The sequence below is a fragment of the Rhinolophus sinicus genome, linkage group LG02 (genome assembly GCF_036562045.2).
Source record: "Rhinolophus sinicus isolate RSC01 linkage group LG02, ASM3656204v1, whole genome shotgun sequence".
Classification (NCBI taxonomy): Eukaryota; Metazoa; Chordata; class Mammalia; order Chiroptera; family Rhinolophidae; genus Rhinolophus; species Rhinolophus sinicus.
The window spans coordinates 53,766,910-54,055,267 of NC_133752.1; the positions used below are offsets into that span (position 1 = coordinate 53,766,910).

Below are 288,358 nucleotides of genomic sequence, written 5' to 3' on the forward strand. Positions count from 1 at the left end.
AAGCACTTTTTTTTTACTGAGAAGGAACGAACCACTTCTATAATAATACAAATAAACATAAGTGTTTCAGAACAAATTGTACCTTCACAGTGCTGCTATTAAACCAATTTAGTCAAAAAGGCCTTACTTAAGCAAGAAGTGTTAGATACATCACTTCTTTAAAGAAATATTAGGTTGGTGCAAAAGTAATTGCGGTTTAAAAGGTTAAAAATAATTGCAAAGACCGCAATTACTTTTGCACCAACCTAATATTTTATTATGTTCTTTTTTTTTTTTTCCCCCCATTAGTTTCAGGTATACAAAGCAACATAATAACATTCAGGTGTTCTTAGTTTTTATGTTAATTCAAAATTGTAATTTCTAACAAACATGAAAAATTCCTATGACATATGAAAAGCAGGTTATTCTTCCGTTGCAAACATTATCTACTATAATACTGCTTTTAAAAAATTGCTTAAGTGCTACTCTTTTTTGTTGGAATAGCTTTTCAGTTGGGGTCTTTGGAGAAGGGGTTTGTTTTTATATCAGTGAAGATTTAATTTCTCAGCATTTGTATTGTGCCAACTACTTAAAAAGTATTATTTCTTTAATCTCAATCTCATTGCAAATGAGTAAAACAACAATCTATTTTTGGATGATATGATACGTAAAAGTATTGCTTTTGTTTTGCTTTCAGTGAGTCAATCCATTTGCTATATATGGCATAGAGAGCAACCCAGAGAGGAGAGATTATTTAAATTTAACCCGCATTCGACTGACCTTTTTATAATAAAATCCAGTATTCTTAACTCTGAATGTCACAATTATAATTCTTCAATGGATTGTGACGCATTTATTATTTAAAATTTAAAGGCCAACAGTGAACATCCCGTATATAAACCTGAGCTTCAGGACCAGCAAACCCCACTATTTGTCAGTGCTTAACATCCACAAAGGCTCTCCTTTCCACACCTCACTCTCTACTGCTAGTCAGCCTGTGAAAGTGGCAGGGATCACATGGCTCAAGTGAAAACGCCAGTGTCATCAGCCTTATCCTCCTGGGCATTGTTGTGATTCTTAATTTTGTGTCCCCTTTTATACTTTCATTTCTGGTTTGTCCTGTGAGAATTTCCTGTTTATGTGCCTGCTTCCCCTACACTGACTGTGAGCTACTTAAGAATACTACATATTCTTATCTTTATCTCTGATGCTAAATGCAATGTCTGGAATATAATTCACCCTCCACAGATGTTTATTATATATGAATGAATAGCTAGGACTCTATATAGCTATAGGTATTTGAAGAAGCTTAAATCTGTGAGAATATCTCATCATCTGATTTATATATTTAGGTGTTTATGTCCCTCTTTAACATTTCCTAGTATATCTCCTCGGGGAAGAGTGTTTGTGTACCAAGGAGAAATGCTGTGGCAAGATGCCATTGAGGCAGGTTTACTATTCTGGGCTCCTGAAGTGACTTGTTTGGCTTTGTTGCTTACAAAGCCAAAGATAATTATTCATTATATGTCAGCTTAAACTCAAGATAGTTGGGAATGAGTGGCACTTCTTCAATGATGGAGGCCATTTTGACTCCCATTACAGAAGCTGGTATGGGGGTCGTGTTGCTAGGGAGAGAAATGGAAACAACACAGGTAGAAAACAAAGTAGCCTGAAGTCTTCTAAGTCCTGAGGGGCTTCACTCACTCACTCACTCACTCACTCACTCACTCACTCTTCCAGGTAACAAAGATGAAAGTCGTGCAATTGTTCTTCTGCAGTGGTAGACTCCTCTAATAGTTGAACGGTTCTGCCTAAATGGTTTGCATTTTTACCGCATCTTTTCCCCTAGGAAAGGAAGGTATTTTGCATTCAATAATAGGGCCTAAGATTAATTGCAATCAACACAACGTGCTTAGTGTGCTAAACAACACCCCTGTGGGGGGTGGGGGGAGGAAATACTGAACACTGTTAATATACTCATGAACAACACTAGTAAGTACACAAGCTCGGAGCACGCATGCATTAAGGGGTTGTGCAAAACTGCAACAGCAGTATTCTTCTGTCTCCAGAGCTGGTATAATTTGTTTTTGGACTGCTGGTGGTAAAAGCTAAAGCTGACCCACAAAAAGAAAATTAAACCCCAGAAACTTAAAATGTCAAATGTTCACCCAGTAAACATTAATACTTCTAGTTTACATTTTGATGTCTTCATTCTGTAGCCAAACGTAATGCTATCGCGAGAAGGGAGAATTAGAAAATAAATAAGACGGGATAATCGCAGAGCATCAGTTTCTTTTATTTACCTTTCGCGATACAACCTATAGATGTTACATGTTATTTAAAAAAAGAAAAAAAAACCACCGAAGATGTCAGAAAACATTCCTTCGGTCACTTAACCTCACCTGGCGTCTCATTAGCCACCCAGACCAGTGCTCGGCTTCGCGATCAGGCGGCCTCTGGCAAAGGTGTGGTAAACAGCGCCGAGTCCACGCACGAACACGGGATGAGGTGGGTTCGCCAATCTCTTTCCCGCCATGGATGTGTGGATGTGATTTTTTAATACTCCACTAGTTTTCCCAGCGCTGCTCCACATTCAAGCCGTGAAAAGAGAGTAGGAGGACAGCAACAGTAGAGGAGAAAACAGGAACGATCACTGGCCGCCGCGCGCGCACGCGCACCACTACCAAACACGGCGCCCAGGGGGAGGGGCCAAGGCGCGGCGCTGAAGCTCCGCCTTCTTCCCCTCACCCCACCCCTCGGCGCTGGGGAGTGACTGACTCCCGCCAGCCCCTCAACGTCAATCAACCCTTCTTCTCGCACTCTCTGCACCTTGTTATTAATCTCAATACCGATATCGCCCGGAGGCCTCTCCCCCGGCCTTCGGGGGTGTGAACGTGTGTGAGCCAGAGCGAAGACACCGAAAGCTGGCGTTTCTGTGTACCAGTCTCGGCCCCAGCAGCAGCAGGCGCAGCAGCAACCCCCGCAGCGGCGGCAGCCCCAGCGCCAGGAGGCCAAGGCCAAGGCCAGGCTCTGCGCGGCTCTCGGAAAGGTAGCCGCAGCTTCGGCGGCTGCGGGGGCGCAGCTTCCTCCGGCGGGGGCCTTCGCGTCGGCGACTGCGGCCCCGGGGCCTCTCCTGCGCTCCCAGGGTCACCGTCCCCGAAGCCCGGCAGCGCGGCCCTCGTCCCCCTCCCTGCCCCCGGTCGGTCTCCTATCTGCCTTCAGCCGCCCTCCTCACCGCCGCCTCTGCGGTTCCTCAGGCGGCCCGGCCCGGCCCGCCCGCCCCGCGTCCCCTCCGGCCGGTGCCTCTCCCCCCGGCGGGCTGCCTGCATGTCTTTGCTGCCCTCAGCCCCGCCGCCACCGCCGCCACCGCCTCCCCCGCCGCCGCAGCTCCAGCACCAGCCGCCCCGCCGCCGCCGCCGCCGTCGCCGCCCGGACCCCGGTGCGCTGAATGCAGGTGAGGAGGGGGCGCAGGCCCTTCGCGACCCCGGGCCCTGGTGCCCCGCGCGCGCTCCGCCCGCGAGTCGGCTTCCTTTCGGGGCGGGCGGGAGCGAGGCCAGCCCGTGGGTGTTTGTGTTTGTGTCTGCGGCCGCGGCTCCGGAGGGGAAGCATCTGTGGGGGCCTGGTGCGCGCGGGCGCGCGTGTTTGTGTGTTTCCCCTGCCGCGGGGAAATGGCTGCTGTTGCTCCTCCTGAGCCAGAGGAAGAGAATGAGGTAGAGTGTTTTTGTGCCTCTGAGTAGGATCAAGAGTGTGGGGGAAAGGAGCGCGTCCCCGGGGAAATGAGATTGGAAAAAGACGAATGTGCGTGTGGGTTGCGAGTTGGGAGTTTGGCGGGCGGGGAGGCGGCCCTGAGGACCCACAGCGAGTGGGTGTGTGTCGGGTGAGGGACTGACCCGAGTCTGTCAGAGGTGCCGAAGGTTCCGGGAGTGTGTGTTTGTGTGCGCGCGGCCGGGGGGGGGGGGTCTGCGCCCAGGGCCCGGGACTTTGGGGGCGGGATCCGTGTGTCCGGGACCCCCAAGTGGCGTGTTCCTCCCCCTTTGTGGTTGAGGCTCCGAAGCCTCGCAGGTGAGAGCTACTCCGCGGGGGTCGGGCCGGGAAGGGTGAGTGTGTGCGCGGTACCCGTACAGCAGCCAGGCCCGGAGGAGAGCTGCGGGTCCGGGCTGCGCCGCCGTTCTCCCGGCCGCGGCAGGAAGCGCGCCGGCCTGCAGCGAGGCCTAACCGCCTCCGCGCCAGCCCGTCCGCCTGCCTCGCACCGGCCTCCCGGGACGCCGCTTGAGACTCGCGGGCCCTGGGTACTGTCTTGGGCCTAGGCAGGTGAGGGTCGGAGGCGGGACGTGCCAATTGCAGCCGCCTCCGCGTCTCCTGAGAGGTGAAGGCATATTTTGGCGTTGTAACTGCAAGCCCTCCCCCTGGCAGGCTGTGGGACCCGAGGGAAAGTGAATCAAAGCAGTGAATCTAGGGAATACGCGGTGTCGAGATCCCTTCTTTTCATGTGTTTCTTAAGGCTCTGTGGAAGGACTAAATATTTTCATTTTTCATTGCAGATACTTTATGGGTGGTAAGATGTATGCTTTTTTTATTTTTAAGATAAAAATTTCCTTTGAGGAGCAGGGGAGGAAATGGAAGCTGGCTTCCCTGTCTTGTGGTGTTGGTGGGATTGGATCGATTTTGTGCATTTGAAATTGTTTTATCCTGCCTCCTAGGGGGAAAGGCGTGTACTCGCGGAGCTGAGGAGGTCAGTGAGGAAGAGGAAGTTACTGGAGCTGTCATCCTCCTTAACTCTGCCGAGTGTTTAGGCTGTTTAGATGGATTGGTGTTCAGGCAGTTTAGCTGAGCTTTTCACACATTGGAGGCACAGTACTACATTTTAGGAAATGCTACCTTATTGCCTTCAGTTATCTTAATCGTCACTCAAGATTGTTGTGCACAAACACCTTTTCTCTCACAGTCTGCAAAACTTAGATCAAGCAACATCTATTGTCTACTCAGCGTGTGCTCCTGGAAAGCTATTTTGAGAGTAGTCTAAGTAAATGCAACCATAAAGAGAAATCTGCAAATAGGTGTACAGTGCATTCCAGCGTTAAGTATAAATGTCATTTGGATAATTATTTGTTAATTTACTTTATCTACTCCACCCTCTTCCATTTGCATACTTAGCTCATGTAGCTAAAACCCTATGGGTAAAGTCATATAGATTCCTTCCTTGAAGGCCATGCTCTGTATAATGGCCCGAGATTGGTCCTTTCTGAACCTGGTCTCACAAAGAAATGTTCCATGCTGTTCACTGAGAAGTGGGGGTAAGAACAGGAGAGATGGAGACCTGTTTTCTGTGACCACTGCTGGAAAAACAACACATAGTTCAGTGGAACAAGGACTTGTTTCACAGACCTCAGAACTCAGGCTGTGCCATTTTTATTAGCTGTTTGACCTTAGGCAAGGCACCTAATATCTATATCTCTGTTTTCTCATCTGCAACAAGGAGATAATACATTTATAGTATGGCTGTCAGGATAGAATGAGAAAACATGTTTGGCACATAGTAGATGCTTAGTTAAGTAGTTCCTCCTCCTGCATTCCTGGACATTGAAAACATTTATAAGTACAAATAATCATTTAATTACTGAGCAATGTTATGTAACTAAGTTAAAAATCAAGACAACAGAACATTTGAGAGTCCTTTGATATACCTAAGGTATAAATAAACAACTTTCAATGTTGTATTTTAGAATTTTTTTTCTAGAAATGAGACTCATTGAAATACCTAGTGTAGTTTATAGGTAGAGACTACACAGCCATGCTTAATATTTTTTCATAGTTTTGAGTGGACCATATTTCAGTTTCATTACACTTTTTATGAGTTCTTGCTGTGTAACTCTGGAAAAAAATTATTAAGCTATGTGCACATATATATGTTCCAATACAATCAAGCATTAAAAAGGTTCAAAAAACTAGTTTACTTTATATAGGTCCACAAAGTATAAGTGATACAAAAATTGCTATGTAATTCTTTTAGCTTATGTTGACTGATTCTGGTAAACAAAATCTCTTGGAATATTTTCCTGAATGGAAGCAAAAATTGTCTGTCGACTTTCAATAATTTTACATTTTTATTATTCTGCGTGGAGTAGTAAATGTTCTGTTCATTTAATTTTAACTGTGATGGAAAAAATAATGGTGTGGAGTTTAAGGCAACAGAAGTTAAATGATTTCTTTTTCTTTCTCTCTCTCTCTAATTTTTTTATTTTTATTGGTGAAGGCAGAGTGAAGAGAAGATAGGAGAAGTTTCATTGGCTTAAGTTTGTATGACAGTTTGTTTACTAATGCCAAGTTTCCCAGTTAGACCTTACTATCATTATTTATATCAGCAGTGTTAAGCTTTAAAAAAATAAACAAATAAATAAAACCTAGTAAAGCAATAAAATTTCAACAAATTTGTGAAGGATTTTTGTGAAGGATAGTAGGGACAACTTTATTAGAATGCAAAATATCACTGTTTTGTTACAGTGTGTTATAGGTAATGCGTCATTTACAACAAACAGAATTATCTGTCATATAGTTATATTTAAAGAAAGAATTATTACCTTAAAAATTATAAATGATAATTTTTGATTCTTTAGAACCAATTGAATAGAATTTTGTCCTTAACTAGGTATTTGGCAATTTTCACTAGACATTATAAATTATAGTATTTAAAACACTTCATACCGTTTGTTTTTTAATTTGGGAGAATTGAGGAAAACATTTCTGTAATATGAAAATAGATGATTCTGAACTAATATATTAAGATATGTAGACAGTGAAATTTACTGTTAACAGTGGAACTGCTTATGCTATCATTGTGTAAATTAAAGGAGTTACAACAAAATCAAGGTGGCAATTTAGATTTTAAAATGTAATGTTACTTAAATGGGCTTTTAAACAATCTTTCCAAAATATCCCCGTTAATGTCTTTAATTAGGAGGAATTGAAACACTTAAGACTTTGTGCATGTAATACTTTGGGTAATACCAATTAGGGTAATAAATACACTCCAAAATTTCAGTGGCTTAACACGTGCAAGTTTGTATTTTGCTCACATAAGAGTGCAGTGCAGGTGCTCCTGGGTAGGAGGCTTGCGACTTTCCTCCATGTGGTAAGTGAGGGGGCCCAGACTTCTTATATCTTATAGCTCCACATAAGGCCTCGGAGCCCTGCTTGCTTCTCACAGACCATTTCTTAAGAATCCACAGCCTTAAAATGACAAACATTTGCCCACATTTCATTGGTGAGAATTTGTCACAGTTCTATTTTAATGCAAGGGGGATGGGAATGTAGCCTTGGAGAGCGGACAGCTTGGGGCATTTCATGATGTTATTTTAGATGATAGCATATATTTATGAAATTATGTCTAAAAATGAATTATAATACTTAAAAATTGCTTTCCATTTTCAAAGAATAAAATTGGGGCGAGGGGAAAAGGAAAGAGAAAGGAAAGAGGAAGAACCTCAGGAGGAGGAGGAGAGAAGAAGGTTTCTTCTATGATGGGTTTGAATAACACCTGAACTTCAGCTATTTAAAGATACAAATTTTACAGAGAACATTACAAATGTACTTTATAACCATTAGTGGGTCTCTCCTTTACTATCCAGTTATTGATTGTCATTGTGGCCTACTAGATTCTTGCTGTTTGAGTTGTTTCTTTTTGTACTTTGAAATCAGTCGACTTTTGTTTTTTTATCATTGGGGTAACAATGATTAGTAAAGTTACATAGGTTTCAAGTGTACAATTCTGTAATACATCAGCTAAGTTTGAATTTCAGTTTCTGGGGTATAGTTTCATGGGAAACACATTTTTGAATTTTCTTTTTCTGTTGTTGAGATAAGCATTATTATTATTATTACCTTATGCTCTAAAGAAATATCATTTACATGAACCTTACTGTGTTTTATTGTTTGCTGTTGCCGTTTTTTATAATTCTGAAGTCATTGTAATTAATATATGTGAGCCTTAACCCAGAAAGAACAATAAAATTATCAAGTAAACATCAAGTAAAGGCTTAATTATTAACTTGAGCTCATGTTTCATGATGAAACTACTACAACTTTCTTTGACTAACTGTACTAACACTGAACCTCTAATACATTAAATGCATTTTATCTCTGGACAACTTTAATTTTAATTGAATCACACCTTATCTTTCATTGCCTAGGATTCTTGTAATGTGAAACCTCAGCTCTGGTCCACCTATGCTTATTTTTATTCTGAAGAGTTTGGTTAGGGATCTCGGAAGTTTTATATATATATCTGTATTCCCCGAGAAGAAGATTTTTTAGTAGTCTAGTTAACTTCTCCATGGCAAATATTTTTAATATTTTACATTTAAAAATTAAACACGTTATTCAAGGGACTATTCTGTACACAGTATTATACTCAGTTCTAAAGAGAAGTATGAAAGAAGTAGAAGAAACTCTTGTGAAACTTATAGCTTATGAGTAAGGGAGATAAAAAAAAAAAAGTTATTTCAAACCAGTGAACAAACAAGTGCAGGTCACTCTACAGTGTTTCACACACCCTGAGAGGGAGTAACAAAATGGAATGGTGGTAGATCAGGGATTACTTAGAGTTTAGAGGTTTCTTTTTTGATAACAGCTTTTTTTGAGATATAATTCACTTACCATAGAACTAGTCCATTTAAAATACATAGCTCAGTAGTGTTTATTCACATTTGTGCCACCATCACTACAATTTTAGAACATTTTAATCACCTGAAATATAAATCCTGTATTCTTTGTTACCCATCATTCTCCCATCCCCTTAGTTCTAGGCAATCACTGATCTACTTTCTGACTATATTTTTGCCTCTTCTGGGTATTTCATACAAATGGAATCTTAATATGATAAGTGATCTTTTATCACAGGCTTCTTTCACTTACCCTGTTTTCCAGGTTCATCCATGTTATGTGCTTCATTCTTACAGCTGCATAATATGTGATTGTATGGATAGGCCACATTTTGTTTATCTGTCCGCTGATGGACATTTGGGTTGTTTCTACTTTTTGGCTATTGTAAATAATTCTGCTCTGAACAATTGTGTAGTTTTTGAATGTATAGTTTTTATTTCTCTTGGGTCTATGCATAGGAGTATAATTGCTGGATCATATGGTGTTTCTATGTTTAAACTCTTGACAAACTTCCAGACTGTTTTTCAAAGCCGCCTCACCATTTCACATCTTCACCAACAGTGTGTGTGAGGGTGCTCCAGTTTCCCTACATCCTCGCCAACATTTGTTATCTGTCTTTCTGATCATACTTCCCCTAGTGGATGTTAAGTAGTATCTTATCTCATTGTGATTTTGATTTGCATTTCCCTAATGATGCTGAGTGTCTTTTCATTTCCTTATTGGCCATTTGTGTGTCTTTTTTTGAGATATATATTCATATTTTTTGCCCATTTTTAAATTGCTGTTTATCTTTTTGTTATTGAGTTGTAAGAGTCCTTTGTATATTATAGATACAAGTGCCTTATCACATATATGATTTGCACATATTTTCCCCCATTCAGTTAGCTGTCTTTTCACTTGGCTGATGGTGTCCTTTGAAGAATGAAAGTTTTTAATTTTGATGAAGTCTAATTTATTTTTTCTTCTGTTGCTTGTGCTTTTGGTGTCATATCTAAGAAACCATTTACTAATCTAAGGTCATAAAGATTTACCCTTCTGTTTTGTCCTAAGTGTTTTTATAGTTTTAGCTCTTACATTTAGATCTTTGATCTATTTTGAGTTAATTTCTGTTATGACCTGATGTAGGGAGTCGTAACATTATTCCTTTGCATGTGGATACCCAGTTGTCCCGGTACCATTTGTTGAAAAGACTATTCTTTCTCTATAGCATCGTCTTGTCACTCTTGTCGAAAATCAGTTAACCTTAAATGTGAGGGTTTATTTCTGGACTTTCAGTTTTATTCCGTTTATCTATATGATTTTCCCTATGCCAGTATTGTCTTGACTATTGTAGCTTTCTAATTGAGAAGTGTAAGTCCTCCCAACTTTGTTCTTCTTTTTCAAGATTCTTTTATTTGGGGTCTGTTGTATTTCCATATGAATTTTAGGATTAGCTTGTCAATTTTTGCAAAGAAGCCAGCAAAATTGGGGTTTTGATAGGAATTGTGTTAAATCTGTAGACCAATTTGGGGAGCGTTGCCATCTTAACAACATTAAGTCTTCCTATTCATGAACATGGGATCTTTCCATTTATTTAGATCTTCTTTGATTTATTTCAACAATGTTTTGTAGTTTTCAGAGTATAAGCTTTACAATTCTTTTGTTGCATTTATTCCAAAATATTTTAGTCTTTTATTCTTGTAAATATTTCCCCCCATTTAGTGAGCTGTCTTTTCACTTTGCTGATGGTGTCCTTTGATGCTATGGTAAATGGTATTTCCTTAATTTCATTTTTGGGGTGTTCATTGCAAGTGTATAAAAACAATTTATTTTTGTGTATTGATTTTATATTTTGCAGCCTTGATGAACTTGTTTATTAGTTCGAATGGATTTTTAGTGGATTCTGTAGGATTTTCTGTATAACAAGAATCACGTTACCTGTAAATAAATGTAGTTTTACTTTTCTAATCTGGATACATTTTATTTCATTTTCTTGCCTAATTGCCCGTTAAAACCTCTAGTGCATTGTTGAAAAGAAGTGTCTAGAGCAGTATCCTTGTCTTGTTCCTGATCTTGGGAAAGCCTTCAGTCTTCACTGTTAAGTATGATGATAGTGGTGGGGTTTTCACAGAAGCGGTTTATCATGTTGAGGAAGTTCTCTTCTATTCTTAGCTTGAGTCTTATCATGAAGGGGTGTTAGGGTTGAGTTTTTATGGAAGTATGAAATATGGATTAGAAAATTGAAGATGCTGTGTGCAGTAAGGAGTGGCAATAGTAATGTTTAACTTGTTTGGAAAAGAGGGGCTAGCTTTTCCCCCTCCTTTTGTCTCTTACATCCCTACTCCTTTAATGCTCTCTTTAATCCATATGCACATATGGCAGGCACTTAATCCTTTACTGAATATTTTCTGAATAATTCAGATTTCTTGAGGAATGGAAAATATTGTTTCTTTTCAAAAAACATTTTTAAAACCAGTGGAGAATTTTTTGATCAGTTTGGTAATTAGGTTGGAGGGGGAAACACAGGAAGCAGAAACCATAAAGAAGTGCTAATCATAGAAATAAAAAGAAGGGAGCAAATCTTTGTGACATTGAGGGTATGGTTAATGAAGAATTCCATGTTTACTTTGAACCTGGCTGTCGCCTTACTTTTTTTCCCCAAAATAATTCAACATCATTGGTTTTAGCTTTTTTAAGGTTTTTAAAAAATTTTGATAGCTTTCTTAGGAAATTTTGCTTTGCAAAGTAAGGTTATGTTTCACCACTTGATGTAGTGGTTACCCTTTGTTTAATTTTTGAAACATTAATTGTATTTTCATGCAGCCACATTCTGATTAGACAAATATTTTTATTTTTATTTTTATTTTATTTCTGTCCTTCATGTTATAAGTCTCAGAAGTTAAATAACTTTGAGTTTAGCTAAGAATCTTCCTCTTAAGGCAGAATTGGAAAGTGGTAATAGAATTTTGGTTTTCTATTCTCTTTTGTGGAAGGACTGTTAGTTTTCATTAATTTTTCTCAGTCCACTTTAAAATCTCATTACAGAAAATAATTTATTTGTGATTTTTTTCCAAAGGAACAAGTAGTGCAGTTTATTGCGCGAGAGACTGGTCATTCATACCGAATAGACACCGAGTAATTTGGGGCTTTCATATTGTTTTCATTTATTAACAACAGAAATTGGTGACACAAAATAGAATTTATAACACTTTATCTTCCTTACATTTGTCTTTTGCACAGAGAACCTCTCTGTAATCTTACAGTTTAGAATCTTATTTTTCTCTTCCCAAATTACTTAGATTCCTTAAATGAGTAACATAGATCAGAGTACATAATACCAGTTACAAATACTACCAAGAGAATAGACCTAAATGTAGTACATACCAATTTTAATGTCTCTGTACAAAGACTGTTGGGGCCTTTGCATTTTTGTTCATTACTGTCTGATCTTAATGTTTATATTTAAGCAAAACAAAACCAAAAACCTGACAGGGTACGTTCTGCTATGGGTTCATATTTAGTGTAGTCTTCTGCAGCATCTACATATAAATTTATGAAATAATATGTTCTGAATTACACACAATGATAGCCTTGATATAGTACAATAATTTTAATCACCAAAAGTATATCTATCACATTAGTATTAAGCATCTACTAGCTGTAAGCTGCTATTTCAGGGTTCTGGGGACTAAAAAAAAAATTTAGAATATATAGTCTTTTCTACCAGGAAATGGAACTAATATTTATTGGACTACTGCGTACTAAGGACTGTGAAAAACCCTCCCCTACCCTTTAAATGTGTAATCTAAATTAGTCTTCTCAAAAATCCGTTGATTTAGACAGCATGACTCTCATTCTATATGTAGTTAAGAATGTGAACTTTGGATCCTTCACTTTCCAGCTCTTGGGAAACACATTTAACTTCTCCATGCTTCAGTTTCCTCATCTGTAATAGGAAGATAATAGTCCTTACAGGGTTATTGAGAGGATTAAATGAAATAATACCCATAAAGTGCTTAGAATAGTACATGGCACATCCATAGTAAAAAACAAAACTGAACTAAGAAATTCCATATGTGTTGTCTATTATTGTTTCTTATTATTAGGAGACATACAAGTTAAATAATATCTTAAATATTGATAAAGCCAGTGCTGGTTTTACCAATATTTAAAACAGGATGTTTGACTGCAAAATACTTACTTGTTACACTACTTACTTATAGGGGATGTAACCCCAGACAAATAGCTAACAAGTACAGAGTAATATGGGTTTGTAACCTGCAGGGATAAAGAAAGTTGTAGAAGTGGATCTCACCTTTATGGGGAGGAGAAGGAAGGAAAGGAAGGGTTAGTGGATTATTGCAACATCCTGCCAGCTTATCTCCCAACATGCATTGCTGCGCCTTTAACTTCTTTTCCTTTGTGTGACTTGTCACCAGAGAAATCCTTGTAAAATTCATTGGACATTGCTTAAATTCCCTACATAAAATCCTTCAATGAAATAGTTACTATTTTTTTGGTTGCCTATTATGTGTAAGACCAGAACTGGCAAGTTTTTAATGTAAAGGACCAGATGTAGTATTTTGGCTTTTTGGGTCACATAAGATCTCTGTCCTATATTCTTTATGTTTGTGTTGTAGTTTTTTTCTTTTAACAATCCTATAAAGATGTAAAACCATTCATCACTGGCCAACCAAGCTATAGTTTGCTGAGCCCTGTGCTAGGAGATTTACACAAATTAACCTCCTGTTAGAATTCTGGCAAAATTGATATTATTCCCTATTTTATAGTTGAGGAAACTGAAGCTAAGAGAGGCAAATTTGATAAAGCCGTGTAACAAGTAAATGTCAGAGCTCGTATTCAGATTTAGGTCATTAGAATCCCTGAACCTGTGTACTTTGCAGGATATCCCACTGCCGCTTCCTGCTTTTAGAATAAAATGGAGATTTCATAGCATTGTATGTAAGGCCTCCTGATCTTGTCCTTGCGTACCTCTCCGGTTTTAGCATTTATTACTACTCCTTTCTCTTGAACAGATTCCCTAGCCTGGCTATACTGAGTGACTTATAGCCTGGTTTGTGCTTTGTATGTGCCTACAATACCTTATCTTTTAGGACCTCACTGACTTCTTTAATACTCATAATTCACCTCAGGGGCTCCCTACTCTGGGAAACCTTTCCTGACACTTCCAGTCTTTGCTTGACGCTCTATGTGCTCTTCTAGCATCCTGTGCATTCCCCTTTCATAACATTTACCACATTGTCTTGTGTTTACCTAATTTATTTATGTCTCTGCTTTTCCGTTAGACTGAGTTTTTAAGGGCAGAGATACCTCACCTTTAAAGACCTAGTGTTTGATACATAGTAGGGGTTTAACACCTACTACATACCAAGTGTTTGGTATATATTACAGCCTTAGTAACTGTTTATTACATGAATGAATAATCAAATGGCGTGACAAGTGGTAGAAATTACATAAACAGGTATGTACCAGAAGAAAGACATGAGTCTAGATTCAAGGGTGAGAGGAAAATTGATGTAATTTCTGGTTAACTTCCAGAGTTTCAGTGGGAACAAGGCTGGCAAGGTAAATGGAGTGTGATGGTTATGGAGGGGTTCAGATGCCTGTGTAAGCGATTAAATTTTATCCTAGGTTCAATTCTAGAGCAGCAAGCGTTTGTTTGTTTTTTTTTCACCTCCGTAAATTGAGTTTTTCTTATTACTAATTACCTGAGTTTTATGTTATAACGTTTTAGATGACATTTTGTAGGGCATACCTATATAATAGTTTTGATTAATAGTTACTGCAAATGTATCTCTAGGATCTTATAATTATCAATACTATTTTTAAAGACATCGGAAACATTGAGTGGTTTTGAGCAGGTTGGTAGCAGTTTGAAAACAATTGTTTAAGAAGATTAATCTGGTTGAAGTATGCAGAATCTGTTGAGATCAGAATGAGAGGAGGGAGGCTCTTAGAGTTAAAATCTGAAATATAAGTCAAGAAATAGATCTGTGTCAATGGATAGAAAAGAAAGCTTTTAAGTGACATTGGTGATTGAGTATGAAGACATCAGAGATGACTGAGAAATCAGGAAACAATTTAGGGAAGAAAATTATGAATTTTGTATTAGGCAACTTGATTAAAATTGGAATAATTTCCATTTTTGCCTGAATTCAGGGCCTAATTACTTTATGTCTGAATGATGAGAATACTATCCTCATGATTGGTTTCCTTTCCCGACTCTAATGCCTGGGTGCTGGGTTTGGTTGTGGCTGGACGTTGATGCTGGGGACCTTTGTGCAGTCTGGAGAAGGCTATAGAGCCTTTTTTAGAATAATGATTTTAGTCCATGAAAGAAAATAAGATATATTGAAAACTAGAATATATAAAAACAAATTTTTGATATACTACTATATATGTGCCCCTTTATCAATGCATTCAAATAACAAGATCTAGCAGTGAGTCTAATAACTACCATAATTTTGAAGTGGTGAGATACCGGGGGTGCCAAAAAAATGGATACACATGACTTGCTTGCATCTTTTGTTATTGGTATATATTGAGTATTACAATTTTAATACGGTTTTTTCCTTTCTTAAAATGTGTAAACATTCTTTTGGCACCCTCTGTATATAGATGATATGTATATAGTGACATGTATATTTGAAGCAGTGATATTTGTAAATGGTATTTTGAGATATCTGTAACAATTATAATGTGATATAAAAATATAATTTGTGTTAGTGACAAATCAGTTACTGTTAATATTATGGTAGGTTGTCTAATATTATGGTAAGTAGGTCTAATTGAAAGCAGTACTACATTTTAATTGGAGATAAGTGAAAATACTGATATAATTCTTTTTCCTATACAAATTCATAGATTTTCTGATGTTTATGGACCCCAACTTAATAATCTTTGCTTGTATTGTCTCCTGGTTTAAATCTATTCTGTGTATTTTTGTTATAGTACTGTACTTTTATTGCAGATAGTAATTTTTTTCATATTTGCTTTTGGCAGTAATATGTGTTCTTTGTAAGAAAAATAAAATGATATTGAAGAGCATAATTTTCTGGTTATCCTATCTCATGGTGATCAAGACTGTTAGTATAATATATATAGTACCATTTTCTGTTGCTGGGCAATACATACTTACATAATTATATAAACACACATAAATAGAATCATACTGTTACACTGTTTTTTAAACTTACTTTTTCACTTAACATCATATTATGGCCATTTTTTCCCCATCAGCATGCTTTAAAAAATTTATAGCATTGAAAAATTGAGATGTATATCACATAACACAAAATTCACCATTTCGAAGTAATTTCACTGTTGTGAACACCACTACTATCTAATTCCAGAATATTTCCATCACCTTAAAAGAAAGCTCATAGCTATTAGCAGTTCCAATTTGCCCATTCCGCTGGCAACCACCAATCTACTTTCTGTCTCTGTGGATTTGCCTATTCTAGGCATTTCATATGAACAGAATTATACAATATGTGACCTTCTGTGTATGGCTTCTTTCACCTTACGTAATGTTTTCAAGATTATTCCATGTTGTAACATGTAATACTATTTCATTCCTTGTTGTGGCTGAATAATACGCCATTGCGTGGATAGACCACATTTTGTTCATCTGTTCATCAGCTGATGGACATTTGGGTTGTTTTCACTTTTTGGCTATTATAAAGCTGCTGTGAACATCCATGTACAAATTTTTCTGTGGACATATATTTTTACTTCTCGGGTATATAACTAGGAGTAGAATTACTGGTTCATATGGTAATTCTGTGTTTAACTTTTTGAGAAATTGACAGACTTTTCCATAACTGCATCATTTTAGATTTCCACACAATATGCTTTTTAATGGCTGAATTGTAATCCATTTTATTGATGTGCTGTAATTCAGTCCCCTTTTTATTGGCAATTGGTTTCCTTAGTTTTGGTGATTATCAACACTAATGCAGCAAAAAGTCTTGTATATACACCCTTGCACATTTTTTTAAAGGATAAGTTTCTAGAAGTAGACTTGCTGGATTAAAATGATTGCACATTTAAAATGTTGGTTTGTCTTTTCAGATTGCCCTTTAGAAATGTTGTGTAAAATTATATTACCACCAGTTGTGTAATGAATGCCTATTTCCCCAAATTCTTATTTACATTATTAATCTTTGCCATTCTGATACATAATAATATATATAGCATATCATATTTTTTAAATTTGCATTTATTTTATTAATAGAGGAGTTATATTTTTTATTATTTATTTATTTTTGGCCACTGTTTTTATTTTTTTGTCATTTGCCTCATTATGACCTTTACCCCCAATTTTTCTACTGGGGTGTTTACGTTTTTTTTTATTGATTTGTAAAAGATGTTTATATTTTAGACACATTACCTTATTTTCTATTATAAATACTACAGAGACTTTTTGCTCCAATTTCCTGTTTATTCTTTTGGTTTTATGACTACTCTTATGGACTTAAAAATTTTCTGTATTGTTTAATTTGTCATTCTTTTTCTTTAGGTCTTTATCTAGCTTAGAAAAATTTTCTGTACTCCATTATGAGATGATTATTCTGCATTTTCTTCTAAAAATGTCTAAAATTAAACTTTTCATAGTTTATTAGAAGAAGCTTCGATTTTGTAGTTGAACTGACCCATGTTCAAATTCCATTCCAGTCACTTATTAGCTATGATAGTGTTGAATGTTTCACAACTTCTCTGCATTTCAACGTCCTCTCAGTAAAATGGCAATTAATAATATATAATTTATAATTTTAGTGAAATTAAATGTGATAATGCATGCAAATCGTCTAGCACAGTATCTGGACACAGACTGTGCATACAGCGCATGGTTTCGTCTCTCTCCCACTCATAAACTCTGTCTTCTGTCAGCCAACTTAAAAACATGATTCAAAAGATGAGGGCGGGAAAGTTTCAGGAAATAGAGGGTGGTCCTTGGTTTTCAATACCAGACACGCCATACAGGATGAGTACTGACTGAAAGGGGGATTGAAAATTGCTTTAGTAATTCAAAGTTATTTATGTTTAATGAGAACAGTTTTCATTGGAGTGATAAGAGAGACAGCCAGATTTCAATAGGATGAGGACTAATAAAGCCATATAACATACAGGAAGGGTGATATGTGCATAGGCAACATGTAGCCATCATTGCTTATAGTGTCTTTGAGATAATTGTAACTCTTCCTTTTTCTCATTGTTAGAATGCTAGTCACAGGCTAGGGGTAGTAATAGTAACATATATAGTGTGTTTGTATTGTGTGTATAACTTGTATACAAATTTAGTTCATTGTTCCTATTATTAGTTACGAATTACAGCACCTGTAGCACGTTTCACACTTAATTGTCAACCTGGTCAAGAACCGCTCCAGTTGCGTTTTCTTCTTCTTAGTAGCTCTTCTATGGAATTGATACACATTTCTTTATTAAATTACAATAGTTTGTAAGCAGTTATATATCCTTTGTGGAAAGCAACTTTAAATACATTTTAGAAAGAGGTGGGAAATAAATGTTTATAATATAGCAGTAGTCATTGTTTACATTTTTTTCATCTTTCATAGACTGTAAGGTTTCTAGTGCAGGTTTCACAGTTCTAATTAAAAGTAATAGATTTTTGATAAATGTTTGTAAAGCATTACATTTTCTTTTTCTCTTTTTGTAAAACCTCAAAATAAAGTTTTAAAAAATTGCTAATGAAAATATTTATTTAGTTCTTACTCAAATGGAGAAATAATAGACATGGATTATTTGCATCTGGGTTTTAGAAAATCATACCAAATTCTGTTCCTTGAATGGGTAACTGCCTGTTGTTCCTAATATGTTGTAAGTATACTGTCCTCATTTTGTCAGCCTCAAAACCAGAAGAAGGAAATTCTGTATTGGTTAGCTAAGGAGGAAGGTAATAAGTTTAAGTAACAAAACAGGAAATTTGTTCCTCTGTGACCTTTGATGAGTTTGTGAAGTTGGCATTTTGACCACAGGATTGAAATTCAGAAGAGTTTTATATTTAGTTTGCTTTGTTGCTTTTGCAGTGTATCTACCTGCCAGGAAAAACTAGGAATCCAAGTTAAAGGCTCTGCTACCTTTGTGGGAAATGAACAATACTCTTCCTTCTGCTGACAAAATCTGGGTATCTGTATTTTACAATGGCTGGTTTTTTCTTTCACGTAGGGCCAAAGTATCCTTTTCCTGGAACCAAGCTTGATTCAAAGCCTTTGTAAGCTCTCTTTATCCTTGTAAGCAACTATTTTAGGAACTATTTTAAAGCTGACACCCCTTCCCTTCAAACCTTTTCCGCTCAGTACAAAGCACCACCTTCTTGGCAGTCATCTGTGAGGAGAGTGGGTGCTCTCATTAGGCATTTAGTCAGGCCAGAAAGTTAAGGATTAGCTCTATTGTTTAATGCTATCTGTTTTAGATCAATGTGAGTCAGAATTGACCCTGCCTTTTAAATTCCTTCATAATTAAGTTGCTGGCACCTTAGAACCCTTTCCTGGATGGAGCTTTTCTCTGTGCCTTATCAAGTTTTATCCCAGACAGAGTTTTGTTACTAAGATTTTTCTGTTTTACGCCACTGTTTTTAATGGAGTCTTGTAGATTTAGGTATGGTTTTTACAAATTCTAAACCCTAGTTCTCAGGTAAAATAAAACTAGTTTTAACACCTTTTTTGTATGTATTTCTGTGTACATCTAACACCGAAGCATTGTATTATTTGGTTCAAGTCTAACGTATGGGACAGCTGTTATAGTTAGTCTTAGACTTTCATTATCAGTCAACTTTGGATTCAAGACATAATTAAATTATTCTCCAAAGAAATAGAAAAGCTAAAATAATTAGAAAAGCTATTCATTATTCAAATGATTTATTAATTAAATCCTTAGTTTTTAAATACTTACCCAATTCACTTTCCTAGTAATAGAAACAGAAAAATTTCTTGAATTAATGTTTGTATTTTCTTGACACAATACAGCATTCTTAGTTAATACACAATATTTTGCTTACATAAACAAACTTAACACATTATATTTGTGAAATATTACTGCTTTGATTTTATAAATCACTAGAGAGGCAGGGCCTGAAATTGGAAGGTGGAAGAAAGAAACAGATACTTCTGTTTTGTATGAAGTGTTAGAATATAACTTCAGTTTTCTTTTTTCACATTTAAATAATTGGACTGAATCTAGTTTTTCTAGTGGATTTGTTACTTTTGAGTGATAGGAACGCTCATACTCTTGATAGGCTTATTTTTTAAACAATGTGGTATATCTAGATAATCTGTGACTTTTGAAACTTGTCTCATTTTGGGTCTGAACATATTCACGCTTGAATTTATAGCAGCCGAGATGTTTTCATTTCTGGTGATTCCGAAGAAACAGACTGTGCTGTGTATTCTTGTGTACTCATCTTTCACATTGCACAGACAATTGATTTAGGAGAATACTTTTCTTTGGGCAATACTTGTTATTGAGTTCCAATTTTAGGAGTATACTTGGCTGTGAACTTTCTGGTCTTAAGCTGTAGACATCTTTGTGAATATAATACTCCTGCTTTTGTCTTTTCCCCTCCCACTTAACTTTAGTGTGTTAACTATAGTGGAAAGGAGGGGAATTCAAAGGAGAATTTGAAGTATTCAGATACAGCGAGCGACCTTTGATGATCGTGTTAAGGAGAATGCAGACAATAGACAGATGATTGCACATTTATCCATGAACACATGCCAGATGTATTGGCTAGATCCTTCTTAACTACATAACAGCATCCTGAGTGCGTAAGAAGGTAGAAGCTTTGTTCTTCTGTGGCTTTATTCTTGCTTATCTTATAAGCAAGTATCTTATAGCTGCCCTCAGAGGGATGTGAGTGCTATTGGAGTTAGGTTGACAGAATTTGGAGGAGAAGAATACAAATAAAAAAATCCCAAACCATTGTTCTCGTTTATTTTGTTAGTGTCTGTGTTAGTAGCTGAAGTAGGAAACGAAAGAGAGGAACTGCTAGTGGGAGAATTCATTAGAGAAATGGGAACAGTTTCCCTCGTGTTGTCTCTAAGTTTGTTGAATAGTAAGCTGCATTGTAATGGGGGTTACATTTGTTGTTCCTGTGTCAGAAAAATGAACTGTTTTCTGAATGACTATGTACTCCATTCAGGTTACTTGGATTCAGGGTTTAGGGGGATGATAGTATGAGAGTTTGGGTGTTCTTGGGTCTGTAGCCAAACTGTCATCTATCCATGTGAGTACATCCTGCTAGAGTTATACTTGTCTCCTTGGGGTTTCTGAGGGGGCTACACATACGAAGATAAGTGAGAATGTATTACCAACTTATTAATATATTGGATTATGCTGTATAATATATGGGTTGTTTTAAAATCAAGACCTGTATGGACCTTCTCCACAAATACCTTGCTTCTAGGTCAGTTTTTTAAAAATATCAATTAGCATATGATACAGTTTGCTGAAACTATCAAAATTGTTTTCTTTCACTCAGCAAAATTATTTTGACGTTTATCCATGTCATGCGTATCAATAGGTCATTCCTTTTTGTTGCTGAGTAATATTTCATTGTTTGTGTTTACCACATTTTATTTATCTTTTAGCCTGTTGATAGACATTTGGGTTGTTTCCATTTTTTGGCTATTACACATAAAACTAAGAACATTTGGGGTCAATTGAGTCTTTGAGTGGACATATGGTTTCATTTTTCTTGGGTAAATGTCTAGGAGTAGAATGTCAGGGTCATATGATAGGTATATATTTAACTTTTTAAGAAACTGTGAAACTGTTTTTCAAAGCTTGCTGTTTTTCATTCTTATCTGCAGTATATGAGCGTTCCAGTTATTCCACATTATTGCCTGGTCAATCTGTTTTAATTGTAGTCATTCTCATAAGTGTGTAGTGGTATCTCATTGTGGTTTAATTTTCATTTCCCTCATGACTTTGAACATCTTATGTGCTTATTTGCATTTATCATTTTTGGTGAAGTATAAAAATGTTTTGTCCATTAAAATGTTTTTTTAATGAGTTTTGAGAGTTCTTTGTTTATGCTGGATATACATTCTGTATCACACATGTCATTTGCAAATGTTCTTTTCCAGTCTGTGGATTGTTTGTTTCATTTTCTTAATGTATTTCAAAGAACAAAAGTTCTTGATTTTGATGAAGTTCATCCTATCAAGTTTTTGTTTTATGGATCATGCTTTTGTTCTGTTATTTTCGATCTTTGCCAAACTCATGATCACTAAGATTTTCTACCATGTTTTCTTCTAGAAGTTTTATAATTTTACCTTTTACATTTGCAGTTACCTGTGCCTTTCTAAAATAGAGATAATGAAAACACCTATAACTTGGAGTAGTTGTGATTACTAAGTGAATTCATAATACATGTCAAGGCATGTTACTGATTTTCAGTTAATTTTTTATATGGTGAACGTTTTTTAAACGTTGAAGTTCATTTGTTTGAATATGGCCATCTAATTGTTCCAGCACTACTTGTTAAAGATTTTCCTTTCCCTACTGAATTGCCTGGGCACCTCTGTTGAAAATATACACATGTGAATTTACTTCCAGACTCTCTGTTCTGTCCTCTTGAGCTATTTATCTTTAGGCTGATATCTCATTGCCATGATTACTGTAGCTTAATAGTAACTCTTGAAATCAGACAGTATACATACTTGTCTAATTTTATTTTTTGTTTTCAAAGCTGTTCTAAATCCTTGGTATGCCCACGTACATTTTAGAATAAGCTTGTCAATTTCTATAGAAACTACTGCTGGGATTTGATTGGGATTGCGTTGAATCTATAAGTCAATTTGGGGAAAATTAACATCTTAACAATGTTGAGTCTTCTATATGAATACGATGTATGTCTCCATTTATTTAACTCTTTTTTTTATAAGCAGTGTATACTAGTTTTCAGTATACAAGTCTTGCATATCCTTTTTCATATTAATCCCTACGTATTATAATTTTTGATGCTATTACAAATGATATTTTTAAAATTTCAGTTTCTGATTGCTTGTTATTTGTATATAGAAATACAACAGATTTGGGGGATATATTTATCTTGTATCCTGCAATCTTGCTAAATTTACTCATTAGTTCTAGTAGCTTTTTTGTAGATTCTGTAGGATTTTCCACATGTACACAATCTTGTCTGAGAGTAAAGATGGATTTAATTTCTCCTTCCAATCTTAATGCTTTTTATATCTTTTTCTTGTCAGATTGCATGGACTAGAAACTTCAGTACAAAGTTGAATAAAAGTGAGAGCAGACATCTTTGCCTTGTTCCTGATCTTAACAGGAAAGCATTCATAATTTCATTGTTAAGTGTCATTATGTTAGCTATAGGTTTTTCAGAGATACCATTTATCAGGCTGAGTACATTCCCTTTTATTTTTTAAATGAGAGTGTTTTCTTTTTAAATAGGAATGGCTGTTGGATTTTTTCAGATGCTTTTTATGCATCTAATGAAATGATCATGCATATAATTTTAGTTTGGATATAGGTGGATTATATCAATTTTTAAAAAATTTTAAACAACTTTACATTCCTGGGATAATCATCACTTGATTTGACGTAGCATCCTTTTTACATATTACTAGATTTCGATTTGCTAAAATTTAAAAAAAAACATTTCATGTGTCGTCTTTGGTTTTGGTATTAGGATCAAGTTCGCGTCAACTTTATGGAAGTGTCTGTGTAGAATCTGTATTGTTTCTTCCTTAAGGGCTAACGAAGGTTGAGAACTACTGGACTTTATATGATCTTTGTTTCCTTCTGTTTCTAAAATTTTAATTCTGTTCTCATATAATAGGAGGTGTACGTTCTTATAAATGAAGAACAACTCATTAGTCTTGCTACTTAATGAATGAACGGCGGTGGTGTGGGAAAAGTAAATAAGTTTTGCCGGGTACAGCACAGAGCAAGTTGATTTGAATTTTTCAGTGAAGCAGAATTGACTCCAAGGAATCGAGAATCTGTAGCAGAGGGGGAGGCAAGATTTCATATACTTACAGCGGTGTGCTAGAGGTGGCTTGTGCTGACTGGAGCCAGTTGTTGGTTTGTCAAGAATTTTGAAAGCTATTCAATACAACCTATTAAAGATTAAATTGTATAGCATAAAATTAAGTCATATTAGAAACAAAGATAAATACTCAAAACTCATCACTTGATAATTATTTTACTATATTTTACTATTATCTGTGCTTGAGGTTTTTTCTGTCTGAAATTCAATACGATGCTATGTTACTGGGCATCCTGTTGATAGCTTGAAACCTGCCATTCATGTGGAAGATTTTGTACCACAAATGCAGGGGGGTGTATTCCTATCACAGGAATAGGCAAATGCTATAAATAGAGCTCAATTTGTTTACTGTCTAGTCTTAAGAAAGTGATGGAGGAAATATTAATAATCCAGATTAAACTTTAATTAATGTTCTAAGTCTGTTGTGATAGCACAAAATATTGAGACAACCATTATCAATTATCAGCAAAGAAATTGCTCGTGTCATTAGACAAGTGAAATTCTGACATAAGTCTTTGCTGTTTTCACTTTTATCTTTTTAATGTAAATGAAACATTATTAACCATCATTCATGTACTGATTTGATGTACTCATTTGTAAGTTGGCTACAGAGACAAAAGTATAGCAACAAATTAACTAAAATATTCTGTGAGAGTCAACTGGCTGTATGGGATTTATAATAATCGGTAAAGTATATTTTATTATTATTTGTCAATTTTGTGGTATACACTATTTTAGTGAAATTCATAACAAATTCATACACACATTCCCACACACTCTTCCCCACCGAGAGCTCATCTGTCTTGTGATTCTGAGCAGTTCCTCTAGTTAGTTCTATGTGCTGGGTCTTAGCTCCTTTGCTCAACACCCACCCGCTATAGACGGCTGCTGGTTCGTACTCAGGAAAACGCTGAGTTTCTGTGAAGTTTCTCTCTGTTCTCCTGCTGTCCTCAGACTTTCCCAGGTCCAGCATATGAGGCAGTGCCGTGTATTCAATAAGACGGGGACTGTAAAACCAGACTGCCTGGGTTAAATTCCAGCTCTGCCACCCACTAGGCATGTAACCAGGGACAAGTTCCCTGGACCTCTCTAAAATAGAGATAACTACAACTTAGAGTAGCTGTGATTGCCAAATGAATTGATACATGTAAAACACTATGGATAATGTTTTCACCTTTCACCGGTCAGGTGCTCCTGGATGGTAGTTACAACTTGTTATTTGTCTCCACTTGGAAATTGCTGAGATGCTCACCCCTTGATGGAATAGCTATCAGCTTCTCTGAGCACCTAGAGAATTTTAATTGGCCAGGATATCTTTGGTCAAGAACATATGGATATATGGAACCTCATACCTTTGACTTTCCCCTTTCTCTCTCTCATAAGATTTTTTTCCCCCCAGTAGTACTTACTTTTCTAAACACTTGTTTAGCATACGCTATACTCTAGACTCATGTTTAGGTAATTTTTTTTGCAAGATTCTCAACCTTGGTGCTATGGACATTCTGAGCAAGATATTTCTTGTTGTGAAGGCCTGTCAGGTGCGTTGTGGGACGTTTAGCAGCATCCATGACCTCTCATTACTTACTAGGTGTAGTTAGCACCATTCCCTCAAGTTGTGACAACCAAAAATGTCTCTAGACAGTGCCAAGTGTTCCCTGAGGCACAAAAATCACACCTGGTTGAGGACCAGTTTTTTAGAGAGGACTTCAGTGTGTGCTGTGGTAAGAAATTGTGATTTGTTACTTTAGTATTTCTTGGAGAGAGCCATGGCAGTTTTATTAGTATTTATATTTTAGACTGCCATTAGGTTTGTTCAATAGATGTTTCTCATATTTTCACTTTAGTATAGCTACTTGATTTAGTTACTGCTACTGGGATTGATCAATAAAGCGTCTTTTATTGGTGACAGTTCAAACTGATGGCTTAAAATAAAATCCTTTCTTGCTCCTATAGATGCCTTGGATTTAGGCATTTAGGGAAGTTTTCCAGTGGATAACACCCAGGCCTAAACTTTTTGTATGTGTGATTGCACTTTGGTTTCAAAAAGAAGAGACAGGAAATCACATATCTTACTGATGATTTTACTTACTATGTTATTCTCTGAGGTAGTTGGGAAAACAAATATTTCCTGCTCCAAGAAAGGAAATGACTGCTTGGAGGTGTAGGGGTTGTTTTTAGGCCGTCATGGGTGACCTGGAGGCTCTTCGAAAAAAAGAAATAGTAACCCAGGGTATTTTATTTGAATTAAAGTTATTGAACAACTAAAGAATAAATACAGTGTAAAAGTATTACTGGTAGTACGTTCTTAAAGCATGCTTTTAAAGATAATCTTTATGCTTCAGATGTATATGTGTATATGTATATTTTCTGGGAAGAAAATGGTTTTGAATCCATAAATTAAAAACATCCAGTGTTTCCTTTACATGGTTTGCCTTATTAGAATATTTTTCATAATATTAAATGTTTTTTTTAAAATATTGTTTTATGTGTATAGGAGTGATTTATAGAAGAAAATATCCTGCATTCATAGGTTAAACTAATACCCAAGCAAAGTCAGGTTAATTTCCTCAATCAGAATATGGAAAAACTTCAGAAAAAAATTATGGTGTAACAGGTGAATAAACTTCAGATAAATTTAATGCCATAGTATACTTTTATGGCTTTAGGCTTATAATAAATAAACATTTCACAAAAATACTTAAATACTGCCTTTGATCAAAGAAAATATGGGCATTTGAAAGGACAGTGATCTCTTTATATAACTTACTCATTTTTGTGAATCTAAGAATTCTTAAATTACCTTTCTTTTTGGCAGAATTTTATTTCTTATTTTATTCATCTTTTTATTTTTTATAGTACAATATTATTTATCTTGATATTTTGCAGATGTCTGTAGGTAATACATAGCTTTCTCAGTATTGATAGCATGCTAGGTTATCAGAATAATGACAAGGATTATTTCTTAAAATATAAAAGTTTTACATGTATCTTCAAATATGTCAAATGCCTTTAAGATTTTTAATTTAAAAAGCCCTTTGTAAAATAACAACAAAATACTACACATCCATTAGAATGACCAAAAATCCAAAACATCGATAATACCAAATGCTGGTGAGCATGTGGAGCAGCAGGAACGCTGTTTTGCTGGTGGGATGCCCAGCGGTACAGTCACTTCGGAAGACTCTTTGGCAATTTCTTATAAAACTAAACATACTCTTACCCTATGATCCCTCCAGCAGTCATGCTCCTTGGTATTCACTCAAATGAATTGAAAACTTAACATCCACACAAAACCTTGCACAGGGATGATTTCATAGCAGCTTTGTTCATAATTGCCAAAACTTGGAAGCAACCAGTATGTCCTTTAATTTAGCTTAATGCAGTTGACATTCGTCCATGTGTGTATCCGTAGTCAGTCCTTTTCATTGCTGAGTAGCATTTGATTGTATGGCTGTACCACCGTTTATCTAGTCATCAGTCGAAGGACGTTTGGATTGCTTCCAGTTTGGGGTGATTGTGAATAAAGTTGCTGCAAACATTTATGTACAGGTTCCTGTGTGAACGTAAGTTATTTTGCTGTGGGTCAATACCTAGGAATGGGATTGCTAGCTTGTATAAGTGTTTGTTTAACATCATGAGAAAATACCAAATTGTTTTCCAAAGTGGTGGTAGCATTTGGCTTTACCACCAGCAAAATATGAGGGTGTGTGTGTGTATGTATATATGAGTGTCTGTGTGTGGGGGGTGTAAACACACAAGATGTTGGGGAGGTGTCTGCGCATCCTAGTCGGGCCTGTGTGTTGTACGATCAGGGGGTGTGAGCTACACGAGGGCAAAGATGTCATTCATTTTGTTCGTTGTTGAAGTCCTGGTGGTTGGTATAATACCGTGTTTCCCTGAAAACAAGACCGGGTCTTATACTGTGTTTCCCCGAAAATAAGACCAGGTCTTATATTAATTTTTGCTCCAAAAGACGCATGGGGGTGTATTTTCAGGGGCTGTCTTATTTTTTTCATGTGCAACAGTCTGCATTTATTCAAATACAGTCATGTCATCTTTTCTTCTGGAACATCGTCATAACGTACTAAATGCGTCCGTCTGGCTCACAACAGGAGCTTATTTTCCCAGTAGATCTTATTTTCGGGGAAACATGGTACATGGCAGTAGTAGGTCTGCAATAAACATTTGTTGAATAGATGTTAAACAAACATGAAATTCCAAAAAGTCTGAATGTTATTTGTTAATTAATGTGACTCTACCATCATAAAACATGGTGTTTTGCTTTGTTTTGTTTTGTTCTTAGAGTGGTGACCAGGCAGGAGATGTCATGACAACTTTGGGGTTCTTTTTGAATGTTTACATTATTTTCATTTATGGACTTTAGTTGAATATGTCTTTGAAGACATAGGCCTTCCAGAGGCCCTTGGTATAGAAGTGGAGCGGGAATGCTAATGAAACCATTATATATCTCAATGTGTCTTCTAAGCTTTTGTGATTGCCATCAGTCCTTATTTTTGTCAATATGACCATACTCAATGCAGTGTGATTTGCTGTGTGCTGTTTTTTAGCTATCAGCTGGTGAGCCCTTTCAGGGAAGGTATAATTTTTATGACATTTGTAATGATTAATAGTTGTGTATAGTTAAAAATAGATATTGATGAGGAAATAGAAACTTCAGAAACGGTACAGTGCAAGGGTTATTTTGCTTTATTAAAGAAGGTAAACTTAAATATATTTTCTCAGAAAGGAAAATGACCTTAGTGGTTGAGACCAGATGGAAAGGATGGATGTTACTCAAGGAGGGTATATAAGAAATAACAAATAATGGGTTCCATAAACTTTGGAAATAAATAAATGTCAAAATAAAACATATTTATATGAGAATGTAAAATATAATAAGTCATTGACCTCTTGCTCTAAAATGTAAACAGAAATAATCTAATGTAGGCTTAATTTTGTCTTTTTCCAATTTTAGGAACTCTGGTAGCATCTGCATCTCTGCCTAAGATTGCTTTGCAAACTAATGTTGAGGTGATCACTTACTATTTCTGTGGAAATAAGTATATGTCTAATGATTTGTATTTTGAGGTTGGATTCATTGAGTTAGAAATCTCTGCTTCATTATGAAGCACTCTTTGGTTGTAACGTTTTCTTTTTCTTAGTCTGAATTCTAAATGAAATAATATTAATTGTGCTGAACTATAGACTGAGATAAAATGACCTTAAAAATAGGGTGCTGAGAGGGAAACTGTAGTTTCACACCGTAAGGGCTTATATCTTTATGCACTATAGAGCCTCCTGTTTTTTCAGTAAGCTGCTTCAGATGACCAATATTAAAAGTTTAGTTCTAGCCTCTTACAGTCTGCTCTGATTTGGCTCAGTTTTTTAATTTTTTTTGGCGGGGGAGGGAGGGCAGTTATGCTGCATTATTTTTCTAGCCGCAGGTATAAAACCTGAGATTTGGGATTCCTTAGCAGTTGTATATTTGGGTGTATTTCATATATACATCTTGTAATATGCTGTTATTGAAACAGCGTGTTATTTAGTTATCTTGTATTTTATTTCAGGTTTGAAAACTCCCAACTTCAATTTTTCTAGGGCAAAGTAGCCCTAGTATTACATGAAATTATTGTAATTTTTTAAATTCTAAGTTATTTTTTCAATACAAGCAAAATACATAATATTGCTTGTAATAAATTATTAAATAATTTATTGCTTATAATTCCAAATAAAAAAATTTGGAATACATTTTCCATGAGGTCAGTATTTTATAAGTTTACTGGAAGTTTTTGGTGAAACAGAAGACTGAGGAGTAAACTTCACTATGTGGTAGTGATTAATCAGCCTTCAGTAGCAGAGATTAAAACTTGTTTACTTTCAGGATAGTTTGTGTTGGAACTAAGAAATAGGAGATAATCAGGTTCTTTGTCCAGGACTGAAGGTTACGCTCAGAAATGTGGCGCTAGAATCCAGGAGGGCTGCGTGGGTGACAGGCTGAGGTCCAAGGAGTGAGGGAGAGTAGATGGCAGGTTCAGAGACGTCCGTGTGGTTAGTGTTTGGGGAGCGAGGTGGAGTAGTTTTCATAGTGTTGAAATTGGGTCAAAGACTGGGAAATTTAACAGGTTGTGTTGTGAAGGGGCTTGTGATTTACTTTGTGACATGGTTAGGATCTGTAGGATAAACTAGGCTGATGTAACGGGAGGATCCTTTGGGAACTGATGGAAGACATTGTAGAAATTAAAACTCTCGGAAAAACTCATTCAAGAAACCATCTCTTTCATCAGTTTAAAAAAGAATATAGGGAGAAGAATTAGCTGTTAGGCTTTCCAAAGTAAAACATTCCTTTTTCTTAGATAAAAAGTGTCTGTCACTCAGTATTTCAACCTTGGAATGACCTATATATGAGAAACCACATTATCAGTGTCACTTTTAGCGATTTAAATTACATTTGAATTATTATAGTTTAAGTTATTTTGAAGTAGGTTTTTGTGGTATGTCTTCAAGGCAGGAAGTTGATGCTGAGGAACTTAGAGGGAAAATAAGGCTGAAGATTAAGTAACACCGATTATCTGAACTTGAGTTTTCTAAGTTTTTAGTAGCGCATTTGAAATCTCATGTTTGGGACAATAGTGATGGCCAGAACCATAGACTCTACTAAATTACTTAGTTAACCCAAATGACAAATGTTGTAGCTTCAGTCAGATTATCCAAATCTAGATTCATTAAATGACTTGTATTTTTACTGGCTTCCTAATCAAATCCAAAAGATATTTTGACCTCTGGTATAACAGTATTAATATTACATTGGTTTTTACATATTATAGACATTGGTAAACATTTTATGGATCCGTTTTGCTGGTACAGATTTTGTAAATTTTAGTGGACTTACAAAATTGGAAACTTATGAAAATTTAAAAAATGTATAGTTTTATTTAGCTGTTTCAAGATTAGAATTAGAGGGCGAGAAGTGATGGCAATTAATAATCTACCTAGATTTTTAAAATATTTAGGGAAATTGAACATGTGGATTTATTACTGTCTTTTTGAGATTAATTTTTAGAAAAGTATTGACTGTTAATTGGTTGTGAGGTGGGTAAGCTGGAAGGAGGTTGTAGATTTTAGGATTATAAAGCATATTATCATTCTATAAATACACATTAAATGCCTACTATGTGATAGGAACTGCGTAGAGCTATAAAAAGGATATGCCTCCATACAAAAATAACTCACAGTCCCTCCCCTTAAGGAACATATCACCTAGTGGGAGCCATGACTGAAACAGCCAAATTAAGTTTACCTCTCATCCTGTGCTTTATGCTTTATAAAAAGGATCTAAAATTAACGAAATATGTTTTTGCAGATTTTCTAGTGTTTGTTTCTTACCCATTCTCATTGTAGGTCATAGATTTGTAGCATGTATTTGGATCTGGATCTGTTTGATTTGGCTTTGTAGAATCTTATGGTAATAGCAGAAGTACCACAGAAAGACTCATGCTTTATGGCGCACAGTAGAAATTCTGAAAACCTTGTTATCTAAAAATTTTATTTTCAGAAGTATTTTGCATAGGCTGACTGTGGTAAAAATCAGGTTTCTCTTGTGTGGAAAATGATCTTATTCTTTGTGCTGTTTGAAGATCTGGGACATTTATGGGAAATAAAATATGGTTTAGTATCACCCAGGTTGTATGATAATATTAAAACAGAAGGGTTTAACCTGGAAACTTGGAAGCTAATTACTGTTAACAGATGATCAAATCTGGAAAAGATTTTCTGCCCCTTTTAGTTAGTGGGAAGGGTGACTGTTTTACCTTTAGAAATAAGAGAGCAAAATCATGGGAAGCTTTGATTGTACTCTTATAAAACTTTGCTCTGATTTCTTAATACATAATACAATACGTGTCAGTTTTCTTTATTCTCTATATGTAACAAATTTTAGACCACCTGAAGGTAACTCTTACTGAGATACAGATTCCAAACTCTATTTAGTAACACTCCCAAATTTAGATACTTGGTTTTGGGGGTGGGGGTGTGTGTGTTAAAATTCTGAGCAAAGAATCAAACAAATACTGCGAGGCAATTTACTGATGCAGGAGTTTAGTTGGGTTTGGGACTTTATTTGCTATTCTTATTAGATCTGAACTGGATTTTATTTTCTGTCAACTACCAAGCAGTAATTCTTGTATTGGACCCCTTGAATGGTTACTTTTAGCACCATTTGTCATCTGCTTCCTACCTGCCCACTTGAGTTTTATGTCTAGTTGGCCATCGATGATGTTTCAGTGGTTATTTTGGCAGTTACATGAAGAAGACTGTATAATATTAGTTTTAATTAGGGTAGCCATGTAACTTATCATCCAAATTAGACACTTTTGAGAGTGAAAAGGACTGATGTTAATAATTACCTAACAACAACAGATGTATACTAAGACTGGCCGATACAAACACAAGCTATATGATTGCCTAGTCTGTATGCTTTTGATTGCAAGTAACAGAAAACACCACTCAAACTAGTTTAAACAACAAGCGAAATATATTCGCTTGTGTATCCGAAAAGCCCAGTGTTTGGGAGTGCTGCAGCTATGGGTTGGTGAGGAATCTGGCTTGCTGTCTCTATTTTCTAGGCTCTGACTTCTATGGCTGGGTTCCCTCATAGTTGGATGGCTGCCAACAACAATCTGGGCTGTATTCTCCTTCATTTATGACCAGCAGGAGAGAAACTTCTCTCATAAACATAGAAGAGTCGTGAGCCTTGTGCTTGTTAGATAACTCGGAGCTCATCTGTGTGACTGGGGAAACATCATGTGCTGATTGTCTTAGGCTTGAGGTGTCTGAGTATCACTGAGACCAGGAGGCTACTGGGATTACCCTGATTTTCTTAGATTAGTCAGAGTCCATGCATAAAACGGGTGTAGGTCATTTGTCTTAGAAAGCAACGCAGCGGAATGGAGGGGAATGGGTGGGACGGTGGTTTGGGAAGCAGCCACCGTGTCTACTGTGAAGTCCAGTGTCACTGCATGTCTTGCGGTTTCTCTTACGCATGTGTTCCTGAGTTCCTGTGAGTGCCTCGCATGCTGCAGATAGGTTTCTCTTCTAGTAAGAATTCGTAGTATAAAATGAGTAGCTTGGCAAGGGAAGACAAAAATAAAACTTACACACCATTTTCCCTTTTTTTTGTTGTTATTTTTTACAGACTAATAGGGATGCCAAAGGAAAAATATGACCCTCCAGATCCTCGCAGAATTTACACCATCATGTCAGCAGAGGAGGTAGCCAATGGGAAAAAATCTCACTGGGCAGAATTAGAAATCTCGGGTGAGTGGATTCTGCAACATTTAATTCGGGATATAATAGCAATGATGAACAAGAGTTGAGTATTGTTATGTTTATTTCTTTGTTGTATACTTTTAATTAGATGAACAAATCAAGAAAATATGAAACACTGAGGTACTAGTGTTTATCTGTTTTATCTGTGACTGTCTTTGTTCCCATCTTTCTTTTGGAACTGATGCCTTGAGCCAGAGTTGGCATCTAGAATTGAAGACATTTACTTTCTAAGTAAAGCCAGGTTCTTTGATATAATAGATTTTTGTTTTGGCTATTGCAGAGTAATTATTTTTGCAAATTGAAATCTTTGCCGTCCTCCTATCATCCCAGTGTTGGCAGAATAGGAAACTTAGAAGCTTCTGTTTATTCTAACAAATAAGTGATAACTGTGTTACATGATCTCACAGATTTAGGATTTGGTAAAATAGAATATGATTTCTAAAAACTCAAAATCCCAGCCTAATAGTCAGAAAAACATCAGACTCAACTGAAAGACGTTATACAAAATACTTAACTATCAGTCCTTGAAATTGTCAAGGTCAGAGAAACAAGACTGAGAGACTGTCACATACCAGAGGAGACTCAGGAGACAGGATGACTAGATGCAAAATGGTATCTTCAATTGAATCTTGGAACAAAAAGGTGTAAAAATGGGTGAAATCCAAGTAAAGTCTGTAGATGAGTTAATAGTAATATACCGATGTTTCTATTTTTGACAAATGTACCATGGTAATGTAAGATGCTAATATCAGAGGAAACTGGAAAAGGCGGGTATACAGGAACTGTGTATATTATCTTGGTAACTTTTCTGTAAATCAAAAATTATCACAAAGTTAAAAATTCTATTAAAAATAAAATGAGCACTATTTTTCTTTTATGAATTGATGCAGTACAGATTATATATGTAGAATGTAGGCCCCTCCCCAGTAGGCTTTCATTTGGAAGAGTTAAATCCATATTATAGTGTCAGTAGCAAGAATTTACCTGTACATTTAACTAAAAAGGTAACTGGGTAGATAGGTGATTGGTAATCAAAAGAATGAATATGAGCAAATCCTATTAGGTTAACTTAGGGTTTTTCAAGTTGGCATGGCTGACACTTAGGACTAGATGATTCTCTGTGGTGGGGGCTGATGTGTGCACTGTAGAATGTTTAGCAGCATTCCTGGCGCCTACCCACCAGAGCCAGGAGCACTTCTCTAGTTTTGACAACCAAAAATATCTCCAGATTGCAGAAGTCCCTTGGGGAGCAAAATTGCCCGGATTGAGAACAACTTGGTTAAACCCTGGATAAAACTGAAATAAGTTTCATCTTGAAAACTTTGTTTCTTGTTAAAATGCAAAATCCTAGTCAGCATTTTAAGCATAATTATAGACAGCACGGAGGAACCTGTAGTGGTTAAGAACCCTGGACAGAAGATCTAAGTTTGAGTTTACTGCTCCATAGCTACATGAAAAGTAACATTTCCCTTTTGAGATTTTCTGCTGTCTCTACCTTCTACTACTTTTTAAATCAAAATCAATTGTTTGGAAAGTGACATATAATTAAAATACCATTTTACTTTTGTAAAGTTTATAAAATAATCTTTATATACATTATTAAGGTAGTATTAAATTTTATAGAACCTGAGGCTAGGTGATTTGCACAGGCGTATATAGCTAACAAATGGTAAAAATCAGGACTCTGAACCAGGTCTTCTGACTTTTTCTAGTACATACTCCACCAAGCTATCAGATGCTGACTGATTGATAAAACTTAATGTATGACTATTTCCTTGAGTATGTTGCAGTTAATGGAAAATATTCAACCAGGGTTAACCTATAATTTTAACATCAGAAAGCAGGGGAGATGTCTTCTTTGAGGGTAAATGGTTTTCCTGGTAGCTAATCTACAGTTGGTTTTATGTCATAGTAATTATTCTTATCTATTTAAAGTTTGTAGACTAATCTAGGCCCTAGATTTGGATACACCTTGCACTATTGTATTTTCATGGAATGTATGAGAAATTTTGTTAGGACTGTGACTTTAAAAAAAAAAATATTCAAGACTGTTGTGCCATAAAAGGTCAATTTAGCACCATGTTTTCTCCTTGAGACCATATGATCACCCTGATTCCATAGTTCCCCTTGTTACACCATATCTTACTTAATACACGGAAGGTTTGTAATTTCAGGCAAAAGTGGCCTGAAATTCAAGAACGGCCAGGTGTGTTTGGAAGCTGTCAAATGACATTAAACACAAAATTAAAATGTCAAAGATACTGTATCTATATATACTTGCAGACTTTTTCACTGCTTTTTAGTTCTTGTAGTTCAGTCTTTGTCTTGGGCCTAAAGTTTAATGCTTCAATATTTTTCCTTTTAGGTAGAGTGCGGAGCTTAAGTACATCACTTTGGTCATTGACACACTTGACAGCGCTGCACCTAAATGACAATTACCTTAGTCGCATTCCACCTGATATTGCCAAGCTTCATAATCTGGTTTACTTGGATCTGTCATCCAATAAACTCAGAAGTTTACCAGCAGAACTAGGAAACATGGTGTCTCTCAGGTGAGGAAATGTTACAGATGTGACTCACTATATAAAATTCTCAATTTACCAAATAAGAAAATTACGGGATGTTACTCATCTTACAGTAGGATTTCCATATGTGTTTGAAGATCAAATCATATCAATTGTCTAAGCACAGTGCTTGAGTTGGCCTCAGTTGAACATTTCTTTTACTTCCTTTTGGAGGGTTTTTCCTAAAAGTGTGCTTGTGTTACCAAGTTCCTTTGACAGACTTGAGGTGGGTGGAACTAAAATACTAAGTTTGACTTTAGGCTCAAGTGTAGCAGAAGACTAATTAGAAATAATTGGGAAAATATGATTTGCTTGTAAGTAAAACTTATAGGAACATACCTCTGTTTTATAAGGCAAGGTATACTTACATATTACAACTCCTTAAGGAACTCTTAAGACCTGATAATAAATGGATTTAGTTCTAGTCCTGCAGGGTTTCTCAAGAATTCCTTCATGGGAGAAAATTTTGTAGGACTCTTAAGACCTTGTATAAATATTCCCAGGACAAACAAGGATTGCTTTTCTATATTGTTATTCTGCTGAATAGTAATTTTAAAAATTGCTGTCATACGTTTAAAATTAAAGATTTATATTGTTTTAGAATCTTGTTCTTCCCCTTACTGTATGTTTCTGATAGTTTTCTGGGGTTTTTTAAAATACTTTTTAGTCATCTAATAAGAGGGCTGTTTATTTTTTCTATAGTCTACCCAAAATTCCAGTCATAAACTCAGACGTTATCGCTGCTTCCCTATTATTTATATTATCCTATGCTTTATTTTTCATGTTTATGTCCTATGTCAGTGATTGTTCATCACGATATCTTGCTGTGATTATAGTTGTAGACAGTTACAAAACTTGATGCAGGTGATCGTCTATTGTTATAGTTAAATCCTGACGTTTATACAAAACTTAGTTTTTATGAATTAGACTAGGTTCACAGATCTGTTATCTTTGGATATTAAGAATATCTGTCACCCTGATCTGCACCTGATAGACATTTAGATGAGAGACAGTTAAGGGTGGGTTTAGCCGAGGAATGATACGCAGTTCCTTCACCTCTAATCCTCTGGGCTAGAGGATGAGAACATTATAGAAAGACTGTCAACAGTTGTGGCAGTCACACATTTTAACATTTTATACTACTTTAATATTATACAACAGTTTTAGATAAGCATATGGAAATGCACCTTGAATGTAAACATTAATCATGGTATGTTGGAGAGAAGATTAAGAAAATGATTGTAGATATTAATAAGGCTTGATAAATTGAACTAAAACAATTTTTTTTTTTTTAAACAGGGAATTGCTTTTAAATGACAATATGTTACGGGTTTTGCCTTATGAACTTGGTCGGCTCTTCCAGCTACAAACTCTAGGTTTGAAAGGTGAGTGATTTCTTTAAAACATGTAGCATTAACACTCAGTATTGACATGTTCTGGCCTTTTAAAGACCATTTTGGTTACTGTAGAAGTCAGGTTTTAGTATAACTTTGAGAGGGTGACTATACTTTATCTTTAAAGAAAAGTGGTTCTTCGGGATTGAATTAAGCTTCAGGATTTCAGCTTGCTGCCATCATTTTAACAAACTTTGGTGGAGAAAATCTTTTGTTTTTGTGTTTTGTCTTTAATTTTATATGAAACTCTGAAATTTCTTAGAGGACGCATTTCAACATTAACACTGTAGTTTTTCCTATTTTCTCCCCCCCCCCCTTTTTTTTAAAGAATGACTTAATAGAGTAAACTTTAACCTTAGCTGGAATGTCCCATATCAGGTTTTGATAGAAGAGATAAAATAGCATTGACATATTATATGATTGTAAGAGGGAAAACATTATAACAATAAAAATGAGCTATACTTAATTATAATTATTCTAAATGCAATGTATCAATCCAAAATGTATGTTTCTGTGACAGTCTCATCTCAGTCAGTTTGGGATGAATGTCATACTCAATTTATATAAATAACTGAAATTTTTATAATTTTCTTTTCTGGCATAGCATAGGAAGAGGGGTTTATTTTGAACTCAGAGGACTAAAAACACATGTACTGTACTGGTTAAAAATTTTATTCTATGCGATGCTTGTGAGGAATGAACATTAAAGCCTTATAAAATGCATACTTTCATGTATTTTGTTTTTCTTCAAAGATTATTTGAGTCTCTGAATGTGTTCTGTTAGTATTTGCTTATGTCATACAATGGGGCATTAAGAATGAAGCTTGAATAAGAGTGTAAAGAATGATGACATTATTGGTTGAAATGAAAGAAATGGTATTACGCTTCCTTATACAGTTAACCCTTGGTAAATTGGGTAATTATATAATTGGCAAAAGTCTTGTGTTTTTAGTTTCTCTGTAGGATTTTTTGGATTTTTAAATCGTGTATGAAGAGGATACAGGATACTTATATCTAAAAATACTTTCTTGATGATTAGCCCAAGGCATTTGAAATTTAACTGTTGGGATATTTCACCTGACTCTGTGTATGCTATATATCTTATTGTTATAAATATAGTTAAAACAGCCATCTAACAAGAGTTGGAGTGGGGCAGGTCTGTTCCTTTATTAAAAAATTGTACAATGATTGTCATGTTTTAATAATTTGACATTCATGAAGTATGAAAGTCACACTTTTTTATTGATTATAATAAATTATTTTTTATCTCTAAGAATAGCCATTGTTTTTTACTTTTAACATCAATCCAAATAGTTGTTTTCCTCCTTTTAATATTGATGGAGAACACATCAATGATAAATTAATAATTTCTGATTGACTCCAGTGGATTTACCCTTTGTATCACCGTAACATTCCTGAAAACACACATAACAGTAAAATAACTGTTTCATAACTCTGTTTCATGTTATCTCATTCAGACACATTCCCAGAAAATTTGTACTAAGTATCAACTAAATAAATCAGTCTGAATATCTGTTATCTTCTTAGTCTTTCATTCTATTTTATGGATTATAATGTTAGTCTTCTAAAGTACAGTAGCCCTTATTTGGGGGGGGGGGAGAGATACATTCCAGGACCCCCAGTGGATGCCTGAAATGTTGGATGGTACTGAACTGTGTGTGTGTGTGTGTGTGTGTGTGTGTGTGTGTGTGTGTGTGTCTGTGTGTTTTCCTATACATACATACATACCTATGATAAAATTTAATTTATACATTAGGCATAGTAAGAGATTAACAACTAATAAAAAATAGAACAACTATAAAAATACTGTAATAGAAGTTATGTGAATGTAGTCTCTTTCTCTCTCTCAAAATATCTTACTATACTGTACTCACCTTTTCACTTAAAGGAAGCACTCACAGCTTCTCTTTAGCATGTCCAAATTGCCAGCATCACTGCTCATGTGCCATTGTTAAGTAAAATAAGGGTTCCCTGAACACAAGCACTGTGATACCTTAACAGTTGATCAGATGACTGAGATGGCTATTAACAGACAGGTAGAGTAGGCACCAAAGATACACTGAAGCGGCTGTTCATGATTCGGGCGGGATGGCACGAGATTTCATTACACTACTCAGGATAGCACATGATTTAAAACTTAGGAATTGTTTATTTCTAGAATTTTCCATTTAATTTTTTTGGACCACCGTTGACCATGTCACTAAGACTGTGGAAAGTGAAACCATGGATAAGGGGGGACTACTGTACTGTCTTTGTCTGGTCTTTGTTTCTAGTGTTCTTTTATCTAACTGATTTGCATTTGTTAAAATCTCTTCTTGGACCACTAGTCTTTTAGATCAGGCACCAGCTCTTCCTTGTGAATTGTAACTCAGCTTTGTTCATGCCAGTGGATAAATTCCTTTTCATAAGACTTCAGTTTGTTCTATGGTAGATAACTATATGGTAAAAACCCTTTTCTATAAGAGTCTGTATTCCTGGAGTGCTACTTTCTATTCAGGTGATCCAATAGAGGAGAACAAGGACGTTTCAGAAATGAAAGAAAACCAGAGCCCTTTTGGCCTTCTTGCAAAAGTTAAAGATGGTAAAAACAGGATTGGTTTTATGAAGCAATTGAAGGAATAAAATGTCCCTAATGAATGGTAAATTTATAGTCTTAAGAAGGTAAAACTTGAAATAATTTCTTAATCAGTTTTAATAGCTGCATAGTGGTATTTTGTATCCAAAAAGGGGCAGGAGCGGAATGGAGCATTTAGAATAGCACTGTGATATATGTGAAAGCAACTGTGAAGGAACTGCCTCTGAGTTTCCATTTTGTCTTGAAAGTGAACAAAGGAGTACCTTTCTTCTATTTCCCTGTCTTGCTCTGAAACAGTACTATTGACATTTTGATGATGATTTTGATTCTTCTGTCCCAACAAGCTAAGTTTTAGAAATTTTATGTTGAAATTTGAGGAGTGTATGAAGGATAAGATATTTGAGGAATTAGGATAGGCCAATTTAAAAACTACAGACATGACTGGTCCAGTAAGTTGGAAATGTTCTCTTAAGCCACTTAAAAAAAAAATCCAAAGTGTATTTTATAGAAGAAATGGTGTAAGAGCAATTCTCACAGTTGTTTTAAATAATTTAGAATTCATGTCCTAAGGAATAAGGCAATACTTTCTCTGACATATGGGCCAAAGAGTTGTCCTCAGGCGTTAAACATTGATGTCTTAAGTCATAAAAAATTTAGAACTTCAATAATTGTGAAAATTCCTAGCTTTATTCCAATAATTACTTATCTCCCTTAAAATACATGGGCTATGGCAGTAGAAGATTCTTTAACTTGTAAATTTCTTTATTTGTGAAATATAAAAGAATAACAACATACATTTTTAAAGACAATAATAAAATGAATAATTGTACCCAACATTCTCAGCACCTTTAATGCACTTTGAAAAATCTATCATTCATATAGGAGGCAGAGTACTTATTTCTGTGTTATATGAGCTGCTGGGAATCAATAACTAAGGGAACAGGATTATTGATATAAGAGGGTATACAAATAGCTGAAACATAGAACGTTGATGACCTTTTGCATAATAATAACAATGCAAATTGCAATTATACTCAATTTTGCCATATCAGATTGGAAGAATTTCCAAAATTTTATGAAATAACTGTCAGTAAGATTGTTGGGAAATAGGCACAGTCACATCTTATTGGTGTAGTTCTTCTGTATATTTAAATTTTCCTGTGTACCATTTCATGATTACGTTTCCATCCCTTCTCCCAGAAGTTATTACTGTCCAGGATTTCGTATTAGCTATTCCTTTACTTAAGTTCATTCGACAGATACTGAAGAGTACCTACGTGTGCCAGATACTGAGGTTATATATGTTTCTGTTGTGGGTGCTTTAACCTTTATGTAAATGAAACACTACCGAATGTAATTTTCTGTGACATGCATTTTTTTCAACTTTGTTTTTATGATTCAGCCATGTTCATGCATGCAGGTAATTGCAGTTTTTTTTCATTGCTGTGTTGTATTCTGATATACAGATGTGTTGTAATTTATTCATTCTACTGTAACACTTAGTCCCACCACACTTTTTTTGTAGATATTTAGTCCCACCCCTTTTTTTGGCTACTATAAGCAATGCAATCATTAACATTCCTGTACATGTTTCCAATAGAGTTCTTAAGAGTATAACTGTTGGCTACAGAGGCCTATATATCCTTAGCTTTATTAGAATACCATAGTGTTCTACAAAATAGTTGTAGTAAACTATAGTCCCAAAAGTAATATAGTTTCCATTTTTCTGTCTTCTTCCCAACACTAAATGTTGTCAAGTTTATAAAATTTTGCCCATTATTGAGTATGAAATAGTTTCTGTGGTACCCTTAATTTGCATTTTCCTAATTGCTAATAAGATTGGACATCTTTTATATATTTATTAGCCATGTTTCTTTTGTGAAATTGCTATTGATGTCTTTTGCTCATTTCTGCTTGGAATATTTGTTTCTTATTGATTTATAGGATTTCTTAAGCTGTGTCTATTTTGTATTGTAAATGTCTCCTCCCATTTTGTGTCTGTTCTTTATTGGTATCTTTTAATGAATAGATTTGATATTTTTATTGTAGTTTAATTTAAAAATCTTTCATGATTAACTGCATATTATGTCTTTTTAAAGAAATCCTACACAACTGCCACACAAAATATGGCACTATACACTTATACATAACATTAAAGGGTAAAGAGGATAACATAAAAACATTTTAAAAATGGGAAATGCAAATAAAAACCACAATGAACTATCCCAGTTAGAATGGCTATCATCAACAAGACAAATAATAACAAGTGTTGGAGAGGCTGTGGAGAAAAAGGAACCCTCATGCACTGTTGGTGGGAATGCAGATTGGTGCACCTGCTATGGAAGGCAGTGTGGAGGTTTCTCAAAAAATTAAGAATAGAAAATAGAATTACCATAATTTTACTAACAATTTTCACCCCAATAAATTAAAAAAAAAAAAAAAAAAAAAAAAGAATTGCCATATGACCCAGCAATCCCTTTCCTGGGTATCTACCCAGAAAATCTGAAAACATTTATCTGTAAAACTGTATGTACTCCAATGTTCATTGCAGTTTTATGGTGGCCAAGACATGGAAACAACCAAAGTGTCCTTCGATAGATGATTGGATGAAGATGTGGTATATATACACAATGTAATATTACTTGACCATAAGAAAAGATGAAATAGTGCCATTTGTGACAACATGGATGGATATTTAGATTATTATGCTAAGTGAAATAAGTCAGAAAAAGTTGAGAACCAGATGACTTCATTCGTATGTGGGATATAAAACTGAAAAAGGAACAAGACAAAGAAACAAAAACTCAGACACAGACAACAGTTCAGTGGTTACCAGAGGATAAGGGGGAGGGGGATGGTAGACGAGGGTAAAAGGGGTCAAATATAAGGAGAACTGACTCTGGGTGGTGAGTACACTGTGTGATATATAGATAATGTATTACAGAATTGTACGCTTGAAACCTATGTAATTTTAACCATTGTCACCCCAATAAATTAAAAAAAAAACAAAAAATATCTTGCTTATCCCAGGTCAGAAATACATTTTCCTATATTACCTCCTAACAGTTTTGTAAAGTTTTGCTTTTCATAGTTAATTTTTTCATTCATTTGAAATTGATTTTTTAATATACTATGAGGGGTCTAATTTTGAGAACAATCTAATCTTGTTTTTTTCCTATGAATAACCAGCTGTCTCAATACCATTTAGTGAAGAGTTTTCCCCTTTTCCACTAATCAGCAAAGTCATTTCTCTCATTTATCAGCTGTGTCTAGGTATGTTTCTAGGATCTCCATTCCGTATATCTGGTAGTCAATTTGTGTAACCTTGCATGAATTACTGCATTATCATGATTATTATTATGGCCTTACATTAAGACTGGATATCTGGTTTAGAAATTACCCTAACATTTTTCTTTTGTAGTGTCTTGGCAGTTTGGGTGTCTTGGATCTTCTTATACAAAAGAAACAGCTTGCTATATTTCACAAAAGCTGTTGGTACTTTGGAATTGCATTGAATGTCTGGATCAAGTTAGGAAAAATTGACATCTTAACTATATTGAGTCTTCTTGTCCATGAATTTAAGCACTCTCTCCATTTATTTAGATCATATTTAATGTCTTTGTATAAAATTTTTAACTATCTACACACTGATGAGGCACATCTTTTGTTGGATTTGTTTCTAGGCAGCTTATAAATTTTCTTGTTCCTATTATAAACCAGGACTTTTTTATTTTAAAAGTTGCCTTTTCTGCTTATTTGCTGTTGGGGTATATAGAAATGCAATTTAAAAAATTGATCTGACAAGCTTTGGCTAAATTCTCCTTCTTTCTAAAAATTTGTAAATTATTTTGGGTTTTATATGCAGGTAATAATTTCATTTGCTAATAGTGACAGTTTTGTGTTTTCCTTTCTAATTCTTCTATATTTAATTTCTTATTTTAATGTATTGACTGGGATGTTTAGCACAGTGCTGAATAGAAGCATTAATACTGGGCATGCTTCTCTTCCCAATTTTAAAGGAAGTGCTTCTAATATTTCTCCATTAACAATGATATTTGCTATACCTTTTTGGTAAAAAATTTTTTTTAGTTTCTAGAAGTTTCCTTCTGTTCCTGTTTTGGTAATCCTTATTCAAGTGCTGAGTTTATTGATGTTTTTCTTTGTCTATTGAAATGATTATATTATTCTCATTTCACAGGCTGAGGTAGTAAATTATACGTATACATTTTTTCCAATTTAAAGTACATTTGCCTTCCTGAGGTAAACCCAATTTGGTGCTTTTATACACTGCTGGATTTATTTTGATAATATTTATCAAGAACTGTGAAGGCTCTGAGATTTTATCCTACTTTCAGGCTAATAAGTTAAGCCAATTATTGTTTCATGGATAGTGGCAGAAGACATGAGACTCCTGGGTCAGAGACAAAAAACATTGTCACTCAAGCATAGTCCCAGACACATGCTTTGTACACAGTGTGTTTGCACTGTAACTGAGTAATCCAGGTCCAAGGTTCCGGCACTTTTCAAGCAACCAGCAAATATTCTAGCAAACAGCAAAAGTCTTGCTTCCCCACGGGGACAGAGTTATATGGAAATATTTGTATGGTTGTCTTGACCTATTTGGTTGCCTATATAACTAGCTACAGATACTGTTTAGTGTCAGGAGACAGATAACCCTGTGAATCTGTCAGTCACAAAGTATAAGGAGGTAAGCACAGGGTTCCTGGTGGACAGCTTTCAAACAGAACTTTTTTAAAGGAATTTTTCACGTGTTCATCAATAAGATAGTCCTGTGTTTTTATTATTCTTACAAAGTTCTCTCAAAGAGTTTGTGTAAGATTGAACTAATCTGTTTCTTGAAATTTTGGTAGGATAATTCTATAAAACTATCATTGCCTAGTGTTTTCTTTGTGGAAGATAATTAACTATCACCTCAGTATATTTGTAGTTATGAGAACTGTTGAGACTTTCTAATTGTTAATGAGTCAGTTTTGGTGGCCCATATCTCTGCTGTTGGAATTTGTCAAATTCATTTGCATAAAAATGTTCATAATCTCTTGATAAAGTTTTAGACTCTTCTATTTGTAGCTATATCACTCCCTGTATTAAGATTTATTTGTGCCTTCTACTTTTTTGGGGTCTGATGTAGTCTCCCCAGGGATTTGTCAGTTACATTCTTTTCAGTAAATCAATGTTGACTTATTTTTTAAAACTGGTTTCTGTTTTTTCTTTATTTGTATTATCTAGATTTATAATTTTTCATTTTCTTTCTTTTAAAGTTATATATATTTTCATATTTAGATGTCCTTATTTTCAAATATAAGCATTTAAGTTTATAAATTTGCCTATTTTGCTTTCTTGTTGTTGCATCCTACAGTTTTGATATGAAGTATTTACTGTTTTGGCCTAAGTATTTTTAATATAGGTTATCATATGTGCTTTGACCCATCAGTTATTTAAGATTTCCATTGCATGTGTGATTTTAAATTTAGCTTTTTTATTGTTAGCTTTAAACTTAATTGCATCACAAGCAATTAAGGTAGCCTGTATGAATCAGTTCTTTGACACTGTTGATTGTTGCTTTATGGCCTAGTGTATGATCAATTTTTATAAATGTTTTACTGAATGTGAAAAAAATACTGTTTCTCTCATTGTTGGATACAGGTCTATATATATTTGTCCAGTAGATCAACTCTGTTGTTTATATTGCTGAAATTTTCTATATCTTTAGAAATTTTTGACTGTTTCTCTTTATAATCATTAAGATATTTATGCTAAAATTTCCATTAAAATGGTGGATTTGTTCATTTCCCCATGTAATACATTCAGTTTTTGCTTTATATCCTTTGGTATTTTATTAAGTATATCAACTATACCTATATATTGCTGTATAACATACAGCAATATATAGGTATAGTTGCTATACCTGTATACCTGTATACCTATATACAGCTATACCTGTACCTGTATTTTGCTATACCTTCTGGTGGTATTAGGTAGTGAGCCTCTTTTTCCCTTGTTAGGGTTGTTGTCTTATAGTCTGTGTTGTTTAATATTATAGCTGTGGAAATTTGCTTTTGGTTAATGTTTGTGTAATACATCTTTTCTCATCCATTTACTTTCATCAGTTCTTTGTACTCATGCTTAGGTGTATCCCTTACAAATAGAACATAGCTGGACTTCGTTTTTAGTCCAGTCTGACTTTATTTTGGTTTAGTGTGTCGGTTTAAACCAGTTGCCTTATCTATATTGTAATTATTGATATTTTTGTGTTATTGCTATCCTACCTTTTGATTACACTGTGTGATTTTTCTCTCCTTTTTTGCTTTTCTAAAAATAGTTCCCCCCCTTTTATTTGTTTCTCAATCTACATACCTTTCTATTGATTTTGGTATTTGTACATTGTATTTCTAAACTCTAAGTAATGACTCTTGAAATTGTACCTTGAATACATTTTTGAAAACATTAAAATTTTAGCAACCGGTTTTACTGAGCTATAACTTATGTAGAGTGGTGAAATCCACCTCTTCCGTGAATGTTGGCAGACTGTGCATAGCAGTTGCATAACCTCCACCACAATTGTGCTGTCACCCCTTAAAATTAATTTGTGTCCGTTGAAGTCAAGTCTTTCCCCTACTCTCAGCCCGTGGCAACCACTTTTCCAGAATGTCATATATGGAAATATATAGTATGTAGTCTTTTGATTCTGGATTCTTTCATTTAGTATAATGCGTTTGAGGTTCATCCATGTTGTCGCGTATATCGGTAATTTCTATTGCTGAGTAGTGTTCCATTGTGTGGATATTCACACGTTGAAGGACATTTGGGTTGTTTCCACTTATGGGTGATTAGATATAGAGGCACTATTGATACAGGACTTTGAGGTTATCCCTTTCTTCTTAGTACAGCCACTCCAGCTTGCTTTTGGTTACTGTTTGCATGGCATACCTTTTTCTGTTCTTTTACTTTTAACCTGTTTGTGTCTTTGAATCTATAGTGTGTCTCTTGTGGACAGCATATAATGAATCATGTTTTATTGTTCATTCTGCTAATTCTGCTTTTTAATTAGAGTTTAATCCACTTTAATTTATTTGCTGATAAGGTAAGATTTATGTCTGCCATTTTGCTATTTGCTTTCTATGTCTTACATCCTTTTTATTCCTTTGTTCCTCAATTAATGCCTTTTTTGTTAGAAGGATATTTTCCAAAGTACCAATTTCATTCCCTTAATCTTTTTGCTATATTATTTTGAGTTACTTTCTTAGTGGTCACCCCAGGGATTACAATTTGCATGTTAGTTTATAGCATTCTAATTGGACTAATAGGAATTTAATGTCAATAATCCAAAAAAACAAAAAACAAACTTTGTAATTGTAGCTCCATTCACTTCTCATTTATGCTGTTATTGTCACAAATATCATTTACACATTGTGTGCTCATCAACATAGATTTATAATTATTGCTCTATGCAATTGTCTCTTAGAAAAAAGAAGAAAATAGTTAAAAACAAAAATTACATTTATATTGTCTTTTATATGTATCTATGTAGTTATCTTTTCTGGTACTCATTTTCGTACGGATTCAAGTTACTGTCCAGTGTCCTGTTATTTCATCCTGGAGGGAATCCCTTTAGAATTTGTTATAGAGCTGGTCCACTAGTGACAAATTCAATTTGTGTTTATCAGGGAATGTCTTAATTTCTCCTTTATTTTTTTGAAGGATATTTTTGCTAGATATAGAATTCTTACTTGACAGATTTTTTTCCAGCACCTTGAATATCATTCTGATGCCTTTTGTCCTCCAGGGTTTCTGATGAGAAATCAGCTGTTAATTTTATTGAGTATCTGTACGTGATGAGTCACTACTTTCCCATTGCTTTTAAGTTTCTCATTATGTCTTTACCTTTCCACAGTTTTATTAAAATTTGTCTGGGTGTGGATCTCTTTCATTTTATCTTACTTGGAGTTTGTTCAGCTTCTTGGATATGTATATTGTTTTCATCAAATTTGGGATGCTTTTGGCCACTATTTCTTCAAAAACATTTTTTTCTGTTCTTTTCTGTCTTCTGGTACTCCCATTATGTGTATGTTGGTACATTTGATGTTGTCTGACAGATCTCTGAGCTCTGCTCATTTTTTTCATTATTTTTTTCTTTCTGTGCCTCAGACTGTATCACCTCAATCAACCCATCTTGAAGTTCACAGATAATTCTACCTGTCTGATATTGCTCTTGAGCCCTTCTAAGTGACTTTTTTTACTGTACTTTTCAACTTCATAATTTCTATTTGGTTCCTTTTTTATAATTTTCTATTTAATTTTGATATTACCTATTTGGTGAGACATTATTTTTATACTTTCCTTTAATTCTTTAGATGTGATTTTTCTCTAGCTCTTTGAACATATTAAAATAGTGGAGTTTTAAAGCCTTTTCTAGTAAGTCCTCAGGTAGTTTTTCTTGTCCTTGGAGACATTTTTATTGATTGCTTCCCCCCCCCCCCCCAATGTATGGGGGCATACTCTCCTGTTTCTTTGCATGCTTCTTAATGTCTTTGTTAAGAACGGGACATTTTAAATAATGTGGCAACTCTGAAATCAGAATCTCTCCCTTTCCCAGGGTTGTTTATTACTGCTATTTTGTTATTTGTTGCTATAGTGACCTTACAACTAATTCTGTGAAGTTTGTATTCTTTATCATGTTTGGCTGTAAAGCCTTTATTCAGTTGGTCAGTTAATACTTGGACAGATACTCCCTTAAATGCCTGGAACCAGTAAATCTCCCACTCTTAGTCAAGTGGCTCTGTATGTACTTTGGAGCACACCTTCAGTATTCAGCCAGGAAGTTTATAACTCTGCCTTAGCCTTTATTTTATACGTGTGCATAGCCTCAAGGTCAGGCAGAGGTGAGAGCTTAGACTGTTTTTAGGTTTTTTCCTAAGCATGTGCATAGTCCTCCATATATGTATGTCTTTCTAGGTTCCCCAGAATATGTCAGACCTTTTCAAAGCCCGTATTGATATTCTTATTCCCAAGCTTTTCCGTACGTTTTTTGGTTAGTCTATTGTTGCTTCAATTGTTTCCGTGACCTCAGGCAGCTATAAAGTTAGAACATGTTCCAGTGATGATTTTCTCAAACATGCTTCCAAACCCCTTCCCTCCCCTCCAGGTGGGTGTCTTTTAGCGCCAGGCAGGAGTCAAGGAACCACCACCCAGGTCAGATAATGGCCAGTCTTTGGGAATGAGTCTTTGAAAGAGCACCAGCTTAGTTTTGGTTGCTCCAATTGTTGCCGAGCTGCCCTGGCAACGAGAGGACCAGAAGTTATAACTCCTTAAGTTGTTGTTCTTACCCTTATTGTGCCTTTTTTTCTGGAATAAGTACTCCCTGGGTTGCTGCAGTCGTTTGGTTAATTTCCAGAGTTCTGAAATAGTTGATCCTGACAATTTTTACTAGTGTTTTGTTGTTGTTATTGCTTTCATGGAGGGACAAATTTTTGGAGGTTCTTATTCTGCCATTTTTGCTGTTTTCTTTCTGTTTCTTCTTGAGCGAGCTGTTGTAGTTTCTGTCAAGAAATGTGTTCGTTTCTCCTAAATTGCTTAATTTATGGACATAAAATTTTCTTAGTAATACTCCCTATCCTTTTAATGTCTCAGGGGCTGTTCTGTCTTTCATATTTATAAGTTGTTTCTTTTTGTTGTCCTGGTCAAGATAGGTTTATCAGTTATATTGCCTCTTTTTCAGAGAACCATGTTTTGGGGTCAGTAGTAATCTCTTGTTTTTCTGTTTTAAGTTTTGTTGACTTATGCTCTTTATTAGTGTCTTCTGGTTTCTTTGGGGTTTATTTGCTCTTATTTTTTTAGATTCTTAATATGGAAGTTACATCATTGATTTTAGATATTTTCTCATATAAACATTTAATGCTATAAATTTCCCGTCAGACACTGATTTAGCCACATGCTACGAATTTTGATAATGTTTTTATTTTAATTCAATTAAAAAATTTTTTAATTCCCTTGTGACTTCTTTGACCCATGGATTATTTAGAAGTGTGATGTTTAATTTCAAAGTACTTAGGGATTTTCCAAATGATCTGTTGATTTCTAGTTTTATTTTGTTATTGTCAGATAGTATGCTTTGTATTATTTCATTTCTTTTAAATATGTTACAGTTTGCTTTCTGGCCCAAAATGTGTTCTCTCTGGGTAAATGTTCATGTGGACTTGAATGTATATTTTTCTGTTTTTGAGTAAAGTATTATGTAAATATCAGGTCAAGTTTATTGACAGTGTTGTTCTGGTCTTCTCTATCTTCACTGATTTTCTGTTTAATTTTCCTGTTGATAACTGGTAGAGGAATGTTGAAGTCTCAAATATCGTCTTGCAATCTTTGGAGATATTCACTATATTCTAGCTTCTGTGTTGCTAATAAATTGTATTGCCATTCTCTTGGTTTAAGTAATTGGTCCTTATCTGGTTTCAAAGTCTTTTACTTGCTATTGTCATTCTCTAGTTTGCAGTACAATGAAAAATGAAATCCTTTCATAAATTTCTTTGTGTGCATTGTGCATCCTTGTATCAGTTTATTCATTTTTTTAAATTAGCTTTTGAAAGTTTTTGCCTCTTCTCACTCTCCTCTCTCTTACTGCTCTTTCTGGCTAGGGGTTAGGTTGTGTTTACTATTTACTGTAGCTGTATGTTGGAATTCAAAATTTCCTCTAGTGTGCTTGTTTTTAGCTCCTCTGTTGTCTTTGGGTTTTCCCAGAGGCTCTTTAAATAGAGGCTTGCAATTCTTTTAGCCGTAATACTGTATTATTACACAGGAGCCCTATTGATGTGGTGGAAAAGTATGGAAGGAGAAAAGTCCTGTAGTCCTGTGATTAGGTCTCAGTCTTTTAATGAGCCTGAGTTGGTTTCGCCCCCTACCCCCATCCACTTCAGCTAGAGGGGGCTGGAGTGTGGAGTATTTCTCTTACCCCTGGTTGATTAGGCTTTGGTAAAACCCCAACTGGTTATATTCCCATGTGGGTAGGACTTGTTAAGGAGAACATTTACATTCCCTCTACCCTCTGCCAGAAGCTCAGGGCAACTTTTCTCCAATGTTTATAGTGAGAACCTGGTGAGGCTTCAGGAGGTAAGACTCAGGAAAGTGTGGGGTCCCCTAAGACTAAGTCTCCTGGAGTTTTCAACTGTCAAGCTAATCTTCTCTGAATCCCCAGCTATTTGTCAATGACTGTTTAAAATGTTCAAACTAATACTAATTCCTGTTCTGCTCTGTGCTTCAGCATTTGGACTTCTGCTCCCATAGGCTGTGATCTCAGTCTGCCTGTTTGTGTTCAGGATAGCAGTTTGCCCTGTGACCTCAATCTTTAGGATGGGAGCGACAACTTCCAAGCTCTTTAGATGTTGGACTAGAAACTGATGTCCTGTTCTTTATTTCTAGAGCTCCAGTTAATGTATATCAAGATTTCTTATTCTAACTCTTGTATCTTTTACTGTTTCATGTTTTATGTCTTTTGACTCTCAGTAATATCTTTTGGGTAGTTTCTTTGATATCTTTCTGTTCACTAATTTTATTTTTAGCTGTGTCTAATCTACTGCCTAACTCATTCATCATGGCTTTTTCTTAGTACTTTATTTATGATTGCATATAGTAAAATACCCAAATACTTAAGTATGCAGCTTGAGTAATTTTGACAAAAGTATCCACATGTGTGACCACTGCCTAGCTCAAAATGTGGAGTATTTCTGTCACCCCAGACCATTTCATGGTTTTACTTTCAACTCAGTTGGAACTGCCAACCAGATTTACACCATAGTTGTACTATTTTATACTTCCATCAGCAATTTATGAGAGTTCCAAGTACTCCATATTCTTTCTAACACTTTGTTGTTTAATAATGTTTTAATTTTAGCCCCTCTGGTTGGGTGGCTGTTGCATTGAGGATTCTGTTTGTTTTAATAGCTAGAATTTTCATTTCTGGAAGTCCCATAGTTTTTGTTTTCTCAAATCTGTTTACCAGACTGTTGTGTGCTTGTCTTAACAAATACCTCCTTTATTTCTTAAGGGAATATATAGACTGTTAACAATAGCTCGTTTTTTTTGATATTTGATAAATCTATACTCTTAGTACTCAAATCTCCCTCATCACTATCATTAAAAAATTCTTACTTTCCTTTCACGTTTCATTAACTTGGTAACAAGTTTTCTTTTTCACATGAAATATCTTCCTTTTCTTATATGTAATATAAATATTCCAACTAAAATGACCCTCTCTCTTTTTTATATCTTGCATTCTTTGTAATACAGGGCTGTTTGTCTTTCAGTACGAATATTGTCTTTGGAGATAAATATAGAACCTGTAAGGATTACTTCAAATGCCAAGTTGTGATATCATTTCAGAATTGACCAAGATCAATATGTAGACAGCGATACACGTATATATTGGTGTGTGTGTGTGTGTGTGTGTGTGTGTATGTTTAGGTATGTATGTATACATATGATTTTGAGAAACAAATTACAGGTTTACAGTAAAACACTGAAATCAGGAAAGAAATACCTTTTGAAGTTTTTCTTTGTGAATATCTTAAAGAGTATTTCTTTAAATTCATACAATTTCTTTAAATTTATGTTCAGATTAAATATAGTAATATTCACTATAGAAAATTATTTTTTATTTGTGTACATTTGTCTGGTCTTGCTATTGTAAGTCTTACAGATTTTATTTTTGTCTTCTGCTTTAGGCAATCCTTTATCACAGGATATTCTCAATTTATACCAGAACCCAGATGGAACCCGAAAGCTACTGAACTTCATGCTTGACAATCTTGCAGGTAACTATTAATGCCAAAGCAGTAAACTTACAAATATTACTGTTAGCAAATATGTCACATGTTGCTCAAGAGCATCTGATCATTTTTTAACACTGCTTGTAGGCTTGGAGTTCCTTGCATTAATTAATGTATTCCATGCTAGTGGGACACTTTTCATGTACTGAGTGCTGTCTATTTGCCAACCAATATATAAGAAGCTTTAGTTACATGATCTCATTTAATCTTTCTAAGAACCTAGGAGGTAGGAATTTTTACTGGTATTGTACAGGCAAATTCTGAGATTCAGACAGTACAGCAATTTACCCAAGTTACACAGCTGATTAATAACTGAGCGGAGAACCCAGGATTGTCTTGCTCTTAATTACAAAGATACATAGTTATCAGTTGTTGGAATTTGATTATGTAGAACCTACATATTGCACATATTTTTCGTGAATGACTAGTTTGATTCACTACACATTTGTGGAAATTTTGTAACCAGGATTTTAATTAAGAACACCAGATTTATCTGACTAAAATAGCTGTATTCCAAATAGACTTTTTTTTTAATATAAGAAGGCTATTAAGTACTTGACTTAAAACATTTTTTTGTTTACGCACTCAATATAGGGATAAAAGTGTAGAAATGCTACTAAATTCATTTTTTTAAATACTATCTTTCTAAAATACAGAATCCTGAAATAGAGCCTGAGAGATCTAGATTCCAACATAGAGGCCATCATCATGGCCTGTAGATATTTTGGCTGTCCTTTTAAAACTTCTCTCCATGATAGAAGACACCTACATACTAAATTTTAAGAAATAGTAAGATTACAATAAGGTAAAACCAAATTAATATTATCTAAACAACTTTTGGGTAAAAAGACTAAAAGTTGATTTATGAGAGAGAGACAGATTTATTAGAGAGTTCCTTTTTGTAAGAAATTAAGACTATGTGGCAGTTTAATTAAGCTGTATACATAATATGTGTATGCTGTTTTCTTCATGCTTTAAAATTAAATGTCTCTCATCTGTATAAAAGTAGCCAGTTGCCCAGCTATCTGGCATGTGTGTGATGTATCTGTGTGTAATTTTAAAGGAGTTTTTAATGTGTTTTAGATAAAAGTCATTTGTTGACATATTCGTTGCAAATACCTTCTCTCATGAAGTTCTCTGCTTTTTCACTATCTTAATTTGTCTTTTGATGAACAAGAAAAAAATAAAATATGCTTGAATTTGTTGATCTTTTCTATTATGGTACTGCTTTTGTGTCTTCTAACAGTTTTTCCCTACCTCGAGCTCATGAATGTATTGTTCTATATTATCTAACAATTCCTTTTTTTGTAACATTTAAAGGTATAAACTTCTTGGCATTGAAGTTTGTGTAATACAAGAGTAAATATAACTTTTCCGTATTTGTATTAAATTGAACCTGAGCTATTTATTGAAAAGACAGTTCTCTCATTACTGGTTTTTAGTGCCATCTTTGTCATTTATCATCAATGTATAATATATATGGGTTTATTTCTGAATTCTGTATTCTCTTCCACTAGTCTTTGTGACAGTATAACAGTGTCTTTAGTATGGTAGGTATATACAACTTTAATATAGTAGCTATATAAAAAGTGTCTGTGTATACAAGATGTGATAAAAAAATATGGTGAATGTTTAATAACAACAACGAAAATGTTACATTAAAAGATACATTGCCATTAATCCCTCTGAAAATGTTCCCCCCCTGGCTTCAAACACACTTATCCCATCGTTCTTGCCCCTTTCTGAAGCAGTTCTGGAAGTCCTCTTTAGTAAGTGTCTTTAGTCGCGCTGTCGTGCTGCCTCGATGTCCTGAATTGATTCAAAACATTTTCCTTCCATGGTCATTTTGATTTTGAGTAAGAGCCAAAAGTCGCACAGTGCCAGATCTGGTGAATAAGGTGGATGAGGACACACTGTAATGTTTTTATTTGACAGAAGCTGCCGTATACCAGAAGTAATATGTGACACAGAGCATTGTCATGATAGAGCATGATTTATGGCTCACTTTAAAACACACCTTCTCTCAACTGTAGCTCACACCCGTCTGCACCAAACAAGTTGAAACTTGTCACACACTGTTACTAAGGTTCAATGTGCAGCTTTCCATATTGAAGATCCTGCCTTTCCATTGGATGACACTAGGCAGCAGCATTCACCGTATTTGTTGATCACAACAGAAAAACTACGTGTCACACATCGCTTCTGGTAAGGCAACTTCTGTCAAATAAAAACATTATGGTGTGTCCTCATCCACCTTATTCACCGGATCTGGCACCGGTGAATCTGACTTCTGGCTCTTCTCCAAAGTCAAAATCACCATGGAAGGAAAATGTTTTGAATCAATTCAGGACATTGAGGCAGCCACAATAGTACAACTAAGGACACTCACGGAAAAGGACTCCCAGAACTGCTTCAGAAAGTGGCAAGAACGATGGGATAAGTGTGTTTGAAGCAAGGGGAAGTATTTTCAGGGGAATTGATGGCGATGTGTCTTTTACTGTAATAAATTTTTAAAAATTTAAACATTCACTGTATTTTTTGATCACGCCTCGTATATTTATATACACTCAGTCTTAAAATCCAGTAGAGTAATTAAGTCTTCCCCCTTGATTTGATTGTAGTCATGGCTAGTTTTGGCTCATGCTTGTTTTACTTTGTATTTTCATTAAAATATTTAGAATCAGCTTTTCAAATGTCTCTTCTCTCCCAATATAGGGATTTTGATTAGGACTATATTGAATGTGTAGATTGGTTTGGAAACAATTGGCATGTTTACCACACTTGATCTTCTAACAATGCAGAAGATTGTTTTATGTATTGTGTCTTCTGTAGTTTCTCTCAATATTGAGTTTCGGGTTTCTTGTCGTTTTTCAAATTTTGTGCAATTTTTTTGACATTTATTCTCCATATTGACTTTTTTGATACTTTTATAGTGTTTTTGAAAATAAATCTCATCTTGTTATTGCTGATTTATGGAATACTGTTGAGTTTCGTAATATTTCTTTTGCATTCCAGGTATTAGTTATTTGTGTTGCCTCCATTTATTCCATGCATAGTCTTGCCCAGTGATTTATCAATACTTTATTTGAAAAGAAAGAACCAGTTTTTAGCTTTGTTGGTCCTGTTACATGTTCTTTTCAGTATCAGTAATTTCTTTATTTCTTCCTTTTATGTTCAATGGGTGTCATTTTCTGCTCTTTTTCTAACTTCTTAATACCAAAATCATTAACTTTATTTTAGACTTTTTTCCCCTTCAGAGTATTTATTTGGAAATCTCCCTCTAAACATGACCTTTAGCTGTATCCCACAGGTTTTAATTTGTATTATTTTCATTATCATTCAGTTTAGCATGTTTTCTAATAGGTCTCATCATTTTTTCTTTGAAGTTTCTTTCTCCATTTCCAGGGGAGTCCTAGTTTTCTGTTATTGATACCAAGCTTAATTCTGTTGTGGTCAGAGAACATACTATGATTGGTTTTGATTTAAAATTTTAAAATGTGTTATTACCCAGCACATGTTTAATTTTATAAATGTTAAGTGTGCATTTAAAAAGAATGTACACTATATAGTTGTTTGGTGCTGCATTCTTTATGTATTAGTTTTAAGTTTGTTAATTGTTTGAATTGGTTATGTATACTTAATGATTGCTTTGTTTTTAATTCATTACTGATAGAGTTGTAAAATCGCCCACTTTGATTGTGGATTTGTTTATTCTTGTAGCTCTTACAACCTTTTAATTACATATATTAAGGGTATATTTTTAGGTTTCATCTTTCTGGATATTTGAAACTTTTATCATGCTGTTGTTCTTATTACGCTGATATTAATATAGCTACATGAAAAAATATAGCTACACAAGTTATCTTGGTTAGAATCTGCACTAGTATATATTTTTTCTGTTCTTTTATGCTTAACCTTTCTGTTTTCCTGTTTTTTAGTATTTTTTCTTGTCTGCTTGCTTTGGATTTATTCTATTCTTTTTCTTGTGTGAAGTAAAAACAGATTGTTGATTTGAGATCTGTTTAATGTAAGCGTGAAGCATTATAAATTTCCCTTGCAGATCTCTTAGTTGCATTCCGTAAATTTTGATATATTGTATTTTCATTTTTATTTTGTTTTAATGTATGTTTTAAAATTTTCTTAGAAACTTCCTCTTTGACTCATGGCTTATTTAGAAATGTGTTTAATTTCCCATTGTCTCTCTTTTATGCTAGTTTGATTCTAGTTTGGGCCCAGTTGGAAAACATGTTCAATATTATTTCAGTTCTTTTACGTTTGCTGAGGTTTATATTTTGAAGCTATGTTTAGGATTGCTACATCTTCTTGGTGGAGTGATTTTTCTGCCATGCAGTGAACTTTGTTCCTACTATTTTCTTTGTTTTTAAGTACACTTTATTGATATTATTATAATCGCTTTCATTTTTTTGTTTAATGTTAGTATGGTATATCTTTTTCCATCCTCTTACTTTCAGCTTTACTATGTTGTTGAATTTGAACTGAATTTCTTATAGACAGAATAAAGTTGAGTCATGTTTCTTTATCTACTCCACCAAAATTTCACTCTTACAATTTGTGTATTTAAATCATTTAAAGTAGTTACAAATATGTAGAACTTAAGTCTACTATTTTATTACTTGTTTTCTGTTTATTTCCTCTGCTTCTCCTTCCTTTGTTTATGTTTTCTTGGCTGCCTGTGGGTTACTTAAACATATTTTAGGATTCCATCTTTTATTTTTTTAGTGCTGTTTTTGAGTATATTGTGTTTTATAATTTTCTTAGTGATTGCTCTACATATTACAGTAGACATACTTAGCACAGTCAACTGATAATGATATTTTACCACTTTAAGTGAATTATTGATGCCTTACTTCCATTTATGTTCCTTTACCTTCCCCACTTTTAAATATAATTGTCTCTAGGGTTTCCTCTACCTACACTGAGTACCGCCCAGACGTTTGTTATAATTTTTGCTTCAACCGTCAGATATGATTTAAGCTCATGTAGAGAAGGATAATCTATTATATTTACCCCTAGTTTTTTTCATTCCTTGTTTTTTCCTTTTGATGTTTCAGTTCTTCTGTTATTATTTTGTTTCTGTTTAGAGAGCTTCCTTTAGCCAGTCTTTAAGACAGGTCTGCTAGCAACAAAATCTCTTAGTTTTCCTTTGATGACATCTTTATTTCCCCTTAATTTCTGAAGAATGGTTTGTTGGATATAGAATTTGTTGTTGATACTTCTTTTCTTTCAGCACTTGAAAAATGTGTCAATTCCTCTGGCCGCCATGGTTTTAGGGAGAAAAAAAAAACCCAACGTTCCCTCATAAGTAATGTGTCATTTCTGTCTGATATTTTTGAGATTCTTTGTCTTTAGTTTTCTGCAGTTTAATTATAACATGTCTTGGTGTGGATTTGTTTGATTTTATTCTACTTGTAGTTTGCTCACCTTCTTGAATGTGTAGGTATAGGTATGTCTTTTACTAAATTTGGGTATTTTTAGTCATTAACTTTTAAGAATGCTTTTTAAGTCCCCGTCCTTTCTCCTCTCCTTCTGGACTCTGATGATATAGATCTTAGAGCTTTTGTTACAGTCCCACAATTTCCTCAAGCTCTGTTCACATTTTTTGGGGGGTTTATTTTCTTTTTATTGTTCATAATTAATAATTCTATTGGTTCTGAAATTCAATCATTTTATCTTTTGTTACCTTTATTATTGTGCCCTTCCAGTGAGTTTTGTTATTTTGGTTATTGTACTTTTCAGTTCAATATTTTCTGTTTGGTCTTTTAAAAAAAAATGTACCTTAGCCTTCTTTGCTGGAGTTTTCTATTTTTTTCATTTGTTTTAAGAGAATTTGGCATTGCTTCTTAAAGCAGCTTTATGATGTCTGCTCTAAAATCTCTGTCAGATAATTTCACTATCTGAATTATCGCTGTGTTAATGTCTGTTGATAGTCTTTTCTCATGTAAGTTTTGATTTTCCTGGTCTTTAGTACGACCAGTGATTTTCAGTTGTACCCTGGATATTTTGAATATTATCTTAGATGAGTCTTGATCCTTTTTAAATGTCAATTTTAGCAGGCAGTTGCCCCGTTTAGGTTTAGCATATGGTTTCTGTCAGCCCTGCCAGGCTCATGTGACACCCCTACTGTGGGCAAACCAGGCCCAGTGCTGCTGACCACTGTGAGGTGTGGGGTGGGCTGGCTCTTTTGGGCGCCGCTAAAGAGGTTGCCACCATCAACACTGGATCACCACTGCCACTGAGTGTGGGTGCCCCACCTAGTCCCTGTTGGGATTCTCCGTTTCTGCTCCATTGTCCACAGAAGTGAGGCTTTTCTTAGTTCCTTTTTAATTTATTCCCCCTATCCCTGGTTGCTCCAGAAATGGTTTCAGGGTCGGTTAGCACCTACTACATACCAAGCACCTTGTGTGGCACATATGGGAGATAAAAATGGGAGAACTATTTTTATCAAATTTCAGGTATGATGCTGAGAGATGTATTAAGATGTTGATTGCTGTCTCTTCTTTCTTATTCATAATAAGAACAGACTTATCTTCAGTTTTTATCCAAATTCTACCGTGTTTCCCTGAAAATAAGACCTAGCCAGGCAATCAGCTGTAATGCATCTTTTGGAGCAAAAATTAATGTAAGACCCGGTCTTATTTTACTATAATATGATATAATACCGGTTCTTATATTAAATTTTGCTCCAAAAGATGCATTAGAGCTGATTGTCCGGCTGGGTCTTACTTTCGGGAAGATGGGATAGTACTGTTTATAGGACTATATGTATTTATCAGTTAAACAGTAGTTATTTTATTTCATGGTAGCCCATATAACTCTGTATTCCTGTCCTTTGTCATATCATTGACATTGCAGTTTCATCTTGACAAAAAATATTTTTTTTTTTTTTAGAATGGGATTAAATTTAAGTTGTTATCAACTTAAAATATACTTTTATAGATATAAGATGTTATGTGTAAGCCTCATGGTAACCACAAAGCAAAAACCTGTAGTAAAACACAAAGGATAAAAAGAAAGCAATATAAGGGTAATATTAAAGAAAATCATTAAACTACAAAGGAAGAGAGCAAAAGAAGAAAGGAACAGAGAGTAACTACAAAAACAGCCAGTAAACAATTAACAAAACGGCAATACATAGATACCTATTAATAATTACATTTAAGGGATCATAAGAGACTACTATGAACAATTCTGTGCCAAAATATTGAACAACCTAGAAGAAACAGATAAATTCTCCAAAACATACAACCTATCAATACTGAATTATATGAAATAGAAAATCTGAACAGACTGATTACTAGTAAAAAGATTAAATCAGTAATCAGAAACCTCCTGACAAAGAAAAGTCCCAGACCAGATGACTTCACTGTGGAATGCTGTCAAACATTCAAACAAGATTTTTAATACCCATCCTTCTCAAACTCGTCCAAAAAAATAGAAAGGGAGAGATCTCTTCCAAACTTATTTTATGAAGTCAGCATTATCCTAATACCAAAACCAGACAAAGATACCACAAGAAGAGAATTACATGCCAATATCCTTGAACAGAGATGCAAAAATCTTCAACAAAACATTAGCAAACTGAATACAACAGTACATTCAAAGGATCATACATCATAATCAAGTGTCATTTACCCCAGGGATACAGGGATGGTTCACCATCTGCAAGTCAGTTAGTGTGAAGATATACTACATTACCAAAATGAAGGAAAAAAATCAAATGATCATCTCAGTAGATGCAGAAATAGCATTAGATGAAATTCAACATCCATATATCATTAAAAAAATTTCAACAAAGTGGGTATAGAGGGAACGTATCTCAACATAATAAAGGCCATAAATAATGATCCCACAGCCAACATACTCATATTCTACAGTGAACATCTGAAGGCATTTCCTTCAAGATCATCAAGATAAGTATGCCGACTCTCGCCACTTGTGTGCAACACAGTATTGGAAATTCTGGCCAGAGCAATTAGGCAAGAAAAAGAAAAAGGCATCCAAATTGGAAAAGAAAAAACAAAATGTCAGTATTTGCAAATGACATAAATATATCTAGAAAACCCTAAAAACTTGGTCAAAAAACTGTTAGAACTAATAAATGAATTCAATAAAGTTGCAGGTTACAAAGGCAGTACACAGAAATCTGTTGCATTTCTACACACAACAATGTATTAGAAAAAGATATAAAGAAAACAGTCCCATTTACAGTTGCATCAAGAAGAATAAAATACCTAAGAATAAATTTAACCAAGGAGGTGTGATAATAAAATACGGTGAATGTTTTAATAAAGAAAAATTTATTACAGTAAAAGACACTTTGCCATTAATCTCCCCCCCCCCCCCCCCTTCAAACACATCTATCCCATCCTTCTTGCCACTTTCTGAAGCAGTTCTGGAAGTCCTTTTTCATGAGTGTCTTGAGTTGTACTATCATGGTTGCCTTGATGTCCTGAATCGATTCAAAACATTTTCCTTTCATGGTCATTTCGACTTTGGGGAAGAGCCAGAAGTTGCACAGTGCCAGACCTGGTGAATAAAGTGAATGAGGACACACCGTAATGTTTTTATTTGACAGAAATTGCCATATACAAGAAGCGATGTGTGACATGGAGTGTTGTCATGATGGAGAATGAAGTAAAGACACTCACGAAAGAGGACTTGCAGAACTGTTTTAGAAAGTGGCAAGAAAGGTGGGATAAATGTGTTTGAAGCAAGGAGGAATACTTTGAGTGGGGTTAATGACAATGTGTCTTTTACTGTAATAGTTTTTTTTTTTAAACATTCACCTTTTGATCACACCTCGTATATAGAAAACTACAAGACATTAATGAAAGAAATTGAAGATGACACAAATAAATGGAAAGATGTTTCCTGCTCATGGATTGGAAGAATCAGTATTGTTAAAATGTGCATACTATCCAAGGAGATCTACACATTCATTGCAAGCCATATCAAAATTCCAATGGCATTTTTCAAAGAACTAGACCAAATAATCATAAAATTTGTATGGAACCACAAAAAAACCCAAATAGCCAAAGCAATCTTGAAAAAGAAGAACAAAGCTGGAGGTATCACACTTCCTGATTTTAAACTAAGTTACAAAGCTATAGCAATTAAAATAGTGTGGTACTGGCATAAAAAACTGACACATAGTTCAATGGAACAGAATAGTAAGCCCAGAAATCAATCCATGCATATGTGGTCAATTAATTTATAACAAAGGATCCAAGAATATACAATGGGAAAAGATAGTCTCTTCAGTAAATGGTGTTGGAAAAACTGACAGCCACATGCAGAAGAATGAAACTATCTTACACCATACACACAAATTCTGAATGAATCAAAGATTGAAACGTAAGACCTGAAACCATAAAACTTCTAGAAGAAAACATAGGCATAAGCTCCTCGACATAGGTATTGCTGATAGATTTTTGAATCTGACACCAAAAGTAGAAATAAATACCAAAAGTTTCTGCACAGCAAGGGAAACCATCAAGAAAATGTAAAGGTAATCTCCTGAATGAGAGTATATTTGCAAATCATATATCTGATAAGGGACTAATATCCAAAAAATATATAAAAATCTCATATACCATAATAGCAAAAACGCATAAACTATTTGATTAAAAATTGGGCAGAAAATCTGAATAGACATTTATCCAAAGAAGGCATACAGGTGGCCACTAGGCACGTGACAATATGCTCAACATCATTAATCATCATGAAAATGCAAATCAAAGCCATAATGAGATACCACCTCATACCTGTTAGAATAGCTATTATCAAAAATGCAAGAAATAAGTGTTAACGAGTGTGTGGAGAAAAGGGAACCCTTGTGTACTGTCGTGGGAATATATTTTTGTGATCCATGTGGAAAACAGTGTGTATGTTCCAAAAAAAAAAAAAAAAAATGCTAGAACTACCATATGTTCCAGCAGTTCCACTTCTGCGTATTTATAGTAAGAAAATGGAAACACTAACTCAGAAAGATATCTGCACTTTTAGGTTCATTGCAGCAGCTTTTACAACAGCCAAGATATCTAAGTGTCTATTGATAGATGAATGGATAAAGAAATTGTGTGTGTGTGTCTGTGTGTGTGTGTGTGTGTGTCTGTGTACACACAATGGAATATTATTTAGTCTTGTCAAGGAATATGACATCTTGCCGTTTGCGACAACATGGATGGACGTTCTATTTGATGAAGTAAGTCAGACGATGATGAATACCATATGATCTCTCTTATATGTGAAATCTAAAAAGAAAAAAAACAAAACTGAGAGACGCAGAGAACAGATTGGTGGTTGCCAGAGATGGGGATGGGGTGGGAGAAATGTGTGAAGGGGGTTGGAACATAAAAATAAAAAAAGTACAGTGTATTACTGAGCAACGACAATGTGAAGAAACCGAACAGGGAATAGATCAAATAGTCAATTAAAAATCAAATTCTAATAGTGGTGGGTATGTATTTATAATTAAACAACAGTAAGACATATAAAGGAAAATTTTATGGGCAGCAAGATGAGAATTGGAAAGAAAACATACTGTGGAACTCAGTTTTTTGATTTAGGAACAAACACAATATTTTAGTGATTAAAAAAATTTTGAGGTAGTGGAGAAAGTTTAAATACTTCCTAGAGATTTGATAATATTTAGAAATTATTGTTAATTTTTTTTTTAGATTTGATAATGTTATCAATAATTTTTAGAGATATCTACTGAAGTGTTTATGGAAGGCATAGTATGTCTGGGATCACCTTCAAAATAATCCAGGTGTAGGGGATAGGGAGTGTGGAGTAGGTGGAGGTATAGATGAATAAAGATTGTCCAAAAGTTTATCATTTTTGAAGCTGGGTAATGGATATTAGAGATTCAGTACACGATGCTCTCCACACCTTTGTATGTTAGAAATATTTCATAATAAAAAGTGTAATACGCAGACAAGACCAAAGCCTTCCTAAAACAAAACGAGTTAATTTTATGTCACACTTGAATATATTATTCTCATTGTAAAAAATGTTGAAATTCCAGTTAAGATTAGAATTTTCTTTGACCTCTGTCTTTAATTCCATTTTTTTTGCATGTAAATAAACACACTTGTAGGTTGGGTATATATTCTTGTAGACATTTTTATAGACATTTACATCCAAAAATTTTACCAGTAGAAATTTTATGTATTACTTTTTAAGTGTGTTTTAAAAACTTTTTCTAATATATCACATTTTAACTTCATTATATATTTTTTACTTTATTTTTACTCAACAGTATTTTTTTATATTATCTTTGTACTTTTGCATACATGTATTTATTCTTTTTCTTTTAAACTGTAGCACAGACTTTCATAAAATGGGTATTAGCCATTTACCATTGTTTTTGCTACATAAACATGGTGTATGGTGTAATGAATATCTATGTGAATGCTGCTTTAAGCAGATAGGGCTGATCCCAGGAAATAGAATTGCAGGGCCACAAGGACATGGATGTTTTAAAATTTTAAAAGATGATTCAATTTGTCATCACAGATAGTAGTACCAGTTTATATTCCTACCAGCTGTACATGCAAGTATGAGTTTCTTGTAACTGTCACCAACCATGGATAGTGTTAAAGTTAAAACTTTTTGTTAATCTGAAGAAAAACATACTATCTCGTTTTTTTATTCTTTCTGGTTACTAGTGAGATAGTGTCTTTTCCTTTTTTTTGGCTCTTCAGATATTGTTGGTGGATACTATACATTTTACTTATACTGATGTGTTGTGATGGATGTTAAAATGTATTACATATGGGAAGCACCAAAATGTTGATGTCACCTCACTTGTTTTATTGAGAATTTTCTTGATTTATGAATTTTTAACCATTTGCTACTAAGGATCCCAATAGCTAGAAAGTTCCTTGTTTACCTTTAGTGTATTTATATATTGGGCTTTCCGTTTTTGAGATTGTTGCTATGATTTTAACACGACGGTCCTAACAGGCATGATTATTTTTCAGAATTCAACGTGTTGAACCAGCTGAATGGTTTGTTTGTCATCTTATGATAACCTTCATTTCTTTCCTGGCAAGATATCGAATATGCAAAACAGTGTTCATTAGATTTTTTGAAAAGTATAGATGCTTAAACAGACATCCTTTAGGTAGATATTCGGAACACCAGAGTGTTTACTAAAATGACACTTTTTAAGATCCTGGATACTTAAAATTTCTGTGGCTAGATGAAGATGGCATGTTTTTATTTTAAAGGAATACATTTTTCAGCCACCAATAACCTGGGCAGGTCTGCAAACTTGAATCAAATTGTCCTGTAATTGCAAATGTTTTTAAAAGGAAGAAGAAAGGGGGTAGTTAAAACTTAACTTAATGAATTTTCTTTCATCTGATAGTTGGGTAGTATTTAGTTCCATGGTATTGATAACCATATCTGAGCAATTAATATTTAACTAATGCCTTTCTTTTTTTCTGTACAGTGCACTTCTAATCTCTTGCTTTGCATGGACATTATGAAAGAAAGATTAAACTTAGAAAATGAAAGCCCCAGTAGAAAATTCATTAATTTTTATACAATTCATATGTTTTTTTCTATTTTAAAAACATTTGAGTATTTTAGTTCATCAGTATGTTGGAACTTCACATAGCATGTGTAATTAAGACATAAGACCCTACGTAAGGTTTTAAATAGGTACTTTTCATAAATACTATGTCAGTGGAAGTGCCATTAATGAGTCTCCTAATGTCCTTTTCGTATATTAGCTATATGTTTCCTGTATAGCTCTTCTTGACCTTCCTTCAGCTTTTAAATTTTCGTTGTATTTCATTACATTCCTAAGTCATGGGTATTAGCCATTTACCATTGTGGGTCATTACAACTGAAGAGAAAACAGATGTTGGTTTGACATAAAGTAAATAATACTGATTTTAGGAACACATGAAATTAACTTATGTTTAAAAAACACTTTTTCAGTTCATCCAGAGCAGCTTCCTCCGAGGCCATGGATTACATTAAAAGAACGAGACCAAATTCTGCCATCAGGTAGTTTTTTTCCTTCCTTGACTTTTTTTCAGAAATACTTGAAATGCCATTGGACTTTGTGATATAATTAACAGGCCTTCGTTTTACCTCCCCTGGGTAGATAAATGTAAAAATACTGATGGGTAGACTTAAACAAATCCACACCGAGGCTTATGTATAAGAATCTCCTGTCTTTCACAATGATACTACTTTTGGTTTTAAAATGATTCCTTGTAATACAGCTGCCCAAATGGCATCTTCACAAAGGGTGTTGGGTGATTTAAGAAAAATTAGTAATAATGAATTTTCTTCTGAAAAATTTTAACCTACTTAGGTACTTAATCTTTCTTGAGGGGGTAGACTGATAACACTTGTGAAAGAATAATTTAGACTGAGTCTATATTTGCTATATTAGAAACAAAATAAGATACCAGCTAGTGGTATAGAAATGGTACAGGGTGATCATTTGAGCAATTTAAGGATATGGCTCAGCACTTCTAGAACTGCAGTAATGTAGAAAATATAGACCTTTATCTCTTTGTGGAGACCAATAATGATTTGACCTCATTTATAAGGCTTCTTACTGCTTATTAGACGTTTTATGATTGGGAATTCTACCTAAAATAAGTTGTTATGAATTGGTATTTCTCCAAGTAATTCCTTTTAATCACAGAGTAATAGTTTTCATGATACCTAATTTCATTTTTAAATTAACAAATAAAAATTTTACTGTTTTAATATGAAGGCTAAGCCAATCACTGAATACTGATACTTTAATAATTTTCAACAGGTAAATGACAGTTTATTGTGTACTTTTTAAGTCCTTCTGTTTGTGAGGGGGTTTTTTTGTTGTTCTGTTTTGTTTTTTTATGAAGTCAGAAGATACAGAAAAAATCATTTGCTTGGATATTGGGAAATGAAGGAAGCATAACATCTTCATGGTTCTATTTGCATTTTAATAACACTGAGAAATATTATCATATACAGTACGTTTCTATGTCTTTGAGAGGTAATAATTTTAAAACCACCATACTCTAGAACCACTATGTCAGCCTGTTCTAAGAGGCACTTGTCAGTGTTATCACGAATGACACTTCTATTGTCATGACACACTTTGGTGGTCTGGAAAAAAGAATACCTAAGGGTTTCTAGAAAGCCTTAAGTTAGGCAGATTTATTTTATGTTTAGCCTTCCCTAATGTGCAATTAATTTGTTCCTTTACAATACTAAAAACGCCACTTTCTAGTTGTTCAAAGTTATCCCTCTTTGAGTACAAATGAACATAATCTTGAAGAAAAGTTTCCTAATACTGCATGCCTACATTTCCATTAAGAAAGGGAACAACAGAAACAAGTTTTCATTAGTAGTTGAATTCTCAAAGTATTCTTGGATTTTCCTTATTGAAAAATGAGTATGGATTTTTCTTGGAATGTGTGATACTTCCCTGAGTAGAATATAAGTGCTAAAAAAAAAAGATACTATTAAAAATGCCTTTTGCTTCTGGTGCATAGAGAGATGTGTATAATAACTAGTGATGGTTAAGGGTGATTTATAGCCACAAAACTATAATAATTAAACTATATAAGAATACGTACCAGATAATGAGAAAGGTACCAGTGTACAAAAAGGCCACCAGTCAGATCCCCAGTGGGACCATTGAACTATTTTTCTTAATACTTTTAACATCATCTGAAGCTGAACCAGCTTTAATCAAGTGTTAGTTTATTACTTGGATTCTTACCTTATGATTCTCTACTAATGTCTGCCCATTATAATCACCTGGGATGCTTTTTAGAACTATAAATACCCAGACCCTAATATACTGACTCAGTTAGACCCAAGTAGGGTCCTGGGTGTAACATTTTTAAAAGCTCTATGAAATGATTCTAATGGGCAGCCAGGATAATTACTGATAAAAATCAGGGCTTTTCAAACTAGTGTGCATGTGCATATGAATCACTTGAGGATGTTGTTAAATTGCAGGTTCTGATTCATAGATCTTTGTGGGATCAAAGAGTCTGCATTTCGGAGTTCCTAGGTGATAACTGATGCTACTGGTCCTTAGAGCACACTTTTCAGTAGCACGAATACAAACCGTGTCTTTCTGACTATTATTAGTTTGCTCACAGTCCTTTACAGTTCAAGGGCATTTTTAAATGAGAATTTAATTTCAGAAGTGAACATTTGATTTGGCCAAAAGGATTTTCTTATAATTAAACTTTGTTAGCCCATATTCTGGCTCAGAGCAGTGAGAGCAGTAAGAGAGCCAAAAAAGTACTAAGTATGGATATTCTGTCAATAAAAATTGAGCTTAGAGCCTTTTAATGACAATGAAACGAAAAGTTATTTTCATTTCATTTATACAGAGAAGGTTTGCTCAACGTATTATGCGCAAAAGGTTAACATTCTGATTTAAAATTTGAATTTTTATTTATTAAAATAAATTTCCTAAAAATCTCAAATATGAACTGTTAGTCTAATTCAAGTAAAATGCTTTGGTGTGATAGACTCCAGTGAAGAAGCTTCAGTGGCTACCATTTAATAGAATCTTTCCTGACGCATTTCACCATGATGATATTTTGAGTATGTTTGTATGCCGTGTGTGCTTGTGCATTTAGTTATGCACGTGATATTGCTTTAGAAAAAGTTGCCTAATTTTCTCCTTTTTGTCTGTTTTTTTTTTTTCTCCTACTTCTTAGCATCATTCACGGTTATGTGTTACAATGTGTTATGTGATAAATACGCCACCCGGCAGCTATATGGCTATTGCCCTTCCTGGGCATTAAACTGGGAATACAGGAAAAAGGGAATTATGGAAGAAATTGTTAACTGTGATGCAGATATCATTAGTCTTCAGGTAACACTATAGAAATTGAATTGTCTTTAACTTAAAGGTGAACTTAAAAGTAAAAGAAGGTGTTACTTCTGAGAGATACCCAAAGAGGTTTAAAGCAAAACTCAAAAAAAGAAATTTTCTCTCTTAAAATAAGGACAGTTTTAATAAGCACATAACAGTTCCACAGTGAAACTATTTTACTAAGTACAGCCATCTACTTACACACATTTAGTATTTTCTTATGTGAAAATTATCTCATGTATTATGTTAACAGTTCATTTCATGAACAAATTATTGATATTACTGAGAGAAAACTGCGGAAAATTGTCTTGTAGGAATATAAATTTAACTTGTAATATAATGGAATCTGTAAAAATAAATTGCTTGCCCACTGTTTCTTAAGGATAAACATTTTAAACATTTAAAAATAATGTACTATAAATCATGCATTTTACCTTATTTTAAAAACCACCTCTGAAATTTAGATTCTTCTGTTTTATAACACTTTATTACAATAAATTTAACTGAAGAAACACCTTTCTGTTGAAATATTGCTTCTTTTTAACACTCAGCTAATGAATAGCCAAGAAGGTTAATAGGTAGTTTTTAGTATTTTTTTTTCTTAACTTTCAAAGCATATTAAATACTTATAAAGGTGTTTTAAAATTTTAAGTGTTATAATTTCACACCTTCCTCTCAGCATAGAGAAAGTTACTACTTAAAAAAAATTTTTTTTTGTAATACAGTTTGATAATTTTTTTTTATGTTGCCCATAGTTTATATGACTTCCTGGGAAATAACAAGAACTGAAAATCTTCAAAAGTTAAATTTTCTTCTCAGCACTGAAAACTGACACAAAATGGGGGAAGGAGGTGGCGAACAAAATTAGGCTTGTTATAGTTAATTGTCCCCATTTTGATTTTTGTCTTTAGTATTTGTGTATTGGATTTAATATTTGTAGTAATAACGCCCCACACTCTTCTATGTATAGTTTGAAGGATAAAAACATCATAATAAAAATATTTCTTATTATAAAAGTAATACTATCTTATAAAATGTTCATTCTAGAGAAGTTGAAAATTTTGAAAAAATGCAGAGATGGAAGGAAAACACCTAATCTCATGTCCCAAAGATAGTTGCTGTGTTAAAAGCATCTGAAGTATTTTTTGTACACGCTTTTTTATTCACTTATTTGCAGATACATTTTCAAAATAAAGTTGAGATCACACTGTTGACATGTTTGTTTGTTATTCGTTGCACCTAATGTACTTTCTATACTATTAACAGAGGCTACTGGATTCAGGTACCTACATATTACTTACAGTAGAATTTTTTGTTGATAGATCTTAAGTTTCTCACTCTTGGGTGTCAGTCTTTTCCACCACAGTTGAGAAAGGTTAAAAAAAAATTTAATTACCTTTTTATATATAAAATTTAGTATTCCCTACCACTTAATCTATAATATGACCATCTTTCTGGGTTTAATTACCAATGTGAGGAAGTGAAATAAAGTGCATAGTGAAATGACCTCTAAATTGGGAATGAAAAGACTTGGAGCCCACTAGCTGTGTGTGAGCATGAGAAAGTCATGTAACATCTGGTTCTTTCAGGTTTAAAAAGCTGCCATTGTCAAATGGCTGCTGTTAGCGGTAAGGTAAGATAGTTGGGTAATATTTATTATGTGAATTTTAACTTAGTCACATCTCACTCGTAATGCTGAACACTTTTGTATCTTAATCAGAGTTTCACTCTGTCATGTCAATGATAACTTTTCTTTCATCTCAGGAAGTGGAAACAGAGCAATACTTCACTCTCTTTCTGCCAGCATTGAAGGAGCGTGGATATGATGGATTTTTTTCTCCAAAGTCACGTGCCAAAATCATGTCTGAGCAGGAGAGAAAGCATGTGGACGGTTGTGCAATATTCTTCAAAACAGAAAAGTGAGTTAAGGAAACAAAGCATAATAGTGTAAACTTATTTCTTTAATTACCACCCATTTGAAATTGTCTTTGGTTTAACCCTATAAAATACACAAAAAGTTAGAAAGCGAGTGATATAAAAATTAAATTTTAGTAAATTCATATACTTGGGTATGGTGTTGTAATCATATTTCCAAATATATTTTCATGAAGTAAAATACTAGTTTTGGTGTAAAAAAAAGATAGTGCCTTTTAAGATTAGAAAGACATTTTGAGTTTCTTTCTCTGATTTTTTTTGATAGTTGGCCTTTTCAAAACTTTTCATCAACCTTTTCATTCTCAGTTAACATTTCATATATTTATTTAATCATTTATTCACTAAATGTTTACTGAGTATTTGCTTTGTGACAAGTGTTGTGCTAGTCATAATAGATATAAAGATAGATAAGACATAGTTCCTAATCCTCTGAGAGCTCTAGTCTAGTAGAAAAAAGTATGCATATAAGAAAATCACAATATAATATGGTACATGTAAGATAGAGATGTGCACTAAGATAGACAAGGGTGGACAGAAGAGAAGCACAGAGCTTATGGAAGTCGGGAGTCAAATGATTGGTTGAGAAAGGACAATGGAAAGCAGTCATTATCAGACATAGAAAACATGACCTGTGTTTTTTTCAGGGTTGTTAATGTAGTTGGTTATAACACAGTCAAAATGAGAATATTATTAATCTGCCTATTAAAATATATAAATGATCTTATAGAGGCGCTGTGTTTTAATGTTCTTGAGTTTAAAATGGAAAACAGTATCTATTCAGTCTACTTACTTCAGAGGTAGTTAAAAGAATTAAATGAGGTAATGAATGGGTAGGTACTTTATAAACCATGAAGTGACCTGGAAATATTTTTATTATCATCATATTTTTCTGTTTCTGTAGTCCTTTGCAATTTTAGTATTTTTCTTACTGGGTTTATTATGTTGTGTGCAGTGGATTTAGAACCGCATTTCCTACTTGAGGGTGCAGAGCTGTTTAACGTGCTCAGAAGGCTTTCTCTTGAGCAGTGGCTGAGTGACTGTGATGGTGTTAGAGGCAGATCTTTTGAGGAATCTGAGGAGAAGAGAGAAGAATACTTTTGCCCCCTAAATTTCCCCTTTTAGGAGTGGAAATTTGAAGGAATTTCCAATAGAATAAATAGGTGGTAGTGTGATAGAGGTTGAATCTGATGAATAGTAATTTGGGTTTGATACATTAGATAGGAAATCATCTGCTTATAGGATAAGCATATACATGCTTATGACTATTTTCCTGTTTAATACCTATTATAACAAAGCCAGTTAAATATTTTTATTGATTAGGGCACATTACCAGCATGGCATATTATTTTAAGTAAATGAATTGAGTTTGAAAGATATTTGATCCACTTCTTTTCCTTTATTTGTACCTACTTTTCTGTCTTTTCTGTAAATTTTTAATAGAGATACTCTAGTTTTGGTTAATAATTAGTACACAGCTCTGCAATATTTGAGGTCAGAATATACTAAATTGTTCTAATGCATTGGTGATTTTTTTTTTTAACGAATTTTAGAATAACAATAGCTATTACTTTCATAGTGTTTACATGTCAGGCCCTTTATTTATATAGGTTATCTTACTTAATTTTTAAAATAACCCTCAGAGGTAGGAATAGAACTATTTCCTCATTTTTACAGATGAGGAAAACAAGGCACTGAGAGTAGTCTGGCTTCATAGTTAGTGCTTTTACCCACTGTGCTAAACTGAGTCTTTAGGCTTTTTATTTGAGCTTCCAGTATTACTTGTACCTCTTATAAGGTTGCCTCGTTTGCAAAATTGACCTGAATTTGAATCTTGTTACCTATATTCATAAACAAATTTCCTTGAAACACCATAATATTTTTAAAAAGTACTGATAACATTGAGACATCTAACATCAAGCTCTTTTTCCATTTGCCATTGTTTATGAAGGAAGGTAATACAGAAATTTTTCATCATTCCCTTCATGGTTTTGAGAGAAAATGCCTTGTAAATTCCCTAGAGGTAGTTAAGAATTTGAACTTACAATTATAACTATTATGTAATGAAATTTTAAACAACTGAGTATTTGAAAATTGATGTTTGAATTGTTAAAAACACTGTGAATTAGTTAAGAGATGAATACAGAGGAAATACTTAGATGCATCATTTGGGTTTCTTCCCTTTCTCAACTCTTTTTGCATAAATAGTAACGTGGATCCAACAGCAGTAACATGGATCCAGACTTTGAGTGTGATACATTATTACATTCTGCCTCTTCTGAACAGTACCAAATAGTTGTGGATGTTATATTGGCTAAAATTATCAATGCCATACTATTTGGAATTAAACATTCCAAATAGTATAATTAGCGAGATAATACTGTGCAAAGAAGAGACAGTTTTGAAGCCGTGTTGTTCTCTTATGTAGTTGTATAATCTTGAAAGATCCCCTTTTGGTGTTTATTTCCTCATTTGTATATATTTGTATATTACCTTGTAAGGTAATTACTTTTTATAGTTAACAAAATAACAAAGTCAAAAGATAGCTGTAGAAGGGACTTTGAATTCTCTGTACTCATTGTCCTAAAATCAGAGTACCAGATAATTCCTAATCTTCACTGATGACAGTTTTTTTTCCTTCATTGAAAACTGGTACAGGGTAGGTAGCAGTAAATGGAAACTGATATAACTACTATTTTAGCAAAATGCTGTAATAAAAATCTCTAATCCATTGTGATGAAAGAAAAGGCTATTGCCTAGTAAAGGTGAGGACACAGATTACCAATATTTAGAGTATTAGAATAAAATAAAATACCCCTTGCATCCTACTCACTAGTTTAATTTAGTCTTTGGGGATTCAGAAGGCACTTCAAGATTTGGCAGCACCTTTTGGTCATTATTATGAACATAATTTTTTGGGTAGATGCATAGGATGACTGAAAATGCAAATTTCAATTGATAAAATGCCAGAAGTCAGCTTTTGTTTTGTCGTTTATCTCAACAAGTACTATCTTCAGTCCAAAGTATTTTATAAAATACATATACACATAATCGTGTGTGTGTGTGTGTGTGTGTGTGTGTGTGTGTGTGTGTGTAGAGAGACTGTTATTATAGATAGATAAGTTTTTTTAGAGTCACAAATTGAAATTTCTTTTTACCATGTAGACTTAAAAGTTAATAGAAATGGGGTCTTGGATTCAGATACACAATTTGAAGAAATCCAAAATGGAGAAAAATGGAGATGAAACCAGGCCTAGACACTAGACTTACTTGCTCTTCCTGAGGTTAGCCGTTCTGATCTGGTCCTGCTTTGTTTCAAATCAGTGAGAGAGGGAAAGATGAGAACAGCAGTTTCAGGACTGTGAAGAGGCAGTCTCTTCCAGTAAGATTGGAACGAGGCTGTCATGGTGCTTACTGCTTGCTGTATTGCCTCTGCTTTCTAACTGCTTTCAGTCTCAGAGGTACCAGGTAAGGCCAAGTCCTTGCTTTTCCTTCCTATGTTATTTCAGGTAGGTTTGTGCTTGAGAAGAAGGCATTCAGAGGTATTAGTATCATCCCAGAATGACCTATTGTGGAAAATCCTGTCTCACTGGTTTCTCAGTTATTTCTTTTGTCATACGTAGTGGTTGCATTTAGAATTTGTCTACATGATTTAAAAAAAAAAAAAAGATTATGATTTCTGGTTTCTAATGTTTACCATTAATTTAATCTAGAACATAAAATAATTGCTTTGTGCCACAGTATCGTTACCTCTCCAGTATGGTTAATAATAATTGCTCCACCTAACTTCAGAGGTTTCTTATGGGACGAAAATGATCAAGAAAGGGAAAGTGCTTTCAGTGGTTAAAAGAGTTGTACAAATATAAGTAGGATGGTGTAGATCCACTTTTCGTCCCTTTTTATCCACTCTCTAAGCTTATCTTTTCTAGTAAATTATTTTCTGGCTCTCCCATGATTACTTAAAGGGACCCAAGAACATATTTTATAGCATCTTATAGTACTGAATGTACAATTAAAACTTCTCTTTGCTTTAGGTTTAAGAGTGCCATGATGTGATCCAGAAAGGGTCATAGTTAACTTTTGTGTGGTTATGCTCTCTTCTGGACTATGTACTACAGTGTTCCCTTTGGCTCGTAAATGAATTGGGGGAGGAAATATTACTTGTCCTTTTAAAACATACAATATTATATTACAGTTTCAGGTGTACAACCTAGTGATTCAACATTTATATAGCTTACGAGGTGATCACCACAATAAGTCTAGTAACCATCTGTCACTGTATGTCGTTATTACAGTATTATTGACTATATTATATTCCCTATGCTGTACATTACATACCTGTGACTTATTTTATAACTGGAAGTTTGTACTTCTTAAGCCCGTTGTGTCCATCCCCCCATCCTATTCTCCTGGCAGCCATCAGTCTGTTCTCTGTATCTGTTAGTTTCTGTTTTGTTTGTTTGTTCTGTTTTAGATTCCACATATAAGGGAAATTATACAGTATTGTTTTGCTTGCTCATAGTTGGTATTCACTGTCGTCTCTCTAGCATTAATTTAATCACATCACAGCTCATAAAATTATTTCTAGATCACAAGTTAGTAAGAAATTGAGTTACTTCTCTGTTCTGTTTGAAGGGCTCTTTCCGCCATGTTCTTCCTGCATTTGAAACATACAACCTAATAATCTTTCTCAAATCATATAAAAAGGGTGGAGTCTTTTTGTTTTTTGGTCATATAAATCTTCACTATATATAATTTTATACCCATTTGACCTTCTGTGAAATAAGATTTTAAAAAAGGTGAATATACAAAAGAATTCTTAGACTAAAATAAAATGACATCAGGAATAATGCTTGTAGCATTGTATAATAGCCACAGAGTAGGAATAATAAAAATGAATTGAAATAGAGAGGCAAGTTTGAGGTTTTGTATATTACCAGGTCTTGATGGCTTGGATTGATGAGTGGAAAGTAACTAAACTAGTATGTCTTATTCAAAAGAAACATCTAATAGAAGGAATGGAGGAAGAATTCTATATGTCAAAATATCACCTGTATGGAAATCTGTAAGACAGAAAATAGAAGCAGAGTGGACTACATTTGGTTGTGTGTGAAAGGGGAAAGTAAAAAGTAGTATTGTTAAGGTGATACACATAGAATATAGAAAATTATTTCTTACTATGTTATGAATGTATTATAAATATATTAATAGTATAAAATAAACATAAAAACAAGAAAAGTAGGAGATTACAGCTACCTGCTCTAGTGTTGGAAATCTCATTTTCTAAAAGCAGAGTACCTTAAAACGTCTTAAGATTCAAGAAATATATCTGTGTTCTATTTAATCCTCACTGGAAAGAAGGAACTTCTTTCGTTCCATAGTTCTCAGCTATCTCTTTGGTTCTTCAACTAATCATGTGCTGCATAATAACACTCCAGTCAGTGATGGACCTATACGACAGTGGTCCCATAGGACTGCAATGGAGCTGAACAATCCCTATCGCTTAGTGACATCGTAGCTGTCATATGATAGTGCCATGCATTTCTCACATGTTTGTGGTGATACTGGTGTAAATAAACCCACTGAGCTGCCAGTCGTATAAAAGTACAGCCATTCAATTATGTACAGTACATAATACCTGATAATGATAATAAATGATGTACTGCTTTATGTATTTCCTATACTGTACTTTTTATCAATATCTTAGAGTGTGCTCTTTGTACTTTTCTAAAAAAAGTTTTCTGTAAAACAGTATGCAGCAGCTTCATACATCTGGTGTTTACCATGTTTCTTGATTGCACCATTTTGTCTTGTTCTTGATTTAATCTTGTGTCATTTTATACAGTAACATGCTATACAGACTTGTAGCCTAGGAGCAATAGGCTGTACCATCTCAGTTTGTGTAAGTACATTTTATGATGTTCGTGCAATGACAAAATTGCCTGACTAAGCGTTTTTCAGAATGTATTCCCGTCGGTAAGTGCCTCATGACTTTGTTAGTGAAGCTGAAATGATAAAACTCGAGAGTTTGACTCTGTCCCCTTTAGTATTTCTAAGCTCCAAGGAAAGGAGTGTTAGTTATAATTACATATGCACTCTGTTTAGGAAAACTGGTTTTATTTTTGTGAACTTTTTGAAACCAAAGACATTAACAAACGGATACTTCAAGAAGATTGGAAAGTTTCAAAAGTCAAAAGTTAGGGGAATACAATAATAAATTATACCACTGAGGAAGAAAGTTGGAGGAGTAGTTGGCAGCATCTAATAAATCAGGTAATTGTTCAGGATTCGTTTTAAAATAATGTATTTTTTTTTTTATGAAGAAAAGTGAATAACCACGCATGTATTTTTAAAAAGAATTTATGTACCTGTGATTTTTGCCAAGAAAATTTTTAAAAAGCAAAGATTTGGTGAAAGTGGTAAGATAGCAAGAAGGATATTTTAAATAATTATGCACTATAAAGAAGAAATGATAGACGTATTATGGATTGTGTAATCACTAATTGACGATTGAGAAAAAAGCTGTACAACTTCTATTTTGCATTCATGATCTCTGTTGAGGAGAATTATCTTCAAAGTGGAACAGCTAAGTAAGACCAGATGAAGAGGAAATTGGCAAACCAAGAAGATGAGATTGGTAAACAAAAAGTCACTAAACCGCCTTAACTAGTTAGGTTTCCAGATCAAGATAAGTATATCCCATTGTACTAAAAGATCTTGAAAAAGTATGATTAAAGAATCGGCGTGGGTAATCTATTATGAATATTGCAGTATAGGAGAAGTTCTAGAATATTGGAGATGAATGAACCATCTCACTTTTCAGAAAGAATTTCCAAGCCTCAGTTTTCCTCTCATTTGTAATGGGAATAGTAAGACTGCCTCTTACAATTTGGGTTCTCTAGAAAGAAGACTGAGTTCGTTTAGTGTTCAGGAGTTTATTAGGGATCAACATCTATGGAAAGGAACAGGGAAGAAGCAGAATTGGGCATAGAGAGGAGAGTTGTGTTACAGGCCTGAAAGCCTCAGCTGACCCCACCTGTATAGCTTTGGAACTGAAAGGGCCTGTGAGAGTCAACCTAAGGGGACCAAAATCCCCAGACCTTTTTCTTTTGCTTTTGATCTATAATTGGATATGGGCCACTGCCAGAAGTACTTGACCTTGGATGAGGCAAGCACTTTTCAACTGGAGCAATTCCTTAAGGATTGATGAGGAATCTGAGCAACATATCTCCATGTCCATCTTTTGCAAAAGCTTTTGCAAATTTTAGGACTAGTATGTTTGAAGTACCTATCACAGATCTTGATACAAAGTAGATTCTCAGTAATGGGTAGCTTTTATTATTTTTAATATTTGTTCTGTCCTATTGAGAATTTTTATTATTTCAGAGAAGACAGATTATACACATAAGATTTATGAAAACCAAAAAGCTGGCAGGGATATTGAATCTTTTTGAAAAATAGAATGAAGTTTCACAGTGCTCTTAATATCTGAATGGATGAACTAATGAGAAGCTTATGAAATGATACTCAACAGAAATAAACTCTGCTGCTCTTAGATTATTAAAAGAAAAGGAAGAGGGAGGGATAAAATCATTTGAGAGTAGAGAAAAATATTTATATGCAGAAATGTTCATAGTGGCATTAATAATAATAGCTCAAATCAGAAGTAACTTAAATGCCCAACACAGAGTATTTAAATAAATTATGGTAAATCTGTATAGTGAACTATAATACAATTATAAAAATTGATTTTGAAGAATATTTAATTTTATATGGAAAGGTCCCTGATAGAATGTTTATTAATAAGCCAAAATATAAATTTATAGAGTATCCTAACTGTTAAAAAATTTTTGTGTGCGTATGCATGGAGAAAAGTTCGGTGGAATAAAATTATTGACTTGTTAATGAGAATGTTGGGTTGCCAGTGACTTTAAATTTTCTTTATATTTTTCCTTATTCCAACTATCTATAATAAACATATATAGCTTAATAAAATCATTTTTCCCACTTGTTTGTTTTTAAGCATCTGCAAATGCAGGACTGAAGAGACCTGGTTTAAGAGCGAAAAAAGCCAAAAAGTTTTAGATATATGTTAATTTTTACTTGGTTTATTATTAATATGACTGTCCCCAAAGTGTAGTTTCAGTCTTTATTAACAAAAATACAGTCCAAAATGAAGAAGGAAGTAGTTCATTTATGCCCAGTTCTAGGTACTCCACCTTTGGGAAAACTTGAGATGTTCAAATGAAGAACTGTCTTACACCATAATTATATCATATAAGGAACTGATCTTTTTTTTTTTTTTTCCTAAAAAAGACTTGGGAGGTATATTTAAAGTACAGTTGACCCCCAGACAACAGGAGTTTGAACTGCACGGGTCCACTTATACATGGATGTTTTTTCAATAAATGTACAGTATGTCCTTCGTATCCCTGGGTTTTGCATCCGTGGGTTCAACCAGTATTTTCAACAGTATTCAAATAGTATTTTTGATCTGTGGTTGGGGGAATCTGTGGATGCAGAAGACCTACTGTATTTGTTGTTCTGCACTATTTTATGTAAGGGACTTGAGCATCCAGGGATGTTGGTAACCATGTGGGTCCTGGAACCAATTCCCTGTGGATACTGAGAGACGGCTAAAATTTTGTGGAAGTCAAAAGTTATACATGGATTTTCAACTGCTGGGGATCAGTGCCACTAACCTCCATGTAGTTCAAGGGTCAACTGTAGTGTCAAGTGAAAGAGAAATTAGATTTATTCTATATTCCTTTAAAGAAAAGATCTAGATCTAAGTTTAATGGAAGAAAGACACAGGAAAACAAATTTTACTTAAGGAAGATTGTTTCTAATAATTAGATACCCACCCCTCACCCCAAATAATGGCCTGACTTTGGTAGAAGTAAAAGATTCCAATACTAAAAACATTACTATAATAAGCAGGATTTTCAGACTTTCCTACAGAACCCTGGATTCCTATAAATAAGCCTAAGAGTTCTGTATTTATTTATGTTTTATTTTTGTTTGTTTATTTTTAGAACTTTTTTTTTTTTTTTAATTGGAGAATATTGGGGAACAGTGTGTTTGTTTCTCCAGGGCCCATCAGCTCCAAGTCGTTGTCCTTCAGTCTAGTTGTGCAGGGCGCAGCTCAGCTCTAAGTCCAGTCACCATTTTCAATCTTTAGTTGTAGGGGACGCAGCCCACCATCCTATGCAGAAATTGAACCTGCAACTTTGTTGTTGAGAGCTCGCATTCTAACCAACTGAGCCATCTGGCCACCCCTCCAGGGGCTCAGTGGCAGCTCGTTGTCTTCAATCTAGTTGTGGAGGGCGCAGCTCACTGGCCCATGTGGGAATCGAACCGGTAACCCTGTTGTTGAGAGCTCACACTCTAATCAAGTGAGCCATCCCGCCACCCCGAGTTCTGTAATTATAAAGTATTTCAAAAATTAAATGCAAATAGTTGAACTGTAACTTAAAAATAATGTGTTCACTCAAATATTTCAAATACCAAATTTTAACATTTTGGAAAAGAATAACATTTCCCCAGTGTACTGCTTGGTAGACTTGTTTTAATGCAGACCTGAATCAAGTTTTTGCCTGCTTGCTTGCTTTTTCTGAGTACAAGATTAGTTAATTATCACTTGTATCTGTGTGTCTATGTGAATCAGGATTTTTATTAATGCCATATAACCAAAACAAAATACATAAAAAAAATTGGATACTGAGACTGATACAAGACTATAATTATCATCTCTACCTTCTGATTTCAACTTTTTATATTCATCGAAACAGATCCATTGTTTTTAGTGATTGATTTATTCAAGCATAATGCTGCTTTGATCTGTTTTATATATGGTAATCTTACCAGAAATTACTTGAAAAAGGTGTTCTACTTAAAAATATTTGAATAAGTCTAACATGGAGGTTTGTCAGTTCTACCAATAGAACATATTTTGAATCTGCTTACTTCTCTTTACTTCTCTTGCCTTAGTCTAAGCCACCATCAACTGTCATCCAAACAACCTCAGAAACTTTCTAATTGGTCTCACAATTACCACTCTAGCTCCTATAATCCATTCTCCACAAAGCAGCTGGAGTGATCTTAAAATATATAAATCAAATAGTATGTTTTTGCTTAGAACCTTGTCATTCCTCTTCCTCTCATCTCCAACATCATTTCATGCACTTTCATTTTTTTCTGACTTGTAAACATACAAATCTGTTTGGTGCCTCAGGGCCTTTCACTTCTTCCTCTGTCTGGAATGTTCTTAATCCCATTCTTCACCCTGGTAACTCCTCATCCTTCCGATTTCAGTTTAAAAGTCATTCCTTTAGAGTAGAAGGTGGAAATGATACTCCCTTTAATTACTCTGGGTTAGAAATAGTCACTTGAGCCAACTTTTATTTTTCTCAGCGTGCATCTGAGACACTCAGAATTGGAGCAGGGAGAATATATTGTCTCATCTACCACAGTGCCCTGTAAAATTTTAGTCAATATTTTTCCAGGGATGTATGCATGCTTCTGTTTCAAAGCTAGGAGGAAGGTTGGGATGAGGGGTGCGGCTGTTATAAGAAAAGATGTCTTCTCTCCACTTAACACCTAGTGAAAAGTAGATAGTACACCAGGAGTACCAAAAAAATGTATACACATTACTTGTATTCATCTTTTGTTATCGGTATATATTGAGCATTACAATTTTAATACACTTTTTTCCTTTCTTAAAATGTGTATACATTTTTTTGGCACCCTCTGTATTTAGTAGGTTTAGGTCATTTATAAATATTTCACAAACTTAATAAAAGTAGGCTGAATGAGAGTAAATGCTTGACCAAAGTCAGACTGCTATTATATCAAATGTCAGTGGTAGACTGAATTCTATTAAATTCTGCAACTCTACAATACTTAGTTTGGCGCTAAGGAAAGAAAAACTATTAGTTCAGGAGCTAGAATCACAGAAAGAGCCATTCTTCATCTTACAGAATCCGTTTCTCTGAACACGTACATACATCCAATTCCAGCTTTCTAGTAAAAGCCAGTTGGAAAAATTGGCTTCTCCTTAGCTGAGGTAAGGGCGTGTCCCTGCATTTTCTTGACAAATCTCTTGATGTGGTAAGAATAAAATTGCAAACAGGGTAGATTTTATTTTGTTCTTTCTCATTAACTTGCAGATTCAATTAAGGTTGTGTTCACTTTTAAATACCAGAAAATCCCAACAGTAGAAATGAGAGAAGGGTAATTTTCTCATGCAAGAGGTCCAGAAATAGCAGTCCAGAACTGGTTCAGCAGCTTCTGCATCCATAATGGGTTGGCTTTTGCCTTCCTGCTTCTCACTACATGGACAAAGTTGTAAAAGGGCAAAGGGACATATATGCCATTTTTACTAGGTGGTGCTTCCAAGAAAGTTTTTACGGTAATCAGACTTCTTCCATTTCAACTGTATCACGTGGCCCCTTGCAGCTAGAAAATGACTGGAGAGACTGAGTAGTGTCTGTATCTTGTGCTCCCTTCGTTTAATGTCTTTTAGCATGATATACAAGTATCTAATATAATAATAATGCATCGTACCTTTTAGATTTACATTGGTGCAGAAGCATACAGTGGAATTTAACCAAGTGGCAATGGCTAATTCAGATGGATCCGAAGCTATGCTGAACAGAGTGATGACGAAAGATAATATCGGTGTTGCTGTGGTATTAGAGGTCCACAAAGAACTATTTGGAGCAGGTGAGTGCAGTTTAAAATGTTCTTAACTGAAAATAAACACCATCCGAAGTTTTCCCATCTCAAATAAGTGCAGAGAATCTTGCTGTTACCTTTTGCACAGTTATTTTCTTGTCTTTTGTGGAAAGTTAAAGGAGATGGGCAGGAAAATAGCACTAATTGTGTAAAGTATCATATATTTCTTGGGATATTACTTACCAGGTAATCTGTAAAAAGGAAAGTCTTATATATGCCATTAATTCCAAAAGATTCTTTGAAACAGGAAATGTTTTAGACTGAAGTTGGAAATTATGAGTTGGTTCTCTTAGCCATATTTTTAACTTGTAGAGAGTGAAAGTTTTTGTCTTTAAAGTTAAGTACTTGACACATTTTCCCTAATTTCTTTGTTATATCTCAGTCATTGTCAGGGTAGGAGCAGATCTTTTCTCTACCTGTTACTTCTCTTTTGCATTTTAGATTTTTTTTTATAGCTTCCTTCAGTCAGAAATGTATATACTTTGCATATCTAGACCTTTTTGCCCCTCTTTTTACAGGCTACCTTTGAGCATTTCATTGTTAACTATATTTTAGGCAAGAGCAAGAAGAAGGTGTAAGGCCATAGCAGGACTTTTATTTTTATTTTTTTCTCCCGTACTTACTAGCTGTAGAAGAAAAGATTTTTGTCATGAGCATTTATATGAATTATTCAGACCATGCATATTTTGCAAACCTTTTTTCACCATTTATCCATCATCAAAGACAACCAGTCTTTGATAGGAAGATTTTAAATTTTCTTCTTTTTTAGTCTCTCCATTTCTACCCTCTTTTATGTCCTTTCCAGTCTCAAAAGTTTGGTACCTTTTTTCTGGTAACATGAAAATTGAATTTCTTTTGGAGTTTTACTCCTTTTAATTTTTCAGAAGAGTAATTATAAATTATACAGTAGACACTTTCACATTTTGAACTATGTCTCTCTTGTACTCCTAGAAGAAGAATTTAATATTATAGAAGATGCTTATGGCCCCTTTGAAGTGGCAAGGTTTTAATATTTAATACAGTGAGCATTTATTTAATCTATAGCCAAAAGTGACACAATAAAACTGCTAGGAAAAGAAGAGACCTTAGAGAAGTTTGGCTGAGGGTTTTTAATCTTATGATCAAATTACTTTAAAACTGACTATTTCTGTCACATATAAAAGATACTTCAGTTACTTGTTTAGTTAATATACTAAAAAAAGCAAAATAACTTAGTAAGATGGATGGAAATTTTACCAAATGGTAGACATAGAAAATTAGGTCTTTTTCTGCAGTTTATTTTTTTCAATATAAAAATTTAAGAGACATTTCTATAGAAAAATTAATTTTGTATGTTCACTAATATTCCATCAGTACTAAAGTATATAAATTAAAGGTGAGAGGGCCTCTTATTCATACGCTGTAGGAGTATGTCTTGTTTGTTTATACATTACTATCATAGAATATGTGTATATAGTTTTATTTAAATGGCATCATACCATGCATATTAAACTTTATGCCTTACATGTTAAATAAATTCAATTTTCACAATTTTAAATGTATTATCCTGTTTGCCATTTTGAAAGTACTATGTTAATATTTATTTTGAAAAACAAAAACAAAAACAGAATTTTAGGGGAAAAAAGAACCTTAGAGATTTTCTAGTTGAATATCTTCATTGTCTAGATGAACCTGAGCACGAAAAAGTAACTGGCTAAAGAGCACATAGAATAATTAGTAATAAAGCCAAGTATAAAACCCAAGTGTCCAGACTTGGAGAGCACGCTATTCCCTAGTTCTCATTTCTTTCTTTTTTAAAATAAATGTTTTATTTTAGAGTATTTTTACATTTACAGAAAAATTGCAAAGATAGTACAGAGTTCCCAGGTATCCTTTTACCCAGTTTCTCCTGTTATTAACATATTAAAATGTACATTTGTCACACCTAAAAAACCAACGTTGGTACATTACTGTTAACTAAACTGGACTTCATGTAGAATTCACTGGTTTTTCCATTAATGTCCTCTTTGTGCTCCAGGGTCCTCCTATCCATGGTACCACATTGCATTTAATCGTCATGTCTCCCCAGTTTCCTCAGGTCTGAGCCATTTTCTCAGTCTTTCTGTGTTTATCATGACCTTCACAGTCTTTGGGAGTACTGGCTGGGCATCCTGTAGAACATTCCCTAATTCGAATTTGTCTGATGTTTTTCTCATGATTATACTGGAGTTAGAGGTTTAGGGGAAGAGCACCTCAGAGGGGAAGTGCCCTTCTTGCCACATCATATCGGGTAGATGCCATCAACGTGACTTATCACTGAGGATGTTAATCTTGATCACGTGGTTACCAGGTTTCTCCACTGTAAAGTTACCATTTTTCTCTTGAAGGAGTTTTTAAAAACTAATTTTAAACTACAGAAGTAATAAATGTCTTCTCCTTGTAAGAAAATATAAACATCACTGAAAAGTTAATGCTTTTAACTTTAACTAATGGGGACTTTAATACTGGTCCCCATTTCACTTCCTGAGAGGCAAAAAACTGTTATTGCTCTGAGCCTTTTCAGTGCATTTACATCCATGCATATGTCCCCATAAAATACATATATGTAGTATACTTTTATTATAAGTGTTACTTTTCTATGTAAATGATCTGTCATACTCTATGGATATTTTTCTGCAACTTGCTTTTTTCACCCAACAGTGTGTCTTAGAGATCTGTCTCTGCTGTTCTCTTTAAGGGCTGTGTTATATTTTAGTACACACTACAGATTACATAGCCAGCCCCCTACGGATACTTGTTGTCATTTTTCCCCCTATTAGAAACCATGCCTACTGAACTTTCTTGTATATACCTCCTTGTGCATATGTGTGTTGCTTTTTTTTTTTAATTTCAGGTGTACAAAACAACATAATGATTAGACATTTACAAACCTCTCACAAAGTGATAATCCCAACAAGTCGAGTACCATACATAGCATTACAGTACCATTGACTATATTCCCTATACTGTACTTTACATTTTGTGACTATATATATATATATATATATTCACATATATTTTTTAACTATAGTTGACATTCAGTATTATTTTATATTAGTTTCAGGTGTACAGTGCAGTGGTTAGGCATTTATATAATTTATGAAATGATCCCTCCAATAACTCTAGTACCCATCTGACACCATACATAGTTTTTACATTATTGGTTACATTCCCCGTACTGTATTTCACATCCCTGTGACTATTTTGTGACTACCAATTTGTACTTCCTAATCCCTTTACCTTTCTTACCCATCACCTCAACCCCTCTCCCATCTAGCAACCATCAGATTGTTCTCTGTATCTATGAGTCTATTTCTGTTTTGTTTGTTCATTTATTCTGTTCTTTAGATTCCACATATAAGTGAGATCATATGGTATTTGTCTTTCTCAGTCTGACTTAACTTCACTTAGCATAATATCCTCTAGGTCCATCCATGTCATTGCAAATATTAACAATTCATTCTTTTTTATGGCAGAGTAATACTCCATTATATAAATGTACCACAGTTTCTTTATTCAATCGTGTATTGATGGACATTATTGATGGGTTTCCATATGTTGACTATTTTGAATAGTGCTGCAGTAAACACAGGGATGCATATATGTTTTTTGAATTAGTGTTTTGGATTTCTTTGGATAAATACATACCCAAGAGTGGAATTGCTGGGTCATAAAGTAGTTTTATTTTTAATTTTTTGAGGAATTTCCATACTGTTTTCCATAGTGGCTGCACCAATTTGTAATCCCACCAACAGTGAGGATTCCCTTTTCTCCACCTCCTCACCAAAACTTGTTGTTTGTTGATTTATTGATGATAGCCATTATGACAGGTGTGAAGTGGTATCTCATTGTGGTTTTTCTATTCATTTCTCTAATCATTAGTGACATTGAGCACCTTTTCTTATGTTTATTGGCCATCTATATGTCCTCTTTGGAGAAGTGTCTGTTTAGGTACTCTCACCATTTTTTAATTGGAGTGTTTGTCTGGTGTTGAGTTTATGAATTTTTAATAAATGTTGGATATTAACTGCTTATCAGATGTATCATTGGCAACTATCTTCTCCCATTCAATAGGTTTTTTTGTTTTGTTGATGGTTTCCTTTGCTGTGCAAAACCTTTTTACTTTGATGTAGTCCCATTTGTTCATTTTTTCTTTTGTTTTCCTTTTCCGAGGAGATACGTCAGTAAAAATATTACTAAGGGTAATGTTTGAGAGTTTACTTTCTATATTTTCTTCTAGGAGTTTTATGATTTCAGGTCTTAAACTTAAGTCTTTAATCCATTTTGAGTTTATTCTTGTATATAGCTTAAGGAGGGGGTCCAGTTTCATTTTTTGCATGTATCTGTCCAGTTTTCCCAGCACCATTTATTGAACAGAGTGTTTTTGCCCCAGTGTAAATTCTTGCTTCCTTTGTCATAGATTAAATGACCATATAGGCATGGGTTTATTTCTGGGCTCTTTATTCTGTTCCGTTGATCTCTGTGTCTGTTTTTATGCCAATACCATGCTGTTTGATTACTAAAGCCTTGTAGTATAATTTGATAACAGCGTGATACCTTCAACTTTGTTCTACATTCTCAGAATTGCCGTGGCTGTTCGGGATTCCATATAAATTTTAGTATTATTTGTTCAAGTTCTATGAAAAATGTCATTGGTATTTTGAGAGGGATTGTGTTGAATCGATATATTGCTTTGGGTAGTATGGACATTTTAACTCCATTAATTCTTCCTATCCATGAACATGGTGTACGTTTCCATTTATTTGTATCTTCTTTAGTTTCTCTGTTTAATGTCTTATGATTTTGTGAGTACAGATCATTTACTTCCTTGGTTAAATTCATTCCTAAGTATTAGGTTGGTGCAAAAGTAATTGCGATTTAAAAGGTTAAAAATAATTGCAAAAACTGCAATTACATTTGCACCTACCTAATATAGATAGATAGATAGATAGATAGATAGATAGATAGATAGATAGATAGATAGATAGATAGAGTTATAAATAGGATTGTTTTCTTAATTTCTCTTTCTGATCATTTGTGATTGGTGTATAAAAATGCAACCGATTTCTGCCTAATTCTCATTTCTTAAATTACCTTATTTGGGTGTATGGTATGAATTTGTTTTGGTAGGAAATTCATTTCCTCATTTTATTTTGTATAGGTTAATATAATGTTACTGCCTTTTACTACTGACCTATCACTGATGTGCTCAGGAAGTGCAAGGTGAATGAGTACTGGGCAGTAGGAAGAATGTAAAGTTTAAATGACAGAGATATTTAAAGTGCTTGTTTACACTAAGAACCCAGCAAATCAAGGTATTATAATCAAATATTGATTATATCATAGTATAATTTCTAACTTCAGCATATAGAGCAGGAGTCAACAAACTTCCTGTAGAGGGCCAGGTAGTATTTTAGGCCCCATAAGCTACATGTGGTCTCTGTTGCAGTCTAAAGAATGTTTTGTAGAAGACTTTAAATGTAAAACCAGCCTTAGCTCATGCAGGCTCTACAAAAACAGGTGGTGGGCCAGATTTAGCCCGTGGGCTGTGGTGTGTCGCCCTCTAAAGGAGTAGTTCCTATGTTGGGATTACCGGAATCAGCACTTTAGCATCTCAGAACTACTTTATGAGATAAAGGGGAAGATGTAAGTTAATGGAAAAGAGTAAAGAAGTGGCTATGGGTTTTGGGAGAAAACCTTAAGATACTGTTTTTTTGAAACATAAAGCATAACCTTATCCTCCTGTTTCTAATGTTTAAATTTAGGTATGAAGCCTATTCATGCTGCAGACAAACAGCTGCTTATAGTGGCAAATGCTCACATGCATTGGGACCCGGAGTATTCTGATGTGAAACTCATCCAGACCATGATGTTTGTCTCAGAGGTTAAAAACATCCTGGAGAAAGCCTCTAGTAGGCCTGGCAGCCCAACCGCAGATCCTAATTCCATCCCGCTGGTGCTATGTGCAGATCTTAACTCATTGCCAGATTCAGGTATTTTATAACATCATTCTCATTGCTTTCAGATGTGCTTTTAGTTCTAGTTGCAAAGCCAGCTAGCTCCTAAATTTTGAGTAGAATTTCTCTTCTAAACTACTAAGTGTATCAGTAAGAATCCCAGGGATGGGACGTAGGGTAATTGAAGCTGTTTCCAGAGGTGTGTGCAGGTATAAGGGACACAAAACAGTGCATGGTGCAGTATTCTGTCACTAGGGGAGTTAGGGACCCTTTACCACCACAGCACTTGAGTGGAAAGTGGTGGGGAGCTGTAACCAGAACCTGGAAAAAGTAGTTATAAGGAGAGGCCAACGTAATCGGAGAGATGGCTTTGAACTAAGTGGTGTGGTCAATTCCTGGCAAACCACCAGCAGGGGCCAGGGGAACACATGTCCTTGCCTCACTCTGCTGCTGTCTCCTGCTCTCCTGCCAGTGCTGCTCATTGACCAAATCTGACTAAAAGCTGTAGGGGTGAGGGGAATGGAAGGCTTTGCAGTTGGTGCAAGTACAGGGCAGCCTCCTGTGCCACCGAGTGCAGTGGAGACAGGTGATCTGAAGAAGCAACCAGAAAATATTCAGCACAGGTAGCTCTATCTAGTTTAATAACATTGGCAACTTTTAAATGAATTCATTAAATGATATTTGAATACTGATACTAGGTGCAGAAACATGATCAAAATTCTAGGATTTCATATTACTTCTTGAGCTTTACTAAACTATTTCATGTCCTAACTTACAGATCTCTGTAAAAAAAATCAATTTTACAGTTTAGCTATTAAATTTCAGATGGAAAACATTAAAGTATTACTGTTTTGCTATTACCAAACATATTCTAAATTTTGTCTACTTTCAATAAGCTATTCTAAATTATTTAAAATAATAACTCAACAAAGAATATAAAATAACCCAAATGCCCACAATTGGACTATTTATAAAAGTCACAAATCTAGAAAACATCTTTACTTTTTCTACTTAGGAGATAAATGCTGAAATCATCCTTTCACAAATGTTTGGTTTTAGCCCCATTGCCACCTTAACACCTTCTTCTTTCCTTATCCTTCTTTTGAGCTGAATTGCTCTCAAGTACGTTTCCCCTGTCTCATTTGATTTGCTTAAGCCAGTGAGCTGTCATTTGGCAGCATGGCTTGGTGAGCTGATTCTGGAGCCAGACTGTCAGGGTTGGGTCCTGGTTCTACCATTCATGAGCTATGTAATCGACAACTAAGTTTCTCATTGTATACTAAGTGGATAATCATTTTATCCACCTCATAGAGTTGTTTGTAATGTTTAAGTGTGTAGAGCACTTAGAACAGTGCCTTGCATACAGTAAATATTAGGTAAATAATAGCTCCTTTTCAGCTGTTCACAATTTAGATAATGTGTTCATCACTTATTCATTATATATTGCTGTCATTTCTGATCACAAATAGAGATGATTAACTGTTCACTAATCATCATCATTAGAAGGATTGTGATATTTTTTCATGTTTACTTATTCAGTGAAAGCATTGTCCTTTTTTGAATGCTTCTACTCTCTTCAGCTTTTAGATACATCTAAAATGTTTGAAAGTGACATACCTCTAACATACACTGTCTTTTATACTGTCAGACTGAAAAAACGCTCCGTAGCTCAAAATGATGATGTTGCATAGCTCAAACTAGATGTTAAAATGTTGAAAATGTAAAATCTATTTTTGTTGTAAATTATTTTTTGTTACGTATGCTATATTTACACATTCCCAAAGTTGTTGATTGACTGCATAGGAGGATGAAATGCTAAAGAGATAGTGGTTGGAGTAATATTCTAAAAACATTTAGGGTCAAGACCTTCCTGGTGAATGCCACCCTCGGCCCTGGACGAACCATTTAGAAAATGAGGATATATCTGGGTCATCCTAATACTTTGCTCTGAAATAGGCAAATACCCCTCAGTTTGATTGAGCCATATGAAATTGCTGATCCTGGTTTGTTTGTTTTTTAACAACAAAAAGGCAGTTTCATATGACTTAACCTACTAAACACACTTTGAACCTGGTGCATTCAGCTGGCAATGGGTTTTTGAGCAGGAAGTCGTGTGTAAGGTCTAAATGGTAGTGTTTCTTCCTCCTTTATTTTGCTAGGTGTTGTGGAATATTTAAGCAATGGAGGAGTAGCTGACAACCATAAAGACTTCAAGGAGCTAAGGTACAATGAGTGTCTTATGAACTTCAGCTGCAATGGAAAGAACGGAAGCTCAGAAGGGAGAATCACACATGGCTTCCAACTAAAGAGCGCCTATGAAAATAACTTGATGCCTTACACCAATTACACCTTTGATTTCAAAGTGAGTAATAGCTCTGTGCTGCTGTAGAAATTATTTCAAATATAAACATGTGACAAGAAAGATACATTATTTATGCTTAATTGCATAATCTTCAGAAATTTTTAGATTCTCAGAATGCCTTGGCTAAGTATGCTCCTAAATGTAAGGAGGTCTGTTAGGCTTTGTGATTGTTATTGTTGACTTAAGAATTCTTTTTGAACCTTTATTCAAATTTCAAATAATATTGGTAATAGCAAAAATGTCCACAATGCTATGTGCTAGGCACTATTCAGAACACTTTATATTTACTACTATAGTTCATCTTCACCTGTCTGTACTATCCTTAACTTTCAAGAAGGATCCAAATAATAAGCAACGTGATACAGCTGAACTCACTAAATTTATATAGTATTCTCTCAAAATTTTCTTAGTTCTTTCCATTGATACCTTATTTAAGTTTGCCAGTTTTCTTTGGGAAATGGGGTTAGAGAGAGTTGCACTTCAGATCTGTTTTATCCATGTAGTCATATAAAATATCCCTAGGTGGTGGAACACTCCAGCTTAATAAAAGGAAAAGAAAGATATTTTTGCAAAGTAAGAAAAAAACTTAGATTACCCATTGTACAAGACCAGTTGTTCTTTAGAAAAATTGATTGTAGTGGTTTTCTGTCATTAACCCCTTTTGCTAATTTTCTGATCACTCTGTCTGCCTGTAGCTCTTCTATTGTACCTCTGTTTGATTTTCTGGCTTTTCAGGCATCTCTACTAAAATATTACACTGTGCTGAGAAAACACAGATGTTAGAAAGGGGTTTGGTGTAAGAATTCTAGAAGGAATTTAATAAAGTACCAAAGGAAATTAATGAAACGGGCTCTTACACATCTCCAAAAACCTTTTTCCATTTTTAGCGCTTATTAGCCTCTTTCCAAGAAACGGTACAAAGAAGAAAGGAAATTCATTTGCTGGTGTTATTAGTCAGCTTTTGTAATTATGAAGTGGGGAAAAAAAATCGCTTAGTAGTTGATTCTAATTTTAGTATTTTTGCTACTAGAGTAGATAATACTATCCAGCAATAGTTGACTTTGTTCAAATCACTCATGTGCAGTGATGTGCTGGTAAATATTTAATAGCCATCTTTCTGCAAAAAGAAGCCCAAATTTGTAGTGTTTGCTGATTTCTGTGGTGTAAGTACTCCCGCTATAGTAGATTTCAAGCTCTCAACATAATACCATTGAACATGAGCTAGGATCAAGTGCTAAGAAAGCAGGTACTAGCTGACCCTAGCACACCATTGCTCTTGTGTAAGCTTAAAGGAAAACCTCTAAATTTAATGATACATAGTTTATTATACGTCAGTTCCTATCCTTATGACTGTAGTGATGTATACTACACACATACACATGCAGAGTTGATACATCTCTACCAGCATAATCCCAGAAAACTAATAAAAGTTCCCCAAAATAAGTGTTCAATAATTCTACAACTTGTATTGTTGTTTTGGTATGTGTGTAGGTAAAAAGGCCAAATCATTTCTACCTCATCTAGGCTTTTATAAAGATTACTTTTTCCTTATACATAAAGTAAAAATTAGAGAAACAAAATTTGGGATATTACTCTAAGCCATCTTCCTCAATCATCTAAATTGTTTTAAAATTGTTAATGTTTCTTGAGAAGATCTTACACGTGTGAATAACTGAATCAAAAATCTTATCGAACCATTTACATTGTCCGAAGAAGTACAGGTAAAGAACAAAAAGTGCCTGGCTCAGAGTGTTTGATGTTTGGATATGTAGGGTAGGATGGGGAAGAAGGACAGAGCTATGAATCTGTGGGAATGAGGCATGCGTAGGAATGAGGCAAATATGCTGGCTGTCAGGATGGATGGATGGATGGGATGGGAAGGTGGAATGGGATGAGAAGGAAGGATGACTAGAGAACAAACTGAAGACTAGACTGAATTACGCTTTTAGTCCACGTAATAGACAATGAACCTTTCATTTTATACAGTGTTTTAAGTAATTAGTGCTGTGTGAGTATTAAAAGAAATCAGTAAAAAAGGATAGGTAACATTAAATATAAAAATGGCATGTGATGAACATTAAATACAGATCCAAATGCAGTATCTTGCTATTGCATCAATGGAGTGTTACGTTTTGCTTTCTTGGCTCAGCTTTTGTTTACTTTCTTGATCCTTGAATAACTTAGAAATGTAGAAAAGTGGCATTTAGAACTCAGACTTATTTAATCTAGACCTTATAAGTAAATCTTTCTGTTACATTGTGAAATTTATAGTATATAGTTTTCTCATAGTAAAAATTATCTTATAGTAAAAATTTTCAATTTTTTATAAAACAGCTTAGCATAATGCTAGCTCAAACTATTTTCATTATTTTTACATTTTTCTAAAACACAGTTCTGTAGACTTAATATAGCCTTTACTCATATAGACTGTTTTCCTATATTATAATCTTTTTTAAAAAAGAAACAATTTGAATCAAAAAAGGTTAAGAATGATTAGTCTATAACCTTTGTGAATATGATATAATGTATACATGCATATGTCTAAATATTTGGGTGGGTTCACAGACCTGTCCTTGCTAAGTGTTTTGATAAGAGCTTTTACTCTGATGTTTCAAACCAAGAAATAATTACAAGTGATGCTTCCAATTAAATACAACTTACTTTCTGGAGTGTTTAACATCTTTCTTGGGGCCTATGTTTGCAAAGGATTCTAACTACCAGCTAATGTACATAATGACACCCTCAGAAACTGATAGGATATAGAAGGTTTTATTCAACATAAGTAATTAAGAATATTTTGTTTGTATTTTATTTTAATGCCTGAAGCAAAGGGTAGTCTCACAAATGAAAGTAAAACCACTCTGAGCCTTATTAACCCTCTTCCTAAAATATCACTGCAGAAGTAGGCATTAAACAAAATGAAGGTCTAATACCTTGTACTAATATCATTTCTATTTGGACTTGGAGTATTAAAGTGTATTCAAGTGGGTTCCTTAATTTGTGGTAAAATAAGTTTAGCGTATCTAATGTTGAATAGGGCCCTCTCCATCAAAAGATAAACTGTTTTGTTATTTTGGTCTTGATCACCTCAAAAACAGCAAACTAAAGTAATTGTTTCCAAAATTTCATGCTATTAATATATTTTTTCATTAAAAGTTGTTTTGTTTGTTTGTTTTTAGTATCCCATTTCATTGTGGTACCATATAAAACATTAGCTGCAACTCATTATGTAAATAGGTACTTCCAGATGTGAACCTATTTTTCCATAGTTGTGCTAAGGCTCTCTTGATATAGGTAGGAAGAAAATTTGACTTTACTCTCTTGCATACTCAGACTGGGGCAGTAAAAGCACAGTAGTTTTAAAACTTACTGATCACACAAACTCTGAGAGACACAATTGAAAACATATACTGTGAGTCCCTGCTGAATATTTTTTTGCTAAGGTATCATTATGCAGCAAGGAATCCAGAATTTAGAGTATGCCAGGATTTGTAAAAAAAAAAAAAAAAGTATTCTAAACTAAAGAACAGATTAGAACAATTAACTATATGTAGTATCTTATATGTATGTAACAAACCTGGGAAAGCTGAAACTAGGATTAGCAAGTTTGAAAACATGCTTTACCGTGGCTTCGTTAAGATTGTTTAGGTACCTTGATGTGCAAATAATTGAAAACAATGTGAATTATCATTAAAGGAATCAATTTGAGTCATACCTTTTCATTAACCACATATATATATATTTATATAAGTATTCTTGCTTTCTGCTTATTGTAGCTGTTCGAGTTAATGCAGCTTCCATAATGTTTATACTGATATATTAGATTTCATTAATCCAAGCAAGCCAATTCTAACATGGTGTGATTAGCTTCTCAATTTGCTTCCACCACTTACACACACAAGTGTAAGATTTTGTGATTCCAGAAGGGCACTGTGTTTCCCTATGGAGCCACCCTTATTACATATAATACCCATTGAAGGCTTTAGCCTTATTTGACACTTTGTCAAGATAACCAGAGTACAGGTTACTCTGGTATTTGGCTTTTACAAATTATGGATTGTTCTTCAGGTGTCTTGAGTTTTTCTTATTTCTAAGCATATGTTCTCTTTTTTTCCCAACTCCCAATCTCTTTCCAGGGCGTGATTGACTACATTTTCTATTCCAAGACTCATATGAACGTGCTTGGTGTCCTGGGGCCTTTAGATCCTCAATGGCTGGTTGAGAACAACATCACTGGGTGTCCACACCCTCACATCCCTTCAGACCACTTCTCACTGTTAACACAACTTGAACTCCACCCTCCACTCCTGCCTCTTGTCAATGGTGTTCACTTGCCTAATCGGAGGTAGTGGAGTCCTGCCCCGTAAAGACGGGGATCTGTTGCTATGGACCTGTACAGTTGTAAATCAAAGTATGTAGGAGTGAAGTATGGCCATCCTTAAGCTGCTTCTTCGGGTTCCTTTATGTGTTTGCTATAAGATTTTGTACATTTTTGTGCATATTGGTATCATTTGGCACTAGGGCTGGAACCAAAGTATTACTCTCTTTCCAAAATTTTAATTTAACATGTTTTTAAGTTGGACCTTCTTTATATTATATTAGCAGTCAGTATTCACAATTGATAAATCACCAATTCGAGGCCCAACAACAATGTATTTGTTTTTTTCAAAACAAATACTTTCCTTTAAATGGTTTCAAATAAGCCAACCATTTTTGTAAAAGTCCTTTTAAAAAACTATAAGATTTTAAAATGGAGCATGCCTTTTAGGGAAAACTTTTTTGAATTATGACAAACTGATTTTTGTCTCCCTGAGTCATTTGCACATTTACAAAGCACTTAAATTTGCTAGATCTGTACTTAAGCGATGATATAGCTTCTAGCCATAATAGGAAAAATTGAGGAATTAAAGATGGTTGCACAATATGCTTTCAAAATCAAGCATTTAACAGCACATGACAGTTTGTTAGGCTAACGCTGGTTGGTTTTTTGTTCTGTTTTGTTTTTTGAGGAATCACTCTGTATTTTGTTCCTCTATTATAGCCTTATCGGAAGTATTCTAAGCCTCTCTCTACAGTCTATTTATAGGGAAACAGCAGGTAATTTCTATTGCCACACATCTTGAAAATAGAATTTGATGTCTTTAGGATGCCCACAGAAATAGTGTCCAGTATTTTTCATTATTCCCATCCACTGTTTTCTGTTTGGTTGTGCTGGAAAAACAGATATTATATGATCTATGTCATTTTTGCTGTTATAGTCAAATGTTAAAAAAATAACTACTGAATGAAAAGGCCCTCATCAAAGTTTTAGAAGGGAAAAGCTATATACAAATATTTCATGGGTTTCCCAAAGTAGGTCAGGTGGCTGTTGGTTTTGGCTTTTTGAGGTGACAGTGGAAAGAATTTGGGGGAGAGAGGAAACAGGGAGTCATTGAAAACCTTGGATCATTTTTCCTGACTCTAGTTGCCAAATGGCCATTATATGCTTTTAATCTTTGTTTCCGTTGTCTGTCAGGGTTGAATTAAGAAGCTACTGGTTTATTCCCAACTGTTGATGCTCTTTAGATATGTTGGAATCCTTTTTTTGCCCAGGAGGGTCCAGTTGAAAATCTGTGACTCAAGGCAGTGAAGGTAATACCGTTTTCTGGGGGAAAAATTGGTTAGCTACTTGATGTTAATTATGGCACAGTAACAGGAAAAGGTTGTGTCTGTGTTTTTAAGTTTTTCTTTATTCTGCTTTTTTGCTGCTATAAGAGTTTTCTGAAATTTATATTTTAAACTTTTCATGCACTTTACTGTTTCTAGTCTCAAAATGTGATATTTTTAATAAACAAGAAATTTTCCATTATGTGAATGAAATTTTAAAAGAAAATAGCCTATATTTGTGTCTCACTAATATATGAAGTACAGGTCAAATTTAAATTATTTAATTAGTTTGAAATATATACAATTTCTTTCAAACCTGACATTTTAGGCTGTTCTATTAGTCTTAAATGATGCTTTTCCTTTGGTCATTTTATACTGATTTCTTCCATAGTAAATTAATCAGGCTATATAATGTAATATTTCCCCTGAAGGGTAATTTTAGTGGGATGAGGGTGGTGGGATGATGTAATATCGTATGGGATTGCATCAGAAGGTTTCTGTAAAGCCTAAACTCCCTTTTAAAAGTGCCTAGTGATGAGGCATTGTTTGTCATCTATTATAATTGGATTGTCATTGTAGTTGAGTGAAGTTTGATGTAAATAAAATATTCTTTTAAAAATGTTAAAGTACCAGAATAAACAAACACACAAAGAAACAACCCTTAAGATGACAGATTTTCCTCAATGTGCAGGTATCCCTTCTTATATACCTCAAGCATTCAACATCTAGCCATGCAAATTGATTACCTGAAGCATAGTACTGGAAAGTAGAATAGCATGAAAAACTTAATTTTGTGGACATTACCTTTTTTTGTAATCAGCTACTGTATATTTTATTTTAAGTCTTTTATTTTGGGTGGGTTTTCTGCTCTGGAGGTATATGCACTAACAAAACATTTTCCTCCTTTCATATACGCATGTTAATTAGCAATGTGAGCAATATTTCCTACCATACTTCACTCCCAGTATTTTTTGAGATGTTTGTATAAAATGGAATTTAAAGTTTCACTTATGATTGTATATGAACCACAGAGGAGCCCATTTATTAATAAAAAAAAAACTTTTTTAATGGTTTAATGTAGAGGGAAAAATAAAAACAATTGGGAAACATTGTAAACAGCTTAAGTTTATTTTGTGTATGAGCTAGGCACTCTGTTGCAGGAAGGTGTGTAATTGGGTTCTCTCTGCTTCCAAATGCACTCTTTCAAACCATTCATAATCCTGTGTATTTTTAATGTGGTTTTAGTAAATGTTGGTGGTAGCTCTGTTGAAGTGGGTAATTGTGTTATGTTTTGGGTGGCACACACACTTGGGGCATGGTAACCCAAATTTCATGTGCACGGTTTCCCTTTAGCCCACTGCCCGAATTTCAGACACCCTTTACCCTTTGTTCCCTTTGTAAAAGGAGTGGTATCTGTTTTGAGCTGCCAATTCAGATGATCAGAAATGCTGCTCTCCTCAGTATTGTCTTGTTAAAACACATGCCATTTGGAACTTTGGCAGTGAGAAGCCAAAAGGAAGAGGTGAATGACATATGGTATATGCTCAATGAAAGTAAAATATTTATGCTCATATACTTTCTAGTTCTTGGAATAAGTTAATAAGCTTTATGCCATAGGGCTGCTGCATATTTTATCTGAAGATAAAAGAAAATGTGGGCATTTTCAGATCGTGATAATGTGCTTTTTTTTTTACTGTTAAATATGATTTCTGATATTTATCGAAGAACTGGAGTGTTCTTTCAATTTATTAAAACAGTGTTGTTTGAGGAAGGAAAACCACACTGTTTGCCATTCCCACAGCCACGCGAGTGCATGTCAGTGAAATCACCCGCTCTCTCAGGCATCAGACCTGCCTCATAGCTTTACATCTGATGGGGAATATCGCAGCATCCTCAGGACTGACATCTGGGAAAGGCTCACATCCACTTACTGCTCCTTGCTTGTTGACTTTGTTTTAAAATATTGTGCCTGGTGTCAACTTTTAAGCAACAGCACTGCCTAAAAGCAAGCAGAGAACAGAATCCCAGCACCATTCTAGACGCAACTTTTTAGAATTCAGATATAGTAAATCTGTTCAAGATTTATGATGTTTTATGTAAAAAAAAATTTTGTACAATGTAGCTGAATATTTGTTTCATTTCTTTGATGTAAGGCGTGTGAACGTTTGTTTGAATATCACGTTACAGTCAGGTATGGCACAATGGGTTCTGAGACCAGCTTTCCCCCTCCCATTTGCCTTGTTCCAAGCTCTTTGTTTTCAAATTACTTTTCTGATATTAATAGGCAAATATTTAATTTTACTAATAAGCATCCTGTGTGAATGTATTAAAGAAGCCACTGTGTTTTAGTGTTGTAGTTTGCAGAAATATAAAGCTTCATTTCTAATTTGTCCCAATTCTTTGGTGTCTTAGTTATATATTAAATCACAGAAAAGCAAGGGAGAAAGTTGAAAGATATCTAAGGCTCATATCACTTGATTCTATGGTAGCTTATATTAGGATTGAGGATGTGGCACATTAAAACTGGAACATGGGCAAACATGGTGTTCCATTTTAAAATTGCATCTCCTAAGTATATACTGTTAAATAGGTGACAAAATCATGTTTGTATTTGCATTTCCAAGACTTTCATTAAAATCGCTAATGCCGTCTATAATTTCAAATCAAATAGCAAGGAGTAGAGAAAGCACAAGAAAAAGTAGGTTAAATGTGTTCTTTGATGGAACCAGAGGCATATTTTTCATCATTCCTAATTCAAGGCTAGGTTTTCTAGCAGTAAAAATTGTCTCCTAATATTTATTTGTTTCTAAGGTCTTATATTCTCAGTTTCTGAGGGATTTTAATAACTTTGTAAAACGTACTGACCAGTAGCTTCGGTCACAGAAAATATCATGTCTTTCTGATACCTTTGGCAGGCCATAACAATAATGGTTTTATAGCAAGCAAAGACTTCATGGCACGTTTTCAAAATAGCACTCATCTAGCTATATTTATATTTTGACAAAAATGTGAATTCTCACACTGGTAATGCAGTCTCTTTCTCTCTCACCTGCCTTCCCCTTTTTTTTGGGGAAAAAAAAAAAATCCCCTTTCTGAATATGTGGAAGATTTGTTTAACCTTTTCCTTCTGAATTGTATCATGTTTGTAGAACTCTGCATTATAGGTAGACAAATTAACTAGGGAAATCAGAATATTTTTCTAAGCCAGAAACTTCAACTAAAGTTTTGAAATTGTACACAGATGAGAACTTTTATACTTAGGGTTGCTTTGGGTGCTTTAAATTTATAACAGTATCATGATCACCAAATTGAATTCAAACATAAGTAAATTAACACATCTTTAACCTGGCCTATTTATCAAAGTTGTAATATGTTTAAGAACAGGATGCCAAGAGCATCTTTAATTTTACAGAATGATGTGCAAATCTTTATTGTATAAATGTCACCTTTAAAATTCAAGGGTCAAAAGAAAAAAAGAAAACCTTTATAACTATACTGTAGGGAGGGTATTCTGAACAAGATCCACAGAAAGAACAAGGAAAAAACACACCAAACATTTCTTTTCAAGAGGTGGTAAGGGAGAGCATGCATGCTTCTTGTTTTAACCAAATACCTTCTTTATGTAAGTTTCTCTGTTAAATCCCAAGTCCCAAGCAAAAAATAGGGAGACACCAGGAAAAGCAAGCTTTATCAACCTAGTCAGTAATTTCTTTTGGCATAAGTTTGTTTGGTTAGACTTGGGTTATTCTTGGAACCAAAGGAAAACAAGCATGCTGAGGTTTTAATCAGTAGACGTTATCTCACTGAAGTAATGGAAGTTTTTAAGTAAAGTAGTTTTTACTTTTAAAGCATATGAAATAAGGACATTTCTGCCTATTAAATGTTAATTGTTTTATGGCACATAGTATAAATTCAGCATTGTGCTGAAATTAGAAATTGCGTTACCGGAAATAAATCACGTGATGAAAAGGGTTTGCAAATGCTAAGTGATATGATTCTTTTGGCGTGGTACATTCAGCTTTCAGAAACTTTCAGAAGGCATAGTTTGGCACCTATTAGTTATTGTTATTCTAACAGTCACCCCTAATTTAGATAATTTCCCCGTTTGTGTGTCTGTCACTTTTAACTCTGAAGCATAAAAGTCATTGGTAGCCCTCTCAGAAGTGGTCCTTTCTTGCTCATTGCAGTTTTATGTTAATTTCTAATTACTGATATATGACTGTACTTTCTTTCCAGCTATCAATGTTTCTATGTACCACATTTGTTTAATTAGTTATCTTAACTCACACAATTGGCTCAGCATTGATGTGTCAAACAATGGCTTTGCTTTTTACTCAACAGGTTTAGTTTCCTGCTGCTTGTTTCCATCTTGATGCAGTAAGTGGTACAGTCCTCTGGGTGTGTGTTTATTCAGAAACTGCACTGTCCTTTCTCTGTGCTTAACTTGCTAAACATATATTTCCTTCCCTGTGAAATTCCTGAGCGGTGCTCTGCAAGCTTTTGTGGGGTGTGGGGTGTGGAGAGCTGTGTTACTGCACACTGGACCTGGAGTGGCTCCGTGTTGCGAGTGGCCGATTTCTTAAACACCAGCAGCACTAAGTGCACTATGGGCCTTCGTACAGGTATCCAAAGGCAAGCAGTTCTTTCCAGACGCTGAGGAATAGAGTTCATTGGGATACTTGAGTATTTTTAGGAAGATGAACATTTCAGTGTTGGTTTTTCTTGTCTCTGGAGTCAGGTGGTATGGACGGAGTTTTGTTTTAAGAGAAAGAGTGTGTATGTCCCTTTTCTCTCTGAAAGGGCCAGGGTGTTGGTCAAAGTCAGCATGGATTAATTTGTATCTTCTGTTGTGATTTCTTTCAACTGTAAAACAAGTGCCAACTCATTGTCCCATGAGATGATCTACTCTTCCACCCAATTTGCCATTTGAATAGGGAAGGGTTCATTTATTTTCAGTACTTGGCATTAAATTCATTGTTTTGCATACATTCAAGTCATTCTGTGGCCTGTAGAGTGTTTCTGTAACTAATGGTTGGAAAGCAAAGCACATGAGTTTAAAACTGAGCAAGATGTTTTGATAATTTTTTCCCTGAATACTTGGTAGTTTCTATTGATATTATTCTAAAACAAATTCTGTTTTAGGTTGTATATTTACTTTGCTTTTGTCCTAAGAAAAAGTCTAGCACTAAATCAGTTTGTTATTGTGTTCTAATAATCAGTTTAAAATCTAAGATTTTCTTTTTTTTATTAGAAGATTTAATGAAGTGCCATGTAATTGTAGCTTACTAGTGTTTAATGTTTAATACAGTGGTTCTGTGGTGTTCTAATCATTTAACACTCTGTCATCCCTGGAGAAAGTGGTTCTACTCTTACTGAACACATTCTCTCTGACAAAATCACCAGCTGCTTTATTTTTCTATTTATTACAGTTAAACAGTTGATGAGGTCTGAATCTTGACCAAACTGCTCAGCTGAGATGTTTTTCACAATAGACACTGTACAAAATATTTGTGCAAAAGGACACAGTTGGGTGGTAGTATTTTTTCATTAATGTGAACACTGACTAAACAAAGCAGTCCTGCCTTTTAAATCCTGTGGCAGCTCAGAAGGGAGGTGCTTAAGAACCTTAACTACTGTCAGATGACAAAATACTTTTTCCATTTTGGAGATTGGGTACTGCTCACATATGATGTATAGGGCTAAATATATGCTTGTTTCCTTGCACCTGTGTACTTCCCCTTCTCTCCCTCCCTTTCCTTCCCCTGTAGGCAATAAATGGCCATTTTGCAACTGCATACCTTTGTCTTGGTTTTTTGCTCTTTACGTGTGCAGTATAAAGTGTCTGCTTTTAGGTCAGTACATGTCTTACAAAGTAAAGTAGGCAGAGCCAAGGTAATTCATTCAGACAAACAATTGCAAATTCATGCTACTTTTTTTTTTTCTGGTGAAAACTACATTACTCATTAAACAATACTTTGTTTAGAATAGATTCAGAAGTTAGTCATAGTTATGAGACTTGCTCTGGCTGAAGAAATCTGAGTAGATAGACGTGTCACTTCTGAGTGGGACTTTAAAAGCCAGTGCACAATGTGCCATGTTCCTTCTTGCCTTGATGATCGTAGAAGCGTATGTTGAGATCAAACCTCTTATCCTAGATCCTTGAGTGACTTTGATGAACAGAGCTCCCCTGCTGACCTACATAGTACGTGATGTGAGAGAACTGCTAAACCTCAGTGTCTTAATACAATAAAGGTTTGTTATCATGATGGCACGGTTTAGCCCATCTGAGTGCTAGACACCAGCAGACACATCTGCGGAGGGGCCAGAGTTGACTAAAATCAACAGGTGGATTCGCCAAGACCCAGAGAGTAAGTTCCTTCAGCAAATGTCTATGAACAGGGTGCTTGGGGGATTGTAAAGACAAGTCAACATTCCAAACTCTCTTCTATTTATGACCTACGAGAAAATACTGAAGTGTTTTCTTCAGAGGAAAGGTATCTTAAATCTTAGAATTTTGGAGTGGGGGAAGGAACGGGCACAATGAAATAATGAGGAATTCTGAAAATTATGTTTAGGGGTATTTCAGTTGAAAAAGATTTTCAGATAGAAGATAGGGTGATTACGACATTCACTGAGTGGCCTGCATTTCACCACGTGACCTTGGGTAAAACATCCTCATTGGTAAAGTTGGCATAAGAAACTAAATCTCATGAAGTGGTTGTGTCAAGAAACAGACACCAAGACAAAGGCTTGCATGCAAGTGGGAGAAGTGATCCCACGAAAGCCGAGTAGAGGACAAGGAAGGTTGAACTCAGGAAGGAGAGAAAGCCAAGTCAGGGATGTGTTACTGAGCCTGTCACTTCTGTGGGCAGCGGGGACATAAGCTGCAGCCGACTGGACTGTCTGAGGAGCAGAATAGAATGTTTTCATGAGAGATGGGAGAGGAGGGAATTTATGTACAGGCTCCCATCTCCCGTGAGGCAAGGGTTACTCCATGGGTATTAATACTCTGGGTATTAATTCCTTTTCTTTTCCATGTTTGTTCATCTATCATATTCACTAAGCAGGTTCCTGCAGGTATCCCGTAAGTAAGAGAGGGTTGTGGGTACAGAAAACAAAACATTTGGTGTGGCTGAGGCGGTGCTCTTACGTTAACCTTGCGTGCAAATTGGTTGCAAGGCAGTGGTGAGAGGAAGTGAGCTGAGAGAATGCGAGACAGAGCACAGAGGGGTCTGACACAGTGTACCCCTGGTACCACTGAGATCTCTTTGGAGCCCAGTTACACCCTCTTCATCAGAGCCTTCTGGGTCATCACAGGCTGGAATCTCAATCAATGAGATTGTACCTGCTGGCACAAGTACAGTCCATTGTTACAGCTGGTTCTGAGTCTATTATTCATATTTGTCATTTTCCCTGTCCCGTTATGCATGCCAGGTTTTACTTAGCTTTGCACCAACACACCACGGGATCTAGGTTGCTTTCTTAAGGATAGGCAAACCGGACCTTCACCCCAACAATTTTGGAGCTGTGGTGCTGAATTTGCCCACTCATCTGGGCATGAAAGAACAAATAGCTGCCCAGTGCATCCCTTGGGTTCCAGACATGCTTCTTCCTGCCTGCCTCCCATTGTGTAGCTGCAAGCCCACCTTCTCATCAATGTGCTGACCCTTTGCTTGTACACCAGCACTGTGAGCCCCAGGTGACCCTTTCTAGGGGGCAGCCTACATCCAGTGCCTGTGAGGTGTGTGCGTATAAAGCCTCGTTCTTAATCCACCTCAACACCCCTGAAGGGCCATCCCATCGTCAGAGTCCCCAGGGTGCCTTTATTGAGCCTGCATCGTAACCCACCTACTACCTTGGTCAGTTCTCATTCTTTTCACAGGGTTTGATTCTGAGAGCAATCACTAACACCTTTCCTGCTGCATACTAACCTCCATCTCAGGATATACTTCCCAAGGAACGTAACTTGCCTCGAGTTTCAAGGTGTCATGACAGCAGGATATCAGGAATGCCTCCAGGACTCCTTGCTAAGACTGTAAATCTTGAATCACTAGACAGATGCTACCATGTCAATAAATTGTTCTTTATGCAGTCTTATTTGGGACTCTCTGGTCCAATTCTTTTAAGATCCACTTCCACATGGTTCTTCAGTTCTTGGTTATAATATTAGCCCAGGTCTTAGGATTCTTTGGATGTGAAAGCTCTTTTCTCTTGGTGTGGGTGCTCTATTCCTTTGCTCAGGCTGTGTTGTGATGTCACTATAGTTACTGATCTTGAGTTCAAAGACGGGGGCTATGGTTGGATCTTAATGAGGACAAGTGTCATGTTTTGAGGCACCTGCTACACGTGCAAACTTTGCAAGTTATCTAGGTAACGGAGGTTTCTTTCCTTTAGCAAGGGAGAGGGCCCTGAAGGGCGAAGGGTATCTGCAGATTCAAGCCTCTCTGGCTTTTTTATCACATGTCCTCATCCCAGGTTTCAGTCTCACTTTGAATGAACAAGCTTGAAAACTATGCCCATACTTGGTGTGGCTCTGCTCCTGTTACGCAAGTCCTGGGCCTGATCTTTAGCACTGTTTGCCCCATGGCTTTTGCAATAATGGTCACTAACCACTTCTCTGGATGTATCTAACTTCACATCATGTTTTGAATTGTAGTTGGCTAATCTGAGGCTGTCATTTTTTCCCAAGGGGTCCAAAGTCAGTTTTGACTATGAGGCAACCCCATACTTCTAATGTTACCATTGCCCCACACTGCTTCCCACATAAGCTGACTGCCCCTTCCAGCTACACTTCAAATCCATCTCCAGCGAAAAGCACCCTGGAGTCATCAGCCAGCAGTAGAATGACTAGAGAGTGATTCAGGTCCAGAATCTCGAACATTCGCTTTCTTGGGCTGCTTCTGGTAATGTCTTCTGGTAATGTTTCGCCAAAGAACGGAGCCTGAGAGATCTTCCTTGCAGGTAGTTGATAGGAGGTTGTGACCTCAAGAAACAAGGGTGGGGACTGGGAAGAGGCAAACGGGGAAGGAGGGCCAGCCAATTCAGTGGTGAGTTCCTGAGCTCTGTGGGCGACTGCGGTGGGCACCTGACACTTCATCCTACCAAATGCCCTTTTCAAGTTTACTGATTCTTCTGCCTGCTCAGTCTGTCTTTGAATCCCTCTAGTTAATTTTTCATTTCAGTTATTGCACTTTTCAGTTGCAGAAATTTTTTGTTTTGTTTTCTATTTACTGAAATTTCCGTTTTGATCATGTCTTTTTCTTTCTTTTCTTTTTTTTTTTTCCACTTTTTCCACATCTTCCTTTAGTTCTTTAAGCATATTGATGACAGTTGTTTTATAGTTCTTGTCTACCGTGTTTCCCCCAAAATAAGACCTAGCCAGATCATCAGCTCTAATGCGTCTTTTGGAGCAAAAATTAATATAAGACCCAGTCTATATAATTAAAATATGTAATATAATATAATACTGGGTCTTGTATTAATTTTTGCTCCAAAGGACACATTAGAGTTAGGTCCGGCTAGGTCTTATTTTCGGGGAAACACGGTAGATCTGCCGTCAAGTCTTTTTCTGCTGATTTATTTTTTTTTCCTTTGAATGGGCCGTTCTCTCCTGTTTCTTTGTATGACTTGTGAATTTTTTGTTTAAGGGAGCTATTTAAATGTAATGTGTGGTAACTTTGGTAATCAGAGTCTCCCCCTTCCACAGTGTTTGCTGTATTTTTGTTTTGTTTTTTGAATGTTTTAGGTTGTCAGTCTGCCAAGGATCAGCCTAAAGTGTAAACTTAAGGTCTTCTTAGGTCTTTTCTGAGCCTGTACCTTTCCTTGGGCATGCATGGTCATGTTCTAATTTTACCTGTAAATGCGGTTGCTTTGAAATGTTCTAGTGTTTAACGTCTGGCTCCCAGAAGGGGAAAGAGAAAAATGAAGGGGGTGGGGGAAGGGCACTGGCCCTTTAAATTCCCTGGAAGTCACTTCAGCAGAGGAAGAGGAGCGTGAAACAGTGAGGTGACGTGCAACAGCATGGCTGCCTGTGTCTTTGTCCACATCTTTGTGATCAGAAGCAGCCAGAAATCAGAGCAGTGATCCCGATTATTTGGAGGACTGGATCATTTTTGCTCACCCTGGCTGTGTGCAGGCTGCTCCAGCAACAGGTGCGCAGCTGCCTGCCATGTGGCTGGGGGTGGGGTAGCTGCTACTAAGCTAAAAGCTAAGATTGACCAAAATTAATCACAGTTTACCTTCCAACCCATCTCCTGGAAGTTACAATTCTTTAGTAGAATCTAGAGTTCTAAAATAGTTATATCACACTGATTCTGCCAGTACAACTGCTGTCTACGTAGGGAGACACTCCTGGTGCTTTCTACTTGGCCATCTTTCCAGAATCCTCCTCTAACTGGTAACCATTTTAAACTTCAGTACAACCACAACCTAATGCTGCTACGTAACAGGATGAAACTCTCCTTTATACGAATGCTTCTTTCACCAATGCATTCCTTAATACCGTGGTGAATGGAGTGTCTTCTGGGCTCTTCAAGGCGAAGATATGGTTAGGAGTCCCTAAGCATTATGAATCCACTCCAAATTCCCATCTCTAGGGTTCTCCAGATTTCTTTGCTTATGTTGTGCTACCCAGTGTGTTCACTACTAGCCTCACTGAGCACTTGAAATGATAGTTTTTAAATATATATATTGGGCACAATTAAACAAATGAAAAGAAACAAAATTTTTAAAAATAAAAATAAATTTGAAAAATATACTGGACAGAGTTCTGCAACTCCTTTAGTGTTTTTGATTTGCTGTCTCTTATTGAAGCTTGTCCTGCATTCTACCATCTGGGCTGTGTTGGGATAGAATTCATGTTATGAGATCAGAGACAATGACTGGTGGTTGGAATGTGTTTTGTAGGGAATAATCATCCTATTCTACAGCAACTGCCACAAGTGAAGTCATGTAAAAGTTTTTATGCAAGGAAAAGTTGTTTGCCTCAGCTCAGGTGTTAAAGTGACAAATGGACAAGGGGAGAACTGCTTCTGCTGGCCAGGAGGGTGCCGGGAGTTGGCAAGTTCGGAGTTCACAACTTCAATTTTGCCCAAATGTCACCATCCAAAGCCTCAGTGAAATGCTCCTTTCCCTCCAGGGTTCTTATATTAGCATAAAATACCTGCTAGGACTAGACATTTAACTCATGTTGCAACTTTTCAGTCTATGTTGTTAAGCTTTGGGCCTGATTCTCAGCCATGTCTGCACTATGGCTACAGGGCTATGGGATGTGGCTACTGTATAGCGTAAGGTTTTGTGTCAGAAGTTCAGGACTTAGGTTTATCTTTTTCTTTGTGTACAACACTCTTCAGGGCACTTAGCACCCATATCATGCAATGATTCTTGTTAATCATAATTATTATCATAACGGTCAAGTGTATCAGTCACTTGACCAAAGCCTTGTCTTCACCCTATACTGTGTCTCAAGAAACCCGATGCCACTGCATGACTCAACTTACAGGATTCATTTCTTGCTTGGAAGGAGGTCTTCACTGCGTTCATGGTTAGATAGGTAGTAACCCAATCCCGGAGTCCCATGTTGAATATCCGTTTGTTGTGACCATTCCTGGTACAAGAGCTGTATCAATACGGAGCCATTTAGGAAAATAGAAATCACTCTGGGTATCACAAGATAATTTAGTGCAGGGGATTGATTACACAGGTAATGAAGAACTGGGAAGCCAAATAAGATACTAAGGCAACCCTGAAATTAGGAAAAGCAGGAAACCGCTACCACCATTTGGGTGGCTGGAATGTAGAGCGGACAGTGGGTTACTAGCACTCAGAAGCTGAGTCATCTAGTAGAGCTGGAATATTTCAGTGGCTATCTTGTGAGATCTGAAATACACAGGAATGATTATCTCCTCGGAACTTGTGTTATGGAAGAAACAGATCCACTACCAGAGATGCCACCAAAGCAGGGAAAGGGGGGGGGGGGGCTGAAATACCCTGGCTGCTTCTCTTCTCCCACTCCCAAGTAATCCAGCGATGCTTCCCATTTGCCAAAAAGTACTCAGAAGCCACTTATCAAGGGACCCTGGGAAATGTAGACCCTGAGATACAGGCAGAACTAGGGAGGGATGGCAATGAACCTGAGAGCAGGCAGGGAAATAAACAGCACAAGAAGTATATCCGTTTCTTGTAATTATGTGCACACTTTGGGCTGTGGGTGGATTCATAGAGATGATACAGTACAGAACTTGCTTCAGAAAAGCTTGCAAATATATGGCTATATTTATATGTCGTTAGTAGTAACAACTTGAATGTCAGATGAATCATATGGTATCCGCACATTATTACCTGGTAGGGCTACCTACATAATTTTTATATAGAGAAGAAATCATCACAGATCATCTTATGAGAGGTATCAAATTACTTAAAGTAGCAAGCTTTTAAATAAGATCTTACCTAAGTACTTTCCTTATTTTGGTGACTTTATTCAAAATTTAGCTATTAATTGAGAAAATGAGAAAAACTGAAGAACAACATACACCTTCCCTCCTATAAGCTTGGCTTTCTTTAGTGATTTGCAGCTACATAGCCAAGCTGATTTGTCTAAATTAAGTAGACCACAAATGATGTGTGAAAATGAAGTACTAAACATATGGAGAGGAAATAGTATGGAGAATCCTGCTTTGAGAGATTTATTTCCATGGAAACTTTAACCTTTATTTTTAGTATTTCCACATCATTAAAATATTCTATGAGGGGAAAAAGGGAACACTCTTTTTTTGTTTGAGTCTTATTCTAAGCCTCAAATATCCTTGCCCAACTTTTTGCTTATGCCCTTATATAGTTTGTGAACTGTACCTACCAAAAATTAGATAAATTTGGAAAGTTTGGAAAGTTGACATTCTATACCATGCTTTAGAAAAAAATGAAAACAAAGGACTTTATGTTTCAGATACATGAATTTCCCCTACCTGGTGATCAGGAAATTAGTTTCAGGCATTGATCCAATAATCCATGGAACGTCTTCCTTTTTTTTTAAAATATTAGTTTCAGGTGTACAAAACAATATATTAGATATATACACCCCTCACAAAGTGATAAGCCCTTCCCCCTATTTACTGCCCCTCTGACATCATATGTAGCTGTTACAATTCCACTAACTCTGTTCTCTAGCTGTACTCCACATCCTGTGACTATAGATAGATAGATGATAGATAGATAAATAGATAAATTATAGTTGACATTATTATTCAGCTTCAGTTTCAGGTGTACACTGCAGTGGTCAGGCATCTACACTGTCAATGAAATGGTCTCCCTAATAAGACAAGTGTCCGTTGGATATCCTACCAAATCTTTACAACATTATTGATTATATTCCCCAAACTGTCTTTTGTATCCCCATGGTTACCAACTGTGCTTTCTAATCCCCTCAACTTCTCCCCCATCCCCACCCCCCCCATCTAGCAACACTCAGCTTTTCCTCTATGTCTCTGAGACTGTTTCTGATTAGTTTGCTCATTTATTCTGTTTTTTAGATTCCACATATAAATGAGATCATACGGTATTTGTCTTTCTCCGTCTGACTATTTCACTTAGCATAATGTTCTCTAGGTCCATCCATACCGTTGCAAAGATTTCATTCTACTTTATGGCTGAGTAATACTCATTGTATATGTACATTGTATATGTACCACAGTTTCTTAACCTAGTCGTCTACCGATGGGCATTTCAGTTGTTTCCATGTCTTGGCTATTGTGAATAGTGCTGCAATAAACATAGGGATGCATATATTTTTTCGAATTAGTGTTCTGGATTTCTCAGGATACATACCTAAAAGTGGAGTTGCTGGGTCATAAAGTAGTTCCATTTCCAGTTTTTTGAGATACCACATAAAAACAGACACCGATCAATGGAACAGAATAGAGAGCCCAGAAATAAATCCATACTTACATGGTCATTTAATCTATGACAATGGCAGCAATAATTTACATTGGGGTAAAGACAGTGTATTCAATAAATGGTGCTGGGAAACCTGGACAGACACATGCAAGAAAAATGAAGCTGGACCACCTTATGCCATGTACAAGAATAAATTCAAAATAGATTCAAGACTTAAATGTAAGATCCGAAACCATAAAACTTCTAGAAGAAAATATACGAAGTAAATTTGCAGACATTACCCTTAGTAATATTTTTACTGATATATCTTCTTGGGCAAAGGATGTAAGAGAAAAAATAAACATATGGGATTACATCAAAAGCTAAAAAGTTTTTTTCACAGCAAAGAAACCATCAATAAAACAAAAAGGCGTCTTACTGAATGGGAGAAGATATTTGTTAATGATTCATCTAATAAGGGGTTAATATCCAAAATTTATAAAAATCTCATTCAACTCAACACCAAAAAAACAACCCAATTTAAAAATGGGCAGAGGATATGAAGAGACATTTCTCTAAAGAGGATGTACAGATGGCTCACAGACATATGAAAAAATACTCAACTTCACTAATTTATTTGCAAAAATGCAAATAAAAACCACAATGAGATACCACCTCACTCCCATCAGAATAGCCATCAGTAAATTAACAAACAAGTGCTGGCGAGGATGTGGAGAAAAGAGAACCCGTGTGCACTGTTGGTGGGATTGCAGATTAGTGCAGCCACTATGGAATTCAGTATGGAGGTTATCGCAAAAAACTAGAAATGGAACTACCTTATGACATCTTCCTTTTTTTTTTTTTTCCCTCAGTAGAAGGGGGAAAGATTTGCTAGAGAGGCTGAGAGCATGAGAATGTGCCAGTACTTCTTTTAACCCTCCAGATTGGGTTTCTCCTCAACACAACTGGCCTGAGCAGTTGTTTCTGAAGTGTCTTGGATGTTATCCACATGACCATGTTCTCCTTTGTACATGGTAATGCCTTTCATTAGAACTAAGGGGATATCTTTGGTAATCACCATAAATATCTGACTTTACAAACTCACCACTTACAAACCATGTGACATTGAATGCTAGATTCAATGTGAAAAAGGCAAAATGTGAATATTTCTTCTATCCTGATGCAGGCCAGCTTGTAGACATTCTTTTGAGAAAAGAAAAATAGAGTCATTAGGAAATGCATAGCGAGAGGATACCAAAAACTTGATTCTTTTTGCAGCTTTCCATTTTTGGGTGGTGGAGCATTTTTTTTTTTTCTCATCTTGGCAGAGTGCCCTCAACAAGTGTTTATTAAACAAATTCATTAAAGAAGACTTAGAAATATGACAGCCCTTCAAATATTTTAAAAATGTTATATGGGAGAGGGGAATTAATTATTGAGCCTCTCTTTTATTTAACAGCTGCCCTTTGTTCTTAGCTTTCCTTCCCTTAAGGGCACACAGAACAATAAATTAATCAAGTATGAGAATTCACACTAACAGTAGAAAATCTATCAAGGAATTAACTGAACCTTGTACCTCTCGTCTGTATCCTTCCTCCTCAAATTCCAGTCCACAATGGATGGGCTTTGTTACTGGCTCTCATTGACCCTCTCTTTTTCTCTAATATATAGGGGTATTCATCTGACCTGATTATATTCTGAATATAAATGGAATGACTGGAAATGGCTCCTTGTCAGGGCTGAACTGTGTATTAACCACCTGCTGTCTAAATACCTGTTAAAGTAGCTCCTCCAAGTAGATGCCATTTTCTGTCCATGGAAATACTCAGCTGTCTGGAGGGACAAGTGTTATGTCATGTGGGCTCCCAGTGTCTCTTGTCCTATCCTGAAAACAAACACCAGAAAGATAAATAGGAAATCCTTTCAGTATATGTGCCAAAGGCCTGAGAGTGCCTTATGTTACAGTTTTTAAAAGCAAGTTAATATGTATTTGCCCATTTGCCAGAATTAGGCAATTACTGTACAAAATTCTGATCTTGTCTGTCTGAAAATGCAGTTGTGGGATTCATCTTCTAATGGAATTGTGTACTCATGGCAACCAGTTTTTCTCTAGTGACAGTGCCCTGTGTCTTTTCACAGATGCAAGGAGGAGGGTCTTGGTGAAAAGATGAAATGGGAGAAATGTTTGTTCTGCTTTTCTGCTCCCCTTCTCTGTGACTCAGAGGTGCCAAAGAGAAGGCCTGGGATAACTTTGGGACAAAAGAGAAAGAGGAAAGGAAAGAAATGAAAGGGTAGATTTGTTTTATGGTGGTGGTGTTAAATAATTGGTAGTAGAAGAAAGAGTTCCAGGAACTGGTGGAAGCAATAAGGATGGTTTATTACAATAAACCTGTCGTCTGTGGGTTTATGCTGGTTAACACATTGTACCTACAGCCCAGCTATTGTATTTGCATTATTTGTTATTACCGTGAATATGTAAAAGTGTTTTTTAAACTAATAGCAGTTCTCTTTTTATGTTTTTAAGAATATATGTGCAGGACAAAATGATTGGATGAAAATATATCAAAATCATGACTACTTTTTTAATTCATTTTTGTATACTACTTTTCCACTTAACATTATAACTTCAGCATTTCCCCAGGTTAATAAATATACTCAGAACCACAGATCATTATAAAACTATTCAAAATGTTTTGGTTTTGCTATCATAAGGCTGGTTTATATTTAATGAATATATTAGGTTGGTGCAAAAGTAATTGCGGTTTAAAGGTTAAAAATAATTGCAAAAACCGCAATTACTTTTGCACCAACCTAATATAAAATGTTTCTAATATTTTGCTATTATATACCACTGAAACTACCATAAATGTGCTAAAATTTTTCCTTTTCAATATCAAAACTTACTTTGCTGACGCTTAGAATGAGTGGAGTTGCAGAGGAGCGTTACGATATTACGCGGCTCAGACACGACCACAGGTGAGAGCTTGGGTTTCTGATCCGCCTCCGCTGTTAAAACCCAGGGAGCCAGGGGTTAAACTCCTAGCAGATGGCACTGCTGACTGAGCATCCCAGGAATTGAAAGACTTGCTTAAACAGGGTTAATACACGGCCCTTGGGAAGACAGCTGGTCTGTAGCAGAAATAGAGGTCAGAAGGTTAGCCACATTTCCCTGAAAACAGAAGACACGCCAGAGTTAGGATCAGTGAAAGCCATTTAGGGAAAGGAAAAAAGAAGAAAGCTTCTATTTAAGGGAGCAATTGAATGAGAGGGTAGTGGGTACTAGGGTAACACAGACTCACTGCCACGTATGCAGGAGGGGGATGGGGAAATGAAGGAAGATGGAGACACGAATGGCAGAACGCTGCCCCCACAGCCTCCACTATGGAGATGCAGCTAGAGCGCATGTGTCCAGCCCTTTCCCAACTCTAAGCTTCATTGGCCGATGCTCTCACCGGGATGTGGATGTGAGCTAGGGAAGCTTCAGTCTTTCCAGGCTATGAGACATTTAACGGGGCTAATTCACTCTGTAAGAGGATACAGTGGGATGTTATTAAGTTGGAAGAAGATATGAATGTCTTGGAATTAAAATCCCATCAAGAACAAGGGCTGACATCTATTGCAGTCCAAATTCTACAAATTCCTGTAGGATTTATTTTTTTGTGGAGCACTGTGGAAAATGCTATAAGGGCTTTGAAATGAAAAAAATAAAAAAGATAGTCTAAGCTCTCAGACAGTTTATTATGTAATACAAGGATGGTGGATGGAGAAATTAGATGCACCAGTGACTGTAAAGTGACTGAGAAAACTGGTTACAGAGAAAGTGGTAAGACGTTCATAAGTAAGAGAGAGACCAAGATCAGAGAGGAGACAGTGAATTTTTCTGAAGGATGTGGGAAAATATTAACAAAGCTGTAGGCGTGCATTGCAAGTGCAATAAGTCATCCTCTCCTCAACTTCCATTTCTGGCATAAAATAGAGTTCAATAAACATATTTTGAGTATTTGAGTATTTGAGGATCCACTTTTTATATGGCCTACAGAATGACAAAAGGAAAGACCATGGGCTTTAATGCTAGACAGACTTGGGTTCAAATTAGCTGTGTGACTTTGAATAAATTAGTCTCTCTGAGGACTATTCTTATCTATAAAAATGGAGACTATAAGAATGGACTTCACAAAGTTGTTGTAAGAATTAAATAGGAGAATGTGTTCATACACTTGCTTGGTAAGGGTTAGTGCTCTGCTTTCCTTGCCTTCACTTCAAGTACCCTTGTCCTGACCGTCTTGTGTAGCCACTTGCTGCCTCCTTGGTAACACCAGAGGGCGACATCATCCCGTTCTTATATCAAAGGCTTGCAGGAGAACCTTCTTTGCAGGCAGGATTTTCCTATAAGCCTCAGCAAGGGAGGAAGCAGAAACTCTGTGCTCCAGAACATGAGTAAGGCAGTAAGAGAATACCGTGGAAGGACTTCGGAACAGCTGCTATGTCCCTCTGTAGGCAACAGCTGTGTATGAAGGCATCCTCGGAAGGCACCATTCCAGCCATCTGTTTCTGCCAGTTGAGTTGGGAGGACTTCTGGTACTAATATAGCAACAAAACCGTAGACTGGGCATCTGAGTGAGCTGCTTGATTACCACTAGAAAACCACTGTGCTTATGTGATATCTCTGAAAAGGCTGCTGGAATTTGTTTGCTAGAGAATCAGAACTACAGTGACCATGTGTTCCAGTTTGCCTGGGACAGTCCTGGTTTATGCCTGGCATAATTATTAATAGTGTCCCCTTTACTCTCAGAGTGTCCCAGTTTGGAGGATACGTTACATGGCCGCTGTATTCAGAATATTAAGAGGGACACTCGCTAATAGAATGGATCTGTTCTACCAAGAGTCCTCGGATCTGGTTAAGACCGCACATGGGCTTTGGAGTCAGACTGACAGACGTATCTGGGTTAAAATCCCTGCTTTATCTGTGTGTCATTGACAAGTTATTTAACCTTTCTAAATCTCGTTTTCCTGATGTATAGGTAGATTAGAGATAATAATAGGACGTGAATCATGAATGTACCTGTTAATCCTCCTAATTAAAGCGATTACCAGAATCTCAAGCACATATCCATCCCTGTTATTATTTTTAAGATTGGCTATAAGATTCAGGCTGTCCCCTTAGCTGTATTGGTTGAAAAAGAGGTAAAGAAATTGAGGGGCCAAAGTAAAACGAACTGCTCAAGGTCATGGACAGTTATTGAGTTGCCCAATATGGCAGAGCCAAAACAAGCACCAATTTCTCAGAACTCTCTGGTGCACTGAGGTGGTGGTTGTTTCCATGGAGATCATTCAAGGTTAAAGATGTGAACCTGTTTCTGTCCTGAAGCCTTTTGCAAATACTGGACACAACATTATTCTGGCACTTAAAGGACAATAGACATTTGACTACAATACTGCATTTTTCTTTACATTTTATTGCAAAGCGTTTCAAACATATGAATAAGAGTCTGATAATGAATACCAGTGTCGGGACCTCTATCAAATCCTTGCATTATGCTATACTTGCTCAAGTTCTTTTTTCGAAGAAATTAAATATCATAAATTAAGACCTCATGTGCACCCCTTCTTTATACAAACCTCTTTCCTTATTATATAATGTTATGTAACAGGCTTTAAACCTGTATTTAAATGGTGTCATGCATATCCCTCAGCAACTATTTTGTTTTGTTTTGCTTACTCTGTTTTTGAAATTTATCCATGCAGATAAATGCTATATAGCATGCCATTATATGAATATTCCACAACTCATTTCTCTGTTTTTCTCATGGGAGACATTTTGGTTGGTTCCAGTTTTCATGTGTGAGAGTTTCTCTAGGGGTTATAGCCAGAAGTGGGCTTTCAGTATCTTAGGGTATGAGTATCTTCAACTTTACTCTATATTGTCAAATTTGGCAAAATTTTACCAAAAGTTTTCCAAAGTGGCATTTCACTTTCCATTGAATATAAAAATTTTCCCAGATGAAAATGTATTATTCATATTTTTAAATCATAAATATTTCAGTGACCAAGTAACAGAAAAATCATGCTAGTTATAAAACACACACTTTTAAGAGTTGGGGAAATGAATATTATTGGATGGATACTATGTGCCAAACCCTACGCTAGGTGAAGTATATTTAATCCCTGTCAGTCACCAAATCCTCTTAACGTTACCTCAGAAACATCTCTTAAATCCATTCCGTCTACAATTTCTTTAAGAAGTTTTTCCAAAAGTACAGCTGACACCAGCTGAGCTACACAACGGTTCTCCTTACTTCTAGGCTTTGCCCTCGCCAATCCATCCGATGCAGTTTTCAGAATTATTTTTCTAAAAACGCAAATGGGATCTTGTCACTCACTTCTATGGAAACTTTTTAGAGATTTTCCATTGACTAGAAGATAAACTTCCAACTTTTTGGAAGGGATCAGATTTTGAATGGCTTTGAGTAACATTGGACCTTCCTAACGTCACCTCATTCCTACCCCTTCACTCCTAATTCTGCTGCCTCACCAGATGGATGAGTTCCCCGAGTAAATCATGTACTTTTCAAACTAGGGAAGAGCATAATCAAAGCTATGGAAGTTCGAATGTTCTTTCCAGCACCCTCACTTCAGGCTGATTTATCATAACACACAGCTTTGAATGATTCACTGTCTGGAGTAGATTGAGGAGTGTTGGAGATGACTTGCTTCAGAAAGGAAGGCTTAGTTGAATGATTCAGCTACAGGTCACACGTAGGTAGACACATAATATAACTTAACCTATGTATAACATGAATTCACTGGGACACTTTTGGTAAAAAAAAAAAAAAAAGAAAAAAAAAAAAGATAAAATTTGCCCTCAACTATTTTTAAGCATACAGTACAATAGTGTTAACTCTGCACATTGTTCTGCAACAGATCTAGAACTTTTCATCTTGCAAAACTGAAAGTCTATACCCATTGAACAGAAACCCCCTTTTTCTCTCCTGCTAGCCCTTGGAAACCACCATTCTATTTTTTATTTCTAGAAATTTGACTCCTTTAGATACCTCATAGGGATTTATGATGTAACATTTGTCTTTTTGTGACTGGTTTATTTTACTTATCATAATGTTCTCAAGGGTCATCCATGTTGTTGCCAATAGCAGGATTTTCTTCTTTTTTAAGGCTGAATAATATTTATTGTATGTATATACCACACTTTCTTTAATTACTCATACTTTAATGGGCATTTAAGTTACTTCCACCTCTTGATGTTTTGAATCATGCTTCAATGATGACCATATGTATGCAAATATCTCTTTGAAATTCTGTTTTCAGTTCTTTTAGATATATACTCAGAAGTGGGATTGTTGGATCATACGGTAATTCTATTTTGACTTTTTGAGGAGCCTTCACATTGTTTCTAGTAGTGGTAGTGCCAATTTATATTCCCACCAACAGTCCACAAGGGTTCCAATTTCTCCACATCCTTACCAACATGTTGTTTTCTGGTTTTGATACTGGCTGTTCTAATGGGATGAGGTGATAGCTCATTGTGGTCTTGATTTGCATTTTTCTGATGATTATTGGTTTTGAGCATCTTTTCATATGGTTGTTGGCTATTTGTATATCTTCTTTGGAGAAATGTTTATTCAAGTTATTTGCACATTTTCAAATCAGATTTTTTGTTGTTATTGAATTATAGAAAATTTTTTTATTAAAGTTTATTGGGGTGACTATTGTTAGTAAAGTTACATAGGTTTCAGTTGTATGGTTCTATAATACATCATCTATATATCACATTGTATGTTCACCACCCAGAGTCAGTTCTCATTCCATCACCATATATTTGATTCCTTTTGCCCTCACCTACCACCCTTCTACCCCCTTACCCTCTGGTAACCACTAACTATTGTCTGTGTCTATGAGTTTTTGTTTCTTCATTTGTTTGTCTTGTTCCTTTGTTGTTTTCAGTTTTATATCCCACGTATCAGTGAAATCATATGGTTACTGACATTTTCTGTCTGACTTATTTCGCTTAGCATAATAATCTCAAGATCCATCCATGTTGTCACAAATGGCATTATTTCTTCTATTCTTATGGCAGAATAGTATTCCATTGTATATGTACCACATCTTCTTTATCCATTCATCTATCAAAAGGCACTTTGGTTGTTTCCATGTCTTGGCCACCGTAAATAATGCTGCAATGAACATCGGAGCACATATACCTTTATAGATCAATGTTTTCAGATTTTTTGGCTATATACTCAGGAGAGGGATTGCTGGATCATATGGTAATTATAGTCTTAACTTTTTGAGGAACTTCCACACTGCCTTCCATAGCAGCTGCACCAATCTGCATTCCCGCCAACTGAAAATCAATGTTGAAATTTTAAGTTGAATTTACAATAGCATTCACAATGACAATAGCTATTTCACTTTTATCATGATGAACTTCTAACCTTGATTTCCTGCAATGGAAGAAAATAATGAGCTATTGTTGAACTTGATCTAACTGACACTCTTTCTGAAGCACCTGAAGAATTTAATATAAAATTGACTAATTTAACACTTTGAGAAGTTTTTCTTCTGCTATTGGAGTCAACACATTGACAGTTCTCACTTCACTTTTATAAATGCAAAGAACACTTAAAATTGAATTGAGCAAAATAATTTACAACTTTGCTCCAAATGAAAAGTCATGCTTTCCATGGGGATATCATCTATCTTCTGAGGCTCATGTGTTAAATCAGCTTCTTTGTTCACAGTTTTTATATGACAACTACTAACTTTTTTTTAGATGAAATTACACTGTCTTTTTAAAAAGATAATTATAATGTTGAAGTGTAGTGCATGTATTTCACAGAAAACTGCGTAGATAATAAGTGTAGACGTCAGTGAATTTGGATCAAGAAATAGAACATTAGCAGTACCCCATTCTCCCACCATTATACACTCTTCCTCTCCAAGAGTTATCATTATCCTGATACCTAGCACCATTTAGTGTTCCCTACATTTGAAATTTAAAGGACATCATACATTATGTATTTTTTTTGTTGTTTGGGGCTCCTTTCCCTAAATATGATGTTTGTGAAATTCATTCATGTTGCATATAGCAGGAGTTTGTCTGTTTTATTTGTTACAAAATATTCCTTTTTGTGAATGCCACAATTTATATGCATTTACTCATTCTACTAAATTTCTACTATTTCTTTTCAGTTTGGGGCTATTATGAAAATGCTATTATAAAGCTATTGTGTCTTTTGGGGTGTGTATATACCCATTTTTTAAAGTATATAATTAGAAGTATAATTCTTTTTTTTTTTTTTAATTAAATTTATTGGGGTGACAATTGTTAGTAAAATTACATAGATTTCAGGTGTACAATTCTGTATTACATCATCTATAAATCCCATTGTGTGTTCATCACAGAAGTATAATTCTTATGTCATAGGGTAGGCACATTTTCAGCTTTAATAGACACTGCAAAACAGAGAAGGAGTCAAATAAGTAAAACGAGAAATGAAAGAGGAGAAGTTACAACTGATACCACAGAGATACAAAGGATCATAAGAGACTATTATGAACACTTATACACCAACAAATAGGACAAACTAAAATAAATGGATAAATTCCTAGAAACATAAAGTTTTCCAAGACTGAATCAGGAAGAAATAAAAAAAATCTGGTCAGATCAATTCCTCGTAAGGAAATTGAGTCAATAATCAAAAACCTCCAACAAACAAAAGTCCAGGATCAGATGGCTTCTAAGGTGAATTTTACTAAATGTTCAAAGTATTCTTCTCAAAGTCTTCACAAAAATTGAAGAGGAGGGAATGCTTCCAAACTGATTTTACAAGGACAGCATTACTTGATACCAAAATCAGATAGGGACACCACAAGAAAAGAAAACTACAAGCCAATATCCCTGATGAACAGAAATGCAAAAATCTTCAACAGAATATTAGCAAACCAAATACACTAACAGGATCATACACCATAATCAATTGGGATTTATCCTTGGGATGCAAGGATGGTTCCCCATCCACAAGTCAATCAATTTGATAGACTACATTAACATTATGAACGATAAAAATCATATCATCTCAATAGATGTAAAAAAGGCATTTGACAAAATTCAACACCACTTGTGATTTTTAAAAAAACCAACTCTCAGCAAAGTGGGTATAGGGGGAACGTATTTTAACACAATAAAGTCAATATTTGACGAACCCACAGCTAACATCATACTCAATGATAAAAAGCTAAAAACTTTTCAGGAATATGACAGTGACACCTACTCTTACTACTTTCATTCAACATAGCATTGGAAGTGTTAACTAGAGCAATTAGGCAGTAAAAAGAAATAAAAGGCATCCAAATTGTAAAGGAATAAGTAAAACTGTCACTATTTGCAGATGGCGTAGTTTTATATACAGAAAACACTAAAGATGCCACCAAAAAAAAACCACAAAACTGTTAGAACTAATAAATGAACTTAATAAAGTTGCAAGATACAAACTCAATATGCAAAAATTTGTTGTATTTCTACACTAACAAAAAACTATCCGAAACAATTAAGATAATTTTATTTACAACTACATCAAAAAGAATAAAATCCCTAGGAATAGATTCAACCAGGAGGTGAAAGAGCTGTGCACTTAAAACCATAAGACATTGATGAAAGAAATTGAGGAAGACACAAATAAATGGAAAGATATTCTGTGCTCATGGATTGGAAAAATTAATATTGTTAAAATGTCCATAAAAAAATGTCCATACTACCCAAAGCAATCTACAAATTCAATGCAATCCCTATCAAAATTCCAATTTTGAAATTTTGGTATTTTTTACAGCAATAGAACAAACAATCCCAAAATTTGTATGGACTCACAAAAGACCAAGAACAGCCAAAATAATCTTGAGAAGAAGAACAAAACTGGAGGTATAATGCTCCCTGATTATACATTACATTACAAAGCTATAATAATCAAAATTGTATGATAATTACATAAAAACAGATACATAGATCAATGGAACAGCATAGTGAGCCCAGAAATAAACTCTCACATATATTATCAAATTAGTTACAACAAAGGAACCAAAAATACAATGGGAAAAGACAGACTCTTAAATAAATGGTTTAGGAAAACTGTACAGCCACATGCAAAAAAAAATAAATAAATAATGAAACTAGACCACTGTCTTATACCTAATACAAAAATTAATTCAAAATTGATTAAAGACTTGATACAAGTCCTGAAACCACAAAACTCCCAAAAGAAAACATAGGGGGTAAGCTCCTTAACATCGGTGTTGGCGATGATTTTTTTTTTAATCTGACACCAAAAATGAGGGCAACAAAAGCAAAGATAAACAACTGTGACTTCATCAAAATAAAAACTTCTGCATAGCAAAGGATACCATCAACAACATTAAAGGCAATCTACCTAATGGGAAAAGATATTTGAAAATCACATATCTGATAAGGGGTTAATATCCAAAATATATAAAGAACTTAGACAACTCAATAGCATCCCCAAAAAACAAAACAAACAAAAACAAACAAACTTAGACAACTCAATAGCACCCCCCAAAAACAAAACAAAAAAAGAAACAAACAAACATTTAGTGATTACCAGAGGGTAAGAGGATGGGGGTAGTAGAAGAGGATAAAGGGGGTCAAATATATGATGATGGAAAGAGAACTGGCTCTGGATGGCGAACACACAGTGAAATATATAGATGATGTATTATAGAAATGTACACTTGAAACCTATAATTTTACTATCTAATGTCGCCCCAATAAATTTAATAAAAATTAAAAATAAAATTTTTATGGAAATTTAAAAAATTGATTTAAAAATGGGCAGAGCATCTAAACAGACATTTTTCCAAAGAAGGCACATGAAAAGATGCTCATTATAGGTGGTTAATAGGCACATGAAAATATGCTCATTATAATTCATCGTCAGAGGAATGCAAATCAAACCACTGTGAGATAACATCCCACACCTGTTAGAATGGCTAGTATCAAAAAGAAGTAAATAAAAAGTGTTGGAGAGGATATGGGGAAAAGAGAACCCTCATGTACTTTTGGTGGTAATGTAAAGTGCTGCAACCATTATGAAAGCCAGTATGGAGGTTCCTCAAAAAATTAAAAATAGAAATATCATATGATCCAGCAATTCCAGTTCTGGGTATTTATTCAAAGCAAACAAAAACAATAATTCAAAAAGATATGTGCACCCCTATGTTCATAGCAGCATTATTTACAATAGCCAAGATATGGAAACAACCTAAGTATACAACGATGGATGAATGGATAACAATATGGTATATATATGTATGTATATATAAAATGAAATTACTCAGTCATAAAAAAGTAGGTGAGAACATGGATTGACCTGGAGGGTATTATGCTAAGTGAAATAAATCAGACAGAGAAAAGCAAATACTATATGATTTCATGTATATGTGGAGTCTACAAAAACAATACAAATGAACAACAAAATAAAACAAAATACAACTCATTGATACAAAGCATAGATTAGTGGTTTCCAGAGTGGTGGGGTTGGGGGGTGGGCAAAATGGGTGAAGAGGGTCAAGAGATACAAACTTCCAGTTATAAAATAAATAAGTCATTGACAGGTAATGTACAGCATGGTGACTATAGTCAGTAATATTGTGTTGTATATTTGAAAGTTGCTAAGAGAGTAAATCTTAAAAGTTTTCATCACAAGAAAAAAATTTTGTAACTTCCATTGGTGGTGGATGTAATTAGACTTCTTGTGGTGATTAAATCACAGTATATACAAGTATCAAATCATTAATATTTGTATCTGAAGCTAATATAATGTTATGTCGATTATACCATAATAAAAAATAAACAGAACTGAGTTTTAAACAAAAACATTCTGTTTTAATAACTGAAAGAGACAGAAAATTTTGGAACTGGACTGAGAGGATATTGATGGTATTGCTACCCAGTAAAAGGAGGATTAACAGAGCAGAATTGAAAACACTTACTGGAAAAGTAAACTAATTTTATATTTCGACCCAAGTTATTGAGACTGCTCAATCAAATTTGTTACATAATCTTACATAAATTGCTTGGCTAATGTCATTCTGCACCAAGAGGAAAGGGCTGGCATCTGTTTTGGTCCCCGCTATATTTCTATGCTCAGCATAGGGCCTGGCACATATCAGATGCTGGTTCAGTATTTGCTGAATGGGTAGCACGAATGATCTGTTTTTCTGATTACCACGTTTCTGTTTTCTAACTAGGAAGTTGCACACATTCCCAATGATAATTAAATTCTCTCTGAAAGCAATAATCTGTGAATGTATAATACTGTATTCAATTTGCGGCATCTTTTGAAAAATCTAGTTGTGCATTCCAGTATCAAAGAAATAATTAAAGTCACAGGGATTCTACCTTTTAATTGGAAACTAGTATTAGTCACTCTATAACTTTAACTTACTACCTAAATTGAGAAAAAAATAAGCAGAAAAATGTGGTTAGCAAATTAAACAAATACTTCATTTTATGTGTACAAGCTTCTTTTCAAATTGGTTCACTTTGCAATGGGGTACATACTGGCTTATTAAGAGTTGCCTATTGCTATTTAGAGTTTGAACTTCATGGTATTTTTATTACATTCAGAAATTTTTTTCCAAGAAAATCCAATAATTAATAGCATAAATAACAGTGGATTTCAGCCAGCACCAGAATGGGCAATACAATAGGCCATGGTGAAGCTATTATCTGTTCAAGTTCAATGTGAGCCAGGGATACACCCATTTGGGCAGTGGGGCAGGGATATGATCTTGGACATTTAATTACTGAGGCACTAACAGAAGCTTATCCTATAATGATCTTATTTGTAAAGTAATTCTGTGGCATGGACTCAAGGATGTTGTCATAGCAAAGTTCATAAGAAGCCATTTATATTCATTTTCTTTAATAACCTGTTAGGGGCCTATACTAAAAAAACAACATTTCTCTTTTTTATTTTTAATAATCTTTTTACTTTAGAATAATATGAGTACAGAGATATCCCATGTACCCCACAGATTTGAAGGGATTTTGGGGGGGATTCAGGTACATTGAAAGATGAAACTCAGAGATGAAACAAACTTCTAGCCCTTGTTTTGATAGACTGGGGATAAAATGATAGTAAAAATGGATGCAGCACTCTTCTTTGTTAAGGAATAAGGGAACTTCAAGAGCCCAGGCTGGGCCTTGGCAATGCTTAGCAGCTGTTTTTATTCTGGGAACCCTAGGCATTTGACCTGCGGGCCTTTCTTTCCCTTTGGATGCTGGGTTCAGCTCTTAATGAGTTTCATGAGAGAGAAACATAAGTTCCTCTTACCCTACCTCCTCAGAGGAGGACACACATTCATCATATCTTCTTTCCTTTTACTGTTTCCTTTTACAATTATGCAGAATCAAAAAATAGTATTAAAACTAGAAATAGCAAAAAAAAAAAAAAAAAAAACTCCTCAAAACACTAACAGTTGTTGGTCATCACTGAAATGGAGGTCAGTATGTCCTTTCATAACCACATTTCCAAATTTTCAATTAGCATACTGTCTCAGTTGCTTTTAGGAGCCCAGTCTGGATTAAATTCTGGATCAAGTTCCTTATTACTTAGCAAGACATAACTAGCAGCAGTACTAATGCAAATCTCTTCATTTTTCTGAGACTTGGGAGTTCTTAAGGAAGGTTTGGTGGAAAGTCAAAGGGGTAAGTGAGTCTAGGATGAAGGCATAGCAAAGCACATGAGGTCCTGGACCAAGATATGAGGAAGTGAAAGGAGGCAGTTACCAACGAGGTAAACAGGGAGGTGTGAAGGGACAGGAGGGGTCATGAGGGTAAAGTGCTATTTCAGTGTTGGCAGAACATGGAGAGGATTGGACAGTAGAGCAGCAGTAGAGAGAGGATTTTCATCATCTGTTACTACAACAGGACGTTCAAATGGGCTCTTCCAGTTGAAACAAAGTGGGCCATGTACCCTCCTTCACTATCTAAAGTCCTCCAAGTGACTCTAGAACAAGGATCAGAAACTAAGACCCATGGACCAAATCTGGCCACCATTTGTTTTTATAATTAAAGTTTTATTGGAACGCAGATGTGCTCATTCATTTATGTTGTATCTATGACTGCCTTCACACCACAGTGGCAGAGTTTGAAGAGTTACAACAGAGATTATAAAGACTGCAAAGCCTAAAATCTTCACTGCCTGCCTCTTACAAAAAAAATGTATAGACCCTTGACTTAGCCACACACTACACTGTCAATGAAGGACTTGCAAAGAGGGTGGTTCCCATTTGATTCTTACACCATTAGCCCATTACCAGCTTTTTAAGAGGAGGCTAAGAACTCATGAATTCTCAGACACTGCACACATTTCTTTGGAGAATTAGTGTGCTACGTCTCCGTGATGGAAAGAAAGGAGATGCTCTCCCCATCCCCGTTCCCAAACTGAAGCCAAGAGAAGGAGACTTCAAAAGAATCACTTGGAGAGATTAACATATGCTTCCTGAAATTTGGATGACACAGAGACTGATTGCTGAGTCGTTCCTGAAAACAAAAATGTCTAAAAGAGAAAGACTTGTCAGAGGGCGAATGGTTAAAGTAAGGAGAAATGACCACAGTGGTGATGAAATGGACCTGATATAGTAACTGACCTACTCCCTTCTCCTCCCCTTCTTCTTCCTCATCCTTCTTCACAACTTTATTTTACCATAAAATTCACTCTTTGAAAGTATGTTACTCCGTGGATTTTACTATATTCATAGAGTGGTGAAACCATCACCGTTATCTAACTGTGGAATATTTTCCTCTCCCCTAAAAGAGACCCTGTACCCATTAGTAGTCACTCCTCATTCCTACCACCCCCAGCCCCAGTCAACCACTAATCTACTTTCTATCTGTATAGATTTGCCTATTAGGGGCATTTCATATCACTGGAATTACATGATATGTTGCCTTTTTTTTGTTTTTGTTTTTTTGGTCTGGCTTCATTCACTTAGCATAATGTTTTCAAGGTTCATCCATGTGATAGCATGAGTCTGTGCTTCCGTACTTTTTATGGCTAAATGATATTTCATTGTATGGATATACTATATTTTGTTTAGTCAGTCATCATTTGAGAGACATTTGCGTTGTTCTTTTTTGATATTATAAATAATGTGTTAAAATTTTTTGTTTGAATTTCTGTTTTCAATTCTCTTGGGTATATACCTGGGAGTAGAATTGCTGAGTCTTATGTAACTCTATGTTCATCCTTTTGAGTGACTGCCGGACTTTCCAAAACTGCTACAGCATTGTACACTCCTACCAACAATGGGAATGCAGTGGATGAGAGTTGCAAACTCTCCACGTGGTGTCCATCACTTATTATTGTCCATCATTTTTATTATAGCCACCCTAGTGGGTATAAAGTGATATATGATTGTGGTTTTGATTTTCATTACACTAATGATATTGATGTTGAGCATCTTTTCATGTGTTTATTGGTCATTTATGTATTTTCTTTGAAGAAATGTATTCAGATCCTTTTGTCCATAGGTTTAAATTGAATCATTTATCTTTTTATTGTTAAGACCTGAAGGGCCTTAATCATACAGGCCTTCTGGGAAGAGTGAGGTCAAACCGCCAGGGAGCACCAAAATTCAGGGACTCAGAACTCATTGTGTGTGCTTGTCAGGAGACATCACCCTTGGTAAAGAGTTGTTGATGCGTCTCCTAAAAACGAATGAAAGCATTAAAGAGAATGAAAGCCAGAATTTGGGCTTACAACCCTGATATTTCAGTGGTGTCAATGTCAGGAGATTTCTTCTTTTCCCTGAACTTTGCCTGCCAACCCCCTCCCCTTCCCTACCTGCCAGAATGAGTGGCTAATTAACCAATTACAGAGGGAGGAGACAGAGGCAAGTAGCTCAAGGTGTAGGGGAGGGGAAGTGCTTAAATGGACTGAAAGAGAGAAGTTTTGATTTAGAGTTAATTGAACATTTTTATTAAATCAAAGTGAAGCTATTTGTTAACATCTGAGAATAACCACAAAAATAATGGGATGTGCCTAAAATTTCATTCAGAGATGGGAAAGACTGATTGAGCTCACTGGAGTCAAAGGCAGTGTGGGGAAATAAATGTTAAGGTCTTTTATAATGTCACCCACCTGACATGCCTGAGTCCAGCTTGTTTGATAGGCCATTTATAAGATTAGCACGCAATATAAAGGCATGACTGTGCATGTGCGTGGCAGGGAGGCACCCAGGCCGAATGAGTTAGAAAGTCAGAGAAGAGGATGAGTGTGAGAAGCTGGGAAGCTAGGATTTTGGCTGGACAGTCAGCTTTGATACTGCACTGCATCTATAGGATGGGAAGCAATGCGGTAGGAATGAAAACAGTGAGCGTGACGTCAAGGAAGCTGACAGGTGTCCCTGGAAGCTCACAGATGAAGACCACTGGAATGTGGGGTGACCCCTGTATAAACAGAGTAAGTGGGGTTGTTGATTAAGTGTTTTGGAGCTATAGTCTGGAAGCTTCAGTGAGGAGTATGCCAAGCACATCTCTTGGCTTCATTTTGGTTTGGGGTGGGAGAAAGGAAGGCCACTAATAGAGAGACTTGAGAAGAAAGAGGAAGTATATGGACAGTTATTGGAGTTTGGAAAGACATGATGAAAGAAGCTAGCAAGTGTCATTAATGGGAAGAAGCAAGGATAAGGGACAAGTTCAGGGGCAGAGATAAAGCTAAGGGGACAGGAAGGGCAGGATCTGAACAGGTCCCTGCAGAGGGGCCAGTGATTTTATGGATGAAGGAGATGGAGAAGGGACCAGGCAGACAAGGGAAGTGGAAACAATGGAGCTGCTCACAGAACTATCTGTTCCTAAATTTTCCATTTTAAATTTGACGCATTGGTGTCCCCAACCTGGTCATATGAATTATGACCCCATCAAGTTGGAAACCCCAAATACCAATGTTAATAAGAACTTGAGGTTTCTCTGACCAGTGCCTTTTTTATTGTGAAATTCTTCAATTTGAAAAAGGGACTTTCCAGTGGAAATAATAGACTGTAAATTGTTTACTTGGCAAAACACCATTAGACTAAGCTAAGGAACTTCATACACAAGGATATAATAACAGAGGTTTACCTGCCAAGTACTTTCAGAATGAAGTGGTAGGGAAATTTTTCCTGACTTGTAAAGCAAAGAAAATGTTCTGAAAAAGACTGTATTTTATACTTAAGGGAAAAACAGCTATGAAAAGTAGGAGCAAACAAGTTGGCCAATTAATGAATACACTGCGTGGGAATCGAGGAAAAGACTAGTTGAAATAGTTTTAAGTTGTTAGTCAAAGATTTATCCTTAATATTGGAACAAATAGGAAAAAAAAAAAAAACCAAACTTTTCAGGGCTGCTTTTTTATATTTATTTCCCTCATTTTCCTTCCAGGTTGCTGAAAAGAGACACAAGGAAAAAGGGAGTGGGGACTGATAATTAAAGCACAAAAATACTTAGATGACATGTTATGAAGTACATAGGAAGTTTATAAAAGTTTGCTTCTGCTGCATTTTTAAGTTTTATTCTTTTCCAGTCAAAGTGTGCTTATTGAATGTTGATCTTTCATCTCATACAGTGCCAAGCGCTACACATGATTCAGTGAAGGTATCGGCATGATTCTTACTTTTATGGAGTTTACACTCAGGAAAATGAGACTAACCACATAAGGTGCCACAAAGAGAGAACAATATGAGAGGCTTTGAAATAAATTACCTAATTGAATATGACATGCATATTGACAGAAATGACAGATAACACTTTCATGGTTACAGCAATTGTTAGATTATAATATGATGAAGAATGCGTTTTACAAGATGCTATTTTGTAACAACTGCAACAAATTTGCCCTTGACCATGTCTGCTAAGTGCACATTCTCATTCAAAGGCAGGCAATCCATCAGAATATTTCTGACTTTGCTCCATGGAATGGTAGTGTCCTGAGATGCCTTGAGAAAAAGACTTTTGTGGTCACATTTGAGAAATGTGACATACTATGTCTCCTTCTTTGGGAATTATAGTCACACTTGAATATTAAAGGCTCTGAGAAATCCTGCAGCAAAGAACTCCTGTTAAAACTGTATAATCCTACAAATCCCAAACTTATTTCATTAGAGAACTTATAATCACTGAACCCACTTTGGTAAATGCCATGTTAAAGGATACACATGAGATACTCAGGATTTGATAAACTGGAAAAGCAAACAAAGTGAAATTAATTTCCACCAGAACGAAGGGTTTATTTACCAACATTCTGAATAAAAGCGAAGGCCACAGTGGCCGAGATGCAGCAGAGTCATAGGAAATAAAATAAGAATCCAGGTGCCGTCAGGAATAACACAGATTTTTACTGTGGAAGTCTTAAACAGTATACCACATAGAAGTTTTCCCAATGATTTTCTCTATATATTCTTTTCATTCTCTAAATGTCTACATTCATCCAGCCATTGAAATATCAGTCCTGCTCTAGTCATATACATGTTTCTTCTACCATCTTTCTGCTTACCCCTATCTGCTTCCTTCTTCACGCCAGCTCTTAAAACATGAAGTATCAAGGAATTAGTCTGAAAAAAATGTATAAGACCTTTTAAGAGAACAATTTAAAATCATGTTAAATGACATATGAGAATACTGACATACACGGAGAGGTGTTCCATATTCCTGGATAGGAGAAGGTATTATTATAAGGATTTGAATTATCTTAAGGTAATCGATAAATCCAGTGCAGTTCTAGCAAATTTATTTGAGAAACTTAATAAAGTTATCCTAAAATTTGGGAAAATAAAGATCTATAAAAGTTGCTAAATCAACTTTGGAAAATATGACAGATAATAGGAATACCTAAAAGCGATATTCATGACAACAGTGAAAGACAAAGAGTCCAATGCAACAAAATATAGGGAAAAGACTATAATAGAAATAATAAAGTCCACAAACACTGCATATGAATATTTGTTATCTGACAAAGGTTAACTTCACAATCACTGGGGAAATTATGGAATGTTTCCAAATGAATTTGGGGATAATAGCTCACTATACAGAGAAAAAGTTGGATACTGGTTTTACACCATATAAAGATGAACTCCAGATGGATTGAAGTCATAAATATGAAATAAAACCATAGAGCTAATAGTTGAAAGCATAGGGTAACTTTTCTGTAAGTTGGGAGATGAAAAAGATATTTTAAAACAAGGGCCTAAAAGCACAAGCTGTAGGGTAAAATGGTGGTGGAACTGACCGTATTAACTCTTCTGTGAAGGACACCACAGACCAAGTTTATAGACAACAAATTGAGTTGATGTAGTCAGTCGACGTCATCCACCATGGGCATTGGTCAGGGTGGGGAAGGCTGAACATGAAATCTGGAGGAACAGAGAATATCCAACACACTTCTTTTCCTCATTTTCCTTTATTCTCATATATATGTATACGTATATGTGTTGATTTAATTTTTATTACAGAAATTTTATAACTAGGTGAGGTGATAGTTTGACTATTTTGCCTATTTTTTTTTTTACAATTTTTGTTGCAATCGAAGAGTGTGCCAATGATAGTAGCAATTCAGTCAGCAGCTGTGATCAGATCTCTCACAGGGCAACTACTTTGGAGTCATGAACCTTAACTTTGTAGGTTCAAAATGTCTACAGTAAGAGTGCTGCCCCTTGCCCCGAGGCGGCCTCCCACTGCTACTTGAATTTGCCGGCACCTCTAAGCCTCAGGTAGTTAGGATCTTGCGGAGCCCTGCTGCTTGCCCCCATGAAAGTTGACTTACTGGTGTCCTTGCTGTGTTTGATAGTGACCATCGTTTGGTACTGCCCTGCTCTAAGTTGTACTGAATCGGTGCTGCCCATCACTGAATCCAGGCCAGTCTCTGACCCCTGTGTCTGTGTCACACTCCTATCTTTTATCCAAAGCGGCATGGCCTTATGCTTCTAACATCGTAGAGACTTTTGTGCCAATCAGCTCTCAAGTGTTGATGTGAGTCCAAGAGGTCTGGGTCAGAGAACAAATTCAGTGCTCAGATATGCATTCCCCTTCATGCCAAAGACTGATGTGTTGTTATTGAACAAATTTAGGTCTTTATTGTCTTTTTCCTGAAAATGGGTTCTTTCCTAAAAGTGCCTTCTTTAGCAGATAGTCAACATGTATCTGAATAAGGCTGAATACAGGTGTAGGCTCAGCTGCTGTCACCTGATTCTCCATCTCTATCCCACCCAACACATACACAAATTCTGATATGTTGATAGTTTTCTGGAAAAAATTTTAAGGACACTTCTGAATCACAATTTTATCCAATGTGTCAATTTTGCTGGGAAAGCCCTGCGTTTTATTCCCATGTACCTTTCCAATCATATTTTTGTTTTCTGCTTTTATCCATGAATATTATAATTCTTATGTTGTTATATAGTTTTTATAACAATTCTTTACAACAATTCTTTCAATTGTTATATAATTGTTATATCATCAAATAATTGTAGCATACCAACCCTATCATTCCCCTATTATTGGCCCTTTGTTTTCCTCTGTTTGTTGTATGTTACTCAGGATAAACTAGGTTATGCTATTATAACAAACACCTACAAAATATAAGTGGTTTGAAAGACAAAGGTTTATTTCTTGCTAATGCAAAGTCATCTGTGGCTCTAGATGGCTCTTCAGGGCACCTGCCCTCCATGCAATGGCTCAGATATCTAAGCTGCTTTGATCCTGTGTTTTTCCTTTCTGAATAAGAAGTTTCCTCTGCAATCACAGAGGTCAGGGAAGAGGGTGGAGGGTCCACATGGGCTTTCACTGCCGTGATCTAGAAGTAACACACTTTCACTTCCTTCACAGCCCACTGGTCAGAATTAGTCACTTGGCCCTCTCTGACTCCAAGTGGACTGAGCACATAGGGAGCCAACAGACCAGGGGGCTCAGCAGGGAGGGTGCTAATGAACTGTTTGGTGAGCATTACCGTCTTTGCCATGGGTTGTTTATAAAACCCCCATTTTTTCAGACTTTCATATTTGCATTTATTTTTCCAACTTTATTGAAGTATAATGGACATTTAGCATTGTGTAAGTTTATTTATCTTTGTTTGATTTATTTCACTTAGTATAATGCTTTCAATTTTCATTCACATTGTCACAAATGATAGGATTTCCTTCTTTCTTCTTTTTCATGGCCAAATACCATTCAATTATATCATATCCATATAAAACATCTTCTTTAACCCATCGTCTGTTGATTGACACTTGGGTAGTTTCCATTTCTTGGCAATTGTGAATAATGCTGCAGTAAACAGGAGGAGACAGATTACTTCAAGATTCTGTTTTCATTTCCTTCAGCTATATACTCAGGAATGGGATTGCTGGATAGTATGGTAGTTCTAGTTTTAAATTTTTGAGAAACCTCCATACTGTTCTCCCTAGTGGCAGTACCAATTTACATTCCCACCAATAGAGCACAAGGATTACCTTTGCTTCATACCCTCACTAATACTCGTTATCTCTTGTCTTTTTGATGATAGCCATTTTAACAAGTGTAGGGTGACATCTCAATGTGGTTTTGATTTGCATTTCCCTGATGATTAATGATGTTGAACACCTTTTCATATACCTGTTGGCCATTCGTATATCTGCTTTGGAAAAAATGTCTAATTCAATTCCTCTACCCATTTTATAATCGAATTATTTTTTGCTATTGTATGAGTTCTTTAAATATTTTTGGATACTGACATCTTATCAGATACATGATTTGAAAATATTTTCTCCCATTCTATAAGTTGCCTTTTCATTTTGATGGTTGTTTCTTTTTGTTAATTGTTTCTTTTGTTGTTCAGAAGATTGTTTAGTTTGAGGTAGTTCCAGTTGTTTATATTTTGCTTTCGTTGCTTGTGCTTTTGGTATATATGACCACATTGGACAACAATTTTAAGCATCAGATGAGATTCTCAAATAGTTATTTATGGTACAAGGAGAAAAGAAGCCAACAAAACAAGCAAAGTGGAATAAGGAGTAGATATGCGTAAGTGTAATGAAGTTCCATAGAGTACTTAACTCTAGGGTAATGAGCCCTGTGATATTTTATAAAACCGATTTTAGGGAAAATTGAGGTTACGAATGATCTCAGATGCCTTATTTCCTTATGTTCAGTTTTTACTGGGGTCATTTCCTGTGTGTATTAAGTAAATAGCCTCTCTCCACATAGTGGTGTTTGGTTCTCACACTCTGTCAGGCTTCTTCTAACAGGACAAGGAAGGAGAGAAGTGATGCCAAAGTAAGGGAAATGACCTTCTGTTATCATTGGTATTACATGGTGGGAAAGATTCACTGATTTCTAATTGCACATAACACACTGTAATTTTCAAGGATTTAATGTAGACGTTTCAAGCACTCTCAGAATGGCTCTGTGGTCTTCTGATCTCAAAAAAATAAAAAATAGTTTTTAAAGTGCCATACTCAACAAAACAATGTAGTATGAATATTGACTTGAAGCTCAAGAAGTACAGACATTAATTGTCATAGTTTTTAAGAATGATTAGTGATAATGGGAAAACATTTATTATGTAATATAAAAAGAATAGCATACAATCTAGTGTCTTAGAGCAAGTCACTCAAATCTCTCCAATCATAATTTTTCCCATGAAAAGAATGTTTATGACCATATAAAGTTAATATAGAGCTATTTATCATACTGTCTCTTACAACACCACCACGAAAAGTTCAGAAGAAAGAAAATTGCTCTCATTTTTTTTTTTACTTAATGAGCATTCTGCAGTGTCTGGATCTAACTACAAATCTATTTATTCCTCCTTAATGTCCTAACTGTTTTTATAAGAAGGTGCAGATTGTGGTGATGAAGAGACTCTAAAGCCATACTGCCTGGGTTTGAATCCTGGCCTAACTGTTTACTTGCTGGAAATCATTGGCAAATTATTTAAGCTCTTAAATTTAACTTACTTAAGCTTAAATTCTGAGATTACTCATATGTAAAATAGTGGTGCTAAAACTTTCCTCCTAGGGTCGTTAAGAGAATCAAGTAAGTGTATGCAAACACTTCGAAAAGTAAGTGATACATCATAAGCTTTGATTAAATTTTAACTTTTAAAATAATGACTGTTCAATCATGCATCTTTATGAAGTTCTAGTTCATCAGTTTCTAAAATGAGTCCCAGTGTTCCCTGCCTCTTTTTATTCATGCTCATGTATGAAGGTTGGACAATTAAGTTCATGAACTTTCCACCATGTAAGTGCACATATAACCCATTCCCTTTAGTGTGGGCTGGACCTAGAGGCTTGCTTATAATTAATATAATATGAAGAAAGTGATGTGATGTCACTTCTAAGAGTAGGTGACTTTTCTCTGTCTCTGTCTGTCTCTCTCTTTTCACTTGTTTATTCTCATTAAATCAAATTGTCATACTGTGAGCTGCCCTATGGAGAGGCCCACATGGCAAGAAACTGGGTGTCCTCTGTCCAACAGCCAGTGAGGAACTGAAGCCCTCAGTCCAACAGCCGCCAGGAACTGAATCCTGCCAACAACCATGTAAGCAAGCTGGAAAGAGAGCTCTTTCTTATTCAAGTCTTGAGGCAATTGCAGCCCCTCTGACACCTTAACTGGAACCAGGTGAGAGACACTGAGCCAGAGGACCCACGAAGCTGCCCTTGGATTCCGGACCCACAGAAACTGTGACACGGTGTTTGCTATGTCAATCCCCAAAGTTTGGGATAATTTGTCATGCCGTTCTAAATAGCTAACACATATTTGGTGGTAGAAGTGTGGTGCCTTCATCACAAATACTTAAAAATTTTGAGCTGCTTTGGGACCAGGCAGTGGGAGGAGGCTGCAAAGAGATTGAGGAGCATGATACAGGAAGCCTAGGTCGCCTGCAACAAACTGGGAGTAGAAATCTGGACCTTGAGGATGCTGCCTGTGAGGGCTTAAAAGGAAGTGAGAAACATTTTTACTGGAAACTGGAGGAAGGGGAATCCTTGTTCTGTATTGGCAAAAATTTTAGCAATACTGTCATCTGTGCTTACATGGAAAACAAAGTGCCAAAAGAACTTGATAATCTAGCTAAGGAGATTTCCAAGAAGAGTGTTGAAGGTACTGCCGAGTATTTTCTTGCTGCTTATAATAAAAGGCAAGGAGGAAAGTGAGAACTTGGGGAAAGATTTATTAAACAGAAAGGAGCCAGAACTTGAGGGTTTTGACGATTCTCCTTCTCCTTTCTACAGACCAAAAAAAAAAAAAAAAAAAAAATTCTAAAATTAAGATAAAGCCCAAAAAGTTACTGTATAACATTTTGTTCAGACCTCAGAAAGACCAAAGGACCAGATTATCATTCAGTCTACAAAGCGCCCTTTAAAAAGATTAAGGACAAATCTGACAGATCTTCTCAAACAATAGGGTCTGTGGGAAGCTTAGAATATTGTCTCTCAGCCTTCTCAGCAGGAGCCCAGTGTGAAGAGCTGATTTAGAAGAGATTTATGGGTACAGCATTTGTCTAATGGTGTGAACACCAGTGAGTTTCACAGAAGCCCCACAAAGGTTTTGAGAAAACTATACCAACAGAAACAGTGCTGGCTTGTACTGAAAAGGACAGAGACAGGACAAAATAAAAAGAGGAGTTGGACCTCCAAAATTCTACCGGCAAGAAGCAGGCTGAGAAAGTTATTCAGCCAAAAACTGTGCAACCTTTCATGAAAAAGGAAGAATAACTCAGAGGGTGGAATAATAGCCCAGAGAGTGGAGCTGAGAGCCATGGAGAATTAACCCCAGGCTTTGAAAACGAATGGAGGAAATTCCAAGCTCCCCCTGCTGAATTTCAAAATCGCTATGAGCAGTGACTCCATTGTGTATCCTATTTCCCCCTTTTTTTGAGCAGAAGTATCTATAGCAATTTCCCTATGCACTTGCAGGACCATTGTATTTTGAGTGTATGTGCAGCAGATAACTATCTCTTTGTTTCACTGATTTACAGAATGAGAGGAACTGTGCTAAAAGGAGCTGTATTTAAGGAGATATATGGAAGGAGCCTCATTCAGACCTGGGCCTTATTTAGATGAGAAGATTATGGATTTTCACACCCGTACTCACTACCATCTAGCCTTTCTCTTTTACTCGTATATTCTCATTTACTTAAGCATTTTTTGAGTTCCTACTGTTTACCAGTCTCTGAGTTACATGTAGGGTATTCAAAGTTAAATAAGGCAGGGTTCCTTACCTTAAGTCTGGTGGGAAAGACAAGAGAGGTAAACCCAAGATACCACCATGGGGAAATATGTACTACATAGTAATATACCCGTAATGCAAGGGGAGCAGAATGATAGCATCCAAATCAAGGAAGCCAGAGAAGGAGTCCTGATGTGGATATAACTGAGCCAAGTCCTGAAGGACAAGTAGAAGTTATCTGGGTTGAACTGTACGACGTTACCATTCTTGTAGTTTGGAAATGATTATTGGTAATTTAATATGGTCCAACCTGAAAGGTAGGTGGGGAGTATTCTAAACAGAGGACTTCAGTTTAACATGATAAATTGAGCACAAATAAGTTTATCAACAATAGGACTTTTTCTTCTAGGACAAGTTAGTCATTCCTGCTTTTGAAGTTACTGGCTTCGTGGCTCAAGACATTTCCTCCCAGATTTTGGAGAAGCCGTTGGGTGAAATGGCCCAAGCCGTATGTGGGCATAGGTCAGGGTAACTTGCTTTTTGTCCATCTTAATTGTTATTTTGATGTTGACGGGAGACAGCTGGGTACTTTTTATGCACAGGAGGCACATTAGTCTTGGGAGAAAGAAGAGTTCCAAGGAAAAGCTGCCATCCTGGGGAGGCTGATGAATAAGCCATTCCAAAAAGTCCACCATATAATTATGTGCCATGATCATTAGCCAGCTCCTGATAATTCCATCGTAGTATGGCTGCAGGGAAGCTGAAGGTAAGTAAAGTGACGATCACTGAGTTTCACCAATGCTCAAGAACACGAATCACACATGGATTTGGACTAATGACATTTTTGGAGTTGCTTTGTGTAATTAATTCTCATTAAATATTTTGTATATTGGTAAGTTAACAGCTTGGTTTGACTTAAGAAAAATGTAATGAGCACACTGGGTTTTTGTTTTTGTTGTTGTTTGTTTTGGATTTTGCTTGTGAGTAGTTAAACAATAAAAGAAAATGGATGGTTTCATTTAAAAAAAGGTGAGCAAAAAATGCAGGAAGCAAGAGGATACCATGTTTCCCCAAAAATAAGACCTACCCCAAAAATAAGCCCCAGCTAAGATCATCAGCCAGACAGATGCATTTAGTACGTTATGACAATGTTCCAGAAGAAGATGACATGACTGTATTTGAATAAATGTAGATTGTTGTACACGAAAAAATGAGACATCCCCTGAAAATACGCCCTAATGTGTTTTTTGGAGCAAAAATTAATATAAGACCCAGTTTTATTTTCAGGGAAACACGGTATATACCTATATCTATATATCTCTATCTCTATCATCTATCTATATATATTATCTATGTATTTGTCTATCTATCTATCATCTATCTATGTCTATCTATATCTGTATATCTATATCTATATACCTATAGCTACATATCTATATCTATATCATCTGTATCTATATAAAACAAAAGGGGGCATAGATAATAAAAAAGTTTGGAACCACTGACAAGGAGAGAAAAATCTGCCTTGGTCCTCTGGGGAGGTGGGCTTCCCAGTTCCTTGGGGACTGAGCTCATAGATTTCAGGGGTGAAGATGTCCCTCTTTTCCTCACCTCCCCTCTCCCCTTTTTTTTTTTTTTTTTGTAATTTCAACTTTATTTAGCCAATGTGTTCAATTCCAGTGTTGTGGTAGAAATGCCTGAAGAACTGTCAATATTTGATTTGGCTCAAGCATCGTTGGCTGTCTCCCAGCCTGGAAATAAAAAGTATTGATTCTGCATGACGCTGGCCTCAGGCCACACTGGAAGTCACAGAGCAAGAAGATCCTGGCTCAGGGAAGGGAGAGGAGCTACCCAGGCCTGTTCTGGGCCCCAGGTGACAAACACTGCCCCTCCTGCAGTAGTGATGGGACCCATCCAGCAGAGATTAGAAATCTTCAAATTCCACTAAAATGACATTAAAGAAATTATTTAAAAGGCACAAGCCCAAGAACAAAGATATTGAGAAGAAAAGACAGGTATATAACAAATGGCCAAGTGGTAACTGACTTAGTAGACCAGAGAAAGTGGAATCTTGTTTGAAAATGAAGGAACTCTTGAAGAGGGATAATTCATTGCATAAAACCCCACACAACTGATGTGCAAAAAAGACACACATCAAGGCATATCATCATCTGAACCCTGAGTCACATAGGAGATCTTTAAACCTCTCAGAGAGAAAAAAAAATGGTTACGTGTAAATATCAGTAATTAGAATCATATCAAATTTGTTCATACCCACCCGGGGCTGGAAGAAAACAGAGCAATGAATTAAACTTATGAGGAATACAATTCCAACCTATAATTTGATACTCATACAATCAATCAAACAAAAAGCTATAATTAAGCCATTTTCGGTTCTCGGTCTCAAAAAAATTTCCTTCCTTATTAGAAAGCTACTGGAGTGTGTGCCCCAACAAAAGGAGGGAGTAATCAGTGGATCCAGCATGGGAAAAGGTGAAAAAAAATCCTAGAATGACTAGTGTACAGCAACCAGTCTAGTAGATTGGAACAGGCTGATGGAGGGCTCAGGAGAGATGTATTGAAGAGAAAGGTGAAATTTATTATCTGATGTGTTTGAAATTATTGAATGGAGAACAACATTTTTTAGAAAAATTGGGGATTAATAAGTGATAGGTACATAGAAAACCAAGAAAATGAATTTTAAAAAGATAATTATTAACTCTGGAAAAACAAAACAGGATAGATATTGTAATCAAAGTATCCTACATGGACCTTCTGTGACTAAAATTTAAAGTCAGAATAATATAACCATTAAATATTGAGCTAAACAAATTCATAACTAATTAGGCGGTCAGGACACAGAAAATGTGTGTGTTTGTGTGTGTATGCACATACGTGTGTAAGAAAGCTAAATCTTTATCATATATAGTTAGAAATCAATAAATAATAAGCAATAATAAATTTTTTTTAAAAATCAAGAACTAACGATATAAGCACATTATTAGAAATGTGGAGCCAAATAAGAGAAGACATAATAAAAATAGTAAATTTTTGTTGTTTCTGGGGAGTGGGATATAAGGGCAAGAAGGATGAAGCTGGAAACTTATTATAAGTCTTGTAAGAACTATTTCACTTCTCTAAACTATGTACATTTTAAAATTTGAATATAAAAGAAAGGTAATCCCAATCAGAAGGAACAGGCCTGCATAAAATATTCTAACTCTTCCAAGGAACTGTGTTATGCCTGTAGTGGAGGTTAGATGACAGAGGAGATGACAGTCAGGAGTCCCACTTAGGGCCATCTGCTGAGCTCAGAACTTTAGACTTTATCTTGAAAAATATGAAGGAGCTGCCAAAAGATTTTAAATATGGGAGTGACCTGGACATGGTTATTTTAGAAAGATTAGTCATCAAGAGTCAATGAAAGAAAAATGACTCTATTGCCCCCATGATCTTGACAGACGATGTACAGGGCTTGAGAGAGGTGCTTCCCTAGGATGGTGATAACTGTGTCCTCAGAAGGTGGTTATTCAGAGGTTGGCTGGGTGAGCTAGTGCTATGAAAAGCACCAACACTGAAACTGTTTTTCTCCTGTGGGAAGTTTATATTCTCACTTTGGCAGAAAGGTTCTGGTGTTCTCACCTGAAATGGGTTTATGTTTTGTTGTTGTTGTTGTTGTTGTTTTAAATAACTTCTGCTCAGAGATCCAGGCCAACCTTACTGGCATCATTAGCTGTAGTGTGGAAGATGAATGTTTGAAAATCACACAGGCAGCATCTCCTGTCATTGTTCAGCTTCAGCTTCAGGTGTACAGTGCAGTGATCAGGCATCTACACCATCCCTGAGGTGGTTCTGTCTACATCTTTGATCAATACCTAAAATTTTAGATTTTTATCTGATGATAATAAAAATATTGATTATAACAATATTCAATATCTGGAAGATAAAGCCTTACACTTGATATTGCTCTGTTAATTTGAATGAGCTTTGAAATAAGGTGGAACAAATTACATGGGATTTTCACCAAGAGCACTTTTTTTGGTTCAGAAGACATTTCTTTATAAGCCACTTGTAATAGAAACAAAGATTTAAAGAAGGCTAGAGTGTACACAGCTTCCCAGTACAGGACAAGGGGAGAATTTTTTATAATTGTGCTAAGATTTAAAGGGAAGAGTAAGGTGAGTCAGAGATGGAGCTAGGCTCACACATATTGCTTAAAGTTTGGCTTCTGAGCAGGTCTAATTGTTTATTGAATCTTTAGAAATTTACACTTAGAATATTGGCACAGGCAAATTGAACATGTGTTCCCTACTCTGAACTTTAAGTAAATAAATTATCAGAAACAGTGCAATTTTTATAATTATTTTCATGTGCTATAATCAAATGATTGGATGTGTTTTGAGCATTTATCTACTTATTCAAAGGTTTACATGCGAATATAGCTGAACCATGCATGAAAACTCTGAGAAACTATGTTTTTCTAGGCCCATGAAGTTTTGGAGGCAAGATCAAATAGATGTATCACCAAAATGGAACTCCGTACCAATGAACACACACAAGAAATGTTGAAAATGGGAACAATACTTGGAGATAAAGAGTGAACAGCCTAAGACTAGTCGAGTCAAAGTCTAGGAAAATAACGATGTGGTGTGGCAGAATATTGGAAATGTGTATTTAGTGAGCTGGGATTGGTTTGGATAGTGCACATCAGGCCTACGACCGGCATTAAGAACAAGCTGCCTGTGATGCAAATCAGATCTCAGGGCTCACTAGGCCCGTCTGCAGCGGAGGAATAGCAGCCACGTGTTGTTTGCACAGCATCTTCCTCTCTTTTAATTACCACTTTAGATCCTCTTGCTCTCAGCTGTCTCTCCTTGCGGTTCTGCGCAGGATCCGACGGCTTCACATGGGACCACTCTGACAGGGCCTCGCTTCCTGCTGCCACCCTTCACCGCTTTCTTGCTTTCCACTCTTGAGTTACATGGCACAAATAAAATTCCCTTTCACAACTAAGCTAAAAGGGTTTTATCGCTTATAATTGTGAGTACGGGCTAACACGAGTTATCTTAATCCTCACTCAAATCCGAGAAGTGGATATTATTCCCTCCGTTTTCTAGATGAAGAAACTGAGAAGCGGCAAAGGTAAGTCGTTCGGGCCAAGTTCACCTGGCTCTTAAGAAACAGAGATGGAATTTGAACTAGATCTGTCTCAGCTCATTATTATCCCCTTATAGTCTGTTGCGTTTCAAATATTGATGAGATAAATGACTGAAATTGCATGTATGGGGTTTTTTATTACGATAAAGCAATTATCCTATTTAATAAAATTCAAATTTAAAAAGAGCAAGGAGTGACTCAGTAGAAACAAATAATTGTGTAACAGGAGCAAGAATGAAGTGAGAGTCAGGAAATGTGAGTTTCAGCCCTCCTTCTGCCACTAATTAGCTATGCAACCTCAGGTAATTTCCTTAAAGTCATAGAGTTCAGACCAGAAAGAGACCTCAGACTGAGTTTTGTTCACTATGCTGCTTACCCTTAGGAAGCTGGGACCCCGAGAGTTTCAGTTAAAGTTTGGCCAGTATTGTGGCAAAGAGTGGTGGTGTCATTTGGAAACATTAGTGCCTAAGATGATTAACCTTAGGAGACAAAGTTTGTGCCCTCAAGCCTCTCTGCCACCACATTCGTCTTTCCTCCTTAATCTCCTTCTACTCTCAGACTTACTCAGTTGTGCAATTCTGTACCATAGGGGAAATTTTTTCTTAATTCCATCTAAGTACTAATACAGACTTTCCTTTCATGCTTTCATTCCCCAAGTGAGTTATATTGAATAAGACCCTTCCAGATACAGTAAAATAGCAAACACCTATATAGTTTCACTGTGTGCCACACACTGAATATATGTAACAGCATATTATATATAAATAATTATATAAATAATTTTATATATATATCTCCATGCTTTTGGTCCTCATAACAAATTTATGAGCATAATGTTATTATTATACCCATTATATAGATTAGGAAATTGAGGTATAGAGAAGTTAAGGGACTTGCCTAAGATGGTACAGCTGGTAAGCAGTCAGAGAGCTGGGTTCTTCCATTTGGCTGTGCCAAGTATATTCTGTGCAGCTTGGCTTTTTTAGGTTTAGTTCTAATCTGTGAAATGGTTTGCAGACAAAATTTTATGATTTCTTGGCCTTGTAGTTATGGGTTCATTCACTGCAATACCTGAAATACATAATTCATTATTGTCTCCAATTTTTTAAATTATTGAAGCATAGTTAGCATACAATATTATTTTAATTTCAGGTGTACAACATAGTGATTCGACATTTAAATATCTTATTAAATGATCACCATGATAAATCTAGTAATCATCTATCACCGTACAAAGTTATTACAGTATTATTGACTATATTCCATACGCCATACATTACATCTCTGTGACTTATTTATTTATAACTGGAAGTTTTTACCTCTTAATTCCCTTCTCCAATTTTCCCATCTCTCCATGCCCCACCCCTCTCACAATCATCAATATGTACTCTGTATCTATGAGTCTGTCTCTGTTTTGTTTTGTTTTTTAGATTCGATATGTAAGTGAAATCATGTTATTTTTCTTTCTCTGTTCAATTTATTTCACTTAGCATAATACCATCTAGGTCAATCCATGTTGTTGCAAATGGCAAGATTTCATTTTATTTTTTTAATGGCTGAGTAATATTTCAATGTGTGTGTGTGTGTGTGTGTACATACACACATATTGCATCTTCTTTATTAATTCATCTATCAATGGCCACAGGTTATTTTCATATCTTATTTATTGTAAATAATGCTATAATGAATATAGGGTTGCGTATATTGTTTTGAATTAGTGGGTTTTTTTTCTTTAGATAAATACCCCTAAGTAGAATTGCTGGATTATATGGTAATTCTATTTTTCATTTTTTTGAGAGACCTACATACTGTTTGCCATAGTGGCTGCACCAGTTTACATTCCCACCAATAGTGCATGAATGCTCTCTTTTCTCCACATCCTTGCCAACACTTGTTAGTTGTCTTGTTGATAATAGCCCTTCTGACAGGTGTGAGGTGATATCTCATTATGGTTTTGATTTGCATTTCCCTTAATTAGTGATATTGAGCATTTTTTCATTTACTTGTTGGCCATCTGTATGTCTTCTTTGGAAAAATGTCTATTCAGGTCCTCTGCTAATTTTGTAAATGGATTGTTTGTTCCTTCTTTTGCTATTGAGTTGTATAGTTTTTTAAAATATATTTTGGGTATTAATATATTTGGGTAATTAATATATTTGGGTAATTAATATCGGATGTATGATTTGCAAATATCTTATGCCATTCAGTATGTTGCCTTTTTGTTTACTTGCCTTTTTGTTTACTGTGCACAAGTATGTTCATTTAATGTAGTCTTATTTGTTTATTTTAGATTTTGTTACCCCTGCCTGAGGAGACAGATCCAAAAATATATTGCCAAGACCAATGTCAAAGAGTTTACAGCCTAAGTTGTCTTCTAGGCGTTTTACGGTTTCAGCTGTTACATTTAAGTCTTTAATCTATTTTGAGTTTATTTTTGTATATGGTGTAAGAAAGGGATCCAGTTTTATTCTTTTGCATGTAGCTGTCCAGTTTTTGCAACACTGTTTATTGAAGAGACTGGTTTTTTTCCTATTGTATACTTTTGCCTCCATTTTCATAGATTAATTAACCATGTAAGCATGGGTTTATTTCTGGGTTCTCTGTCCTGTTCCATTCATCAAAATGCCTGCTTTTGTGCCAGTGCCAAACTGTTTTGATTATTATGGCTTTGCAGTATAGTTTGAAATCAGGAAGCATGATCCCTCCAGCTTTGTTCTTCTTTCTCAAGATTGCTTTTGCTATTTGTGATCTACTGTGGTTTCATACAAATTTTAGGATGATTTTTTTTCTAGTTCTATGAAAAATGCCATTTTCATTCAAATGCATTGCATCTGTAGATTGCTTTGGATAGTATGGACATTTTAACAATATTAATTTTTCTAATTCATGAGCATGGCATATCTTTTCATATATTTATGTCATCTTCAATTTTTTTCATCAATGTCTTACAGTTTTCAGGGTACAGTTCTTTCACCTCCTTGATTAAATTTAATTCTAAGTATTTTATTATTTTTGATGCAGTTGTAAATGGGATTGTTTTCTTCATTTCTCTTTCTGCTAGTTTGTTCTTAATATGTAGAAATGTATATTAATTTTGTATTTTCAAATTTACTGAATTCATTTATCACTTCTAATAGTTTTTTTGTGAAGTCTTTAGGGTGATATATAGATATAGATATGATATAGATATAGATATAGATGATATAGTATAGATGACACAGATATAGATGACACAGATATAGATATAGATATAGCTATAGATATAGATATATAGTATTGTGTCATCTGCGAATAGTGACAGTTTTACTTCTGTCTTTCCAAAGTGGATGCCTATTCTTTTCTTTTCTTCTTTTTTTTTTGTTTTTTATCTGATTACTTTGGCTAGGATGTCCAATACAATGTTGAACAAAAGTGGTGAGAGTGGACAGTTTTCTCTGCTTTCTGATCTTAGAATAAAAGCATTCAGATGTTCATCATTGAGTATGATATTAGTTATGTATTTGTCATGTATGTCTTTTATTATGTTGTGGTACATTCCTTCTATACCCACTTTATTGAGTTTTTTTCATAAATGGATTTGAATTTTGTCATGATTTTTCTGCATCAATTGAAATTATATAATTATTATCCTATGTTTTGTTAACGTGTAGTATATCACATTGATTGATTTGTGGATATTGAACCATTCTTGGATCCTTGTAATTAATCCCACTTGATCATGGCTTATTATCTTTTGACATATTGTTGAATTTGGTTTGCCAATATTTTGTTGAGGATTTTACACCTACATTCATCAGGGATAACGGCCTGTAATTTCTTTCTTCCTTTCTTTCCTTCTTTCTTTCTTGTTTTCTTTCTTCCTTCCTTCCTTTCTTTCTTCCTTCCTTCCTTCCTTCCTTCCTTCCTTCCTTCCTTCCTTCCTTCCTTCCTTCCTTCCTTCCTTTCTTTCTTTTCTTTCTTCCTTTCGTGTGTATGTTTTTGTCTTGTTTGAGTGTCAAGGTAATGCTAACCCTGTAATGAGTTTGGAAGCATTCATTATTTTTCAGTATTTGTTTTCAAAAGTGATAAGTATTAACTCTTTTTAAAATATTGGTAGAATTCACCTGTGAAGTCATTTGGCCCAGGAATGTTGTTTATTGGGAGGTTTTGTTTTTTCATTATTATTGTTACTGATTCAATTTCATTACTAGTAATTGGTCTGTTCAGATTTTCTATTTCTTCCTGATTCAGTTTCGGAATATTGTGAATTTACCCTTTTTTTTTTTTAATGCTGTTCAAGTTGTTGATTTATAATTGTAGTAATCTCTTATGATCCTTTGTATTTCTGTAATATCAGTTATAACTTCTTTCATTTCTAGTTTATTTATTTGGACTCTGAGTCTGACTAACAGTTTATGAATACTGTTTATCCTTTCTGAGAATCAGCTCTTAGTTTCATCAAACTTTTCTGTTACTTTCTAAGACTCCATTTCATTTATTTCCACTCTGATTTTTACTATTTCCTTCCTTCTGCTAACTTTGGGCTTTGTTTGTCCTTCCTTTAAGTGTAAGTTTATATTGTTTGAGATGTTTCTTGAGGTAGGCCAGTATTGCTATAAATTTTTGTCTTAGCATTGCTTTTCCTGTGTCCCATAGATTTTGTTATGTTATGTTTCCATTTTTATTTATCTCGAGATATTTTTTTATATCCTCTTTGCTTTTCCATTGACCATTTGGTTGTTTAATAGCATGTCATTCAGCTTCCATGTATTAGTGTTTTTTCCAGATTTCTTCTTGCAATTGATTTCTAGTTTCATGCCATTGTGGTCAGAAATGATGCTTGTTATGATTTCAATCTTCTTAAATATATTGAGGGTTGTTTTGTGGCCTAATATGTGATCTATCCTGAAGAATGTTTCACGTGCACTTGAAAAGAATGTGTATTCTACTGTTTTTAGAAGAAATGTTCTGTATGTATCTATTAAGTCAATGTGGCCTAATGTGTCATTTAAGGCCAATTTCTGTCTAATTCAGGGGTGTCCAAACTGTGGCCCATGGGCCAACTGCAGCCCACAATCCAGTTTCAATTGGCCCACAGCAAATTCCAAAAATATATTTAGTTTACTTAAATAAACCAGGTGAGGCAATACGTACTTCACCTCGAGTGAGTGGCCCGGCTGTTTGTGTATTTTACCGCATATGGCCCTTGGTGAAAAACATTGAAAAAAGTTTGGACACCCCTGGTCTAGATGATCTATCCATTGATATAAGTGGGGTGATAAAGTCCTATACTATTATTGTATACTATCAATTTTTGCCTATTAATATTTGTTTTATGTATTTATTTGCTCCTGTGTTGGGTGCATAGATATTTACAGGTGTCATATCCTCTTGTTAGATTGATCCCTTTATCATTATTCCTCATCTCTGGTTACAGTCTTTGTTTTAAATTACATTTTCTCTGATATAAATTTTGCTACCTCAGTTTTCTTTCATTTCCATTTGTATGAAATATCTTTTTCCAGCCGTAATTTCAGTCTTTCTATATCTTTACATCTGAAATGAGTCTCTTGTAGGCAGCATACAGATGTGCCTTGTTTCTTTGTCCTTTCAGCCACCATATGTTTTTTGATTGGATAATTTAGTCCATTTACATTTAAAGTGTTACTAGTGTTATGTTTGAATTCTTTCTCTTTTGTGTGTGTATGCGAAACAATTTTTGGGTTTTGGTTAACATGAGGTTCAGATATCACGACCTATGTACATAGGAGTCTATTTCAATTTGATGGTTGCTTAAGTACTAAGCACTACATTCAGTCTTCTTAAATTTATTGAGGATCTCCTTTTGGGATCCTTATAATACGAATGTTATTATGCCTGATATTGTTCAAAAGGTCTTTTAACCTCTTTTCACTTTTAAAACTTGTTTTTCTTTTTGCCATTCAGCTTGGGTGATTTCCACTAATCTGTGTCCCAGACTGCAGATCTCTTCTTCTGTATTATCTATTCTACTGTTGATTCCTTGTGGTGTATTTTTTAATTTCAGTTACTGTATTATTCAGCTCTGATAAGTACTTTCTTATATTTTCTATATCTTTAAGTTCTTACTGTGTTCATTTATATGAACTGTGAAACACTATAACTGGAGTTTTTCTTGCTTGTTTGTTTTTTTGTTGTTTTTTTTCCATAACAGGACTATATCTCTGTCTTTCCTTCTCTGCATGGCGCTGTTCCTTGTTGCGAGTGCTTTGTTCATTCAGTTTCCAGATCCCCTTCAGAGGGAATTATTACATATGTAGTTGTAGATTTGCTGTGTCTGTGGGAGGAGGTGAGACCATGATCTATGCTGCCATCTTGAACTCCCTCAACAATATCTGTTTTTGGAATTAAGATTTCTTAGAACCTCTCTCAATGACTCTTATGTAACCAGTAGGCAACCAGTGGGCAAAAGAATGATGAAGACACTTCAAAGACTAGATTCTCAAACAAACTGACTAACTAAAATAATTAATTAAATAAATAAATAGAGTTGTGTGTCTTCTGCTTTGTTTTCTTTTTTTTCAATTAGGATCATGTGACAGAAAGAACATTATATGAGAAAGCATGAGCCATTTTTGGCCTTTGCTTTACTCTTACATTTACTAGTTATATGACCTTGGTAAGGCTATCAGTCACATTGGATTTACTCTTTTCTCCTCTGAAAGTGAGATGATTTTAGTTAAATGAATTCTGCTGTCTGCTCTGACTCTGAGAGTCTGCGATTCAATCATGTTTTATTCAACCCACTTAAATTAGATATGTTTCAATTTACAATGAGAAAGCTTAATAACAGGAAGGAAATATTTCTTGGGATAGGATGAGTTCAAGACTAGAAACACTACCTTGTATGAAGTCACACATCCTTGAACACACTGCCATATGTTGACTTTCATTTTTCTCCCCTATACAAAGGTTCTAGTGAAAAGATCCTTATCTTGAATGAACAATGCTATCTGCTTATTTAGTTCATGTTAAAACTTAAAGGAAAAAGTCCCAATATAGAGAGCTATTTTACCATTGTCTCAATTATACAGAACAATACTGTATTGTCATGAAAATTCCTTCATGGAAAGAGAGGCTTTCTGGGATTTATTTTGTTCTCCATAGGGAAATTAGAATCAATACTCACTGGCAAACAGGAGTGGAATGTTAATAATTACTACTGAACATTAACCAAATATGTGGTGGTCAAATGGTAAGATTCACAGAGTAGCTTATTTTTTGTTTCTCAAACAATAAACAGATTAGAAATATATTTTCCCAGCCAACTCTCATCCAAGACTATTTTGTTCTTGTTTTAATAACTAGTTCTTAAGGAAGAGACACCACTTTTCCACAAAGGTATAAACACCAAGGCTATATAGTTGCACTGAATGTTAATTTTAAAATCTCTTAGCCCTTCAAATAATAATGTAGACTACACTCAGGGAAAATTTGTTATGCCATCTTTCTTCAAAGTGAGAAAGGATGCAATGAGGAAGGGATAGGAAACTCATGACTGTGGTCCTTTGTGGTGGGGATAATGCCAGCCAAACACCATGCAAGGATAAAGGCAAAGTTTGGACATGTAAGGACTCATTAATTAATGTCCCCAAGGGCCTTTCTTAAGAATTCTACTGGAGGGGAAGCTTCAGCCAATCAAAGGGTAGCTAGAAAAAAGACTGGCAAAACAATGTTTTTGTTTTACTATTTCTGCTGCTGAATGAAGTTTGTAAGGACGTTTGTACTATTCTGAGGTGCATTTAAACAGTATAAGAAGACTGCTGTCATACTGACAAATACAGTGAGAGTGTCCATGCTGCCACAATATTCCTGGTAGTTTATACTTTTCGAAGTAAAGTCTATTTTGGCATCGATCAAGAAAATAATACTGTGCACAAAATCACAAAGGATAAAAAATCGGCCAATGCAATTCATGCAGTGTTCTATATGACCCACTAATCTGGGTAAATCTTTGAATGAAATGATTGAAAAATCCCTTTCAGTGGTGATATTTGATAATTTTGTAGCTTGACATGGCATAAAATACTCAAAGCTTTGGACTGATCAATTGTCACCACTTCCTAGTAAAAAAGAAAAAAAATTGTTTCCATGAAGAATGAAGTTAATGCTGGCAAAGTGACATTTTTCAAACCGAGTTGCTATCTCAATAGGAGGAGATAACACACTGAAATTTTCCAACAAGCCAAGCCTACCAGCCCATAAAATAGAATCACATCATAAAGGCTGACTCAGCCATGGAGCACTTCTAATCTAAGAATTCTAAGAGAAGTCTTTGGAAGCATTTCCAATGGTTTGGGTGAACTTGAGGGTAGGCCTTATGATTTACAACCTGAAAAGACCTTAGAAACCATTTATCTTCTATCATTTCACAGAAGTTCAGGAGATTTGACTTAAGCTCCAGAGGAAGCAATTTGTTGAGCTAGAACTATATCAAGTCCCATTTTGCACCAAGGGTTATTTCAGATCTCCATTTTCCCCAAGCTTCTGAGCACACAAACTTCCCCTTCACGCTCAACAAATAAATGGGCTGCTAGCTCATAGAAAATATTAGAAGCCATGAGACAAAAGCTCTCTCAATTTCCTGACACCAACTCTAAATTGAGAGTCATCCTTTCTCCTTCCCTCCAGGAGGAGTCCCCCCTACTGTCTAGGCTAATATCTTTACCTGTGCTATGTTATCATTTTCTCCTCAAAACTGCCATAAACCACCAATCTCGTTCTAGAAACTTGGGTCAACTGATTATCTTTTTGCTCTGCTGTATCTTCTCTCTGTCTCTCTATTGGCTTTTTTACACTTAAGGAATCTTCAACTTTATCAGTTATGTTTTATGCCTTTTAGTAAAAGGGAAAAATAAGATTTAAAATAAATATGACTAACCGCTCGGATTTGTTGATTCTGGTGGTAGGTATGTGGGAATTTATTATTTAATTTTTGTACCTTTTGTATCAACATGTTTTCCTTCAAAAAGCAAAGATTGTGGGCCATGTTATATGTTCAATAACCATCAGAGGCCATAAATGTAAACTAGCATCCATCCACAGGGACTCTCCACGGCCATTGCTTCCCTCTAATTTTCATACTCAAAGTGAAGGAAGTTTTGGGCCCTGCTATCTGAGGTTTAAAAAAAAAGAAAAAAGTGAATAGGAGAGACTGTCCTGTTTACACTTGAATAGGGGACTTCCAAAACTCCACTTTACCAGCTGTGAAATTATTTATTTATAGGTGGTACAAAAAGCTAGCTGGAAGTGATCATTTGGAATTTTTAAAACCTTCTTTTCAGCAATGTTACTAAAAACATTATCAACCATTATAAAACACAAAAAAAGTGTTTATTTATTGGATTCTCAAATACATGGTGGCAACTATTATGCAAAACAGGATCAATGAGAAGATGGATCAAAAAAAAAAAGATGGGTCATTATTTTTATTTTCTGCTATTGTATTCTAATTTCATAAGGAAAATTGCAACTATTCTAGAAAAAATATCACATTTCCAAATTCACACAATCCCTCCGATTTTTACCCATTCTTTCCTTCTTCCTTTCTGTTGAATGGTGCCCTCCTTCCTCATCCAAGTCCAAACTCTTCCCTTATGCCTAGGGCCTCCCCTCCTCCCTCCTTTTTAGAACTGTGTGCCACATCTTGTCTCTTTTATCTTCTCTGATTGCAACATTTGCCTCTCCATTGGGTCATCCCCAGAGTATGTAAACACGTTTCAATTATTCTCTTTAAAAAAGAAACATCTCCATTGATTTCATGTCCATCTCCAGCTGACCTCCGTCTCTTCTCTTACTTTTACAAACAAACTTCTCAAAAGAGAATTTCTTTTTTTTTTTTTTAAGGCAAATCTCTAGTCTCACCATCTCCATTTCCTCAATCCCTCTCATTCCTCCACCCAGTTCATCTGGCCCTGACACCGAACGACCCCCACCACACACACACACACACACACACACACACACACACACACGTCATCATTGACCCCAGTGTCTACTTTATGGAATGAGCAGAACTTTTTAGACGTGTGCAGAAAACAACTTTCTTCTTAGTTATCATTTGTGCTTCTCAGGACTTAGGCAAAAATCTTGGGTAGATACCATGGTTTTTCTGGTTGTTATCAGGATTAACGAATTTAAATTTTAAGAGATTAAAATGTTTGTATTAGACAAGTCTGGAATTTTTTATTTTTGATCCAAAATAAAGCTTCTCCTTAGCTCAGGCCTGTCGTAAACTGGGAAATCTGTAGTGAGGAAGGTGGTATGGGTGTTTTTTGCCGTGTTTCTCTTCTAAAACTTGTCCTTTATTCATAATGCTTTCTCTGCCTGCACCAGTGTTGGCGGACAAATAGTCTCACCCAACTAGGGTAGCACTGTATATATACATGCACATATTTATGAGGCCCTAAAGATTACACACACACATACACACACACAGAGAGAGAGAGAGAGAGAGAGAGAGAGAGAGCCAAAAAATGTATACACATTTTAAGAAAGGTAAAAATTGTATTAAAGTTGTAGTAATATATACCGATAACAAAAGATAATTACAAGTCATGTGTATACATTTTATATATATATATATATATATAAAAAGAGGTTATATATACATAGAGAGATTTATTTCAGAAGAGATTTTATAGGCCTCATCCCATTTCTGCCATTTAGGAGATGCCTATAAATGGGGCTCACAATATCTGCCTCGCCCACTTCACAAGTTGGCTTTAAAAGTTCCTTGAGTTGATGCATTTAAATATAAATTAACAAGCTAACAAGGCTACATGAGTCTTTGTTTAGTTGAATGTAGTGTAATTATTATCAATATCATCAAAATACACTTTTCAAGTATATTTACCCTTTTTCAATCACATTTCCCCCTTACCTTCTATATCTCTTTGAGGTTGCAAGGAGGGATTAAAATTTAAACCAGGATGGTGGTAAAACTAATATGGTGACTTTTTCTTATACATTGAAATTGCAGTATCACTGCCTTGAACGAAAGTACGGATGTAATTACTTTTATTTTGTGTAGAAAGTTTCTTCAGCCCCTAAGACAATAACTTACAAAGAAGGCCAGCCCTACTCATTAACACTAAGAAATCTCTGGTATCCACTTTTTTCTCTTCAGGCTCAGTAGGATGAAGGTTGAACTTGTCTGGGTAGACTATGGGTGGATAAAATATTCTATTTCATTTCTAGAACCTCTTTTGGGAACAGTAATGACACAGTTCCCTTAGACCTGTGATATGCCGCATAGCATGAGTTTGCAAGTCATTATTACTGAGTGACCATGAGCAAGCCATGTAGTCATGCAACAGAGATTATTTCCCATTTGCCTTTCCAGATCCAATCTCCATCTTTCTGCACCCTGCTCTGTGCCCTGGGAGGCTTACCTCCACCAAATGCAATGACTGGCTACCTTTCCTTCTGGTATCTGGATGGTGTAGCCAATGGGAGGAACTGGCAGAAGATGTGAGGATGGAGAGTTGGTGCCCAGTCCTTCACTTCAGGGCCATGATTTTAGCAGTGGACACTCTTCCATGGCTCCAGCTTTTGCTGGTTTCCTTGTTGGTTCCTTTCAGCTCTACCCACAATTATATAAAAGCTAAAGGGATTTTCATTAAACACTTTATTTAAACCCTTTATGATCATTTTTTTTCCTGCCAGAACCCTGATTGATATGATATCTGTTAACCTCATTTTCCTCATTTGTTGCACTATGGGTATAATAATAAAAAACCTACTTCATTGGGCAAAAATGAGGATTAATTTAGATAATGCTTGTAAAGTACTTAATACTCACACAGTGGGCATTTAACAATGTTTTTAGTACTCAATAAGTATACACTTACTGCAAAGTACTTACTGAGTACTAATACAAATGTAGTAATATTACAAAGTATTAATACAAAATATCTTACTGAGTATTGTCAGAAAATATTAGATATTATTGTTTTTATCATTATTACTGCTTGCCAATTGGAAATAAATTGAGATGGCTTTGGGCTACTTCTGACTAGAATTAATTTGAAATAGCAATTAGCAGATTACAAAACCCAAATCCCACTCACTATATTTCTCACCACAAATAAACTTTACTTGCCTCACCTTCCTCTGCTTCCTTGGCAGCCTTCCATAGATTGACTCTTTCTTTTGGTGTATATGTGAATTTCTCAAGACTCCCCTCAGTTGAGACTATTTTTTTTTATCCTTGAAGCATAAAGACATTCTGCAATTTCTCTTAAAAAAAAAGATATGTATGTTTATATGTCATATATATATTTATGACAAATTCGGGGATTTCGGGCATGGTCCACAATGGTGAGGATTTGAAGTTTCAGGGACATGAATGAAAATCTTGAAAACTGTTCCTGAAACTATCTTAGACCCAGTAGCCTTGAGTAAGTTATTCTATCTTTGCAACACTACAATTCAGTGAGTGGGTAAAATAAATGGAGAATGAATGGGAAGATGGATTGTACTCAACAGAGGAGAAATTAGTGGGATTAAGTAATAAGTGTTTTTTATTCTCCCACTCAAGATATAAAAAATTTTTTAAAAAGTTAAAAAATAGCTTTGGGGAAATGGAACATGCTCTTAAATCTCAAACTGTCATAAAAAGATCAAGTAGAGTGGCCTTGGATCAAAAAGGCATTTTAAAGACTATAATAATAAACAGATTCCAAGAGACCTAATCAATCACCACTGTGGCTGACACTTTGTTTCCATTTACATATACTGTAGTTTGAAACTAAATTAAAATGCTGTCCATATTGGAGTCTTTTAGAAGCCTTGTCTGACTATTTCACTGAAGTCAGAACTCATAAAACTAATTTGGCTCCTAACAGTATGATCCTTCATGAAAACTGAAGGATTGTCATATCCTTCGGGACAATAACAATACTTCATGACAATATAATCCTTTATTAACTCCTTCATGACAACTTTTGGATTTATGTGATGTTACTGATATTTTTCAAGTAAATTTAGATCCATTCATTCATTCAACCTAAAAATATTTTTTGAGGAAAAGGTAATGAACATTTATTGAGCATCCCTATCTGCCAAGAGTTATGTCAGGTGTTTTGCATTTCTTGACTCCTCTTAACAACCCCATGAAATAGGTATTATTATCTCCATTTTTATAAAAGACAGAATGGCAATTTAGAGAGTTGCAGTAACATAGCTAAGATCATGGAGCTGTGGAGTGGGAGAGCAGATATCAGAGGCCCAGTTTTTCTCTCTGTCACATCAGTCATGGTGCCTGGCCTGGGAAGGTAGAGTGGCCCACAAACCTGTGACATTCCATCACATCAAAAATGAGCAAGACCGTTCCTTCTCTCAAGAGCTTCATCTTCCTTTTAAGACAGGAGCCAGTGAAATGCTTATAAGTGTGTAAAATACGGACATGATGTGGTGGATGACAGAAGCATGGCAGCATGAGGGTCCCTTTCAACTTTCCCCTTTAAGTTACAGCAAGTTGAACAGCTATAATTCAACAAAGGATTCCCTGCACAACACACAAACACATCTGAGAGATCCATGCATTAAAACATCTGAAGATGGGAGAATTAGGCAAACAGGGGAGAAAGGAAAGGAGACGAGCAGAGACAGGTGTTGCAGATGGAGACTGGAGCTCACTGCTTGTTCCAAGAGAGGGGAAGATTTAGGCTGCAAGTGTATTCTCTGTAGCCCTGAGCATTCCTGCCTGAGTATTCAGCATGTAATATGGCTGAACCCAACAATCAGGGCAGAGACGTAGGGACAGAAGCTGAATACAGAAGTGCAACAGCTGTGTTCTAGCAGCTGCCAATACCAGGCAGAAAACAGAGTCATGAAGCCTAGCCACCTCCCCCACCTCCCGACATCCTCCCAGAGCTAGCAATAGCCCCAGAAAAAACTGTAGCAGTGAGTGCTGGTTTACGAAGTAGAGTATCTACAGCTCTGAGAACTAGAGAGACAGTTCCTGAGCAGCAGGCATATACTGTGGCTAATCCTAGTGACAAGGGTAGAGATACAGAGGTGAGGCAGCTCAGGTCTGGCAGTTGCCATTACTAGGAAGACAACAAAGCCACAAACACACAGCCTCTCATAGCCCACCCCACCTCCACCCTTCGCAACTTATCTCTGCAGGGGTCCCTGGGACACCTCAGGCAGCACAGCACTATGTCTGTGATTTCAGTGGCTCAGAACCCCATCACCCATGACACTCTCCCACAGGGGTGGTGCTCTGAGACCAAGGTGACCTGGTCACAGAAGAGAGGCCCACCTCCCCAGGCAATACAAGGCATTTTTCACTACCCAGCAGAGATCCAAGAAGCAAGAGCACTGCAAGAAAAAATAAAATGCTCCAGTGCCACCTACTGGCAAACAAAAGACATATTCTTATCAAGCTCCTGCAGAATTCACTTCCATAAATGCCTAGGCAGAGAAAAACAATCCATAAAATACCAAGAACAACCAAGGACACAAGGCAGCTCAGAAAGAAAATGAAAAATCTCCAGAAAATAAACTTAAATACATGGAAATATGTGACTTAAATAACAGAGAACTCATGATTGGCGTTCTGAAAAAACTCAACAAGATGCAAGAAAACTCACATAGGCAGTTTAATGAACTCAGAAATACAATCAATGAAAAAAAGGAATACTTTACCAAAGAAACTGAAACTTTAAAAAAAAAAAAAGAACCAAATTGAAATTCTGGAGCTGAAGAACTCAATGAAAGATGTGAAGCATGAAGTAGCAAGCTTAGGAAATAGAGCTGACCAGATGAAGGAAAGAATTAGTGACATCAAAGATAGAAATCTGGAAATGACACAGGTGGAAGAAGAGAGAAACTTGAGAGTAGAAAGAAATGAAAGAACTTTACAAGAACTATCTGACTTCACCAGAAAGAGCAATATAAGAATGATGGGTATACCAGAGAAGAGAGGGAGAAGGGAACAGAGAGCCTATCTAAACAAAAGCCAACAAGAACTTCCCAAACCTATGGAAAGAACTGGATACTTGAATCCTAGAAACAAACAGAACACCCAACTTTCTCAATCCAGAACGACTTTCTCCATGGCACAATATATTAAAACTGTCAAAAATAAATGGCAAGAAAAAGAATTCTCAAGGCAGCCAGGGAAAAGAAGACAATAACCTATAAACAATAACCTATAAAAGAAAGCACTTTAGAGTATCATAAGATTTTTTAGCAGAAACTCCACAAGCTAGGAGGGAGTGAAATCAAATATTCATGCCATTGAAAGAGAGAAATTGCCAGCCAAGAATAATATACCCAGCAAACCTATTCAATGTGAAGGAGTAATAAAAACCTTTCCAGACCTACAGAAGCTGAGGGAATTTTCCACCACAAGGCCTGCATTACAGGAAACACTGAAGGGGTTTATTCTACCTGAAACAAAAGGCAAAAGGATGCAAAACTATGAGTAAGATGACTAACTATATACTCAAATATAACATAAAAGTAAAAGGAGGTAAAAACATAAAAAAGAAAAAGAAAAGACTAGCTACTGTAACTCAGAAGTGAACTCACAGCATAAATAGGGATAATTTGTGACAACAAAAAATATAAAATTGGAGGTCTGAATTTGCAAAGGGGAATGGAGATAAGATGCACTCAAAAGAAAATGGACTACTGTATATATGCAACTTGCTTTTACATAAACTAAATGGTAACCACACACACACAAAATCCACAACTGAGACACATAACATAAAAAAGAAAAAGAAAAGACTAGCTACTGTAACTCAGAAGTGAACTCACAGCATAAATAGGGATAATTTGTGACAACAAAAAATATAAAATTGGAGGTCTGAATTTGCAAAGGGGAATGGAGATAAGATGCACTCAAAAGAAAATGGACTACTGTATATATGAAACTTGCTTTTACAGAAACTAAATGGTAACCACACACACACAAAATCCACAACTGAGACACATACATAAAAAAAAGAAAAAGAAACAGAGAGGAAAAAATCATAGAAAAGCACCAAACTAAAATAGCAGACAGAAACAAGGGCAAAGGGCAAAGAAACAATGGACACACTGAGCTACCAGAAAGCAAAAGATAAAATGGCTATAGGAAATCCTCATATATCAATAATCACCCTAAGTACAAATAGTCTGAACTCACCAATGAAAAGGCACAGAATAGCAGATTGGATCAAAAAACCAAACCCAATCATATGCTGCCTCCAAGAGACACATCTCAGCTGCAAGGATAAATACACACTCAAAGTGAAAGGGTAGAAAATGACACTCCAAGCAAATGACATTCAGAGAAAAGCAAGATATATTCATACTTATATCTGACAAAATAGGCTTCAAGATAAAAACGATAACAGAGATGGACATTTCATAATGATAAAGGGTACAGTACAACAGGAAGACATAACACTATATATGCACCCAATCAGGAAGCACCAAAATACGTAAAGCAAATACTAACAGAACTAAAGCAAAAAACTGACAAATACACAGTAATATTAGGGGACCCAAATACCACATTGACTGCTATGTATAGATGATCCAAACAGAAAATCAATAAGGAAATATTGGCCTTAAATGACACATTAGACGAAATGGACATAATCAACATTTACAAAACTTTTCATCCCAGAACACCAGACTATACATTCTTCTCTAGTGCACATGGGACATTCTCAAGGATGGACCATATATTGGGACACAAATTAGCCTCAACAAATTTAAGAAGATTGAAATCATATCAAGCATTCTCCAACCACAATGCTTTGAAGTTGGAGATCAACTGCAAAAAAGAAATCAGTAAAAACCACAAATATGTAGTTTGAAACTAAATTAAAATGCTGTCCATATTGGAGTCTTTTAGAAGCCTTCTCTGACTATTTCACTGAAGTCAGTACTCATAAAACTAATATGGCTCCTAACAACATGCTACTAAAGAATGACTAGGTCAAAGAAGAAATGAAAGGAGTGATTAAAAGATACATAGAAACAAATGAGAATGAAAATACAACATCAAAACTTTTGGGATGCTGCAAAAGCAGTAATAAGAGGGAAGTTTGTGCTATTATAAGCCTGTCTCAAGAAACAAGAAAAATCCCAAATAAACAACCTAACATTATATCTTCAAGAACTAGAAAAGAAGGACAAATGAAGGCCAAAATCAGCAGAAGAAAAGAAATAATAAAAAGTAGAGCAGAATTAAACCAAATAGAAAACAAAAAGACAATAGAAAAAAATTAATGCAACAAAAAAGCTGGTTCTTTGAAAAGATTAATAAAATTAACAAACCCCTGGCTAGGCTCACTCAGGAAAAAAGAGAAAAGACATAAACAAAATCAGAAATGGAAGAGAAGTCAGGACAGATATCACAGAAATACAAAGGATCATAAAAAAATACCATGAAAGACTATATGCCACCAAATTAAATAAACTAGAAGAAATAGACAAGTTCATAAAAATATATAACCTTCCTAAACTGAATCATGAAGAACTGTAAAATCTAAATAGACTGCTTAGCAGCAAGAAAATTGAAATAATCGTCAAAAACCTCTCAAAAAGCAAAAGTCCAGGACCAGATGGCTTCACTAGTAAATTCTACTGAACATTCAAAGATGATTTAATACCTGTTCTTCTCAAACTCTTCCAAAAACTTGAAGAGGCAATACTGCCTAACTCATTTTATGAGGCCAACATTACCGTGATACCAAAACTTGGTAAGGACAACACACACACACACACACACACACACACACACACGAAAGAAAGAAAGAAAGACTTCAGACTAATATCTCTGATTAATTCAGATGCAAAAATCCTAAACAAAAGACTAGCAAATCGAATACAACAATATATTAAAAAGATTATACATCATGAGTAAGTGGGGTTCATTCAGGGATGCAAGGATGATATTGTAACATATACAAATTGAGCAATGTGATCACCATGTAAACAAAATAAAGGGTAAAAATCATATAAGCATATCAATAAATGTAGAAAAAACCTTTAAAAAAATACAACATCCATTTATCTTTAAAACACTTAATAAAATGGGTATAGAAGGAGACTACATCAACACAATAAAGGCCATATATGACAAACCCTCAGGTAATATCATACTTAATGGTGAAAAACTGAAAGCTTTTCTTCCAAGATCGGGAACAACACAAGGATGCCCCCTCTTGCCACTGTTATTCAACGTAATACTGGAAGTCCTACCCAGAGCAATCAGACAAGAGAAAGAAGTAAAAGGCATCCAAAGTGGGAATGAAGAAGTCAAATTGTAACTCTTTGCAGACAATATGATTCCTTATATAGAAAAACCCTAAAGATTCCACCAAAAAACTATTAGAAACAATAAACAAATACAGTAGAGTTGCAGGATACAAAGTCAATGTACAAAAATTCATTGCATTCCTATAAATTAATAATAAAATTTCAGAAAAAGAAATAAAAAACAATTCCTTTTGCAATTGCAACAACAAAAAAATAAAATACCTACAAGTAAATTTAATACAGGATGTGAAGGACCTCTACACTGAAAACTACAAGAAGTTAACATAAATTAAAGAGAACACCAGAAAAAATGAAAAATATTCTGTGTTCATGGAATGGAAGAATGAACATAGTTAAAATGGACATATTACCCAAAGCAATATACAGATTTAGTGCAAACTCCATCAAAATCCCAATGGCATTTTTTAAACAAATAGAACAAAAAGTCATCAGATTTGTATGGAATCTCAAAAGATTCTGAATAGCCAAAGCAATCCTGAGAAAAAAGATCAAGGCTGAAGGTATTACACTCCCTGAATTATACGACACAATGACAATAATCAAAACAGCATGGTATTGGCAGAAAAACAGATACACAGAACAATGGAACAGAATTGAGAACCCAGAAATAAACCCACACATATATGTGGGCAAATAATTTTTGACAAAGAAGCCAAAAACGTACAATGGAGAAAAGAAACCCTCTTTAATAAATGGTGCTGGGAAAATTGGAAAGCATGAAAATTGGAAAAGAATGAAACTAGAATGTTATCTGTCACCGTATACCAAAATTAGCTCACAATGGATCAAAGATCTAAATATAAGACCTGAAACAATACGTTTCATAGAAGAAAGTATAGGTACTAAGTGTATAGAACTTGGGTTTAGAGAGGATTTTATGAATTTGACCTCAAAGTCAAGGGAAGTAAAAGCAAAATACATGAATGGGATTATATCAAATTAAAAAGCTTCTGCACAGCAAAAGACACCATCAAAAAAACAGAGGCAACTAACTGAATGGGAGAAGATATTTGCAAACAATACCTCTGATAAAGGGTTAATATCCAAAATACATAAAAAATCCCTACAACTCAACAACAAAAGAACAAACTATCCAGATCCAGAAAAACTATCCAGAAAAATGGGCAGAGGACCTGAACAGACACTTCTTCCAAGAAGATATACAAACGGCCAACAGATATATGAAAAAATGTTCAACTTCACTAGCTATTAGGGAAATGCAAATCAAAACCACAATAAGATATCACTTCACACCTATTAGATTGGCTATTATCAACAAGACATGTAATAACAAGTGTACAAGAGGTTGTGAGGAAAAAGAAACCCTCAAACACTGCTGGTGGGAATGTAAATTGGTACAGCTGCTATGGAAAACAGTATGGACATTCCTCACAAAATTAAGAATAGGATTACTATGTGACCCAGCAATCCCTCTTCTGGGTATCTATCCAAAAAACCTGAATACATTTATCTGTAAAGATATATGTACCCCTATATTCATTGCAGTATTATTTACAGTGGCCAAGACATGGAAACAACCAAAGTGTCCTTCGATAAATGATTGGATAAAGAAGATGTGGTACTTATATACAATGGAATATTACTTGGCCATGAAAAAAGATGAACTACTGCCATTTGTGACAGCATAGATGGATCTTGAGATTATCATGCTAAGCGAAATAAGTCAGACAGAAAAAGTCAAGAGCCATGTGATTTCACTCATATGTGGAATATAAAACTGAAAGCAACAAACGGACAAGACAAAGAAACAAGCAAAAACTCAGACACAGCCAGGAGTTTAATGTTTACTAGGGGGTAAAGGGAGAGAAGAAAAGATAGAAGAGGGTAAAGGGGATCAAATATATGGTGATGGAAGGGTTGTGAACACACAATGCAATATATAGATGATGTATTATAGAATTGTACAATTGAAACCTGTGTAACTTTACTAACCATTGTTGCCCCAATAAATTTAATAAAAAATACGGTCATGATGTGCCTTTCCTCCACAGCCACCCTATCACCCCCACCCCGACCCAGTGCTGTCTCATGCACTCCACACTGAAAATATATGGTAACAAAGAATCACTAGTTGTTTTCTCTCCTCCTGGCCTCAACCTGTGCTGCTTTATTCCAACAATCATCTTGGATTCATTTCTATTATCAGTCACAAAGATAATTTAGGTTTTATCCCCCTCAGTGGAAATACACCACATGGCTCCACATGGCCTCTGTTGCAGAAGATGTCAATGTTCCTCTTGCAGCCCCTACACCTGCCCTGGGGACGGACCCACTTATACGGTAATGGATTCCTGAGATGTTCTACCTGATGGTGTCCTCTAGCTGCAGGAACCTCCGCAGTCCACAGAGCAGGAAGAAAGTTCCAGTATGTGAAACACTCCAGAGTGACTGCTGAGCCCATGATGGGTAGGAATTGGTATATAAATACTCTGACACCCTCATTTCTCGATGACAAAATTCTGAGACATGTTCCACATAGTTTCTGAGATGGACCCTAGGGAGACGAGCCCTAATTGTCCACGTATAATAGGCCTGCCAGTGTAAATTCCTTCCCCGCTTGCTGCACATTGGGATTCCACAGGAAGCTGAGGCTAAGAAGGAAATTGATGTTCAGGAAATTTACTGGAAAGTGCTCTCAGGATTAATCTGTGTAAAGGGAAAGGAAGGAAGGAGGGAAAGTTGGGCTGAGGGAGAAATCGAACAGTAATGGAATTATTAAAAATGTATCAACGGATGCCATAGGGAGATTTGAAGCTTGGATGGCTCTTCAAAGTTGTCTGAGTTGTAACAAAGAGGTCAGGATACGTATAATACTCCTGCATTGACAAGTTATTATCAGATTCAGTCTGTCTCTAGGAAAGGGGAGTAACTTAGTGAGGTAGGTGTCTTCAGATGAGGGCAATATTTGGGGAGGACTGACAGTTAAGAGGGTGTGTGTGTGTGGGGGGGTTATCCAGCAGCAGTTCTAGCAGTTTGGGGAATAAACCATGGTGGAGGGGGGAGAGTATCTGGGCAATGTATCACAGCATCCGCGGCAGTCCACCCCTTACTCCACTCAGTTTCACTTCATCTAAGTTCTGGAGCAGCAATGCTAGGATTCTGGTAGGCCTCTTTTCCCAGTTTTCCTAAACTTATAAGAGGAAAGTTAGAGGTATGAACTACAGCTCCTATAGCTAGTGATAATATCAAGGCCATGACTGATATGATTATCTCCCTCCTCTACTATCCCTCACCCTCAGCTAGTATCTCTGCTGCTCTTGGTAGTTTATCTCATTTTTGAGGGCTCTTAGCCTGGTCCCTGTTCCCTCCTCAAGTTGTGGCTTCGACACTTTTTCATTTACAGGAAAAATTGGGCCAGGTGTTATCAAGAGATGCCTAAGTGAATTGCTTGGGTGTCAAACATATTCCTACATGCCTCTTTGCATGTGTAAAGGAAGCCTGACTTCCCGTGATGATCTGCCGAGATACGACTTCTTGATTTCTTGTCCTTTGGAATAAGTAGTCCAAAATGCCCAGAGGTGGCCATAGCTTAAAGTTTAATGGGATTCCTGCTTTATCCCCAAATAGAAATATTTTTCTTTGGGGAAACTAGTATACCTAAACACACAGAGACTAAAGATGCAAGGATGGGGAGCAAAAAATCCAAAGAGGGTCACTGGAAATGATACATAGCATACTAAGCCCTGGGTTTCTGGAATCACATACCCTACACAGCACGATGTGGTGGTCACTGATTTAGAGTATGTACTGAATCCTTGAGTGTGCCTCATTCTCACAGTCTATTGTTTCTGAGCTGGCAACTTAGTTGTGCTTTCAAAAGGACTTCCATCACTGTATTAGACTAGCAGCATCTGGACGGCATGCTACACGACAGTACCAGTAGATCCAGTGGTTATGTGTTCAGTGCCACACCTCCTTTTTTGTAAAGGGGGGCCCTTGTTCTGATGTGATGTTGTATGGATCCAATATTTTGTAAGCTCTTGTTAGTGATGCTGGCTAAACTCTATCAACTGAAAAATAATATCGACTGGGTGTTTTGTCACCAAAAAGGATTTATTTGGGAAAAAGAAAGGGTTGCAACCCAGTGCATGCAGACATGGCAAGCCACGTCACACTCTGGCCCCTGTGCCAAGATGGAGGGTTATTTATAGAAGGGAAAAGGAAGTTAAGGGAAGGGGAAGTTAGAATCACAGAGCTCTATTATAAACAGTTATCCCTTCAGGGTTCTCGTAATTATGTAGAGTACGAGAACTTCCATAAGCCCTAGCTCCTCCCATGTGCCCTTCTGACTGCTTATGTTTGCTTCAAGTTCCAGTTAGTCTTCACCAGACCCTATGGGCAGGAAATGAGACTCCTCATTAGAAACATGTGCTGATTCTAGTCAGAATGAATTTCTACTTCTCCTAGGATGAAAGGGGTCAAATGTACCAGGAGTGCCAAAAAAAATGTATACAAGTGGACACTTTGGTCAACGTTGCTCAAGCAGTCGTTCGCCGTAATCAGAAGTGTCTGGACGCTGATGGTAACCACTCTGAGCATCTCTTGTAATTGCAGAAGTCAAACGTGACTTGTATTCATCTTTTGTTATCAGTATCTGTTATTATAATTTCAATACTGTTTTCCTTTCCTAAAATGTGTATACATATTTTGGTACCCTCTGTAGTTATTTTGGCATCATGTGGCTTCTCAAAGGATGGTGCTGAATCAGGAGATTAGCATTGGTTTCTGTTGCTGTCGGGGCACTGATTTGGCATCAGAAATATCTAGATCAGCGTTGTTGAATGGAAGGGTGTTGGTCCCATGAATCATCTCCATCCCTATTACCATGGCCAGTTTATTCATATAGTCATTGTGCCAGCACTCAGATTGTCAATGACTGGATGATGTCATCTGACTAAATCACTCTGTTTACTGTGTTGTTTAATGTCTCTTCTGTAGTAGACACTCTTTGATGGGTGTTGACACGTGGTATAGAGCTCTTCACCTCTATGTCCATTCCTATAGATCCGCGTGCTCCTAACCTAGACCTATATGTTTCCTCTCTTCTACTTTTTCTCCTTCTAAGCCTCTGACCAACCAGTGAAGCCAGTTACCATGAGTCCATGTCTTAGTTAGGGCTGCTATAATAAAAAATACCATAGATTGGGTAGCCTAAACAACAAACACTTATTTCTCACAGTTCTGGAGGCTTGGAAGTCCAAGATCAATCAATGTGCTAACAAATTCCATGTCCGGTGAAGGCCCTCTGCCTGGTTTGCAGATATCTGTCTCCTCTTTACATAGCCCTTCTTGAGCAGGGAGGGAGTGGAAGGGCGGAGATCGATCTTATAACTCTCCTCCTTTTGTAAAGTCATAATCCCATCAAGAGGGCCCCGCCTTCATGGCTGTGTGTACAGGTCTCAGCCTGTTGATAACCAGTGTTGTGGTTGGACTGATACTTGTGGTTCTTCTTATGATTACAAGATGACATTCAGCAATAATCATCAGGAAACTGAAAAAAAACAAAGGTGTATTACCTACAGGGCCTAGAAATTACACAGCACACCTGGGGCTACACAGTAAGGTCACAGGAGAAAGAGAAAGAGAGAGGGAGAGAGAGGAAATAGTCCTAGTGTTTTACTATTATTGGAGTCAAGGGTAGGGCCTAGGTTTTTGGGGTTTCACACTTTATTTGTGAATTTAAAGCTCAAGGAAGAGAAAAAGAACCCAACTGGCTCAAATGGTCAACCAAGATCTCTATAACAAAGGAGCCTCAGTAAGGGGCAGGGGTGAGGGGGAGGAGTGTGTGTGCATGTGTACCTGGTCTTGGCTTACAATGTGTTTATTCCAGACAGTCATCCTTGAAGTAGATGCCTCAGCAATAAAAGCTTAAGTCAGGCACTTACGTTACAAAAAAAACCAAAAGATACAACTGTCAAGGCTTCCATTATAATGGCCAAATCTAGTTCTGATTACCTCCCAAAGGCCCATCTCCACATACATTTGAGTCGAACAATGCAGGTTTGAACTGCATAGGTCCACTTACACACAGATTTAAACTTTATTTTAGATTTAAATTTAAAAAGATTTATATACGTGTATAATATAAATATTTGCACAGTTCAAACCCACGTTGTTCAAGGGTCAATTGTATTTTCAATTCAATAGACTTTGGGAACCAGCTATGGCTGACTCTAGTTATGTAGATTTTCCACTACCAAGTGCTTGATGCCCCTAAATTCTGTGTAGTTCAAGGGTCAATTATACCATCACATTGGGGATTAGCACCTCGACATAATTTTGGGGAGACACCTTCAGTCCACATATATTTTAACTTTGAGCCACTTTTCTTTCCACACAAAGTAAATGATCAAGTATACCATTCAAAGCTCTGTTCACTGGGACATTGAAAGGATTTCCCCTTACCCCTGTCTTCTTTTCTTTTCTTTTTTTTTTTTTAAGTATAATTTCCATTTTATTTCTTCCCCCAGAGAATATTTCTTGGGTCGGTTGTTAAGGACTTAGCTCTTTCATGGGCTTTGGTGGAGGTCATGGGACAGTACCCACAGGTCTAAATTGGGGTGAGGGTGTTCCGTCCTTCCAGGCTCCACGGGAACGATTCCTGACTACCTTGCTGTGAATGGCACAACTCACACAGTAGTTTCACATACAGCTTGGGAACTACATAGGAAGCAAAGACACTCGCTTAGGAAATGTCCCTAACAGCTGTGGCCTCTACTATGTTTTGAATGATGAACTTCTCAATGGCCTTGTCCTTGGGCATGCATCGGTCACAGCTGGTGCAGTGAATAGGCTGCAAATGGCCCTGGACCTTTTTGGCACAACCGCTGTACCTTCTTTTCTTGGCCATCTTGAGAGCGAGGGCCCAAGAGAGCTACCCTGTGTTTTAAGGTCACCCATGAATGGAGCTTCAGTGCAGCAGCTGTCAATTTTGGCATATTGAGTTGACACATGTATGAAGCAACTTCAGCTTTTATCCTTCTCCATACCTATTTATAAAGGATCACCCCTCTCCCGCAACCCCTAAATGTGGCCACAGGTGTGAGCTGAGGGACAGTTCAGTAGCAGTGGATGACAAGAGGGCCTGGGACACCTGATTGTGCCAGTTCCTTATCCCCCTCAACTCTGCTCATGCCTGAGGGGGATGGATTGCTCTGGGCCTGCTTGACCTTGAAATTATGGGTCTGATAGAACCTAGCTAACATGGCAGTTCTGGCCACATGATAACATGTTACCCCATTGCTTACAGTGCCAGTAGCCACCTAGAAACTGTTTTTTCAAAAACGGTATCATTTTCCACTGCAGATGGCATGGTCTCGATCCTGGACCAAGTAGTAGTTTTCCCAATCACACATGCATAATTGAAATGAACATATTTGGAAGCTGGCAAAGTCCCCACATAGGTTTCTTGGCCAGTGAAATAAAAGCAATTATAGCATGAAGATCAAGTGGAACCCACCCCAATCCCACCGCTGATAGTCAAGCAATATAGCAAATCAGAAAGTGTATTGCATCTTGGGAAAAATGGCAAATGTCAGGACCACTCTTAAAGACCTGAAGGATGATGGAATGATGCCCCATCATATTGCCATTTAGTTCACCAGTCTGGCCTACACAAAAGCCAGCTGGATCCTGAAAATAGCCTACTACAAATGTAACCAAATATTTACACTCATTGTACATCGGGCCAGGTGTGGTATCTCCGATAGAGCACATTAACAGATCCTCAGCCAAGTGCTCTACAGTCATTAAGCTGGTAAATATTTTCTTTTCCATTCCCATCAGAAAGGAAGACCAGAAACAGTTTGCATTCACTTGGAACAGACTATAATAGACTATAAATACCATATTTATAGGCTTGCCCCGGGACTAGGTTTGCATTCTTTTTTTTTATTTTTTATTAAATTTTATTGGTGTGACAGGCATTAGTAATGTTATGTGGCATATAAAACTGAAAACAACACAGGAACAAGACAAATAAATAGGTTTGCATTCTTGTCCTCTGTCCTAATATAATCCGACATTTCCCTAGAATTTCACCCTAGCCCACAATATTGATAACATCATGCTAATCGGACTAGAAGAGCAACAAGTGGCAAATACGTTAAAGTCCTGAGTAAGACACATGTGCTCCAGAGAGGATAAGACAAAACCTATGAAGATTCAGAAGTGATCCCTATCAATAAAATATTTAGGGATCCTGTGGTCTGGAGCATGTCCGGACTTTCCCTCCGAAGTAAAGGATACATTATTGCATCATGCACCTTCCACCATGAAAAAGGAAACACATTGCCCAATAGGCTTTTAAGGTTTCTGGAGGAACAATATTCCACATCTGGGAATACTATTCCAACCAACATATTGGGTGAATGAATGGATGTCAGCTGAGAATGAATATGCTCAACAACAGGCTAAAATGCAAGTGGCTATGCTTCTTGCCCATATGATCCAGCAGATCTTATGGCAGATCTAGTGCAGACCTGGCTAGGTTGAGAGTTCAGCCTTCTCGGGAGTTCTGGTATTGTTATGATTCCATCCTGGATGGGTCCTCAGATTTCTCTGCTCTTTGTCAACAGGAGAGGAGAATCTCTTCATGTGTTCAAAAGAGGCCGTCTGTCTTTCATATCTTGCCTTTAATTACTGATTAATCATTTTGTGCCTTCTATTATGTTTTTCCAAATCATCTAATGCCTCCAGCAATAGCCATCCAATCCATTTTTCTTAGCATTACTAATTTCCCCATATTTCTCAAATACCTGATACATTACACTTCGTAGTGCATCTCCTTTTACCAGTTTGCCATCTTTCAGTTCCCAACAGGCAGAAGTTTTCACAATTGCCCTGCTATCTTATGCAGGGTGGTCTGGGCTCCCTGTACAACCAGAAATGCATCCTCATAGCCAGCTGGCTGGCATGGGATGCAGCTCCAAAATCCCTTTTTTAGCCTCTGCTTTCTTGAACAACTCCTCCTGCCCACCTTTGCAGGTTAGACTCATTGGTAAGCGTACAGATAGGGAGATGAGCAAGCAGAACATTTGTTTGGGAGTCTTTTAAGGGTTAACACCTGCAGGGGAAGAAAAGCAAGCAGGATTAGGCAGAGGGAGAAGCTGAAGATGAGACAGTCTCAACAAAGGTGTCAGTGACCCCACAGGAAGCTCTAAAGCTGGGATGACCATTCAGATTTGCTGAGAGTCGGGAGATGAGGGTTGGACATATATACCCTTGTGTCAACCAGTCCTTGGATACAGGCTGCTCCTGGGAAAGGAGCATGACATTGGGTGAAAGCAATTCCCAGAGACCGTCAGCTGCTGCCAGCAATGCGCCCAGCAGCTTGGGGAATAAGTGCTTCAGTCTTGAAGGTGGATCTGGTCACCCAGCATGGCCTCTACACTGCATCACTTTCCCAATCCTCACTGTGCCTCCTGGATCACCTCTAGAATAAAGCACTTTCATCCAAGTCCTTGGATCAGGGTTGGCTTCTGGTGAACCCCTGAACTAAACACCCTCCCATGAGGGTAAGCAATTTTAAGACAAATGTAGTAAATACAATAATAATAAAAAAATATATAAGAGGTAATTCTAAAAATAATAATATAGGAGTAAATACAATAATTACTAATTATTACAGTGATAACTAACATTGGGAGTATATTTTACAGGTAACGATTCCAAATCTCATTTTCTTTATCTCTAAAATGAGGTGTTTGACAAGACGACTGCTAAGATACCTTCTAACTCTAATGTTCTAGCATCTCCTTTTCTGCTCAAGCTTCTATCACAACATAAACTCCTGCCTCTCATTGCTCCCAGGGTGCTGTGCCTCACGGCCACAGAACAATGAAGGAGGGAATGTCTGTACAGATTAGCTTTGCTGCTTCATTTGTTTACAAGGCCACTTGTTCTGTTAAAGCAGAGATATGGCAAAGAGCTGGGCCCCTACACAGAGTTCAAGGGGTTAAAACCAGTGGTGGAAAGTCTACTCTGTTCCATTGAGGTCTAGGGGTTCTTGGAGAGGGGGGAGAATTGCCCTTATGTTGGTGACAAGCAAAAACGCTCCCACAAATTCCCAATGACTAACAGTATTTACTGGCTAGTGGCTAGAGATGAGAAACATCTCCCAGTTTGCAGGAGATGCTCACCCCAGGAATAGAAATGCCAACAGAGCTCTCATTGAGAAACCACAGGAGGATAATCCTTGAGTCTTTTCACTTTCTACCTCCTGTAAAGGAAAAGCATGGTAGGTACATGAAACCAGCTATTGAGGGAGGTTGTGTGAGGAGGGGAAGGAACTGGAGATGGTCCACATTATGGATTTCTATGTACATAGACTCACGCTTGGTTTGTTCACATTCAGTTCAGCACACAGAGGATGCTGAAGATGTGACTCTGGAATTCTCCCTGCAAACTTTCCCCACTCCATAAGGTGGTGCACAGCTGAGTCAGAGTGTAGCAAGCTGTATTTCTTCTAAAATTTCTTAAGGCAAAGGAAGAGATCATCTGTAACGCAGAAGAGCCTTTCGTTCAGGTCTCACTTCTTACTCATTTTGAGTTTAGAATAACGAAGCACATTAATTGGGTGGGATAGTAAATATTGATACAATGGGGGAGATGTCAGCAAAGAGAATAGAGAGGAGCTTCTTTATGTTGCCCAGAGACGTGGCAGACATGCTTCTTATAGTTTATATTTACAGATATTATCAATCTGTAATAACTATGTTTTAGGGACTATCACCTGACTAATAAAAAAAATCCCGGCCAGATAAAAGAAGGGGCTGAGAGGCTGCTCTAGTTACGTAGATCAAGTAATAAATTTTTAGTAAAGCCTGGATCATAGTTTGGAGAAAATCAAGTTGCTAAGACATTTTCTCTATTTTTCAAGTAAATTTGGAATGCAGCATTTCAGTACAACTCTAAGAGATACCATTTGGCTTTTCATTAATCACAAAAAGTTATACAGGAGTCAAAGTATTTAAATTGGTGTATGCACGAGAACTTGGTTTGACTTTGCACTTGTGTAGTATTGTTTTTCCTTCACCCCCCCCCAGTTTTATTGAGGCATAATAGGTATATAATATTGTATCAATTTAAGATGTACAACATAATGATTTGATATATTTATACTTGTGGAATGATTACCACAAGTTTAGTCTACATCCATCACTTAACATCCATCCATTCATTCCATCATCCAACACTTCACCTAGTTATAAAGATTTTCTTTCCTTGTACTCATGTAGTATTTAAGAGACAAGAGACATATATTAAGATGTTTCAGTCTAAATTTTAAAACATTCAGAGTTTCATGATAAAAGGGAACTCTTTTTACTATTGTCAGTGAAGTTGATGTCTGGAGGAGAATTTTGAGTACAGAAAGGACTATTAATAGTTGCTTGGGTTTAAAATTAATGTTAATTGTTAAAGTAAGTTTTCAAAAACACATTTTTATTAAGGTTAGCCTATCAATTTTATTTTAATATTTATAAAAATATTAATAACCACTTTTATTTGATGCTTAGGTAATGTTTAACTCGCCCAACAACCAAAACTCACCTTAAACAATCAGGCTCATTTATTCAATTTAGTTGAATAAATTGGTAGTTACAAAATAGTCACAGGGATGTAAAGTACAGTATAGGGAATATAGTCAATAATACTGTAAAAACTATGTGTAGTGCAATATGGGTACTAGAATTATTGGAGAGATCACTTCATAAATTATATAAATGTCTAACCATTATGCTGTACACCTGAAACTAATATAAAATAAGATTGAATGTCAATTATAATTTTAAAAATTTGTATTTTCCAAAAGAATGCATTTTAAAGTATATTTTTTTATTTTACAATAAATACCTTAATGTAATATATTCCAGTTTTCTAGGTATTTCAAATGTTTAACAAGACAAAAATGACAACCTTAACACATCTTCCTGGCTACTTAAGAAAATCTTAAGTTATATGAAATTATGAATTTTTGCATATCAAGTGTTCTTAAATACTCTAATTTGCTTAAAATTGATATTAAATAAACTTTTCAGCTTAGAATCACAGATTTGAGTTGTTATACAATTCAAATTGAAGTCACATTTCTCTGAGAGGCCGGATTCTTTTTTACTTAATAAATCCATGAGTTTGATTTATTCCATCATTGCTAAATGTAATTCTAAACTCGCCTGGGTTGTAAAGTTCGTTCCCCAAATAAGAGAGCTCATTCACATAGCCAGACACAGTGGTGGAAATAAAGTGGATGTACCCCAGATATGTCAAGGAGGTGAGGACAGTCACTCTTGGTAAATGATTTCAAGAGGAAAGTTAGGGAGGCAGAGGGTCAGAGATGACACTCAAGTTTAATTGTAATGGGTAGTAATGCCAGAGTGGACTGGGGTAGGAAGAATCAGAGGAGGAAAGTATGTGGGAAAGATAGAGGTATACATTGTATAAGGGCTAGAAGATGCCTTAGCATTTGTCTAGATCACTCTTCTTATTTACAAGTAAGGAAGCTGAGACTTAGAAATCAAGTGATTTCTTTTTCAGTAAGAAACCTTTAAAAAAAAACACAAACCAAAAACCACTCTTTTCAATGTACATAACTAGAGAGTGAAACACACATTTCTCCTAGATTCACTTCCTTTTAGTATTCCTGTCTCACAAATGGACAAGATGAAGCGGGATCCTGCTAGAGATCATTCTTGTCTTGCCAAGTACTGGAATACAGACAAAGCAATAGTAGAAAAACTGCTTCCAAAATTCCACGTACAACCTGAGATGAAAAAGATAAGGGCTTTGAAAAAAGACAAAAACTATATTTATAAGTCAGGCAGATACAGAGCGTGCACAACAGCCAAGTTGTTCCTTTGTCTTTGGTAAGATGCCACACGCCACCACCAATTTCACTGGTTGGGTATGAGGATGAACACTAGATGTCAAAATATTGTGGCTTGTCCCAAGGTCACAGGACACAAAGCAGCATTTTTGTTGTTAATATATGTGGACTTTAACATTGGCAAAAGCCAACCTCAGATTTTGGCCAAGGTTTTCCCAAAGTTGCACAAACTTTTCACTTTACATTGGCTGGATGGTCTTATTAGTCATAGCCAATACCAGGTTTCCAGATCTATTCTGGGGAACAAGAGTGCAAAGCTGGAGCACATGGACAATGGAGGGGCCAAAAAACAGTTAGGAGACTTCCTCAATTTTAATCTTCTTTGGAATTTTAGCTTTTGCTAGGAAAGAAAACACACACACAAAAACAGACAAACCCTAGTTCTTATTGTGATAAAAGAAATGTAAAGGGAACTTCTCAGTCTCTTCTAGTCAGAAGGATTTAGAACTTACCAGAGAGTCCAGGAATCACAGGCATTCATAGAAAGTAGAACCACTTTGCTGGCCTGTCACGTGGCAGCACCACAACTGAACACGACTCCTTGCCTCACCACACCACCAGGTGTGCTCCTTGAAGGAATCAACAGGTCACACATTCAAGAGTCTCTCTAAGTACTTAGAAAAAAGAATCTTTCTTTTCATTAATCCTATAAGGGTAGTCGGATAATAGAAAGGGGACATGGGTTTAATAAAAAAGTTTTTATTTTTTTATTTTACTTTAACAAATAGGAAAAGAAAAAACTCCAAAGACTTGAATCCAGGTTAGGAAAATGGTGGCACAGTGAATCCTGTTAACCCCAGTTTCTGCCCTTATTACAATTGAGATTTTCAGATTTTCATTGACTTTGGTGAAAACTGTATCTGCATATGATGTTTTATCTTAGGTGGGAGAATATGGGAAGGTACTTTAAGTTAAAAAAATGATGTGTTGGATATTTCCAAAATGGAATTCTTTGAAATTGCTCCTAGGCAGAGAGTCTACAAGTTGCAATTAATGATAAAACACACTAAAATTTCCAAAACTATATGTCAGGCAAAATTAAAAACTGGACTCTGTGGACACCATGATTGTCTGTTGGGAACATCAACTATGACAAAAATAGAATATGTATGGAATTCCACCCATACCTATTAGATACTTAATAAATGGAGTATCTCCTTTATTGAAAGCGAGAATCAGTGTGCGTTTCTTTGCCTGTCCTCATTTTTACTTTCAGGAGTGGGAACCAGAAAGGGGAGAACATGCAAATAAGGCAAATGGAAAGACACAAATCTGGGGCTAATGATTCAGGCAAGGAAGCTGAGTGAACCAACCTGTCGTTTGTGATAAAGTACTTTAGAAATGTTCATTTTGTTACTGAATAATGGGTCTCAGCTTGATTGAACTCTACACAATTATTTCACATCTAGTTTGAGCTGATGCTTGAAGGAAAATTGAGCACACATCTCTTTAGCTAGGCACCTGGCAGCTAATAATGGACTGGTATGCATTTTCTTGCTCAGAACAATAAGTTTGAATCTGTATCAGGTCTAAGTTGACACTGGGTTTGTAGCCAGCCACGTTTCTTCCATTTCTCTTTTGGGTCTCTCTGTTGGAGTCCAAACAATGAGTCACATGCTAGTTTTCTGCTTCATCTTCCTGGGTCAGTTCTAGGGTTTACTGAATTATTATGTTTGGTGAGTTCGTTGTTGCCACGTTGTACCATTCACCACTGGATGCCAGTAGAGGACTGTGCTTAAACTCACAGTGTTGACTGTGACCATTTCTAGGCCAATGAAATAATATTAGAAATGGAAATATAATCCCAACTTCCTGGAATTTATAAATCCCAGAAAGGACCCCAAGTTTCATGGAGCTGATCTGAAAATGTTTTTATGCTTAGTTCCCTAAGGGGTAGATATCACTTTCATCTGAAAATTTAGAATAATGAGACTCAGATAACTTAGTTATATGTTAGTTAATCATACAGGTAGGACCAGATTTTGATTCAAGGTCTTCTGACTTCTACATCTTTTTATTCTTCTTAGCCTTGTGCAGACCCAGCTTGGGAGAATTATGGTGTCCCCCTCGGATTTCATGCCCATTGTCGTATTTTTCAGTGGGAAGGCAGGGAGAAATGTAAAACAAAGAGCTTTGCAGTGTTAGGTGCATATAAATCATCTGGGACTCTTATCAAAATGCAGGTTCTGATTCAGATTCTGCGTTTCTAACATGCTCTCAAATGATGCTGACGTTGCTGGTTGAAGGAACATACTTTGAGAGGCAAGTCCTGCGGTCCTGAGTTTGAGCATTGACAGAAGGGAGTCACAGGATCTACCTGTCCGCAGTCCCTAGGAGTCCCTTAGGGGTCTCATTCTGAATGGAGAAAGAAGCACTACCCCACTCTTCAACTTGAACATGGTATTTTTTGGGCCAGCCACCAGCAGGTATTAAAGAACCTCTTGAAAAGAGGCTCCTAGGTTGCCCTTTGGATTGGTGGGGAGGGCAATTGTTCACCAGTGGATGAGAAACAATGAGGGCCTCCAGACTGGAGGATGTCAGAGATAGAGCTGGAGCCTCTGCTGGGAACCCTACTCAGAGATCAGCAGAAAGAATCAGACCAAGAAAGCACTGGTGGAGAGCTGGGCCTCTTCATTGCCCATCTTCGAGGGAGGAGGATGTTAGTCCTATTGTCTACTATATCGGGGAATTTTCCTGGGGCTTCAAGCCCCACTAAATTTAGGAACATGATATTTATTTATTTGATCTTCAGATTTCAAATGGAGAGGCTGTCATCCAGATGAAAATAATGCTTGCGAATTGATCAAATTTATTGTCTACCACAAGAGTGAGCAAGTTTTTCCAATAGTGGAACATATGACAATACACATATATAGGCTTCATTAGCTTTTATTATAAGGAGTTGTAATTGGGGCAGTCCTCTATTGGATGTGTACAATAATGAATAAGGTTATGGTATTTGAGGTCTGCCTTCTGGGATTCAAAACCAGAACTGACATTCATTAGCTCTGTGACTCTGGGCTAACTCCTTAACCTCTCTGTTTTCTCATCTGACCCTTTCTGGATGAGTTCAGTCAATAAGGGAGTGGAGTATGGCTAGGAGATTAGAGGGTGAAAGGAAATGGAGGGAGAAGAATTTATTTACTCCACTCCTTGTTCACACTCAGTCCTAGTTGTGGCTGATCCCTCAGTGGCGATGGTTTCTGTCAGGCTCTCTGGTTTCCAAGCTGCAGCTCTCCAAACAACCTTCTATATCACCATTTCCTTCTCCTTTCTCCTGCAGACATAGGAGTGGCCACCAGTCCTTGGGTGCCTCAGCCTTTCTTGTTGGTTCCCTTAGCCCTGGCCACATCTCTGAAATAGTTCCTTCACTGCATTCTCTTCAAAATTCCAGCTAAGCGTGCTGTTTTTTAATGGGACTCTATATAGTATATAAGAGTTTAATAAATATTTGTCATCTTAAATTTATGGTGACTATGGATTCACTATTGATTTTGCCTTTTCCAGTAATATATACTAGTGCCTTAATATAATGACATAATTGTAGTGGAATTTAACTTGAAGATCTTAATATTACACAATGACAGTAAATTTCAATGACAATTATCAATTGATTCAAATCTACCAGCATATTCAGGTACACGATGGTAGTTACAAACGTGGTTAGGTCCTACTTTCTCCTGGTCATGTGTTCTAGGTAGTGTGGTTTTAAAAAAAAAAAAAAAAAGTTTTTCCTAAATATTCCAAACAAATTATACACTGTGCAAGATAGTCTTCATTTTTCACAAGAGTTGCTTACTGCATAACTAGGATACCATGTGGGAGACAAAGAAATGAAAGTCTGACACTGTCTTCAAGATATTTGCAAACCAAGACAGACATGTGAAAAGTTATTTGTTGTATTATCTTAAATGATAATACATGAGACACTCACAAGTCATTCATTCACTCATTCATTCATCCATTCACATATTTATTCAACAAATATTTATTGAATTCCTCCTATGTGCCTGGCCATAATTGATGCTAGGGACACAAGGATGAACAAAACCATAGTTCTTTTACTTTTTAATTTAAATTTTAATTTTTTTTCAATTACAGTTGACATTCAATATTATATCAGTTTCAGGCGAACAGCATAGTGGTTAGATATTTATATAACTTAAGAAATAATCCCCCTGAAAAGTCTAGTATCCCACCTGGCACCAAACATAGTTATAACAATATTATTGGCTAAATGCTGCACTTTACACCCCCATGACTATTTTGTAACTGCCACTTTGTACTTCTTAATCTCTTCACGTTTTTCACTCAGGCCCCCAAACCCTTCCCATCTGGCATCTATCAGTTTGTTCTCTGTATCTATGAATCTGTTTCTGTTTTGTTTATTCATTTATTTTGTGTTTTAGATCCCACATATAAATGAAATAATATGGTATTTGTCTTTCTCTGACTGATTTATTTCACTTAGCATAATACCCTCTAGGTCCATCCATGTCGTTGCAAATTGTAAGATTTCATTCTTTTTTTATGGCTGAATAATACTCCATTGTATATATGTACCACCTCTTCTTCTCCAATCATCTATCAATGGGCACTTGGATTGCTTCCATATCGTGGCTATTGTAAATAGTGCTGCAATGAACATAGGGGTGCGTATACCTTTTTGAATTAGTGTTTTGGATTTCTTCAGATAAATACCCAGGAGTGCAATTGCTTGGACATAAGGTAGTTCTATCTTTAATTTTTTTGAGGCATCTCCATACTGTTTTCACCAAGAGTGCACAAGGGTTCTCTTTTCTCCACATCCTAGCCAACACCTGTTGTTTGTTGATTTATGGATAATGGCCATTCTGACAGGTGTGAGGTGATATCTCTTTGTGGTTTTTACTTGCATTTCTCTGATGATTAGTGACATTAAGTATCTTTTCATATGTCTGTTGGCCATCTGTATGTCCTCTTTGGAGAAATGTTTATTCAGGTCCTCTGCCCATTTTTCAATTGGATTGTTTGGGGGGTTTTTGGTGTTAAGTTGTATGAGTTCTTTATATAATTTGGATATTAACCCCTTATCAGATGTATCATTGGTGAATATGTTCTTTCATTCACTAGATTGTCTTTTCATTTTGTTGATGGGTAAAACCATAGTTATTGATCTGATGGAATTTAAAGCCTAATGGGGAGATAGATATTTGTACCGTGGTCACACTAACAAGTGTATTACTAGTGACTAATGTAAGTGTTCTCAAGGAAAAGAGACAGTTACATAACAGCGCATCACAAAAAGATCTGACTTAGGTTGGATGGACATGGAAGCCTTTCTTGAGAAAGTGACTTTGCTTGAAAATGAAGCAAGAGTAATGTCATCTAATTTGCATTTTGTAAGGAGCATCTTAATTATCTGCATTATGGAAGGATATCAGAGAAGATGGGGGAGATAGATAATTTGAAGCTATTTAATTAAGCCAGGTAAGAATTGATGGCATTTTGGCATAGGTGGTGGCAGTAAAGATGGAGAGTGTGGACAGATAGGGGGATATTTAGGGAAGTTTTGCTATGAATTGGATACAGAGCTGGCAGTGATAGAAAAAAAAATTGAAATGAGTCCTAGTTTTCCATCTTGTACAATTAGCCAAGTTGTAGAGCTTTCACTGAGATAGGTAATACTGGAATTGGACCAGATTGGAATTGGATCATGAATTTTGGTCCTTGACATTGAGTTTGATGTACCTTTGCAAAATCCAAAGTGGAAACATAGCAGAGTCATTTGGGTGGAATGGAATAGAGTTCAGAGAACTAGGGATGAAAAGTTGGGAATCATCAGTGTTTACCTAATAATGAAAGCTGTGGCCTTAGATGATATTTTTTGGGGAGAACGTATATAATGATAAAAGAAAAGCCAAGTCATCTTCTCTCTCTTTGCCAGAGAGAGAAGGTGAGCCTGAAAGTAAAGACTGAGAAGGAGTGGCCAGAAAGGTAGAAGGAAATCTAGGGGAAGTGAGCCGTTCTGAGTGCCAAGGGAAGAGACTGTAACTGTGCACTACTCCTCCCTTCCTGTAAAATACTATTGAGTTCCATAGGATGAGTATGAAATACTTATCATTGCACTTGACTTGACAACTGTGACAGGTTTAGTATTGTTCCCATTACTTTACTCCTCTCTGTACCCATGCCCTTCGCCATGTAGTTTTGCAGTTCCACTAGATGTAAAATAAATTCCTGCCCCACTGATATTGGGCATGTCCATATGACTTACTTTGGCCAATAAAATATGAATGGAAGTAATAGGTTGATAATTCCAAGCCTAGACCATAGGAGGCGTAGCATGTTTCTGCTCCCGTCTTCTGGATCTACTATCACCATGGGAAGAATATGCCCTGTAATACCATCTGATTCCCCCCCAAATGAGAGACACATGGAATAGATCTGAACCAAACAAATGGCCTGAATTAACCCCAAACTCACCCTTGTTAGCTGAACCTCAGCTGAACTGAAGACACTTGGACAAGAAATAAACAGTTTTGTTGTAATCCACTGAGCTACATAGCACTGTTGTGGAACTGGCTGAGTGATATTGCTAGAGTGGTCATTGGTGACATTATTGACAGTTGTTTGGGGGCACAGATGGATGGAAGTTTTATCTGGAAGGTGCTGCAGAGAGAACCTTGGAGAAATGACACGAAGTACAGACAACTCAAGAGGTTTGGCTGTATTGGAGGAGAAGAAAAAGGATACAATAGCCAGAAAGGGACCAGAAAGAGGCTTTTTTGTTTGTTTTGTTTTTGAGATTGGAGAGACTAGAATATATTTAAATGGTAGGGAGGTCGAACTAATTGGGAGGAAGTGATTGATTATAGAGAAGAACAAAAGGAGAGCTGATACTGTGAGTCTCCTGAGACAGGAAGAAGAGATGAGATTTAAACACAGGTAGAGCGATTGGCCTTGGAGGAATGAGGAGAAGGGGTACCAAGTTTAATGTAGCAAAAGGGAATTGATAAGGACGGAAGGAGATTTAGGTAGACTTGCAGATCGTGTGAGGAAAATTTGAGAGTGTCCTATCTAATTGCTTTAAGTGACTAACTACTTTTCTATGAAGGAGGAAGCAATAGTATCCAATTACAGTTAGGCCAGAAGCCACATCTGACCATTTCCCAAATGACATGTATGATAAATAAAGAACACATATGCTTGTCTTGTTCCTAGAGATGAAGGTAGTTCAAAGGCTACAGCTCATGGTTTTGGTTTGGGGTACTGCAAGATCTGAATGTCTGCAATTACCAAATATTGCTGAGAGAAATTAGAGAAGTCATATATAAATGGAAAGATATATTGTGTTCATGACTAGAAAGCTCAATATTATTAAGATGCCAATTTCCCCTAAATTGATCTACAGATTCAACATAATCCCAATCAAAATTATTTGGGTGGGGGAGTAAGAAATTGACAAGATAATTCAAAAATTCAAATGGAAAAGCAAAGAAGTTAGTTCCAAAACAATTTTGAAAAGTAACAAACTTAGAAGACTCTGGCTCCTAAATGTACGACTTACTATTAAGCTACACTAATTGAGGCCATGTGGTATTGACATGAGGATAGACATATAGATGAATAAAATGGGAGTACAGAAGTACAGCCATATATGGTTAATTTCTTTTTTATGTGTTTGCCAACATAACTCAATGGAGAAAGGCTTTCATGTAAGGCAGATTTCTAATGTGGGTGTATGGATCTCAAATAAGCACATTAAAAACTGCCCAATATTATTAGCCATAGTTAATATAAATTAAAACATTAAACATCTACTGAACTATCTAAAGTTTAAAAGATTGACAATACCAAGTGTTGGTGAAAACACGAAGCAACTGGAATTCTCACATATTGCTGGTGGGAATGCAAACTATTATAGCTACTTTGGAAAACTTAGGAAGTTAAATATGACCCAGCAGTCTCAAGTCTAGGTATTTACTTGAGAGAAACAAAATCATATGTTTTTGCATGTAAATATTGACAGCAGTTTGATTCATAGTAGCCAAAAACTGGAAAAACTCAAATGTCCATCAACTGGTGAATGAATAAATAAATTATGGCATGTCCATAAAATGGAATAGTAGTCAACAACAACAAAGAATAAATCACTGATACATTCAACAACATGATGAATTTCAAAAACATTATGCAAGATAGTCAGACAAAAGGCTGCACATTGCATACTTCCCTTTATATGACATTCTGGAAAAGGCAAAATTATAAGAACAAAACAGAGGCTGGAGCAGTAATGAACTGAATATTTATCTCCACTTCCCCAAATTCATATGTTAATACTCTACCCTCCAATGTGATGGTACTAGGAAGTGGGACCTTTGGGAAGTAATTAGCATTAGATGAGGTTATAAAAGTGGATCCCTCATGAATAGGATTAGTACATTTATAAGAGTCACCAGAGAGCTTACTTCCTCTGTCTGCTCTCCTCCATGTGAGCACACAATGAGAAGTTAGCAGTCTGCAACCTGGAAAAGGGCTCTCAACAGAACCCAATCATGCTGACATCCTGATCTTGGACTTTTAGCCTCCAGACTGTAAGAAATAAATTTCTGTTGTTCATAAGTCACCTGGGCTGTGGTACTTTGATATAGCAGCCCAAACTGACTGAGAAGGGCTGTGCCAACTAACTCATTGCACTGAACCCTTTAGGAGGGTGAGTTTTATTGTATGTAAATTGTAACTTGATTAACCTGATATTTATAAAAGAAAGTTCCCTAGATGACTCTAATGTACTGTGAGGTTTGGAGTGCTTATCCTAGAACAATGGTTATCAAACTTTAGCAGCATCCTGGAGGCTTTGTGAAAGTTTTTTTCGCAAGTGTTTACTAACACCAACCAATTCATTAATTCTCTGATGCCAACTGGGTGTGTAGCAATTTAATTCAATTCTGACACTATCTATAGTTAGTGCAGAACCCGCAGGTTAACGGTCAGTCCTATACGACTGCCCCCACTTCAGACACCAGCTGCAAATGGGTGCTCAGGCTATCCACATTTCTGCCCGACTATAAATTTGGATGTTCCTATGACCACCACCCTCCAGGGTTGATAATTCTCTAGAACAACTCATAGAGCTCAGGAATGTTCTTTATTATTGGTTTACTATAAAGGATACAACTCAGGAATAGCCAAATGCAAGAGATGTATAGGACAGGGTATGGGGGAGGAACACATTGCTTCCATTCCTTCTCCAGGTCCACTGCTCTCCCAGCACCTCAATATGTTCACCAGCCCAGAAGCTCTCCAAATCACGTTGTGTCAGGGTTTTTACGGAGGTTCCGTTATGTAGGCATGATTGATTAAATCATTGGGCATTGGTGATGGAATTCAACCTCCAGCCCCACTCCCCTCTGTGGAGATCCAGGGATGAGCCTAAAAGTGCCAACCCTCTAATCACATGGTTGTTCCTCTGGTAACCAGCCCCCATCCTGAAGCTATCTAGGGGTACGGTCATAGTCACCTCATTAGCATAAACTCAAGTATGGTTGAAAGGGGCTCATTGTGAATAATGAAAAGCATTCCTATTAGGAAATTCCAAGAGTTTTCAGGGTTCTGTGCCAAGGACCAGGACAAAGGCCAAATATATCTTTTTATTATACCACACCTTGTTAAGCATAGATTCCTGGGCCCAACCCTTGAGTTCCTGATTCAGTAGGTCTGGGGAAGAGTTTGAGTATATGTATATATTAACAAGTTTCCAGATGCTGTTGATGGCGTACTTCAGAAAGACCACACATAGAGAACATTCTACTGTCCTTGAGGGTCACAAGACAGTATAATTTCTCTTTCAAATCTTACCCTTCTGATTCATGGACTTACTCTCTTTCTCAGTTACACCAAGTTTTCTGTAGACCAGCACATTCATTCTGTTCAAAAGTACTAGTAAACTTTACTTCACAGCAAAAAAAAAAAGCAAGCCCTAGGGATATGTATCAATCCTTACACAAGGTTTAGAGCAGTAAAATGGCACATCTCAATAAGAGGGAAGAATTGTAGAAAGGAAAGAGATAGAAAATGGAAAGCACTAGGACAGTTGGGCAAGTTATATCCTGGTGAGGTGGGGCTGAACCCCTACCTTGGGTGAAAGGGAGAGTTATGTTTTCCTTAGAAAACAGAATCATTTTCTCCTTGGCCGCTGCTGGTCAGGTGGGTGTAAGCAAAACAATTGAGGCTCGACTCACTTTGTTAGAGGTTCCCTGCACTCTGCTCCTAGGAGACCCCTGCGTAACTTGGCCTTGTAGCTCTTTTATTCTGTTTCCTGCAGTAAAACATCCTGTTTTAGTCAGCATTCCCTTGTGTTTTCCCTTCAATTCTATTTTAGTTTGGATTTTAATTAACTTATGTATATATCTGTGTATGTAGCCATAAATTTCCTGAAATCTAACTTGTTGTTTCACCATTCCCAACCCACTCAGATCACCTAAAATCACTTTTCCTCAGGCTTCCATAAACTGGCTCAATAAGTTATCCTACATTTTAACCATGGGTTAAGATCCCTGTTCCAAATCAAGCTGAAAGCCCCTAAATCTACTATGACTGTTTGAGGAAGGGGTGCTTGTGTGGTAAGAAAAGCAAATTCAGAAGCCCTCACTGCCCCTGTTGTTTGGTTCTCATTCCACATTTGCCCCTTGCCTTCCTGCTGCCCTCTCACTTGTCCAGTCTCCTGGGGATTGAACTACACTCAATGGGCGTCCCAACCTAGGGGGTACCTGAATGTTCTGGAACTCCTACCCTCCCCTTGGTTTTGATTGGCCCTGAAAAGGAGGGTGGGTCAAGGGACGGAGGTAAGAAATACATTTAGGGATAAAAAGAACTGTAGGCAGCATAGTATTATGATTAAGAACATTCATTTACTGAGGAGTCAGAAGGTCCTGGGTTTGAATTCTTGTTTTGTCTCTTACTCGTTATGTGGTTTGGGGCAAGTAAGTGTCTATTTGCCTCCATTTCTGCTTCTGTAAAGTGGAGCTGATGATATCTACCCCATATAAGATAAGCATAGTGTATTGGTTGTAAACGTGGATTCTGGTGCCCGACTGCCTGGGTTCACAGCTTGGCTTGCCATTGTGTAGCTGTAAGGCTTTGAGCAAGTTACTTAACCCTGCTGTGTCTCAGCTTCCACATCTGTAAAACCAGGATGATAATAGTACCTCATATGAAATGTGACATTTCTTATTTGAGGCTGCTGAATATTTGTCTGGCCACATTTCTCAAAGAAGACCAAAATCAATCTAAAGCATGAAATGATTCCTGACCTCTAAATATTGAAATTGAAAAATGCTGGAATGCAGGATTTTGATGACATTTTATAATCCCTTTTATGTGTGTGTATAAAGAAACATTGAATTGTAGACAACAAAAAATGTAGTATTTATAGGTGCTGTTTACTCCCTCCCAGGAAACCTATTTAAATAAAAAGAGAAAAATGGATGAGGGGGGCTAGATATAATTTGGAACCTGGGAATGCTGGGAGCAGAGCCCTCCTAAAGCAGTGGGGAGAGTGTGGGGTGCAATCCCAGTGAAGCTCACAGTACAGTGGTGGGAGAGCTGAGCTAGAACCATGGAAGGAGGGGGATGGGAGTTTAATTATCTACAACTTCTGTTTTTCAAACCCAATGCATAACTTCGTCAAATAAAACATTGGAGACTTTAAGAATCAATCTAATGAGACAGTGAAAACGGGTTTTAGTAAGAGATTAGACATTTCTGGAGGAAATCACAATGACTATATCAATGGAAAGAGGTTCTCGTAGTCAAGTGTTTTTCCACTGTGTTAATATCAGGAGTAACATCACTCACCCTTTGCCATATAATCTCGATCATCTCTAAAAGGTAAGAGGCATGCAAATGAATAAACATGATGAAATCCTACTTTTCATTATGAAGAAACGTAGAGATTGTCATGTCTAAATTTGAGGAAATGATCCATTAAGAACGAATTGCTCATAATTAAGTCAAATATTGCTCATGTTTATTGAATAGCATTAGAGTAATAAGAAGCATTACAGAATTGGATACCAGAAACCAACAACAACAACAACAACAAAATCTATGCAAAAGATGTGAGTAAAAAAGTTTTTCAGAGCAAACTTATAAAAGAACACATCTGAATATCACCCTTTAAAGTCTTTTCTTGAATAGTCTATGAATTTAAGTCTGGGGATCTTTAAATGTTATTAGTTTTTATCTGTGACAATATGTCTTACAAAGAAGCTCCTTAAGAGTAGAAAAAGGACCCCCATTCCTCTCAATAGTGAGCTTTCAAAAGGAGGATATCTATTATGTGGACCTTTCTGTCTCTTGACAGGCTGATGAAGTTCCATGGGTTTCCCAGGCAGCTGTTTGAATCTCTTGTGGAAGCCTGCTTTTCTCAGGGTGTAAAATGATTAAAATACATTCCATCATTTATTTCTTAATTCAAGCCAGATGTTCAGATTTGAGATTTAAATTCTCATTTCCTAATATTTTTAGGACAATTTAGCATTAAACAATAGGCATATAATCAAAATAAGCTTATATGATGAATAACTAAGTAACTATACTCAAAGAAATTTTCCTCCCTGGTGAATAAAATGCAAATTCCAAGTATGTAGGGCACTATATGCGAAAAAAGTTCAAATTTGCCCTATCAGTCTCCACAGGGTGATTTTTCCATGTATTCTCATGCTCGCATGTATGGGGAAGCTCTTTTTCTTGGAAAAGATTCAACAGAACACAAAACTAAACCCATAGCAGGAATAAGGGGGAATGCAGGTGTCCTTAGCAGGTATGTTGGCATCAGGCCTTCTGTGCCTTAGCTGCAGCTGGTGAAATCAGATATTCATTTTTCTTTTTCTGAAACAAAAACAAAAACAAGAGTCTTGTTTAAAGAAGACCATAAACTGTGGCTTTCTCCTGGACATATCAAGCAAGGAATATTGTGAATGCTGGCTTCCAGTTTAGTTTACTGAGCTGTTAGACTGAGTCACCCCATCTCTGTATGATAGGTAATAATAGTGAAGAATTGGCATTTGTCTTAGGAATTTCTCATAAATTAAAAAATGGCCCCCATTTTGATTGCCCAGGAAAGGGAACCCCTTCAGTACAAATAAGAATCTGAAAACCCTTTGTATGCCTGACTTACCTCCATAATGTCAAAACTCGTTTTGCCCAGTCAGATGCAGGATCCACGCATATAGTTGCCTTGTTCCTCAGTCGGACTCTGGAGCAAAACACAAGTGAAAATAAAGCACTGTTAAATTTTAGTTAATCTTGCACTTAAGGAAATAATTGAGTACAAAAATAATTATTCCCAGATCAAGCAAAATTGGAGGTAAGCAGTTTTAGATCTGGAGTAGGTGATTTGTAGCATGAGGTCTGAGGAATAAGAAAAACATCATTTGCAGACTCACATGGGTGAACTGGTAGAGCTGAATACAAAGCTGACAGAATCTCACAAGTCAGGTTATTGCTTTGTTGACAACTTTTATATGAATTGAAGACAGACCAAATAACTGGCTCCAAGGTTGGCTCACTTCTAAAGCTATGTCACAATATCTTTTAAATGTGTTTGACCATTGAGCTTGGGAGAACAAAACAGACTATAAAACACACTCTCTTGGGGACCTTTTATTTGAAAAAAATTCAATGAAATTTAATATGGGAGAGATTCCAGAGCTGATTGATCTGAGTGACATCTGCATTTGGTTGAACCACCAGTTAGTGACGCTTTCACTGTGCTAAGAAATTAAGCAATAAAAAAAGCAGCAGCAATAATTAATAGCTGATGTTGATCAAGCACTTACAATGTGCCAGGCATTGTACTCAGCAGGTAGCGTGAAACATCTCCATTAATCTCACAAAAATCTTGTGCTACAGAAACTATTATTTCCTCCCCTGAAGGCTTGAGGCCTAGTGAGTTTAAACAACTTTTCTAAGATTGCACAATAAATGCATGATAGAGCAGGATTCAAATGAAAGTTACCTGACTCCAAAACCTACACACTTTTAGCCACAGTTTGCTATGGTCACGATCTGAATGGTTATCAACTGCCAGACACGATAGTCAAAGTTTTACCTGCAGTGAAAGAAGTGAGGTCTCCCAAGTGATGGCAAACTGGGAGACTCTGCTCTTTATTGGCATGACCTCAAACAAAGCACAATTTCTAAATGTGTCATTTATCTTAGCTGTCAAATGACAAACAGCAAGGATCCATCTAGCTAGCTTTGAAACTCCACGCTTGTTGCGTGAATCTTAAGAGGTCAGAGGTCATAGAACATTTGAGTTCCTGGGCAGAGCCTTCCAATTTGGGTTCTGTGTTCATGATGAAAACAGATCATCTGGACTGTTCTGATCATCTGGACTCATAACGTTTTGACCCCTGACTGGTATGACTTTCTCATAATCATTTGCGTCTTTCGTTTCTGTAGCTGGTCATTCAGTAATGCAGAACTTGGTGAGCAGATACGAAATTAAACTTTTGTCACTTCAAAATGATTGAAGTTAAAGCAGAGAAAATTAAGGTGCATTACTTTCCTTGGTTGAAAGGTGAGAGCCTTGACTCATGACAGAGGAAATGTAATGAAAAGAAAGGAGTCTCAGTTTTCTGCACAGAGTAACTTCTCCCAAGTAGGTCATGGGTAGACCTCACACCTCTGAGTTAAGGACAATTATTGTGGTTTAGTTAGACTTTCATTGGCAAAGACATTAGTTAAAGTATAATGCCTTTTTAATGAAAAATTCCATACACATTTTCATATCACACATTTCTTTCTTACAAGTGGAATACAATTAGTCTGAGGCCCAAAGCATTGACATCAAAATGGGACTAACAAAAAGTGAGCCGTTTACAAACATTTCACAAGTCTAAATGAAAGTAAAGTCAGCAAAGCCCTAGGAAGTTGCTATGCGTAATACTTCAAGGTGTTGTGGGTGCTTGGTTCATTAAAGATACATCCAAGAAGGAGAAATCAAAGTTCTAAGTAGTTATATGCAAAAGATCTATAGGCTCCATTTAAAATATTCAATGCAATGATCCAATATTTATTGAGCCTTTACTATATACCAGGTAAGGGATAAAGCATTGCAAATAGAGGAATAAATAATATTTGATCCACTATATAAGAGCTTATTTTCTGGCAGGAGTGAAAGAGGAGGGAAAAAAAATTAAAAACCTGATTGTTTCCACACAATGGTGCTATAATAATTGTAGCTAACATTTACTATTGTGCCAGGCACTGTAGAAGAGGCTTCACATGCAGTGTGTAAAGACTCATTTGATGTGCCATGGAAAATGCTGTGGTAGAAATATCCACAGATTTCTCTGGGAGTATACAGAAAAGGGAGTACAGAAGCAAGGGGTCATACCATTTCAATAAAAGAAAATATCTATTAATTTTAATAGAGGGTATAAGTGCTGAAATATATCATTATATGTTAGTACTAAATTGCTAACTCTCATGTTTTTGAAATGTTAGTACATTTTAGTTCTCTTAAACGTAGAATGAACAAATTTTTTAAAAATTAAAAAAAAAATTATTGCAGCTACTACTGACCCTTTAGCTTAACTCTTTATGCAGAGTTATGGGGATCAAAGTTGATAGACCCTAAAGCTAAAGGACATTTCCATAAAATAGACCTTCAAACGAAGGACTGTTGTAGATACTTATTTTCTTGCTCTTTAATTTTGTGGGAAACAAAGTGTCTGCTTCTGTTGGCAATTGGAATTTGGTGGCTACGGGAAGGGGCCTGAGAATGGGGGAAACGTGGGTGCAGTCCTGGCTCTGTCTCTTTGGAGTGGTACACCTAGGACAGTTAGTTAACCTCCCCAAACCTCAATTTCTGCATCTGTAAAGGAATCATAACAATAGACATTCCTTAACAGGGCTGCGGAAGACATAAAATGAGTGAATGCATATAAAACACTTAGCTCAGGGGCACTGCATAATACACTTAACAAACATTGCTGATTCTCATTATTGGTTTGAAAATTGTTAGTGATGCTCAAAATAAATCACTTTGAGATGTTTGAGTAAGAATACTATGTGGCAACATAGGAGCTGATTTTCACTGGGAGAACGGAATCACATATATTTTTTTCTTGCAACTTACATGATTTCTGTGTTGGGACAACCATTCCCAGGGGGTCTGATATCAATCCTTGAAATGTTGCGGGGTCTGATGAAGGCTGTAGTCGTTTGCTTGCATAGGCACTTTAAGTTTGTGTTATAGATCTCTAGAATACCTGTAAACACAGAATCGGTTATTTTAATCCCTTTGGCACATAATTCATAACTAGAACTTAACTGCTAATCTTTCATACAGTGCATTTGAAGATTTAAAAATTTCAAGTTGTTTTTTCCACCCATATGCCTTCAGTATGTGCATTTCTGCTTGTCTTGGCTTATTCTCAAATATTTTCTACCAAAACCTTAACAATAAAATTAAATTTTTAAAAACACAACTCCTACCGAAATTTGTGATAGAATTATATTGGCATGCAGGTAATTGTCCACATAATAAAATCTGAGAACCACCACTATGGGGACTTACAACTCAGTTACAATTAATACAATATAAAATCAACTGATCTTCACTCCCAACACATAAAAGCCGAGGGCAAGAACTCACCGCAGAGTCCCTGGAGGAATAACAAGCTGTAACAATTATCTCTCTTATCACACTCCCCTCCCCCCCACCCCAGCAATCTATGTGAGAAGAAATACCGTGGAAAATATTTTTGTTCTTGTTTAATACATTAATCCTCCAACTTAGGTGCAAATCATTACTAAACAAAGGCCAATAATAAAAATCCAAGACAATTTTTATCCAACAACCAAAGTTATTGTACTAACCAAGTCCTATAAGTAACACATCTCATGCATTTTAATGAATTCTACCCTCTGTAACCACAGTTCCTTCCAGATATAAGGAACTCAGATCTCAAGGTGTTTACAGTTTAGTGGAGGAAACAAATGAGCAAAAACTAAAATACCAGAGAACGTTGTAGTTTACCCAAGGACCAAATTGCATGATGGGGCAGAAGGTTTTGCCAGGAGCAATGGAAGAGCTTCATGGAGGAGGACAGAAATGAGAGCCTTGAAGGATGAAGATGACATGTGAAGCAAAATAACAATTGAAAAAACTACGCCCTGCATTTTAAGAACAAAAATTTGTCCTCTAAACCTCTAAACCTGAGCCGAGTGTGTCATTCTGCACATGCTTCTGATTCCTGTACCTATATAATAACTTACCACGTCAAACAGATATTTATCTATTTCCACAAAGATAGCCTTCCCATTTAGACTTGTAAGTCTGCTTCTTTGCAGAAAGCATGTACTTAAGTACCCCTGCTGCACTTACAAAGGCTCATGCCAGAGCTAAGACATACAGAATTGTACCAGATGTTCCCTGCAGGAGACCCGCGCATTAAGGTCAATAATCTTGACACCCAGTGAAGGGTTTGGTCAGACAGGTAGCACAGGCCGGCAGAACAAAGAAGAGATACATGGAAAGAATTCATTATAGCAGAGTGAATTTGGAAAAGGCCAGGAATAGACACACCACGCATAAGTCACATGGACGCTGAACTTCCAGTATCTCTTCTTCTATGGCTCACAATCATAACAATATATTAGGTTGGTGCAAAAGTTATTGCGGTTTTTGCAATTATTTTCAACCTTTTAAACTGCAATTACTTTTGCACCAACCTAATAAATGCTTCCAGCGGCAAGAGTTAAATCCTTAAGCACCTTACTTTTAGAAATCTAGGAGCAGAGAGCACTTTCTCTCCTTCAATCATATTTCATTCCATTTTCTAATTGAAAAAGAAAATGGAAATGTCTGAAGACCATTTCTGTTCAAAGGACAATGACGACATTAAGTGAAAGTTCTCACCATGGACTGGACACAGGCTGCTGACGAGCAGCATGAGAAGCAGAGATCCAGGGATGAACCTCATTCTGCCTGAAGGTGGAGTTCAGACTTCAGCTCTGAGTCCAAACTGTGGGTTCTCAGCACAGACTCCTATTTATTTACACCAGTAAGGGCCCTCCCCCTGCTTTTGTCTTCAGTAGATCAGTTGCATCATCCGTTTAAAAAAAAAAAAGAAAAAACCCAAATATTGCTGAGCTTGCTTTTTTTTTTTTTTTTTTACCTCCTCTTGCAAATTTTATGAATTTGCTTCAGAGCACTATTAGTGTAATAAAATGTTTCTTGAAAATGTAGACTATAAGTGGCAGGGATGCTGCAGGAATTTGGGGATGGGAAGAGAGGGAAAAGACATCCATTTGGAGGCTCCACGGCACTCTCTCTGGGGTCACTACCAGTGATTGTGCCTTTGATTGCTTCTCTCGGTGAGGGGCCAGCGGGCTTTCTAAATGGCATCTGAATATACACTCAGTGAAATTATGGGGTCTGTCAGGGAACTGCCTTTGGTAGGTGCTCAGTAAGTATTTGCATATCTAATACATGTCTCTTTATATACAGGCCCCTATGCTGCCTAGCTTGTTGTTTTTCTACCAGCCTTTCCCATCTCTTATTTTACTATCTGAAATATATGACTACTTATGTCGTCTGATCATCATGGAAATCCTGGAAGGGGCAAATATGTGTCCCCTTCATTGTGTCTTGATGAAAGAGGAAGGCAATGGCTTTGAGGAAGTGAATCTTGCTGGCTCTTGCATGCAAGTTATTGAGCTTGAGATCCAGGTGTCAGTGAGTGGTGTCCTTAGAATATCATCAGATGCTGTACCCATATTGCAGTTTGTTTAACAAAGCATATGTGCAGTTTGGTTTTGATCCAGCCAAATAACTCATGGGGACAATAAAGCCACAGCCTCAACTCACTTGTTAGGAGCTCTTTGATTTAAAAAAGCTATGTGGACAATGGCTGGTCTGGCTTAATTTACTACTGGGCTGTCCTGGGAGTATACAAGTGTGCATGTATGAAACCGGACGCATTAAATCACTGGAAAATCAGAGGTTTGGCCTTTTTGGTGTGACTTTCTCAACAATTTGATTTGTGCTACTCAATTAGCATTGCGGATGTTTAGCATCTTAGGTGTTCCATTGTGAATGGCTATGGGGATGCGATAATGTCACACAACCTTCGTACAACAAGCAGTTCTCTGGTTGGCCTGAATGACTGTAGGGACATGGAACTCATCAGTCTTTAGGCAGCCCATTCTATTGTTTGGGTAATTCTAGTCATTAAAAAAATTCTTTCTTATGTATGTGTGAAAGCTGCTTTCCTAATAGTTCAGTCACTTTATCCTAATCCACCCCTGATTATCATGTGAAAACAATTTTAAGTGCTCTTTCATATGGTAGCACTCCAAATGTTTGAAGACAGTTGGATCCCCCAGGAAGCAGAGGCTGAGATAGCTGAGGGAGTAAAAGAAGTTTTGTGTTTCTGTTGTTGTTTTTCAGAATAACTCCTGTGATAGGTAAAAGGGGGGAGGAGGCAGGAGTGGGCAGGGAGTGCCTTGGATCGCAATGCTGACAACTCAGTGGGAAACTCCTGAAAAAACACTATTAAAGGAGCCCCACAATGGGCAGAGGTGTCCAGGCCCTGCTACCGGTGCCTCTCAGAAACATCATGGCCTCTGGTAGAATCAGAGACAGGTCCTGAGGGTGTTAACATCTGTAGGCTGTCTGTTGGCTAACCACACGTCTCACAGCTGGCCAGCAAGTTATTTCTTTAAGGGAGATCTGAGCAGTGAACCTCTCTGACTATCTGTCACACAGGGTTATAAACTAGAGGTTATGAGCACAAACTATGGCGTCACCTAGCCAATGACTTTGGACAGATCACTTAACTTATCTATGCCTCATATTTACTGGTTTTCACATGAGGATGATAATTTTAAAGGATTGTTTAGAGAATAAAATCATCTAGTGTATGTAGAGTTCTCAGCAGAGTGCATAGCACATCAAATGAATTCAATAGATAGACCATCCATCCATCCATCCATCCATCCATCCATCCATCCATCCCCCCATCCATCCATCCATCCTCAATAGGTCTTTTTTTATCATTATTATTAGTTTCAGGTGTACAAAACAATGTAATAGTTAGATATTTATACCCCTCACAAAGTGATAACCCCTCGCCCCCAATCCACTACCCCCCTGACATCGTATACAGCTGTTACAGTTCCACTGACTCTATTCCTTATCTGTACTCTACCTGTAATTATATCTACATTAAATTATAGTTCACATTCATTATTTTTCAACTTCCATAGGTATTACTAACACACTTCAGAGGTAAATACCCTATGCTTTTTTAACTTATAACACAATTTGAAGCTCTCTCACCATCTTTTTTCATCATAACTTATTTTCAAAAATATAAGCCACCATTTGGTTTACCTTTTTGAAACCTGTTGAACTTTTTCAATGTCCTAAATCATGACTGGCCTTTCTTCTGCTTTCCCATAACTTCTCTCCGACACACACACACACACACACACACACACACATTGGTATGCACATACATCCAAATACCATACTATCCCAAGCATGGCTTTGCCAACACAAAGTAGAGGAAGCCGTTACTTTTTTTGTCCTAGACACTATTGTTCCATTAATTCATACCCAGACTGCATAACAGTATTCTGGTCCCTTATATTGAAATGGCAGGCAACAAAATTTTTTTTTTTTTTTTTTTTTAAATGGTCAATATCAGACTATATCACTTTCATTTCACTCTTTTACAATTTGATCTTGGCACCCACATGTCATTTGCCTCTATTATATGTACTATGCATCTCCCTGTTAGAATAAAAATGAGAGATGCTGACAATAACAGAAAGAGTGTAGGAACAAAGGCACCTGAAATAGGACCTGAATAAATCTAGGAAATTCCACAATTGGCTCTTATTAAAATAGGGCTTCCAGATCAAGGAACTAATTCCAAAGCAATTCTAAAATTTGATTTTGCTCCTTTTAATGCCCAGAGTTCTGGATGTAGTTTAATCTGACCAAAGAAATTTACACCTGCATGCCCCAAGATGGGATTAGAGATTGCACAGATCTCTGATAGCCAGATGATTCTAGAAGTTTCAAGTATGACTCCATGATCTCATTTATAGGAGGGATATGAATTTCAAAAACTTGGAAGTCAAGAAGAAAAATATTTTGAACAAATAGATGTAAGTCCCACATGGAAACATTTTATTTGTTAAATAGTTTTTATAGATACCTTTGTTTGCAAACATATAAATTGATTTATGGCAAACCTGAATTTTATGACCAGATATATAAAAATAGTGAAAATGAGAAAATGTGGGGAAGAATTTTTTCCCTGACTTTGGAATCAAACCAGATTTTCTTTCTAGACCCAAGAAAAACTGGGTAGTTTTGAGTACCCTTAGTACTTAAATTGTGGGCCATGGGCTGGCACTATCAGCTTTATGTGAGAGCTTATTAAAGATGCAGAATCTCAGGTCCTGCATTTTAACAAGATTCCTAGGTGATTTGAATGCACCTTAAAGTTTGAGGCACTGGTCTCCTGTAGCATGAGCCATGTGTACTCGTGCATTCAACTTATCTTCAGAGAAATGTTTACATAAGTCATCTCCTCAGAGTATAATGTGCATTTTAGTGAAAGCAGACAGGACAGCTAAACGCAGAGCAGTAACAATAACACGGAAATGCTCTCTCAAGATATCAAAAAGTGAAATGTCACTGAGAGTTGGCATACCTGGTCAAGGTATCTACCAATCTAGCTAGCCAATAGACATTGAACAGAGGGCCCATGGTAAAGTTTAAAATGATTCAAGGAATAAAATTCTTAAAATTTTAAGTAGTTTGTAATAAAACAAGAGACAAGACAAATGCCACTATGACCAAATTGAGAACATTTTTTTTCCTGTCATTTACAAAACAACTCAACTAGAAAACAGAAACTTACTCTATTCTGTTAACAAATCTTCCAACCTGCTGAAAATCTGACACATACTTGCTTCCACATACCTTTCAGCACAACAGAGAAGTATTCTAACCTGGCAGGTAAGAGCTCAGGTTCTGAAATCAGACTATTTGGGTTTTTATTCCCAGCTCCAACACTTACATGCCTTGTTACATCCCCAAGGCTCAGTTCCTTCCATGTCAACAGGAGTTACTGGCAACAGTAATAGCTTCTTAGAGGGTTGTGTAGGGAACATAACAGTGTGTTTCGGGCAAATAGAAAGTACTCAATAAATGTTAGATATATTTTATTGTGAAAACACAAAATGTGTAATTTTTGTTGTTTTCTTATTTCATTTATTTTATTTTATTGTAGTAAAAACACAACATGAAGTCTACCCTCTTAAATATATAAGTTTATCATGCAGGATTTCATCTTTCTTCAGAAGCAACTTTGGCTTGATTTGGAATTGAAGCTCCTGACATGAATGAAAATGTCACTTAGGTTTCCACTGGATGTAGATGATTCCTTAAGTTTAAATGTCCTCTGGTCAAAAAGCTGTCCCACTTTGAAAGTGATCACCCACACTCTATTTTTACCCACTTGAAACAAAAATATTGATCTTCTTTCCCTGAGAAGATACCCGTGAGGGTTTGTATCTGTTACAAATGTACTGAAGTTTTACAAAGCAGGTGTTTTACCTTTTAACATTATTTTCATCTCGGCTGAATTGTTTACAACAGCCTGGTGTTTGCCAGACAATGGTTTCAAGATCTATACCTGTGGCAAAGGTATTTCTCAAAGATAGTTAAGGTCATATTTCAAGTTCAACTCAAATACAGTCAATCCCAGACAAACCTAAAATGTGGCTGTCAAGGACTCCTTTTCTATATATTAGGAGGGTGATTTGCCAGAAGACCGCTAGGTGGCAGTATTACTTATAAAAACAGCTTGCAGAAAGGGAAAGGCCTATCCTCAGGTAATCCTGCTTTGCTGACAAGAGAGCTGAGTTGAACATTATTTCAACATTCAACTCACTTATTTGATTTGGTTTATTGCTTTTTTTTTAATATTGTGGAGTTTGAGTTGTTGGTTTTTTTTTTAAATTAGATTCAAATGTTAACCAAGAAGGGGAAAAAAAACCCCTAAAAATCTGAAGTAATCCAATAAATTCTGGTCCAAATCCAACTTCTTGGCCTGGAGGTTGCAAAATCAGATTGTGTATCAGTTGTCTGGCATGCAAGCATGTTAGGCCTCAGCAGCAGCTGGGTGTGAACCTTCTGTGATTAGAAAGGTTTCTGAGAACAATAAGGCTACCACATACCAATGTCAAAGTGACGGTCAAGTTTTCCAGCCTTTTAAAACAAGACAGTGAGAATGAACAAAATAGTCACCCTGTTCCAGCTCCTGCTCGGACTCCATCACGTACAGATTATTTCATCATCTGCTTTTTTCATTTAGCACGTCTTTATGTTGTAACCATGCATGGAATCCTGGATCTTATAATAAGTCAGTGGTTTCATTTTCCAGCAAGAGCAGTCCTATTTCATTTTGAAAGTTTTGGGCCTATCACTCTGTTCTTTTAATATCTGCTGATCCTTAGACCTCAGGGGCCCCCCAAGTAATCCTCTTGGTCTCACACCCCTTGGCCAGTGCCTCCTCTTCGTCTAACCAGACATCAAGCTCCTCCTCTCATTGTGCACTCTCTCCCTAAGCAAGCATGTCTCTTCCCTGCTTCAGAGTTAGATGTAAGTCCACTCACATTTATCCAATAGCCTGCTGGTCATGTCTTCATAGAGGGTGCTTAGGTCCCTCCAACCAATCATGTTTAAAACTGAATTTAGTTTCTCCAAAATCGGCTCTTTTTTCAAGTATTCCCACTCTTAGTAAATGGTATCATCACTCACCAAGTTGCTTGGAAACCAGTAAATCATCTTTAATTCCTTTATCTCTCTTAGTCCCCATATTTACTGGGTCTCCAAGAACTGCTATTTGTATCTGTTAAAGTGTCTTAGCTTTGTCTACTTTTCTCCACTTTCATTGCCACCTCTTATTCCAAGCCACCAATGTCCTTTTTTTTTTTTTTTTTTTTTGGGTATAATTGACATACAGTATTATAATAGTTTCAGGTGTACAACATAGAGACTTGACATTTCTATTCATTATGAAATGGTCACCACTATAAGTCTAGTTACCATCTGTCACCTTATAAAGTTCATACAACGCTATTGAGTATATTTCCCATGAGGTACATTACATCCCATGACTTATTTATTTTATAACTAGAAGTAGATTACTTATCTCTGAGCGTCCTTATGACTGTTACTTTGAATTCTTTATCAAGTAGATTACTTATCTCTGTATCATTATGGTTTTTTTTTCTGGGTTTTGTCTTGTTCTTTTGTTTGGAACATGTTTCTCTATTTCCTCATTTTGCTGAACTCTATTTGTTTATTTTCTTTCTTTTTTTATTCTTTTCTTTTTAAGAAACAATCACCTCTCTTAGTCTTGAAGACTAAGTCTTAGTAAATGATAAAATTGCCTTGTGTAGGTAATGATCCTTCTCGTTCAACCTGTCATAGCTCTTGGTTGTTTCTTGAACCTGTGTGATTGTCTAAGTAGCCTAGTTTATTCTTGATGTGCCCTCATTGTTGAGGATGTGCCAAGACCTGTCAATGTTCCAAGGGGAAGAATCTCATTTAACACTTAGTTTCAAGCTGATTGGAAGCCAGAACCTCGGGCAGCAGCTTTCAGAGTATGCAAATATATACAGTCCTGTAAGGTTTCGATTGTAATACATACTGGCCTCCAGATCAGGAGATCTAGAGGTATCCCCTGGGTGACATTTGCAAAAATTGGGGCTCCAGATGAATGTATAAGCTCCTTTCTGGGAAGTCTCTTTGAGCTGTAGTGAAGCCAAGGAGCTATGCAAGGGCAGTGTCTCCCTGCTTACTTTCCTGGCTGTGCCTCCTTAGCCTGTGCATATGTGGGAGACTGGAAGCTTGTCCCTCAGGCTGAAGCTCCAGTCTAAGTAAGCAGGCCTTTTCACAAGAAGGCTGGGGTTGTATTTTAGTCTGCGGTCTCTGCAGTGCCCTCAGCATGATGGCCTTCCAAGAACTGTCTTTTTTATTGTGATTGTCCCAGGAGCACCAGCCCCCTTGGCTACCAGGGCCAGGTGATCAAGGGGTATCCCATGTGTGGATTGTGCCTGCCCGCTGGCATTAGCAAGGCAGCTGGAGAGTGTAATGGGTAGGGCAGTCTCGCCTGCTTCAGAAAGGCGATGGGAAATGCCCTGACTGCAGGCTTCAGCAATACAGCAGGAGAGTGCCTTGTCTGTGTGTGCATACAGCTTTAGGTTGGGAGTGGGAGAACGCTGTGGCGTCTCACACTCGCCAAGCCAAGCCAGAGGGCAGGCAAGCCACACTTGCAGATTTTAGCCAGGGAGCAGGAGAATGCCACAATCCTTGGGCTTGCCTGCCCCAGCCAAGGACCAGGGAAGTGCTGCAACTGCCCTCACTCTCCAGCTTCAGCAAGGCAGTGGGATAGTGTCACAACTGCTCACCCCACCTGTCCTAACAAATAAGTGGGAGAGTGCCACATCAGAGTCATCTGCCTGTGCTAGCAGGTTAGGTGGAGAGTGCAATAATGGTGCCCACCAGTGTCTCTATCTCTGGGAGCATTTCAACTATCCTCTGCCCCTCCAGGAGCATCTGATAATCTGATGCTTTTAGATTTGCAAATGAATCTCTTTCACATATAGTCCAGGCACTTTTCAAACTGCTGTGTTTTCACTGGGTCTTGGGGCAAATTAGACCAAACATGAGCTCTTAAGAGTGGCCTCTTAGTTTTCTATAGTATTTTTGGACCCTTGGATGGCAGCCCCATTGGTTTTCTAAGCCAGACACTTTGGGGGCTCATCTGTCTAGTGCAGATCCCAGGGGATGGACTGCCTGATGTGGGGCACCAACCCCTCATTTTTTTGGAAGAAATGTGTCTGGTGAAATCCCTCCTTATTGTGTATTGTCCCACCAGGGGTGGGGTTTTTGTTTTTGTTGTTTTTTCTTGTTTTTTGTGAGACTGTGTCTCCTACTTATCTTGATGTGGTCCTTTTATCCTTTGTTATGGAGAGCAGTTTATCTAATTTTCAGAGGGAATTGTTCCATATACAGCTGTAGATTTGTTGTGTCTGTGGGAGAAGGTGAGTTCAGGAGCCTCCTGTGTCACCATCTTGGACCTGAGCCTTCCACCATCGTCTTTTGTAGGAACTACTATGATAGGGCATTAACTGCTCTCTTCCCACCCTTCCTCCAATCATTTTCCACACTACAGCCAGTCATCTTGTCAAAACACAAAGCTGATCATGTCATTGCTCTGCTTCAAAAGCTTCTCATTATTCTTATGTGGGTAAGTCCTTATGTGGATCCTGGCCTCCTCTCCGATTTCATCTCTTGCCTCACTCCATGTCCTCAAAGCTACTACCCCTCTGACATTTTTCTTAGTCTTTGACTATAAGCTACATGACAACCAAAGCATTTGAAACATTTAGTTGAATCCCATGCCTGTATCTCTAGACTCTGTGATCTAATACCTAACCATGCTTGCTATCAACTGTCAGTTTCATAATGGACACATGTTCTTAGTACGTTTGCTTGTCAGCTTTAGCTCTTAGCACATACCAGGAAAAATCCCACTATATTTCCTGTTACACTACTTTCTGTCTGCCTCGGTGACATGTAAAGGAATTTTGCTTTGTTCGCAAAATATGGGCCACAATATTTTGAGTATGACTAGGTCAGTAAAGGAGTAGCATGGGGGTGGTCAATTCTCCATCCCAATTCAAGCTGAAAGACCATTTAGGGCCATTAAGAGAGGGTTGGGATGCCAAGTTGAGGAGGCTCCATGCGACAACATCCCTGGACAGAAGCAGGCTTTTTTGGAACCCAAGGGACATTGTCTTAGGAAGTGGGACAGAGATCTGGGAAGAAGGCCATTTCCTTGAACTGTTCTGCAGATAATAGTAAAATTCGAAGACTGTGAAGGCTCAGGATGACAGAGCAGCCTCCTCACCGAAGGCCATTGCAGAAGAGCAGCAATGCACCTTGACAAGGAGGCCAGAGCAAAAATTACTAATAGTCTTCTTTCACATGAAGGGTTGATTCTGTGCCCTGTCATTCATCTTAGCAGAGGCCTGGGTGGGCAGTGCTTCTTTCTCCAAGAGGATGGCCAGAGGGAAGTTTCTGAGCTATGTTGCTGCCCATAGCTCTAATAACAAAGCTAACAAAATGGATGATTTTTGATTCAAGTACCAGTGGAATCCCTGAGCAGCCCACGGTCTCAACATTGTTACTATTGTCCCTGTTTGGGAAAGAAGAGACACATTGGCTACAGTGCCCTTGTTCTCCGGAGAAGGGATGCTGTGAGGGCCTTTGTCTTGGGCTCGAGACCCGTGAGGGGGTCTGCAGACCCAGGTTTCCAGGGCTGAGGGGGAAACTGGGTCTCTGTGGACCTGAATCTAGCTGTCTAAAAACTCACCCCTGTCCTCCTCTTTATAATTCACTCTGATAGGCTCTTGAGACACTCATATCTAGCTCTTCCAACTTAAAACCCAGAGTTCTTACCATTAAGCTGAGCTCCCAAGCACCTGCATTGCAGGAAGTATTGCCAAGAGGCAGATGTCACTTGTCACTTCTTAAGGAAAAGCAGCCTTGCTTTTTTTTTTTTTGGTAGTTCCATGTGTACAAAGCAATGTAATAGTTATATATTTATACCCCTATCAAAGTGATAACCCCCTCCCCCAATCTACTACCCCTCTGACATCATATACAGCTGTTACAGTTCCATTGACTCTATTCCCTATGCTGTACTCCACATCCTATACACATATATAGTATATACACATATATAGTCACAGGATATATATGTGTATATATATATACATATATATGTTGACATTCAATATTATTCAGCTTCAGGTGTACAGTGCAGTCAGTGATCAGGCATCTACACTGTCCATGAAGTGGTCTCCTTAATAAGACAAGTGTCCATCTGATACTGTACAAAATCTTTGCAACATTATTGATTATATTCCCAAACTATCTTTCATATCCCCGTGGCAATCTTGTGGCTGCAAATCAATTAACACGATACACCATATTAACAACATGAAAAATAAAAATCATATGGTCATATCAATAGATGCAGAAAAAGCATTTGACAAAATCCAACAGCCATTTATGATAAAAACTCTTAGCAAAGTGGGAATAGAGGGATCATATCTCAACATAGTTAAGGGATATATGATAAACCCACAGCTAACATCAACTCAATGGAGAAAAGCTAAAACCATTCTCCTTAAGATCAGGGACAAGACAAGGCTGCCCATTTTCACCATTTTTATTCAACATAGTTCTGGAAGTTCTAAGCCTTGTTTTTTGACATGGCTTTCAGTATGAATTTCACGTCATGTAAAAGCAATGCGCACCTTTTGCTGCTGCTCAGAGAATAGCACTGCCCTTCTTTATCCTCTCACCCAGCCCAGTCTCTGGGTTCAGTCCCTGATAACGGTTAGAGAGACCCCTGTCCTCTCATTTCCAAGCAGCTCTCTGTCTGTTCCCACATCTGGGGTAGCACCTGTCCTGCCCTCCTCTCTACTGGTTGAAGAGAGATTTTTTGCCCAGCTGGTAATACCTCTGCGGCACGCATTCCTTTGTACGAGATACCCTTTGCTTCAAATATTCCAAGGTTTTCACTGAAATCAGGAAATGTAGATTTGAAAGCTCACTGCTCTTAAACTGGCTACTTAAACTCTGTGCTCCAAATTTGCTTCCTTTGAAAAGGGAAATAAAACCTGTCTACATAGGGATGATGTAAGACATTAATGTATGTGAAAGTGCTTCATAAACTATAAAATAATTTTGAGACTTACTATCTCTTCATTGCTCCATTTATGCACTCCCATTAATGTAATTCCTGAGGTCAACTTCCTCAATGCCACAGTAATTTTTTAGCTTTATTTTTAATGGCTAGGTCTCAAGGGAATGTCCATTCATTTATTGTGACAGCTTCAGTGACAAATCTCTGACTTTGGTATGACTCCCAACAGAGGACACATACGAGGTGATGTGAGGCAATGGTTATTGCTCCTTTTTACTGTAAATTGGAGGTAATTCTCTTTACTCTTTCAAGCCTAGTTGGCTCTTATAATGTTTAATTTTCACTTAGAAACAGCTTTGTTTTATCAGCAAGTGATTCATAACAGCACACAGTCAAGGAAATAAGGCAAGCTTTCAACTTCTACTAATCTCCTCTGGCCAGGAATTTCTTATCTTGGTTTGGAAGAATGGATGCAGGAAAAGAATTGCCTGAGACTACCAAAGTCGAAGGCAATGATGAAAGGACAGAGCCTAAAAAGAGTGGTCTAGAAAGAGGAAAGAAAGATTTGAGTTAAAATCACAATTCTACCCACTTGTTTGTCAGTTATTAACCTCCATCTTTAAAGTGGAGCTAATCATACTGTAATGTGCGTTTATCTGCACAGCATTCAAAAGTTCTTGTTTTGGAGAGATCTCCTATTGTGTGAGTCTTGAAGGGCAGTAAAGTCTTAATTTTCACTATGCAATCAAAAAAGGCTTCTGGCAGTCAGGGCACAAGACCGGAGGGCAACCTCAGTATTGTCACCAAAACTTTAAATCTTGAATGATTCAAAGTTTGTATTCTAACTGGACTGCCCCCTGATTCTGCAGCCTTCCTTTGGGTTCCATGGTCTATCCAACATCCTCCCAATGTTTTTTTCAGGTAGCCAGAATTGTTTTTATTTATTGCTGTTGCTCGTTTGTCACTGACAACCCAGAACCCTGTGTAGACAGATACACAGGGATAAGAAAATATGGAGCTCAGAGGTTAAGTGATCAGTTAGAGATGAACAAACTCTCAACTAAGTAACCTAATTCTAAAGTCCATCATTCAGCAGATATTTGTTGCATACTGACTATGTGCCAGGCACTTACGTGCATGAGAGACACCACGGTGAATGACATGGGTGGGAAGCCAGTGCAGAGCTGTGCAAACTGTGGCCTGGGTCCTATATACGTCAGGACCATCTGGGGCACTTATGCACATGTGGATTCCAGAGTCCAACTTACTGCATCTGAATTTCTGGGGCTCACACTAGAGAAGCTGCCTGGTTAATGTCCCCAGGTGGGGGAGATCTACTGCATAGCATAGCAGCTATACTTAACAGTACAGAAAGTTGCTAAGAGACTAGATCTTCAATGTTCTCACCACAAAAAGAAATGATAATTGTGTGATGTGATGGAGATGATAGCTAATGCTGCAGTTTGGCAAAACATTTGGCAATATATAAGTGTATCTAATCAACACATTGTACACTTTAAACTTTTACATTGTTATATGTCAATTACGGCTCAATTTTTAAAAACTTCCCAAGGGATACTGATTCTTTCTCAAGTTTGAGAACCATTCCTAATATGGTGACACCAGCCACAGATAATATGAGTATATGAGATGTGATCAAACAGTATGGTGAATGTTTAAGTAAAAAATATATATATATTACAGTAAATGATACATTGCCATTAATCCCCCTCAAAATACTCCCCCTCACTTTGAACATACTTATCCCATCATTCTTGCCACTTTCTGAAGCAGTTCTGGAAGTCCTCTTTCATTAGTGTCTTTAGTTGTGCTGTCATGACTGCCTCAATGTCCTGAATCATTTTGACTTTGGGGAAGAGCCAGAAGTTGTACAGAGCTAGATCTGGTGAATAAGGTGAATGAGGACACACTGTAATATTTTTATTTGACAGAAATTGCCATATACCAGAAGTGATGTGTGACATGGAGCATTGTCATGATGGAGGATGATTTATGGCTCACTTTAAAACACACCTTCTCTCAACCATAGCTGAGACCCTCCTGACTGAACCAAACAAGTTGAAACTTATCATACACTGTTACTAAGGGTCAACTCGCCACTTCCCATATTGAAGATCCCTGACTTTCCGTTGGATGGCACTCAGTAGCAGCAGTCACCGTATTTTGTGATCACAACGGAAAGGCTCCTTGTCACACATCGCTTCTGGTATGGTAATTTCTGTTAAATAAAAACATTACAGGGTGTCCTCTTCCACCTTATTCACTGGATCTGGCACCATGCGACTTCTGGCTCTTCCTCAAAGTCAAAATGATGATGAAAGGTAAACGTTTTGAATCGACTCAGGACATCGAGGCAGCCACTACAGCACAACTAAAGACTCTCACGAAAGAGAACTTCCAGAACTGCTTCAGAAAGTGCAAGAATGATGGGATAAGTGTGTTTGAAGCAAGGGGGAGTGTTTTGAGGAGGATTAATGGCAATGTGTCTTTTACTGTAATATTTTTTTATTTAAACATTCACAGTATTTGTTGATCACACCTTATATGATATATGTATAGCACAGAATATGAGACAGGTAGCATTTGTTATGGACAGACTTTATATGGCATAAAAAGCTTTTAACATGCCCTTTCTAGTCACAAAGCAAAAATATTGCACAATGCTATTATATGAATCCTACCTCATAGAATTAGTGTGTGGCATCTCTGCGGGAGAGGGGATAATTCATGGGCTACTGTCATGCCAACAGAACTTACGCTGTTTGGTTTTAAAACCAGGAGCAGAAAAGGAAGGAATTACAATGTGTCTTGTGTTCATAGAGAATGCATTATTTAGGCCTTTTAGAGGTAAGTTTATGATCAACCTTTAGATACTGTGTTTTGCTTTATTAAATCATTATGCCATGTGCAATTCTATTTAAAATAATTTTTTTTTAAAAGGCATAAAACTTCTATTGGCTGCAATTAGTGAAGAGTTCAAACTTCCCGTAAATTGCCTCTGTGAATCCCCCACAACCATCAGCTTCTTTGAAGTGGGATGGTAACTTGAATAAGCACTTTTGACCTTGGCCCACACATTGTTCTGCTGGAAGAGAAAGACTCTGCTTTACCTTTGACTGTTTCTTCCTCCTGTGGAAACTGGTTTCTAAAGACAAAGAAGAGACATTCTCTAAAGGGACATTTCTGATTTGTGGTAAGTGGTTAGCAATTTATATATAAATTTGGGAGGTTATTCGCTTCTGAATTAAATATATATTTTACCGTCTCCTGGAGCCACTCAATGCAAAGGTCTCTGACTTGGAACTTCCCTGCAAACCCTGAGGAGCTGTGATTACCCTTTAATAAAAACTGTCCTCTGTGTACTTCCATCATCAACAAATTTCATAGAGCATTTCCATGGGTCATGAACTTTTGGTATGTGGAAGATGTGAGTGTGGGGAATATACGTGTAGGTGTTTAGGGCAATGACGAAGTGGAGACGAGCAGTGTTCCTCTTCTGATGGAGGCTCAGGCGGTGTGTCTATGTGCTGTCTATTGAGCTGAACAAACCTCTTCCTAACTTCCTATGTCTAACTGGTGAAAAAGGAACATTAGACAGCTTGAGCCAGTTGAAAACATGAATATCTTTCAAAGTCTCTCTGTGACTCTAGAAAAGCAAACAATCCCTCTCAAACATTTGCCAAATACCATCTACATGAAAAGTAGTTGGTGCTTGGCCCTGGAATCAGGAAGCAGAACTTAGATATAATTCTCAACAATTTCCTCCACCCTGCCTACAATCAAAGCAAGATCTTTGCAAGAACTTCTGTAAATTACCAAATGTATATGGTCCATAGTAATCTTCAGCCTTCCCAGACACATGATCCTGAAATAGAAACTTAGACAGACTGAAAACAGAAGAGGCTCAGCGGATGTTGCTTCAACCATGAGGGGTAATTTTCATTTCTGGTTGTTGTAAAAGGGACCTGTCTAACCTAGTCTCCCTTGGTTTGATGTACCTACATGACTTCATTTAGTGGTTTTAAGGGTGGTGAGCAGTGATTGCTATGGGAGGGCTCAGTTTTGTCCTTGTTTATGTACGTTTGAGATGGGAAGGTTGGGGGAGGAGTGAGCAGAGCATATGAGGTTAACCCAGGAAAGAAGTGGAGAAAGAGGACATACATGAGAACAGATTAAAAGTATGAACATGGAGCCAGATCCAAATCTGAGACAGAGAGAACTTGGAGCTTAAAGGACCAACAGCCAGGTAGGTAGTTCTGGGGAGAAACTCCACGGATGACACACATGCCAAGGACGAATAAGAAAAGATTACAGGTTTTAAAATAATCCTTCTGGTATGCTATCTCAGCTGCACCAGCATTGTCAATAATATAGAAGGCAGTAAGGCTAAACTTAGCTGACTGGAATATGAAGGTGCTAATACTTTCCTACCAGAAGAGTGATTCCCAGAGGTGGGCAGCAGGTGTGGCACTAGAATCCCTGAGGGTCAGGACCAATCTACTTCCCCACCCACCCACTTGTAGTGACCTACTACTCTTTCAAATTGTAGTTTGTCTTATATCTCAAGGGTGGAGTAGTGGTAAGAGACAGTAGAATAAAGTATGTACCCAAATTCATAGAGATATTTGATTGTTCACTAGACCTTTTTCTATGAAGACTGTAATGATAGAAGTAGGGGGCTCTTGGAAAATTAAGTAGGAGTCACAACATTTAATTGAAGAGACATTTTTCTCTCTACTGAATCTGCCAAGGGTAAAAAGAGGAAATAGATATCATGTAAAGGAAGGAAGACAAAAATCCCCTTGGCCACCAACACTGGTGCCCTATAGTGTCCCAAAGGCCTTTCCTGGGTGGAGACGAGGACACCTGGACCCCTTGAAAGCAGTAGAAAAAGAGGTGAAGGGTGCTGGTCAGAGTTCATGCCAGTCCTAAGGAAGGGCTGCCTCCTCCATCCAGTTCCCTCTGCAACCAGGAGCAGGAGTTGTCCTTGGCTCAGCCTTTCCACACAACGCTAATCCCTTTGTGTGACCCTACCCCCAGGCCAAATGTACTGGGCAGTGACATGCTTGCCCTCGCAATCAGTCACTTGATGAGGAGAATCAGAGAGCTGAAAAGACCCACCTAGACATGTATCTTGGCTCTGCCTCTTCTTAGTTTCATGGCCTTGGTTGTGTTACTTGCTTTTTTGGAGCTTTGGTTTTCTAATCTTCCAAATGATCGTCATTGAATTAAATAAGCTAAAGGAGGTGAAGTATTTAACACAGTGCCTGGCACACAGATATCAGCCTTTGTGAAGAGTGCAGTTAAGCAGATTCCTTGTCTCCCTCTTTTGAGCCCATGTTCTATCAAGTACTCACCTCCATTATTGCATCCAACCCTAAGGAACACAACTACTTATTTTTATACATTATTTTTAGTTAGACTGTGAGTTTCTGCAGGAAAAAGTCAAACCTGATGGTTTTGTATTCCTCACACTGTAACTAGCACCATCACTAGTACATAGTCAATGCAAGTGTGTCAGATCCCTGTGGTTCCTCTGCTGATTCAGTGCATATGTGAATGAATGACGGGGGGATGGTGCTGAGGAGAAACGAAACTGCAGCTCTTTATTAATCGAGGAGAATGTTCCAACATAGCATCCTTTTCTTGTTTTGACTAGTTTAGCAAGACACCAGACTTACTGGATTTGATTCTGAGTGCTGTTGACTAACTCGTGAACAAAGGCAGTCTAGGCTGTCTTTACTTTTAAAGAGCCGGGCAGGGAAGCCTCCTCCAACTTTCGATACCAGGCTGCTGCGTTAGGAGTGAGTAAGATGACGAAGCCCCACACTGCCAGGACACAGTGTGGTTTCACGTTATCTGTCACCTGTTGAAGAGGATGGAGTCCTCCACCTCTCACATTTCAGCACCACCTACTGCAGCTGGGTCTGTAATTTGCATACGGGAGCTGTGGTGTCAAACTAGCCTTCATCGTCACCCAAGTTTCAATTGCTATCTAGATCCCTTTCTTCCCTGGACTTTCACCTCTGCTGTAAAATTTCCCTTAAGCTGCAAAATGATCCCCAAAGTGACCCTGACGTACAGCAAGTTTGCGTGAAGCTGATGTCTCATCTCAGTCCTCTATTTGCAGATTAAAAAATGAGTTATTCCCCTGAAGCCAGGGAAATATGGCTGCTAAGCCTCCTGTACAAAAGCTATTATTCTTTCCCCACTGTCAGAGAGCCAGTCCTGAATATCATGACATGACAAGATATTGCATGACCAGAGATATTGCAACCTTAGCAAAGATGAAAAAAAAAAAAGAATCCTGCCAACATGTGGGCCTCTGTCATCAAATTTAATCATCTTGTTCCTTTAAAAAATTTAAAAATACGATCCATTGTGTTTGTTTGAGAGCAGAAAGAGCGAAGTCTATCTAGGCCCGGATGACTCCTCAGGAGTCCGTTGGTGTTGGCCTAGGCCTCATGTCACAAAACGCATCAAGTTTACACTTTTGTCTTAAATGTAAATGAAGTTATACATATTGTCACAGAGATCGAGACTGGGAGTGAAAGAAGACATGTTTTTTGTGCATCTATACAGTTGTCTCATTATAATACTACACAGCCGGAATTAATTGTTATAACTTACTTTGGGCACAATTACATTGTATTAAGTTTATGTGTTAGTTTATTCAATGTAAACCCTTAAAATGCACTCTATTTTTGTAACCTTCTTTTGACAGTTCCTTCGTAAAAATACTGAGGCCCAACATCTGGGAAGTGTTAGGTGAGAATCACCCTCAGGAGAATCACCAGGTGTAGATTTTGTCACTCAGGACAATGCTTGCTGCATGCCCTGTAGAGGTGGAAAGGTCATCAGTCAACTTTTTGGGGACTTACTAGAACTTCTCTCTCTTTTTTTGTTTTCAAATTAAAGTTTATTGGGGTGACTTCTTAAATGTTTAGATGTTTTGAAGCTTCCAAAGTATACATGGCCAGTTATTTTACCATGAACTTCCAGTTCTAAGAAAAATATTCTTCAAGTGAGTATGGTTAGCTAATAATTAGTGATCATTAGTCATGGGTTAGGTTTAAATGCCACAGATTTGGCGTCCGCTGGGGGTGCATCTTCTCTTCCCCTGACCCCGTGCATTTGAATGGAAAAGAGCTAGAGTGTCAAAGGCGGTGCTAACTAGACTGCCTGCTTATCATTTTTGTGTGTATTATGGGAAAGGCTCATATCGAGTGGCTGAGGAAGTTTAGGAGTCAGTACTGCAGCTTCCTGGACGGGATGTGGCATCCAGTAACACCAGCACCCAGCTGCTCTGCAGACCTGGAGATCTGTCGTGATTTAAGTAAACATTTGTTGAAATTTAGTTTCTCCTTAAATTAAACATTCCTGATCCACATCAACTGCTTCCTCTTTCCCCTGAGCATCCACACTTGGAGAGAGATTTTAAATAACCAGATACTAAGATTAAGACTTTTATCAAATAAAGAAGCCAACAGCTTTGGTAAAACCTCAACTTTCAGGGGCCCTAACGGGGAATCTGGCGCACAGTGACGCTGTAGGATGGTGGCCCAATACGTGTAATTCAGGGCACTCCTTCAGGAAAGCTTTCAACAAGTCATGGGCTTCTTCTGACAGTGTGTTCATCCAGCTGCATGTGTTTTCATGTTGAAGTCTCTGAAGAAGGAAAAATCTTTAGTGCATATAAGAGGTCTGGACAGGTGTAAGTTCCAGCTGTCACTGCAACAGCTATAGGATTGAAGGTAATTGAATTTGAGATGCTTGGATTTCGATGCCTGGTGTATCTCCTTATTTTTGCCATTAAACAAAACCTAGAGGAGTGGAAGCAGATCACAGTATCCTTGTTGTCTCCTACCACTTGCCTAAGGAGCAGAAGTCCTTGACGAGATTTTCCATCTCCTTGCAGGTAATTCCTTCTTGCCCACGACTTTCCCAGTCAGTGCACTGGATATTCTAGGCCAATAACAATGCTCCTTTTTCTCTTAGTGGATTTGTTGGCATTCCAGTGTCCCAGGAAGTCAAATCCAGCCATTGCTTTTGTTCAGTGAATTTCTCCATACTGTTAAAAATGTATCTTCTAAATAAAATTCAGATTTTTAGAAGGCTTTGGAACCATCTGGAATAACTTTTTTTTCTGTCAAATTCTGGTATGATTTTGATTTCAGGTAGCAACTAAGGAAAGGGTATTTCCCTATACTCTGCTTATTGGAGAAATAGCAGCATAAAATGATAGAAAGCCTGGAATGGTCTCTTCCCTGTTCTGAAACCACATCAGTTTTAGCAACTGTCTAACGAAGACAGGGCATGTTAGTAGGTTTAGATCGGGCATGTTGGTGAAATGGCAAATAGACCGAGGTGATATGAACAGAATTGTGAGGTGAGAAGAGTTGGGAAGGTAAGTGTTAATCAGTGGTTGGCATAAAAATCCTGAATAGCCATCCAGTGTGACCACGCCACAGTTTTTGAGGACTAATATTTAAAGATTACTCTAGACATGGAACAATGCTGTTGGTCTGTGTGTTGTCCCTAAAGTCAAATGTAATGTCCTAATTCAGTGACATGGGGTGGACCTCCGCCAGGAAGTCTTCTTTTGCCCCTCCATTGTAGGACCTAAATTAGGACAGTCTCAGAGGCAGCTTTGGCCTATTTCCCCTGGGTCCAACCTCGACTGCCACTTACTGAATCTGAAAGGGAGAAAGTGGGAATTCGAGGGAGAGAGTGTGTCCTGTAGTTCCTTTGGTGAGCTCATTGAAATCCAAAACAATAGCAGCAACAACAAAAAAACTAATACACAAGACAAAGCAAATAAACAATAACAACAAACACCAAATAAACCTGCCTAGCCTTTGAAGAGAACATTTCAGATAGGCGGTTATCTTCAGCACCTTCATTACTTCTATCAGGTGCTTTCCCGTAATGGCCTAAAACAGGCCTTCACAGGTATGACCACCTAGCATTTTCTCTGTCAGCTGGAGAGCCCAGTTGTTACTACATCATATTTCTAGGCTGTTTAATCTGGTGAAGTATCAACAAAGCCCTGTACCTTTGGTATCCTAATTGCAGCTACGTCTGGGATCCAGGGAAAGGACAACTCAGTACTGCCAGGTGCAGAGGAAGTGCTGTACAAATGGGTCCTAACTGAAGTGCAAAAGGAGGTAAACAGGAAGGAGTACTTCATTCAGATAAGGCTGAGGGGTCCATCCAGCAAAATTATTTCTCCGTCCCCTACTCTCCTATCTTTTCCTCACTATCTGAGGCAATGGCTTGGACAGTGGTCATGCTAAATAAGACTTGTCAAACCATGAGGGTAGCAAGAACAAGGGAGCAAGGAGAAAAGTGTGTTGGCAGATAAAGGGTGAAATGGTATCTCTGAGGGATTTTATATCCCTACCAAGCTTCATCAGTCCATGTTCAGTTCCCAAAGGGCTGAGATTTGGGCCTAAACCCAGCCAGGCGGTCTACATGAAGCCAAGGTAAACCACAAGAGGAACTTTTGTTCTTCTAGCTCAAGGCGTAAGTGATACGCTCTTCAAATGGCCTCCTCAGTCTAACTAACTCTGGTTCTTCCTTGGTCTTCTGACCTGAGGGAGAGGTGAGGAGGGAACCTGTCCCAGTCCGATTACTAAGTTTATCTGGAAGGAAGTGTTTTAAGTCTTTGTTCCTTACATCAAAAGCTTCCACCGTGACAACATGATAACTAACAGTATACTCAGCCATGACCGAGATATGAAAATTTCCTTCTTGAGTTTGGAGGAAATGGGGAGAAAACCTTGAGATTTTTCTGATGTTTAGATGGTGTCCCAAATATCCAAATGCCTACTTTTGATTTTACTGTCTAAACTTCTGTGGAATCTGGCAACATTTAACTCTCATGTACCCTACATTAATAGCCTACTAACTGGAATCTCTCTTCTCTGCCAATTCCCCACAAAATGCAACAAAAACATTTTTAAAATAATGCGTTGTTCTGATAATGTCATCTCTTTTGCTTATAACTTTCAATGCTTTACTATATTTTTAGGAGAAATAACAAAATTCTTACCATGACCTAGAAACCTAGAAGACCCTGTTTAATCTATCTAGCCTCATCTTGTATTCTCTTAGTCCAGCCAACATGCTTTTCTTTCTTTCTACCTAGAATGCCTCCTCTCTCTCTCTCTCTCTCTCTCTCCTTCTCATGCCCTCACTTCCTATTAGAGGAGAGGCAAAGGATGAGTAGAAATTAACTAGGCAAACATAACGTCCCCAAGAATGTCTTCCTTGATCCCATCATCCATCTCATCTAGGTCACTTTCCTTTGTCATGGTGTAGTGTCTAAGAACCATGCTCTTTCTTTTGGAGTGCTGCCCAGTTAGAAATTATGCATTTATGTAATACTCCCCCAGACTATAAACTCCACGAGGAAGGGCCATGTCTGTCCATAGGGCCCAGCTTGGTTAATTATTTGTTGAATGAGTGGGTCAGCCCCAATATATACAGGGAGGAGAGTAGTCCTTGAGGGCGATCTATGAAATGTCAGAAGAGTTCTTTCGGGGGAAAACAAAACAAAATTCATTTTCCATGGAGTTTTAAAATTGTCATGTTAGGGGAATAGAGAATTTTTTCTCCTTTTTAATTTTTCTGTATTTTCCAGGCACAAACGTGACAAAGACTTGAGGAAAATGAGAATTGAGAAAAGGGCATTAGGTTTGATGGCTTACTACTGCTTTCTAGTGACCTTTAATGGGAGAGTTTCAGTAGAGTAATAAAAGTCAAAGCTGTGAGCAGTTAAAGGAGTAGGCGGTAAAGAAATGACAGTGAATATGGATTATTCGTGACAAGTTTGTAGGTGAAAATGAAGAGGAAAGATATAACACCTGACTTGAGAAAATAGAAGAATCAACAGAAGACTCTTTAGTTGCATGAAATGTTTTATAATAGAGACCAGAGAAAGTCTATAAACTGAAGAAGAAGAGATTATAGAAGTTTATGGGGATTTTGTCCTAAGAGAGGAGAGAGGGAGGTACATGGAACCTAACATATACTCAATAAATAATAATGTAAAAAACAAGTCAAGTCAGCATGAAGAGGTGCTGGGGAGATCTCATCTCAAGGGGTCCTAAGCAATTATGAGCCAGGCATTTTCCCCCATGCTAGGAAATGGGGCCATTGACACTGGAGATTCTGATGTCAATAAATTGGATTTTTATGTGAGATTCCTTTAATTTTTAAATTTGACAACTGATTTAAACAAAAGTTAAAGAAAAGTAGCTAATATTCAGTCAATTGGCAAATACTTGGGAACTTGTATTTTAGCACATTTTTCTCTAGATGAGAATTGATGGTATGGTATTTAATAGTTTTATTAAAATACATTTCACCCATTTCAATTGATTTTAATTCAATTCAATTGTTTCAGAGTAAATTTACAAATATATGCAACAATCACTACAGACAATTGTAAAACATTTTCCTCATCTCAAAAAGACTCCTGCATCCTTTAGCTATCACTTTTCTATCTACCCCCATCACCTACTTTTCAACTCTAGCAACCACTAGTCTATTTTCTGTCTCTATAGATTTGCATATTCTGGACATTTCATTTAAGTGGAATCATGTATTTTGTGGTCTTTTGTGACTGGCTTCTTTCACTTAAGGGATGGTATTTTTTCAGTGAAGAAGTAGGAATATGAAGAATTTGGAAGGCTTTTAATTTCGGTCAAAGGAAAAGCCATGTTGTCTCAACACCAAGATGAATAGGGTAGAGAAGAGTATGTCAAGATTTGAAAACGATCCTTCAAAACTGAGAAAGGCAAAGATAGAAATAAGTCCTGTTGTGCAACCATGTATTGGACACCTCAAGAATCTATCTGTGTGGAAACTTCCATTTTGATCATCATTCTGCCTCACACTGGTGTGTACAAGGCTGTATCGACAGTTTACATAGCCAAGGTCTCATGTGATTATTTTTACCTGTGTCCTGTCTATTGCTGAAAATTATAAATATCACCCTGGGGTGGCATAACCATTTTTCAGGATATTATCCTTGAGTAAATCCTTGATTCGAGTTACCAGCGTTCCTCAGGACAGGCAAAACTGGAGAATAATCTAAGGATCCGGGGTGCCTAACCCCAACACATTCAGGTGTATTTGCCTAGAAACAATCATCCAAAAACATCCTCTGCAAAGAAGCAGAGTATTTTCAGGCAACTGAGCACATCATTCCTCAAGGGGCTGGAGGTCAAATTTCAAGAGCTTGATGCTCATCAGAATTTAAAGAAGAAACAAAAAATTATTCCATAACAACATACCAGAGGATATAACTCTGGAATTTTCAGTAAAACCACGAGAGCAAACGAGCATTTTTAAAATACAGTGTATGAGAGACATGGGGTGGCTGAATGGATAAGAAAGCATTACCCTTATATATGCTGCCTATAAGAGACTAACTTCACAATGAAAGACACACACAAACTGAAAGTAAAGGAATGGGAAAAAACATTTCATGAAAATTGAAATAAAAAAAATTTAAAAACCTGGGTAACAATACTTATATCAGACAAAATAGACTTTAAAACAAAGGCTGTAACTAGAGACAAAGGAAGACCCAGCAATCCCACTTCTTGGTATTTATTTGAAGAAACCCAAAATGCCACTTTGATGGAATGTATGCATCCATACATTCATTGTAGCTTGTTTACAATGGCCAAAATGTGGAGGTAGCCTGGGTGTCCATCAATGGATAAACGGATAAATAAAAGGTGGTCCATATATACGATGGAATATGTCTCAGCCATGGAAGGGAATGGGTTCTTGCCAGCTGCAGTGGCATGGATGGATCTGGAAGGTATTGTGCTAAGTGGAGTATGTCAGCCAGAGAAAGACAGATGCAATGTAATTTTGCTTATACGTGGAATCTAAAGAACAAAATAAACAAACAAACAAAACAGAAACAAACTCATAGATACAGAGAACATTTTGAGGGTTGCCAGATGGGAGGGGGGTTGGGGATGGGTGAAAAGGGGAAGGGATTAAGAAGCACAAATTTGTAGTCACAAAATAGTCGCGGGGATATAAAGTATAACATAAGGAATATATTTAATATTGTAATAACTATGTATGGTGTCAGATGGGTACTAGATTTATTGGGGTAATCACTTCATAAATTATATAAATGTCCAATCATGATATTGTACACCTGAAACTTATGTAATATTGATGTCAACTGTAATTGAAAAATAAGCAATTATTTTTAAATAAGTAAATAAATAAATAATAAAACAGACCTCGTTTGTTAGGAAAATAATAAGATAAAATATGGGGTATGAGTTGGAGACATAGCTAATGAGGATTGCTAGACTGATGACAAAACAACCACTTTCTAGTTAGAGTATCATTCGGTCTGAGTGATGGTCACTTCACCACAGGGTTGTGGCTGCAATTGAACCAAGGGGCAACCTTTGAGAGGCAGAGGCTGCATCCTTGACTTGTTTTTTACACTATTATTTAAGTGAAGAAGTAGAAATGTGAAGAATTCAGAAAGCCTACTCGTACTTGATGGGGTAAACGACAACAGCAATACGCACTTCCTCAAAAAAGTGGTCCCCGCTCTAGCTTTCCAAAATTTCACCTGGAGAGTGACTCCTTAGGAGCCTTCTGGAAAAGAAAAAGTATTTTGTTTGGGTACAACTCTATCATTTAGGATGAGATGAGTATCTGAGAGCCAAAATAAGAGTGCTTTCAATGAGGCAGAAATGCATTTTCCTGCTAGGTGTCAGTTTGAAGGAAGGTAGTCAAGGCTGTGTGGTGGCTCTTCTTCACAGTCGGGGCGGCCCAGGCCCTTTCACCTCACTGCTCTGCTGTCCCCAGAGTGGGTCCTTGCAGTGGCTGGAATTTCAGCCTCAAATTCTCGTTTCAGGCAGCAGATGGAAGAAAAGATGATGAAGGAAGTTCAAAAAGCACCTTCCCACTGTCTCATAAGGAATATCCAGAGATTGCCATCTAACACTTCTGCATGCATTTTATTGATCAGACATAGTTATCTGGCCAGCAGATGCAAGAGAGGTTAGGATGTGCACCTTTATTCTGTATGATTATATACTGGGTAAAACTTGGGAATGTGGTTATCCTGGAAAAACTAGAGAATGGGAGTGCTGATTCTCAACCAGTGGCACAGACTGCTGGTTGCCCCTCCACATCCAGATTAAAAATGTAAAGAAGGTGTACTGGATTATTTGCCTTTATTTTCATATTATTTGCATTTATCAGTGACCAGAAACTTGAAGAAACAGAGTATTAGACAAGTTTTGTTGCCCAGGGAGAAGGGGAAGAAGGCAAGGAATGATCACATAGCAGACATAGAGGAGCAGTAGCCTTGTGTCCTGGGTTTATATCAGAGGATAGCAAGGCCCAAGAAGGCTAAGTGACTTTTCATAGGTCGTGGAGCCCACCAGTAACTAGAACCCAAGGTTGATTCCCAATCAGCATCTTTTCTGGCTTCATGGATACCCAGCTCCTACAGATGAGGAGTCTGAGCGCTTAAGAGATTGCTCACCCTCTAGCTGGCCAGGAGACAAAAAAACAAAAGGAAAGAAATTCCTGTTTATTACTCTTATGTCCCTTGCCAGTTCTGGTCATCTAAGTGAAGTCCCCAAAGTCTATAAATCCTGACACTCTTCTGCATCTGGATAACATACCAGCAGGTTACCTTGCCTCTGCTTGAATCTCTTTTGTGATGGGGGCATGCCTTTGAGACAACCCACTCTGTTTATACTGCATTAATTGCTACATATTTCCTAATACATAAAGGAGAAATAGCTTCTCCTTCCATTTTGGAAAATAGCTTCCTTCCATTTGTGAGAAGGCTCCAAATGACTCATAAAATATTCCAAAAAGTATTGGTGGGGAGCGTGGTTCCTATTCTTAATGTCAAGATTCGAAACTGTGGTGGAAATTGCCATGATCGAGTCACTTACGAGTTTGTTAAGGGAAATACAATGGATCTGGGGGGTCACAGACAGGTTGTCCCACCTATAAACTTTTGAACCAGCTGTTAGACCACACCCTGAACTTGACTTACTACTCACTGTGGCAACCAGACCATCTGTATTCTTCATCTTGAAAGAAGCCAATCCAGTTCACCAGTGTATCCATCATTTGCATGGAGGACCTAAAGGAAGTTTGAACTCTTGGACTTTCATGCTGACTGCAGAAGCACACCCTGGAACTTGCTTATCTCAGAGTCTCACCTCCTCTTCCTGAGCAATCCTTTTTGAACTAGTCATCACACCATGTTAGACCGCAAATAGGAAGGCTCTTTTGTTACAAACTGTGGGTTTTGCCCTTATAAACCCTGACTTCCTTTGTTCTGTCCAGAGCTCAGTTTGGGTTGCTATCTAAATCTGTGTCTCCTGGATTTGAATTCTTTAAGACCCCAAATAAACTTTTGATTTGTTTTACAGCCTCAAATTTTAATTGGTCAACAGGACACATCTTGGAATCCCCAAATTTCCTTTAATAGCATAATTTGTAAGCTTATGTAAGAGGTACAGCTAGTTGAATATCTAAAACTATTCTTGTGGTTGTTAAAGTTTACCCATTTCTATCCAAGTGGCTAATTTAGGATAAAAAATGATAAATATTCCAAAACTGGTAGATGGAGGGACAGGAGGCTCTGAAGTATTTTAGCATTTTATTTGCTAGTAGGAAAAACAAAAGTTACAAATTGAAAAATAATTTTCAAAGGTCTTGATTTTCACATTTCACATTCCATGTACTTATTTTTATAATTTAAAACAAGGTAAATTTTAGTAAATGTTATTTATATTTTACCACAATAATTATTTTAAAAGAGGGGGGAAAGCTATGGTTTGGGAAGCAAAAATATAGCAATTGTTTTAGAGCTGATATGTCTTAAATTATTCTTGGTCTCTTCTCTAATCCGTATTATCTGAAGGAGGCTTGCCAGTTAATGAGTCAAAGTTCGGGGCAATGGTTTGCTTTTGTAACAGGTGTCCTTTTGTAAACCCCTAATTGAACTGATAAACAAGAGGTAGGGACACATATTTCTAACTCTGGATGTTTTAGAAAAATTTAAGTATACTTTTTCTAGTAAATGATCAGATTATGCAAGATGACCATAGACATTGATTCTCCACAAGTGCTGCTTGCTGACACATATTTTTAATAGAATCATATTAATGAGGAAGGTGTGTTTTCATCGTCCAACTTGAGCTAAGTTATACAGAAGCCCATTTGAATCATAAACAAAGGTCTGCAAATTTTGACACATAGGACCAGATGTTGAAGAGTATATAGGAAAAGAGGGTCGTCCAGGAAAATATTGAAAAGCCAAGTTCCCTCAAAGAAGGCTTTTCGAGGTTTGTGAGGTTTGTTCATGTTACTTGAACCTCTATGTAGCAGTTATTTCATCTGCTCTTGAAAAACTGATTACATATCCACTTAGTAGACTGAAATTTCTTTAAGTACAAATCTGGCTGTCATTTTTTCATCAATTTTCCCACATTCTCTTATGGCCATCTGCATTCTCTCCTGCCACTGCATGAGGCATGAGGTAGAAAGTGATAATTGCTATGACAGATACAGATAATTACTTAGGTCTTCTTACATATTAGATTGTGAGTCCTTTCAAGGAAGGATCTATTGTATTTGGGGTGGGGAGTGGGGAGCTTTAGCTTTTAAAAAATATTTTTAAATTACACTTGACATACAATGTTATATTAGTTTCAGGTGTACAACACAGTGATTAGACATTTATATAACTTATGAAGGGATCACCCTGATATCCAGTACCCATCTGACACTATACATAGTTATTACAATATTACTGACTATATTCCTTATTCTATACCCTACACCCCCATGATTACGACTATTTTGTAACTACCATTTTGTACCTGTTAATTCCCTCCACCTTTCACCTATCCCCTCAACCCCACCCTGAATGCAGCAATCATCAAAATATTCTCTGTATCTATGAGTTTGTTCATTTGTCTTATTCTCTAGATTCCACATATAAGTGAAATCATATGACATTTTTCTTTCTCTGTCTAACTCCACTCAGCACAATACCCTATAGGTCCATCAATGTTGCAGATGGTAAGATTTCATTCTTTGTTATGGGTGCATAATATTCTACAGTATATTTGTGCTGCCTCTTCTTTATCCATTTATCTATTGATAGACACCCAGGTTGCCTCCATATCTTGGCTATTGTAAATAATGCTGCAATAAACATAGGGATGCACATGACCCTTCAAAGTAGTGTTTTGGGGTTCTTCAGCTAAGTACCCAGAAGTGAGATTACTGGGTTTTTCTTTATCTTTTCTTCCCTTTGTTTTAAAGTCTATTTTGTCTGGTATAAGTATTGCTACTCCAGATTTTTGTTTGTCTGTTTGTTTCCATTTTCATGAAACACCCTTTTCCTTCCCTTTATGTTCAGTCTGTGTGTGTCTTTTGATCTGAAGTGAGTCTCTTGTAGGCAGCATTTGTAAGGGTCTTGTTTTCTTATCCATTCAGCCAACCTATTTTTTTATTGGAATATTTAACCCATTTACATTTAAGGTAATTGTTGATAGATATGTAGTTATTACTATTTTGTTATTCATATTTTTTATTTCTTCTTCTCCTTCTTCTTCTCCTTCTTCTTCTTCTCCTCCTCCTCCTCCTCTTCCTCTTCCACCTTCTCCTTCTCCTTCTCCTTCTTAAAGAAGTCCCTTTAACATTTCTTGTAACACTGGTTTGGTGGTGATGAACTTCTTTAGCTTTTTCTTGTCTGGAAAGCTCCATATCTGTCCTTCAATTCTAAATGTTAGTTTTTCTGGGTAGAGAAATCTTGGTTGTAGGTCCTTGCCTTTCATCACTTTGAATATTTCCTGCCAATCCCTCCTGGCCTGCAAAGTTTTTGTTGAGAAATTAGCTGACAGTCTTATGGGAGCTCCCTTGTAGGTAACTAACTGCTTTTCTTTTGCTGATTTTAGGATTCTTTGTATTTAAACATTGGCATTTTAATTGTTTTGTGTCTTGGTGTGGGCCTCTTTAGATTCATCTTTTTGGGGACTCTCTGTGCTTCCTGGGCTTGTATATCTATTTCCTTTACCCACGTTAGAGAAGTTTTCCATCATTATTTCTTTAAATAGATTTTCACTTCCTTGTTTTCTCTCTCCTCCTTCTGTTACACCTATGATGAGAATGTTGGTATGTTTGATGTTGTCCCAGATGCCCCTTAAACTATCCTCTTTTTTATTTTATTTTATTCTTTTTTCTCTTTGCTGTTCTGATTGGGCATTTTCTGCTGCCTGTCTTCTAAATTGCTGCTTCAATCCTTTGCTTCATTTAATTTACTGCTGATTCCCTGGAATGTATTCTTTGTTTCAGTTATTGTATTCTTCATTTCTGACTGGTTCTTCTTTATGCTTTCTATCTCCATATTTATGTTTCCTGTCTCTTTGTTGAAGTTCTCATTAAGATCATTAAGTATCCCTATAACCAGTGTTTTGAACTCTGTATATGGTAGATTGCTTGTCTTCATTTTGTTTAGTTCTTTTTCTGGAGCTTTGTTCTGTTCTTTCATTTGGGACATGTTTCTTTCTCTCCTCATTTTTGCTGGATCCCTATGTTTGTTTCTGTGTATTAGGTACAGCTGCTATGTCTTCAGGTCTTAGTAGAATGGCCTTATGAAATATTTATCCTGTGGCCCAGTGGTGTAGTCTCCTTGGTCACCTAAGCCCAGTGCTCCAGGACTGTCTCTTGTGTGGGTTGTGTGTGCTTTTTGAACCTTGGTGCAGTTTGCACATCAGTGGGATGGACTAACCCTCAAGCTGATTGTTTGTGAAGGCTGGCAGTGACTAGAGTGGAGGAACTATTGTGCACAGCCTGATCCTACAGAGCAGGATTTGCTTTAGCAGGGCTCTAGTGCCTGCCCAGTCTGCCCTTTGGGTGTGTGGTTTATGGAGTTGATTGGGTGATGCTCTAGTATGGTCTGAAGCTAGTCACCAGGTGTGTTGATTCTGGGGCCTCTTAGGAGGGGATCTCTTGCAAACCAAAGTCAGCTGCTGCCTCTGCTCTGCCTGGGGCCACTTGGTATGAACTCCAAAGTGATCTGCAGATGGCTGCCACTTGTGCTGGGCTTGGAGATACCTTGGAGAGGCTAAGCTGTGAACCAAGGCTGGCTGCCACTAGAGCATGGCTTGGGGCTGCTTAGCAAGAGTTACAGGGCATGCTGCAGCCAGGTGCTGGTTGTTTGGGGTTTGTGCACCTTTGAGAGATTTGTAGGAAAGTCTGAGCCAAGATGGGCCATTTGTATGGAAAAGCTACTGGAAGTGGTTTAGGTGGGCCCACAAGTTTGGTGGGGCAGGGTCTCAGGTAATAACCAGGACCGGGCAAATGGTGTTAGCTAGGCTGATGGAGACTCAGATATGGTGACTGCATAAGTCTGCATGCAGGGTCAGGGGATCAACAAAGAAACTATAGCTTCTGCCAACACTTTTGTCTAGGAGAAAACTGCCCTTCCTGCCCTCTCCCTGAACCCAGACAATTCAGTTTCTCTTCATATGTCCCTGGCACCTTTCAAACTGCTGCCCTAGTGTTGGAGCTCATAGTGAATAAATATGTCAGTAAGTCCCTGCACAGACCCTTTAAGAGGAACACCTGGGATTCCAGCAGCCCCCTGTCTCACTCAGCTACAATCTCCACTAGTTTTCACAGCAAGAAGTTGTGGGGACTCTTCTTCTTGGCACTGGAACCCTGGGCTGGGGAGCCTGGTGTGGGGCTGGGACACCTCATTCCTTAGAGGGGACCTCAGCTCCAAGATCTCTCTTCTGATTTTTAACCACCACACGTGGGATTGCCAGTTCCATGTCTCTGTCCCTCCTACCAGTCTCAACTTGGCCTTTTCTGTACGTCCTTAGTTATAGCACTTCTGTTCAGCTAGACTTTAGGTAATTCTCAATGAAAGTTGTTCTGTAGTTGAGTTATAATTTTGATGTGGTTGTGAGAGGTGGAAACACAGTGTTTACCTACTCCACCATCTTGACTGTCCATAGTATTTTACACTTAGTAGATAGCCTAATAATTGTTGGATGCTGTAGGAAAGCAGAGGAAGTAGCAATTAATTTCTGCCTGAGGTTTCATAAATGCCAGATAACAATACCATTTTTTCTCATGTGACTCAAGTCAAATATGAGTTGTGTTTGGGGCAGTGGAGAGAGGGACATGGGTCCACATACAGCTAATTAATTTTCTCCCAATTGTTTTGAAGTGACAGCCAGAACAATGGATTTTAAACATTTATTTTTACCTACAGAAACTTGTCTTCTTCTTGCAAGTAAATTCTTACTCCAAGTTACTATATTTAGATTAAAACAGGTAAAAGTGCAGCAGCTCAGGTGGGAGCAGCAGGAGCTAAAGTCCCTTCTCTCCCCAGAAGACATTTGAACCATGTCAGCCAAACCACAAACTTAGTGGAATAGTTGAAGACTACTGACAACCTGATGCAGGCTGGTGAAAGAAAATCCATGGAAAATGTGCTTGTGAAGCAAAATGGGCCCAGGAAAACCCCACACAGGCTCCCCAAGGTCTGTGACTGTTTATTTTCTCCTGCCCCCACCCTTCCCCGACCTCTCGGGGAATGGGGAACTTTACTGCACTAAGGATTGCACCATTGGGGACACAGCTTTTCCTTTTTCACTTCTCTACTGGGATCCTTTCAGGACAGAATTTGCTTCATCACACTTCTTGGAGTACAAAGCTATTTCACTGGGGAGGGGAGCTATATGTTGTAATTAAGAATTTGGGCTATAGAATCTGACGGCCATGGTTCAAATCCAGGTGTCACAATTTGCCGGGCGCAGGAGCTTTGGTGACCACTTGCCATCATTTTGTCCCAGATTTCTTCAATGGTGGTACAGGGACAGTAATAGCACCTGTCTCCTAGCGTTGTAGGATTAACTAAGACAATGGCTGTGAGTCCCTTAGCATAGTGCCAGGCATAGAGTAAGTATTTGGTAAATACTAGATTTCATTAGGAACACAGTCTGCTTGCCTGCCTGATGCAGAACAACAAGCTCAAGTGGCTCACTTCTTTTGCTCCAATTTTCTGGGTCACCTGAACGTTCCTTGCTGGCTCCAAGACAAACATGCAATCTCATGTATATCCTATGCATGTTCCTATGCATATATAAGTTTACGAAGTACTATAGGCATCCAGGTGCATGGATTTCCTCCTGCTCTTTATGCAACAAACCTTTAATGACAATTCCCAGAAGCTTCTAGAAATTCTACTGTTTATTAGTTCTAATTTTCTCCCCAAAAAACTTTGTTTTTTGACCCGTATAGTCCTTTTAGCTTTACTTCTTCTTTTTGTTGTATTATGAAAAATCTATATTTCAAACAATTTTAATTAGTGCAGATAGGACTGGCTACATAATCTTCAGGACACAGTGCAAAACGAAAGCATGGGATGCCTTGTTCATAATTATTAAAATTTCAAGGCAGTGACAGCAGAACATTAAACCCAGTGCAAGTTCCTTCTGTCACATGTTCATAAAGCTGGCCCTGAGAACAAACATCAGCCTCTATATAGCCTTTACTTTGTTGATTTCTGCCATAGTCTGGATGGGGTGTTCAATTTACAAAATGAGATTTCCCTTACTTTTATGCATGAAGGTTTGAAGGACAGAAAGTATCTATGTCCCAAAGACACTTGTATATTTTTCCCACAGAAAATAGTTGTAAACAAAAGACAAGAGATTCTGTCTGAATACCCATATGACAGATTCCTGTAGAAGTAAGAAAATCACACCTTCTCTCTCTCTGCTGGGTAAGAAGTTAACTCAATTTTTATTGAATTCTCCTATTACACTTCATTTTAATAAACATCCCAGAATCTTACCTCTTGGTGACTGTTGTCACCAGCTTCAAAAAAAGATCTCTATTCTTCAAGATGTCATACTCACTATTTACAAGGGAAGGTAACTGTTTACTTCTCAGTGCTTCTTTTGCTGTGGTGTGAGGAATCTCTCATAGGAACCAAGCTTACTTTTCTGTTGTTTTAATGCTGATTCCCCCAGAAGCAGAGCCAGAGATAAGGATTTAATTACCAATAGTTTATGGGGAGATGCAAGAAAGTGGGGAAGGGAAGACAGCCAAAAAACAAACAAACAAACAAAAAGGATAAATTATTAAGCCAGCTACCACATTGATTGGAAATTAATCCTGCAGAGAAACCTGGAGATAGGGTGTAAAACACACACCACAGAATTATCTCACCTGAGGGCTTAGAGGGCTAGGGTATTTAGATACCAGCTCCATCAGTCAATGATTGAAAATTGCTGAGGTGGGCAGGGCTAACTCCAGTGCACTCTGGGAGATCTCTGGGAAGGCAGAAGCCAACAGCATCTGCTACATCTGCAGTAGAAAATCAGAAAGAGGGTCTTCAAAACAGAAAGTTCTGGATTCCAAGATCAGTGCTACTGATTTGAAGCAGAATGATTTGGGGTAAGTGACATCAGCGCCTCAGTTTCTCACATGTAAAATAGAAATACCACCACTTACCTACCTTCAGGATTGTCAGGATGAAACATCAGACATAGCTGTTTGTATATAGAGCTGCCGTTAAATTATTTTATAAACCAGTATTTTTCAAACCTATATATTCATAGCAATCACTTAAAGATCTTGTTAGAATGCAGATTCTGATTCAGCATCCTGGTGAGGGGGCACCGGGTTCTTCATTTCTAACAAGCTCCCAGGTGATGCTGTTGGTCCATGCCCATATTTTATGCAGCAAGATTTAAACCATTTTAAAATTTCTCATTATCCACTATATGCCATAAATCATAAAATATGGGTCTGTTGAATTTAATCGTAGCAAAAAAAAGTTTGATCATATCTGTAAGAGCTGTTATATGGGATATAACAATCATCTGAGTTACTCACCACTAATAAGCTGGGATGCCCAGAGCAGAGTTACACAAGGGAGCACATGCAGAATAAAAAATATATAGGATAGATAAGGATTTCAGCATCATGGGAAACCTAAGAAAAGATAAAATTTGCATCATTATTAAAGAATGAGGAAAAAGAAGAGAACCCAAAGTCATATTTCTAAACAATTCATGACACTAATACAAAATTAATGTAATGTACTCTGAGATGTCTCCTATGTGCAATTCATTATATAGGGTAGTGATATAGAAGAACATATGTGATGTTTACAGTCTGTTGAAGGGAGCAGACACATATATGAAGACACTAAACAGTAAAAATGTGAATAAGTAGTTTTCCTTAGTGGGAGAGCTTTGTTAGACACCAGTTATTTTGGTCTGGAATACCTAGGAAATTAGAACGGGGATTTCAGCTGAGTCTTCAGAGGACAGGTGAGTCCTGGGTTTAAATATAATAGTAGGAATGTATCAGGAAATGGTCATAACTTTAATAAAAGTATTCTATAAGATATGCCTCAAAAAGGGCACATCTTGTTCCGGAGTATATGTTGTCAGTAACAGGGTTTGGTTATGAACAGTGGCCCACAGTGCATCTTGGCTGATGGAGGTGGAGGTCAAAAGGCAGATGACCACTAGGAGTGTCATTGCTTAGAATATGGAATGTGGGGGCAGCTGGTTAGCTCAGTTGGTTAGAGCATGTTCTTAACAACAGGGTTGCTGGTTCGATCCCCACATGGGCCACTGTGAGCTGTGCCCTTCACAACTAGATTGAAACAATTACTTGACTTTGAGCTGATGGGTCCTGGAAAAACACATTTAAATAAATTAAAAGTTTTAAAACAAATCTAATTTTAAAAAATTTCTCTTTAAAAAAAAAGAATATGGAATGTGAAGTCAGATCTGGGTTCACAAACAAATTGCAACAAGAACTAGCTGTGTGACTTGGAAACAGTATTCACTCTGAATCTCTATTTCCTTATCCATAAAATGATGATTTCATGCTTTCTAAATAAGATTGAAGTGATGACTAAATGAGATAATTCATGACAGCCAATTCATGCATATTCTTTAGCACAGGGCCTCGTTCATATAAGTGTTTGATAAATAATAAGTATTAAATAGAAAAGAGAAAGGCCAGAAAAACTGAAAGAAAACAACGAAACTTCATTGTGGTAACAGCAGTGCTTATGACCAGGAAGTTTTAGGAGGTGAAGGGGTCACAAAGACTGGAGCTCCAGATACCTGGAAGCACATAGCTTGAGTATGATATTAGCTGTGGGTTTGTCATGATTACCTCTATTATATTCATATATGTTCCCTCTATTCCCACTTTGCTGAGAATTTTTATCATACATGGATGCCAGATTTTCTCAAGTGCTGTTTCTGTATCTACTGATATTACCATATGATTTTTATTTCTCATTTTGTTTATGTGGTGTATCATGTTAATTGATTTACAGATATTGAACCAACCTTGCATACCATGAATGAATCCTACTTGATTGTGGTGTATGATCTTCTTAATGTATTGCTGAATTCAGTTTGCTAATATTTTCTTGAGGATTTTTGCATCTCTGTTCATTAGAAATATAGGCCTATAGTTTTCCTTTTTTGTAATGTCTTTGTCTGGTTTTGGAATCAGGGTAATGGTGGCCTCATAAAATGAGCTTGGGAGCCTTCCCTACTTATGAATTTTTGGAAAAGTTTGAGAAAAATAGGTGTTAATTTGTTTTTGAATGTTTGGTAAAATTTACCTGTGAAGCCATCTGATTCACGACTTTCGTTTATTGGGAGCTTGTTGGTTACTGATTCGATTTCATTAGTCGTAACTGATTCAGATTTTCTGTTTCTTCTTGGTTCAGCCTTGGAAGATTATATGCTTCTAGGAATTTATTCATTTCTTCCAGATTGTCCAGTTTGTTGGCATGTAGTTGCTTATAGTGTTTTCTTAAATTTTTTTGTAATTCTGTAGTGTTCGTTGACACTTATCCTCTTTCACTTCTAATTTTATTTATTTGGGTCTGCTCTCTTTTTTGTTGATGAGTCTGGTTAAAGGTTTCTCAATTTTGTTTATATTTTCAGAAAACCATCTCTTGGTTTCATTGATTTTTTGTTTGATTTTTTTTTTTAGACTCTATTTCATTTATTTTGCTCTGATCTTTATTATTTCCTGTCTTGTAATTACTTTGGGCTTTGTTTGCTGTTTTTTTTTTCTCCAGTTCCTTTAGGTGTAAATTTAGAGATTGTTTTTATTTCTTGAGGTAGGCCTTTGTTGCTATGAATCTCCCTCTTAGGACAGTGCTTTTACTGTGTCCCATAAATTTTTGGTTGTTGTGTTTTTATTTTTGTTCATCTCAAGGTATCTTTTGATTTTTACCTTGAACTCATTGTTGACCCATTCATTATGTAGTAGCATGTTATTTAGCTTCTATGTGCTTTTCAGTTTTTTTCTTGTATTCGATTTCTAGCTTCATACCATTGTGGTCAGAGAAGACACTTGATATGATTTCAATCTTCTTAAATTTATTAAGACTTGTTTTGTGGCCTACCATGTGGTCTATCGTGGAAAATGTTCCATGTGAACTTGAAAAGAATGTGTATTCTGCTGCTTTGGGATGAAATACTCTAAAAATATCAATTAAATCCATCTGATCTAGTGTGTTATTGAAGGCTGCTGTTTCCTTCTTGATTTTCTGTCTGGAAAATCTGTCCATTGGTGTCAATGGGGTGTTAAAGTCCCCTACTATGATTGTGTTACTGTTGATCTCTGACTTTATGTCAGTTAATATTTGTTTTATGTATTTAGGTGCTTCTATGTTGGGTGCATAAATGTTTACTAGGGTTATGGCCTGTTCTTAGATTGATCCCTGTATCATTATGTAGTGTTCTTCTTTGTCTCTTATAGTCTTCATTTTAAAGTCTATTTTGTCCAATATAAGTATTGCTAGCCCAGATTTTTTTCTCATTTCCATTTGCATGAAATATCTTTTTCTGTTCCTTTATTTTCAGTCTGTGTGTGTCTTCCGATCTCAGGTGTGTCTCTTATAGACAGCATATGCATGGGCCTTGTTTTCTTATCCATTCAGTAACCCTATGTCTTCATTTAGCACAATACTCTTAAGATCCATCCATGTTGTTCCATACGGCAATAGTTCATCTTTTTTTTTTTTAATGGATGAGTAGTATTCCATTGTATCTATGCAACACATTTTCTTTATCTAATCATCCATCAAAGGACACTTAAGTCATTTCCATGTCTTGGTTCTGGTGAATAATGCTGCAATGAATATAGGGGTACATATATCTTTATGAAAAGTGTTCTCAAATTTTTTTAGTAACTACCCAAAAGAGAGATTGCTGGATCATATGGTAGCTCTATTCAAAATTTTTTAAGGAAACTGTGTACTGTTTTCCATAGTGGCTGTACCAATTTACATTCCCATCAGCAGTATGTGAGAATTCTCTTTTCTCCACATCCTCTCCAACACTTGTTATGTTTTTGTCTTATTGATAATAGCCATTCTAACAGGTGTGAGGTGGTATCTCATTGTGGTTTTGATTTGCATTTCCCTAACAGCTAGTGAAGTTGAGTATCTTTTCATATATATATCTTTTGGCTATCTGACACCATAGACAAAAATTAACTCAAAATGAATTAAAGACTTAAATATAAGACCTGAAACAATAAAATACATGAAAACATAGGTACTAAACTTATGGATCTTGATCTCAGAGGGGTTTTTGTGAATTTGACCCCAAAGACAATGGAAGTAAAAGCAAAAAAAATAGATGAATAGTACTACATCAAACTAAAAAGCTTTTGCATAGCAAAGGAAACCATCAACAAACCAAAAAGGCAACCAACTGAATGGGAAAAGATATTTGCAAATGATACCTTCGATAAGGTCTAATATCCAAAATATATAAAGAACTACACAACTCAACAACAAATAAACAAACAGTCCAATTAAAAAATGGCCAAAGACCTGAATAGACATTTTTCCCAAAAAGACATACAGATGGCCCATCATTCCCTTTAAACAGACACATTGAATGATACTAAAAAACCACTTCCTGGAAGTGAAGAAATACTTTGCATAGCTAGGACTGTGTTATGTAATGCAAAATGAGGAAATAAAATATTTAATTATAGATTAAGACCTTTTTTGCCTCTAGTTAGAGGGCTAGTTTTTCCTAACATTCCAGGTAGTAAGTATAGCTAGATGCCATTCTAGGACTTCTTTCAACCTGTGACCCTTATTACCCTGGATAGCGTCCTTCCTCTTACCTTATTGAAAATAAAAGACTTGTGATTGGTGAGCTAGAAACAAAATGGAATGGATCAACTCATATAATTAAGATATCCAGAGGTATCCTGACTTTATTCACCATGGGCTCTACGGGTTCAGTCAGTTTTATTGTGACTCAATTTCTCCATAACTACTCTCTGCTTTCTTCCCTGTTGTCTTTATTCGTGTGGCAGTAGAGATGACCTAACCACCTAAGCTTTGAGCATCTATTTCATGAGCTTAGCAACCACAACAGAAAGATAAAGTCCTTTTCCTAATAGTTACTGCAAAAACTTCAGGACTGAAGTTCATTGACTGGTTTCTCCCCTACACACAGGGGACAAAATGCTCTGGTTGAATCACATCTTCACCCTGAAGCCATGGAATGGAGTCAGGCTCATATGAATTACATGGATGAAGAGTGAAAGAAGCGCAATTATCCAAAGAAAATTGGAGGGCTACTACAAAAAAAAATTCTAGAATGGACATTGGGACATGGGACATAAGAAAAACAAAAACAACCAGACAGCTAGCCATTACACGCTAGTTAATAGGAAATGTTTTAGCGAAATACAGGCAGTGTGTGCTGGCACAAGGGGATGAACAACTATTATTTAACACACTACTCTAAGCATGCTCTTCACTATGTCTTCTGTTGCCCCTCCAGTTCCATTCTCCAACTTTGCTCCCTGTCCTGGGAGGCTGACTCTTATGGATTACAACTCTCTTTCCATCTGGCTTCTATTTGGGTTCAACCAACAGGCAGTGCTGTTAATAGATTGGGGGCTTAAAGGATAGCAAGGTTGGGGATTTATTCCCTATGGCTTTCTGGTGCAGAGTTTTGTGAATCAGCTATATCCCTTGATGAAAAGCCACACAGCTCCTCTCTGTAGTTCTCTCCATACAGCTTTTTCTCCAGGTCCAGCTGTGAACTTTCTACTCTTGTACCCTCAGGTCTAGGGGTGGTAGAGATCCCCATATGGCTGCTACTCCCAGGAAAGTTATCATGCCTTGTCATTTCTTTCCTTGGGCTTTGCCTTTGTCTTTATAAATATTCCCTTTAATAAACCTTTTCATAATGCAATTTGAGTATGCTATTTAATTTTTGCTGAAATCTGATTGATACTAGTGGTATTTATATAGGGATTACTTATTTGTAGAACTATTGCTTCAAATTTTATTTTATTTTTTGGAATGGAAGCTAGTAAGAGGTTACCAACACAGCAGACCTACCTCAATCCTAGTGTACCCTAATAATGAGAACTCAACAGACCACACCTCTAGCTCATAAAAAAAATGATATGGAGTTGTCTTTATTCCTTTTTATCCACTCTAGTCTCTCTTTAACATTTTTATTCTAATAAAATCATCTTTATAAAGAAACCTAAGGATCAAAGACAATGGCAGCAACTATCACCATTTCACAGAAGAAAATGAAGAGAAAAGGAAAGAAATGTTGCTGCTTTTCCATCTCCTGTTTTCTCCTCACAGTTTGCACCCTGTAACCTTTTCTTCCTCTTATGGCTAACACTTAGAGTGTTTACTCTCACCCAGAACCATACTAAGTACTTCACATTAATTAGCTCATTTAATCTTTACAACAAACTTATAAGGTAGGCAATATTTTTATTCCCACTTACAGATGAAGAAACTGAAGCACAGAGAGGCTAAGAAAGTAACACAAATTTGCACAGCTAGTTAACAGCAGAGCCAGGATTTGAACCCAGGCAGAGTGGCTCCTGAGTCTATGCTCCTTTCTCCATCCCCAGCTTTGTTGAGAAATAATTGGCATATAATGCTGGGTAAATTTAAGGTGTACAATGTGATGATTTATTTATATGTTACCTAATGACTACCACCATAGTGATAGCTAACACCTCCATCATCTCACATAATTACCATTTCGTTTTTTGTGGTGAGAATATTTAAGATTTACTCTCTTGGCAAATTTCAAATGTATAAAATACAGTATTGCTAACTATTACCACCATGCTGTGCATTAGATCCCCAGAACTCTTCACCTTATAACTGGAAGTTTGTACCCTTTTAACCATCTCCCCATTTCTCCCACCCCCAGCCCCTGGCAACCACCACTCTACTATATTTCTATGCGTTTGGCTTTTTTAGATCCACATGTAAGTGATAACATACAGTGATAACATTCATCTTTCTCTGACTTATTTCAATTAGCATAATGCCCTCAAGTTGTATCCAAGTTGTTGCAAATGATAAGACTTCCTTCTTTCTTATGGCTGAATAATATTTTTGTGTGTGTATGTGTGTGTGTGTACACATATATCACATTTTCTTTATCCATTCATCTGTTCATCTGTTGATGGACACTTGGGTTGTTTCCATATCTTGCCTATTGTGAATAATGCTGCAAGGAACGTGGGAGTGCAGATATGTCTTCGATATAGTGTTTTCAATTTCCTTGGATATATGCCCAGAAGTGGGATTTTGCATCATGTAATAGTTCTACTTTTTTGTTGTTGTTGTTGAGAAAACTCCATATTGTTTGCCATAGTAGCTGCTCCAGTTGACATAACATTTTACCAAAGAAGACATGCAATTGGCTAACAGATACATGAATAGGTACTCAACATCACTAATCATCAGGTAGACAAAAGCAAATTAAAATCACAATGATATATCACACCTGTTACAGCATCTGCCATCAAAAATTCATGAGATAACAAATACTGATGAGGATGTGGAGAAAGGGGAATCATTGTGTACTGTTGGTGGGAGATTCAGGTCCTTTGCCCATTTCTTAATCATTTCTTTTTTGGTTTTTTGCCATTGAGCTGCATAAGTTCTTTATATATTTTGGGTATTAGCCCCATATCAGATATGATTTGTCAATATTATTCTCCCATTCCATAGGCTACCTTTTCAATTTGTTGATTGTTTCTTTTGCTGGGCAGAAGCTTTTCAGTTTGATGTAGTCCACCTATTTATTAACTTTTGCTTGTGTTGCTTGTGCATTTGGTGTCATATTAAAAAAAATAAATTTCTGCCAAGAACAATGTCGAGAAGCTTTTTCCCTATGTTGTCTTCTAGGAGTTTTATGGTTTCAGGTCTTACATTCAAGTCTTTAATCCATTTCAAATTCATTTTTGTGAGTGGTGTAAGATAGGGGTCCAGTTTCATTTTCTGTATTGGTTATCCAGTTTTCCCCACACCATTTATTGAGGAGACTATTTTTTCCTCACTAAGTATTCTTGGCATTCTTGTCAAATATTAGTTGATCACATATGTGAAGGTTTATTTCTGGTTTCTCAATTCTGTTCCATTGGTCTACGTGTTTATTTTTATGCCAGTACCATTCTGTTTTGATTACTGTAGCTTTGTAGTACAGTTTGAAATCAGGAAATGTGATGCCTCCAGCTTTAATTTCTTTCTCAGGATTGCTTTGACTATTTGGGATCTTTTGTGGTTCCACATGCATTTTAGGATTATTTTTCCTGTTTCTGTGAAAATGCTATTGGTATTTTGATAGGGATTCCACTGAATCTGTAGATGGCTCTGGGTAGTATGGACCCGCAGTCTATGCTCTTTATGATTGTGCGCTATTATTTCTTTGTGATAAATGTTAGAGCTGAAAGGGAATCTAGAAACTAACTACTTCATACCCCTCATTTTACATATTCAGCCAAAGGATAGTTAAATGATTGCTGCTTACTATTTATCCTATCCTGGACCAAATTTAGGCATTCTAACGTTCATCCCATCTACTTTTTATATTATTAAAGGAGATCAAATATATGGTGATGGAGAGAGACCTGGGTGGTGACCACACAACATGATAAATAGATGATGTATTATAGAACTCTACGCCTGAAATCTATGTAACTTTACTAACAATTATCACCCCAATAAACTTTAATTTAAAAAAGAAAAAAAAAGAAATAAGACTAACTGAGTACAAATGAACTCCAAACTGTACTGAATATCTTTAAGTCTCTCCACATCCCCACTCCACCCTTGCCCCAGGAAGCTGACTTTTATGGGTTGTATCATTGGGCTCCTTTGTTCTTTGGATTCCAGTTGGGTTTGGCCAATGGAGCACACTAGCAGAAGCATGGGGGAGGAGAGTAAAGCTAGGGTATTTATCCTAACAAGCCGTATTGTTATTAACTACTGCTCAAATGACCCCAATTTAGTGGTATAAAATAACCATTTTATCAGGCTCACAAATTTTATGGGTCTGAAATTCAGACAGAGCATAGTAGGGATGGCTCATCTCTACCCCACTGTGTTTAGAGTCTTACTGGGACTCAAAGGCTAAAGGTGGATTCACAGCTGAGACCTGGAATTAATCACTCGCATGTCTAGCAGCCGATGTTAGTTATTAGCTGGGACCTCAGCTAAATGATTGGCCAAAATATCTACATGCAGCCTCTCCATTGCTCTCTTAACCTGGGTGAGTTTGGGTTTCAACTCAGTATGGCAGCTGGATTCCAATAGTGGGTGTCCCCAAGAAAGCAGGCGGAAGTGTGTGGCATTTTTATAGTCTCGCCTTGGGAGTTGCTTAGTGCCAGTTCCATCGTACTCTATTGGTCAAGACAATCACAAGCTCGGCCCAGATTCAAGGGGAGGAAACACAGACCCCAAAACTTGAGGGGAAAAATGTCAAGGTCACATTGTAAGAAGAGCATGTGGAATGGAAGAGATTTTTTATGGTCATCTTTGGAAAAATACAGTGGGTCACAAGATGGAGGTTTGAGGACTAAGTTTGTGTACATGAGTTTGACTCAACAGAAAAGGCATGCTGAGGATGAAAGAAATAGATTGCAGATAATATGAAAATGTCAAAAAAGGAGTATGTTATACAACTGTTATTCAGGGTACCCACAGAGATTTAAAAAAATAAACAATTAGATACACAACAGAGTTCCTAAAATACCCCCCAGTATTTCCTGTGAAAATGTATGTTCTTGACCACACTGTGTGTGTCCTCTGAAAGAACTTCTTTCATCCCTGTTCTGCTCTCTCTCTGGAAAAGAATATCACAAAGACAATATGGGTGGGGAGATTTTTTTAACCAGGAAAGAAAATGCTCAGCATTTCCCCTTTTGTAACTCCAGTAATCTTGCTGTATTATGCAAAGCAGTTTTCAGGAGGGAAGGAAGTCCAGGTCTTTCTTCTGGAGTAATGCTAGAAAGACAGTTAGTATTGTTTCCATAAAGATTTTCAAAGGGTCTTTGATAAAATATGATAAGGCTGAAAGCAAGTTTTCACAAATATGTATAGCCCACTCTAGTAGTGGAATTGAAGCAAAAAGATATCTTAAAATCTGTTTATGGCCCAAACCCATTATTTTGCAGGAATGGAAACTAGAGACAAGAAATTAAGTGGCACACCTAAGGCTTATTCTACTTAGGTTTCTACCATTTATAACAAATTTGAAATAGGTCCCGATTTAAAGCCCCCACAGTTCCCAGAGGTGTGTATTTTAAATTAAATTCTTATTTTGCGATAATAGTAGATTCACAGGAAACTGTAAGTATAATAGAGAGAGAGCTCATGTTTTCCAGTTTCCCAGTGTAACATCTTGCAAAATGAAGTGCAATATCATACCCAGGACGGTGACATTGATATATTCAAGATACAGAACGTTGTATCACCACAAAAATCCTTTACGTTGCTCTTTTATAGCTACACATACTTCCTACTGCCCACCCTGTCCTTAACCCCTGGTAAACACTAATTTGTTTTCCTTTTCTATAATTGTGTCGTTTCAAGAATGTTACATAAGTGGAATTATACAGTATGTAAGCTTTTAGGACTGGCTTTTTTCACTCAGCATAATTCTTTGGAGATTCATCCAGGTTGTTTAGTGCGTCAATAGTTTATTCTTTTTATTGCTGGGTAGTATTCCATGGTATGGATGTATCACTGTTTTACCATTCACCTGTTGAAAAACATCTGGGTTGTTTCTAGTTCTGTGCTATTACAAATAAAACTGTTAGAAGCATATTTAGTTTTTTTTTTTTTCCATGTGTAAACACAGTCTCCATTTGTCTGGGATAAATGCCCATGAATTCAATTGCTGGGTCATATGGTAGTTGCATATTTCGTTTTTTAAAAAAAACACCAAAAACTGCCAAACTGTTTTCCAGAGTGCTGCATCATTTCACATTCCCACCAGCAATGTACGAGTCGTCCAGTATCTCCATATCCCCACCGGTATTTGATGTTATCATTACTTTTTATTTTAGCGGCTCTAATAGGGGTGTAGTGCTATCTCTTTGTGGTTTTAATTTACATTTCCCTAATGACTAGTGACATTGGCCACCTATTCCTATGCTTATTTGCTATCTGTATATCTTCTTTGGTAAAATGTGTCACAGGTGTATTTTTAAGCATTTAATATGAACAAAATCTATCTACTTATTCTCCCACTCCGTTTGAGGGGTCCTGTTTGCCAAAGTTCTAGTCCCTAATGTTCACAAAAGAAAACTAACTTGCCCTCCATGCTCCAGCTCCACTGGTCTTCTGTCATCATCTTGAGCATGTCAAACTGTTCTTTGTTTGACCAGCAAACACAATGGCTCTTGACCAATCTGCTTGGTTCTCCATGTGTCTGGCCTTTCTCAACTTTGAGTCTCAAATTAATGGCCACTTCTTCAGAAAGCCCCCAGCACTTCCTCAAATCAGTCCTCTTTGTTGGCCTCTCTTGTAGCCCTGATTTCCCTCCTCTTAAGTTTACCCTGCAGTTTCATTTACCTGTTTTCTTGTCATCCTCTTCACTGACACCATTTTGTGTGAACTCCATTAGGCAGGGACCTGCGTCTTTTCTCACTTTAAGCCCTAGCACCTGTGCTAACTTCCAAGCATATAATAAATCCTCAGATTTGGTGAGTGAATGGGTACATTTCAGTATCACTTTATTCAGGTTTCAAGTTACCAAAGACTTTCCCCCTTTGAATGTATTTTCTACCATTTTCCTTTTTTATCTATTATCATCCTCAGCATCCTCAGGGTTAAGCTAAGATATACCTCATATTTTACCATGTGAAGCACTCAATAGTATAAAGGCTTATTTAGATGGAGTTGGCATTCAGCCACTAAGCATATTAGACGAATATTTAACATAGAAAAAAAATTATTTTGTGTATTTATGTTATCTGATGCATAACCCAATTTCACAAAGCAAAAATGTTTATTATGGTTGAGGTATATAGGAATATATACCAAAATAGTGTTATGGGCTGAATTGTGTACCCTCAAAATGTACATGTTGAAGCCCTAACCTGCCAGTACCTCAAAATGTGACTGTACTTGGAGATAGGGTCTTTAAAAAGGTATTTAAAGCTAAATGAGGTGATCAGGGTGGGCCCTAATCCAATATGACTAGTGTTCTTATAGGAAGAGACAATTTGGATACGGTACACACAGTAGAAAGCCCATGTGAAGCCATGTGAGGATATGACCATTTACAAACTAAGGAGAGAGGCCTCAGAAGAAAGCAACCCTGACGACACCTTGATCAGGCACTTCTAGCCTCCAGGACTATGAGAAAATAAATTCCTCTTGTTTAAGCCACCCAGCTTGTGGCACTTTGTTATAGCAGCTCTAGCAGTGATACAAGCAGTAACAGCACCCATATGTGATGTTAGAATTATGGAAATTAACTGTTTGATTCTCTGCATTTTCTAACTTTTATAAAATTATACGTTTTGTCACTAAAATTATTTTAATGCTCCCCAGCCCTGAGTTGATAAATGGAGCTGGATTGAGGTGAAACAAATGAGAAAATAATAAATGAAGAAGGAACAAGGTGGCTAATTCATCCCCTTCTTGCCATTGAAGAATCTGAAAATAAAAATCAAATTCATAGTTGAAGCTGATTGAGCTTTTGAAAGTCTTGGTCACAGGAAAGTATGCTCAATCGTTGTTCCTCTGAAAAGACTATGATCACAGACAAAACGGCCTTATCTCTTACGTGAAAATACGTCTTCAACGGCTCTGTGGCATCATGCTCCAGGGACTATGCATGGGGCCTCCAAACCCTTGATTTGAGACTCACAGAACGAACGAGCCACATACATTCCTAAGCAGTTACTTGGAAACACATTCCAGAGCAGGGCTGCCCCATGCCAAGAGGAATGATGGACACTGGCTCTGGAAGCTAACCAGGCAGTAGAGTTTGTTTGTGGGGCTGACACATTCAACCTCTCACCTCATCAACAGGGTCAGTGTATTCATACATCTTCGTCCTTCACTCCCTGGAATAAATGTAACAGGCCAAGAGATGATTAGATAAAATCTGTTGAGCCTATGGACTTTCGACTGGTCCAATCCTCATTTCACAAGGGAGACAGCTAGGACCCCAAAAAGCTCAGAGGAGTGTGTATGCACAAATGTACATGCAGAATATTTATAGCAGTTCACCTCCAACTGAAGTTAGAGATAAAGAATCCTCAGAGATGTACCAAGCCGAAAATTTCTCATGCTATGAACAGCACTTCGGATTCCCTTGAGAGGCCTTGTCTAATATCTCAGAGGGAAATGCATTTAAGGGATGTTCCAAAATTAATTGCATATCTTACAACGTTGGGCTAGAAGTTAAAATCCTATCAGTACTACATCTGGAAAATATAAAGAGATTGATTAACAGTTGGAGAAAACTGTACCATACATAAAAAGGAACTCTGTGTCACCCGTGAATATTGTTCAATAATTACTCTCTTAATAAATTATTTCCTCTCTTCAGGATGCACAGATACAGGTACTTGTTTCAGCACTTTAGAATTGATAAAACAGGAGACTGATTCATTTGAGATCAGACCTAAAGGATTAAATGCATACTACATTATATTTCTACCACATATACTTCTCATACTTTAACCAAATGCCTATGCACTAAGAACTTTTTAAGAAATACAACTGGATAGGTCAGTCCTCGCCCTTAAGGAGAGTTTAGTCTGGTAGAAGAAACAGACACATGAGACATTGAGCTGAACAAGGTGTTGCAGTGCTGTGATCAGAAAATGTAATTCTGCTCTCCCCAGCTAGCTATTCTGACTTGCTCTGTAGAATAAGTTCTCCCTTGCCCCTTGGAAAAAATCTAGGAGAGGTTTCATGACTTTTCTGGTACATCCCAAATAATAAAGTCCTATGGTCAATTCTAGAAGAAGAAAAAAAGAAACCACTCATTTCAGCAGTTTATACCCTGTCAAAACTCCAAATTTCACTTAAACTTAAAGATTCTCCTTCCTCCAGCGTGAGCCTGCTCCAGAGGCCTAGAGAGTTTCTCCATCTTCCTCTTGGTGGTCTTATCCCTCCTTTCTCACTCACCAGACTGCCTCTGGCTCCTGTAAGGCTGAAGCCTGAGGTGAAGGTGGAGACCTGGGCTGTTCTCAGAGGCAAGAATGGGCTTGACTGGCACTCAGGGAATCTTACATTGTTTCCTCAGGCCAGGGCACATGTCTGGTGACAGTGTCTCTTGTAGGTCGTTTGGAGGCCTCCACTGGGAACTAAAAAGGAACCTCCTCTGACATGGGTGACACATCTACTTTGGGGTGCTTATATCTCATCCCTCAACCCCTGGCAACTGAATCGTCCATCTCTCAGTTGGAGTAACACACATACACTGAGGGGAGTCCTTTGGGGGCAGAATTTAAAATAGCTCTAAGCTGGCTTTCTCCTTCATGGACTCAGAAGGAATGCTGAGCTGTGAAGGGAAAGTCAGCTGGCTCCCAATGCAGCCTGGTCAAGCTCTCTTTGTTCTGCTGCATCTGGCTAATTACCACAGCTTCTTGCCTTTAGAGCCTCCAGGAGTGTCCCCCAAACTATAGGGATTCATAGATCAAATTCTCCGAGTTCATGGAAGCCCTGATCACTAAGCTTGAGGAAAGGGGAAGAACCCTCTACTCCTCTTCCATGATGTAGAGAAGGCCTACAGCACACTGACAACCCTCTCTAAAGAAATCCCTTGTTCCTAAGTTCCAATTCTTTGACTGAATTCTTAACTCTACTTGTATGGCCTGGATATGGCTGGGGGATAAAACTTGTTTCTTTTTAATTTTTTAATGTTTAAGTTACAGTTGACATACAATATTATATTCATTTCAGTTGTACAACATAATGATTAGACATTTCTATAACTTACAAAGTGATCACCCAGACTTCTAGTACCCAATCTGACACTATGCATAGTTATTAGGATATTATTGACTATATTCCCTATGCTGTACTTTACATCCCTTTGACTTTTTTTTTTTATAATTTTTTTTTTTTTTTTTTTTTTTTAAGATTTTATTGGGGAAGGGGAACAGGATTTTATTGGGGAACAATGGTCAAATTGTTGTCCTTTCAATCTTAGTTGTGGAGGGTTCTGTTCAGCTTCAAGTTGTTGTTCTTGCAGTCTTAGTTGTGGAGGGCACAGCTCAGCTCCAAGTCCAGTTGCCGTTGCTAGTTGCAGGGGGCACAGCCCACCATCCCTTGCGGGAGTTGAACCGGCAACCTTGTGGTTCAGAGGACACGCTCCAACCAACTGAGCCATCCGGGAGCTCAGCGGCAGCTCAGCTCAAGGTGCCGTGTTCAATTTTAGTTGCAGGGGGTACTGCCCACCATCCCTTGCGGGACTCGAGGAATTGAGCTGGCAACCTTGTGGTTGAGAGCCTGCGCTCCAACCAACAACTGAGCCATCCGGGAGGCAGCTCAGCTCAAGGTGCCGTGTTCAATCTTAGTTGCAGGGGGCAGAGCCCACCATCCCTTGCGGGACTCGAGGAATTGAACTGGCAACCTTGTGGTTGAGAGCCCACTGGCCCATGTGGGAATCGAACTGGCAGCCTTCGGAGTTAGGAGCACGGAGCTCTAACCGCCTGAGCCACTGGGCCGGCCCCTCCCTTTGACTTTTATACCTGGCAATTTGTACTTCTTAATCCCTTCACCTTTTTCACCTATTCGCCCAACCCCCTCTCCCGTCTGGCAATCCTCAATATTTTCTCTGTATCTATGAGTTTGTTTCTGTTTTGTTTGTTCATTTATTTTGTTCTTTCGATTCTACATATAAGTGAAATCCTATGGTATTTGTCTTTTTCTTTCTGACTTATTTTACTTAGCTAATACCCTCTAGGTCCGTCTATGTTGTACACATGGCAAAATTTCATTCTTTTTCTGGCTGACTGAAATTCCATTGTGTGCATGTACAACTGCTTTATCCATTTGTCTATCAATGAACACTTAAGTTGCTTCCTTATTTTGGCTGTTGTAAACAGTGCTGCAATGAACATAGGGGTACACAAATTTTTTTTAAATTCGTGTTTTGGATTTCTTTGGATAAATACCCAGAAGTGGGATTATTGGGTCATGTGGGAGTTCTATTTTTAATTTTTTGAGGAACCTCCATACTGTTTTCCATAGGGGCTGCACCAATTTGCAATCCTACCAACAGTGCACAAGGGTTCCCTTTTCTCCACATCCTCGGCAACACTTGTTGTTTGCTGATTTATTGATGAGAGCCATTCTGACAGATGTGAGATGATATCTCATTGTGGTTTTGATTTGCATTTTTCTGATGATTAGTGATGGTGAGCATCTTTTCATATGTTTATTGGCCATCTGTATGTCCTCTTTGGAGAAATGTCTAGTCAGATTCTCTGCCCATTTTTTAATCAGAGTTTTTTTTTGGTGTTACTTTATATGAGTTCCTTATATATTTTAGATGTTAACTCCTTATCGATGTATCATTGGTGAATATCTTCTTCCATTCAGTATGTTGTCTTTTCATTTTGTTGATGGTTTCCTTCACTGTGCAAAAACTCTTTAGTTTGATGCAGTTCCATTTCTTTGTATTTTTCTTTTGTTTCCATTGCCTTAGGGGACATACCCCCAAAAAAATATTACTAAGAGCGATGTCAAAGAGTTTACTGCCTATGTTTTCTTCTACCGTGTTTCCCCGAAAACAAGACTTAGCCGGACCATCAGCTCTAATGCATCTTTTGGAGCAAAAATTATTATAAGACCTGGTATTATATTATATTATATTATATTATATTATATTATATTATATTATATTATATTATATTATATCATATCATATCATATTATACCCAGTATTATATTATATTAAAATAAGACTGGGTCTTATATTAATTTTTGCTCCAAAAGATGCATTAGAGATGATGATTCGGCTAGGTCTTATTTTTGGGGAAACACGGTAGGAGTTTCATGGTTTTGGGTCTTACATTTCAGTCTTTAATCCATTTATTTTTGTATTTGGTGTAAGAAAGTGGTCTAGTTTCATTCTTTTGCATGTAGCTGTCCAGTTTTCCCCACACCATTTATTGAAGAGACTGTTTTTACTCCATTGTATATTCTTGCCTCCTTGTCATAGATTTATTGACCATAGTGGGTTTCTAACCAACTCCTTTGCAGGTTCTGCACTGGCATACAACACCTTTCTTTGAATTGCAGGATTGGTTGCTTTTTGGCCCTCAGCAAAAACCAAGACAGAATCGCAACTTGTAATACTAGCACAGATATCATTAATGTGATAAGTTAATACTAGGATAGAGACATACAAAAGCTTTTGCAACAAATAAGACTAGTCCATACTAAGGAAGGAAGGTGTTAGTAAGCTTCTCATAAAGTTCAGGAGCTTTCCTGAGCTGAGTTCCAAGAGATAAGACTCCAGCAAAGAGGAAAGAGGTTAGTTTGTTTTCATCTGCAGGTCCATTTGTATCTTTTGGACTGTTTGCTACAATAGCTAGTATTACTCTAACACTCTGCATTTTTACCAAACAAAACACCAACATTTCATACTGTAAAGTATTTTTGCCAGAAAAAGGTGAACCTGAATCTAGAATTTCTAGTGCTTTTATTTACAGGAAGTACAGGGACAGAGGAACAAGTTAAGTGACACCAACACAAAGAAGCAAACTGATGAATCCAGAAGGGGGAACATTCTGTGGAACTGACTCACTTTCTACAACAAGGCAACAACAGAAGGAAAAGTCGGGAAAGAGGACAATTCTACATGCAAGAGACACTAAAATCAAGTGAGATCTGTGGACTTCGTAGATGATGACAAAGATTGTTCACTTTACTAGGTATAGTCTGGCATTGTGGTTGAGTAAGAACACATTCTGTCTTTTTAAGAACTACACAGTGAAGTATGCAAGGGTGATGACACAATGTCTGATATTTACTTTGAAATATTTTAGCAAAAAAAGATGAGAGAAATGGTTAAGCTAATATGGAAAATCTTGATAATTGTTGAATCTGGGTGATGGGTAACTATGATTCATTATTCTCTCTAATTTTGTTAATGTTTGAAATGTTTTATAATAACGTTTTTTCCGAAGTTTGTTTCTTGTGGTCCCCTAGTTGGTGGGATGCTTTCCTCCTCATGATGCTCCAGGGATCCCCACTCCTTTCATCCTGTGGTTGTACTATGCTGCAGGGCCTCTGAGTTCTCTGTGTTCAGACAGCCAGGGGAAAGAGAATATTGAAACTCACACACTCACTGCCACTGACATTCCAGTAATAAAACTTGCCCTATGGCTTCATCTAGATACAAAGTAGTCCCCAAATGCCCAGCCACTTCCAGACTCTGTACTATGAAAGTGGTCCTAAGCTCTTCAGTGGCTGGCTCATTGTCCCTATTGCATGCAGATTCCTGGGCTCCAAAAGGTCTCTTATTTATGTAGCAGGCAGCGTGGGCCTCCACAATCTGCTTCTTCAACAAGTCCTGCAGATGGCTCTGATACAGGGCACAGGTGATATCTTTATTTACTCTCCCAAGCCACACTCCACCCTTCCCCACCCTGTGCCCTAAGGGGCTGACCACCATGGACCTCAAGCTGCCTAGCACTGTGGCTTTCAGTGGGGTTCAGCCAAAGGCAAGTAGTCACAGAGGTGGAAAAGAAGGGGGTATTGAAGGGAGGAGACCCAGGAGAGGAGATGTGGTTCCCAACTCTCCCTGCAGAATTATTGTCCTGGAGTTGCACTTCTGCCCTCAGCATCACAGCCATTCAGCTGGCTATCTTTATAGCTCTTTCTGTCTCTATGTTCTCATAATGGTTCCCTCCCCTTACCCCTTCCATCCTAGGCCAGGACCAATGCCCCACCAGAATATGACTTTATCCATGTGGCTTCTCTATACCTGCCCGCACCCTAATAAATCATGCTTTTATTCAATTTTCCTCAAATTCCCATATGTTTTCTGGGACCTTGGCTGATATACAGCGGGTGTATGGACAACACTGAGGGATACCAGGCTATGCCACAGCCCCTAGGGAACCCAAATGACACATTTGAACCAAAAGACATTTAACGCAGCTGGGGCAAGTGTGAGGGGTAAGAGGTGAGAATTATGAAGTGGGTAGGATCTACACCTTTCTCCCATGCTAGATAATTCTGACTGCAGCAGTAAGACTCATCGAGAGGCTTTGTAGTAACCAAGGTGAGAAATGAGAGTTTCAACTAAAAGACAGTAAATAGTGAGACAAGAGAAGGAGAAAATCAAGGTCCTATTGTTGGAACATACCCATAATGTTACTAGAACTGCACTTGTGGACCAATGAATCCACATACATAGAAAATAAAATTGCTTCTGGAGAGAAAAACAGAGGAGGTAGCTCAAGGAAGATCCTGATTGTAGGGAAAGTACAAGAAGAAATGCAATACCATATTAGGACCATAATATGCCTTGTGCCATGTATAAGTATCTAACCTCTCTTTTAATTCATCATCAAGAAGTTTTGCTCAAATTTTGGAGGTTCTTTTCCTCCCTCATGGAAAGAAGGTAGCCCATCACAGGATCATATGTTATAGCAAAGAAAGTAGAATTTTTTATACAGTCAGCTTTGCTAGGCTACATTTTTATGTGAAGTAAGAAATATCCAAAATTGGAGAGACTACAAAGTGTAATGAGAAATATTTTTTGCTAGACAGCATTAATGATTTAATGTTGCAGAGGCCCAATGCTACAGAGACCTCTCATAAAGTATTCCTAAAGACACCTAATATGTATGCAGAATTGGAAAGAATTCAAGGCAGAAATTTTATGTCTTCTTTTCTCTCCTCTGCCTAGGAACTGACATTATTACCTCAAGGTAAAAGAACCTTGTATTGTTACGCATTTGCATAATTATTTCCAACCAGTTGCTTTAGGATATTTTTTGCTCTTTCTTACTTCTTTCTGCCTGAAGTATCATGATTTTGAAAAATAGAATTCAGGAACTGATATGTGAATTTTTGCTAACATTTCATCATCACTTTTGGCTCTGATCATAGGGCATTAGAAAATATTCTGCCTTCCTTCATTAATGCAGTGTTGGTTATTTTGTGATTGAGGAAGCAAAAACCTGTTTGCCTATTTCCCTTTGCATTTTGGGTATCATAAAATTTTCTAATTTTCTGTGAATCCAAACACTAAAGTTCTTGTCTCCTCCCCTTCCCTTTTCTAAGTTATTTTGGCAGTACACTGGGGAGCGATGTCATGGTACCAGTATGAGCTTTCATTGGAATCATGCTAGGTGTGTTTCAACACATGCTACACTTCTCATTTGAAGATATCTTCCAAATCTTCAATTTGGCCATGGTATAGAGCCAAACGGAATATGTTTTTAAAATCTAGGCCATATTCCAAGTTGGAACTTAATTAAGATTAGAGTAAAAATTCTGATCATGTGCCAGGTTCACCCACTGCTACTGGCCATGTCAGTCAGTACCTGCTCCACTTATGGCCCACGAGTGGGCAGCTCTCAGTGGTCGTGCCTGGCGTCATATGACCAGCTGACTAGACAATGAAAGGGCCACCAATCCAAGGCCTGGATATTGGTACAGTTCATCTTTTTAGGCCAGGCTATGTTATAGGTCAAACTCTCTCTCAGGAATTTGAATTAGGAATTACTACCAAGAGAAGGGGATAAATAGAGGTGGCAACAGCTGAAAGACCATAAGGTGGGGTTTACTGTTATCATTATTACAAATCTATCACCTGAGATAATTATAGCAGTCAGAAGATTCAAAGCAAAACACCATTATTAAAAGCAAAAGGCTTTTGCAGGTGGATTCGGAAAACTACAAACCCCTCCAACTCCCTACAAAAATCACAAAGTGAAATTAGCTTGAGTCAATCATATTCCATCACCTTGTCTGAACAACTGCCAGCCAACAGTGCCCCATAATTCAAGGACTCTTTATCTTATATATTCATTCTACCCCTAGAGTATAGATTTTTAAATATGTGTATAAAAACACATTTAAACATTTAAATAGAAAATTAATGAGAAAATATACAATCACTAATCGTGGCTTCTGGTCAACTCAAGAGATTCACTGTTACCAAAGCATTCCCATAATTCCAGACCAAAGCAAAATAACAGCATTTGAGGTTATTTATTGAAAAGTACAAATGCTGATAAACTCATATAAAACTCACATACTCTTCTGTTAGAAGCCTATATCATGGACCACTGTGCTTTTTAGGTTCCCCGGGAAGCAGACTCTGAGATTTAGTTCAGCATCCAGGATGTTGATTAAGAAGCACCCTTGAGATCCAAAAGTATGAAAGAGAGTGGGGGGAGGGGTGGGTCTAGCTGTGATAAAGGGTGAGTGACAGCCTCAGCTGGCCCCACAAGGAAGCTCTGGATCTAGATGGGCACAGGTAGCCGGGCCTGTTATACTCTTTCACAGATCAGTCATTGAATGTAATCCAGGCTGAGAACAGACTTTACCTTATACTAGATAGCTCTCTGTTGCTGAGACAATCACTGAAGATCCTGATGTCTAAAGACTATCTTGTAGGGTGACCAATCATCCCATATTTCCCAGGACTGTCCTGATTTTAGCACTGAAAAATACCAGGTAAATAAGAATGGTTGGTCACGCTACTATCTGCCAACAGCACATTAGCAGCAGAGGCAACAAATCCTTCACTGAACAGATATGTGTCCATAACAACACCTTTTCCAATTTCTATGATTCTAGTAACCCCATGATGGAGTCCATCCATCCAGTACTGCCAAAACTGGACAGGTGTTAAAAGCACCAGGTGTTAAAGGTAATTGCTATGTTTGGATGATCGTACCAACAAGACTTGCTTAGAATCAAGGAATGACCATACTGTCTTCTCTCCTGTCTACCAAAGAATGGTGGTCACACGAACTCAGATCATTTTAGAAGGGATTCACTGAACCAAGGAGACAACTCAGAACCAAAGCCTGGCACTCTATCAAGTTACTCTGCACGTACCTTTTGCCATAAATTCTTCTCTACAATATACTTCCTGTTCTCTTCTGGGCTTAGGATATGCCTCTAATACGAGGCAGCCTAACAAATCGCAAATATACTGGAAACAATTATGCTATGCCAAAATGTAGAAGAAACAGCTTGTCTCAATGTCAAGAGACGACAACACTTTCTAGTTAAAATTTGCCACATACCACAGGATTGCTATTTCAGTAACTAGTGGTGTTCCTCACCAAATTTAAGTTTACACTATTTCTGCTGAGGTTATAATAGTGACCAGATATACAGGTTGACAAAAGAACATGAAACAGCTAAAGGAACAATTTGATTGGTTGAAATGGTGAGGTAACAGCTTCAGCCATGGAGGTGGGATTGCAGAACAGCACTTGATCCCCTTTCCCTTCTGGCCTCCACCACCTCATACCTCAGCACAAGAAGGCTCTCCTTTAGTCAGTGTATCTTCCTGGCTGTCTACAAGAGCCAGATCTGAGAAACTCAAGGAAACAATACTCGTTTACTAGTAAATAGCTAAATGACATCTATCACAGAATTAAAAATAAAAATGATGCACTTCCATGTAAACTAGCAAACCCAGATGCTCAAAGCAAACACTTCATCGATGGTACCTTAGATTCAAGCTTAATAGGCTACCAATTAATGAAACATTTTTTTAACTGTGAGAGGAACACATTATCAACATATTCCTGCCAATGGGTTTTTGGGAAATGAAAGCTTAAACTTAAAGGAATTTTATGTTATCAGTCATGGAAACAGTGTGCAAAGAGAACACATTTGCCCCATTTTTCTTTTCAATCTTAAGATGATAGATGTCCAAGTAATTTCCTATTGCATTGATATACTGTCAATGCAACTCAAAACCATACATACACCTGTAAGGATGAATCTATAACTTTCATTAGGTGGATGTATCTTTGTTGTTTGTTTTTTACCATAATCTTTCTTTTTCAAACCTATGGTTTGAGTCCTAGGATATAAAACCTTTTAAACAAATGTTACCCTACTGTTCATTCTACCTATATAGATAATACATTATAATCACTTCCTGTCCCATAACTTGTAAAGGAAGAAAAGTGCGTCTTTAGTGAAAAGGTATGTAGGTGTAATACAAAACATAATACATATAGGATTTTGTACTTTCTGCGGTTCCAGGTATTCACTAGGGGTCTTGAAACATATACCCCACAGATAAGGGGGACTACTGTAACATAAAATTTACCATCTTAATTTTTAAATGTATGGTTTAGTGGTATTAAATACATTCACATTGTTGTGCAGCCATCAGCACCATCCATCTTATAACTCTTTTGAGCTTGTAAAACTTAAACTATATCTACTAAACATTAACTCCCCATTCTCTACTCAGGCCCCTAGCACCTGACAACCACCATCATACTTTCTGTCTTTATGATTTTGACTACTCTAAGTACCTCATATAAGTGGAAATATATAGTATTTGGCTTTTTATGACTAGCTTATTTCATTTAGCATATTAAAGTACTCAAGTTTCATCCATGCTGTAGCATGTTGCAGAGTTTTCTTCCTTTTTAAGGCTGAAAAATATTCCATTGAATGTATGTATCACATCCTGCTTATCTATTCATCCATCAATGGACACTTGGGTTGTTTCTACGTTTTAGCTATAGTGAATAATACTGCTATGAACATGGGGATACAAATATCTCTTTGAGACACTGCTATCAATCTTTTAGGTATATGCCCAAAAGTGGAATTGCTAAATCATATGGTAATTCTATTTTTAATTTTTTGAGGAACTGCCACATTATTTCCCATAGTGGCAATACCATTTTACACTCCCACCAAAAATACACAAGAGTTCCAATTTCTCCACATCTTCACCAACACTATTTTCTTTTTTTTTTATAGTAGTCATTCTAATGGATAAATATAATTCTCAAATGTAGGGATTTGTTTAAAGAAAACATACAGAATAAAAAGGCAATAAAAACTTAGTACCACATTTAGACAGTATATGAGTATATGAGAAAAATGTAATTATAAAAACAATGCAATTAAAATTCCTCAGATCAGTTTCATCATAGAGTTATCAAAGTAACCTAATGCATCAATGAAGAAATATTTGTAGCATGAAAATGGTTGTTTTTGTTTCTCAAAAATCGATTGTCATAAAGAAATTAAACTTATAATGTTTTATTTTTAAAAAGTGGTCTCGCACGGTAGTTTTGATTTGCATTTCCATAGTTATTAATGATGTTGAACATCTCATGAGTTTATTGGCCATTTGTATATCTCCTTGGGAGAAATGTCTATTCAAGTCCCTTGAGATTGGGTTGTTTGGAGATTTTTGGTTCATGAGTTTTAAGATTCTGTATATATTCTGGATATGAATCACTTATCACATATATGATTTCCAAATATTTTCTTCCATTTTGTGTATTGCCTTTTTATTCTGTTTATAGTGTCCTCCACTACACAAAAGTTTTTCATTTTGATGAAGTCTAATTTGTCTATTTTTTCTTTTGTTACCTGTGCCTTTGGTATTACATCCTAGAAATTATTACCAAATCCGATGTCCTATGTTTTCTTATACAAGTTTTACAGTTTTAGTTTTTTGATCCATTTTGAGTTAATTTTTCTATATGTTGTTAGGTAAAGGTTCAAGTTCATTCTTTTGCAAGTAGATATCCAGTGTTCCCAGCACACTGTTTTTGAAGATACTGTCCTTTCCCCATTGAATGGTCTTGGCACTCTTGTCAAAAATCATTTGGCTATATATGTGATAATTATTTCCATGTTCTCTATTCTGTCCCATTGGTCTATACGTCTATCTTTATGCCAGTACCATTTTTGATTACTGTAGTTTTGTGATAAGTTGTGAAATCAGGAAGTATGAATTTTCCAGTTTCGTTCTTCTTTTTCAAGATTATTTAGGCTATCCAGGGTACCTTGATATTTCATATGAATTTTAGGATGGGTATTTCTATTTCAGCAAAAAAAACGTCATTGGGATTTTGATTGAATCTGTAGATTGCTTTGGGTAACATTGAAATTTTTACAATATTAAGACTTCTAATCCATGATCATAGGATGTGTTTACATTTATTTATGTCTTTAATTTCTTTTAGCAATGTTTTATAGTTTTCATTGTACAAGTCTATCACCACCTTCATTGAATTAATTCCTAACTATTTTATTATTTTTGATGATATTATAAATGGAATTGTTTTTGTAATTTCCTTTTCGTGTTGTTCATTGTTCATGTATAGAAATGCAGTTGATTTTTGTGTTGATTTTATATCCTGCTACTCTGCTGAATTCATTTATTAGATGTAAGAAGATTTTGTAGAGACTTTAGGATTTTTACATTAAAATCATATCATCTACAAACAGAGATACTTTTACTTCTTCCTTTCCAATTTGGATGCCTTTTACTTCTTTTTCTTGCCTAATTTCTCTGGCTAGAACTTGCAGTACTGTGTTGAATATAAGTGGTGAAAGTGGGCTTTCTTGCCTTGTTTCTGATCTTTCAGAAACAAGGAAAAGCTTTCAATCTTTCCGCATTGAGTATTATGTTTGCTGTGGCTCTTTTACATGTGGCTTTTATTATGTTGAAGTAGTTTCCTTATAATCCTATTTTGTTGAGTATATTTATCATGAAAGTGTTGAATTTTGTTGGGTGCTTTTCCACATCAATTGAGATAATCATATGGTTTTCCCCCTTCATTTCGTTGATGTGGCATATTATGCTGAGCAGTTTTCACATGTTGAAGCATCCTTGCATTTCAGGAATAAATCCCACTTGGTCATAATGTATGATCCTTTTAATATACTGCTGAATTACGTTTGTTAGTTTTCTGTTGAGTATTTTTGCATCAATGTTCATAAGAAATATTGATCTGTAATTTTCTTTTCCTACAGTGTCTTTATCTGGCTTAGTATCAGGTTTATGCTGGCTTCATAGAATGACTTAGGATATGTTCCTTCCTTTTCAATTTTTTGGAAAAGTTTGAAAATGATTAGTATTCATTCTTTAAATGTTTGGCAAAATTTACCAGTGAAGCCATCAGGTCCAGGGATTTTCTTTGTCAGGAGATTTTTGATTACTGATTCAATAGTCTTATTAGTTGTAGGTCTACTTATATTTTCTACTGTTGGTATGTTTTGTGTGTCTAGGAATTTGTCCATTCATCTAGGTTATCCAATTTTTTGACATACAATTGTTCATAATGCTATTAAAATCCTTTTTATTTCTCTAGAATTGGTAGTAATGTTCTCACTTTCATTTCTGATTTTAGTATTTGAATCCTCTCTCTTTTTTTCTTAGTTCATGTAGCTAAAGATTTGTAAATTTTGTTGATATTCCAAAGAACAAACTTTTAGTTTCTTGATTGCCTCTATTGCTTTTCTATTCTCTATTTTGTTCAACTCTAATATTTTTATTTGCTTCCTTCCGCTAGCTTTGGGTTTAGTTTGTTCTTCTTTTTCTAGTTCTTTAAGTTGTAAAATTAGGTTGTTGATTTGAAACTATTCTTATTTTTCAATGTAGGCATTTAAAGCTATAAATGTCCCCCTTAGCACTGCTTTTGCTGTGTCCCATAACTTTTGGTATGTAGTATTTTCCTTTTTGATTTGTCTCTAAATATTTTCTAGTTTATCTTGTAATTTGTTCTTTGATTCATTGATTGTTTAAAAGTGTTATTTAATTTGCACGATTTTGTAAAGTTTTTAGTTTTCTTTATGTTATTGATATCTAACTTCATCCCATTGTGGTCAGAAAAGATATTTTATATATCTATCTTTTTAAATCTATTGAAACTAATTTGTGCCCTAAAATATGGTCTATCCTGGAAATTTTTCCATATATACTTAAGAAGAATGAGTGTACTGTTGTTGTTTGGTGGAGTGTTCTATAAATGTCTGTTAGATATAGTTGCTTTATTGTGTTTAGTCTTCTATTTCCATACTTACAGTCTGTCTGGTTACTCTACCCTTATTGTGAGAGGGGTATTGAAGTCTCCAACTATTATCGTAGATCTCTATTTCTCCCTTCAATTTTGCCAGTTTTTGCTTAATTTATTTCGATGGTCTGTCATTAAGTGTGTAAATGTTTATAATTATTGTTCTTCTTGCTGTATTGAAATTTTTATTAACACATAATGTCCTTCTTTGTCTCTTGTAAACTTTTCAATTTAAAAATCTATTTTGCCCGATATTAGTATAGCCACTCCTGCTCTCTTTTGGTTATTAATTGTATGGAATATCTTTTTCCATCCTTTCACTTTTACCATGTTTGTGTCTTTGGATCACAGTTCAGTCTCTTGTAGACAGCATATAGTTGAGTCGTACTTTTATCCATTCTGCCAATCTCTGTCTTTTGATTGGAGTGTTAAATGTATTTAATTTTAATTACTTGTAAGGAGGGACATTGCACCTTTGTGATCAGAAGCAGCAATCATCAATCAGAGCACAGATCTCCAATATTTAGAGGGCAAGGTTCTTTTTGCTCACCTGGACTCCTGCAAAGGTGTGCAAGCTGCTCCAGAAACACATACACAGCTGCCTGCTATGTGGCTGGGGTTTGGGGATGAGCATCTGCTATTGTCCTAAGAGCTGAAATTGACCAAAACTAATCACAGTTTACCTTCCAAGTCTTCTCCAAGAAGTTGTAAGCCTTCAACAAACTTCAGAGTTCCAAAGGAATTACATCACACAGATTCTGCCAGAGGAATTGTCATCTGTGTAGAGAGACAGATTCCTGGTGATTCTTATTCTGCCATTTTCCTAGACCCTTTCTCCTGGGTAAAGTTATTTTTGCTAAAGTATTTTCCCTTTCCATCCATACAGAAATAATTCTTCACTTGGCACTAAGGGAAAATACTGTAAAACTTGTTAGACATACAATAGAGAGAGTCCAAGCAAGTTGAGCAGTCTTACGTATACACACAAAGTACACATAGCTCTCTGTAATCATATCAAGTCTCAGTCCATTGCTTGTTAGCAATGAGATTGGTGTTAAATTACAGAGTACAGAGAAAGCAAAGTGGAATCTCTGATTTGAAGCAACATGGACATCTAAACAACTCACTGGACTGGATTCAATCACTGACTTTCTCATTCTAGGAAAACACAATAGAGAAAATAAAAGTGAGGATAGTCCAACCATGCAATGTTTTCACTCTGCCATTTAAAATTTGTTGCTTAGTAAAATTTGATGATGGAAGCTGAACTTATAGAAACAAATATTTATTCAGTATAAGTTGTTTATATCTCCTTAATCAGCAAATAAGAACATTTAATGAGTTGTAGCCACTGGGGATACAGAGAAAATAAGACAGTTTCTGATGTCGAGGAACTAATAACGGAGGTAAACAGGTGAGCAGAACCCAGAAGAAGAGGCCTCTCTACAACTAATGGTGGCATTATAAAAAAGAGCTTGTCAGGAAAGGCTTACACTCTAAAAAATTATAACAGTGTAATTAAGTAAAATATTCCAAAATTAAGGAACTGGAAAGGGGGTAGTGTGAGGCAGAGGAAATGCATATTTGGAAAGAAAGTAAACCCTTTGGTATGGTAGGGGCAAATAGTACAAAAGAAGTATAACAAGAAGTGCTACTGAAGGGACTCCTGAACTCCGGCCCCGAAAGGCCTTGTAGGGATGCTATAGAATTTGGGCACGATCCTGTAGATGTGGGTGAGATACGCTGTGGTTTCTGTGCATCTCAAGGCAGGCTCGCTATTTTTCATCATCTCTCTTCTATCCAAGAATGTGTCTGAAACAGGAGGCCATGATCCCTTTCAGAGTTTTTGTTAAAGTTATTAACCAAGAAAGAGTAAATGGCTGAAGATTTTAATTACTAATCTTATTAATAAATTATTTATTACTACATTGCTCATAACATAGGCTATGAGTGTATATTTGACAAGATACTGCTGCTGTCAGTGGAAAGGCATTAAAGGGATTTCATGGGGAAATGAAGTGGTAAGATTTGAGTAGTTCTGTATTACCCACCATCCTCAGTCTTATAAATTGTGTTTCCCAGGATGGTCCTGAGCAAGGCGGTAAAGGTAAAACTGGTCATGGTGTCTTCTCCCAACACCACACAGGGGTGACTCTCATAACTCTCACCTTGCTCCCCAGCCCCCCATGATGGACTTTCCCCACTCTCAATTTTCTCCTTCCCTGTCGCACCCAGGAACACTTAGGTTTTTCAACTACTTGCACTTTGACAAGAGAAAGAAAAATTTCTATACCAATAAATCCACTGTGTAATATAGTAGCCTCTGCCCTGCAGAAGAAGATCTACTTTGCATCTACTATGTGGTAACTCAAAGAAAGCATCTCTGATGTTAGGATATCAGTCACCAAGGCTGCCTAGTCAGGGAATATTATGTTGTAGGAGTGGGGTTGATGTACCTTGGGCGGGGAGAGCGTTGCTCTTTCCTTGGGTCATCACAAATAACCAGAGATAATCATCACTAGCATGAGCCTCCAGCCTTGGAATTGTTGCATGTTCATGTATTCAGACAGTTCCTCTTCTTTCTGTAGCTTCTGGGCCTGCTGGCTATCCTCTGTGCACGAGTAGTAGGCTTTGAGCCAGTGAAGTACTGAAGTGCTATTTAGGCATTCACACATGCCAGATGATGTGCTTTTACGCATGGTAAATAATCAATCAGATAAAGTGTCCTCCTGAAGCATGGAGAAGGAGCCAGGATTGGATCAAGCAGTGGGTGGACAGGAAATGTGGAGGCAGTGTCTGTATAGAATGAGATAAATGATACACACTAAAAGCTCTGATAAAAATATCCTCGTGGGAATGGGCATTCGACTATCTACTTCTCTTCTTTGCTATTCAAGAATGTGGGGTAGCAGATGGTAGGGCTAAACTATATTTAGAATCCAGATCTTCAAAGATGGTATACACTAAAGCAAAATGGAATGGTGGGTGATTTGCATTCTGGAAGGAGATCTAACTTTGCATGTCACTGTATTTTTAAAAATCAACCTTTTCTTTTTTTTTTTTTTTAAGTTTTATCTGTTTAAGGTGAGGACAGCACATAGCTACTTGGAACCCCAGATCCATAAAAAGCTCACTGGTTTATGTAGGTGCCATATTCTGGACTCTAGATGGAAAAGCCTTGAACATCTGATGTATTATGACATTTGGGGATTTTTGAACTCTGTTTCTAAGTTACTCAATATAACACTATTAAGAATTATCCATCAAAGTAAAGATGCCCAAGGGACCACCAACTAAGCAGTGAACTGTCTCTTGACCATTAATTGTGGTTGCTAGTATTTGTTTCATTTTTAAACATTTTTTTTAACCCAACAATGTTCCAAATAGTACCAGTTATCGTAGAACTCAAAAAATAAGAAAAGAAACTAAAGGAAAATGAGAACTAGTTTTTCTCTTGTTTGGCATCAAGTAAGCTTCAACCAATGTAAAACCAAAGTTGTTTTTTAATCCATTAAGAAAGCAGGGTGGCTTTTAAAGGGGGAAGCAAAGACGACTATATTTGTTAGGCTACTGGTTCATCCTAGACTTCCTGTCCCTGTGTATTTCTAATAACTAGAAAATGCCTAGATATAAAATGTTGTACAAATTGTGGTAACTGCATTCTTAAAATTCCAGATGTATGTATGAAATCTCTTTATAGTCAAGTAACATTTATACCAGACTTGGTTTATGCATCTTCCCAGATTTTCTCACCTGCACTTCCAACCTTATTCAATGGCCACTACTGCTATAGCTTTAATTTCAAATACCACCAATTGTCTCATCCTTTCCCTGGGCACAGCTTCCATGGTGTTGTCATAGCAATGCCTATAGCAGCTCCACTGCCAAGGTTTGACTTAACCAGACCCATGGAGGCTCTTGCTTACCCAGCAGGTGTCTGAAGTGGCCACATAATGTAAACCAGAAGTGTGGGTGAGTTATTGTTCCATAAGAAAATTTTGACCAATGAGAGACAGAAGGGAGCTAACAAATTCTCTACCCTTCCTCTTGATCTCTCACCAGAGGTTTCTAAGACTCGGTGACACCTTTCACATGGCCTTTTCAGAGATGTGTCCTATGTCCAAGCAACCAGCTATGTGTCTTTATGAAGTTATAGCTTCCTTAGTAATGCAGCACCTTGTATTTCTTTCCCAGTTTCCCTGCTTCACTTCCCTTTCTGTCACTCTTGCTGCCCTGAGAGTGCAACTTCTAATAACATGTTTGCATGTAAACTTTGCCTCAAACTCTGTTTTCTAGGGCAAAGATATTTATATTTCTGTGTTCACCTTAAGTTTGAACTAAATGCAATTTATTCATCTATTTATGTTGGTTATCAACTTTTTATCATTGGATTTCTCTAAGATGGGAATCAAGAGGGCACCTAGTCCATAGTATTAGGGAAGAGATAATTAATTCCATTGGGTATTTAGAACTTTATTAAAGCTATTGCACCACCAAAGGCACTGATTTTCAAATCCTGAAACTGGTGTGGTAGTGTGAGAGAAAACAAGCTTGGTGTTCCCTTCCAGCACGCAATAGGGCTCTTCCCTTTGAGAATCAATCAGTATTTGTTTTCTCCTACATCCCAAGAGCAGAAGGCCCCAGTTAAGGATGCCCTGTAAGAAGCTGATGAGTTTGGATGGAAGAAAGTACGAGATCTGAAAATTGAGTTCGCAAACTAATCCTAGAAAAAGTGTTCTACCTCATTGCTGAATATCACTATGGTCACCTTTGAAGTACTCCCTTTGGGAAGCTATGCTCTGACACCTGAGCCTAGTCTACCCTTCAAAGCAATTTTGGAACTGTTTTTCTGGAATGGCCATCAGAGCTGTCGTCGTATTACCCTTGATGTCCTGAATGTCATCAAAATGTCTTCCTTTCAATATTTCCTTTATCTTCAGGTAAAGAAAGAAGTCACTAGGGGCCAGATCATATGAGTAGGGAGGGTGTTCCAATACAGTTATTTGTTTACTGGCTAAAAACTCCCTCACAGGCAGTGCCATGTGAGCTGGTGCATTGTTGTGATGCAAGAGCCATGAATTGTTGGTGAAAAGTTCAAGTCATCTAACTTTTCCACACAGCCTTTTCAGCACTTCCAAGTAGTAAACTTGTTAACTGGTTGTCCAGTTGGTACAAATTCATAATGAATAATCCATCTGATACCAAAAAAGCTTAGCAACACCGTTGCAATAATTTCATGAACTTAATTATCAGACCTTGTATAACCTTGTCTGTCCTTTTCCCTTAAATGTATGTGCTTTATCAAGAGGTACAGTTTCAATTTCAATATAGGAAATATCAATAGAAACAACATACATGAAAAAAAGAGTTCTCTGGAGTCCTCAATATTTTTTAAGATTGTAAAGGAATCCTGAGACCAACAAGTAAGTTGATATCTCCAAGGCCTAGAATAGTACCGGAGCAAAGAAAAGTGCTGTAGCAGAGACTTCTCATGCCCGTGTCATAGTCCCTTAGTCTGCTCAAGTTAACACTGTATTACAGTGCTTTGCAATATTCAAATAGTTAGTAAAGAGGTAGACATGCTGAGTTCCTATACATTGCTATGCCCATATATTTCCTTGCTAATAAGATTAGGAAAATTATTACGTCGAGAGCTTAGTGCTTCAACATTTGTATTTCTAACCTCCTCCACTGTATGACTTCAGTGCTCTTGATGCTATTTTGTTCTCCCTAAAGGCTGCCAACATAAATGTGCCACACTTGAGCTCCATAGCATAGTGAGCTGAAAGAGCATATGTCTTATATCTATAGTGAAAAATTTGGTGTTTAGGGAGCAATGAAGAAAACTGTTACTCAGAGTAGAATTTGAGACTAGTTCCATTTATGAATATAATTTTTAAACTTAGAGATCTTTCCCATAAAAATTTTTTTCTTCCTAAGATTAAGTAAAAAGAGTGGTACTTTAATGTTTGATATAAATAATATCTAATTCTTATTTTATGTTTTTTTTAAAGTTTTATCTAATACATTAGTATGTATAAGTGAAGTTGAATAGACTAAAGGTATACAACAGAAAGTATACCAAATGCTGAAATTATTGGCATATAAATCTGTCTAAGAAACACAGTATGAATTTGATTTAGATTGATGTTTTTTAAAAATTTCACTAAGATGTGATACTCTCATTTAATTCAAAGCCTTATGCTAGTAACACTAACGTTTAAAATACATAAGCTTGTAAGGTTAACTTATGACAGTGCCTGATTACCAATTGGGAAAACTGCATTACATCTAGAAAACCAGAGTTTAATTCAATGGAAATTGATCACCAGTGTCTCTTTCTCATGCTCAATCTCTCTCTCTCTCTCTCTCTCTCCCTCTCCCTCCCTCTCTCCTCCCCTCCCTCCCTCTCTCCCCTCTTCCTCTCTCCCACCCATCCACATACCTTCCTTAAAGAACCCAAAACACCAAAGGTCTAATATACCATGTTTCCCTGAAAATAAGATCTAGCCAGACAATCAGCTCTAATGCATATTTTGGAGCAAAAATTAATATAAGACCCAGTCTTATTTTACTATAATATAAGACAGGGTCTGATATGATATGATATGATATGATATGATATATGATATATGATATATGATATATGATATATGATATATGATATATGATATATGATATATGATATATGATATATGATATATGATATATGATATATGATATGATATGATACCGGGTTTCATATTAATTTTTGCTCCAAAAGACGAATTAGAGCTGATTGTCTGATTAGGTCTTATTTTCGGGGAAACAGGGTAGAATACTGATTCCTCCTACTTCAACACAATCATACCACTCCCCCCACCCAAAATAAGTCATAAAGTCAATATCCTTCTAAATTTGTTGCATGCTCACCCACACATACACACGCAGGCACATAGAAGTTGAGTTTTCATTTCCTGCCGTTCTTTCTTCAGTGTTATTGAGCATATATTATATTCTTGGTGTCAAAGTAAGCTTCAGGTATACAACAAACAAACAGACACCAACCCTGTAATGTCAGAACTTAATAGTCTAGTTTACCACTAGTCTAACAAATACAATCTAGCACTCATACTTTTCCTTTATTTCCCAATAAGGTTGTTGGTGTGCTAACAGTGTGTGTGTGTGTGTGTGTGTGTGTGTGTGTGTGTGTGTGTGTGTGTATCAAGTTGCTGTCAACTACAGGTATCAGAGGTACTGATCTAAAAGTGGCAAACATTTGGAGTATACTTTTCTCAAGTAACAAGAAATCCAGAAGTAGCTGGTTTGTTTGGAAGCTCAATAATGTCATGAGAAATGTAGTGTTATCTATCTATCTTTTCTACCATTCTCAGCGATTAACGCTACAAGACGACTGCAGTAGCTCCAAACATCACATCTTCACATGACAAAGTCCACAAGCAGAAAGGGAAATTCAGGGTCTCTTCACTGGCTTCTCTCCTTTTACCAGTTAAGGAAACATTTACCAAAAATTTCCTATGTTTCCTTGGTCATAGCTGGGTCACTTAGCCACCAACATAGCTAGTTCCCCGGGAGGCTGAGTAACTGAGTACCTGATATATTCAGCTTCAATTGAGAAAAGTAACAATAGGGGAGGGGAGTGCATACTAGGCAGGCAACCAAGAGTATTTGCCATAAAAGTGTATTCATATTTGTTAAGTGAAGGCCATCAGAATAGATGGTTGAAAAAGAGACTAGAATAGAGGATGGGACAGTGACACAGATGATGAATATGCTTAAGATGATAGGAGTCAAGTCAGAGAGTGTGACCATTTCCACGTTCCCAAATCCTCAATAAATCCGTGTGCACTTGGGAAATTGGGGGAGGTTTCATAAGATGATAGCAATAATGACAGGTATAACAAGTTCCTGAGGAAGGTTATCAGAATGGCTGAAGACCCATGACCTGTCTGTGGACAGGGTTGCATGCAAATTTTAAGTTCTTGTGGGAGAATGAGCAGATTCTTCCCAAATGAGTCTAAGAAATTGGCATCTCAGGGTCTCAGTCAGAGGAAGAAAGTATAGAGGAAGTCTATTTTGCTGTGAAGTATATAGGAAAATGGAAGTTACAGTTGGCAGTGGAAGAGCAATATCAAAAGAAGATGTGGCCTAGACAGTGGGGAGAGAAGCAGGCAGGAAGGAAACTAGGATAAGCACATGAGCATAATCAATTTTTTGCAAGGTTTTTACTCCAGGTCCTGGCAGGAATTCAAGAGAATGAGAAATCAAGATAAGGGGAAGCTTATGGTTAAATTTAAGCAGCTCTATAAGTTATGACTTTCTAGTGTCAAGTAAACCAACTTTAATTTTTTTTTTTAAAGAGGGGGGATGTTGAATTTACTTTAAGGTTAAGAAGTCAGCTGGGCCTCTGAAAGTGACAAGAATTTAAGCCTGGTAAACCTCCAGAACTTTCCCATCTCTGTTTCTACATATTCAGATAATTCTTCTCTGCTCTCCTAAGCTATTGATGGAATATAACCACCCCACACTTCTTAAGAATACATCTTATATTTCTAGCCACCCATTAACATGTTGACTTCATTCCACGTCCTTGGAGAGGATCTCATTGATCCTCTTTGGGTCAGACAGGATCTACCCAGCCTCAACTAATGTTGGAGAGACAAAATTATGTAATATAACTATGGCTTCCAGGAACTTACCCCTTAATTTGGAAGAAGAGGAAGGGATTATTCTGTGTTGTTTAGATATTCCAGGTATCCGCTATAGCACTGAAACCAGAGATGCTTGGTGTGGTATGACTTGGTACATATAGCTCTGGTCTCCAAGAGTCTCTGGGGATCACTGAGGTCAGCAGTAGAATTTGAATCTATCCAATCTTCACATTCAATTTCACCTTTCGTTCAGTTTTACTAAAGAGTGACCTGTAGGGAAAAGTAGTACATGGAAAGGTAAGTCCAATATCCAAGAGTTTATCATCTCTGTTATGTGTAGGTGTTTGGATAAGGGAGACAGGGGAAAGGTTGAAAAAGAAGGAAGAAGCATACAAACATTAAGAGCAGAGCCACTGGTGATACTGATTCCTTCATCCACAAGGAGCTCTAACTGGGCTGTACTGCTACTGCAGAAAAAGAATGTGAGGATCTTACCTTAAGGGTCACAAAATATGCTAAAGACAGAAAGTGGTGTTTTGGAAGTAGCTGAGAGCTGATTCCATAATTTCAAAGGTATCTTTCAGTAAATACCATAGGAGAAAACATCTTTTAACTTTAAATTTTAAAACAATTAGATGAGTTGGAAGACGCCATCTAGAACTGGTAAGATAGCCTGAAACAGTGGAAAGAACCCTGGATTTAATATGAATGAGCCAGACTTGGAATTCTATCTGCATACCTTGCGTTACCTTGAGTAAGCATTTATTCCTTTTTTGGTAAATAAGGAAGATAATGACAGAGAGATTAAGATCTTTATGACTTAAGACTTCACAGGGTTGTGAGGATCGATTGAATTGGCATAATAGCAGGTGGAAAATAGCTGAACTCAATGCAAATGTTAGTAATGGCCCATAAATTGGAGGAGACCCATATAATAGATGAAAGGGGAAGACTCTCACTTTAGTTAATAGTCACTCCTATAGCAACTGAATATCCTGAGGGCTGGGGGAATGAATGGTGAGTACTGAAAGTGCAGAGCCAGTCTTATTCAGGGCAGGTATTAGCTCTAAAACTTTCCTCTATAAGAAGCATATTCCTTTATCATAGAGCAGGCCTCTGTGCAGGATTTTTGAAGACACAAAACCAGGTAAAAAAAAAACACAACTTTCAAACTTGAATGGTATAGATGGGACTCACTTGGTGAAAAGCCTGAAGACCTCACAGAACAGCCTGCTGGTTTGGTATAGAGAATTCTGTCCCAAAGACTGGACTTGTGGGGGTGGAGAGGCTGGAGGGGAGGGGTACAAAAGTCCTTACTCAGTGTCCCTGGACCCATTGTGCTGGGAAGACTGTGAGTGGGGGAGATGTCCTAGAAATAAGTGCTTGGGGATTTTTTTGTTTGGGCCCACATCTGTTTGATCTGGAGGTCAGCAGGCCACAACCGTAACATCCAAACACTAACAGAGTTGCAGTCTGCAAGAAAGAACCCTAAGTAAGGAAATCTGCTTTCTAGCTTCAGATCTGCCAGGAGCTCATTGGGTTTCTTCAGGCAAGCATCTTGAGCCCTCTCAGGATCAAGCCACCCACATTTCTTAAGTTTTCATTTTATATTTATGGTCAAGAATCTCAGTATCCTCACTTAAAAGTTGGGGCGGATAGACCTTGAACTGTCCTGTACAACAGAGCATTCTGTGATTCTCTGAGCTAGTCTACTTGCCAGAAATATGGTCCTCTTTGAGAGTACTTATGTCAAGCAAGTACTATGGGGCCATGGAGCTTTTCTAGCAAGACTCTTCAGGATGCTCTTCCCCCGTGGTCCCCGTCTTAGCACCCTTCTAACACCCAAGCAGTGGGAACCTGAGTGGTACAGATTGTACACACCAAGATGGTTGGTGGATGATCTAATCACAGACAGCAATGGGCTCATAAGTGTAATTTTGCCTTGTTTATTTTAAAAGAAGAAAGAGGCAGGAAGGATTAAAGCAGGAGGAGAACTGGGGAAGAAAGAACATTATGTTTAGAATGAAGGCTTAAAAATCCACCGTGAGCCAAAAGGGGAATCCCACTCTTTTTGCATAAACCTAGTTCCTCTTTTACATATTTGGGAGGATGGTATAATTAGCTGAGGACACTGAACAACCTCACAGCATTTGGAAGTCCCCTCTGGCCCCCATTTCCAAAGGAGGCCCTTAATTTTGTTCAACATCCTGACTACAAATGTGCTGAGTCAGGCCCTGGATGCCTTCTGTCTGCCAGCAGGAATGGGACTCTGGGAGGTACCCATTATCAGGAAGCCTAATTCACTTTCTGGTAAGAAAAATATAGGGAATGACCCTAAATTTTTGATTGTACAAGCATGCTCAGAGGATGATCTGCCAATTGCTAGTTGTACAGTTGAACTTCTGCCTCAATCATGACCACCACTTTCCCAATCAAGGGTATACATCCCTTTGTTTTTTTAAGTGTTGAATCCCAAAAAGGAGATGCAAAGAGTCAGATAAAATGCTTCTTTAAAAAAACTTTGCTTGAATCACTGTGTAAACATTCAAAATTACGTTAACGTAAACTTAACCTTAGTTCTTACCCTGTATCATCACTCAGAATATTGTCTATATGCCCAAAGACGTATGTAGAACAGCGAAGTAGCAAATATGCTTCCAGTCTACTGAGAAATTAGAATCCATTTCACAAAGTAGGAAAATCTGTGAAGAGAAATTTCTTGGTAGCCCCAAGGCAACATGGAAAGGACCCCAGTGAACCCATATAAACATTGTGATAGACATGTGGACCCATCCAAGCATGAAGAACCTCATCTGGGAGCAAATGTGTATCTCTGATGTAAGAGCAGAAACCATCGTTCTCCCTGGAAGAAAAAAAAAACAGTATCAGTTGAGGTAACAAACCCAACTCATAAATTAACCAGATTATAAAAGATGCCAGGATATTAAATTATGAAAAGGGTAGCAGGAGATCATGATTTCCCACTGGGGCAACGGACATCAAACTTGCTCTTGTATTCTTGATTGCTTTTTCTTGTGTACATTAAGGAGTATTCCTATGGGCTGTTCTAAGAATGCCATTTTGTATGAGCCATCTCCATAGATGACTGTGGGTCAGGCCTCCCTGGTCGTCATCCAACACTTTTGTCCATGATGATCGTTCTGCTCACCTTGTGCAGAGGATTAAGTGTGGCCACTTAGTCTCTGCTCTTCTGGGATCCTATCATCTCCACTGCTTCCAGAGAACCCAGTTCCATAACAGCATCTCTTACTCTCGGTTCCAATGCATAGAGGATTTTGATTAACCCTGATGTCCTCTTACCAATAAATTCATTATCCTCTCATTAAACACAGTATCCTATAGACCCTGCTGAGGAACGTTATTTGCTGTTATAGAGTAGATCATGGTCAAGTCTTATGCAGTAGATGTTTTAGCATGATCCCTTCCTCAATAGTCTATCTAGGCAGTGCTGGCATCTCTACTTCATTCAATGTGGACCATCACTTTGTCTAAGACTCCAAAAGCCATCCAAGCACTGTCACTCAGGGTTCTTTCCAGAGCAGAAGTCCTATGTCAAGGGGGAATGCCCTCATTTTGACACACTCCCCCTTATCCAGATTTACATTCCTCCTCCAGTGGACCCAACATCCTCAGGATCCTTTCCCATGTATGGTCTCCTGGTTTCTGCCTGCATGTTAGTCAGTTTCTGCAGTTCCTTTGACATCTCACCTACCTGAATAGGCCCAGCACTTCCCCAAGAAGGTTCTGCTGAGCTTTGACCCTTATTATGGATCTTGTGGACAGGAGATGAGGTGGGGGGTAGATGCTGAGGAAAGCAAGGGTTTTATCAGGCATGTGTCTCATGTGAGGCTTCTGCATACTCTTCAAGGAAAGGAGTGAGGTCTGCCTTCTAACAAGAGGTATGAACTACTTCTGCAGGCTCAGAGGGTTCAGGAGATTCAGGTTTCTCAAGTCCATCTCCCCAGATAATCCCATTCCAAATGTCAAGATCGTATTCCTTCCTTATTAGAGCCAGAACTTTCGTGTGGGATTCTTTACCAGGCTGAGAATCCAGGCTTCCGCTCTGTTAAATTTAGTTTCTGTGCCTGCTCTTCAGCTGTAGATTTGAGTATAGGGTGAGGCAAGTGAAGCACCTAAGGTATAAAATTTAAGGAGACAGTCATCCTCAAGGTCATGCAAATGCTGACCTTGCACTAGTACAACCTTGAGCATAAGTACCTTCTAAAATTTTGAGCCCTAGACACCTCATTTACCTTACCCTAGTCCTGACCCTGTTCATCTGTGTCTGCCCTTGAGCTGCGAAGATATGAGTCTTTTAAAATGTCAAGAGGCCATCTGATGCTTGAACCTTGCTTTAAATCAATGATTAATATATCTGAGTGTGTCACTTTTTCTCTTTAATAAGTCAATGGCACTTAGAAAGCATAAGGATTGTGTAAGGGATGTTGGTTGCTCTCCCCACCATACCTTTCAAATGTCCAAGGCACTGCACCAACTAGAGTTTTCTCTACCTGTTAGTTTTAGCAATCATGGAGTTCCCAGGATGCCAGGGACTATCACTATTTCACATACTCATTGTCACACAGAGAGTGAGCAATCCAACTTTAGAATCCCATCCTTAGAGTTAATCCGGGTTCCCTAGAAGCAGATCTAATATGGAGATTCTTCAGTGATTAATTGGGTGAGTGTTCTTAGGAAAAAGACGAGGAAAGCAAGATAGAACAGATAAGAAAGCTAAGCAAGAATGTGATCTTAGTGGAGTCTCAATTTAGTCTGATCCCACTGGCATTCTGAAGCATAAATTGCACCATAAAATTAGTTGCGTTTCAGGGCAAGGGGGCTAGCCTCTTATACCCTGAGCTAGTCACTGGCCAAAGTCTGGCCCAGGTGAAGATGTGCGTGGAGGGAGGGGGTGTAGTGCAGCCTCCCACAGGTTTCTGTTTCCCAGAGCCTTTTCTCTGGAAAAGGAGCAGGTGTGAGCTTTTATTGGCCAACATGCATAGCATCTGGGGGATGGTTGCACCACCTGGTAAAGGGCATCTGAGTGGAGCATCAAGAGCATCAAGAATACTATACACCTTAAAGAAATGGTCTGTTGGCCAAAATAGAAGGTTTCTATTACACCTGGACTAACAGAAGCAACACTAGCTGGTGAGTCAGGAGACTTATTTTAGGTTAAGCTCTGCCATTAACTAGCTGGAGGACCACTTTAGCTACTTTGTGCCTCAGTTTCTAAATCTGTAAAATTAAAAAGCAAGTATAACAGATTCAGATAGTTTTACCTATGGTTTCTAACCTCATTGCTCATGGTAAGAGAGGTAGATGTGCTGTAGCATCACAATTACTAAGATTCTCATCTGTGGTAAGTTGGGCCGAGATACAGGTAAAAGAGGAAGTACTCATATTGCCTTATGCAATGTATAGAGACATCAGGACAATGGTAAGTTTAGGGACAATGAAGCTGGTTGGTTAAGTGACACTGATGCCCTCAAGGAAGAAAATGACAGGTTCAAGTCAGCTAACTACCAACTCAGTCACAATATGAAAGCTAGAGGGTGTCCCCAGCAGTATTTAAAAAGATAGCTTGCTGCAGCTTGAGGGCAGACTGTGCTGAAAATCAGGCCCAATACCTGATTATACAATAGCAACATTAAAAATAAAATTGAACTCAGTCCCAGCAACTCTCCTGTGCTAAAGTCTGGTCCTATAAGAAAGAAGTGAATAATGACCTGTGATAGAAACATCTAGAGGGATGCACTTAAGAATTTTAACTGCCTACATTCCCCTGCACACCCTGGGGATGGCAGAAATGCTAGAGTATAACAACCTCCCACTACCTGAAAATATGAAAGGTATCACCTGAGGCAAATGCCATGCCAGATGATGTTTGGCCTTCTAAATTTTTCACCCCATCCCGCCTTGTGGCTTCTAGACCAACAATGAGGATCAAGAGCCAGCATGGCCCACTTAGGAAGTACCATCCATGCTTTAAGAAGAAAAAAAGTGATTCACCAAAACAGTTTCACAACCTGGTTAATATGTACTGGCAGGAATGGAGAGAAAATGCCTGGAAATGAATCTGAAGGTTGCTGGAATGGGGCCCTCCAGGGAAGGGGGAAAAGCAATGAAATATGAGACTGGATAAGGGAAAGCTTGTTGATGGGAAAATGTGGAGGACACTGTCCAGTGACTCAGGACCAGTTCCACAAATCCTTACCAGAACCTTAAATTCTAATTCACTGCTTGGATGGTTTGTGAAAGCTTGAAAATAGAGATGGCCAAATAGAGGTAGGAATGCCAGACTACCTGGGCAGAGTATTGAGGAGGGGCCAAAAGTCTTAGAGAGATAGACATGCAAGTATAGACTTATTATAAGGAACGATGGTGGACTAATGTGAACCTAACCAAGCTATTGTGCCAGATGTGGTATCTTTGCTAGAATAGATCATGCTAGAATAGATCATCTATTCCAGTTGCTGTGTGGCACTTGGCATGTGGCTATTGGTCGTGGGCTGTTGCATGCTTTTTCATTCCTAGCATGTAAAAAAGACCAGAGCAGTTTGAATTCACTTGGAATGGACAGAATTACGCATTCATGGTCTTGCCCCACGATCCCTGTCACAATACAGTTTGAAGGAACATGATTGTCTGGTCATTCCATAGAACATCATGCTGACCCACTAAACTGATGATATCATGTTAATTAGACTTGAAGAGCAGGAACTGGTGAGTGGTCAGGATAGCCTGACACAAAAACACACTGGGTGGTGAAAGCGAAACTACAAGGGATCAGGTGCCTACCACATTGGTGAAGTTTTTAGGGGTCCAGTGGCCTGAAGCATGCTGAGACATCTCCTACCACCACAAAATATACTTGGCACTTGATAGACCTCTTTGGATTCCCAAGAAGCCCCACTTGGGACTACTACTCTGACCCATTTGTTAGGTGAATGAAAGCTATGTTCCATAAAAGGCAGCCGTGTAAGAGAAGGCTCTGCAGCAAATTCAGGCTATGACCCTCCATTCTATGCCTCATTCTATTCCCACTAACCATGGGAGCAAGGTTAGTGGGAATATGGAGAAGGCTAAAAGTACCAGGGAGTCAACCTTCCTACCGTGTTTGCCCGAAAATAAGACCTAGCCAGACAATCAGCTCTAATGCATCTTTGGGAACAAAAATTAATATAAGACTTATATTATATTATATTATTATATTATATTATATTATATTATATTATATTATATTATATTATATTTCATTATATTATATATTATATTATATTACATTATATAAGACCAGGTCTTATATTATAGTAAAAAAAGACTGGGTCTTATATTAATTTTTGCTACAAAACATGCATTAGAGCTGATTGTCTGGCTAGGTCTTATTTTCGGGGAAACACGGTAGTAGTGAGGAATGGGAATAGATGGATAAGTAGTCCAGTTTCCTTGTCTCCTGACTGACAATGCAAAGTGTACTCTGCACAGTTCTTTGGGGGTCTCCAAAGTGATGAGCTCCAGTTGCCAACAGTTAATAACACACTTGTTAAAGCACATTTTTTGTTTTGTTTTGTTTTATTTTACTCCCTTCTCTGTATCATCTTCCCTTTCTGCGTTTTGCTTCCTGGGATCTCCTTCAAAATGAACTAGAGCACATAAATCCTAATTTCAGGGTCCGCTTTCAGGAGACCCCAATCTAAGCTAAAGTTCACTTGTCTGGAATTTAATGAGGGAAGAGAAATGGAATGAGGGAAAGAGGAGGAGCAGGTAGGAGCTGGATCATGTTGGGGGTTTGTAGTACCTAAAAAGCTTAGATTTAATTCTAAGGGCAAGAGGAAGCCAAAACACGGTTTAAATAGAGGGATAGCATAAATAATAGCATAATAAATTTCAGTCTCTACAAAAAAAATAATGCTGGCTGCGTTGAAGAGAATTATCTGAAAGGAACAATAATGGAGCGATGAGGGTGCTTAGGTGAGCAAAGTGGCCGTGGAGAGGAAGGAATGGGTTGGTTCCAGATCTTTTAGAGCTAAGTTCTATAGCACTTGCTTAGGGATTGGTTATGAGGACCACAGAAGAGGACTGTGCCATTTACTGAAATAGAGAGGCTGGAATGGGGCCTGCTTCAAATTTCAGATTGAATGTTCCTTCTCCTTTATTCTTGAACCTTTCTGCCCAATGAGGTCCAGAATCTAGGTACTTCTGGACAGGTTGAGGTAGGTGGGGTGTGAGCGGTCAGGGGACACTGACAGAATTCCCTTCACAAGCAGGGAAGGTAAATAAGCTGGGGGTACATGTATTAATACTTTTGTTTCTGTCACACTCGTTTTCTAGATATAATGATAAGACACTGTTGCCTTCCACAGGTTCCACATATATATACAGTTGCTTAAGGACAAAAATAGTCAGTTTCAAATTATTAATATCTTGACTGTTTGTCAAGTTATACTACACAAACTGCTGGAAGTGCATATTTTAAAAAGGGGAAAGTAATTCCAAATTGCGCCCTGTTCTCTTCATGCAGGAAGAACAATCAGCTTCCTAGACAGCAATGACTATCTGTGGGAGAGAACAGATGGCTTGTGTGTTATTAATGCTGTAGGTCAAAGGAACATTGAAGAATGATCCAGAAGCCACTGCTTTCTAAACAAAATGCAGAAGTACTTCAAGCCGTCTGCCTCCCCCAGTCAGCTCTTTAAGACTCCCTTTCCACCAGACCAATCCTGATTTCGTCAAGAGAGGAATAGTTCCTGTTTAAACACCAGGGGAAACAGCAAACCTCTGACCAGCTGTAGGCCAGGGATCACTAAAGACATAGTACATGAGGGTAGAAATTCTGGAGGCTTGCACTTAGGAGTGGTGGGCCATACCAGAAGCTCAGTTTCTAGAAATCTATAATTAGGCATTCTCATGTCTAACTTCCATTTTTGCAGGTCACACTAGACATGGGGACTTTGGGGGATGGGGTGGGCTCCAGCAGGAAAACCCCCAGTGAGCTAGGGCACTTCAAGTCCAGTCCCTTAAAAGATGTCTCCACTGTATATGGTGCAGGATGGTTGAGATTGACCTACTTTATGTGTAGGAAGAGGCTCAAACACTTCCCAAAGCCAAATATTTGTTCTTACAGAGTATACTCTGTATCCCTATTGAAAGTCAAGATTGTTCTAAATGTACCCTGAATCTCACAGACTCCTGCCCCCAATGGGATTAAAGTCTCACATCGTTCACAGTCCTATTAGTCATCATTCACACTCTATTTATTCCCTGCTACTAGAATAAATATTGGAGCTCACATTTGCTAGAACTGGACCAATCACAGACTGATACAGCCATTGGTGACAACCCAAAACTGTATCGGAAACTCAGAATTGCTCCTTAACTTTACCTTAGAATAGATGATATTGCTAGGCATATTCGGGAGCATGGCAGATGCTGTTGATCCCGTTCTGTGTGCCCCCTGGTCATTTCCAAGCTGGTCTGCAGCTGCAATGGACAGCCTCCCACCTCAAGCGTCTGTCTGAGCTTTTCTTCCTAAGGTTTCCTCTGGTTCTAAAGGCATTTGCCTTGAAGTGACAGGGATTGAATGACGCTATGGGTATCCCTCAACCCATAGGGTTTTAGATGCAGGTTTTCTAGAACCTGTATCTAGAAAAATAATCCATAACACCTTCTTTCCCATCTCTCTCCCAACTCCACTTCAGCTCCTGGGACCACAAATAAACCTCTCGCACTCAAACCTTTGAATGTTTGGAGGGCACTCAAATGAGAACCAGAAGGAAAGAGAATGGTCCTTCCTTGTTCCTAATTTCTCCTTCCATGTAGAGGTAGTTCAGTTGCTAACTCACTCTTGGCTTTTCTCTCACCACTCCTTCCCTCCTCCCTGAAAGGACAAACTGAACATGTGTAACCCAGCCTGTTCCTCTTTTGGTGGGGAGTGAGGCGGCTCACAGGAAATATGTGTTCTCCTCAATTCATGCCTGCTATCAGTTTTCCACAGACAGCTCGTGACTTAGAGTTCTGTAGTGGTCAGTGTTGTTGGACTGGCTGTCCAAGTATGTAATTCTGGGCTTAGTCTTGCCACATTCTTCAGTATCTGCTTTACCAGTAGGAAAGGCTACCATCTGCTGACTGTTGTCCTTTGTCGATACTGTTTAATAATTAAGGCAGGAAAGAAAATGATACTATGTTCGGTTCTACCAAACCCCTTCACTCACCTAGAGAGCACACTCCAGCTCTGTCCTAAGTCATCTGGGTTGTATCCAGGCAAGGAGAGTGCAGTGGCTGCAGAGGTACCCCACTCAGATTTTCTATCAGTTGACTGTCAACCTCAGCTATTGCCCTTTTGATCCACTGTGACGTTCACTCAGAGACCAATGGGACTGGGGCTCTCCCAGCCAATGACTGAGCACATCAGGAATTCTAAGCCAGCCAGGTTTCATCCCACAGGCAACTTTGGCTTCAGGACTCCCATCAGCCTGGTCACAGCTTTCTCAGAACTGCACTGCAGGTTGAGGTTCTTCCCAACCAACCCTTCCTTCCCTCTCTCCTTTCACAGGTGTCAGGCCTGCATGATGGTCTGAAGTCTCTCCCTGCCCACTCCCACTCCTTCCTCCTTTATGCTTTATAGGCATCTCCCCATATCCTGCATGTGTAATCCATCCTGGTTCTGACTCTTGGAGGACCTGAACTGACACAGGCAGTAACTGCCCAAAGCAGAGACATGGAGGGTCGTCGGAGTGGTGCTTACTCCTCTGTATTACAATCCTGTTTGGGGTGGCCCATTTATAAAGAGATACCGGTGTCTAAGCACCCGTCTTAACTGCAGGACTTTTCCATTTAATTGTTGCACATTTAATGTGACATTAACTGTGGAATTGTCATATATAAACTTTATTATGTTGAAATATGTTTCCTCTATACCGTTTGTTGAGAGCTTTTTTATGAATGAATGTTGAATTTTGGAAAATGGTTTTTCTGCATCTACTTAGATGATCATATGATTTGTATCATTTTTTCATTTTGTTAATAGGGTGCATCACATTCATTAATATGCAGATTTTGAGCCATCCTTGCATCCCTGGGATAAATCTCACTGGATCATGGTGTATGATCTTTTTAATGTGCTATTGAATTTGGTTTGCTAACATTTCTTGAAAATTTTTGCATCTATGTTCATCAGGGATATTGCCCTGTAATTTTTCCTTTTGGGTAGTGCCCTTGTCTGGTTTGGGGGACAAAAGAAAACATACATTGTGTAAGGGGGCAGCTGTTATTCCCTGCCATTGGAATAGCTGCCATGTGGGATTTTTCAAAAGAAGGCAAAAAGCCAGATTTTCTGTAAAACATTTAGATTAAAAAAGTCTAGTGTGGCACAAACCCAGCACATCTGTAGACCAGAGCTGTCCCACTGATCATTACTGTACAACTTCTGTTCTGCAGTTCGTATAGTATGTTCACATTCTTCTTGATTTTCACAAAAAGCCCTGGGAGATCTTTTCCTTTTCCAGATGAAGAAATTAAGCCTCTGAACAGTGGTCCCCTCATCATCACCTAGTTGTAGATGAGACAACTAGAGCTTAAGTCCCCCTTTTTTCCTGGAGATTCCTTGTAGTTTCAATCACACAATGTCCTCCTTCTCTTCTAATGGAAGAATGGACAACTTGAACCAAGAATAGTATGCTGAAAGTTTGGCACTGCTTTCAAAAAAGCCTTTTTTTTTTCAATGAGCAGTTAGTACTACTCCAGTTAGAAATATTTAAAAGAGCTTCTGTAGAAGAGAAGGTGTAGGGCTTCTATATGGCGCAGAATCTTAAGGAAAAGAAAGTTTAGATCCCAGTTAACTAGACCTATAAAAATGGCTCAACATGGTAAGTGCCTTTTTCAAGACCTGATTAAGATGTCTCTAGAGGTCCTCAGAAAGTGAGGAATTTAGGCCTTTAATTAAAATAATGTCTTTTATTACAGTCTTGTCATGAAGTCTATTTCGTTTAATATAAGAATAGCTACACCTGATTACTTACTTTTGATTTCCATTCACATGGAATATCTTTTTCCATCCCTTTATTTTCAGTCTGTGCGTACCCTTACATCTGAAGTGAGTCTCTTGTAGGCATCGTAGTTGGGTCTTGTTTTTAATCCACTCAGCCTCTCTGTGTCTTTTGATTGGAGAATTTACTCCATTTACATTTAAAGCAATTATTGATAGGTATGGACTTACTATTACCATTTTGGTGTTTTCTGGCTCCTTGTAAGGCCTTTGTTCCTTTCTTCTTCTCTTTGTCTCTTCCTTTGTAATTTGATGACTTTCTGTAGTGGTATGCTTAGATTCCTTTTTCTTTTTCTTTTGAGTATCTACTATACATTTTTACTTGTGGTTACCATTAGGTTTATATAAAACATCTTACATTTATAACAAGCTTTTTTAACCTGATGCATTTAATTTTAAGTGCATACTAAATCTCTGTATTTTTACTCTCCTCTCCCTTCCATGTTTTATGTTTTTCATGACACAGTTTACATCTTTTTTCCTTGTATATGCATTAAAAATTATTGTAGTTATAGTTATTTTTACTAATTTTGTTTTTTAACCTTTAGACTGATTTATAAGTAATTTATACCTATTATTACAACATTACAGTATTTTGAATTTAACCATATACTTACCTTTACCAATGAGGTTTATACTTTCATGTTTTCCTATTACTAATTCATTAATTAGTTTAGCTTTCAGTTTAGCTCAAATAAGTCCCTTTAATATATCTTGTAAGGCTGGTTTAGTGGTGATGAATTCTTTCAGCTTTTGCTTGTCTAGAAAGCTTTTTTTGTTTTGGTTTGGTTTTTTATTTGTTTGGTTGTTTGGTTGGCAGGTTTTTTTTCTTTCAGTACTTTGAATACATCATGCCACTCCCTTCCAACCTGCAAAGTTTCTGCTGAAAAATCTGCTGATGGTCTTATGGGGGAGCAGGAAGTTCCCTTGTGTGTAACAAGTGGTTTTTCTCTTGCTGATTTTCAGATTCTCTTCTTGTCTTAACTTTGTCATTTTAATTACAATGTTTCTTGGTGTGGTTCTCTTAAAGTTTATATTATTTGAAACTCTCTGGGATTCCTGGATTTGGACGTTTGTTTCCTTCCCCATATTATAGAATTTTACAGCCATTATTTCTTCAAATAAGCTTTCTACCCCTTTCTCTCTCTTCTTCTTCTTGTGGGACCCCCTATAATGTGAATGTTGGTCTGCTTGATGTTGTTTCATAATTCCCTGTCTTCACTCTTTCATTCTTTTTTCTTTCTGTGTCTCTGATTAAACAAATTTCTCTGTCCTGCCCTTGAGGTTGCTGATCCTTTCTTCTGCTTCATTTAGTCTGCTCTTAAACCCCTCTATTGGATTTCTCAGTTCAGTTATTGTAGTCTTTAGAGCTGTTATTTCTGTTTGGTCCTTTTTAATATTTCCTTTGTTCCCATATCATTTTCCTGACCTTGCTAAACATCTTTATGGCCATTACTGTGAACTCTTTATCAGGTAAATAATTTATCTTTGTTTCAGTAAGGTCTGTTTCTGGAATTTTATCTTGTTCTTTTGTTTGGAACATATTTCTTTGTTTCTTAATTTTCTTTGAGTATCTGTGTTTGCTTATGCACATTAGATAAAACAGCAACTTCTCCCGGTCTTGAAAAAGAGGCTTCATTTGGAGATGAATTTTATTGGCCCTAGTTCTTGGTTGTCTCTCAAACCTTTGTGATTGTTCAAGCTACCTTTTTTGTCTTATTGGCTCCCACTAGTTGAGGATGTTCCAAGACCTATCAATGTCCTAAAGGGGAGGATCTCAGTCAGACCTAGTTGCCAGACCCTCAGGCAGCAGCCCTTAAAGTATGCAAGTAGATCTCTTTCAGAGAAAGACTGGGAACTGGGTGTTTCAGTCTGCTCCCTCTGCACTGATCCCTGAGTGTAGGGGATAGCAGGATAATGCCTGATTTTTTTATTAGCTACACTCCTGTGGGAATTGAGAACACAAACCTCACTTGACCCCTAGAGCCAAGTGATCAAGGGGTGCATCCTCTGACCAGCACCTGGGGCTCCAGGTGTGTGCACAGGCTCATTTCAGGGAGATACCAGTGACCTGTAACAGGACAGAGGAAGAGTGCAAAGATGGCTCCCAACTGCCTCCCTGGATATGTGGAGGATAGCAGTTGCCCCTAGGTATGTGCTAAATTAGAAGCCTGACCCTTAGGCTTCCGCTTTTAAGAGATATAAACAGGCCACTTTCAGTGAAAGACTTGAGATGGGCATTTCTGACTCCTCCCTGGTGCAGAGCCCTGGGGGATAGTCATGGGGAGTTGTCAGGAGCCTGTTAAGAACTGTTTGTTTGCTATAGTCTGGTAGGTTCCAATTGGTGGTTAGAGTTGGGTGTTTTGGAAGCCCATCCCTCAGGTGGAAGTTTTATAAGTTGGGGTGCTAGACTTTGGGTCCAAGCCCTTCACTCCTCAGGGAAGAGCTGGAAGTTGGGAGTTCCCTTTCAATTGTATGGCACTGTGCCGGGGTGGGTTTTATGGCAAAAGTGTATTGCAGCCTATCCTATCCATTTTGATGTGGGATTTTTCTCATTCACTCGATGTGTAAGAGTCACTCAGCTTGTTCCTGGATTTGTTTCCGAGGCAACTGTTCCATGTGTAACTGTAGATTCAGTATGTCAGTGTGTCTGAATTCAGGTGAATTCAGGAGACTCATATGTTGCCGTCTTGGATTGGAACCCTCTGCACAGGGTGCCAGTTTCTTAAGGCAGTCTCCCTCAGCCTCTCAATCAGAATCAACAAATAAGCTTAGTTCTCCCTTACAACTGAGGCAAAAGCCACCATCATTTTAAATAATGAGAAAAGAACAGTTGTAGAGGGCAGCAAAGACAGAATAAGCACCAGGATTCATTGGCTCCTACAAGATTGAAAACAAAGAATTAGAAAAAATGACCACCAGATGAAGAATCATGAAAAGGCTCAAGCAACAAGAAGGGTACAAAGCATATTTGAAGCCAATTTTCCTATTTCTTCACTAATGGAGGAAACTTAAAACAGTGAATGGAAGTTTCCTGAGGTCAAGAATTATCTTCACATCTGGTCTCTTCTTTCAATACTGAATGGTGCCTTACTGTGGTTTCGTAATTTATAGTGTATGTTTCCCTCACTCACTTTTTGAATTACAGGGTTTTTTTCCTAAGTGACCCAAATCTCCTAACTGTAGGGTCTGTGTCTTAGTTTGGCTTTCCCTAAAAGCAGAGCCAGAGGCAAGGACTTGAGATTACCTCGTAAATAAACTCTCTTCACCAGGAAAAATGGGGAAGCATGAAACAGAGAATGAGGAAAAGCCCATGTGACTGCAGTGCTGAAGTCCACACTCCAGCATCTCACCTTTGTAGAGGATCTGTACGCTTCCCACACTTGCCTTCAGGAGCAACTCTTCCAGGCTGCACAGAGAAAAGGGCCTGGATTGGCAAAAGTCCAGCCCACGAGCAGAGGCCCAGTGTGAGTCTGGGGAGCACGCTGCCAGCATGAATGAGACCTAAAAACCCTCTACAGGTGTAAATGAAGTCGTAGGTGCCTGAGGGGATGTACCATGAGCATCTGAACACGGCCATGACCCAAACACTAAGTATTCAAAATAAGTCATTCATTTGGATTAAAGTCATTCTCTTTAAATAAATCATGGTGCACATAAGAGATACAATATTGATCTGGATGTGAGCTGCTCCAATGACTTAAGGAATTAGAGGGAGTTCAACAAGTTGGCAAGTTGGGGAATATGTGAGAACAGAGTTTTATGAAGGTAAAACACTAAATTAGAGACCCTGGATGACATGTTTTACACAGATCTCGTTCTACCATAGGGCTTTCCAAGGTTTCTACCAGCACACCCCCTAAATCGGGGATGTCCAAACTTTTTTCAACGGTTTTCACCAAGGGCCATATGCAGTAAAATACACAAACAGCCGGGACACTCACTTGAGGTGAAGTACATATTGCCTCACCTGGTTTATTTAAGTAAACTAAATATATTTTTGGAATTTGCTGCGAGCCAATTAACAACGGATTGCGGAGCCGCAGTTGGCCCGCGGGCCACAGTTTAGACACCCCTGCCCTAAAGACTCCTCTAGTCACTAATTCCATGGCCACTGAAAAGTTCTTTATGGCCTTGGGGGCCAATTATTTTGTCCCTTGGTCTGGCTCCCTAATGATGGCTCCTTCCCCAGGGATTTTTCTGTTTGTCTGTCTTCCATCTGGCTCTCAAACACAAATGCCTAAGGAGGCCAACTTTGGTCTTGCATCACGAAACTAGGAGAAAACAGAGTCCACAATGGGCATTGCCATATTTTGGATAGACTTCAAGAATGATTCATGTTCTACAGTTGGGTGTCTGGAGGGAGACCCACCAGGCTTGTAGGAGGAGATAGAGCATCAATTTCTTCAGCCCCGTTCCCCTGAGCAAGGTTCTGTACATATACAACAGAGTGAGTCTATTCACCTTGGCTCCCTGATCACCATCAGGTAGCTTCTCACAAAGGAGTGCTCCAGAGGATTTACTAATGTTCAAAACTCCTACAAGTTAATGTGTAAACCCATGGGACCTGAAAGAGTAGATAGATACCGTTTCTGCTAACATAAACTAGATTGTGTCATGGCGTATGAAAAAAGTTCACTGGACTAAATCAGGAGTCCTGGGATCCAGAGCTGGTCCAACTCTCAGAGTTGAGGAACCTCGGGCAAGTAATTTACTCATATGTTCCAGATGAGGCTGCCAATGATATAATGTGCTCCAGTAAGTCACTGATTACCAAATAGAATTATATAAAAACATTTAAATAAGTATAAACCACTATTTCAATAAGTACTAGTATTATAGTATTAGATGACCATGAGACAAATAATTGGAAGCTAAGGCCGTAACGTATTAGTGTTTTTAATAAGTAAAAGTATATTTAATAAGTATTTAAAACCACTGTTTTATAAGTATAAACCACTATTCTAGTAAGTTATTTTCTTAGATATTTTAGCTTCCAGACAAATTATCAAAGGTCACTGGGTTTATATCTTAGAACCAAAGTTGCTATGGTAATACTGCCTTCGGTTATTTTCTTTCTGTGGTACATTGTATCTCTCATCTCATAACCCTCCCCCCATTTCCATTGTAATAGAACCCAAAGCAGCACCTATAAGCCAGGGACCATCATACTTTGGGCAAGATAGCAGCCTCCAAAGAGCAAGGACCCGCACAGTTGGGGTTGCTGAACCTCTCTCAAGAATATCCCTCCCAAGGCAGCTAAAAGAGATCAAGTGCCTTAACCAGAGAAGAAAGATCCAAGAGAGTAGGAGCCATCTGTGTCTTGCTCAGCTGCTGCCAGCTATGCTAGCTCAGTATATATTCGGAGCATAATCTATTTGTTTAGTGAGGGAGGCGAGGTCAACAAAGCCATAAGCACTAGTGTTTTGAAATGCAATCCCCACAATTTTCCCACTAACATAACCAGTCTTTCCTCTGGCCGCTCTGGGATTGGTTCTCTTCTGTAACCTATACTTGTCAGTCCAACTATTGCTTCTTTGGTTTGTCTTTGCTCTGCTTTAGCCTTTCAGAACCTCCTCCTTTTCTTGGGGTCCTGTTAACCAGCCTGTGATGGGGTCACTTAGCTCAACCTGGCCATTCTCCTCCCAAGAACTACTTTTGTCCATAGTTGCAGAACTCAGACGTCCTTCTAAGACTCCTTGTGACAGTCTCTGCTGGTAGTTTCTTCCCAGAAAGCCCTCTCAGCAGCTCCTCAGTGGTGGTTGCTTCCCGCCGAGGTGCCTCAGGCCTGTGTAATGAGACACTGCCCTCTCCTGGTCAGAGCGCTGAATTTCATCACAGCTCAGCTGCCCTAGCCGTTCACCTTGGGCACACTGTGTGCCCTCCCCATCTACACCACCAGCCAGGATTAGAGAGATGCTCCTCACACCCTCCTCCCATCTTATAAGGCTTAGAACTCAGAGCATTAACTGCTAGTGCTTCCCTGTGGACCCATCTAAAGTCTACACCTCCCTAAGAGTCCAAATACATCTCCTTAGAGGGACATCAATTCAACTCTGCATCCTGGACCTCATTATTTTGTCTTAAACCTTAGCTGGTCAAATGAGTCATCTGAAAGGGATCTTAAAAAGTACTTTCTTGATTTTGTTTTATTAGTTTCAGGTGAACAAAACAATGCTTGTCTTCACATGGACTTCTAAGCAGTCTCCCGTGGTAACCAAGGTTAGGTTGGGCTTCTACACAGTAGCTTTTGGAGTTAGATTTCTGAAGGATGATTCCACATAAATATAAAACAATCTCTTGTTACGTTGCTAATCTGTTTGGTAGATGAACTCCAGCAGGCCTAAAGAGGCTACTTTCCCAGGAGAGAAACTGGCCAAATTACATATTCAACCTTTGAATCAAAGCTAAGGAGCTGAGAGCAAACGTGCTAACTATTCATTCTAGTCTAAGTTCTAAGCCAGTTGACCTTGTAGGTATTATCCTCTCTCATTCATCATTCCCAGACCCTAGTGGCTCACAGGACCCTCTTGGGTGGAGCTGGCTCTTGCCTGCAACATTTACCAGGACTTATGGAATCACCATCTCAGCTTTAGGAATTCCCTCAGGATCACAGGAGGGGAAGAGCTCTGCTCCTCTGGCCGACATATCTGGGTACCAGAGGGCAAGTCTAGCTCCTGAAACCAGGGACACTGTCAGGAATTTAAAGAAACTGCCAGAAGTATGATTCTAGAAGTGGATAAAAGAGCCTATAGCATAAAATCTAAATATATAGGAACTGCACCAGCCTATAATTGAGTATTCAGTATACTTGGGACATTAAAACCTTTTGCCCAGGGGACCTCAAGGCTGGAGATTCATCTGGATCAGAGGCCTTGGTTAATCTGCTTACTTATCATAGTATTAAACATTAACTTTGCCCCATATTCATTTGATTATTTTAAGTATTTGGATAGTCTTTGAACAAGCAAACGATTCTTCTCTACACCCTTACCAGAGGTTAATTTCAAAGTATTTGCTGCCTCTTTCCAAAACACTAATTGAAAGAAATGATGTTTATGAAGAATTGATTGGAGGTCATGCAGCACATCTAATTCTTGTTATTCCACATTCCGTCCTCAAGTTGAACAGGACCCTCATGTACTGGGACAATAGTCTCTTGGCCGCACACATAATCACGTTTGTTGAGTTATGTTTTGGTGCTATGCCTTCCACCCTTCCACTTACATCAAGAGATGCTAGGAAAAAAAAAAAACTGGCTAATGAGATCCATAACTGTCTTTGTTCCAGGAACATGGAAGATATTGCCCGCTATATCCCTCAGCTATTGCTCTAGAAAGCCCCTCATGAACATTTTCTGACAAAGTTACTGCTAGGAAATGCTGTGGGTCCCTGGAGCAACAGGAGTCATGTTTCCTCAGTTGATAAGAGCACAGTAACTGTCTCTTCTGGTACTTTGCCTATCGGTATCAGAAACTTAGAGCCTTATTTAAAGGTCAGAGAGGCAGGCTCCAATGGGAAGGCATGGCTCCTCTAGCACTGATGGAGTAGTTTCCTGGATGGGGGAGGAGTCCCCAGGCACAGGAGGCTAAAACATCCTGCTCTGGGCTGCCCAGAATGAGATCTCAGACCATGGGGCTTCTGAACTCAGTGGCCAGTGGAGATTTTTTTTTTTAATCAAGATTTCCCTGAGCCCTGTGAAATTACTGAACTTGGGGCTGATGTAGTATAATCCATTGAGGTCCCTAGCTTGTAGCTATTGTTATACTTCCTTTAAAGGCCAAGTTATGGGCCTAGTCGCCATAGGCACTTTTTGCCAAATAGGGTAGGGAGGGAACGCTGACTTCTAGCTATTTGCAAAGGTACCATCTCTTTGATAGTACCCTGGAATGACTATCTCAGAATTTTCTACTCCAACCTCCTCACCTGGCTATTGCAGGCTGCTCCCTTCTGTTACTGATCCTGATGGGCTCATCCCTTGTCACTCTGATAAACAGAGCTCTCTCTCTAGTGGTGACCCTCATTGATGTCCCCCTCTCAAATTCAGGAAGGCAAGACGGATAACTACATGCTCAAAATGTCAGTCTTGCCACTCAGTAGCAGGGCCAGAATTCAACCCGCCCCCTTGAGTTTGGAGACCCATCCTAGCTGGATCCTAGCTGCTCAGGAAGGGGTGGTTCTACCATGCCACTGTGGCCACCAAGAGGAGATTGAGTGTTCCCTCTCACTCCTGTCTATCTCCACGTAGAGCTCACCCCCACCAGCAAAACTACTCCAAGGCTCCTCGCTCTTCCAAGTCCAACAACACATCTCATTTCTTACCCCAGAGTGAATATGGAAGTGTCTTTCGCCTATCCCCAGGACTCGTGGTGTGGTTGCATAGGATTACTATGGTGTGGTCTTGTGGTGTTAGTGCTACTTTGGCATATTTCCTGAAACCTGGGTCATGCCACATTGGCTACGGTCAAGCTGTTATCCTAGGGATGGGTCAAGATTTTAACAAAACAGAACGTGTAGTATGTAAATATGTTCATATGTAAATCTGAGTTAATACTTCCTACACTAAGTACATTGTACTATCAAAAGAGTATGTGATTTTAAAGTGATGATTGTACCAACTGTGTCTTAGAGCTTTGCTTTTTATCATAATTTTTAAATTAGTACATTGACAGAGTGAACAATTCTAATGCAAGATGAACAGTATCCATCTTCATGGCCTTGACTGCCATGACCCCACCACCGCCACCAGAGGATATCCTCCCAAAGATGTCCCATGTCTATATAATTTAATTAATGAATTTTTATTAAAAGCCTATACATTTATAAAATTTGTGGCTTTTTTGCAGTAAGGTCTAACCTTACTATCTTGGAATGAGATATTTGCTTAGCAGGAGTAACTGACATAATTATTGGCATCTAGCCTGTAAAATCAGACAAATATTATTTATGAACTAGCCAGCTGTGGTAACGCCATTGTTTTAGATATCCTTTGCTTTTTATAGCAATCTTCCTGATTTCATGCTTTGGCATACATTTCCCAGAAAATTAAAATCTTCTTTAACTTATCCTCAGGGTTTGATGATTAAATAAACAATAATCATAAAATACATTTGATTAATAGAGTTCATCCAAAAGAACAATGCTACTCAATTTTAATTTATCTGGAATCACTTTACTGACTCAAGTTGTGTAATATACCTAAAACAATAATCTAGGATTTTTATCAACATTTTGCTATTGCCTGATTAAATCCCAAATAAGCCACTAGATTTAAAGAGATGCCAGGTGGTGATTAAAAGCAACCACCACTGTCTGATGAATTCCATAACCAGGTTGATTTGTTCTCATAATATATGGGCATGGACTTGTAATTCCCCAAAAGCCGAGTCAATACTGGAACTGTCATCTTGTCACCACTGTCTGGGACAAATAACCCTTGGTCTTCCTTACACTGGACACTCAGGCAGGACAAGCAAGGAAGTAAAGTGGCTCAAGGATTCTGTGATGGCTTTGCCACACTTAGAATTGTACTCAGTCTAAGAAGCTTCCATGCAACCTTACTTCTTTCCACAGGAGGTTTCATAGGCACTTCAGCCTGACAGCTCTCTCAGCCTCACCTGGCTCCCTCTCCATTTTCTGATAGGCATTTTGTCTAATAGATCTCTCACATGTTTAACCCTGTCTGTCTTAGCATCTGCTTCTCATGTGATACCAGAAGTGGTCTGAGAAAAAAATATGACAATAGGGGACTTAGAATGGACTCACCCACTGCCCATTCTAAAGCTAGTGGTCAAAGAAGCCCCCATCCTTGGTACATGGGACACAAGTAGAATCTGTCACAAGATGCTGGCTCAGTTGATAAAGATTTCACCAAAGGAAGCCTGAAAATGCTCTGGTGTTGGGGCATGCTGCAAGTGCAATGATCCAGGCTTTTGAAAACAGAGGGAGAAATCCTACAAGGACAGCAGAGTTGATTACTTACTGCAAAGTTGTACTGATGCCCTGTAGCAGGAAGAGAGGCCGAGGGCTGTTGATAAGCAGTCTGTGGATAAATATGAGTCCCAGGGCCTCTGTGGCCACATACAAAGTGGCCTGGATCTCCTGTGACAGGAGACACCACCGAACAATAGTCTGCAGCCCTTGGTTGTTAGAGTCACAGAGTTCCAGAGACGTTGGAATGCTCAGCAAAGGTATTTTCATTATGCAAAAGTCAAGGCCTTACTGGGGAAAACTTGGGTCCTCCTTAAAACGTGGGATCTGAACATCTTGATGGTGTTCCTGAAGATGTTTACAAGACCCTCTGGGTTTGCAGAGGTAGTCCACGTACCCTAGGAATAATTAGTGTTTTCCCTTTGGTGGAAGACATTTCAGAGGTCTCTCTTCCACAGCTGCCCCCAACCCCAGCCCGGCACCACCCACTTTCTTCCCTGGCTTCTAGGCTGATAACTGAGTTAAATCGCAGCATAACCCAATGGATGTGCTGGGCCTGATAAGGAAGGGGAAAACTATACTTCTGTTGCAATAGTAGCTAGCATGTACCATCAGGAGTCAAGGGAGTACACTTAGGTTTGAATTTCAAAGGTGCCTAATTGAGGAGGCTAAAATATAAGCCTGGAAAGCCAAGAATTAATTGATTTCAGGATACTTTCTCAAGATATTGAATTTAATACACTAGCAAGGACCCCAGGGGATGGAGCAAACTCTCTACTGAGAAGGCAATTAGAAGGCTAGAAAAGGAGACAGGCAACACCCAGTGAATGGAAAAAGCCTGAGGGCAGAGGAAGGAATGTAGAAGCTAAGGAAGTGGGCATGCTAGAATACCACTGAAGCCTTCAAAATTGTATTGATTGAGTAGAATTCCAAATCGTCAGAGTTTCTCTTACCCTCACCCATATGCATGTGTCTTACCAAGGTCTCCAAAGTATTAGCCACTTTTCGCTCATCTAGCCAGATAACCATGATGTTAGCTGTGTAGTGGACCCATGTTACATTCCTCAGGATGTCCTCCTGGTTCAGATCTCTTTGAGCCGGATTGTCACCCTCTGGCTGACACTCTGATCATGCTGCTGAGTATAATGATTGTATCCACTTCGCTCCTGATGCTTATGTACTGCCTCTACTGCTGGAGATTCTCACTGTCCACTTTGCTCTCAGTGGTCCCAGTCCTGTAATGGCATTTTCTGGAAGCTCCAGCCTACAGAGGGCAGCCACCACTGACCTTCTTAGAGATGCTGATGCCCCTGTCATCAGCACATTACTTGTGACTTTAGTAGACAGTGTCTCTTCAATGCCATCATTTGGAGCACGTTAGGCCAGCGGGAACTCTTCAAAGAATTGACATCCTTTTCTTACCACTCCATCACCTGATGCTGCCTTGGGTGTGACCTGAGGGAAGGACACAAGTTCAACAGTGATAAATGACTGGAGGTCTGGGCTGTCTGCTTTACTGCTTTGTCTTCCAGCCCTGTTCATGCTTGATCCTGGCTGTACCATTCCACCTCTCAATGGATTATTGCTGGGCCCACCCAATGTGATAATTTGTAGGTTCTGATTTAACCCAGTTTCTGAAGGGGAATGAGAGTTGCATGGTCATTTGGTATACGATGTTCCAATGCTCCAGATTCAAAGGCTGGACCTTATTCAAAGGCAGACCTGCCAGTGTGTCCAGCTCTGCCTGTGCCAAGTGGGTAAATTTCATTGGGGGTACAATATTTGCAAGTCTTTTTTATCAAAAATCTAAATTACATTTCTCCCAATAGCTTTATCAGCTAAAAAATGAGGTCTTTTGATCTTCATGTCACCAACTGCTACCTCTATGTCCCAATCTGTTATGAACTCAGATGAGTGGTTACTATTCAGAGCCCTCCCCCTCAAATTCCAATGCAGTCATCAATATTAATGAAGCTAAAAACTCGCTATAGTAACTTTTTTGAGATTAGGATGTGAACATTAAAAGGAAGTTGGCATCTCAGTCCAACAATAAAAATGTGTATCTATTCAGAGTTCCAGCACAATTGAGCCTACGTCTCATTAAAGCAGAAAAGGACTTAAAAGGATATGAAATGTTTCATAGAATTAATGGAAGAAATAGACTCTAGAGTAAGTTTCCAGGTATGACTCCTAAAGCCACAACACAGAATTTTAAAAAAATTGAGATATAATTGACATGTAACATATTAATTTCAGGTATACAGCATAATGATTTAATATTTGTATATATTGCGAAATGATCATCACAATGGTCCAGTTAACATCCATCACCATACATAGTACAAAAATTGTGTTTCTTATGCTGAGAACCTTCAAGATCCACTCTCCTAGCTACTTTTAAATATGCACTGCAGCATTATTACCTAGGCTGTATATTACATCCTCATGACTCATTCATTCTGTAACTGGTGATTTGTACCTTTTGATCCTGTTCACCCATTTTGCACCCACCCCCACCTCCAAATTAGGCAGCCACCAATCTGTTCTCTATATCCATGAGCTCGGGGTTTTTTGTTTGTTGAGGAGGGGTGGGGGGTTGTATTTTTAGATTCCACATGTAAGTGAGATCATATAGTATTTGTTTCATTTTGTTTAACTTATTTCACTTTGCATAATGCCTTCAGGGTCCATCTACGCTGTTGCAAATGACAAGATTTCATTCTTTTTATGGCTGAAAAATATTCCATTGCATATATATATATATACCACATTTTCTTTACCCATTTATCCTTCGATAGACATTTAGGCTGTTTCTATATCGTGGCTACTTGTGAATAATGCTGCAATAAACGTTGGGGTGAGGTATCTTTTCAAATTAGTGTTTTTGTTTTCTATGGATAAATACCCAGAAGTGGAATTGCTTGATCATATGATAGCTCATTTTTAATTTATTGAGGAAATTTCACACTGTTTTCAACAGTATCTGCACCAATTTACATCTCTACCAACAGTGCAATAGGATTCCCTTTTCTCCACATCCTTGCCAACACTTATTATTTCTTGTCTTTTTGATTATAGCTATTCTAATAGGTGTGAGGTAAAATCACAGTGTGGTTTTGATTTGCATTTCCCTGATGATTAGTGATGTTGAGCATCTTTCATGTGCCTGTTGGCCATCTGTAAATCTTCCTTGGAAAAAATGTCTATTCAGAGCCTCTGCCCATTTGTTAATCAAATTGTTTTATTTTCTATTGAGTTACATATTTTGGACATTAGTCCTTCATCAGATATGTGATTTGCAAATCTTTTCTCCCATTTCGTAGGTTGTCATTTAATTTTGTTGATGGTTTTGCTTTGCTGTGTAAAGCCTTTTAAGTTTGATGTAGCTCCACCTATTTATTTTCACTTGAGTTGCCTTTGCTTGCCCAATCCAAAAATCATCACCAAGTCTGATGTCAAAGATCTTACCACCTGTGTTTTCTTCTAGGAGTTTCATGGTTTCAGGACGTTGCCTGCTGATTTGTGAATTGTTCACTATAGCTGATAGCTATAGAGCCAAGCTGTTTCTGTCATAATCAATACCAGTAAAATTGGTTTTCATAGGTATTGAGAGTATACAGGGCAACTAATGTCCCCTCAACTAAGCTAGTTGACAAAGGGAAGAAATTCAGCAAGACCTTATAAATTTGATTATATAACAATACATTTCTGAAGGGCTAATTGTCCATATAAGGAGTGGCTACACATTAATTTTATTTTCTTTAACCTCTAAAGATCTTTATGTTACTCACTACTACATTTGAGTTTTATTGTCAGAGGAAATCTCATTATAAGGTGAAAATTTTCAATGAGCTTTGGAGTTTGATAATTACTGTATTGGGTGCCATTTTCAGTTCAGTTTATGACTAGATATATTAATTCATAATTTCTATTTTTCTTTGTGTGTTTTTCCTCAGTGTTTGTTTCCTATGAGAGTGTTCTGTTTCCATTTTGCGGAATTAAATATATATTACTCAGCATTCATGAAAAAGAAAAAGATATCCCATAGGGTAATAAGAAAAATACCAATGACAATGGAAAAATCAGTAAATTATGTCTATGAACTGAGAGTAATCCAGTAGAAAAACTGGGCAACGTATATGAACAGACAATTCACAAAAAGCAATGGCTCTTAACCATATAAGAAGATGATCACCCTCAGTTATAAGTGAAAATTAAAATTACACTAAGCTCTTCCCCTTCCTTTTCCTGGAGGTGGAGATATGAAACTGAGGAGCTGGTGGGGACGAGAAGGTGGGGCTGGAGCTCTGGCATGGTGCCAAGAAGATACTCAGCCTGGTCAGGAGATTGGTTGCATACAGAAAGACTGAGCAATAATGAGAGTCAAAGAAGGGATTTACAAATGGTGGGGGGAGGCTAGAAGTAACCTGAGGTATTGAATTGGAGTTGGAAGTAATCCGTGTGAACTTGTAGTTTTATATTATATATATAAAAAAATAGATACAGTTTTGTGTGTGTGTGTGTGTGTGTGTGTGTGTGTTTCCTAGTTCTGTTTCTTGCAAGAACCTAGAAACAAGATATCCTAGCAGCAACGAGTATACTAAATTTCTAAATCTTGGTTTCTAAGTATCATCCTCAAAACATACAAACGTCCAGTTATGAGATAAATACATCCAGGGGACATAATGTACAGCATGGTACAATTGTTAGCAATACTGTATCGTATATTTGAAAGTTGCCGGAAGAGTAGATCATAAAATTTTCATCACACACACAAAAAATTGTAACTGTTTAAAGTGATGGATGTCATTGTGGTAGTTTTTTCACAATATATACACATATATCAAATCATGTTGTACACCTAAAACTAATGCAATGTTATAAGTCAATTATATCTCCCTTTTTAAAAATCAAATAAATACCATCCTTCACTAAAAAGAGGAGTCAGTAAACTATGGCTTATAGGCCAAATCTGGCCAATAGCCTGCTTTTGTAAATAAAATTTTATTGAAATTTTATTGAAACAGTCATGCCCATTCATTTACATATTATCTATGGCTATTTTTGCACTGTAACAGCAGAGTTAAGTAGTCAATTAGAGCCCCATGGTCCACAAAGCCTAAAGTATTTGCTATCCAGCCCTTTCCAGAAAATGTTTGCTGACCTCTGACTTAAAGAAACCAGGGCTCCTTGGAGAAATGAATGATTCGAGGGCTAGGTCAGGGAAAGTACAAGATGAGCCTGGGATATGTTGTGCTATAAAGTAAAAAGATGCTCAAAGGACATGGGGTCTAACTTTAAGGGGCCCCCACTAGTCAAATCTGAGACCATTTGAGCATCAAAATAAAGAATAGTAATGGATTATAATCCACTGAATAAAATTGTAGAAGTGCATGCTGATATAAACATATGAGAGAGAAGGAAGTGCTTTTTCTTATAATTCAATGTCAACTAATAAATGTAGAAAAAATGATGGGGAAAATACCTCACCATTTGGCAGCCATTACAGTGATGACTGGTTCAAGTGGGAATCATCAATAGATGCTAAGGCTGGTGGGTAGAAGTTTGAGACTAGGCCAATATCCCATTTTTCATCAAAGATATTCCCACAAAATACTTCTCAACTACAAAGGGGAAAATGGCGGGCTTCTTCACCTGTAAATTCACAGACACCAACTGCAGGGGATCAAGGTTAACATCAACAGTGGTGGGTGGGTCAGTGTTATGTGCCTCCTGATGTGATGCAGTGAGAAGAGCACAGCATACTTTCTGGACTGTAGTGTTATATCAGTATTGATAATATGATTTGGATGGTTGCACTGTGGCTTTATAAGTAACAGAGGGTCTTTGTGTCCAGAAATACACACTGGAGTATTTAGGGGTGACAGGACATCATGTTAGCAACTTGCTTTCAAATGGCTCAGAAAACAATGACAATGGGATATTTATATAGAGAGAAGGTCACAGAGCAAAATTAAATTATTAATAATTGGGGAATCTTGATGAGGGGGATATGGCAGTACTTTACTGTTCTTGCAACTTTTCTGTCAGTTTGAAATTTCAAAATAAATTTTAAAAATTCACTGTGATACCTTTTTAAAAGTCATATTTATAATATAAAATGGTTTGATGACTGGGATTTTGGCAAGGGTTTGGAAAAACAAATAATCGTAGATTTCTGGATGCGAAGGTTTGTAGTTAATACTTCTTATGGAGGGCTGTTTGTCACTATCAAATTTTAAAATGCATGCATCTTTGACAAAGTAATTCCACTTTTAGGATTTAATGCTACAGATATATACACCTCTGAATATGGGATAATCAAGTTACATGAAATGCAAATAATCAAATGCAGAACTGTGTGAAATACGCAACTATTTGTGTACAAAAGAAATCGTGCATTTACCTATAATTACTGATAATACCTGAAAGAATAGAAAAGAAGCTGGGTGACTAGGTGAAAGGGAGATAACAGAGTTTGTCCATCATTCTAAAAGTAAAAAGAGTGTAGATACAGGAAAGGTGGAGAATCGAGGCTATTGTTTGAATTAGTCTTAGATTCCACCTCTTCATATAGGAACCACAATTTCCCCATCCCTTGAATCTGGACTTTGGCCAGTTGAATGTGGTAGAACTGACAGTGTGTAAGTTCCAAACCTAGGTATCAGACCGATGCAATTGCCATGAGGACACAGGGAATCTGGTTGGAAAATAAAATACATAGAACAAATTCATTAATCCCAGCTGAGACCATTCTAGACTAACTAACAGCCAGTCAACGACCAGAGTGAGTCCATATATATCCAGATAATATATACCCAGCATGAACCCTTTCTTATTGGGTCCTATGTTAGTCTTGGTGTGTAGTAGTGCTTACTTCCTGCTACAAACCTAGAAGTCCAAAAGTATATTCAACTTTCCCTTGTCCTCTTGGCAACTGGGTATGGACACATGACCTGGGCTCAGTTAATCATATGCTTGCATATGGGATTTTGAGTGCTGCTGCATCCACTAATGAAAGTGTTAAAATTCTCCTGTGTCTTTTTTTCTTGGTGTTGTTTACTCCAGATTCACTGACGGTGACGTCACCAGCTATATGAG

General features: G+C 37.2%; 2 protein-coding genes, 1 long non-coding RNA gene and 1 pseudogene across 6 annotated transcripts; 2 read left to right on the forward strand and 2 right to left on the reverse strand.

Annotated features, from left to right (window-relative positions):
- Positions 1–2,727: 2,727 nt before the first annotated feature.
- Positions 2,728–101,714, forward strand: CNOT6L (CCR4-NOT transcription complex subunit 6 like). Of its 4 annotated transcripts, none has more exons than XM_074324421.1 (12): positions 2,728–3,433; positions 32,862–32,983; positions 35,361–35,547; positions 36,859–36,944; positions 52,284–52,373; positions 65,364–65,432; positions 68,111–68,268; positions 70,033–70,187; positions 81,773–81,924; positions 87,720–87,947; positions 90,071–90,273; positions 94,410–101,714. In XM_074324421.1, exons 2-12 carry the CDS (start codon positions 32,872–32,874, stop codon positions 94,620–94,622), a joined length of 1,653 nt encoding a protein of 550 aa, XP_074180522.1. In that variant the 5' UTR covers positions 2,728–3,433; positions 32,862–32,871; the 3' UTR covers positions 94,623–101,714. The 4 variants fall into 4 exon arrangements, with proteins under 4 accessions (XP_074180522.1, XP_019575803.1, XP_074180524.1 ...); XM_019720244.2 differs by lacking the exon at positions 2,728–3,433 and adding an exon at positions 3,546–3,689; XM_074324423.1 differs by lacking the exon at positions 2,728–3,433 and adding an exon at positions 4,020–4,041.
- A 24,983-nt stretch (positions 101,715–126,697) lies between these two features.
- On the forward strand, positions 126,698–141,881 carry LOC109440090 (uncharacterized). The gene is made up of 3 exons (XR_012493679.1): positions 126,698–134,371; positions 136,410–136,766; positions 137,681–141,881. It is a non-coding gene; the product is annotated as an uncharacterized LOC109440090 (long non-coding RNA).
- Positions 141,882–165,979: 24,098 nt separating this feature from the next.
- On the reverse strand, positions 165,980–166,720 carry LOC109439699 (small ribosomal subunit protein eS26; annotated as a pseudogene).
- A 17,638-nt stretch (positions 166,721–184,358) lies between these two features.
- CXCL13 (C-X-C motif chemokine ligand 13) lies at positions 184,359–190,431 on the reverse strand. Its single transcript, XM_019719978.2, has 4 exons — positions 190,285–190,431; positions 188,500–188,632; positions 185,533–185,610; positions 184,359–185,243 (listed from the first exon to the last, which is right to left on the reverse strand). Exons 1-4 carry the CDS (start codon positions 190,346–190,348, stop codon positions 185,222–185,224), a joined length of 297 nt encoding a protein of 98 aa, XP_019575537.2. The 5' UTR covers positions 190,349–190,431; the 3' UTR covers positions 184,359–185,221.
- Between the last annotated feature and the right edge of the window lie 97,927 nt (positions 190,432–288,358).

What these genes read in the sequence shown, in the direction of transcription:
- CXCL13 (XM_019719978.2), bottom strand. Translation starts at nt 190,348, where the DNA reads ATGAGGTTCATCCCTGGATCTCTGCTTCTCATGCTGCTCGTCAGCAGC. An exon ending in CAGCCTGTGTCCAGTCCATG is followed by an intron (nt 188,633 to 190,284) that starts GTGAGAACTTTC and finishes CTGTGTTTACAG; the next exon opens with GTATTCTAGAGATCTATAAC. An exon ending in CGAGTTTTGACATTATGGAG is followed by an intron (nt 185,244 to 185,532) that starts GTAAGTCAGGCA and finishes TTTTTGTTTCAG; the next exon opens with AAAAAGAAAAATGAATATCT.
- CNOT6L (XM_019720244.2), top strand. An exon ending in GGAAACATGGTGTCTCTCAG is followed by an intron (nt 35,548 to 36,858) that starts GTGAGGAAATGT and finishes TTTTTTAAACAG; the next exon opens with GGAATTGCTTTTAAATGACA. An exon ending in CAGATATCATTAGTCTTCAG is followed by an intron (nt 68,269 to 70,032) that starts GTAACACTATAG and finishes CTTTCATCTCAG; the next exon opens with GAAGTGGAAACAGAGCAATA.